We start from the raw sequence: 207,549 nt of genomic DNA, 5'->3' as shown, positions 1-207,549 counted from the left end.
TTAAAAAAAAAAAAAAAAAAAAAAAGAACTCCCAGGATAACACTTCAGGTTAAGTTCAGTAAATGAGAAACTAATGTCAGAAATGTTTAGCAAGTGCTCGAGTGTTGAGGGAAGAAAAGTTTTCAAGGAAAGTTTTCTGTTGCACACCTTTAATTTCTGCTTTCTTGCTTCCTGTCAACCTCCCCCCACCCCCGATCTCTTACAGTTATTCACTGCAAATATATTCCCCATCGTATTTACACTGCAAAATATGAACACCTCACAGTAATTCCCTATTTTTTTTTTCTTTCTCTCAGGTGAGAATAAGTAAGGAGCAAGACCACATAATAATAATTCCTAGAGGCCTGTCTTTTTCTGAAGCCACAGCCTCCAATTTGGTATAGTTTTCATTCCTGTTACTTTTTCTGTCCTTCTTTGTGCTTTTCTGACAGCTTTTAGTTTTTAGTACAGGACAGAACAAGAGAAGGTATGGATGGGAAAACATTTGCTAATGAACAGGAAAGAGTTTGGAAGGTTATGTTGATTTTTTTAAGAAAAGCTTTAGGGGTCAAGAAAAACAAGGTAGTTGAAGAGACTAATAAATAAGTTGGTCTTATCAGTGAACCTATCCATGCTTTGAAGGGAATCTTGAATTTTTTTCCACCCTGTATACTCTGCAATTTTTTTAAAACCTACACACAAAGTCTACGTGTATTTTATAGATAGATTTCAGCAAAATTCAGTTGGTCTGAGCAGAAGGGCTGACTGTGTAGCATTTTATTTTTCCATGATTATGCTCATAACCAGTATCATTGGCTTCTAGAATGGCAGCAACTACATTGGTTCTGGGTGCTGCAGTGTTAGCAAATGGAGATTTTCCAGCTAGTTTAGTAAATGCCAGACCTCGTCCAGACCTTTAGTGAAGAGTTTTAAGTTATTTGGCTTTTTAGAAACAACTTCTTATAAATTCTAAGTTTTGTTGCAGACTGCCTGTTTTTTGTAAATAAAGTTTAATGGGCACAAAGCCACACTTTTTTTTTTTTTACAGTTCTTTATGGTTCTACATAAAGTGGCAGAGTTGAGTAGTTGCATCAGAGGCCCACAAAGTCTAAAATATTTACTGTTTGTCTTTGACAAAAAAGTTTGCCACCCCCTGGTTTAGCTGGTGGACCACAGGCAGACTTTGATACATGTCTTTGATACATTGATACCAACTAAATATGTCTCTCTGATTTTTTCCAGGTAAAAGTCAATATAATAGGAGAAGTGGTTGATCAGGGAAGTACTAATTTGAAAATTGACCACACAGGCTTCAGTCCCCATGCTGCAATCTATTCCACACGTCCTGATGTTAAGTGTGTGATCCACATCCATACTCTTGCAACAGCAGCTGTAAGTCGCTGAAGACTAAAGCCAGCAATGGCTCTGGGAAGTGTATTTAATTTTCATGGTTTTCCTTACGTGATGCTTTACTACCTGCACGCTTTCACACCCCATCATTCAGAATCATATTCAAAATATTAATCCTCTGAATACCCAGAAAGCAAAAGTTCCTTTGGACCAAATGCTTGACATTGTAGGAAACACCTGGAGAGATAGCATTGGCCTTTTTAACTAATCAGCTAATAATTGGGTACTGAGTTCTTTGAAGCAAAGTTTCTTTCATAATATTTGGCACAACATTTAAATTGACTTGTATCCCCTAAATCCTTTTTTTCCCCCCTCTGGAAGAAGTGACGAGCTGAAGTAGGAGATGGGCTGGAATGGTGAACACAGTGAATAGGCCAGTGCTTCCTGAGCTGACTAAAGAATCAGGTTCCTAGGAGAGTGTGATTAGTAACTAAATGTGTCCTCTTGACGTGGACCCAATCAAATAGGTATCCTCCATGAAGTGTGGGATCCTTCCAATTTCTCAAGAGTCCCTCCTCCTGGGAGATATTGCCTATTATGACTACCAAGGGTCACTTGATGAACAGGAGGAGAGAATTCAACTGCAGAAAGTTCTGGGGCCAAGTTGTAAGGTATGTAAGTAGAGTTTCTATCAAAGGAGCTATTTTTGTTGCTGTTCCTGTTGCTGTTGATGAAAACAGTGTGAGCTATGCCAGTTATTTAAAGTGATTGCTTTGGGATTCTATTTTAGGTGCTGGTACTCAGAAATCATGGTGTGGTAGCCCTTGGAGAAACAGTTGAGGAGGCTTTTCATTATATATTTAACGTGCAGATAGCCTGTGAGATTCAGGTAGGAAAAATTATCCTCTCTCCCCCACTTTTTTTTTTTTATTGCTTTGTAATTTGCTTGTTGAGATGGGTTTTGTATTTACTTACTTTCAAAGTCCTATTGGCTTTTTGTTTCGTTTGTCTTTTAAGAGAAGCTCTGTTTTACTTGAATAAAAAGGGTCAGCCCAGTTATCTCTTGAATTGAAAATAGGACGGGAAAAAAATGTCATATATAAATTCACACACACAAATCTGAGTGCCTCATAAACATCGTTTTCCCCATAATCCTGCTTTTTAAGATAGTGTAATTGTACACATCTCTGTTTTTACCCTGAAGTGGTGTGGTGCTAATTGAGAAACAGAGGCAACTGTCAGTCCTCAAAGATCAGATGTATTATAGCCATTTCTATAAAAAGTGTAAGAGCAGGGCCAGAAGTCTTATGAATTTGTGCAGTTTCTAACAATTGCACGGCCTCAGACTTATTATAATAAGTTGGATAGTTATCAGCCACTTTTTTCTCAGAGAAGCTGAATGTATTTTTAACAGACCTAATTTCCATCTTCAAGAAGATTCTCTTGAAGCAAATGGTAGTAGTCTTAATTTATTGGAAGGGCCACAAAAAGGGGAAAAAACTTTTCTGTCAATTTTAATGTCTTAACCTTTTTTTTTTTTTTTGCTTTAGCAGTACCTCCTCTTCTCAAATGAAGCTATGAAAAGCTTGATTAAGATGAGCTGACTTCTTCTGCCTAAATATCCTTAAATTCACAGTATAGTGTCTATATTCCTTTAAAATTAGAACTGTCAGCAAAAAAAAAAAAAAAAAAAAAAAACCATGGGAAAACTGCAAGATAACTTTAAAATTTGGCAAGAGAATTCAGTTTCTTGAAATATGTTAAAAGGAATGGCTCTAAATGTGTTTTCCATCAGGGAGGGTCAGAATCCTGGAAGGTATCTTTTTCAGATAGATGGAAAAGATACTTCAGCTGCCTTTTTTCACAAGTATATTGCCTTATTTTTGTTGTTAGTAGCCTGAGAAAGTGTTATAGGTATTTGCTAAATTAAAATTATACCTTTTTAAAGGTAAAATACTTATAATCTTTACAGTCTTGTGTCTCTCTATTTTGCCATTGATTACAGGTGCAGGCATTAGCAGGGGCAGGTGGAGTAGACAATCTGCTTGTGCTGGATCCTCAGAAGTACAAAGCTTTCACTTACACCGTGGTAGCATCTGGAGGAGGAGGAGTGAATATGGGTTCCCATCAAAAATGGAAGGTTGGCGAGATTGAGTTTGAAGGGCTGATGAGGACTCTGGATAATTTGGTAGGTGAAAAATTGTACATAAGCTTGGTTTTCATGTCTTCAGATTCAAGAGCAAATGCCTCCATCCTCCTTTGGACTATCTGGGGCCCTCCTTATGCCTCTGGCATTCCAGTGTAATTTTACCACATTTTTAAGAATCATACGGTAAAACATGCAAATGTCATCTTAAGATTTTACCCTCTTCCACTAAGGGTCAGAAGATAGATTGCTTTCAGACCCTGGAACAAAGACTTAAATGAGCACTGAGATTTGGCTTCCAAAAAACTGGAAAATAGCTAGGAAAATGTTTCTGGTCAGCAGTTTTGAAATTACCTTTGTCAGGAACAGTTGTGTGAGTGGAAATCGCATTGTCAGCTGGAATCTGTTTTAACCAAATCTTGAAATTTGCTTAATTTCAACTCTAGTGTTATGTGGAGGTTATGTGGGGTTTGAAAGATACTTTCCCCTTTGTTTTTCAACAAAGGAGTCTTTTTGATCATTTATTTAAAGAATTGGAGTCCAGATGCTGTGTTTGGTACACGTTTGATTGCTTCAGATGTGGTTTTTTTGTCCCTTAGGGGTATAGAACAGGCTATGCTTACAGGCATCCTCTCGTTCGAGAGAAGCCCAGGCACAAGAGTGATGTGGAGATCCCGGCAACTGTGACTGCTTTTTCCTTCGAGGATGACACAGTGCTACTGTCTCCTCTCAAATATATGGCACAGAGGCAGCAGCGGGAAAAAACAAGATGGCTGAACTCCCCAAATACTTACATGAAAGTGAATGTGCCTGAGGAGTCTCGGAATGGTGAAACCAGTCCCAGGACCAAAATCACAGTATGTCACTATTTATATGATTCACCTTTACGAAATATTTTGCCTAGTTACTCCTGAATTGAATGTTCTCTGTTAAAAATACTGGGAAAGCAGAATATAATAATAATAACCTGTCATTTATCAGTTATAAACTTGATAACAAGATACTTTGTTTTATGGGCCATAAGTGAATTCTCATTTAATTCTCTTAATACGGTGAGGATACTATTTTTCTCCCCCATTTTATAGATGTGAAAACTGAGGCACAGAGGAATTAACTAATCATTTGTGCATAGTAAAGTCAGTATTTGAAGGCATACAAAAATGATTCTGGAGCCCTCTTCTTAATCCACTATTAGCTACTGCTTTGCCATTTATATTACACCAGTGAATCAAAGCTATAAAAATTATGGAAACGTAATGGTGCCAAAGTGTCATGAATTACTGCACATATTTATCCTTAGGCAAGATCTTGTAGAGAGAGAAATGGGTTGTCTTTTTCAACATTTTGCTTCAGATTTGGTTTAGTTTTAGAGTGCTTATCACCAAATATCCTCTAAAGACTCAAAATTGTTCATCCTATCAATCAGTACCATTCAATATGGAAGTGCCTAGACATCAAAGTGTTTCTCCCTAGTCTATAAGATTTCTTATCTCCTGGGGCACCTGGGTGGCTCAGTCGGTTAAGCGTCTGCCTTCAGCTCAGGTCATGATCCCAGGGTCCTGGGATCAAGCCGCACATCGGGCTCCCTGCTCAGCAGGGGAGTCTGCTTCTCCCTCTGACCCTGCTTGTGCTGTCTCTCACTCTCTCGAATAAATAAATCTTAAACAAAAAAAAAAAAAAAAGGTTTCTTATCTCCTAGGAAAAGAACATAATTAAACTCCTTAGTTTCCCAGAATTAATTTTATTGACAGAGACTGATGGCCAACCATTATTAATGTTGATGAATATTAGCCTTCTTTTAGGGATATAATATGGGGTGAAGAAGAAGAATTCTATAAGGCTCTTCCATCCCTATCATTCTGTTATATTATGGGGTCACTACCAGATTACCCTCTTTGTAAAATGCTGGTCAGGGGGTTGACCTTTTCTGGCAGCCAAAAATAAAAAATGAAGTCTGGAAAACTAAATCTTAAGGGATTCCTTGAGTCCTTTTCAGTGACTTAGCCATCATCAGTTGAAGAAACTTCAATGCAGGCGCCATCTCTGAATGTGAGTTAATACAAGATCAAGCTCTGTATCTGTGCTTGGAATGTTTTGAACATCATATTTGAAAATGCCAAAAGGAGAAAATTTAAGTAGCCATATAAATGAGTATTCATGTAAATAGTAATCACATTTTTTTAAGTGAGTGCTGATCGTGAGCCTTTTTCTAACTAGTATGAGATATACAGTAATTGACCACTAAATACTGCTTAGTGAAATTCTTTAACATATTGGCAGTGTATGCTCCCTCTCCTTGAGTCAATAAACAGTTACCAAGAACCTACCCTTGTTCCTTAACACAAAGCTTCATTCTATAAAATTTTTTATTTTTTAGTGGATGAGAGCAGAGGATTCTTCTAAAGTTAGTAGTGGAACACCTATCAAAATTGAAGATCCAAATCAGTTTGTTCCTTTAAACACAAACCCGAATGAGGTACTAGAGAAGAGAAATAAGGTGAGATGTGGTCTTCTGGGGCCAGGGGAGGCATTTTTAATACCATTTTATGTTCAAATCACTAGTGATTAAATCTGATTAATACCAACCTTGGGGGTTTGAATAAAGAAGATTTTGAAACTCAGTATAATTTTGGCTTGTGTTGAATACCTCCAGCTCTGTGCTATTCACTGGTAAGTGGGCTACACGGGGAAGAAGTATTAAACATATTGCTGCTGTATTAGTGAAAGTGAGCCCTGGCGTTAGTGGAAAATGTAATTCTCTAACCACATAAGACAATAGAAGTCACACATCAGAAAGAGTGGAGGAGATGAATGTGAGTTGTTGGGATGGGTGGAGACAGGAACGAAAAAGGCTCTGGGTGGGCAAATAGCAAGCCTGTGGGAAAAGAGAGTAAAGGTCATCTACATAGTTGTCCCCAAGAACTTCTTACTGTATTTCAATTCAGATTCGAGAACAAAACCGATATGACTTGAAAACAGCAGGACCACAGTCTCAGTTGCTTGCTGGAATTGTTGTGGATAAACCTCCTTCTGTAAGTCCATGAAGTAATATGATCTTTGATTTTGATCTACCACATTAATTTCTTTGTTTTTGATAAATGAATATTTATTTTTACTAAAGTTAATATAAGCACAAGTTGAAAAGTCAAATAACTGCCAGACTTAAAATATCACCTTCAACTTCCAATTTCCAGGGGCAAGGACTTTCTTCTAGCATTTATCTTCACGTTTCTAAAGAGTTCTTGGCCTGTTAATTTTAGATCTCAGTTGATGTCATCGAATCTATGTCATCAACTCTAAGAAGTACCGTTGTTTTGTATATCACTAAAAGAGAAAAGACCCTCACAATTATAATTGTAGGAAGCTATCAATCATTAGATGAATCCTGATTTCAGAGATGAGAAAATGTGGGGGAAAGATTATATTACAGTTTCCTGGTTAGATCAGCTTTCAATGTTATTATTCACATTATTCAGTGTTTACTGCTGAGCCAGGTAATATCCCATGATTACAAATCCTTTCTTATACTAGTCTCTGACCCCTGGAGTTAATAAGTGCCTCCTTTTTTCATTGGCTTAGTATTTTGGGTACATTGGCTTAGTTCTTCCCAAACTTTTCAAAGGAAAATTAAAGCCCTTCTTATTATTTTCCAAAGGGTCAAAGGTAACAGGTAATCTTGCATTACTCTGTCTTTCCAGTCCAGATGTGGACTGGTTGCTCTTCAGGCCAGCTGCACAGTCTCATCCTGAGGATTCCTCTGATTCTTGACTGTGTAGTATCCCATTTCCTACATCGTGTCTTCCAGTTTCTTGATTTATTCCTTTATCAATGAACATATCTTCTTCCTAGCTTTCTGAGAAGGGATACACAGAAGGTAACAGCTTGAAATCCTGTCCTACCCTCATATGTTCATATAATAGACATAGAATTCTAGTTTAGAATAATTTGCCTCAAAAATACGGAAAGCATCACTCTGTTGTCCCCTAACTCTGTTACTGTTGAGAGGAGCACTGTGATTCACGTGACTTTGTGTAGGGCCCTTTTCTATTCTTTTAGATCTCTTCTACATCCCTGCTGTTCTGAAGTTTTATGATGATGTGCTCTGTAGTAGATTTTTTTTAGTCTTTTTTCTTAGCATTCAGTAACCCTTTTCAATCTGCAAAGTCCTAGCCTTCAGCTCTGGGAATTTTTTAAATCTATTTCTTCAGTAGTTTTTTCCTCAATCTCTTTTTCTGTCAAGATTTGCTGTTAGTTGAACCTCTTTGATTTTTCTTTCCCATTTTCCATCCCTTTGTCTTTTTTTCCTATTTTCTGGGAGATTTGCTTGACTTTATTTTCTTATCCTTCTGTTTAATTTTGTTTTGATATATTTTGGAAAAATTTCCAAGACTTCTTATTCCCTGAATGTTTCTTTTTTAAATAACACCCTAGGCTTGATTGATTGATTGATTGATTGATTTGAGAAAAAGCGGGCAGAGGGGCAGAAGGAGAGGGACAAGCAGACTCCCCACTGACCAGGGAACACCACACCGGCTCCCAGTACCCCCAGATCATAACAGCCCTAGTTAGACACTTAACCAACTGAGCCACCCAGGCGCCCCGATAACCATAATAATATTAATAAATAACAGTATTGAGTGTTTGCTGTGTTCAAGGTACTACACTAGGTTGGGGCGCCTGGGTGGCTCAGTTGGTTAAGCGACTGCCTTCGGCTCGGGTCATGATCCTGGAGTCCCGGGATCGAGTCCCACATCGGGCTCCCTGCTCGGCGGGGAGTCTGCTTCTCCCTCTGACCCTTCCCCCTCTCACGTGCTTTCCCTCTCTCTCCCATTCTTGCTCTCTCAAATAAATAAATAAAATCTTTAAAAAAAAAAAAAAAAAGGTACTACACTAGGTTTTAAAAGTACTAATACAGGGTCGCCTGTACATTTCCAACAACCATCCTATGAGGTAAGTGGTATTTTCATCCCACTTTACAGACAAGGGAAATGGAAGACCAGAGAGGTTAAGCAACTTGCCTAAGAGCTTGCCGTTGGTAATGGGGGCAGTATCCCGACCCAGGGTCTAACCCTAGAGCCAGGGTCTCTGGGACGGTTGGCTGAGTCCAGGGGTGCGGTGGATTTGGGAAGGATTGGAGGTGAGACCACACCAGCCTCCTCATGGGATTTCTCCTATTGTGGAGGCTCTTAGCCCAGAGATCCGCTGGGAGATTGCCTCCTAGGGCTCTGGAAAAACCACCTCTGATCCACTCCTGTCCACTGAGCCTCCTTCAGCTCGGACTGTCCCCTCCACCCCTCAAGGACCCATCCTGGAGCATTGCCGGCCCTGTGAGACCTCCTCCTTCTTCCCCATATTGTCTAGCACCCATCCTCTGGGCCTTCCCAGCCTGGGCTTGCCTTCTTCTAGGAGCCCTCTAGGATCAGAAGGAGGTTCTCTGCACTTCCCCGCCCTTCCCCTCCCTCTTCTGGGTCAGCAGGGTGGGAGGACTCAAACAGGCAGAAAGTTAAAAATGGAACCAAATGACTCACCCTTTATTAGACAAAGTGGAGAACCAGGACCTTCGGCTCAGGTCATGACCCCGGGGTCGTGGGATCGAGCCCCACATCGGGCTCCCTGCTCGGCGGGCAGCCTGCTTCTCCCTCTCCCTGCCACTCCCCCTGCTTGTGCGCTCGTTCTCTCAAATAAATAATTAAAATCTTTAAAAATAAATAACATCCTAGTCTTTCATGGATACAACATTTTCTCTTACTGCTCTAAGGGAATCAATTTTAAATTTTTTCAGCTACCTTTATTTTCCTTGTTTCTTCTGAGTTCCCTCTTTTTTTTTTTTTGTTCCCTGGTTTCTCCCTTCCATGTTGGAAGCGTTCCTCGGGTGTCTAGTAATACATGGCAGTCTGTTTATATTTAAGAATGGGGCACTGAAAAGCCAGTCAGATGCTCTGGGTGTGTGCAGAGCTTGGGAACTGGTGAGCTTCACTGTAAGGTCATTGGTTGTTTCTCTGAAGAATCCCCAAATGTTAAGATCTGTTGTTCTTTTATCTGAGGCCATTTATCTGGAGAAATCTTCAGTCTCCTACCATCCTCCCACCATCATTCTGGGAGCCCTCAGAACCCCTAACCCAGTTCTGAAGAATAACCTCTGATCTTTCAATGTTTTTCTCTGCAAGACCATGCAATTTGAAGATGACGATCAGGCCCCACCAGCTCCTCCCAACCCCTTCAGTCATCTCACAGAAAGAGAGCTTGAAGAGTATAAGAAGACAATCGAACGTAAACAGCAGGGCCTGGAAGGTTAGTTCATTTTCAGATTAAGCCTGATAACCATACTACTAACAGCAGAACACCTTGAGTTGGATGGAAGGCAGTCAGTGTTTTGTTTTGTTTTTTTTAAATGTTCCTTCTGTAGTTGATTGTTCTGTTATCTCTCCAGACCTTACTGAGTGTGGGTGGAGCTAAAATGCAGAGAGCCACCATAGTCCATGTATGTTAACATGTAGAGAAAACAGTTTTCTTCCGAAAGCAATCTGATGGCTAGCAGAAAGTCTTTCATAGTAATGTGAAATCCACAGATAAGTAAAGAATTATCAGCTAAAGTAAATACAGATACAGTAATAGATTTAAACATTACAGCATATATTGTATGTCTTTAAGACTTTGTAAAATCTCTCTTGTTTTTGGGTGTTGCAAGGTGCCAGTATTATAATCTCGAAAGCAAACTGCCAAAGTTTTGAGGTGACTTTCTTTAAGCACATGGTCACTCTCATGAGGTTGAGTTTTTCTGACTTCAGAACCCTAAGTAAGGATTATATTTAAAAGTTGTTCATGAAACCCCAGCTAATTAAATGCTAGCTCCCTTTTTCTCAAAAATAAGAAATTCTTTATAGCAGGGGTTCTCAATCTTGGGTCTTTGGATAAGCTCCAGACAGTCCATGAGCCATCTGAAAAATATATGCTCAATTTTATATGAAATACATTTGGGGAAAGAGGGCACTCAGGGTAAGGGACAAGAAGTCTGTGACCCCAAAAAAGGGTAAAAGCCTCTGCTTTAGAGCATCTACAACATACAGTTGAAATTTTTACCCAAAGCAGAACAGAACCAATAGATAAAGAATTTTTGTCCATGTTAGGTATCGTGTAGAAAGAATTGACAACTGGATCATCCAGGGAATGATTTTTATCAGTATGTTAGTTGGTGCCTTTGTCACAAGAGGGAGTCATCCTGACTCATTAATGTGATGATGCTAAATGTTCCAAGTGGTATTATTGAATTTGTTTATTCTAACCTAAGGTTGGAAACTTTGTTTTTCTATTTTGTAAAATGGTCCCTCTTTAATCTCTCATTTTTTGAAAGCCTAAAGATGCCAGGTAATAAATACTGCACTCTAGAACCGTCACCTTTTATATATTTTTTTTATAAATAGTTTCTTCCACATTCATTATGGCCTTCTGAATTAGCTCACTAATATTGCTCTGACAGGAATCACTAATTGGATATTGTTCAAAAATTCAGTGAGGCATTCTGCCTCATGAATGTAGCATTATTGGTGAGACTTCATCTTTCTTTTCACCTGGCTGCTCAATATATTTTGGTTTTCTAACACTCTAGCAAAAGCTAAATGCATACATATTATTTGCCTGGGCTGTGAGTAGCCATGCTTCCTTATAGTAAGCATGTATGTAAACTTATTATTAGCAGCCAGAAATGTTAACACATTAACCTCCTCTTAATGCGTAATTATTGATATATGGGATAGCTGTTAGCATGCTCAGCTCATTGCTGAAGAGTTTATCATATGTCTGCAGGTGTTCGAAGTATGCACTAACCTCCCTGAGATCTTATGCTTCTTTGTTTTGCATGGCTCTTAACCAAACTCTCATCCAACAGATGCTGAGCAGGAATTACTCTCAGATGACGCTTCATCTGTTTCACAAATTCAGTCTCAAACTCAGTCACCGCAAAATATCCCTGAAAAATTAGAAGGTATTCACTGTAACTTCCCATAGCATTCACTGAGTTAGTCTTAAGAGTTTGTCCTCTGTCGTTTGTTTTCATGTAAAGAAATTGAATGCCTGATTGCAATGTTTGCCATGGATTTTACTTAAAGCTCCCAATAATTTTATATCTCTTTTTTTATTAAATGGTGTGCTACTTTTGTTCATAGTTTATATTGATTTACCTTAATCGGGATTTTGGCAACCAGTAGTTCTTAAGAATTTGTGAAATTAAAAGTGGTTTGTCCCACATCTTCCAATCAGAAGCATGAAATTTTTTTCAGTTTTAATTGCCAAATGACCCCAAAATTAAAGAAAAATACATGTTGTCTTCCTCATTTATACTGACTTGATTTACAATGAAACTGTCAAATCATCAAACCAGACTTATCTATCCTTCATCCTTTGGTCTAAAAACTTTGTCCCCTTCCCCTTTATACCATGTGAGAAAATCAGCTTCATGCTACTAGATCCATAGTCTATTAAGATAATGGTTTATCTTTATTGAAATTAAAGTGAATGCCTTAGTACATTGCTGAAACGTTTCAGTTTTGTAAAATAAAGCAAAGATGTTAACTATATAAAATAACCAAAAAAAAAAAAAAACCCTCCCCTTTTGTAGAAAACCATGAGCTATTTTCCAAGAGCTTCATCTCCATGGAAGTGCCTGTCATGGTAGTGAATGGCAAGGATGATATGCATGATGTTGAAGATGAGCTTGCTAAGCGAGTAAGTAGGTTAACTACAAGCACGACCATAGAGAACATCGAGATTACCATTAAGTCTCCAGAAAAAATTGAAGAAGTCCTGTCACCTGAAGGCTCACCTTCAAAATCACCATCCAAGAAAAAGAAGAAATTCCGTACTCCCTCTTTTCTGAAAAAGAACAAAAAAAAGGAGAAAGTTGAAGCCTAACTGAAGTCTTTTTTATAATTATTACAATGTGACATTGCACATTTAAATACCACATTTAGGTTGATCATTAATATGCAGTGGTAGATAAGATTGGGGGTATGTAGCAAACTGGACTTTAAGAACTGGAAAGAGATTTTACTAAAAGAAAAACATTATGAAAAAAAATCTCAAATTCATCTCTCATTTTATATGTCCAAAAAAGGTTTTTGAATTTTTAAATACTTGCTAGTTTTAGTTAGCTCTGCCCTCATGAAGTATTACTATAATTCACCACAAACAGGTATCTGTCTGAATTACTTCAGGCCTTCTGCATAATATCTGTTGGAAACAAATTACCAGGGAACAAGCGAGAGAATTTTTATTTCTCAGCAGCTGCTTCACTGGGTAATCAGATTATAATTTTTTACCATGATTATTGACTGTACCTTTTGGGTTCCCATTGTTTCAGTGGGCATTAACAGAACGCTTTAAAAGCTTCTAAGAATCTATAGCATTAGTATACACTGGCACATAATTTTTTTTAAAAAAAAGTTTAGGAAAAGATTCATTTGGAATTTTATTCATAGTATAAAATTTCCTCACCTGAAGTAACTTTCTTTGCCAAAAAAAATCATTTTAGTAAACTATAATTTTTGAAAACTTCCTTTTTTATTAGTTTAGAAAGCCCCTTATTTTTCAACAAAGGGGATTTTGTACACGTAACATGGGTTATTTAGTTTAACTCTGGCAAAAACGATTTTTGTATGTTGAGATGTTTATATACCATTCAATTTAAGCATCATAAGCATATTAGCCAATCATATAACCGTAGAGCATATTTGAGGCTGCTTGGTACTAAGTATACTTAAATATAATTCAAGAATCCAGGGACTTGGTATCAAAAGGGGATTAGAGCATTTCAAGGTATAACTAGATTCATATTTGAACCTTATCATGTATTTTTCTCTTAGTATTGCTAACAAATGAAGAAGCTCTCATACAGTAACCAAATGAAAAGGAAAAGAGAAAGTGAAAAATGAAGGGAACAAAAGTGGTGTCATGCAAAGAATTCTAGTTTGATAAAGACTCATCGTCACGATAGGATTTGAAGCATAGTTTTTTTGAAACATGTCCCAAATTGCTAAAATTCTGCTTTGCCAAAATCCTCATATTTCTTCATTGATATTTGAGTTTTAAAAGGGTCAATTCCTTTTAATTTCTGTATCTTTAGAAGGCAGTACTAGGAGAAATCAGTGGGTCTGATCCCCAGTGAGAAAACCTACCACTTCTTGATTTTTTACAAAATTTTCTTATCTTGTTTCAATTAACTTTCTTTCTAATGTAAATACAAATTTAAACCTAGACTTAATATAGTTTTTCCCCCCTTTACCCAAGTGATGTCACAAATCAGTGTAAAATCAATGATCCGAAATGGTCAGTGGGTAAAAATAATCCAAAGTGTTTCTGGAGGGTGAGTTGGCATGTAAAAAAATCACATTGATTACAGTGTGTTCGGGGGCTGGTTCTGTTTGACTGTATTTGTATGATGATGCAAAGTTGAAACAGAGCCTGGAAATTTCATTCTAGATCTCACTAACTACTGGAATCAGTGTTTTAATCTCTTAGTGGAAACTTTCAGTTGCTTAATTCTGTATTTGAGGATTTTTTCTATGTTCTACATCATTTATGTTGTATTACAACGTATGTAGAAACAGTAACCTGTGAACTATGCTTTTCCATAACTTTTTAAATATATATATATCTTAAATGAATGCAATGTGCATAAATATTTTTTAAATGCAACAGTGAACTATTTGCACCTTTTGCTAATGCCTCTATTTACTTGCTTTGGCATAAAGAATGAGCCAATGAACCTCTGTGTCCTGTGGAAAATGTAAAATGTTATCTGATATTGCTCTTAGATGTAATGCTAATTAATGTTAAATCACAAATAAACAGTATTTTAAATAGATGGATTTGGTATCACGAACTTTCAATTCAGGGGTGGTTGCTTAGCCTGAATTACTTTGTGGAATTTTGATTTTTTTTTTTTTTTTTTTTTAACCACAGTGAGATTTTGAGTAGGGCTGTTGCTTCTGAATAAGTGATGTCTTGGTAAATTTATTTTCAAATTAGTTGAAAATTCACTATATAAAAACCCTTCTTGTTTCAGCTCATATTAGAAGAAAGTTTCCCCAAGTGACCTATTTTTTATCTTGACAGTGTCTGGTGACCTTAACTATATCTCTGGGATCTCAAGATCTTGGAAGGACTTAGGACTTTGATTCTCAGTCTCAGTTCTACTGTCCAGATCTATGGATGCAGAATAGAAAATGTTGCAGAATATGTGCTGAGTTTATTATATACGTTACCCTTATCTATGACTTTTATTTATGTAACAATGTGACCATAAAAAGAATAGAAAATAGGTTACAATTCCAGCACATTAACATTGAAAATCTATTCCCTTCCAACTCTTGATGATTTATAGGTAGATCTCATATATATTGCTTATCATGGTGTGAATGTAATTTTATTCTGGGTTTTTTCTCCTTAGCATAATTCATCCTAGAAGATTTTCAAACCCAATCCTTCATAGGAATGACTTCTTGTGATTCTTTTTTCTACTTTGTCCTAAAAATAGAATGCAAGAGGGGAAATCATGTTAATTGAGGGTTCTGGTTAATTGAAGTTTTTACTATAATTACCCATTATAAAAATGAAGGGTTTTGGGCAGAGAAGAATAGATTCATAGTCTTGGGCATATTTAATTATTACCTTGTCTTGTAAATAACCCTGTGGTGAAAAATTGCTGCTTTAGAAAGATACTCATTTCAAAATTCCCTTCCGTAAAGCAACAAAGACCACTAACTTTAGTTACATTTGAGAGTCATCATGGCATGAAGGTGTGCTGCCTGCGCCTCTTCCTCTATTGTTTAGTGTTTTCATTCAGCAGTGAATAGAGAGAACCGAATGAATCCAGTTGTGACAGCATTGGCCTCTCAACATTAGCTTTTAGGGTTTTTTGTTTTCTTTTCTTTTGTTTTGTTTTGTTTTGTTTTACATAGGCAAAAAACACATAAAGGCAAGCTGGTTATTTTTTTGACTCAAGGGTGTACATATACACATCCAAATTGCCATCTTGACCAAACTGATTTTTAAAAGAACAATCTTCCTTTTGGCCACTAGAGGGTGTAATAGACCTAACAATTCACTATGTGGATTAAGTTCTTGCCCTTAACTTCCCCGACAGTCGGTAGGCACCATGTTTGTTGTGAAATACCCAGAACTCAGAAGACATTTCCTTTGTTGCTTATCATTCTCTTCGCTAGATTTTTCTCAACTTTGTTGTCTTAAGAAGTCCCATTTCACTCATACACCACCGGCAAGGACTCTAATGCCTATGGTGGAACACACATTGAAACAGTATTTGAAGTGAGGTCTCAGGAAGAAACCATGGTAGAAAATGACTCCTTGTGCCTCTGAATGGCAATATAATGCTTTCTTCAAAAATTGGCATGTTTTGACTGGAGAGATTAATTGATAATCTCTTGTTTCTTAATGCCTTCGTTATCAAAAATTATGCTAAGTGCTTTTCATGTATTACCTCATTTGGCTTTCCCAACATTCCAACAAAATAGATATTATCCCCATTTTGTGGATAATGAGACTAAGGCTTACAGAAAATGAAAAGGGAGTACTAGCATTTCACCCATCAAAATTCAGATATTTAAAATTACCTTTGGGCCAGACCCAGTGTGGCTCCAGTGTATGTTTGAGGTTTTTTTAAGGCAGTTTCCTTAGTTTAAATTATAAGTCCAACCATGCTGAATTCATGTTTTGATATAAGATGGGATATAGATTTAGGATAAAACATTAACTTTTGATTTGGAAGACTTTTCTTTTTCTCAACAAGTCACCCCAAGAATGAAGAAGTTGATGAATACCTGCAAAGTAGGAGTGATCTGTGGTGATACTATCCTTTAATATAAGGAGCACCCCTTGAATCTTCACCATGACACCTGGAAGACAAGGTATCTCTATACCTTTGCTTAAAATGCAAAAAAGACTTGGGTAAAAGCCCTTTATCTTTTCCTTGTGTTTCCTTTTTGGTTTTCAGTGTTGGGGACAGGAGAAACATTCCAAGGAAACTGTTATTTTAAAAATCTGAAAAGACTGTTTAGAGAAGTAGTTTTACTTTTTTCTTAAACCTTGACCTTTTATTTTTTAAATTTTAAAGTAAGCTGTAGGCCCAGTGTGGGGCTTGAACTCCCAACCCTGAGATCAAGAGTCTCATGCTCTACCCACTGAGCCAGCCAGGTGCCCCTGGCTATACAAATAGTTTCAAAGATCAGAAGTGTATTTTTATTTACTTACAACTTTATTTAAATAAATACACTTGAAGATGATCTTTCTTGGAGAAACATCGAGCATACTTGCTGGAGATCAGAACAAGGATAAGCCTTTTGGGGAACTTTTGATAGAAAAAGTAACTTGCGGGGCGCCTGAGTGGCTCAGTTGGTTAAGCGACTGCCTTCGGCTCAGGTCATGATCCTGGAGTCCCGGGATCGAGTCCCACTCGGCAGGGAGTCTGCTTCTCCCTCGGACCCTCCCCCGTCTCATGCTCTCTCTCTATCTCATTCTCTCTCTCAAATAAATAAATAAAATCTTTAAAAAATTAAAAAAAAAAAACGTAACTTGCAAATTCAGTAGTTTTCAAGGGGATTTCATTTCTAAAAGATGACCATTAGAGGGCAATCCTGGGTAAATTTAGTTTTAATTAATCATGAGAACTTTCATTCAAAATTTGAGCTTCCATTTAGGACTTTATTCTGATTATGCATTGCTAGATGTACTTTAAGGTTGAGGAAAATTTAAAGATACCAAATTACTTAATTTATTCCTTCAGCCTCGTTTTCTTGTTCTGACTTAAGAAGGATCAGTCCTTCAGAGAAACTGTGCTTGCCTAACATCATGCAGCTCATAGGCAGCGAAGCCAGGAGTTAAGCAAAGGGCTTCACGTCTGCATCTCCTGCTTTTCTACTGTGCCATAGTCTCCTCTGGAAGCTCATCAGGTCGTAACCTAGGAATAAATATACAGTTTTCTAAAGTTCTTGGCAAATTAATATGTTGTTACAGAAATCGTTAAGAGAAACCTATTGCAGGACTGAGCCTGTATATTATGTAAACAATAATTGTTTTTCCTAAAGTGTCAAATCTGCAGGGAGTTTTGTGTATTCTCTCAAATTAATCAAGGTGCTGATTTTATTGATGCAACCTGTAATATTTTAAGTGTCATTTATACCTTAAATGATAAACTGGTACCTTTTGATATTCCTTCCATAGCAAAAAAGTTACATGTTTTATCTAGCAGAAAGATAGGTATATATGCAGTCCATAATTATTTCTAAGGCCTGTATAATTTCTGGTTGGGTAAGTCTTGATACCAAAGCAATGGTGAATGTTACTGATTAAGCTACCTTTTGTTTTATTTCTACACAAAGTGCTTTAGGTTTTGTCATTCTCTGGGGCCAGCTTTGACCTTGCTTACAAAAGTAAAAAAAAAAAAAATCCTTTATTTTCAGTCCCAGGTAATTCCCATCGCTAGACAAAATACTAGTTCCTTGCTAAATTCCATACCTTAAAATCAATAACATTGATTTTAATCCAATTTTGTAAAAAGCAAAAGAGGAACCAGAGTAGTATTACTAATCTAATTTGGATGTGCACTGATAAATACGAAGTTTCTAAGAAATTATTCCAAAACTTTTTAGCTGTGCTTTTAAAATGACAAAATATATAGAACAAAATCTTGTTTATAATCTTGTGTCTTGTAGACAAGACTTTGTCCTCATTGTCTGTCTACTTGTAGTAGGCTGCCCCTCAAAAAGCCACTAAATGTATGAGCCCTATGGAAAGACCAATCTGGAGTATTACTTAATTGGACTTCTTAGACCAAACAGTGTCCTCTCAAGCTGATATTTAGACTTGAGATTTTTGAAGAAAAACTTGGATGTCCCACAGCAGTAATATTCTAACAGATGGGTTGCAAATGAGGAAAGTGGTATGATTATAAAATGCAGGAGTTAAGAGGTAGACAGTTTTGTGGATTTCCCACTGGTCCTCTTTTCTGGGTTTAGAAACAAGTGTTGGGGGCGCCTGGGTGGCTCAGTTGGTTAAGCAACCGCCTTCGGCTCAGGTCATGATCCCGGAGTCCTGGGATCGAGTCCCACATCGGGCTCCCCTTTCTCTGTGGGGAGCCTGCTTCTCCCTCTGCCTCTGCCTGCGTCTCCCCCTGCTTGTGCTCACTGTCTCTCTCTATGTCAAATAAATAAATAAAATCTTTAAAAATAAATAAATAAAATAAATAAAAACAAATGTTGGTAGTGACTGTCCCAGCCTGGACTTAGAGCTGCAGTGCTGCTAGACCCTCTTCAATGATATGCCAGTCTAGTGTCTGTCCTTAATGTTAGAGTATTTTCTAATTGGTTTTTCCAAAAGCAATAGCTTCTGAAGATTCTCACTGAGCAGGAGCTCTGGAGGAAGTCGTTGTTGCGTTCTAGAACTCACCCTTTCCTGTTGAGTAATGCTCTAGGGCCTGGATTTCAGTGGTGGCTGGCTTGGTAGACTTTGACTTCAGAATAGGTGACCCACTCAGTTTTAGGGGAAGTAGGGAGATATGGCCAACTGGTCGGCAGGCACAGGCATACTCTTCATGGTTGTTTACTGGACTCACAAGTTAAGGTTATAGATTACTTCCTACCTGATTTCTATTTTGGAAATGTCGGCTTCAATTATTTCAACTTAAAGGTAATTTGAGGCTATTCAGACAACCAAAAATGTTTTCCAAGTATTAGCTACTGGTCCACGGGGGTGGGGTTAGGCTCCCACTGCACCTGATGTTTGGGTATGTTAAGCCTTTTAAAATATGTTGTGTGGTAACTGAGACTTTTCATTTTTAAAATATCTTTTAAGTAGTTTTCTGTCTTCAAACCATGTATGTGAAATGATTTTGTATAAGTATGGTCTCATGTCTCCATTTTGACCTTTAGGTTAATATTGAGCAAGAGTACATGCACATATCCTTGCTAAAGTCAAGCTGAGCATGGCTCAATTAACTGCAGAGGAACAGGGCAGACTGGGTGGGGCAAGCTCTGGAATTCTACCCACTCACTGAGCAAAGCCAGGCGTGGGGAGAGCAGCTTGGGCTGAAGCAGCTAGTAGGAAGTCCAGCCCAGCAGGTGAGACATGGAATCTGGAGGACCTGGCAATCAGCCAGAAGCACAGTCTGGTAAAGTGGTCTCCGTCAGGGAAGTGTACGTCCCAGTCAGGTGTCCGGAGCAGGCAAGCGGGACTGCAAGTCTCCTAGCCTGTGTAGGAGCCCCAGCTGAGGCTTCAAGGGCAGCGCTTCCTCAGCTTCCTGTGGGGCAATGGCAAGATCAAGGCAGGACCTCAGGCTTAAGGGGCAGGAGATAGTTCCTCAGGACAGGAACCCAGATGTAAGGAGGATGACAGATGGGGATCCTGTTACCAGACTTGAGGTACATGATGCCACTCAGAATTCCAGAAACAAGGCAGTGCTGGAGCCAAGACACAAGGTGATGACTGGCCTACAGACAGGCGTGGCTTAATGTTGAGTGAGTCGCCAGAGCCACCTGAGTTCCTCGTGCCTCATCAGGGCTAGTCCTGGGGGCCACAGCTAGGTGAGGGGGTGCGGGAGCCCCAGCCATGGCGGGGAGAGGAGTGCTGCGGGGCCAGGAAGGGGCCTGACCTGACTTTCACAGTGGAGGCAGCCATGTGAGAGTCCTGCAGGGCAGCAGGACTGGGCTATTGCTGTTCACACCAGAACCTACCTGGGAGGATGAGCACCAAATAATGAACAGGGGCCAAGTGCTACCAGCCCACTAGCTGTGAAGACGGCCAGATGTTCCTTGTGAGCTCGTTTGCCCTGTCTGAAAGCAGTTTCACCACAGGGAAATTAGCTCCAGTGATGACTCTGGCCCCGCTCCTGGGCGTCGCTAGAAGATGCTCCTCACGAGTACTGACTGGGTTGAAGAGAATGAGTGGTCTGTGTTTCTTGCTCCAACTGGCATAAATGAGGCTCTGAGTTCAGATGAGCAAAACAGCTTTGATTCTACAAGGTACATCCTCCATAACCCTCTGGTTGTGGTAATTACCTTTTGCCACTGAGTCAGAAGGCCTCTGATTCATCTCGCCACACTTGCCCAAATAATGACCTCTCCATTCACTCTTCCAGCCTGCCACTAGAGAGAGAATGGCTTCCCTGGGCCCCACTTGCAGAAGCCCAGATCTGTCATCAGCATCTGCTTGAATCACTCAGTCCCCTGAGCCAGCAGTTGTCCATAGAGCACTCCCTGGCAAGCAGACCCTCATTACACCCCTCTCCCTAACCTACACACCTGGCCACAGGGCTTCCTAGCTCTCCAGGCATCCTCTACCACCTGGCCCCATCGATGTTTCTCTCATCAAAATGATTTTTCTTCCTTTACCAAAGTCCAGTGGCACTTTAGGATCATACCTCTCTCAGCCTGTCTTAAATTAACATTATTGATTATGTATCTATCTCCCCTAAAATGTTGTGAGCTCTGGAGCACAGAGACTGTACCTTCGTCATCCTTTTGCCCTCCACCGTGCTTGACCAAAACTAGAATCTGCATTTTTATTGTTCATGGTAGACAATACTGTTCGTGTTGATGATGTGAGTAATATGTACATAGCAAAAAGATGTTCTCCTATATCTTAATAGTGAAAGTCAGGAAGTGGCTTGGGATACAAATCCTAGTTGAAGTTCCTAGTCTGATCTGTAAGGCAAATAACTGCTACAGTTTAGGCATTGGGTAGGCATTGTATTGCATATTTAAATTACATTATCTCCTTTAATCCCCAATCCTGCACTGTAGGGCTAACTCCACTGAGGGGAAACCAAGGTTTAGAGAGAAGCCAAGTAACTTATCCTACATTCGCACCTGGTAAGTGGTGGATCTGGGATTCAAACTCCAAGTCTGTTTCTTATTGTCATGCCAGGTGATTCACCAAAAGCAGCCTGCTTATCAGCTGGTAGGAACATCAAGTGTTAGAACTTAAGACAATGTCGGAGAAGCTTTCCCCAACTGTCTGTCTCATGGTAAAGTGGCTTCTAGGTGAGGCAGAGTTTTACCCCAGGGCAAACTGCCTGGGTAGCCATGCTGGCATTCACTAATCCAGTGTGGGGAGGGGCTTCCTGTGCAAGGATACAGTGAGGTTCTGGCTAGGAACCCAAGGACGAATTGCATCTACAGAGAGTATTTGTCTAGCCTTAGCAAACCCTACAGTGATATAGCCACTACATCCTGATCACCAGTGTGGCTTGTCAATTCATGTATTGCCCATTGGATCTTAAGCAATTATTTATTTAACTGAAGGCCGCTGTCATTGATGTCATTGGCACATTATAACTCTATGGGTTAAATGTAATAGTAGAATTGACTGAACACCCAAGTGCCTTAAATGGATTCATTAAGTTAATACAACAAACCTCTGAGGTAGATGGTAGTATCCCATTTTACAGTTAAGAAACTAAAGTTTAAAGCAGTTGCCCGAGGTCACATAATTAGTAAGTGGCAAAACTGGGGTTCCAGACCTGCATAATCAGACTTAAGAGCTTATACTTCTACTGTCTTTATTTCCAAAAGATAACTGCTGTCTTCTTAATTTACATGAATCTCTAGAGACAGCAGACATCAATTAGTACATTGTACTGGGTTCACGTTTCTTTCTCATTTGTCATATGACATGTTACATATCTTATTAAATAATTATACCAATAATACCCTAAAATTTCCACTTCTGACATTGTAGCATTTTTTTTCTTTGTCCAACAATAAAGCATTATAGTTTAAAATTAAGAGTTTATGCCCTGGGGTCCTAGAGACCTGACTTTGATTCCTAGCTCTTCACTTTTTTATAAAATGGGTATAATTGCACTAACCTCTTTGGGTGGTTATAAAAATTAAGGAAGATTATAATGTACATGAAACTTTGCCCAGTATCAGTAAGCCCTGAATTAATGTTGGTATCATTATAGTGTTATCACTTGCTTGGTCTCCTTTATCTGCTGGAAGAAAATGCATATTAGGGAAAAGATAAAGGAGTAAACTACATCTGGTTTGCCCCTTCCACTGTTATCCACTTGAATGTTGTCATTCCTGGGGCACCTGGTGGCTCAGTTGGTTAAGCATCTGCCTTTGGCTCAGATCATGATCCCGGTATCCTGGGATCGAACCCCAGCAGGGAGCCTGCTTCTCCCTTTCCCTCTGCAGCTCCCCCTGCTCATGCTCTCTCTCTCTCAAATAAAATCTTAAAAAAAAAAAACAAAAACTTGTCATTCCTGTTCTTTCCAGAATTCTTTGTACAACTGTGACCAGATGTCTAGTCTTTGAAAAAGAAGTACAGGATGAGAAAGAATGAGTAGATAACCCTATGTAACTTGCCCTTTTCCAGTAAGAAATCTCGCTGGAAGATGTGGTTTGTGCCCTGGAAGGTGATGGAGAGGAAACTGTTATGTCAGTTCCTCCCAGGCAAGGATGCTCCAGAGCAGCAACTTCCTTCGAGATCAGTGGAGATGCCTAGACCTAGGGCAGCTTCCTGGAGAATCCCACAGGACTCGGCCGATCACTGTAATTCTAAGTTGTGTTCAGGGCAACAGCTGACTTTGGGGCTCTGGTCAGCAAGGCTGACCTTTCCTAGCTCTCTTTGCTCCTTGAGAGCTGAGTGCCATCACACAGGGAGTTGGCCATCTGCAGGCTCTGTGGCTCCAACTGTCTCATGTTGGCAATCCAAGAAGGTCCTTTATGCACGTGCTTCAGTGATGCCTCACAATCTTGGTTGCTCATCTTGCAGATGCTCTGGTGACAGAGGCTGGTCGGAGCTGTTCTCACAGCAGCCTGGAGAAGACCCAGAAAAGGCAAGTTCACCTCAGTCCTGCACTGGGCAGAGCATTATTGAGAAAACAAATATGCCCCTTAAGAAAAACCTGAATATACTTAGTGTATAGTGGTAGTGATAAGGGAGAGGGAATGGGAGTATATAAAAGTAAATGGGAGGAAAACCCCAGAATATGAAATTCATTCCACAGTTTAAAAAAATTACACGTATTACACATCTCATATTCATAGGGGAAAGACAGGAAAGACTACACCCAAACAGTATGTATTGAACAGCAGTGACTTCTTGAAGGTGGGATTACAAGTGCTTTTTATTTTTTCGACTTCTTTACATTTCCCAAGTATGAATAATAAAATATCAAAAGCTCAGAAAATCAAAAATTGGGATAATTAAGGGAAATGTTATCTTTAAGTCCTATATCAATATTGAATAAAAGGCACGGGACAGGACCACACCTATAGTATGCTACCGTTTGTGTAATAAAGGGAGCAAACAATATATATTATTTGTGTGTATATAAAATATTTCTGGGAGGGGCGCCTGGGTGGTTCAGTCGTTAAGTGTCTGCCTTCGGCTCAGGTCATGATCCCGGGGTCCTGGGATCGAGCCCCTGCATCGGGCTCCCTGCTCGGCAGGAAACCTTCTCCCTCTGCCACTCCCCCTGCTTGTGTTCCCTCTCTCGCTGTGTCTCTGTCTGTCAAATAAATAAGTAAAATCTTTAAAAAAAATATTTCTGGGAAATTAAACCAGAAATCAGTCACAGAGGGTTAACCATGGGAAAGGAAACTAGCCCATGGGAACAGGAGTAGAATGGAGACTTTTCCTATAAACCTTATTATACCTTATTTTTTATCTTAGTACCTACATAAAAAGTTTGCAAAATACAGTGTACATTTTTTCCTAACTTTTGTAATGCCAAGAGTTTCTGAAAACTGTCAAAGTGCATCATTATAAGTGAACTACATGTTTACTATTTCACACCTCAGCATGATCTACAGTAGGCAGAGTATCTGCAAGGTACCAAGGTGCCATTCACCGTACAGTGGTGCTATTTATCTAAAATCCCACACGGTTATCATTATTCAAAGCCAAAAGAAAAAAATAGTTTTAATATGACCCATTAAGGGGCGCCTGGGTGGCTCAGTTGGTTAAGCAACTGCCTTCGGCTCAGGTCATGATCCTGGAGTCCCTGGATTGAGTCCCACATCGGGCTCCCTGCTCGGCAGGGAGTCTGCTTCTCCCTCTGACCCTCCCCCGTCTCATGCTCTCTCTCTCTATCTCATTCTCTCTCTCAAATAAATAAATAAAATCTTTTAAAAAAATATGACCCATTAAGTTCCCATTTTTACGTTGGCTTGAAAGAAGCCTTAAAGGCTCTACTTTGTCTTTAACCAGATTTTCTAATTGAAGGAAACAGTCTCTTTCCTAGACCCACCCCATTTATTACTTCACTCCCATCTTTCAAATCTTGTTCTGATAGCTTTCCATGTTGTTATAGCTTTGCCTTTATGCAGTTTCAGAGCTTTTTTTGGGATTCAGTAGATACATATTAATCTATTGCTGTGTAACAAGTCACTCTGAAATGCAGAGGCTTAAAACCACAATATGCACTTATTATATCTCATAGTTACTTTGGATTCAGGAGCATTCTGGCTTGGGGGGGTCTTTCAAGAGGTTGTAACGAGGTATCAGCCGGAGCTGCAGTCATCTGAGGGCTTGACTGGGGCTGGAGGATGGTTGGTAAGTTGGTGCTTGCTATTGGTGGGACACCTTCCATCTTCCCCACCTGGGCTTTCCTTACATGGGCTACTCGAGCATCCTCATGACAGGGTGGCCCAAAGAGTAGAGGTCCAGGAGAGAACAGGGTGAAAACCACAATGCCTTTTATGACCTCAGACGTCACACACCTTCCCTTCTGCTGTATCCTCTTCATGCAAAAAGCAAGTCACGAGGTCCAGCCAGTCTTCGAGGGGAGGGATATTAGCTCCCACCTTTTGAAGAGGGGAATGTCAAAGAATTTGTAGTCAAATTAAAAGCCACCACAGGGCATCAGAATTAGTCAATAATATCAAATCACTCAAACGAGAAGGTAAAGACAATGAGAAATGAAGGAAAGAGGGGTTTTAGGAGGAAGGAACACCTACTGAGCACCTACCATCCGATGCTCCGTACTTAACACACATTATGGTGCTTAATTTCATAAAAACACTCTCGGTTTTACAGGTGAGGAAAGTGAAGCTGTAAGAAGACTTACGACTTTTCCGAGGTCACACAGTGTCAGGAGAGCACGTCAAGCACGTGTCAGCCTGAGGTCAGCGCTGTGCCATCACCCTCCCTCAGCGGGAAATGGAAAGCATTCTCCATTACTTGCTGCCTGGACGCATCCAAGCCATGACCATTTTGCCACCAGGGAGAAATATGATTAATACTTTCAGTTGAATGAATTCCGACAGAGCTGTTTAACTCGTTTCTAAAGCCTCTGGAATCCAACAGGTGTTCGTTCTCCTTCGGAAGCCCCTCGCCTGCCTTCTGCCATTGCCAGGATTTGGCCAGTCTGGGTAGTGCCATGCCTCTCCTCACCCCTGACTTTGAAAGCCAGCCAACTTCTCTTCCCATTGCAACTGGCTGTGGCATGGAGGCCAGTGAGGTCGGTGGAGTAGGGTGACACTGAGCACAAGGGTGTGTGAGGACAAGGCCCTCCCTCTTACGGGGACTGAGCCAAGTCCAACAGGGTGGAGACTGGATAGCCCATCTGCCCTGGTGTCATGCTGGACTGCAGGGCCCTGATAAGGCCAGGGAACCACCCACCCAACTTAGCGCCCTCTTCCAAATAGAGACTTCTCCCAACACCGCCCTCCCGGCCACATGGGTACTTCCCTCCAAAGGTAGCCGGTGGCCTTTGCCACCATCGGACAGGACCCGATCCAGGGCAGAACCAGCTCTCTGGGGTGCCAGGTGTTCTGGCCATGGGCTGTGGAGAAAGCACTATGAATACTTACCTCTTCTGTCCCCACTTCTCAGCACTGGCCACCCCATTCCTCTTAGGAAACAAACTTTTCTGATGGATTCTCTAGTCAACACTGTCCTCTCCTCTGAGAACTTATGCCTGGAGAATCCCTGGAACTCTGCTCCACCGGTACTCTCAGCTCCTAAGGCACATTTGCTCGTGCAGAGAATTTTCCTTGGGTTGGAAGTTTGAGGAACCAGTGCTATTGTCAGAGCCAGACCTGGAAGAAGCAGTTGGCCAACTGGGCATTAACCAGGGCTCCAGTCTATACGGGCACTAAAAACCATCCTGATAAAGGTGAAAAGAATGAAGAACCTCGACTTAGGAAGTAGCTTTCAACCATTGGGATTAGCAGAACACTACGATGAAGTATTTTGAGGTGAGGGAAGGCACTGAGACCTACCTCCGGTATCGATGTGTTGCCAGAGGGGAAGATCTGGCTGACATCAGGGCTGCTTTTTCCGGGTGTGGTCTGTGCATTCAAAGACCATTACTGCTGCCACCTCACCCCACTTGGTCCTCCACCCTTCTGTCTCTGCTCAGCCTCCTCTTTCAGAAAAGGAGTAACAAATACTGAGCGGTTATCAGCAGGAGGCACCACCAAGTTGTTAGCTCGCACAGGACCCAGGAGCAGGGTGTGCACAGGGCAGGCTGCCCTCCGAGCTCGGCCTCTGGGGTGGATCAGCTCTGCCGCTCCCTGGGACAGAGGGAGACCCCGGGAGGGACTGGACCCATAAAGCAGCTGCTCGCCGTCCACCTTTTTCTCAGATCTCCTTCTGGCTTAATGGTCTGCAGTTAGGACTGAGTTTCTCCTTTCCTCGTAGCTGGGGCTGATCCCTCACTTGAAAGTCCCCAGGACATCCTCACTGATGAACAAAGCAGGGTGAGCTCACAGTCCTGTCATGAGGGCAGCCATGAGCCAGGCCCAGTCGTGTTCTGTGCAGGTGAGTGAAGCTCCTGCGTCATGGCCTACAGCCTTGACCAGCGATGTGGCCCTGCGACCCCAAGAGTGTGTGGTGTGGCCCTGGGAGAGGTCGGCCTAGAAAGTACAGGAATGATAAACTCCACGAGTAGGTGTGGTGCCCCTGCCGCGTCTAGGGCAATGAACCTGGGTGCTTTACCTGGAAAATGGCATTTCTGAAGATGCCCCCCACCCAGGGGCTGGGGGCAGGCTCCAACATTATTCACCCTGTCTTAGGAGTGACGAACCTCAGGCCCATAAAGGCCAAACTACTTGCCCAAGAGATCAGGAAGTGGGGATCAGGAATCAAAGCGTCTCTGAGCCACTGGGTCTCTCCTGAGAGAAGTTGCTTCCGTGTTTGGGACCCCCAGTTCTTGCCTCTCCCCTGCCTCTGCCTATTCCAGCCCCCTCCAAGGAGGAAGGCTGGGCCCTCTCACCCTGGAAAGCTGCTGGGCACTCAAGTGATCCCCGCGTGAGGCAGGCTTTTCCAGACCAGCTGTGGGGCCCGGAATCAGGTGGCGCACGTCCCTCCAGAAGGCAGAGCCCGGCTTGGTGAGAGGACACAGGGCTGAGCTCAGGGCCCACGGGCTCCCCTCCAGAACGAGGGGACGAGGCGAGGCAGACCCTGAGTGGCTGGGAAGAGAGCAAGCACGTGAACTTTGGAGCCAGAAGCTCTGCCACAGGCCCGCTGAGAGACGTGGGGCCAATTTCTTCCCTGAGCTCAGTGTCCTCCGCTGTAAGGGGAGGGTGAGCACATTTGCCTCGTAGAGATGATGCCGGGGCTGGAAGAAGTGCGACTCAAGCGCCTGGCACTGAGCTGGCCCACTCCCGGTGTCCACACGTGGTCGCCCCGGGGCCGAGGTGAGGCCCCTCCTGGGACCCCCCGGCCCACGCCCACGGCGCCTCTGCCCCCGGCTCCTTCCTCTACTTCCACCTTCCTCCTCCTCCGCGGTTGTAGGCCTCAGAGGGACGAGACCAGGTGTCCAGCGGCGCTCAGGGAGAGGTCACTGGCCACACGGATGGAAGAGGCTGACTGAGCCAGGCCCGAGGCGATCAGGGAAGTGGAGCCTCTGACCCACCCACCCCCCCTCCCTCACGGGGACCCCCTGGCCACCACCCTCCTCACCCAGACTCCCACCCCAGGACTTCCAGCTCTGGTCTGCGAGAAGCAGCTGACCGCAAAGAGACCACGGCCATGGTCGCTTTCAGCTAAAGGGGAGACTGCAGACTGCCTTCCTCCCTCCCCACCCCGACTTCTCCAACCTGGAGGAAAGAGAGGCAGGGGGAGGGAGCCCAGGGATCGCTCTCTGTGCGCAGGGGACTGAGGCCTCCGAACTGACAGAGTAAACAGGGATAAAGACCCTAGGGCAGAGAGGAGAAGGGGGTAGTTGGGCTGAGGCAGGCGGGCCCTGGGGACCACGATGGGGGGGGGCGGGGGTTTGAGGGTCTTGGGAGAAGACCAGATGGCTCCCTGCCCTGTCCCCATCTGGGTCTCCGCTAACTTTAAGCTGAGTGAGCAGGACCTCGTGGACAAAGGCAGATGGGCTCAGGAAGGGAGCCATGGGGAGTGCGGCCTGGGGGAAAGTGGAAGCAAGGGGTTCCCCCTCTGTGTGAGGCCTGGCAGCTTGGGACTCCCCTCCCAGAGCCCCCTCCCCCATTCTGCTCCTCGGTGCCCCTCAGCCCACCTGCTCCTGTGAGGCACACCAGCGCGTTGGTCTCCTAGGCGGGCCTGGGACAGTTCCCCATGCTGTGAGTGTGGATTTTTCCGCCAAGGGGTTGGAGTCTCTTAGCCCTGCTGAGGAAAGTGCTCAGGGAAAGGCCTGAGGCTGCTTGGGAGATCCGGCCCCACCCACCAGCCCAGTGACAACCCCCCCTTCCCCAGCATAGCCCCAAATCCAGAGGATCTAGGCTTCTGGCCAAGGATGGGGTTCTGAACGAGGGAAGAGGTGGGGATCTGCCTCTTCTCTGCCTGGGCCCATGTGCCAGCCTCACTCCAAACAGGGCTGGCTGGGTCATGGTCTCCATTCAACACACTTCTGTTTCCAAGGCTGCCTGTTGTGCCCTCCCCCCATCCCCTGGAAGAGAGGGCATCGGAGACATCCCAGCTCCTGTTGGGCAAATTCTCTTGTTTCACCGACTGCCTCACTCCTCAGAGAGGCCCTGCAGCCAGACTGACCCACCTGAGCTCCAGGCCTCCCGCCATAGCGCTCCCCTGCTCCCTCCCTCCCAGGCGCTCCCCTGCTCCCTCCCTCCCAGGCGCTCCCCTGCTCCCTCCCTCCCAGGCTGGACTGCAGAGCTAAGTCCTCCCAGAAAAGCAGGCAGACCTGGGGGCAAATGTTATCCCTCTGTTAGGACTTTGGGCAAATCTCTTAACTTCCTTTGAGCCTCAGTTTGAGAACCTAGAACTGGAGAAGCGGGTAGCTCCTTGCAGAGCTGTGAGAATTTAAAAAGATGAGATCTCTAGGGCAGTCTGCTATCAGAAGCCACAGGGCTGGTCACATCCCATTGATGCCATCTCCTAAATCTCTTTCCCTGTGGGCCCCTCCTGTGATGCCCGTCCTCACGGCTCTAGTCTGACTCCTCATTTTTCACCCAGATTCATTTAAACAGCCCCCTGGGTTGGCTGCCCCTGGCCCAGGCTCTCAGTCCAGCCTCACCGTGCTGAAAAGGGAGCCCTTTAACACGCACACCGCACACCGTGGCCCCGTCCCTCCGAGCCTAGGGTCTGTGACTTCAAGGAATGATGGAACTTCCTTCCCTCACAAGGAGCCCCTTGAGGGGGTCTGGCCCCATGGGTTCCTGACTTTATTTCCATGCTCCACCCTCTCCCCTCACTCTGGCCACGTGTTCTCACTCCCCCCGTCCTGGCACATGCTACTTCCTCAAGGGCCATGTCCTTCCCCAGCTCACTGGAGAGCCAACCTTTCATCTTTCTCACGGGGAAGGACAAGAGGCCCCGCTGCGTGCCCGGCGCTGTGCCGTGTGGTTTCCTTGCCTTATGTCATGAGGCAGGTACTGTTCTCAGCCTCTGCTTTACAGGTGATTGAACCAAAGTCTCAAGGGGTTGATGGTTGCCCCCGGAGCCACGCTCTGCTGTCACAACTGTCTCCCAACCCAAACAAACGCCTCCTCCTCCACAAAGCCTTCCCTTGCTCCAAGGACAAAGGCTGGGTTTGGCCTGGTGTTTGGGGGGGCGGGGGGTGGATTCTAGAGATGAGTTTCAGAAAAGCAAAAACTTGCTGTTTGGGGAAAGTGCATGATCAATCTAGCAAACGTGGATTCAGCAGTTCCTATATTCAAGGGACAGGTCTAGGGTTAAAAACCAATTGGTGAACAAAAGTAAATGATGGCCAGGATGTGGAGAAATTGGAGGATCCGTACTTCACTAATGGAACGTAAAATGGTACAACCAGTTTGGAACAGTTTGGCAGTTCTTCAAAGAAGTTAAACATAGGGGCGCCTGGGTAGCTCAGTCGTTAAGCGTCTGCCTTCGGCTCAGGTCATGATCCCAGGGTCCTGGGATCGAGCCCCGCATCGGGCTCCCTGCTCCGCGGGAAGCCTGCTTCTCCCTCTCCCACTCCCCCTGCTTGTGTTCCCTCTCTCGCTGTGTCTCTCTCTGTCAAATAAATAAATAAAATCTTAAAAAAAAAAAGAAGTTAAACATAAAGTTACCCCTATGATCCAGCAATTCCACTCCGAGGTATAGACCGAAAAGAATTGAAAACATGTTCACATAAAAACTTACACAGAAATGTTCACACCAGTATTATTCATAACAGGCAAAAAGTGGAAACAATGAAGTGTCCGTCAACTGATGAATGTATAAACATAATGTGGTATTATCCATACAGTGAAATATCATCCAGCAGCAAAGAAAGACCGATGCATGACATTGTAAGGGAAAGAAGCCACACATCGTACAATTCCACGTATATGAAATGTCAAGGGTTAAAGTAGAATTCATACAGGATGGAGATTAGGTTTCTAGGAGCTAGGGAGTATGATGCTGGCTCATGATTATGGGCTTTCTTTTGGGAATGATGAGAATTTTCTAACATTGGACAGTGATGATGATTGCAGAACTCTGTAAATACACTAGAAACCCCTGAATATTCACCTTAAAAGGACTAATTTTCTAGTATGTGAATTATATCTTAATAAAGCTGTCTTCTAGAAAAGAATGAGATATAACCTAAAGGCCCAGCACGAGGAGCCTGATAGAGAAAACTGGGACATAGCTGTCACAGGACTCTCTGTAGTGATCCCAATGATATACAATGTTGAGAGGAAAATATCTTAAGATTTTTGAGCAGGCCCATAAGGAGTTACGGAACTCAAAGTAGAATAGATTCCACTCTAAGTAAATGTGGCGTGTGGGGGTGTTTGTGTCTGCACAGGAAAATGGAAAGATCACCAAAATGTTACAAGTCCCACCGGGGCATCGTGGATATATTTTATCCTTTGGGAGGGGGGAGGAGGGCTCCCTGAATTTTCTATTTCCAAACAGTAAATGTATGTTAGTTGTGTAATTTCTAAAAAGAGTGATTCAGTGGTCACCCATGCCCCTCCAAGGGCTCACCATCTAGCAAGGGAAGACATGTAATTATAGTAGCAAAGGGAGGCTAAGAGATTGGGTGAGGGTGAAGTCTCACTGAGGGGCTCCAGGGAGATCTCTTGGAGGGGTTGGAGTTTGAAATTATGGCTGGAAGAAGCATTCGGGGTGTAAACCAGAAAAATGGGCCAATGACCCTTGGTTTTCCAGGGGACAGATGGAGAGAGGCAAAGGGCGTTTCTCATAAACTGTCCCCAAAGATCCTGTGCCCTGTGACTCCGTCCTCCACCCATACTCGCTGAGTAAGTCCAGATGGCAATTATGCCTTCCATAGCCCCTTCCATAGCCCCACAACCATTGGTGGGAGTGTGGGTACGTTTGTCAAAACCCGTAACCAGGATTCATCCAGGTCGACCCTGGCAATGTTTGATAGGGTCTGGACCCGAGTTCCACGGGGCTGCCACACTGCTGGGTGGGAGCGGGGGGTCCCCACTTTTCCAGCAAAATGGATGAAGGGAGGCAGGACATCGCCCCTCAGCACCCACTGTTTCCCACCTGCCATCTTCTCTTGGTCTTTTTAAAATGCTATTTCCTCTCAAGCTAGGGGAGTGCCCAGGGGCTGTGCACAGAAGTCAGAGGCTGTGAAGTAAAGCAAACTTCAAGATCAACAGGAAGCAGAGAGAGAAACCACGAGGAGAACGACGTGGGGAGGGCATGTGTTCGGTTTCGTCTTATTTTGAGTGGTCTTGGTGGTGATGGTGGTGGGGAATTGAGGCCAGAAGCAGGAAGCTGGGTTTCCCAGCCTCAGCTTTTGATGGTTTCCGTGTCCGCTTGGGCCTGCAAAGAAGGGACCCGGCTCTGTGATGAACCAGCTCTTTTAAGTTGCCTTTGTCTTTGAGGGGTTGTTAATAGGTTCTTGTAAAACTGTTGTTCCTGTGAGGGGGTCCCTCAAAGCACAAGCAAAGCAGAGCAGGTTAACTAGAGTCTGGGCATCGCCCCCAAATCATAGCATTGTGAATGAGCCCCAGGGCACACACCGGGTTGTTCCCGCTCAGTGTGGGGAAGATCGCTTTCATCAGATTCTCAAAGGGACCCACAATCTGCCTCAGGTTAAGAATCACGTCTAGGAGGAAAAGAGCGCTGGACCAGGAGTCAAAAACGAAGTTGGAGTTGCCTTACAACACATATACTGTATGATCTTAGGCAAGTTATTTAATGTCTCTGGGCCTTGGTTTTCTCAGCTGGAAATAATATCTAAATGAGCTATGGCAGCTGAAGTCATCTACTCCTGATTCTTAGGTGCCAAGGAATATTTGCTGTACGTGAGTCCCTCTGGAGAGGGTGGGAGGGCATCAGGGGCAAACAAGGCAAGCAAGCATTGCAGCAGGAAGTAACTGGGGCAACTATAGGGCTTAGAAAGTGTAGTAAGGCACTGCCACAAAGAACCGCTCCTGTTTCTTCTATTTGGCCCCCTCCTGCCTTCCCCTGCCGATATTTTACCCAGCACCACGGCATACACCCCGCCCACTAAGCATCTTGCTCCTTCCTTGCGGGCCTGTCTAGGTCCCGCCTGTATTAGTGTGTGTCCTGACTCCTCCCGAGCCCAGTGAGTATGTCCAGGGTAGAGAGATGGTACCGGGAGAAAAACAGGCAGAGTGGAGCCAGACAGACCTTGCTTGAAGCCTGGCTCTACGGAGCTGTGAGGTCTTGCGTGATTCCATCCCTTGGAGCCTCGGTGCTGTCATCTGTAAAGGAGAGATCACTAAGAGTGCCTTCCTCAGAGGACCTCATTTTGAAGCTAAAAGCAGGGGTTGCATATAAAGAATTGGAACGAGGTGAGTTCTCACTCAGTCTCAGCTATGGCCTTTTTTGCCCTGGCCTGGAGATGCAGCACTGTGCAGGGCCCCGGTTCCAAAAGTCAGCCCGGGCTTATTCCTGCCCTTTCCACGTGCTGCATTTCTAAAGGGCACTCCCACAGCTGGCTTGTTGCAAATGCGAGCGCCCTTTCTAGATTTCTGGATCCCAGACGTGGCTACCCAGGAGAATCACCTGGGGAAATAATCCCGAGCCTGCATCTTACTACACGGAATTCTGGGAATGGGGCCTGGGAATCTGCACTTTTAAAACTCTCTGCAGGTGGGGACGCCTGGGTGGCTCAGTCAGTTACGTGTCGGAACTCCTGACTGTGGTTCAGGTCATGATCTCAGGGTCTTGAGATTGAGCCTCACATTGGACTCCACGCTCAGCGGGGAGCCGGCTGGAGATTCTCTCCGACCCTCTCCCTCTGCCCCTCCCCTCGCTGGCATAGGTGCACCTCCTCTCTAAAATAAATAGATCTTTAAAAAAAAATAAAAAATAAATAAAACACTGCAGGTGACTGACACCACCAGGAAATCACTATTTAGAGGAAAACAGCCTTCACTTTTTTTTTAAGACTTCACTTATTTATTGGAGAGAGAGAGTGAGGGAGAGTACAAGCAGGGGGAGGGTCAGAGGGAGAAGCAGGCTCCCTGCTGAGCAGGGAGCCTGATGGGATGGGGGGGTCTCGATCCCCCAGAACTCTGAACTCCTGGATCATGACCTGAGCCGAAGGCAGACGCTTAATGGGCTGAGCCACCCAGCCTCCTCTTCTATTAAAGCTCCTGGTCAGTACGCTTTGCGTCACTTGTCCAATTATTCAGATCCCATCCTTGACGATGACAACCTGTGTTTATTGTCTCATTCATTCAAAAAATGTTCATGGAGTGCCTCCTGTGTAGAATAGTAGTTAAGAGGTTAGGCTCTGGGCCACTTCACACCCCTTGGTATGATTATAAACAAAAAGAAACTAACAGGTGTTGGTGAGGATGTGGAGAAACCGGACCCCTCGTGCCTTGCTGGCGGGAATGGAACATGGTGCAGCTACGGTGGAAAATAGTCGGCAGGTCCTCCCGAAGTTAGACATAGAGCTACCATGTGATCCAGCCATGCCACTCCTAGGTATAGACCCAAGGCGAAGGAAAGCCTAAGAAATCTGTAGAGACGGAAAGTAGACTATTGGTTGCCAGAGCACTGGGGGACGGAGGAACGGAGAGCAACTGTTCATGGATCTGGGTAATAAAGAATGTTCTAGAATTAGATAATGGTGAGTGATGCACAACCTTTTGAATACATTATAAACCACTGAATTGTACCTTTTCAATGGCTGATTTTTATCTCAATTTTTAATGGAAAAATGTGTATGTGGCTCAAATTTTTAAGGTCTATTTTTAAATAGTTAATTTTTTTTAGAGCAGTTTTAGGTTCACAGCAAAACTGAATGGAAGGGACAGCCTTCACACACAGTCGCTGTCACCACCCACACACAGCCTGGGCCATTGCTGACAGCCCGCACCAGAGTGGTGTGTTTGTTACATTTGGTGAACCCACCCCAGCAAATCATTATTATGACCTGGAGTCCATAGTTTATATCAGGCTTTGTTCACTCTTGGTGTTGTGCATTCTACTGGCTGGGGCAAATGGATAATGCCATGTATCTACTATTACAGTGTCATACAGAGTCACTTCACTGCTTTAGAAATCGTCTGTGCTCGGCCCATTCATCGCTTCCTTCCAGCCAACCCCCCAGTGACTGCCCCTTTTAATGTCCCCATAAGTTTGCCTTTTCCAGAATGCCAAATAGTTGAAATCCTACAATATATAGACTTTTCAAATTAGCTTCTTTCACTTTGTAATATGCATTTAAGTTTCTTTCATGTCTTTTCATGGCTTGATAGTTCATTTCTTTTTAGCGCCGAATGTTATTCCATTACCTGGATTAGCACAGCTTGGATGAATCCATTTGCCGACTAAAGAACATCTTGGTTGCTTCCAAGCTTTGGCAATTATGAATAAAGCTCCTATGAACAACCAAGTGAGGGGTTTTTTTTATGAACATAAATTTTCATTTCATTTGGGTAAATAACAAGGAGCCTGGTAAAAGTATGTTTAGTCTTATGAGAAACCACCAAACCATCTTCCAAAGTAGCTGTAGCATTTTTCATTTCCCGCCAGCAATGAATGAGAGTTCCCATTGCCCCACAACCTCGCCGGCATTTGGCACTGTCAGTGCTCCCAGATTTTCATGATTTTAATAGGTGTGTCATGGCGTGTTATTGTTGTTGTATGGCACTCTATTTCCATTGAACGGAGCTGCTCTAGATGCCGGAATACCGCAGTGAGTGAGACCTGCTAACCCCCAGCCCATGTGGAGATCCTATTGTTGTGGAAGGAGATGATAGAAGCAAGCCACACAGCTCAGCTGGCTTCTCCTCAAGAACAAGACCAAAGACCTGGTCCTAAATGAGAAGTGTCTCCAGAATGGAGACAAGACAAGGAAGCAAGGACCGTTTAGTGCTGCCTTTCCCTGCCACTGGAAGACTCACCGAGAGCACATTCCAGAACCAGGGAGAGTAAAAAGCTAGTGCGTCCCCACGGCTTGTGCTCCAACACCCGGTTTTACAAAGGCAGGAGAACATCTGGGGTAGGTCTGTATCTTACCTAAGGTCACAGAGCTGGTTGAAGACAGGGCAGAACCACACCCCATGTTTCCCGAGGCCAGTGGCAATGCATGAAGCTGGCTGGATAAAACTTCTAATGAGAGGGAAACCCCGCATCTCTTCCTGGGATCCCCGCACTGGAGCAGAGCCACCAGGCAACCCCTAACACCACCTAAAGCAGTGTCGGTGCCTTGACCCAGTGGTTACACGCCCCGGGCTTTATCTCCGCTCCCCCCACTCAGGTGTGCATGATTATCTGCTGCAGCATCAGTTCTTTTTTTTTTTTTAAGATTTTATTTATTTATTTGACAGAGAGAGACACAGCGAGAGAGGGAACACAAGCAGGGGGAGTGGGAGAGGGAGAAGCAGGCTTCCAGCGGAGCAGGGAGCCCGATGCGGGGCTCGATCCCAGGACCTTGGGACCATGACCTGAGCCGAAGCAGATACTTAACAACTGAACCACCCAGGTGCCCCTGCAGTATAATTTCTAATAGAAAGCACTGGAAGTAGTCCATGTCCAACAGGGGGAGGCTAGTTAAATACATTATGATGTATCCATAAAGGGCTATAATATATATGGCCATAAAAAAGAGTAAGAAAGCTTGTGTAATAAAAGGGAACAATTTCCAAAATCCATCATTAAGTTCAAAAGTGAAGTGCAGAGAGTGTGTGCAGTATGTTAATTTGTGTTTAACATCTAACGTGTGGGGCGCCTGGGTGGCTCAGTCGTTAAGCGTCTGCCTTCGGCTCAGGTCATGATCCCAGGGTCCTGGGATCGAGCCCCGCATCGGGCTCCCTGCTCCGCGGGAAGCCTGCTTCTCCCTCTCCCACTCCCCCTGCTTGTGTTCCCTCTCTCGCTGTGTCTCTCTCTGTCAAATAAATAAATAAAATCTTTAAAAATTTTTTTTGAATATCTAATGTGTATACATGGGGTACAGTACATATCTTTGTTTTTTAGAGATATATTTATTTTTAGAGAGAGGGAGAGTGGTGCAGAGGGAGACAGAGAGAAGCCTCAAGCCAACTCTGCACTGAGTGCACAAAGCCTGACACAGGGCTCGATCCCGCAACCCTGAGATCATGACTTGAGCCTAAACCAAGAGTCAGTCACAAAACAAAACAAAACAAAACAAAAAAACGCCAGAAACACAAAAACCAAACTACCCAGAAAACACAAGGAAAAAACAACTCCAAAAACACCAAGAGTCAGTCACTTAACTGACTGAGTCACCCAGGCGCCCCTGTATATCTTTCTTTGTAGATGCACAGATACTGGAAGCCCGTCTATGGTTGGCTCTAGAGAGAAACTGGGTGATGAGACAACCGGGACAAAGAAGAAATTTCTTCATTTTCTAGGAGAAAAATTTTATTATATATCCCCGTGTTTCTTTTGTATCCAAAGAAACACACGACATACTCCAAAATAATTAATAAAAGAAACCAGCGGAGCTGTTTCACGAATCTGAGCACGGGTTCCTCAGCCAAGCTTGAGCTGAACCATAGCAGGAGCTAGAAGCCAGGGGAGCAAGTATCTATTCTGTCTGCACAATGGCTGGTGAGGTACTTAATCCTGTTCAGGAGGGGAGGGGGCTTGACAAGGCCCCCATCTCCCTCTTGCCTCCAGGGAGATTGAAGAGCCAAAGGGTCCTTGGGCTGAGCTTTGGGCTCCTGGGACACTCAGCACCCTTCCACTGCCCCTGCATGCATGTCAGGGTGGCCGGATTTTCTCAGCCCTTCTGGAAAGTAGCCCTTCGGGATCATGGGACTGCCCGAGGGCTCCCCCATCTGACTGAGAGTCAGGAGGCCTGGCTCTGGCCCAGCTCTGGCCCTGACCCCACGTGGGGAATCAGACAAGTAGGTGAACTGTGTTCCAACAGCACTCCCATAACACCTGCTTCGCTGGCCTCTCAGGGACAAAGCAAAATGTGAAGCAGCCAGGCCCTGACTGGTTTCTAGAGAGCACCAGTGTTCCCATAAAGGAATAAATGGCTCTGTGGAAAAAAAAAAAAAAAAAAAAAAAGTCTGGGAAAGGCTAGATAAACAGAGTCTGCTGGTCCTTCACTGCAGACCTTCTCAGAGCCTTGAACAGGTGAAGTGCATTGTGGCATGTCAGGTGTGGCTATAGTATCTGTCATTTCCCAAACTTGTCTGGCCACAGAACCATTTTGGAGGAAAATATCTATTAAAAATCTCTCAGAATAAAGGTAATCCATGGAACAACGGTTTAAGAAACGCCAATTAGATGAATGTAGGGTAAACACAAAACATTATTCAAAGGCCCAACGGTAGCGACAGTGATTGCAGTATAAATTCCTGTCATTAACGCTTCCTACTCAGTTTCCCTGATCCTTCTCACACTGCTTGATGTTTTTTAAACTGTAGATCATAAACCATTAGTGCTTAGTGAAATCCATTTAGCTGGTCATAACCATAACCAGCTTTAAAACAAAGGAATTTGGGTAGAATGGAGAACAACAGAGTGTACTGCATTTAACACAGGCAAGTATTGCTTTCTGAAACATATACACACAGGTCCGTGCTGGGTGGTGACAGAAAATGTATTTCTTACATTTGGAAAATGCTGCTGTCAAGCCCCGCTCCAGACGGAAGGGCAACTACGAGGGGGGTTCACCCTCATCTTCTGACTAAACCTGTATGACTGTCTGGTGAGGGCTTTGGGGACAGAGGCCTCTCCCCGGCCGGGTGATTGTGGGATAGATTCTAGGATTAGCAGCGTCACCTTGCTGGACCTGGAGAACGACAGAGGCCCCCTTTGTTAGTTACCGTGTTCCAGAAATGCAACTGATCTTTCATTCCTTTTTCAAATGCTCCTTATCCTTCCCAATCAAAAAGCACCTCTCTGCCTGGGAAAACAGGCTGGCTGAGGTGCTAACTCCTTGGTTCCCCTTAGACATTCACAACGCAGCTTAAACACAGAGATTCATTTTGACCTGCTCCCAGCTGGATTTTTCTTTTTTTTTTTTTAAGATTTTATTTATTTGACAGAGACACAGCGAGAGAGGGAACACAAGCAGGGGGAGTGGGAGAGGGAGAAGCAGGCTTCCGGCCGAGCAGGGAGCCCGATGCGGGGCTCGATCCCAGGACCCTGGGATCATGACCCGAGCCGAAGGCAGACGCTTAACGACTGAGCCACCCAGGCGCCCTGATTTTTCTGTTTTTTAAAATGCTGTGCCTTGACCTAAGTCATTTCCTCATTCTGGTTCTAAATTCTCTGTGACAGGGGAGTACTGTTTAAAACTTTGGGGAGTTTCACATCGACCAATTAGAGAAAATATCCCATGGATCTTTATTCCTCAATTAAGGTGTGCTTCGTCAAAGCCCCAGCTCAGCCAGTGACCAGCTGTGTGACAGGGCAGGTGACCTGCTCCCTCCATACCTCTGTCTGCTCATCCCTCCAATGGGAGTAATGAAATCAGCCCCAAAGGGAAGTTATGGCGTATAAATAAGACCGTCTCTATTAGACACTTATCACAGTCCTGATGCACAGTAAGAGCTCAATTAAGAACGAATTTAGTCACCACTCCTTCTACAGCTTCTTGGAGTGTAATTCATCTGTTTACTTGAAGCTGGAGATGATCTGGTTCAGCCCTCTGTGTCTTTCAATGGACCTTTCAAGGTTTGTAAAAAAGCCCGGAGTATTCAGAAGTGGGTCCCCAAACCTCCAGACTCCCCAGCTATCCTTCACCCCGTGCCTGGTTGAGAGAGTCCGGAGTCTTAGAAGATTCTTCTGTGGGCTCTTCTGTGCCTTGGGGAGGCTCTCCAGGCCTTCCGAAGGGGCCCTCAGCCCACCTGCCCTGCAGGGGCTGCCCGCTGAAAGTGAAACCCCCTCCATCGCTGGCAAACTGGTGGGTTCATCACCCTCCCTGGCAGCTTCCTCTGCAGTCACCTCTATGCTCCCAACGGTCATCCGCTGTGGCCTCTCACTCAAAACCACCTCCCTCCCCAGCCCCCCCCCCCTCCCCGCCGGCCACGGGCTGTGCTCTGGCTCCCACAGTTCCCTGGGTTCAATGCCCCAGGTTCATTGACAGTTCTTACTTGACTTGTCCACCACCTTCTCAACTAGACTCTGGGTCCCTGAAGACCAGGAACTATGTCTTGCCCTAACAAATTCAGTCTTTTATCCGCCCCCCCGCCCAGCAGCTCTCCTAGCTCAGAGAAGAGACTCTTGGAAGGAGGCTGGGTAAAGGCTGGTGAGTGGAGGCAGGGGAGAGAGGAAGGACGGGCCACTGCTAAGGACTCAGGGCAGCGGCAGCTGCAAAGAAGTTCCAGGAACTACCCCTCCTTTCTGTCTGCTCAGCATACAAATCCCCGAGCCCCTGCCCTATGTCTCTGGGATTCTGCCCCGATGCCATTGCCCCAAGCGTGACTAGAATTAACCAGGAGTCCTCCTCTTGATTACAGCTGCCAGCAGGGCGGATAATGTGGACTCTGACCTTGGTCAGTCTTTGTCAGTGGGCCTTTATTAAACACTTGAGGCCTTTATTGAAAAAAAAAAACAAACTCAGACAAACTTAATCAGAATCCTTGGGGGTGGGGCCCAGGGATCTGCTTTTGAACAGGTGATTCTGATGTAAACGAAAATTTCAGACACCTGTGATTTAGCTGTAGCACTTCCTTCATCTGCCTGCCTCCCAGATACCCTCTTGGACTGGACCCCTGGTTCGCTCCCTACCCGAGAGGCAAATGCAGGCCCAGTAAATTTGGGGCAAGGGGGCAGGTAGGAGATGGAGTTGCCCAATAGCATGGTCACTCAGAAAGCAGGGTGTGGCTGGAACTGACCTTTACCCCAGCCTTAGGGTAGACCCCGGAATCTACAATTGGCAAAGAGGCAAAAGCAAGCTTCAGAGCAGCTTGGCCAAAAGCCCCAGGCCTGCACTCTCCTCTCCCAGTACCTGGTCGTCCTGGAAGCATAAAGCTTTGAGTTTTGATTTAAAGAAAAAAAAATTGATCCTGGGGCACCTGAGTGGCTCAGTTGTTGAGCATCTGCCTTCGGCTCAGGTCACGATCCCAAGGTCCTGGGATCGAGCCCCACATCAGGCTCCCTGCTCGGCGGGAAGCCTGCTTCTCCCTCTACCACTCCCCCTGCTTGTGTTCCTTCTCTCTCTGTCTCTCTCTCTGTCAAATAAATAAAATCTTAAAAAAAAATTGATCCTTAGGTATTGTTAACCTAGAGCTGGACCCCAAAAGAGGATTTCAGAGAGCCCCAAATCCCCCGATGCAGTCCACGGTTGTGTGGGGGTGTAGAGTACGTACTTCCCTGGAATAAGGCAGGATAGAATAACTGTTAATAGTGTAGACTTTGGAATGAAACTCACTGAGTCTGAAGCCTGGTTATACCAGTTTACAACCTTTGGCACAAGTTACTCAACCTTTTCAAGACTCTGTTTTCTCATCTGCTAAATGGGGATAATGATAACACTCTCTTGGGTGGTTGCCAGGATTCAACAAATCGGTACAGGTACAACCCCAAAAGCAGGCTGGGTAAATGGTGAATGTCACTGATCATTAGCTGTCAGGACAAGGTAATAGCTTTGGTCACGTCTTCAAAAGTCAATGATCCGAAATGAAGTTAAGAAACACTGAAGTCCTTTGGGAGCTGGTTAGGAATGCAGCCTCACTGTGGAGGAGATCTGAAGGCTCTGCCGGTCATTGTGGGGCTGGAGACAAGTAACCTCTCTCAGCGTATTAACTCCTCTGTATAAATGGGAGCAGTTGTGGTATGGATTCCGTGAGAACCTGTGAGGATTAGCTGAGAGACTGCATGCAGGGTGCCCAGCACAGGGCCTGACACAGGAGAAGAAAGCACTCCCGAAGGTGCAACAACCACTCGCACCATTTTGGAACCCTGAGGGTTCTCTACAGCATCTCCTCGGCTAGTCCCCTGGAAGCCACTTTCCATCCCTCCAAAGCAGTGGTGGAAATGTCCCCTGGAAACCTCCTACTGTCCATCCATGCTCTCTGAGAAAGGATCACTTTTCTGCAAGGGAGGGGGGCAGCAAGGACCAGCCTCCCAGCTGTTGGCCTCGGGGTGCAGAGAATCAGAGAATGCCCCTCAGAGTCCTTCTCCCTGCCCCCCAAGTCAGGGAATGTGGCTTCCCTCCACTTTCTCCTGGCTCCCAGGGCTCTTCCCAGCCCTGCTCCACCTATCTCTGGGGCATCAGGGCAGCTCTGAAGACAGCTCAGGTGCCCCAGAGCCATCAGAAGGTGCCAGAAAGTCTGACACATTGATTCAGGAAGGACCTGCCTAAAAATAGAATCACAAACACTCAGACCACACAGAAGTTGGGAACCCTAAGCGGGCATCTGGGTCCCGCTTCCTTTAAGTGCAGGACTCCCTCAAGCCAAGCTTCCACGTCTTGCTTAGCGCTTCCCAAAAAACAGACTCTGGGGCCCTCCGCAGAGATTCAGCTGTGGTTCTGGGGTGAGGCCTGGGCAGCTGGATGTCGAGGAGCCTCTCGGGGGATTCCTATGATCAGGCATGTTACAGCATCCCTTGAATACCTCTGGGAATGGGGAACTCACTCACCCCTCTCAAAGGTGGGCGAGCAGACGGACCTAATGATTAAAGTGTGTGGACGTCTCAGCCAGACGTGCGTAGGAACCTCAGCTTTCCCACATGCAGGCTCAGCCACATTCAACCAGTTACTTAACTTGACTGAGCTTAATTTCTCATGTGTGGTGTTGGGACACTAATGAACTGCAGGCATCTCCTCCCAGGTGGTCAGGAGGGGTGCGTTAGCCCGTGCGGATGGAAGCGCTTAGCCTAAAGCTTGGTTGGCACTGGCCTCCGCACACAGCCGCTGTGAGAATATTAGCAACGCCAGCAACAAGAAAGTAGTCTTCCGTGCTGTCCTAGGTCAGGCTGACATCTGCCTCCCTGGATCGTGGACCCAGGCCCCCTCTCCACGCTCCGAAGTCCCACTTCCTGCTCTCTTCGTTGGGATCGCTCTTCAGGCAGATGCTACCTTTTTTCTTTCCGGCTTTATTGAGATATGATGGACACGTGTAAGTTGTATGTATTTCAGGTGCACGACTCAATGTTTTGATCCACACGTAAACTGTGAAATGATTGCCATGATCAAGCGAACTAACATATCCATCACCTCACAGAGTGATCTCTGGGTGGGATGTGTGAGTGTGATGAGAACACTTGAGATCTACTCTCCTGGCAAACTTCAAGGGTACAATTCAGTATTGGCAACTGTAATCACCAGGCTGTGCATTAGGTCTCCAGGACTTACTCATTTTATAGCTGAAAGCTTGTGCCTTCTAACAAGCCCCCACCCCCTCCTGTGCCGGCTCGAGCCCTGTTGTAACCACCATTCTACTCTCTGTTACTACGCGCTTGACTTTTTTTTTTAAGATTCCACATATAAGTGAGATCATGAGTCTTTCTGTGTTTGGCTTATTTCAGGTTAGTGTAATGTCCCCCAGGTTCATCCACGTTGCCTCAAACTGCAGGATTTCCTTCTTTCTGAAGGCTGAATGATATTCCATTCTGTATGTGTGTGCATATATACAAATAATATGTATATAATAATTACATATATGTATGTTTTATACACACACACACAGAATACGACACATTTTCTTTATCTACTCTGTCTATGACACTTAGGTTGTTTCCAGATCTTGGCCACACCCCACTTCCTTTCCTCCCCCTCTGCAGGGTTTTTTCTGCCCCTTGAATATGAGGATCCTCAAGGCTGGGTGGCAACCTCCCGGGTTCAATTTGAGATCTTCCCTCAGACGTCCTGTGGTGCCACAAATCCCCAACACTTCACATCTTTACTTCTAGAAGGCCCTTCTGCCTGGGATCAGTATCCAAGGGGTCTACAGAGGCTGCCAAGCCAAGGTGGATGGATCCCGAGCGGCCTCCTGGCGCTGAGCATGTGCCCTCCCCTCCCTCCCCCGCCCACACCCACTCCCCGCCTGGCATTAACAGGTGCCCCGTGATCTTTGGAGTAACTGCTTCCTCTTTTCCCAAGAGGGAGAGGGGTCCCTGAAAACTTCGCACTGGCTGGTCATCATCATCAGATGGAAGGCAGGGTGGATTTTCTGCAACTCTGAGAGGAACCCAGTATCTGCGCCCTTGGTGTGGTGGTTGAGAGTCCAGGCTCCGAAGCCAGATGGCCTTGGTGCTCATCAGCGCTTTCACCACTTTCCACTCTAAGCCTCGGTTTGTTCCTCTGCAAAAGGGAATCATAACCAGTATCCCCCTCACCTGGTTACTTGAAGAAATAAACAAGACAACCCCCATAAGAGAATCTAGCAAGGCTTAGCTACTGTTACTACGAGTGGAAGCTAAAGCTAGCCTGACCTATGGGGAGAATCGGACAAAGGAGAGGTGTCTTTTGCTTTGTTCCCCATGGTTGGACCAGCCAGAGCTGGTTTGCCTGTTTCCACATTTGGGAAATATTTGGTCTAGAGTATTTGGTCATGCTGGGTGTCAAAGCATCACACAGTGTCCCCTAGAGATAGCAGGCTGGCTGGGGAGTCTGGAGAGGATGTTTGTCCACAGAGAAAAATAATCCTGGACCAGAGGCTAGGGCTCTGTCAGCAAGGCCCCTGACCCGGAACAGCAGCTCCTGTGAGGCACTGAAGTGGGGACACCTGGAGCTGTTGCTGGAGTTGCCCCTGAAGCCCTTTGTGACCCTGGGCTCTGTCCAGGCAGACGGTGATCGGTCTCCATGTCCTTTGCTTTGCTCTGCACTTGCGGTGGGAGGCTTTCGGAGCCCATGTGCAGGCCTGTTCCTGGGGCAGGAATGGGCATGGCTTTGCAGCAGAAGAGGGTTTCTGGCGACCTGGTAGCTCCCAGGGAAGTGAGGGGGTATCTTTTCTCTCTCTACAACAGTCTGGAGCCAGGGATCTGACACCACCCAGGGCTGATTTTCCTTGTGTTTGCATTCACACTACGGGAGGTTAGGCCTGCTGTGTGGTCCTCCCAGGGCTTCCCAGAGAGGACCCCCGCCTCGCTGCCTTCCTCCCAGCCCATGTATTGTGTGTGTAGCCGCTGTGGGCTGGTGAGGCCACCAGTGGCCAAAAAAACTTTTTAAGTGCTAACAAAGAAGACTTCCTCTATCCCACACTGCGTTGAGGATCAGTAAACTTTCTGACTGAGATGGGAGATCAGGAGTCAAAATAGGAAATCAGAAAAAGAAATCCCATCCTGCTTCCCTCGTGGGTTGGCTGGGACTTGCTGAAGTATTCCCAACTTTCCGAATGCCCATGCTCCCCTCCTGTTCAGGTGTGAGAGAGGGAGCTGGAAAGCCGGGCAGGCAGGGGGTAAGGAATGTCCTGTCTCATAACAGCTGCTGGTGGGGAGGGAGCAGTGCCTCTCTGGGAGAGCAGGATCCCCCTTTCGTTCAGGTCCTGGGATTCCACACTTGAGGTCTTGGTAGGCTCCTCTGGGCTCTGGGCTCTGGGCTCTGGGCTGGGGAGGAACTCTGCATCACACAGAGGGCCCGGCCCTACTTTCATAGATGGGGAACCTGAGGGGAAATGACTCACTGGGATTACAGCCAAATGGATCCTAGGGGACAATCACACCTCATATTTCAGAGTTGGACAGGGCTGTGTCCAAATCACGCTGTATGATGCTGGATATACGGCCAATCTTTCTGAGATACACGGTCATCCATATAAAAGAATACCTCCTTTTGCAAGGTTGTTGTGAGGATGAAATTACTATTTACCGTGGCTGGTCTGTGGTAAGTCATCAACTAATCATCCTGCGAGCCCCACCCTCCCCATACCCCCACACAGACTTATTAGTCATTCCCTTCTCTGCCCGGTTCCCACAATACTTGTGTTTCTCCCTCTTGGGGCAATTTTCATTATTTTATTATAATAATTTATTTCGGTCCGTCTCTTTGTCTCTAACTGTGAGCACCTTTAGAGTTAGATCAGAGAGGGTCAAACCCCCATTCCATTTCTGTTCCCCTCCCAGCCTGAGTCCCCAGACTCACACACACGAGTGCCCACGTACACATACCCCCAATCCATTCTTAACCAGATGGCAGATATCATACATCATTGGCCAATGATGACAGAGACAGCATCAGTAAAGTTGGGTACAAAGTCCTTGGCTTTCTGATCTTGGCCTCTCCCCTGGGGGAAGGGGCCCTGCCCCCTCTTCCTCAGCATTCTGTGCTCTTTTGTTCATCCCCCTGCCTCTTGCTTCCCCACTAAAATATGAAAATGACCCACAAAGCCTTAAGGAGGCAAACAGAGTGGTAAGGGCTGGGTTAGGATTTGAAGTTTTAAACAAATTGAAATGGTTTAGCCGAGTGCTTCTCAAAGTATAGTCCCAGGACCACATGCATTAGCGTCACCTGACAGGCTTGCTGGCAAATAGTTTGTGGTCTGAATCAGAATCAGGTGGTGGGGACCTGGAATCTGTACATTTATGCATCCAAACAAAGTACATCTCAGACTGAAATTTGAGAACGGATGGATTGAGTCTCAGGCTGCACATTTTGGGGGACTAACCACAGGCTAGAGAAAGAATTTAGCGGAGATAGAGGCACTGACCTCCCTTTAGCCCCCAGAAACAGCCTGCACCGAACATCCTGATAATAAAACTTGGCTTCTTTGAAGCAAATGGGATGCCCAGTTCACCTTTGTTCTTCCTCATCATTATGTCATGTTTGCTGTTTACATTTAAAAACAAAACAGAACAAAAACTTGAACGCAGATTGAGGACTAGCCTGCCACATGATGAGTGAGCAGCTGAGTTACTGATGTGATTTGAAAGGCACCAAGGAGACCTCCCTACACTCCAAAACTCTCCCCCAGCATGCTGGCCGTGTGTCTGAAACTCCATCACAGGAACTGCTAGTGTTCTTTGAGTATGGCTTTGTGTTTTGGGGTCCCCAGAAATGTCCATAGGAGTGCCATCTCAGCAGTGACCCATCATTAGGCTACTCATAATGACGTCCACAACTTTTCCTAATCCCCCCGCCCCCGCGGTGCTCGTTTTCTTCTCGTCTACACTTGGTGTTTTGCATAGTGTTCTGAAAGCCAGATGACATGTCTCTCTCATGCTGCTTTCTGGATCTTTCATTGTATGTTAAGCTAACATGACCAAAAAATTGCCATCATGCCCATTTACCTTAAGACAACCATTTTTATTCCGTAATGTTTCTCTACAGTCATTATCACTGTGCACGTAAGACCTTACACAGATGTCACCAAGGCCTGGAAGCTCTTTCTGCCTTCTTTGTTTACCTGATATTATTTCCTATGCATTTCTTCATGGATCCGCTTAAACTTCACTATTATCCTTCTTAATTGTGAAGTAATATCTCATCAATTTGATAAAGCAAAGTTTGCTTAACCAATCCTCCTCTGTTGGGCATTTGGGCAATTTCCAGATTTTGATCACTCTGAATCACACTGTTACAAATATCTTTATGCAGATGGCTTTTTAACTTTTGACCCATTTCCTGGAGATGGCTTCCCCAGAAGGGCATTTCCCAGGACCCATTTGGATTTTGAGCTCCTAGAAGTCAAGAACTGCATTTACTATTTCACTGACATTTTGTATCCCCTATGCCTACCTCTCAACCCCTCATCTCACCCAGACAGAAATTTGTCCATTGGGAGGACATGTGCTTGCTGTCTGACTTTGCAGGGAAGAAGAAAGTAGCCCTGTCTTTCCTACTGTCCTTCCTGAAAGGAGTTGAAGATCTTTTTTTTTTTTTAAGATTCATTTATTTTAGAGAGAGAGAGTGTGCGCACACAAGTGGAGGGAGGGGCAGAGGGAGAGGGAGAGAGATCCTGAGGCCGACTCCCTGCTGAGCACAGAGCCCAATACTGGGCTTGATCCCAGGACCCTGAGATCATGACCTGAGCTGAAATCAAGAGCCGGACGCTTAACTGACTGAGCCGCCCACGTACCCCAAGAAAGGAGTTGATGATCTTTATTCAAGAAATACATGAATCCTTGAAGGACTCAACTGCTGGGACACATTGTCCCATGGTGGTTGGGGAGGGCCCTCCCAGCAATTGCAGAAGGAAGGACCCTCAGCGCACTAGGCTGACTGCCTACATGTCAGCCTCAGAGTTTAACTTGGTCCTTTTCTTTCCTAGCAGTAAATGATGAGGACAAGGAAAGATTCTTCACCCCAGAAAAAAGACTCCTGGACTGAAAGATCCCAAGACCTCTGTGCCAAGCGAAGGTGAGGTCGGAGTTATTTCCAGGAGATCAGGAGTATTTCATTTTAAGCTATATGCATTCAATAAACAGATGATCAGAGATTAATTTCCCATTTAGTGGGACTCCACATAGGTTGTGAGTGATGTAACAACTGATATATTGGGTGCAGCATGAGCCCTTGGAGTCCCAGCCCCACCACTCACCAGTTGTGTATCAAAGGGCAAACCACTGACCTTAACAATTTCCTTAGAAGCTGTGCAATGGGAACAATGCTGGTCCTCAGGGGTTCCACAGAGTCAATGTGAGAGTCAACAATGTATGCATGAAAGGGCTTCACAAACACTAAGCAAATGGCATGGATTTCTACTGTTTATTGGTATTTGGATTACCATATCATTGGCTAACTGGAGAACATTTCCCTTGCACTTTTGAATGCGGCTATGACCTGTATCTTTGCTTTAGAGCATCAGGTAACTGAGCTTAACAGCTCAACCTAATCAAGAGAAGTATGATTTCAATCATCATGTATTGAATGTTACTTTATGTGCAAGACACCGAGCTTCCTCTGGAAAGGGGAGAGTCTGGGTACCAGACTGTTCCCCATCCATTACCTTATTTAATCCATACTACAATCTTGTATAAAGTAGGTATTATTCTCATGTAATGGAACAGAAATGACTTGCAACAGGTCCTGTCTCTGTACATGCCAGGGTTGAGATTTGAACTTTGTCCGTCTCTCTCCAGGGCCTATCCTCTTGCCCTAATACCTTGCTCTCCACCTGTCCCTAGAGTCTTCCTTTGGTGTAGATAAGTAATAGATCAAGGCATATAGACACTGAGTACTAGAGGAAGGAGAAAGTACAATAAAAGCTTGCCATGTGCATCGGCTAGTTATTGCTGTATAACAAACCACCTCAAAATTTAGTGGCTTAAAATAATAAGCATGTATTAAGCTCTCGAGTCTGTGGGTTGGCTAAGTAGTTCTTCTGGTCTACGATGGCCTCACTCATGCTCCTGTGGTTAGTTGTGGGTTGCCTGGGGGTTGACTCATTGATCATGGCTGGGCTTTCTCACATGTCCAGGGCCTCAGCTGGGACAATAGGGCTAAGTCAGCTCTGCTTCGTTTAGCCTCATATCCAAGAGGCTGGCCTGGGCCTGTTCTCATGATAGAGGCAGGGTTCCAACAGAACAGAAGTAACACTACTTGGGGCATGGGCTCAACACTGGCCCACTATCACTTCTGCTGGCCAGAGAAAGAAATAAACGGGCTCTCTTTCCGGAGTAGAAGAGCAGGCTCTTATCCCTGATGGGGGCTCCTACAAAGCCACATCGCAAAGGACTAGATGCAGAGAGGACATTAATTGAGGCCATCCATGCAATAAAACCTAGAGTCCCATACTTCTGCCCTACATTAAGGTATCTAATCCTCATAACCCCTCTAGGAAATGGAAACTTCTAGCAGCCTTCCTTTACAGATGGGAGCATCGAGGTACAAATGAATTAAGTATATTTGCCCAAAATGGTACAACGGCTAAGTGACAGAGGCAAGATGAGAACCCAGAGCCCACTCTCTTAACCATCCATGCCTCATAGTGAGATGCGTTTATAGCACAGTCCTCCCCGGGGGAGGGACAGAAAGCAAGGCCATCAAGGGAGACTGGACCGATTACACAGCCCCGAATACCTCATTGTGCAACTCCAGCAAGTGGTCAGGTTGGCCAACTTATGTGAGCACCCTCTCCTGAGAAGGTACTGAGGGAAGAGAGGTAAGCAGTCCTGGAGGATGGCTCAGTTCAGCCTGGAGCATCGACCCCCATATCACTGACAAGGTTTGTTTTGTTGCATTTAATTTTTTAGAAAGGTCCCCTGGCTGGGACTTCCCGTGTCTGGCTCAGTCTGCGAGCTGTTTGTCTGGGAAGAGCCGGGAAGCCCTTGGACCTCTGAGACCCAGCCTGACACGTCAGCTCAGCATTGTCACAAAAATAGCCCTTCTCAGGGAAGGCAGGTACTTCCTCTGGCTGTGTTTCCCCCCCCCACCTCCTGCCCCAGACCCCGCCTGGCCTTCAGAAAGAAAAGGGACAAGAAGCAACTGCACAAAGATTGGGACTGGCTGCGAGGGGGCTTTATGGGGACTCAGCAGTAACAAAGGGAGGAAATGAATATGCAGTATTAGTAATTACACTGTACACATCCCAATTTGTATTTCAATATGTCATTTCCATAATAAAACTGCCAAAGCAGTAACTAATGACACGGACTCATGTCAGGAGCTGGCAGAGGAAGGGGGGACAGGGGCTTTCTTTTCCCTAATAACAAAATTGCCTTCAGTGAGAGACTCTTTCATGGCAGCCTGGCTGTTTCTGAGGTAGGTGTATTCCCAGAAATGAAGCTGGAGCCCAAGCCTTCTCTGGAAAAGGAGTCAAGATCGACTGGCCTAACTGTTGGGAGCTCCCAGAGTTCTATAACTCCCCAGAGCTGTATCCCAGGGAAGGGAGGCAGCCTGCAGGGCCCCCAGACCAGATAAGAACACACTGAGATGGGCTTTGGGCCTTGGAAAGCCCGTAAGCTGAAAGTATGAGCTTGCAACAGCCTTGTGAATCTGACTGTTGGGTCCAAGGCTCCCCAACCTGTTCCGTTGCTGAAAACCCTATGTTGTTGCACATGCTGTCTCTTCCGCTAGAAGCACCCTTTTCCCTTTGCCCACCTGCTTGTTTACACTCAGCATGTGGTCGCCTCCCTAAAAAGCCAGCCCTGACCACCGATCCTCAGCGTCAAATTCCTCTTCTGGAGAGATCTGCTCTCTACAGATTCCGATGACATCTGCAGCACTTACCACAATACATGGCAATTCTCACTGGTCTTCGCCTCTGCCCCATGGGACTGCGGCACGACCTTCTCCGCCTCCCCTGGTGGCCAGGTGAGACTTACCTGGTTGGCCCAAAGCTCATTTCCCCACTTATAGATGGAATAGAGTGTGATATTCAGGAAAAAGAACAGAATAAGTGTCTGGGCATGAAAAAGTAATAGTGCCCATAATTGTATGGTGCTTTCCCAATTATAGGGCTCTTCGTGGACACTTGCAACTGATTCTCTCACAACAACACTGTGAAGTAAGCAGGCAGGTATTATAATTATTCTTGTTTCACAGACAGGAAGCCGAGACTACAAGAATAAGGGATCCATCCAAGGTCACAAATGTGTGTGTGTGTGTGTGTGTGTAGCTGAGACCTGAGCTTGGGTCTTCAGTTACGATTCCAGAGCCCTTCCCACCAATCTGAAGTGTGTCAGAGGTGGTTTCATAAAGTAATCTGGTCCTCAGGCCCTGATGGCCTGGAGCCATAGGCCTTCAGTTAGCTTTAGCTCGTATGTTTTTGAAGAAACCAAGACAAAAAGATTTGAAATAATATACGCAGGAAGAACTTGCCTTTTCTGGAACCTGACATTGGGAGAAAGTTCTTTAGAAATACCATCTACTGAATTTGTTATCTTAGAGCCAGAAGTTTCGGGCAGAATAAAAGAAAACAATGGAGGTTCTCTAGCTAAGAAACTCCTCAAACACAAGTTTTTTAAGGTAAAGACTTCATAATCTTAGTTCAATCTTTAATTCTCCAAGATCTCCCTGATGTTCATCCATTGTCTCATCCCCTCAGCCAAAAATCACACTGAAGCCCTTTGTTTTATTATAAAAGATAAAATCAACCAATAAGCAAATAAGAAACATTTTCCCTCAGCTCCACCTTCCTTTTCTGTTCTGCACTAGACTTCTAGAAAGGTCTTTCTCTAGGTCTCCACATCTCTCAAGTCCACTTGTCTGCTCCATCTGCAAAACCACCTGCTTCATTTGAACGCCCTCTTCTCCATCCTGCACCACTGTATCAGCCTCCTTAGGCTCTCCTGACACAGGCCTGCCCTCCCTGATGCTCACAAGATGAGCGTCCCTTAGGCAGAATAAAGCTACATCCTAAAATGCCTGCTCCCTAATCCCTGGGAACTGTGAACAAATTACTTCTACATCTACTTTGCAGTTGTGATAAAGCTAAGGCTCCTGAGATAGGGAGATTAATCTGGATTATCCAAAGGTGGGCCCAATATAACCTCAAGGGTCCTTATAAATGAAAAAGGGAGGCAAGAGAGAAAGGGGTGGATTTGAAGACAGTACTCTGCTCTCTTTGAAGATGGAGAAAAGGGGCTACAGATAGACCAAGAGATGCAGGCAGCCTCTAGAAGCTGGAAGAAGCAAGGGAAAGGAGCTTGTCCTAAAGCCCCCAGAAAGAACACAGTCCTCTGGGCACCTCGATTTTAGCCTCGTAAGATCATTTCTCACTGCCAGATCTAGAAGATAATAAATTTGGGTTGTTTTAAGCCACTAAGTTTGTAGTAATTTGTTCTAACTGCGCTAGGAAACTGATACAAGGCCTTTCATCGTTTTCCCCTGACTTACCTGGCCAGCCGCCTCTCCTGGTGACTCCCCTTCCTGCACCACCAGCCTCTCAGCCCTCAGCCACTCAGACTCCCTTCAAGTACATTATTCTCTTTCACGGCTCTGTGCCTTTGCAAGGGCTGTTCCCTCGGACTCAGATGCTCTTCCCCATTTGGCTGCCTGTGAACTCCTCCTGGTCCTCCAAGACTGATCTCGATGTGTAGCTAATTTGGGCTGATCTAGCTGTCCCAGCCGCTGGGCATCTGTCTCCCTTTATTTGAGCCCTTAAGGTAGATTCTATGCATTTTTGTCCATTTGGTTTAGTGATGAATCCTTTACGCCTAGAGTAGGCACTCAATAAATATACGTTGAATGGCTGTGTCTTTCTCCCCTAATCGAATGGAGGATCCTGGCGCCTAAACTTTTCCTTCTTTGTATCTCAAGCCTCAAGCACAATGCCTAGCACCTGGTAACTCCTCAGCAATATTCTTGATTGATTAATAGCAGTAAACCATGGTTTGAGAATCGATTGCTCTAAAGTCTCATCTGGTTTCAGCAAAGTAGAACTTAGACTTCTGCCCTACTTTCTGGAAAAGTTGTCATCCTCCCCACCAGGGCAGGACACAGAGCTGCTTGCAGAGCATCCCATCACCTGTTCCACCTGACGGTGCCCTGACCACGTGTCACTGGCTTTCCCCCACGCTACCTCACAGTTTCTGCAGAACAGCCCTGTGTGGCACTGCCATTGTCTCCTACTCTGTCTAGAAGGCAACGAGGAAGTGAGCCCTAGAGGCCGGCATGCAATCCACGTCTCCCTGTGCCAAAGCCATGATTCTTTCCACCCGATCTTACGGCTTGTGGGATGACCAGCACTCCCATGCACTTAGTTCTCTCTCTCCCTCAAAGCTTTGCCCCCTGCAAACTTACATGGAGATAGGAAAGGGAGGGAAGAAGATGGTGAGGAGCCGAATTTAAGCCACAGACTGCATTCACAGATACGCTTGTGTGTGCACAGAATATATCCAGAAGGATACACAGGAACTCCGGGGGCTGGGTGGTGGTTGTCCAGGAGTGAGAAAGAGATACCCTTTGCTTATTGGGTCGCTGTGTATTGAGCATTGTTTAAGGTACTGGGGGTACACCAGTGGACAGAACAGGCACAATATATACCCCTTTGTACTGTTTGGCATTTTCTAGGATATTTATTTTTTAAATTTTTTATTAGATTTTATTTATCCATTTGTCAGAGAGAGAGAGCACAAGCGGGGGGAGGAGGAGAGGGAGAGGGAGAAGCAGGCTCCCCGCTGAGCAAGGAGCCCGATGCCGGGCTCGATTCTAGGACCCCGGGATCATGACCTGAGCCGAAGGCAGATGCCCAAGTGAGTGAGCCACCCAGGCACCCCTGTTTGAGATTTTTCTGTGTATATATTCTCCTTCAAAATAAAAACAAAACCATTTTAGGGCAGCTGAGTGGCTCAGTCGGTTGAGCGTCCAAACTCTTGATTTCAGCTCAGGTCATGATCTCAGGGTTGTGAGATCAAGCCCAGTGTTGGGCATGGAGCCTGCTTAAGATTCTCTCTCTCCCTCTGCCCCTCCCCGCTCTGAACTTTTTTTTTAAAAAACATTTTAATAAATAGAGAAAGGGAGGGGCACCTGGTGGCTCAGGTTGTTTAGGCGTCTGACTCTGGATTTTGGTTCAGGTCAGATCTCGCTTGCGGTCCTGAGATCGAGCCCCCAATCAGGCTCTGCACTGGGCATGAGGCCTGCTTGGGATTCTCTCCCTCCTTCTGCCCTTCCCCCACTCTTTCTTTCTCTCTCTCTCAAAAAATAATTAAAAAATAAATAAATGGGGGGAAATCACACTCATACTATTGACTACTATTAACTTATTCAAAAGAATACCAAGGTATATTTTTGTGTGAAAAAAGGTCACAATTTATACTATATTATCTTTTGTGCATAAAAAAGTATACATCTACAAAATTCCATATGTTTATGTTTGCAAATATCTGAAGATATTCAGAATGCAAATATCTGAAGAAAAATCTGGAAGGATTGTGGTGAGTGATCTGAGGGGGCGTGATAGGGTGAATGAGAATTGTACTTTTTACACGACTTATTTCTGTATCATTTCCAAAGTGTTTATGTGTAAAAATATATAATTTTTGGCTTAAGAAAGGACCCCAAGCCCCTGAGGCCATAGCTGGTCTCAGAACACGGATCCTGGTGCAAGTCAGGTTCTAGCAGCCCGTGAAGCCTGCTGCAACTCCAGGTTTGAACTGGCCATCCCAAAGCAAGTCAGGGCTGAAAAGCGCTCCCTCCTCTTCTCTGGAAATAAAGAAAGGCTGCTGCTGGCTTTGCAAACCGATAATGCTGTACCTGAAGATAAGACCAGAGCCCTCCGGAAGCCTGGAGGGGGTGGGAGGACCCGGGGCTCTGCCACAAGCCACATTGTTGACACGTCACCCAGGCCCCTCCTCCAGGAAACAACAATGAAAAGATATTGGCAACTTTGACATGGAGGAAATTGCTTTCTTCTGTAGGAAAGAAGAGTTCTGTTTTGAGGACAAAAAGCCACTTGCCCTGACAAAATGCTTAATTAGGAGATAAGCCAGAGAGCAGTGGGAGGGGTGTTCTTTGCCAGGGGTCCTGGGGAGCGAGTACACAGCCGCTGTCCCGAAGTCCTCCCACTGTCTCTGCGGAGCAGGGCTTTGCAGGCCGCTGGAGAAGCCATGTGTGAGGATCACGGCCAAGGTTCTCCTGGCCCCGGGACAAGCCCTCCAATCTGTTTCAGGACCTCGGTTTACTCATCTGTAAAGTAGTGACTGACGTGCCCACTTAACCAGGAGCGTAGAGGATCCGGCGAGACCGCATTTCAAGTTCTCAGCGCGGCACCAGACACCTTGTGTATCTCCTCAAGTGGCCTGTGGTTCATGCCACTGTGATTATGATACAGGCAGTTCCACGCAATGGCTAGAATGTGGGCTCCGGGCTCATGAGGTTGTGAGGTCAGACCCCCTACGTCAGATTCCCATGTCCCTCACTTACCGGCTGCGAACTCGGGCGATCGCTTGACCTCTATGTGCCTTAGTTTACTTATCAGTAAAATGGGGGTAAGGCTAGTACTTACCTCATGGAATTGTTGCCAAGATGAAGTGAGCTAATACCTGTTCAGCAGTCTGTGCCTGGCCCAAGGTGGTCAGCACTTGGCACACAGTAGGGGCTATTAACAAGACAATGGTAATACACACAAGGTAATGTGTCCTGAGAGCACAAGATCCTCTTTCTCACCAGACATTCTCTTGTCCAATCCTGTGAGGTTGGAAGAGACATGGAATGGGACATCCCTTCTTCCTGTCGCCCAGCTGGACGAAACAGAGAGAGAGAGGAGGTTTTACTCCACATCCCCAGGTGCCCTGCTGAAGAGCGAGACCCAGCTCCCCCACCCCCCAACCCCGTTTCCCTGGTTTCAGGATCAACACTTTCTCCATACGGGGCTTTGAGGTGGCCCAGCCAGAGAGGCAGTGACGGGGAATGTGAGTAGGCACCCCCGAGAGTGAGGACGGCAAGTGTGGGGCCTCCTGAAGGAACTTGACACTGGAGATGACCTAGAATCAGGAGCTGTCACTCTGAAGTTGGTGAAATTGGATGTCTAAGAAGGGACGATATACATGCATCTGTGCTGGTGGGTGGTCACTCAGGAGACTCGGGCTTGGATGTTTTTAATGGAATCACTCCTTCCCAGCAGAGGGGGGAGAGGGGTGCTCCTGGCAAACCACCTTCCAGAGTGGTGAGCAGTAGTTGGGCGCGCCCCCCGCAAGATACCTCCTCGGATCTTTGCCTGCTGCAGATGTTACAGAGGCGTGGTTCATTATAGAGGCTGCAGCACCCACACCACCCTCCTCAGACCCCCACATCCGAAGTGCAGATGGCCACCACGGGAAGGGTCCAAACATGGGTCCTCAGCCTGAACTCCTTTTGCTTCAGTTAAGAGCTAGTGAGGAATTGGGTGGCAGCCCCTTGAGAATTCGAATGGCACCTGAATGATGGGGACGCAGCATGTGTGTCGGGGAGAGGGGGCAGGACATTTTCATAATTTGGAAGCAAATTAACTGCAGGACAATTTGACAAAAACTTTTTATAACCTTAAAAATGTGCAAACGTATACCCAGCTATTCCTTTCCAGGAACGTATCCTAAGGAAATAATTAAGGACTTGGCGCAAAGATTTTTGCTACAGGATGTTTATTGTAACATTGTTTACAGCAGCAAAAAATATTTGGAAACAATTTAAATGTCTACCATTGGGAGCCTGGTTAAATAAATTATGGTACAGTCATACAATAGAATATTGTGCAGCCATTAAAATATTGTAAGAGCATATTTATTGACCTGGAAAGATGTTCATGATTCATTATTGAGTGAAAAAAAAAGAGGTCACAAAACAGCCTTACAGAATGACCTCATTTTTGGTTAAAAAATACATATAAATATAAATATATAAAAATATATTCATGCATATAGTGCAGCTAGGGAGAACACTTTTTTAGGGAAGACTGCTGGAGGTACATGTAATACAGGGCCTTATACACAATGTTTCTTGATTATGGTAACAAAACTTTTCATTTAACACGTTTTGACTTTACCCTGGAGGGGAAGGTGGTACAAATTAAGCGCCCAAAGTGGGGAAAGTAGGTGTGTTTGTGCGTATTTATCAAGCAAAATGTCGTCAGTAGGAGCTGGGACCTGGGTCATTTTTACTACCTTATTTGTTTCTTCCCTGTATTTCTGTGATGATTATTCACTTATTTAAAAAAATTGTAAGTTACTAAAAAAAAAAGACTAAAGGAAATCCAAGCTAGATGGCTGAAAGACCAGGAGAGATAAGAGGGAGGGGTGGAGGGTAGAGAGAACAGCAAGGCAAACTCCAGTGGCTTCAGAATCAGCTCCACACTCTCAGGGACAATGGCTGTGATCTTAGCCGGGACACATGCCACCAATCACCAGGCCCTGGTTTCTGTAGTCATGTCTCCTTAGGCAATCCTGTGGACACATGCTAGATTTCACTTCTGTGCAGACACTGCTGTGTGCAGGCAAGCTCTCCTAGGACACACAAAACAGAACACCAACCCAAGGAACAGGATAAGGTTCAGAAAAGAGAGCTCCTGCCTGGTAACATCTTGCAAATACACATGTGTTTATGTATCCATAGAGTAAATCTTTTTTCTCCCCCGGCTTTATTGAGGTATAATTGATATATAACATTGTATAAATTTAAGGCATACAATGTGATGGTTTGATATACATATCTCTTGTGAAATGATTACCAGAATAAGGTTAGTTAACACACCATCACCTTACAAAGTTACCTTTGTGTGTGTGTTTTACTTCTAAGATCTACTCTTTCAGCAACTTTCAAGTACACAACAGAGTATGGTTAACTAAAGTCACTGTGCTCTATATTAGATCCCCAGAACTTATCCACCTTCTAACTGGAAACTTGTATAATTAGACCCCCTTCACCCATCTCCCCCACCACCCAACACCCACCGTGGCAACCACCAATCTACTCTTGCTTTCTAAGTGTTCAGTTTTTGTTGTTGTTGTTTACATTCCACATATACGTGAGATAATAGGGTATTTGTCTTTCTCTGTCTCACTGATTTCATTTGGCATAATACCCTCACGTTAAGTTTCATCCGTGTTGGCAGTTTCATCCACAGATGGCAAGAATTCCTTTTTTATGGCTAAATACTATTCCATATTATATGTGTGTGTATATATACCATGCTTTCTTGATCCATTCATCTGTGGATGGACACTTAGCGTGTTTCCATATCTTGGCTATTGTAAATAATGCTGCAATGAACATGGAGGTACAGATATCTCCTTGAGATAGTAATTTCATTTCCTTCAGTTATGTACCCAGAAGTGAGATTGCTGGATCATATGGTAGTTCTAGTTTTAATTACTTGAGGAAACTTCATACTGTTTTCTCTAGCGGCTGCATCAATTTCTGTTCCCACCAACAGGGCACAACCTTTCCTCTCGGGCACTTCCCTTTTCTCCACATCCTCACCAGCACTTGTTTTCTTGTGTTGTTGATTTTAGGCTTCCTAGCAGGTGTGAGGTGATATCTCATTGTGGTTCGGGTTTGCATTTCCCTGATGGTGAGTGATGTTGAGCACCTTTTCATGTACCTGCTGGCCATTTGTATATCTTCTTTGGAAAAGAAAGATATGGAAATGGAAAGAAAGAAATGGAAAATCCTTTGTGCATTTTTAATTGGATCATTTGGGAGGGTTGCTATTAATTTGTATGAGTTCCTCATATATTTTGGATATTAACCCCCTAACAGATACATGATTTGCAAATATTTTCTCCCATTCCATGGGTTGCCTTCTCGTTTCATTGATATTTTCTTTTCCTTTGTGGTGCAGAAGCTTTTTAGTTTGACAAATTCTACTTGTTTACTGCTGCTTTTGTTGCTTGTACCTTTGGTGTTCCCGGCTCCATATTCTGCCTTCTCTGACATCACTCTGGCAGGGGATTGAGGGAGCCTTTTTACAGCCTGGCTGGGTTAACTGTCAATTCTCCCCATTTGGCCTTTCCTTGTGTCTGTGTGGGTGGGTTACCGTTTTACTGTGGTGACCGGCCTCACCATAACCGAGTGGTTATTATCTAAAAGTTTTTTATCATGCCAGGCTGCCCCTTTCCTGGTCCTTTTGTTTGGCCTTTGTCTGTGTGCACTTGGTGCTTCCAGGTTGCTGGCTTCTTCAGCTCCAAGATAGAGGTAAATAAGGCAAAAATAAAATCCAGAGAGCTCACCAAGGTGTTGTTCCTTGAATCCTGAGATCGCTAGCAATTCTGCCTTTCTCTCTCCGCCTCTAAGAGTCTTTTTTTTTTAATTTTATTTATTTATTTGAGAGAGAGTGAGAGAGGAAGAGAGAGCAGAGAGGGAGAGGGAGAAGCAGACTCCCCGCTGAGGAGAGAGCCCGATGCGGGGCTCGACCCCAGGACCCTGAGATCATGACCCGAGCTGAAGGCAGATGCTTAACTGACTGAGTTATGCAAGACACTCTAAGAGTTTTCCTATGTTTGTCTTCTATATAATGTTCAAGGTTCTTTGTTGTGTTAGTAGAAAGAATAGAGAAAAGTGTGTCTACCCCATCTTCCTAGAAGTGGAAGTTCTTTCTCCCCTGTTTTTACTTATACCTCTTAACCAATGCAAAACCCTACTGAAATTTTGGTATCATGCTAACTTTTGGCATAACTCACCAACACTTTTAGGTGATCAAAGTTCTCTGCTTATTTTTTTCCATGAGATTTTTTAAAAAATATTTTATTTATTTATTTGACAGAGAGAGAGCACAAATGGGGGGAAGGTGGGTAGGGAAAGGAAGAAGCAGCCTCCCCGCTGAGCAAGGAGCCAGAAGTGGGGCTCCATCCCAGGACCCTGGGATCATACCTTGAGCCAAAGGCAGACACTTAACCAACTGGGCTGCCCGGGCACCCCTCTGTGAGATATTTTGAGCCCATCTTTTCAGAAAGATAATCAGACCTAAAATTATATAAGGATCCTCTCTAGGTAAATCTGTTATCACAGTAAAATTAACCCCATCAAAGGATGTTAAATCTTGATAGTTCAAAGGGAGTGGGGAGTGGAGATAGTTTTACACCCAGGATGGCACCCCTAAAAACACCAACATGACTAGCTGTTGGGTCTTGCTTTACCGTGCAAAAGCTCTGGTGGCTGATGATGTCCCCCCAAATTAATTATCTGCAACCCCCTCCCCCAACCTTTTGGGTTTGATTTCCCAGAGGTATTGAGCAAATTCCCATTTTGTTTCCTTCTTCACAGCAAGTCACCAAAACCAAATTAGGAATGAATCTCTGAATATTATTAATAAAGGAGGAGTTTCCTTTGAACTAGAGTCTTTTTAACTGTGTTTCCCAGAGATTTCCTGTGTAGCTTCAAAAGGAGTTCATGACCACTTTGATTAGGACTTTATTTCAAGCCCTGATGGAAATAGGCATGCTCTCAGAATATCCAGCAACATGATGTTAGCCAGTTATGTTCCCTTGTAAAAAAGCAGTACAGCCCCTCCTTGAGGATCCACACTAATAAAATTATTTTCTTCATGGGAGGTGAGAGTCAGCTCTTTCTCCAGCTCCCAGCCCTGTGGCAGGAAAACTTCTGAAAGCCAAGGAAGATTTTTCTGTTGTTACCTGGTTTGCTCTTTGCTCCATCCTGATACTGAACACGCATGGACAAAATGCTGTCTGTTGCAACTAGATTCTTTTATTGCACTATTATTTCAGTCATTTAGGGGTTCGGAGAAAGATGGGGGGCGGTATGGCTATTGGAGACAGATGGCCAATGCAATTATCACTTGAAAAACAGGTTTGTCCTTCAAAAATGACAACAGCAGTGGACTCTCAATGGCAGGTGAAATTTGGAAAAGGATTAGGAAAGGATTACCTTAGAGAAAAAGAACAGGTGTACCCAGGGTATTCCAGTTTGGGGGTGCGGGCCTTCAGCTTTTGAATGATGCCCTCAGAAGAGCCCCTTCACATTTCAATTCCATTTGCACCCAGGGACTATGGCAAAGGTCAGTGTTGGTTACCTGAAAGAAGGACCCAAGAGAGAGTGAAGGTAAAATTTCCCTCCATTCTTTGAAGGGAAAACATAACTTAAAGGGGAGGGTATGTTGTACTTTTTAGCAAAATAGAAGTATATCTGTACCTGAAGAGAAGCAGGAAACACACAAGTCTCAATCTCTACCTTACATGAACCCTGATGTTCTACTTTAGAACCCTGGGAATAGATAGAAAAGGAATCTTAATTCTCTGGGGAGAGTGTCTATGGAACCAAGGCCAGAATTTGGACAGGGAGCTGATCACAGAGTATTATGACTAGAAGTGACGACCTGCCCTATATCCACTTTGTAGGTGAAGAAACTTAGCCTGGAGAAGTGCAATGACCTGCCAAAGATCATGACCAGTTAGTGACAAAGTCACAACTGGAATTTAGCCCTTTCCTTTATGCTATGAGTAATCCTATCTTACAAGGCTTGGTCAAGAGCTCAAAGACAGAAAGGTGAGAACAAGGGGTTCTGAGCCCATGTTCTGTCCGGGAAAGGGACTCCTCAGGGGAGCTCCAGGTTATACTGCTGCTGCCCCCTGCCCCATATTATCACTTTTTGCTGCAGAGGGCATCTGGGAAAGACAGCAGCAATGAAATCATAATGACAGCTACTTATTGAATGCTTCATCCATGCTAGGCACATCGCTAAGCTCTCTGGGGGCATCATCCCACAGGATTCTCGCAATCACCTTGTGAGCTAAGTAAAATCATCATTCCCATCTTGTAGATGAAAAACTGAGGTTCAAAGAGGTTATATAACTTGCCCAAGCTTATATACCTAAATAAATGTGAGAAAGAGAATTGGAACCCATCTCTGCCTGGCTCCAAACCCAAGCTTTTAACTCCTGTGTTGTATCGCTTCTCAAAGCAGACTGCACGCTGAGCTCTCCAAGTCACAGTAGAAATTTGGGTCCCTGATTAACTTAGATTCACAAAGGAAATGAAATCTGATTGGCACTAGCTTAGCTGTTTGGGGCTGGAGGGGGTAGAGGAAGATTGGTGCCTCTGGAGGGGGTCAAGCTCCCTAGAGATGGTGCTGAGTCCCTCCGTGTGGCCATGAGGACGTGAAACTGACCGTACCATCCAGCTCTGCACTGACTGAGCCTGGCTTGGTTGCTGGGATGGAGCCCAGCAGAGCCTAGGAAGGCACAAACTTGGGTAGGTAAGGCTTGTTCCATGCTTGTTATATCTCCATCACTTCCTCCTGGAGGATAGCCCACCATGGGCCAAGCTCAATTTCCCCTCCATTGCCCTCCAAGATGTTAGGTGCCCTCTAGCAGTAATTCTCAAACATAGCTGCACATAAACATCACCTAGAAGCTTAAAAAAATGTTTTAAAGATTTTATTTATTTATTTGTCAGAGAGAGAGAGAGAGCAACAAGGAGGGGGAGCCAAAGGCAGAGAAGCAGGCTCCCTGCTGAACAAGGAGCCGGATGTGGGATTTGATCCCAGAACCCTGGGATCATGACCTAAGCCAAAGGCAGCCACTTAACTGACTGAGCCACCTAGGTGTCCCCACCTAGAAGCTTTTTAAAATTAGTGGTATCTGAACCCCATTTCCAGAGATTCTAATTTAATTGCACTTAATCTCCTCGATCAAAGTTGCCAGATAAAATACAGGATGATCTTTTAAATTTGAATTTCAGAAGAACAACAAATACTTTTTAGCCTAGGTATGTCCCAAATATCGCAAGGGTCATACTTACACTAAAACATCGCTCCTTGTTTATCTGAAATTCAAATTTAACTGGGCATCTTGTGTTTGTGTTTGATAAATCTGGCAGTCCTATCCCTAGGTTGTTCTAATGCACAGGCACAGGCTGAGAACCTCTGTCCTATGGGACCAACAATCCTTCCAAATGGACTACATGTTGCTCCCAGCTTCACAACCTTTGACTCAGGCCGCAAATACATGTGGTTTCTCAGCACCTTCTGTCTGTTCTCTAACTCAGCAGCGGAGTTAATTGTGTAAAAGGGAGGACAGACCATGAGAGGTTAGCCTCTGGGAGATTGGTTATGTCTGATAAATTACACCGATGGTACTTCCTACTCCCTGAGTGGGTCCTGTGTGCTGAGCTCTTAGTTGTCAATGTCCATTGCACAGTTTTCTGTGCATGGCATTTGTTAAGCACTGCTGGAGATGCCATGGAAGCTCTGGAAGAACTCACAGCCTGGGAAGGGAGAATCCAAGCATCCTTTACTGGAGAAATTTTCCGTGTGTAATCAAATAAGGATTTGAAACAAGCACCCTTGTTATGCACATAAACCCAATTAGCAAGACCACATAAACTATTACCTGACAAACGTGCAGCTGGACAGAACTGAATGAAGGTAAGTGGGATAGAAACAGGAAGAAGGAATGTTTTGCTGTACCAGGTTGGAGATGATGGAGTGCCCACCTCTGCCACGTGGAAGCTGTGCCCTCTGGGGCAAGGCACCTATTTTTTCCTCTGTCTGCATTTCTTCATCTGGCAAATGGCAGTGAGAATAATCGCTCACGGAATGATTACAAAGACGAAATAAAAATGTGTTTGGAGACTAGGGCCTGGAATATCATGAGCATTTTATGAATAGCGGCTCTCGTACCTCCAGTATCTCTAAGATAGTGTGGGACCACATCCCATGTTTGTGTAATAAACTCAAAAGCATTCATGGCCAAAGGTTGTAAAATTAAAACTAATGCGATGAGAAAACATTTTCCTTAACATCAATTCAGTCTACGATTTGGTAGCGCCCAGTTCTTCCAGGATTTTGAAAAGTGACCAGGAAATGAAGAAAAATTTCCCAATTCTAACCTCTGCGCTAGGGATGTTCTACTCAACTCAACTTTAACAGTGATGCAATTAAGTATCAAAAGTCTAAGACAGATTCTTGCAACTGTATACCAACATGTTATTCTCCTGTGCTGGCCTGTCTGGGATGGGTGTTTTTAGGGTGTAGTTACATGGAAATAGCCTCTGATTACATTTCTGACTTTTCCAGGTAGGTTATAATTTTAGACAGTTGTTTTGACGTGACTCTTTGGAAGGCCACACATATCTGCGAGGTCTTCAGGACTCTGTGAAATAAGATGACATGAATTTTTTTTTCTGATACATTATGTAATATTCCTTACTACTGTGGAAACACGCAAAGGGTCAGTTATGTGCAAATAAAAATTAATTTCCAACTTAAGCAAGAAGAGAGAAAGGGAAACAAGAACGCAAACCTTCCTCACTCTTGTTTATGCTATTTCTATGATGCATAAGAGGATGTCATAGTTCCTCTGGAGGAATCCCATATTCTGGCTCCAACTTAAGGTTTCCGTTTCATTTTCTGAAAGACACAGGAGTAAAGAGGCCTGCTCTGGGTGCATATATGGGACTATCTATCTATCTCTCTGTATGCTTACAACTGGTCCTATGTCTTCTACGTATATACCTGGGTGAGAGATAACCGTGAGGGTGGGGGTTTTGGCTTTTTGCTCACTGTTGTGTCCCTATGCCCAGAGTGAGCCTGACACATGGAAGACTATGTCTTCTGATGATATGAATTAATCCATATGTTGAGTATGTGCTCATGTATCCATTATTCCTGATAAATGTACCGCTTCATTGCTCATCGACCTTTTCACCCTTGAGAACTGAGCTCTGGATCAGCAAAGAGAGAGGGCAACTTGCAGGTCTCACACAGAAGAGATGGAACGAGGAGAAAGAGAAAATAGGCTAGGTGAGGACATTGATGCTGCAGGGCCCGAAGTTATATATATTATCCAGAGTTACCCAGTAGTGCAGTGGAAGAACTGGCCCCAAACTCTGGGTTTCTAACTCCCCCCCCCCCATATTTTTGTCATTGTTTTTGTTTTCCCTGAAAAATCTTTCAGGACTCTTTTTGCCTAATACTATGCTGACATGTGCACAACACTTTACAGTTTCCAAAGTTCCTTTATATACACCCCATCATCCAGGTAAACTTTGTTCTCCCCACTTGGTAGGTGAGAATCCCAAGGCTCTGAAAGGTCAAGTGACGTACGCGAGTTCAGCCAGCTAATAATCAAGAGGAGGATCTTTTGCTGCCTGAATACTACCTTCTCCTTCCATCTCCTGATGCCTAACATTTCACCACTGGAACTTTATTCCTTTAGCTTAAAGCGTTGGCCATCTTTTAATTCCAAAATCCTCCAGGAATGATCATATCTAAGCTAGTGTCAGTCACTGGTACCTTAATATACATGAATTTAGAATCTTTGCTGAATGCATTTTTTAAAATATGGAGATGTTAAAGAAAATAGGGGCCGGAAGGCCCACCCCCCTGCGCCCCCACCCCCGGCTAGAAGAAACCCTACCATGAGAATATGTGGAGGGGAAGCTCCATACGATTCCCACTTTGGTCTCAGGCCATTGCTTTCATCATCTGGTGATTTCTGAAAAATTTCCATCAGAGGCATCTTATTACCAGATATGTAGAGCAGTAAGGACCGGGGAAAGAGTGACAGAGCCTCTGCACTTTTGGGGAAGGGAACCTCAACCATGTGACTCAATGGGTTTCTGGCTTCTGGACAGACAGCATTTTGATATTTAAACTTTAATGTGAGTGACTCAGGAATAGTTTTGCAGACAGTGTCAAATGCCTCCTCTTGCCATGCAGGAGCCAGGAAGCCAGGAAGGACCAGCACCAAGGGTCCAGCCAGGCAGGAAAAGGCATTCATGACTTTGACTCTCAGGGCCTAAGCCCCTGTTTTGTGCCATGCATGTGCTGTGCTAGGGTGCTGGGGGAGCAAGGCATGCTCCCTGCCCTTGATGAGCTCATAATCTAACGAACCCTATAAGTCCTGAGCTTTGCATAGGAGAAGCCCAGGAGATGCCTGAGACAGGAAGAACTGGCAGCCTTGGAGGTCCAGGAGAAGGGAGGGCAGAGTCCAGAGGAGCAGAGATAATGCCCCAGGAGCAGGTGACACCCAGGTGAGCTCCAGTGTAGGGTGGAGGCTATTTATCCTCTGTCCATGTCTCCACCCGCTGGTGAATGTGCGGGTGGGGGTGGGGGCATGGGGAGTGGTTGGAGGAGGTCTGCTCAGCACTTTTAAAAGCTGTTCCAGGAGCCAGTGGGAGAGGCAGAGCCACACAGTTCTCCTTGTTCGTGCCATTCTGCTCGTGTCTTACCAGTCCCTAAACCTCTATTCCTGGGCTTTCCTTGAAGCCACTTCTCCCTCCTAGTAGGTGAAACCAAGATGAGGGCTCCCAAGGAAAGAAGAAGCCAATTCTTCAGCTCATTGCCCAACGAAAGGTGCTCAGGAAAAACTTGGCTAGGAAAGCTCTGGGGAATTAGGACTCAAGTGACGATGCAGGGGACAGAAGATCTCTTGATGGTGTTTATCAAGCCTGAGTACAAAGACCACAGGTCAAAGAGCAGGGAAGAACCTGACCTGGCCATGCTGGCAAGGTCCAAGGAAAAGCTAGATGTTATAGCAGGAAGGGCTAGGGAAGGGAGAAGGGGTAAGGAGGAAGAGCAGGGCCGAGGAGCCTAGGAGAGCCCAGATGGCCCAGGACAGCAAAGGGCATCCCATCTAAGTGCAGAATGGGGGGGTCTGAGGGCCACTCTCCTTGAGCCTCAGTAATTAACCAGTCTCTGTGTACCTGAAGACAGAATTAACAGGCAAAACAAACTCCTTTGATGTAAGCATGTAGAATGTCTGGGGAGAAAGAGGGACAAACACATGAGAGAGCAATCTTGCATTAACATGCAAACTAGTCTGATGGAAAAATATTACCAAAGGCAGAGAGACCAAACAAAGAAATAGAAGTTTGGGAAAACAGGCCCCTGACTGAATGGGCCTCCAAGATATCTTGGGCCCCTGGAAACATCTTGTCTGGCCTCGCTGGGCACTGCAAAAAAATCACTACTTTTCTTTGAAGGAGTTCACATATTTTTCTCAGGCCAGCTGCCTTCTCATCTACTACCTGTTCTCTGCAAAAACTGCCAGCAAGTCTCCAAAGAGGCTTGTTTATTTATGGAGTCAAAGCCCCGGAGAAAGTAAGGTGCAAAAGGCTTGAGTACCTCCTCCCGGGAAGCAAAGCTAACGGGGAATGGAGCTGAGCTTGTAACCCAGCATCCTGGATGCCTGTCCTGTGATATAACCCCTGAAATGCCACTCTTTCTGTGGGGGCCAACTTTATTAGAGGAACTGATAATTGAGGGATGGTGTGGGAACGGGGAGAGAGCAATAAGATCCCGACATGATTTAACACTTGATGGGCTCTGGAAAAGAAAAATAAGGAATGGGGCTTGGAGCTTTAGCTTGGTGGCTTCATCGTTCCACATACATGTTACCAAAATGAATATACGTGACTACTATCTGTGGGCTAGAGTCTGGGGCACAATGGCACAGACTTAGTGAAACAAAAAAGCATTTCTCCTGCCTCCACTGAGTCTCTTGTGGTACTATTGTCTGATGCTAAGAACTCACATAATAACAAAAAACAATGCCCCTACGAAGGGGGGGAAATTGATTTGGCACCAGCAGTGGTGTTTTCCATGGGAATGACGGTGGGGGCTGTGGCTGACTGTGGGAATAGTGCAAATCAGCACTTTTTTGTAGATTTTCTTCAAGCCATTGTTTATTTTGGCTTTGGTCAGATCCGTGGCCCAGCTTGAAGATTCCCACTGGGCTTTCTGAAGCTCACAGACCTATGAGAGATGAAACAGGGATAAATAAATAATTACAAGACACCCTAACCCCCGCCCCGGCACTCATGTGTGGGGTGTGCCTATCTCGGTGAGTGTGTGTAGACATGCATGTTGGGCACTGCACTGCATATATACACATTTGGTGTGCCCACCGGGGTGAAAACTCAGGTTTTCTTCGGGCTTAGCTGGTTCATTGTCTCACTATCATCTTTCACTTAGGGCAAGGGAGATCGGGGCTATGTTACACAAGTGCTGGTTTTTGCAAGATAGCATTAGATAAAACTTGTTTGAAACTATACATTCCTAAAGTCCTTATACTTATAAACACTTTTAAACATGAGTCACTCAGGTTGTGGTCCCAGCAGGAAAAAAAGTCAGTAGTTGTTCTGATAATGGAAGGTAAACTTTTATTTTACAGCTCTTGGGAACTTCTACTCTATCCTAGCTAAAGGATGCAGAGATCAACCATGCAAAATTTGTCACAGGACAGAAAATGGACAGACAGTATATGTAGTATGATTATATTATGGTCCCAAATGTGAATACATTGGCTTTAAAATGCCAGTTACCGATTGCTCCTGTCATATCAGCAGCAGGTTATTTCATTCTGAAAGTACACAAGACTTTCTTGAAGGTTCTGTGAGGGTACGTGTATTCTAAGTTTTACATAATGAATGTTTTACAAAGAAATGTACTTTCTCTCCTTTTTAAAAAAGTTTCCATTTCCAATAAGGGTCTTCCAGACAAACGTGTATGAAGCTGCTTCTGAGCAGGGTGGTGGGGTTGCTCAACTGCAGGGGGCTGTATTTAATGTGCTTTTGTGTAAATGGTTCCCCTGGAGGAAAATTCCAGTTGGCCTTGCAAGGTGACAATATTTAGATGGGTTTGTTGCAGAGATGTTTTCCAACAAAATGCAGAAGAGTCTTGTTTGCTTCAGCTTGCCATCCCCACCCCCAACAACTTAGAAGCAATTAGGGGACCTAGGCTCTTATCTGGGTCTGGATTGAAAGAAAAAGATCTTACCATGGGCCAGGTAGTGTGCTAAGTGCAGATATGATTTAATCAGCACAAGAACCTTATCAGAGTTTCATGGATGGGGAAACAGGCCAAGAGTGGTTAGGGAACTTGCCCAAACTCACACAGCCTGTGTGCTTCAGAGCTGGATTTGAACCCTTCTCTGTGACACTCCCTAATGGCCTTCAGCTAGCCCTCTGACTCCCACCATACCTCCCAAGCCTGGAAAGCATCCCTGTTTCTCGCAGATCCTGACTGGGTGATAGCAGCACAGTAAAAACAACAGTGTCAACTGGGGGTAGGAGTCTTCAGAGCCAAAAGGTGGAATTCAGCTGGGGTGGGGGTGTGGGTGGGGGTCCTGGCCTGCCATTTCGGCTGCTCTGTCAAATAAAGGGTGCCAGGTGTGGAAGCACCCTAGTGTGAGCTTTACACAGCTGGACCAAGGCTGGGAAGAGGAGTGTGGAGAGAGAGGCTTACATCTCCTCCCCCTTCCTGGAAAATAACTTTGCATTTGAAGGAAGAAAGAAAGAGTGAGTAAATCTGTAACTGGGATTTGGTGGCCTGGGGATTTCATTTGACCCCATGAAGGCACATGCCTGTGCCTGTCTATGTGTAGGGGTGTGTGAATTGGGGGGAGGAAACTTCAGGTTACATGCGATGGGGTTTTCGGATTGGGTTTTTATTTAAAAAAAAAAGTCATAGCAGCTACCATTTAATAGGGACCCACTCACTATGTGCGAGGCATTGTGCTGGACCGTTCACGAGGTCTTAATTTTATGTGAAGAAAAAAATAGCTTACTAGTTTGTTTTTATGCAGGTCCACTCAGAGGCATCGAGTATTTTTTCCATTAGTGTTGAAATGCAGTGCTCTACTCCGAGGTAAGATTTGGGGAGAGGCGGGGAAGGGTGCGGGGACGGGCAGAGGGCGGTCCCTGCCTCGCTTGTCTCCACCTTTTATTTTGACCGGTCCGATGGCGACAGGCTCGCACTAGGACCCAGGCGCCAGAGCGCCTCCGTCTGTCCTGTAGGTTCATTCAATCTCCCATACACACAGACCCACTGCGAGACCGACACACTCACATACACTCACACACACAACTGCACGCAGCGAGGCTCGGGAAGTCAAGTCGCCTCCTCGCCTCGGCGCCTCCTCCGCTCCAGCCAGCCGGGTCTCCTCTGGGGACCGGAGCTCGGCCGGGCAGCGCAGCCCCAAAAAAGGACGAGCTCCCCGGACCCCGGTTCCTCCATGGGCAAACGCGGGCGGCCGCGCAAGGAGGCGCGCTGTGAGGGCGCGGGGCTGGCCCCCGCCGCGCCCCCGGCGGTGGCCGCGCCCCAGCCCCCGGCCCAGCCCGAGGAGCCCGCGGGGACCAAGCTCAGGTGCCCCTTCTCGGACATTTTCAACACCAGCGAGAACTCGATGGAGAAGCACATCAACACTTTTCTGCAGAACGTGCAGATTCTGCTCGAGGCCGCCAGCTACCTGGAGCAGATCGAGAAAGAAAACAAAAGTAAGTTTAGGGGCCCCGGCTGCTCCTCGGCGCCCGGCTCTTTCTTCCTCAACCACTTGGGCGACCCCTGTCGCCTGCTCGGCCCGCGCCCCCCTCCCCCCAACACACACATCTAGCCCTCGGCAGTAAAGCCGATGACACCGGAGAAAGGACACGCACGCACAAAGCTGCTAAAGATGTAACAAAGACGAGCGGGGGGGGGGGCGAGGGGGGGGCTGTCGGGACCCCCGTGCTCCTGTCTTCCGGGGGCTCTTTCGTCCTCCCCCCCCCCCCCCCCCCCCCGCCCCAGCCTTCTCGGGCAGACAAGTGTTGTTTTTCTGTCGCTCGTTCCTGGGTGGGGTGGGGATTAGAAGCCGAAAGTTGGAAATCGTAGGCAGAGCTCAGCGGTTCAAGAAAAAAAACACACAAGAGACACACACGACAACAATAACAACAACAACCAAACAGCCCTCCGCGGCGTGGGCTTGGTCTGGCTGGCTCGGCTCGGCTTCTCCCTCCTGTCTACTGTGCTTTTTCCTCCCCTCGCGCAGCAAGGCTCCGGCCATCGCGTCCACGGATACAGTCCCCCAGCACCTCTGTTGCCCTGGGGTGCCGCCACCCCCCCTCCCCCAAACAGGCCGGCTGGGCCAGGCAGCACCAGCAGCTCGCCCCGGACCCGCCGTCCTGCGCCCGTGAAACTTGGCGAGGGGGACACAGTTAAAAGGAAACTTTGGGATCTCGCAGGAAACAATAGTTGGGGAAGAAGGTGTGAGCTGTTGTGTGCGGTTTCTTTATTTTCCGGGAGACGACTTACGAGCGAGCGCGCCTGGCAAACGCCTGCCTTGTCGATTTCTGCCGTCCTTCTGCCCCCCCACCCCGCCCTCGCGGATTCAGGTGGAGAGCAATGTTTGGTGGTGGTGGTGGGGGGGGGGGTGTGCTGGGAGCCCCACCCCGGCCTGGCCTCCTTTTGTATTTGTTTGTTTCATTTTTGCCCCTGTCTGCTGGGTCCCCCAGTCCTCCCAGGCAGTCGACTCAGCGTCCTAACGGGGGCACGCGTGTGCGGCGTCTCCAGCATGGTCCTCACAAATAAGAGCTGCGAGAAGGGGGAAGGGGTCGAGGCAGATAAACCGATGTACTGGAGAAAACCAGACTGTTTAATCTGTCCGAACAAGTAGGAAGATCAGGGGGGGGGGGGGGGGGGGAATGGTCCGATTGCAACGTGTCAGATCTTGCAACCTCCTCCCCCTGAAACACAACAACAGTCCTCAAACACAAAAACACCTTAGCTGACCAACACCCAGGCCTTCAGGGTGAAAGTAACCGTGTGTTGCCAGCGCCAGTTGTGCAGTGGCTGAAGGCAAAAACAAGGATTTGTGTTGGGAGGACGGTTGTGTATGTTCTTTTCTTTCTCTTCTCTCCTGTTTTCTCGGAGTGCCAGGGCTGCGAGAAAGGCGCATCGCTGGCTGTGTAGCCGACTCAGTTTGCGATTATTCATGGGGGGGGGGGGAGTGCATTCGTCAGGAGGGTAGTTTCTGAAAAGCCAGAGCTGGTGGGGAGCTGGGTGAAGACGTGGTTTTGTTTGGTGTGTTTGCTTTTGTTGGAGGGGGGAGGGGCGCGATTTCTTTAGCTACCCCTCACCCCTGTCCGGGGTTCTCCGGAGTCTGTCCCGTGGTGCCGACTCTGGCGGGGGGGGTGCACCCAAAGAGGGCACCTTGGCAGTGTGTGGCAAACCTGGTCCCCCACCCCCGCCAAGCATGGTGTACTAAGGAGGTGGCTGGAGCTTCCACCGCGTCCCGCCCCCCCCTTCGCACCCGCAGACAATCAGAGACCTCCGCCCCCGCCCCTGCCGCCTCCCCCGCGGCGTCCCCGGCCGCCCTGGCCGCCGCCACCTCCTAGTTTACCCCGTGCCGGGGCTCCGGCGTGGCCACCAGTCACGTAAGCAGAGGGCCGGGCGCGCCGGGCCGGGCTACCCCGCACGGGGCGGGCCAGCGGCAGCGGAGCGGGGCTCCTGTGGCGGAGGAAGCCAGGGGGCTTCCTCCCGGTCCCTCTCCCGAGTGACCGCACTGCAAGCCCCGCAGCCCCCGAGAGGGGTTCGGGAACCTCAGCGCCCCAGTCAAAGTCAACTTCGTGTGCGTAATGACCCCCTCGGCCCTACTGCCCCCCCCTCCGGCCGGCTCCCCGCGGGAGTATTTTTAGCTCTCTTGCCTCTATTTGCCGCCGCTGTTTGGCTCTGCATGACGTGATGCCAACGGCCCCCAGATTTCCCCGAGAGCGTGGGGCGCTGCGCCTTGCCCGGCTTGGCTGCGGGGACCCAGCTCCAGGCCCTCGCCCCCTCCCCAATAGCTCTCGCAGGCGAGGGTGACCTCCAGCAAACTACGGGCGACCATCGCCGGGCCCTCTATTATGCCCCTAGCAAACAGAAGCGGCCCACGGGGGCTGCTTTATTTTCCCCACTTTCGGCCCCCCCCCTCCCGCCAGGTCTGGGTTTCCTGGTTCGGAAAACGGCGGGCCCTACATCTGCCTCATTTTACTGGGGGCGCTTCTTCGCGCTGGTGGCGCTCGCCGTTGTTTTCTGCTCGCTGCACACAATGCCCGCGCGTCACGGCGGTCCGCGTGTGCACAGCAATAACGCGAGTTGGGGGGCGGGTCGTGCGTGCGCCGGGCTCGGGCACTGCGGGTCGCTCCGCGCGCGCGGGGCTTGTTTTGCTTCAGAGCCCCGCTTTCCGAAACGCTTACATCATTCAGTCGTTGGGGGAGGGAGGGGGATCTGGGCGTTCCGATAGGACTACAGCATTTCTCAGGTCCCTGGTTTTTGGAAGGAAGCAGGGATCCTAGTTGTTTAATTATTATTATGATGGGAGGGGGCTCAAGCTTTGTTTGTTGGGCAAGTTTTTTTTTTTTTCTTTTTAGGTCACTACTGCAAAGGGCATTGCTGGCCGGCTCAGGTGCACAACCTCCCCGCCTTCGTTTCAGCCAGTTCCCCTGTAATCACTTGATCTCAGTTTCTCCGCCTCCTCCTCCTCCCCCTCCCAGCTAGAGACACATGGTTTCCACATGGAGACAAACTTCTTTCCTCTGACTGGACTTGACCTAGCTGCGTTGTTCAGCCTATCGCCAGCGTCAGCTTTCTCTGACGTCACGCGTTGCTGAGGCCAGAGACTGGTGGGTGGGGCTAGGAGGCAAGCCAGGAAATCTCTGGGAGCTGTAGTGTGGCCAGCTGGTACAATCCCTTCTTAAAGGGACGCTCTTCTCCCCTGAGATGGGTGTCAGCCTTGATTCTCCATTTCGGGTTCTGTGAGACCTTTCCGAAATGCACCAGTAGACCTTGGTCACGAGTTCACACGTTTCGTTTTTACTGTTGTTTGCAAAGTACTTACTTGGCAGGAGCTTGCCTTATTTTCCATTGTTGCCAGAACTGCTTTTCATTGCCTCTTTGAGGTTTCCGTAGTAGGAGTGCTCACCAAGCTGTGGCCCCCGTGTTGAATTATTCCCAGTAGATATGGTGAGTCTCTTCGGGAGAGGGTGTTCAAATTAAGTCACCCAGTATTGCAAGACAAGGATTCCCAAGGATATGCGGGTACCTTTTCCTGACGTTCCAACTGATGTGAATCCTTAAGGATCTCAAATTAAAGGTCTCCAGAGATATTAATCATGGAGACTAGGACCGGTTATCACAAAATCAGAAGTTATATGTAAATCACCTCTGGCATCATCTCCTATATCCATTTGGGGTCCAGTGAAGGGGTGGCAACTTAGGACCGACTGATAATTAGACAAATACTTACTTCCTGTTTTGGAAAAGGTTAAAACTGAAAGGGAAAAAGAACCAGACTCACGGAAAAGCTGTAGCGGGGCAAGTAGAAGCTACTCTTAACAGGTAACGTCCAGAGGATAGAAATGGGTTTCTCAGTGTCTGCAGAAGGTCGCTTTGGGGGCAATGCTTTTAAGAAGAGAAGAATGATTACATGGGAGTAGATGGCATGGACTGCTCTCTGGAGTGGATTATGTGGGTTTGAGGGTGAGGTGCTTTCTTAGGGGCATGGACAGGCCAAGGAGCAGCCTCTTCCTCCTGATGGAGGAAGCTGCTGCTTTGTGGTGTCATTTGGCCCCACCCCGCCTTCCTCTCTTAATCTGCTCTGCTCCTGTCCAGCAGGTCCACCAGCAAGCACGCTTCGCAGTCATGACTCCGTGCTTGACTCAGACTCTTCCCTCTATCTAGAATGGCTTCATTCTCTTATTCCTCTGAGGTTATTTGTATCTTACTCACCTAGGTCAGCTCCCACCTCCTCTAGGAAGCCTCATCTGGCTATTTCTTAATTCACGGTAGTTGAGAGACTGAAAGTTTTACGGTTACCCAAAACAGGGCCCAGATTCCTCCTTTGCTGCTTACTGGCTTTGTGACTTTGGGTACAAGTTACCTAACCTCTCTGGGGTTCCATTTCTTTTTTGTAAATTGAGGATAACAGTAGAACCAGTCTTATATCATTGCTGAACAACTAAATGAGGTACTCCATTTAAACATTTAAAGTCCCTGGAATATAGTAGGTGCTCAATAAATAGTCTCTACTCTGAGCTTTGATAATCGGTAACCATGCAATCTTCTACTTGCTTCCTGTGTATCAGCTTTATCCTCCCGGGGAGGTGATTAACATCCTAAGGGAAAAGATCACTTATAGCATTTCAGTATAGGCCACCATTGCATATAGCACACCACTGGGCATACAGAGACACTTGATATACATTCTTTGATTGGTTGGATTTATCATTTATTGGCTATGGCACAGTGATCAGGTTTGAAGGCCAGGAGACACAGTAAAGACTTTCTGGGGACTCGGAGAAGAGTTGGAAATACTGATCTCTTCCAAGGAAAGAGGGTCTCCCATAATCAACACAGACTGCCCTTGGCCTATAAAGCAGGGGCAGCACAGAGATGATAGGTTAGGCCTAGAGAGTTGAAAGTGCCCACTGTCATCTGCTGTGACCTGGAAAATGAATCAGTTACTAGCAGGGGACTAGGGCAGCCTTGCTAAAATTGAGGGCTTTGATGGCAACTAATGTTCAAGCAGGTCACATTTCTACATAGCGGGCATCTTATGATTCATTCATTCATTCTGCAAACATGTACTGAACATCTACTATGTGCACTTGCTTTTCCCTGAAAACTCTGTGGGCTGATTTACGGTGGAGGTGGAGTGGGATATTTGGTTTTGGGGGCTTTGTGTAAAGAACATTCTTAAATCAGGTCTTTATTTTTTGCTGCATCCTAAATTATGTTTCTCAGATTCAGTTTTTTTTTTCCAGTTTTAAATATGATTTCTGCCCACTGGTAAATGCCAGAAGTAGACTTTGAGGATATTGTTGTGGCTTTCAGAATCCCAGAGCTCCCAGGGACCGGGCACCCTGCAGAGGGGACCCAAGGGACCCTTAGAATATTGGAGAAGTTGAACTGAGCCATTCCTGGTTTGGGGGGAAAAAGGAGGTCCCATCAGTTCCAAGGCAAAACAATAATAGTTGCTCATTGACCCTCCCCTGCTGATGGAAACACTCTCCCATTGACGTACCCAGAAATGGGGATTTTTATCCGAGGATGGCTGGGCAAGAGTTTGGAGGGAACACTGAGGGAAATGAAGAGGGTTGCATGTTGCATCAGCAACTAACTGCATTACATAATATCAGTACTGACTACCATTTTTGAGCACAGACTACATACCAAGTATGGGGCTAAGTGTGCATTATCTCCTCCAGTCTTCACAACAACCCCCTGATGTGTGCAATTTTATTACCCCATTTTATGGAGGGGGTAACCAAGATGCAGGGATGTTGAGTAACTTGCCCAAAGGTCATATGGTTTAGTGAGCTGAGTTTCGAACCTAGGCCTCTGATTCCAGAATGAGCCTCCAGTCTTAACCATATATGCATGTACACATTTTCCAGCCAAGGAATGAAGTCCAGAGAGGTAAAATGACTTGCTCAAGGTCACCCAGCAACCCAAAGCAAAGCTGGTATTTGAAACACTCTGTTGATTGTTCAAGGTCTTCCTGTACACACCCTGCTTAGAAAAGGCTGAGAAGCAAGGCCGAGGACAGAAGAGCCAACTAGAGAGGTTTTTTTTCAGACTTGTTCAACTCTCCTGGCCCTAACTCAAGTTTAGGCTCCTAGGAAACACCACCCCCTCCTGCTGCCTTTCCCAAGTCTGTCCTCTGGGCATATCAGAGGACTTGGGCTGTTGCTATGGTACTGGGGCCAATAGCAGGTTCATCAAAAGCCGGGTCTTTTGCCTTTAAAAAAAAGCCCGGCCCTGCAGAAACGAATTGGCCACAAAGATTTGCATCAGTCATTGTGGCTTGTTCTGTTTTAGATCCCCCCTGCCTCCTTACCCCATCCCCTCCTCCCTACCACCACCCCTTTCTATAAATACAGTTGGATAAATATTGATTTAAACTGGGTTTCTGGAGGAGAAGCTCATGGCTGCCCTGGCCTGGTCTTCACTTAGATCCCACCAGGATGCCAGGCCTGACACACCTAACCCCTGACAGCTCTGGCTTCCAAATGACCCGTTTGGGGAAGGTGAGTAGTGGTTTTGTGGCTTTTGAGTTAAAAGAGGGAGAGAGAGAGAAGGAGGAGAAAAAGGAGTGAAAAAGCAACAACCCAGCAAGAAATGGGAATCTTCTTGCAGAACGGAAGAAAGCAATATTCAGCAGGCAGAAACCAGCGGGGGGCGGGGGGGGGCACGTATCAGAGTCTCGCCTTCTGAACCATTCTCTTGACTTTCCCACTCTTCCACTCCATTTTAGGCTCTGTTTTTAAAGGAGGCAGGTGGCAAGACAGAGTGTCAGGGCGAGAAGGAGCCCCGGAGGTCACAGAGCATCCATCACCTTCACTGTATAGAGGGGGAGGCTGAGGCCCAGAGAGGGACAGTGGCTTGCCCAAGATGACACAGCAGAGGCAGAACCAGACTCTTCTGGGCCTCCCGCCTGGTGTGAGACTGGATGACAAGCAGAGCCCCAACCTGGGCTTTTGTTTTACAGGTCAGGTGCTTATAAAGTCAGCAATTCTCAAACCTGGTTTACTGACCCCAGGGTGTGTCCAGTTATTGCAAAGGTCATTGCAACATTCTCAATAGTCTTTCAAAATGAGGCTAATTTGAATTTCCCACTTAGAAAAAGAAACTATTTTCTTTTACACTGGGGCTGGGGGAGGTAGGAGGAACCCAAAGGCAGTGACAGTGACAGGATGGCTACCCAAGGCTTATCTGAGGAGGAGAAATACAAGTCTTCCCAGAGGGGCCTCCTCTGGGAGTGGGGGGGGAAGCTCTGGGCTCGCACTGGGGAGAGGCTTCAATTCCACAGGGACAGACACCTGCTCTCTGGCTCTTCTGCTACGAAGGGGAAGTAATTGTCTCTGATGTCATTGTCCCTGAGTGGCCTGGCTGGAGGTGTTAAAGCTGTCAACAGCTGACTTGACCTCTCTGGCCAAAAATAATGGGAATTTGCCGCCATCCTCCAGAGCTTGAGACTTCTTTACTTCCTCATCTTGGCTGAGTTGTGCTAGGCCCCTTGCTTGTGAAACATTTTGAAAGTTCAGGTGACCCTTGCTTTGAGCAATAAATCTCCAGGAAATATATGTAAATAGGATCCTTTTCAAAAAAAAATTTAGATTGGAGATTCTCTCTTTAAGAGGCCCTCGTGGCATATCCTTTTATAATCTGTGGAACTATGTTGCTTGTCAGGAATTCTCCCTAAATTTGTTCTGTGAATTTCTTCATTCATTCATTCGTTCATTCAAACCGATATGTAAGGAGCACATACTGCTGCTTTATGTCAGGCACTTTGCTAGTCCTGGAGCTACAGTCCCTGCCCTCATGCACGGAATGTTTATTCTAGTGCCAGGTTTTAGAAGTTCACTTGTCTTAACGTGAACCCCAACAATGTAGAATTGCATCTGACTTGGACTTGGTGTCTTTGGTTCTAGCCATCATTACAGATGGGACAAAAATTTATCTTAGGCTTCCTAAAGGAATAGTCCCTCTCCTCCCTGCACCTTCTGGGCTGGGTGAGCTACCCCCACCCTGTGTTTAAAATCTTTTATGTTTTGTGTTTGTCTTTGTAATTTTTACAGATCTGACTTTTTTTTTTTTTTTTTCCTGCCTGAGCTTAGGAAACTAAGTACCCTTATAAGCAGCCTTGTAAATATACACATTCCACTCTCAGCTCTTTATAGATTGGGGCATTCTGTACTTGGAGGATTGTCCATACCAGTATTCCTACCAAGCCCACTCTCCCATACAACATGCCCTTGGCCACATACCTCTTATATCCAACTCCAGCATCTGCTAAGGAAATTTAAACACAGCAAAATTAGAAAGATAAACATAGTGTCCTGGGGGAGATTGGGAAATTCAAACTAAAGCCAATAAAAAGGGATTTGGATTGCCTACTATTTGAGATACTTTACTCTTGTGTCTTTATGGCCATTAGCAATAATACTTGAATAAAGATGATTTGGGACAATTTTAATACTGTTGTATTAAATACAGCAGTTGCATTTAATACTGTTGTATTAAAATGGAGGGCATGCCCAGGGCTGCTGTGCTTGTGGCCATAGGTGGCAGGTGGGAGCTTGGGCGTCCTCTGTTTTTCTTTCTGCAGGGGCCCAGAACTGCCTGATGGCATCCCTGTGTTAATCTCCCTCTTCCTCTACCACACCTGACCTCCCATACCATCTTTCTTGACTCCTAAGACTCTGAATGCCTTGCATACAACTTTCTTTAATTCTTTTCACCAGCTGTAAAATTTAGCTCAATTCAACAGATAATGTCTAAAACCTGCCAGGAGCCAAGCCCTGTGCTTGGTGCTTTCAAAGTGCAGGCGGTATGGTCTCCAGTTCCAGCTCATATTCCAGTACAAATGATAGACAAATAGAGACCAATAAATAATTCTTGCCTGTCTCCTAGGAGTCTGATAAGCTGTCCCCAAGGGGACTGCTGACAAGTGCAATGTTGTCTCTGTTTTCCAAAGGCATAGCGATAATGGCCCCCTTTACTGAGCAGTTACTATGTACCAGCACAATGCTAAGTGCTCTGTATTAAATCCTCACAACCACACAATCGGAGGGTGCTAGAATTATCCTCATTCGTAAATGAGGAAAGCCTTAGCCTTAGCAAGGCTAAGTTCCCCAAGGCCACATGCTAACATAGAGTGGAGCTGAAACTCAAACCTAGGTTTTTCTTTCTTCTTATGAGAAGTTAGGCCTCAGGGGCAAGAGGAAAGGGCTGGAATCTGGAATGTTTGAAGTCCAAGCTGAGGGTCCCCTGGGGGATGCCTCCCTGGAGTGACTTCCTTCACTTCCCACTCATCCTAGGGCAGAGAGAAGGCAGCCCAAAGCTTCCAGGGCTCTTTGGCTATTGACACTAACGTCAGATGAGGGCCCTTTTTCTGAAGGACACTGGTCTAGGGTGTTGCTCCCTGCATGTGCAGTCAGTCCTACGTTGCCCAGCAGCCCCTGGGGAACTCACCCAACCAGTAGGGCTCCTGTGGCTCTGCACACTAGGATGTCAGGGGTGTGAATCCACACCCTACCAGGCTGTGCTAGGTTTCCTGAAGGCGTTCGAGATTGTGGGGCAGCTGGTCTGGCCCTGCTTGGAGCCAATGGCTTCTGCCAGAGAAGCCAGAGGGGAGAAGCACGTGTGAGCTGCAGAGATGAGCTGTAGACCCTGGCTGCCACCGTGATGGTGTGGGCCAGCTGGTTCCGGTCAAGCGGCGTAGGTCCAACCTCTTCTCCTCCTCAGTGGAGATCGAGGAAACGAGAGTGATCTTAAATATAACTGGGTTCATGTCACGTACTTGTTTCAAACCTTTCGATCCTTTCTTTCCTATCTCAGCCTTACTGTTGAGAGTGAGTGTGGTCCTAAGATGGGCAGCCTTGGCATCTGCTGGGAGCTTGTCAGAAAGGGGACTCTCAGGCCCCGTCCCAGACCTGCTGAATCTGAATCTGTATTTTATCACAATTTCCAGGTGGATTTGTGTGCTCATTAAAGTTTGAGAGGCCGGCCTGGACAGCCCTTGTGATTGCCCTGGTCCTCCTATCCACCCGAAGCCACCCCGCATTTATTATTTATCCTTTATGCCACCTATCACAATTTACTCTGATTTTGCTTGCTCGTCCTCAGTGTGTCAGGCTAGACTACAAGCACCCTGAGCCCCAGGTTCATTAAGTAGTTTCATTCATTTTTCTATCTTCAGCATCTAGCTTAGTGCTCAAGATGCTTAAGGAATATCTGTTGAATGAATGATGAGTTTTCTTTCTTTAACATTCTGACCTATTGTTTCTCAACAAGGGAGCTACCGGTGAAACAGTTCTTCTTGTGCAGATTAGTCCAGAATACTGCAGGATGTAACATTCTTGGTTCCTACTCACTAAATGACAGCAGAACCCCCCAGTCATTGTGACACTCAAGAAAGACACTCCTACTTATTTCCAAAGCCTCTCAGGGGATGGCATTACCCCTGGTTGAGACCATTGCTCTAAACAGTTTTGTTTGGCTGATCTGATTAAACATACCTTGATGTATGCTGTGGGGTCCCAGAATTAGAAAATCTAAGTTTGAATCTGGTCATTTACCTATGTGACACTGGGCAAATCTCTTAACCTTTCTGGGCCTCATGTGTGAACCAGGGAATCTCAGAGGTGTGCTGAGGAGTCCATGAATTGACTGTATGATGAGCATCGTGTACATAGTTGGCTCTCATTATGTGGAACCTAGTACACAAATGGAGGCATATTGTTCTAAGCTCTCTGGGGAATCCCAGAATCCTAGAATCAGAATGCTGGGGCTGGAAGAGATGGAGAGATCAGGCTTGTCCTTGAGGAGCCAAGGAAGGGCCTGGTGTCTTTATTCTAAATGGCGCACCTGAGGCGGAGAACTCAGCCCCAAGGCAGCAGGCTGGGTGTGTGGCTTAATAGTGTACAGGGCCTGGCTGAGCCTAAGAGTGACCTCCACAAGTTTCTGCTGTCTGGAAGGGAGGGTTGATGCCAGTGGGTGGGGGCAGGGCAGCTCTAGCCAGGCTCCTGGCAGGGGAGAGAGGGTTACCCAGGGCTGTGGCAAGAATGTGGGGCATCCTCTTAGCAGCAGGGAAGGCCTCTGGCAATCTTTTTTTTTTTTTTTTAAGGTTTTAAAATCAAGTTGCATCTACCTTTGAAAGAACAGATCATTGCATCCAAAACCTGATACATGCAACAAAAGATATAGAGAGTATATTCTTGCTTTTGAATATAGATGCAAACATTCTGAGGAAAATATTAATTCATGAAATGAGCGATGTTTCAAAAGAATAACATACCATGGCTGAGTGGGCTATATGCCAGGGATGGCTGAAAGTCAAGAAATCTACCAGTATAAATGATTATAACCACAAATTAAAGGAGAATAATAAGGGACTAGAGCAACAAATGATGAAATGTCATTTGAAAAAAGTATTCAGGAGGCATTCCTGATGAAGGAAACCATTTCCATACAATAAAGATTATTTACCTGTGGTAGTCTTTTCATTAAACTGGTGTAATGCAGTTAGGCCCCCGGCTTGTCATCACCAGCAAGGGAGTTGATTCCAAGGCCACCCTTTCCTTAGAGAAGAATGAACCTTAAACAGAGAACAAAAGCAGTCTTTGGATCCCTTTGGAATGTAACCTGATATTTAAAGGTTTGGGACTCCACGAATTTAAAAAATCAGTTTTTCTAATTTATTTATTTGTTTGTTTGTTTATTTATTTATAAGAACACCAATCAACCAGAAGAAGAATTATGGAGATGGGTAGAGAGCACAGGATGAGAGTCTGTGGGCCTGAGTTCTAATCCTTGCTTCGGGGGTTTGATAGATAGCTGCTGTGTGGCCTTTCGGTCAGTTACCATACCTCTCTGGCTCTCAGTTTTCTCAACTGAAAAATGGAAAATGGGAGACTGGATTGAGGAATAAGCTTAATGATATAAACTTCTATGAGATTAACCATGAAATGTTATTTGGTGGGGGGCCGGGGGGGCATTAACTTGGCATGTCCCTCGCAAAGTCCTTTTCCAAAATCCAGAACACCTTCTCAGTTGTACCCCCAAGTGGAATGGATGCTCCATGGGCAGCAAATGCCTTAGATGTGCATGTTAACTGAGTCCTGCAATGCAGATTTCTTCTTGGATCCAAGTTAATGCAAAAAAGAAGCGACAGGACATTCGAGAAATTAACACATCCATTATAATCCCCGGAATAGGCTGCTGTAATAAGGGCCATTTAATAAAATTGTAAGAAGCCCTTTTCTAAGGGAGAAGCGATAGGCCAGGATGGAAGTCAAGTGCAGCTGTTTGAGCCTCTGCCAGTGGCCTGATCTCACCAGAAAACTGAAGTTAAAAAACAACAAACTTCAGATTCAGCGGTCTCAGACGAACACTGCCTCCCCCTGCCGTTTCCTCCCGCCTTCTCGCCCTTTCTCTCTCTGTCTCCCCCAGCTCGGGCACCTGGGTGCTCGGTGCTTTTCCGTGTGTTGGGGATGTCAGCCCGCAGCCCTGGCGACTGGAGCCTGGGGAGGCGGCAGCTACCTCTCGGGTTTAGCATTACGTCATCCTTTCTAGACCCAAATTTATCTCGGCTGCACGCAGACCCGCAGCTCTGAGCTGCCGCTGACTTGAGGAGAGCTTACGCATGAAGTTAGGCAAGGCTGACTCACTGGGCAGAAGGAAAGGTTTTCTGCTGCTCTTCACGTTTTGGGGGCCCTGAGGGCAGAGGTGGGAAGGAAGCTGCCGTTGTCATTTTGGGGTGGAGGATGGAAAGACGTATAACTGTGAAGGTTCTCATTTAGGAGCTCAGGACTCACCCTTCCTTCATCTTCAGCCTTCATTACTTGAAAACCCCCATCCTTAAAGATAATGGCAGAAAACAGTGCCCCTGTACAGCAAGCGTTTTGCACTTTCAGGGAAGTTCTCTTAAGCACCAGGTATTACCAATACAGTGACTTTGGCCTTGTAACTTAACCTCAGGGTCCCTTCCCCTCTCTCCATCTCTCCTGTCTGCAGAAAAGATGTAATACAGACCAGTCTCCTCCATTGTTCATGAATCTGCAATAAGTCGTTTGGAAATTTGCATCGAGTAAACTGTGACAGAAAGGACCCCTAAGAATGGAGAGCTTTGCCTGCTTGCTCCAGAGGGCAGCTCGTCCCCATCTGGGCTGTCTTAGTTAGAGGCCTGGGGCATCCAGGAGGACTTTTTACCATCTTCAAATGAGGCTCCCCTGAGAGAGATACTTTAGGGAGAGGACAGAACCGGAGACTGCGGGTAAGATTCCAGGTTCTTTGGTCGGAAGACTTTGGAAGCCTTGCTTTTTCTCAGTTTCGGCATCTGCGTTTATAGGGCAAACTTGATTCATTTGAGCAAAAGAAAGGCCACAGCTGCTTCTAGGTTCCTCCAGCCTGGGACTGGTGCTGAGGGATGGTTTGTGAAGCACATTCCTTTCCTGAGGCTAGAGCCCCAAGCTTTGTGCTACGAGAGGCCTTTGTGACCAATGTCAAAGCAAGAACTCTAGAAGTCAGCCAGAGCAGGGAAAAGGAAATGGCACCTTCAGTTGCTATTAGAAAAGACTGACTATTGCTGTACATAAATCTGCCCTTAACACTGCCTACTGCCCTCCATCACCATCAACTCTGCTATTCTTCAACATATGCAGGTGGCCTTTTTGGTGACTCTTGCCCTACTTTCCATTTCCTCCTCTCCCTCTTGGCCATGACTGTAAAAGAAGGGCTGGTTAATTCATCTGGAGGTCAACTGTGAAAGGTCAGGCACATGCACCGAGCATCCTGCTTTCTCTTAATAACTGCTAGGACTTATGATCTATGGATCTAAACCCCTGTGTATTTTCAGTTGGTACATTTTTTTTTATTGCATGTCACATGGTTTATCTCCCATTGGGGAGACTTTTATTTGTCATGAATTTACCTCTTTTAAATTCCTGCAGTAGCCCTTAGCAATTTGGGATCTAAAGCAAGGCGTCTACAAGTGGTAGAAACTAACTTTGAACCTAATAATTTCTGCCCTTAACTAACAGATCTTAGTGAATAGCTATTTTCTTTTAAATAATTCCATTCTTCCCTTTACCCAACATGTCCCTTGTCGAGAGTGGTTGTTACCAATACCTAATGGGAAAGCCCAGATCTGAAGTGACAACAGAAAAAGTCAAGTCCCTATTTCAAAGTCTTTACAAGAGAAATAGACTCTCCTGTGAACAGCGTGGGAACACCTCTCATTTTGGGTCTCCCTGCATTTGATGGAACATCTATTTGATTCTTAAATGTGGTGCTAAGTGTAATATTTAAAAGGGCTGGCATAATTTTGCAGCTTTTGACCTCATTGGAAATCTTGTTCACTTTGAAAAAAAAAAAAGAAGAGGAAGAGAGAGAGAGAGAGAGAGCATTAAAATGCATGAATCTCATGACATTTTTGAGAGTAAGATTTTCATTCTGAGATGATATTTTCTGCAGTAGCCACTGGAATGACCACAGGGAAGGGGAAATTCTCCCCTCACCAAGAGCTTCCTGTTATTTTGGATGTCCACCAGCAGGTTAAAATAATCAGGGTGGGAAAAAGTTATGGCTGTTTATACAATTCCCAGCTTGCTCCTAGAGCATTCAACACTTATGACCCTCTTGCCCTTCCTCTCCCTAGACCAATGGTTCTCAACTGGGAGTGATTTTTGTGCCCCAGCAGACATTTGGCAATGTTTGGAGACCTTTTTGGTTGGTAGTGTGCTACTGGCATCTAGTGGGTAGAGGCCAGGAATGCTGCTGAACATCCCACAAAGCACAAGTCTGCCCCCCCCCCCCACACACACCAAAGCACAAGTCTGCCCCCTCCCCTCCTGAATTATTTGCCCGAAATGTCAGTAATGCAGAGGTTGAGAAACTCTGGTCTAGACTTTGAGGGCTTGTTAGATGGAGGACTTGGAATGAGAACGGAAGAGAGGGCAGCCATTGGCAATTCTTTAATGTGGTCCCTGCTCTCTTTAGCCCCTGCTTTCAGTTCCCTCTCTATGGAGGAGAACAAGAGAGGAAACAATCATCATAGCTTCCATTAACTGAGTGGCATGTACTAAGTGCTGGAATTTTTTCGTTTAATCTTCACAATAAGCCCTACTGACTATAGACTCCTTGAGAGTAGAGTCCATGTCTGTTTCTCTCATTACTGTACACATTATGTCTAGTACAGTGCCTGGCACATGGCAGGCCCTCAATGTTTGGATAAATGGAGTAACTGTATCTATTTTATACATGAGGAAAATGAGGTCTGAAGAGTCCAGACAGGTAGTGTAACTAGCAGAGTCAGGATTTAAAGTGAACCCTTTGGGACTTCAGCCCCAAATCACTTACCCACTGAATTATGTCCTTCACTGGCAACACCAGAGAGGATTTCTAGCCTCTAAAGTCACTAGCGAGGGGCTGGAGCAAAATAAGTTTTTTTTTAAAAAAAAACGCACGAAATACAGAACTACCTCTATGTGGAAACCAAGGTGGAAGAAGGGCCTCATGGAAACTTTCTGTGGTACGGATGGGATCATCCCCTGTTTCTGAACAGTGATCTTGGCTTTTCAAACGCTTGTGTGTGCGCCAGCCGAACAGTACGTTTTGCGATGGGGAAACTGAGGCATGGAAGTTACATGAAAAAGTGGTAGTAGATAGAGGACTAGAACATGGCACTTCAGATAATGAATGCTCCAGGTCCTGGGCACCCGCCGGAAGTCGCTGAGAAAAGAGCTTCCCGATAACTGGCTCAAATTCTTCCTTCCCAGAAGTAAAGCCCAGATAACTTCTTAGTCTTTATACCCTAAAGACCGAAGTCGAACGGGACTACATTTCCCAGCTGCCATTGCGGAATTCGGCAAAGCGCAGGCGCACTGAGGTGGTATGTGTACTACCACTCCCGGTGTACAGTGGGAGGGGGCGGGACTACATTTCCCAGGAGGCAGAGGAAGGGGCGGGACGGGGCGGGTCTCGGTGCTGCGCCCGCCCCTCCCCCGTGCTTGCGCGGAGAGGTAAACAAACCGCGCGCGGGCTTGCCGGCGGCGGCGGGCGCGGCGGGCGCGGCGGGCGCGGCGGGGGCGGCAAGGGGCGGCGGAGAGCGCGCCGAGCCGCGGCCGGGCTGGCCCGCCCGCCCGCCGCACATGTCCCGGGGCGGCGCCGGCCTGTAGCCGCCTGCGGCGCCTCCTGTCGGCCGGGGAAGGGAGCGCGGAGCGGCCCCGGTCGCCACCAGCGGTGCCCATGGAGAGGGTGCGGATGATCAACGTGCAGCGCCTGCTTGAGGCGGCCGAGTTTTTGGAGCGCCGAGACCGAGGTAACGGCTGGGCGCCCCCGCCTCCGCCACCACCCAAGCCCGCGCACTCCTCCGCGCGGGGAATGCGGTGCGATGTGTGAGGGGAGGGAGGGTGCGGGTGTGAGGAGCGGGGTACGTGCGTGAGCACGGGAGGCAGGGCTCGTGCGTGAGGGGTGCGTGTGTAAAGAGGTGCGTGCATGAGGAGTGTGAGTGAGGAGCGCGTGTGTGAGGGAAGGGGTGTGTGAGGGGAGGGAGGGTGCGTGTGTGAGGAGCGGTGCGCTGGCGACAGGTGCGTGGGTGAGGAGGGATGCGGGGAGGCGGGGGTGCGTGTGTGAGGGGTGCGTGTGAGGAGAGGTGCGTGGTAAGGGGGGGTGTGAGGAGGGGTGCGCGTGGGGAGGGGTGCGGGTGATGGTGGGCACCCGGAGCCTGCGAGGGGAGGGGTGCGGGAGGGGCCGCGCGGGCCTGTGTGTGCGGGGAGGACGAGGATCTGGGGGCAGAGGGGAGGTGGGCCAGAGCAGAGGGAGGGAGTGTGTTGAGGGTGGGCGCCAGCCCGAGGACTTGGGAGGGAAGAGGGAAGAAAGAACTGAAGGAAGGGGGTAGGCGGCGGCGCAGGTAGGGGTGGAGGAGGCGAGGCTGGCGGCCGAGGAAGGGAATGCCTGCCGAGGAGCCCGTGGGGAGGAGGGTGCACACCTGTGGGGAAGGGACCTCGAGAAACTGAGGTGGGAGGAGACGGGACCCCATTTAGGGACCGAGACTAGAAGAGAGGTAAAGAGACTGGGGAGTGAAGAGTAGGAACTCTGGAAATTAAGGTGTCGGGGGGGAACATGTCCTCCGAGATGAGGCGATTAAATGGTTTGAAATACGTGAAAATGGAACGCTTAGGGAGAGACCTAGAATGGAGAGAGTTAAAGGGGGATTTCGAGGCGGGTGAAATAATTGAGGTGGATGGGGGCTAGTCTTAGAAATCAGCGTGTTTCAGTCAAGAATTCTTGGAGAAAAGGATTTTGGAGAGGATGGAGAAATTACTTGGTTTAGAGGAAGTATCTGTACCCCTCTCTGGTGATGGGTTGGGTCTGTATATAATGTTACAGAATCGATGTCCTGGTAAGGAGAATTTTATCTTCCCAAGCAAAAAGTGGGAAAATATTACCTCCTTTTCTTCTGCTGTTTTCAGCAACATTTTACTGCAGGGACTTTAGATCTGTGGATCCATGGATTTGGGTACATTCCTGTTATCATGTTTTTCTCTCTCTCTCTCTCTCTCTCTCTCTTTTTTTTTTTTTGCTGTCTCTTTAGAGTGTGAACATGGCTATGCCTCCACGTTCCCCTCCATGCCGAGCCCCGGGCTGCAGCATTCAAAGCCCCCAAGGAGATTGAGCCGAGCACAGAAACACAGCAACGGGAGCAGCAACACCAGCACTGCCAACAGGTAGTAAGCTGGGAGGTTTAGAAAGGGCAGCTGGAGGGAGGGAGCACACACTCAGGCAAAAGTGCAAGCCCTACTCACCTCAGTTCTCTAATACCAAGTCTGGAGCAACACTGACTAGCCAAATGAGTTCCCTTACCACCATCCCCGGAGCTTTGGCCCTTTTAAAGTAATAAAGTCTAGATATCATAACCCGACTTTGTGTGGAAGGGAAGGAGTAGAATCCAAAAGACAACCAAAGAGTTTTTGCTGGGTTTATTAAGTGGGGAGATCTGTGACTGAGAGGGACAGTAAATTGAGACTTGACAGCATGTGTCCATGCATGCAGCCACATGCTAAAAGTAATCTTGGGCCAGCTTTAAACTTGGACAATCCAAGAAGAATTTTTAAAAACCAGAAATAGCTCAGGCAGGATATAAGGCAGAATCAAGGGTTCTGTTAAAGGAATAAAAATATTTGATTAGAGTAGGAAGTTAGTGGGCAAGGTCTATTTGTTGTTTAAGGGTGAAAGGGAAGACCATGCTATGAAAGTTGTATCTCTTACTTGATAAGATTGAGTTGGTAAGGGAGCTTTTAAAGGAAAAACAACAACAACAACAACAGAGAAAGAAGATGCTTATTTTTCAGTCCAAAGAGATCCCTAGAAAATGCTTGTCTGGATGTACTCAGACACAGTTGACTTCCATTTTTTGAAAACTTTTGGTAGTGCCTGGCTGGGTCAGTGAATTCTAAGGATTCAGCTCATAGGAACTTTTCCCAAAAGGCCATCTTTAAATCAACAGATGCTGTTTTTTCCATTGACAAGAGGAATTAAGTGAGACCTTTTTTTCTGATCCCCAAAGCTTTGTCTAGAGAATGTAAGCATTTATTTTGGAGAAGCACAGAGCAATCTCTGGGTAACTGAGGTTGCCTGAAGAGTTTGGGGAACTCCAGACAGGTAGTTGGGTAGTCACTTGGGGAAGTAGATTGGGGAGAGAGCAGGAATAGGGGCTCTTACTAATAGATGCAGGAAATTTGAGGCTCCTACAGATAGTGTAATTAGAGCTCAAAAGTATGGATCTTCCCACTCTGCATTTTTGACATTGCTGAGGCAAAACTAGGATTCACCCTTCCCCCTTTGACTAATCTTTAAAGCTGTATGTTTCCTTTTTTGGCTTCTTCATTAGGACTATTCTGTGTTTTTTTTTTTTTTAAAGATTTTATTTATTTATTTGACAGAGAGATCACAAGTAGGCAGACAGGCAGGCAGAGGGAGAGGGAGAAGCAGGCTCCCTGCTGAGCATGGAGCCCAATGCGGGGCTCGATCCCAGGACCCTGGGATCATGACCTGAGCTGAAGGCAGACACTTAACGACTGAGCCACCCAGGCGCCCCTATTCTGTGTTTTTTAAACTTAACTTTTAAAATTATAAAAATAGTTAGCTATAAGCTTAATATGCTGTATTTATGTTTGTGTGTCGGTTGGTCTAGAGGGTTTTTTATGGTATGAGAGTTTTGGGATGAAAATATGTAATATGATATGCAGCATTATGAATTTTTTTGTTCTTCACAGTTTCTTTGGTTCAGTGTCAGCAACTAGGATCTATATTTCAAGAATTCAAATTCATGGGTTTTTCAATCCATGTGTAGATTAAAAAAGGTTTTTTTTGTTTTTGTTTTTTAATTTAGAGACATGCAAAGAGTATCACATAGGAAACCAGACCTGGGTTTTGTCATGCTACAAGTATTTACTGAGTCTTTCTTATTTTGTAGACATCACGTAAATGATCTTATTACATTTTTTCTTCGTCCCTCTTCTCATCTGTAAAATGAAGGGAAGGACTACATATTTACCAAGGTCCCTTTTTCCTCTGAAGTTCTATGACACTGATTTATTGACAGTTCTAGAGATCAGTTACAATATTAGTTATTCAGTATACCACTCCATCATTGCAGATGTGACATTGTTACTGACAATTCAAGGATTATGGATGCATAAATAAGATACACATTTCTAGATTTTACCAGTTATGTTACAGGTCTTTAGTAAATCTTTGTCATCTATTGACTTATACTTTGTTCAGCTTGGGGTTTTGACTAAGTGGTGTTTCTGTTTCATGGTAGTGTTCCTGTTAGGATTCTACTATTGTGTGTGGGACCACAGTGCTAATTACTGTATGTTTTAGCACAGCACATCAGAAAATCTGTAAAACTACAGGCATGCCATGTTCTTATAGTATCCATGGGAAAATAATTATGTATACATTGGACCACCCAAGACTAAGGAAGATAATTTTTCAGAGGAATATAAGTAGTAAGAAGGAAAGAAAAAGAGAGAGCAAGAAATAGATTTTAGAATATATTAAGGTCCACCCATGTGTGGGGTTTAGACTGGGGCCTATAGATGAGAACTAGTATGTTAAAGTCAAACACTAGAAATTATTTTTCCTTACCATTTGTTTAAAACTTCTGCTTCATGGAATAGAGGAGCCAAGGATCAATTTCCGATGCTGGGGTATGTGGGAAATGGGGTTGTTAGTACATTTGAAGGAGACCTTATGGACATCTGTTAACTTTAGGCCTATTACTGGATTTAGTAGAAATTTTATTATATTGGTTACATAAAGCAGAAAGAAGACTTGTAAAAATTTTCCATTAGTCATCTGAAACAAGGAAAGGAATAGAGTTATGAGGATATCTGTCTTATTTTCCTGATCAAAAAGCTACTTGTGTGGAAGTTGCTGTTACTATTATGCATCTTGGATGTTGATATCTTGTTTGTCATAAGGTGATATTTGTTTCCCTGACATTGTAGCATCTTTCAAATATAATGTTGGTTGGCTTTTTCCCCGTGATATTATCAGGTATAATATCATCTCCCTGATATAACTCTTGAAATCTTATTTTCATATAAGTACAAAGGAGAGAAAAAAAATAAGTGATATAATGTGATATAACTCCTGCTTTGGCAAACTCTGATTACATTGTATTCTAAAGGATGTTAACGATAATATATTTGGAAAGGAAGATAATATGTAGTATTTGAAGAATAAAAATCTCCAACTTCTTTTAAATGTATATTATAGTATACTATAGTATAATATATGTGTATTATAGTAGACTATAGAATGTTGCAATTAATTTTAAAGAACACTCATTGTCATCCTGTCGTGAAAATAAAATCATAAACGTACCCGCAAGAACCATATGTCTGTCAAATATTGGCAATAAATGTTGGTATGAGCCTATGACACATAGTAATTGCATTGTTTTAAGGTGATGTAGAAAGTCATAGTAAGTACCAATTTATGTTTGATTTTTAAGTTGATGAAAAATTTATTCTATTTGGTATCCTTTGGATATTAAAGAATCTCACAAGACCAGCCACATTTCAATTCCACTTGTTAGGATTGAGGACATTAGAAAACAGAACAGCTTTCCTTTTGCTTATAAGGCTTTATTTTAATTTTTCTTTTTTTAAGATTTTATTTATTCATTTGACAGAGAGAGACACAGCGAGAGAGGGAACACAAGCAGGGGGAGTGGGAGAGGGAGAAGCAGGCTTCCTGCCGAGCAGGGAGCCCGATGTGGGGCTCGATCCCAGGACCCTGGGATCACGACCTGAGCCGAAGGCAGATGCTCAACGACTGAGCCACCCAGGCGCCCTGTTTTAACTTTTCTTAAACTACAGAATTATGAAATGTTTTAGTCTTAAAGGGAATGATTGTATTGTTATATTTTCAGCTTTAAAGACTTTTTGTCTTCTTCATGGATTATTAGGTTTTTGGGGGAAGTAGTGGTGAATTTTTTTTTTTTTTACAGATTTTATTTATTTATTTGACAGAGAGAGAGAACAAGTAGGCAGAGAGGCAGGCAGAGGGAGAGGGAGAAGCAGGCTCCCTGCTCAGCCGGGAGCCTGATGGCAGGACTCAATCCCAGGACCCTGGGATCATCACCTGAGCCGAAGGCAGCCGCTTAACCGGCTGAGCCACCCAGGCGCCCCGGTGAATTCTTTTTTTAAGAAACTATCCTTTTACCAGTAGAAGTAATTTGAAATTTGTTATATCTTCTATTTTTATTCTTAAATATGTACCTCTTTGTTCACTGAATAGTTGAATGAAACCTTATTTTTATTGTGAAATTTCTTTTTACTATTCTTTGCTTTTCAAATTTTCTATATCAAGAAATTGTTCCTGAGTCTCTATCGAATAGATAACTCAGAGTATCAGGACAAAAGTAGAGATTAGTAGCAGTTAAACTCTTTGTGATGTTAGTATTGTTCTTCAGTATTTTCCAAATGTTGAGTGATTAACACCTCCTGTGTGATATTTTCTGTGATATTCTGTCTTCCCCTAAAACTGAGTTTAAATGAAAAATTATCAAGAATTATTTATGTACCTCACTGTAAACAAACTCAGACTTTCCATTAAATGCTTCATTGAAGCATAAGTTTGCTGTTGGAGTTTCTAAAGGACACATTCCCTTATGGAAGTATTGTTTCAAGGAGACTTGATGATCATGCCTTGTAAGTCAGTAGGATAGCTGCTTCTGTTCCTATTTGATTAGCGGCCTTTTTCCAGATATTGAGTACATGGTGTGGAAGATCACAAATTATAAAAAGGGAATTCAAGATTTCATTCGGAATAGTTCTCTGCTTTATGAAGGTAAGATATTATCACTCATTTTATGATTAAAACTCATGTGGCTTAGAGATGGTAAGAGATAACTAACTATAGGTGGTGGTTGATTTAATATCAAGCTGGATTTTCAGCAGAATGTGCATCATTCTAACCAGATGAGACTATTGACCTGAAGAAAGCTTTTTCTTCTAGATTTCTCCTTACAAAGGAAACAGCATTGCATTCTTTTGGACATAGCATGATTCTTGTCACTTCTTAAGTGAAGACAGTTTTGAAGATACTAATCTAATCAAAGAGCTTTGATGGTATCGTTTGACAAAATGTATTTCCAGATCCCATTTTTGGTCAATAGTGCTGATGTAATATAAGCATGCATATTTTTTTGTTAGATTGTTTTTATTTTTCTTTTTGGCTTCCTACATTTTAAAATACTGGCAGCTTTCTCTCCCCTCTGCGTATGTATGTAGGTGTGTGTATGTGTGAGAGAGAGAGTGTATGTGTGTACAGCATCTTCATTACCATTTGATGAAGGAAACACATGTTGTCAAGTAAACGTATAAATATATTATTTCAAACTATGATGAGTTTAATATAGGAAAAATAGATGATCCTGTGAGGAGTGTAATGGGGAGGACCTGATTAATTTTGATAGATAAAGGAAGGCATCTCAAGTTGAACCTCTTGCTTTATCTTATCTTGAACATTTTTTTCATGTTCATACACATCTGTTAAATCATATTAAATTATAGCATGATATTCTGTTTCATGTTTTACCATAATTTGTTAAGCCAGTCATCCATTGATGACATTTAAGTTATTTTTAGATTTTTTTTCATTCAAAACAGGGCTACTCTGAACATCTTTTTGCAGATAACCTTTGTACGTTTGTCCACCTAGATTCTTAGGATAAACATCAAGAATTAAAATTGTTGGGTCAAAGGGTAGGATCCGTCTTCAATAATAATAATAATAATAATAATAATAATAATAATAATAGTAACCCCCTGCGTTTAACATACTACTTGTCTGTAAAGCCCTTTAATGTATATTATTACCTCATTTGAATTTCAGAACAGTTCTGTGAGGTAAAATGAAAATATTTTCCTTATTTTTTTTTTGATGAGGAAACTGGACTGGCATGCAAGGTAACTTGCACAGGTAGAACCAGGAGATAAGACAAATCCCTGGGATTTGTTTCTCTGGGATCAGCAAACAGCCCTTCGTAATAATTTACTTAAAAAGTAAGACTTAGTGACTGTAACCTGAAATTTATGTGTTAGCACTCTCCTTTTCTGCTCTGCCAAATGTCTGAAACGTGTGGTTTGCATCTACTGCTTTAATACTTTCCCACCATTGCTTTTCAACTTTTGCAATTTGCTTCCTCAATTTGCTTCCTTTTTCACTAGTTATTGATACTGCTTTCTTAAAGGTAATTAGTAACCAAATTTACCAAACTTATACTATGTACATAGAACATGCTTCTCTACCATAGAGGAGCTTATGGTGTATTTGGAAAAATATGTGTGTAATGAAATGGTAAATTAAACAAGTCAGTAAGATGTTATAAACGTGGCTATATTTGTCAGATGACAGTATACAGATTAAATTATTTAAATTCACAGAAGAGATTACAATAGGTTATTGTAGAAATGTTATAGATTCACAGTATATACTTATTCATTAACTTTGACATACATTGAAGGAGATATAGGGATTCCATAACTTAGTATAAGTGAAATTCCTTATGTTTTATTTAAGTAATTTCTTATAAGAGAATATATTTGGTTTGGTAGATAATTTTGTTATTAATGTTACTACATACATTTCAGGGGAAAAGTGTTGTGGGTTTTCTTTTTATTTAGTTTTATGACATTGGATAAAAAGGTTTCGGTGTGGTATTTATTTCATTACATTTCTTTATTAGGGGAAATATTTTTGATAGTCTTTTGAAAACACTATGTAAACACCATTTGTGGAGGCCACATGATGAGAGCTTTGAAGCCATTTGAAATGGGCATTTTTAAATTATAGAAGAATATGGGGCGCCTGGGTGGCTCAGTTGGTTAAGCGACTGCCTTCGGCTCAGGTCATGATCCTGGAGTTCCGGGATCGAGTCCCACATCGGACTCCCTGCTCGGCGGGGAGTCTGCTTCTCCCTCTGACCCTCTTCCCTCTCATGCTCTCTATCTCTCATTCTCTCTCTCTCTCAAATAAATAAATAAAATCTTTAAAAAAAAATAAAAAAAAATAAATTATAGAAGAATATAATTTTATTTTATTTATTTTTAAAGATTTTATTTATTTATTTATTTATTTATTCATGAGAGACAGAGGCAGAGGAAGAAGCGGGCTCCCCACGGAGCAGGGAGCCCGATGCAGGACTCAATCCTAGGACCCTGGGATCATGACCTGAGTGGAAGGCAGACGCTTAACGACTGAGTCACCCAGACGCCCAAAGAACGTAATTTTAGTCTCAGTCAATGTATTTTGATAAAGCAACTGATTTTCCTTTATTCTTATTTTGATTAATTAGGGACAATTCGGATTCTCTTTGAGGAACTGTAAAGAACCTTTCTTTTTATGTAATAAGAGACTAGAGGGTAAGATGTAGTAAGTTTGTCTTGGTATTAGAGGAAATGTAAATTTTGCGGTTTTTAATTTTGATTACCATAATTTTGTGTGGGAGTATATATCTTCAATATGAATAACAGGAAAAAAAGTGATCTTCAGATTTCACAAAAACTCTGGATGATATATTATTGTTAATCCTGAATCTGCTAGGATTGGTTTCTGTAGTCTTTTTTGGTAACAGTCAATGCACAGAAGTTATAATTTAAAATTTAGACTTCTAGCCTGGCTCTAAAACCATTTGGTGTTCTTAATATTATCATTTTAACATGTTATTCAGTCATTTGTCCTCCGGAAGGCTTGTTACTTTCTTGGAAGTAGTACTATAAGCCAAAAAGAAGTATTTGAATCTCATTTTTCTATAGAACCATTGTTTATTAGGGAGGTTCCTAAAAGCTCAAATTCTAATATTTTTATGGAATTTAGCACAAATATCATACTTAATCCATTTAAAGAAACAAAACAATATATAAAATTTATATAGTATATGTATGTATACAAGGTATATATATACACAATGTATACAATTTATTATATATTATATATAATATAGGTATTGTATATACATAAAAATATATAATATTTAAGTATATAATATATACTTATAAAATATATATTATTATTAAAATTTACTGTTGTATATATATACAATGTATATATATACAATGTATAAAATTTAAACATTTTTAAGTATGTATAAATAATTAAATAGAATTACATGGTGGTAATCTAACAATGTAAGGTTAAAATGCCAGTGTATGTTATATAGTTGTAATAAATCATGCCTTATTTCTTTATTTCTTTATTCATTGGCAAAAAGTGGATGATGGAATGTGAACTATAAGAGGACAGGGACTTTGTAATTTTAGAGTATTTGTGTTCCTAGTGTAGGTACTCATTAAATACTGAATGAATGGCTGAATACTTTGAGCATGATCATGTACATCTGAAGGTATTTTTTAATGAAATGTTGACCATATTTTTTAGAAGACATTTATTTATTTAAGATTTTATTTATTTGACAGAGAGAGACACAGCGAGAGGGAACACAAGCAGGGGGCGTGGGAGAGGGAGAAGCAGGCTTCCCGCGGAGCAGGGAGCCCGATGCGGGGCTTGATCCCAGGACCCTGGGATCCTGACCTGAACCGAAGGCAGACGCTTAATGACTGAGCCACCCAGGCGCCCCTTGAGAAGACTTTTAGAGAGACTTAGGCACAATTGATTGCTTTGTATGAAGTTGATCTAGGGGTGTTTAATATCATTATTCTCATTGTCAGTTTATTTGTGGCAGGTATACTTATTGGAGACAAAGTTATGTTTGTGTTTTTAAAATTGAAGTTGAAGCCCCTATTATTAGAATAGCCGAGTAACGTGTTTCTTTTATTCTTTAAACAAACATTTAAGTATTGGTAGGAATTTAATATTCGCTTATTAAGTACCAGTATGTGTTTCATTTTGGTAAATAGCTTGGGTGTTAATGGTAGAGTGTGGCAAGCATGAGGTCCTGTCCTGTGGGATGAAGGCCCCCTATTCCACATGTTCACAGGAACACTTGAATGTGGATGGTCATAGCATTATTCATGACCACCAAAAGCTGGAAACAAAATATCCGTAAGCTGCTGAATGAGTGGACAAGCAAAATGTAGTATGTTCATGCAGTGGAATACTCTCCAGCAATAAAAATAAACAAACCACTCATACATATAACAAAGTGGATGAACAACAAACACATTAAATAAGGTCAGATACATAACAGTACATATTGTATAATTCCATTATGTGAAATTTATTTTAAAAAAGGCAAAACTGGGGCGCCTGGGTGGCTCAGTTGGTTAAGCGGCTGCCTTCGGCTCAGGTCATAATCCCAGGGTCCTGGGATCGAGCCCCGCATTGGGCTCCCTGCTCAGCGGGGAGCCTGCTTCTCCCTCTCCCTCTGCCTGCCTCTCTGCCTACTTGTTCTCTCTCTGTATCTCTCTGCCAAATAATTAAATAAATAAATAAGTAAGTAAATAAATAAAATATTTAAAAAATAAATAAATAAATAAGGCAAAACTATAGAAATTAGCAGATCAATGGTAAGTGAGGGATGGGAATGGAGATTAACTACGAATGGGCATGCAGGAACGTTTGGGGTGATAGAAGTGTCCCCAAATTGGATTGTGGTAAAGGTTATGCAACTGTGTAAATTTACTAAAGCTCATTAAACTATACCCTTAAAATGGGTGAATTTTTTAGTATGTAAATTATTCTTTTTTAAAGATTTTATTTATTTGACAGACACAATGAGAGCAGGAACACAAGCAGGGGGAGTGGGAGAGGGAGAAGCAGGCTTCCCGTGGAGCAGGGAGCCCGATGCGGGGCTCAGATCCCAGGACCCTGGGATCATGACCTGAGCTGAAGGCAGACGCTTAACAGACTGAGCCACCTAGGCGCCCCTTTAGTATGTAAATTTTACCTCAGTAAAACTGTTAAAAAAATTGTCTTTTGCTGTTTATTGCAGTAAAATAAGAAGAATCTGAACATGTGACAGGTGCTAAAAAGAACTAAAGGTGGAATGAATGAATATTAAACAATTAGGCCTTCAAAACTTGAAATAAACCAGTAAGGGGTTAGGAGTAGGGAGTGTAGCTGGTTGGAAAAAGGTACCTCCTCCATTCTCCTGCAGCTACCACAACAAGGAGATTCAGCTATCCTCCCAGCCTTTCGTCCCTTACTTCCTTTGAGAATCACTTTTCTGTGTGATGTACTTGCCTTACACAGTAAGATTCTTTGAAATAGATCTTCTGCTTCTAGTACTATAGGGAAGAATGGAATATATTAACAATAAAACTTGGGATCAACTTCAGAAAAATGGGATTTATATTTATTATAATTAATGCTGTTAATTATGGTACTGTTCTTTTCCCTCCAAAGTATCTATTGAATGTTTATTTTATGCCTGACTCTATCCTAAAATATTAGATTACAATTTGGAAGTCAAGAGATTTAGGAAATCACTGATATTTTCTGCATTTTCAAAGGTTTTTAGAATATTGCTCTGTGTTATCATATATTATGTGTTATCACACAGTGAATGACCTGTTTTAACTTTTGGAAGTATGCTGAAGAGCAATAATTTTAATTTTCAAAATTCTCTGTAGTTTTTAATATTGCTCATCTAAAAAGTGATGATTTCATGAATAATGTGTAACTTTAGTATGTGTTAGATGCTTCTTAATTTCTGGCACTACTAAGAATAGAAAGTGAAGTAGTTATCTTTTATTTTAAATTCATAACATTTAAAAAAGAAGTAATAGATGTATATAGTTGTAAGAGTCCGCTAATACTAAATGGCTTATAAAGAATAACATTCATCTACCTCGTCTCTCCTCTTCCAGTTTCTACTTCCTAGAGGCTACCACTTCCAGTAATTTAACAGTTCATCAGCTGTTTGCTTTCTTCTTTCTTTTTTTTTTTTTTTAATTTTTACTTATTTAAGTAATCTCTACACCCAACATGGGGCTTGACCTCATGACCTTAAGATCAAGAGTCACATGCTTTTCTGACTGAGCCAGCCAGGCACCCATGCTTTCATATTTCCAAATAAGAAGCTTATTCTCGGGGACACTGGGTGGCTCAGTCGATAAGCATCTGCCTCTGGCTCAGGTCGATCCCTGCATCGGGCTCCTTGCTCTGTGGGAGGCCTGATTCCCCCCCCCCACGCCCCCTGCTTGTGTTCCCTCTCTTGCTGTGTCTCTCTCTGTCAAATAAATAAATAAAATCTTAAAAAATAAAAAAAAAGCTTATTCTGGGAGCCCTTGGGTGGCTCAGTTGGTTAAGCGTCTGACTCTTAATTTCCACTCAGGTCACGATCTCAGGGTCATGAGATCAAGCCCTGTGTCAGGCTCTGTGCTCAGCATGGAGTCTGCCTGAGATTCTCCCTCTGCCCTTCCCCCGTTCTCTCTCTCTCTCCAAATAAATAAAATCTTTAAAAAATTTTTTAAAAATAAGAAGCTTATGCTATTTATTGTCTGTTGATTTCCTGTTATGGAAGATGAAGACTTGAATGTGTATACTCTTGACTTAACAGCAGATTAATCATATGCTGGAAATGAAAAAATTTTTAAGGTACACATAAATACAGGTATTTCCCAAAGGAATGAGGTTTTTAAATAATGTATTTTCTAGTACTTTGTATTATTAGTCTCCCACAATAAGGAATTAATATTTTATTCTCATTTTTGAGTATTTTGTGGTATATTAGATTATTGCCTCGATTTCTGGATGAGGCTTATTACTTTTTAAAAAAATAAGCTTTATTTGGATATAATTTCCATACAATAAAATTCCCCAATTTTTAGTGTATGAGTCAATGACTTGACATACATATACAGTCATGCAACCTCCAGCAAAATTATGATATAGAACATGTTTATCACCTCAAAACATTGCTTCATGCCTCTTTACAGTCAGTTTCCTATCTCCGCCTCTTGGCCCTCGCAACTTCTCGTCTGTTTTGTATCACTGCAGTTTTGCCATTTCTAGAGTTTCATATAAGTAGAATCATGTATATACTCTTTTTGCATCAAACTCCTTTCACTTAGCATAGTGTGTTTTTGAGATTCATGTTTTTCTACATTTCAGTAGTTCAGTTTTCTATATTGCTGAGTAATAATCCATTGTATGGATCCATCACAATTTGTTTATCCATTCACCAGTTGATAGACATTTAGGTTGCACATAGTTTTTAGCTATTACAAGTAAAGATGCCATTACTTTCATGGGCAGGTCTTTTGTGTTTTCATATGTTTTAGATAAATACCTAGGAGTGGAATTGCTAAGCAATATAGCAAATATATTTAACTTTATAAAGAAATTGTCAAACCATTCCCCAAAGTGTCTGTACCATTTTACATTCTGACTAGCAGTGTAGGAGACTTCCATAGCTCCACAACCTGGATAGCAGTTGGTATTGTCAGTCTTTTAAATTTTAGCCATTCTAGTGGGTATGTCATGATACCTTGTGGTTTAGATTGCATTTTCCTTATAACTAATGATCTTGAACATCTTTTTATGGGCTTGTTTGCTATTGATATATCTTCCTTGGTGAAGTATCTAATTACGTTTTTTGACTTTTTTCTTTTGAGTTGTTTTTTTTGTTGTTGAGCTGTAAAGAGTTCTTTGTAGAGTCTAGGAGCACCTGGATGGCTTAGTCACTAAGCATCGGATTCTTGGTTTCAGTTCAGGTCATGTCAAGGTCTTGGTTTCAGCTGAGGTCATCTCAAGGGGCTCGATCTGCACAGAGTCTGCTAGGAGTCTGCTTGAGATTCCCTCTCCCTCTGCTCCTCCCCCCCCCAATAAATAAATAAATAAAATCTAAAAAAAGAGACTGTTATCCAAAATATACAAAGACTTTAAAAAAGAGTTCTTTGTAAATTCTGGTTACAAGTTCTTTATTACATATTTATTTTGCAAATGTTTTCTCCTACTTAGTGGTTTGCCCTTATCATTTTCCTAACAGTGTCTTTTGAAGAACCAAAGTTGCATATTTTGATGAAGTTCAGTTTATAATGTTTGTGTTTTATTATTCATGCTTCTAATGTCCTAAAAATATCTTTGCATAATCCAAAATCATGAAAAATTTTCTCTTTTCTCCTAGCAGTCTTACAGTTTTAGGTTTCATATTTAGATCTAAGTTTCATTTAGAGTTAATTTTTGTAGAAGGTATGAGGCAAAGGCTAAAGTTCATTTTTTGGAAAATATACTTTTTTTTTTTGGAAAGATTCTACTTTCTCCATTGAACTACCTTAGAATCTTTATAAAAAATCAGTTGACCACATATGTGTGAATCTGTGATTGGTCCATTGATCAGAATATTTATTTTTGTTCCAAAACCACAGTGTCTTCATTACTGTAGGTTTTTGGGGTTTTTTTTAAAGATTTTATTTTTTATTTATTTATTTGACAGAGACACAGTGAGAGAGGGAACAGAAGCAGGGGGTGTGGGAGAGGGAGAAGCAGGCTTCCCGCCAAGCAGGGAGCCGGATGTGGGGCTCAATCCCAGGACCCTGGGATCATGACCCGAGCCAAAGGCAGAAGCTTAACGACTGAGCCACCCAGGTGCTCCCATTACTGTAGGTATTTAAGATTTTATTTATTTATTTAAGAAAGAATGAGAGAGAGCGTGCACGAGTTGGGGGGAGGGGCAGAGAGAGAGGAAGAAGCAGACTCCCTGCTGAGTAGGGAGCCTGATGCCAGCTCAATCCTAGGACCCGGAGACCGTGACCTGAGCCCAAGATAGACACCTAACCAACTGAGCCACCCAGGCACCCTACTGTAGTTTTTTTTTTTTTTTTTTAGTAAGTCATGAAATCAGGTGTGTAAGTCTTCCAGTGTTGTTCTTCTTTTTCAGAAGTTCCTTTGACTGTTCTAGGTCTTCTGCAATTTAATATACATTATAGAATCTGCTTGTCAATTCCTACAATAAAACCTATTAGAATTTTGATTGGGATTGCATTGAATCTCTAGATCAATTTAGAGAGGCCTCACACATCTGAACAATACTGAATTTTCTGATTTATGAACATGGTATGTCTCTTCATTTACTCAATTATTTATTTATTTGAGAGAGAGAGAGAGAGAGAGCATGAGAGGGGGGAGGGTCAGAGGGAGAAGCAGACTCCCTGCTCAGCTGGGACCCTGATGCGGGACTCGATCCTGGGACTCCAGGATCATGACCTGAGCTGAACACAGTTGCTTAACCAACTGAGCCACCCAGGCGCCCTACTCAGTTATTTAGATGTTTTCATAGTTCAGCAATATTTTATAGTTTTTCAGAATGTGAGTGATGTACATACTTTGTTAAATTTACCCTTAGGTATTTATTAATCTTTGATGCTATTGTAAATAGCAATTGAATTTGGTATATTAGTTCTAATAATTTGTATATTCCTTAGGATTTTCTAAATAGATAATAAATGATATTGTTTGCAGTACAGAGATTTTTACTTCTTCCTTTCCATTCTGTATGATGTTTCTTTTTTCTGCTGAGGAACAAGGCTCCCCGTTGTTCCTAATCTTGAGAAAACTTGCATTCTTTCACTGTTGAGTATGATAGCTGTACTTTTTGTAGATGCCTTTTCACAGTTTCAGGAAATTCCTTTCTTTCCTAATTTACTGAGTTGGTTTTTTTTTTTTATCATGAATAGATGTTGAATTTTGTTAAATGCTTTTTCTGCATTTATTGAGATTATATTTTATTTTTCAAATTATTCTGTTAATGTGGTGAGCTACATTGATTGGTATTTTTGTTGAATCTTAAATCAATCTTGCATTCCTGGAATAAACGTTTGGTCGTGGTGTATTTTGTGATACTGACACCAACCACCCATAGTTAGCACAGTGTCCACAAGTTTCAGGGTGCAGTTCTCAACTACAAATGCTGGCTGTACTAACTGGCTACAAATTTGTGGGTCCTTAAAATCCCTGCAGGTTTGGTAATTCACTAGAACTACGCACAGAACTCAGGAAAGCACTATACTTATGACTACAAATTTTATTATAAATAATATAAATCAGGACCAGCCGGGCACCTGGGTGGCTCAGTTGGTTAAGCGACTGCCTTCGGCTCAGGTCGTGATCCTGGAGTCCCTGGATTGAGTCCCGCATTGGGCTCCCTGCTCAGTAGGGGGTCTGCTTCTCCCTCTGACCCTCCCCCCTCTCATGTGCTCTCTCTCTCTCTCTCACTCTCAAATAAATAAATAAAATCTTTAAAAAAAAAAATAAATCAGGACCAGCCAAATGAAGAGAAATATAGGGCAAGGTCTGGGAGAGTTGGGAACATGGACCTTCTGTGTCCTTTCCCTGTGGAATCAAGATGCTTTACCTTCCCGACACATTGATGTATTTACCAACTAGGAAGCTCACCTGAGCCTCAGATTCCAGAGTTTTTATTTCAAAATCATTGTCATAATTGAATGAATCACTGACCACATGATTGAACTCAATCTCTAGTGACCGTTCTGTCCCTGGAGGTTAGGATGTCAGGTGATACCAGTGGCTCGAAGCCCCAACCCTCTAAACACACAGTTCGTCTTTCTGTTGTGAGCAGCCCTCAGTTTGAATCATCTCTTTAGCATAAACTCAGGTGTGGTCCAGGGCCCACCTTGAATAATGTAGACACTCCTATAACTTTGGAAATTCCAAGGTTTCACGAAGTTGGGATAAAGACCAGACAAATTTTAGTTATAAAACTCATTCTTTCTTTCTATTTGCTGTTGGCTTCAATTTGCTAATAATTCGTTAAGAATTCTTGTGTCATGAAGGATAGTAATCTGTTTTTTTATTTTGTTTTGTTTTTTCCCAATGTAATTTCTTTGGTTTCACTACCAGGATAATACTGGCCTCAAAATGAGTTGGGAAATGTTCCCTCTTCCTTTATTTTTTGAAAGATTTTATGTAGGATTGGTATTATTTATTCCTTAAATGCTTAATAACACTTGCCAATGAAAATTCTGGGCCTGGAGTTTTCTTGTGGGAAGGTTTTTGATTATGAATTCAATTTCTTTAATAGATGCACGAGTATTCAGGGTTTCTAATTCTTGAGTCAGTTTTGATAATTTGTATTCTTTCAAGAAATTTGTCCATTTCATCTAAGTTGTTTGAATTTGACATAAAGTTGTTCATAATATTCTCTTATCGTCCTTGTAATATCTGTAGGATCTAGGGACGCCTGGGTGGCTCAGTTGGTTAAGCGACTGCCTTCGGCTCAGGTCATGATCCTGGAGTCCTGGGATCGAGTCCCACATCGGGCTCCCTGCTTGGCAGGGAGTCTGCTTCTCCCTCTGACCTTCTTCCCTCTCGTGCTCTCTGTCTCTCATTCTCTCTCTCTCAAATAAATAAATACAGTCTCAAAAAAATATATCTGTAAGATCTATAGGGATGTGCACTTTTTCATCCTGATAGGATTTTTTTGTATTAGTAATTTCTTTTTTTCTTCGTCAGTTTTAGAAATGTATCAATTTTACTGACTTTTAGAGTTAACTTTTGGTTTTATTGATAGTCTCTATTGTTTCCTATTTCTTATTTTGTTCATTCCTCTTCTTGGCTTTATTATTTCTTTCCTCTACTTCAGAGTTTCTCAGCCTCCGCACTATTGACAATTTTGGCCAGATAATTCTGTTTTGAGCATCATAGGATGTTTAGCAGCATCCTTTACCTCTCCTCACAAAATGCCAGTAGATTCCTAGTTGTAATAGCAGAAAATGTCTCCAGACATTGCCAAATATCTGCTGATGAGCAAAATAGCCCACAGTTGAGAACCATTGCTTAACTTCTTTCAGTTTAGTTAACTTCTTTTTCTGACTTCTAAAAGTGAAATCTCAGATCGTTGATTTTAGACTCTACCCCCAACATAAGGATTTAAAGCTAAACATTTCTCTTGAAGCACTGCTTTAGCTGCATTGAACAAATTTTGATATGTTGCATTTTCTTTATCATCCTTCTGAAGATATTTTCTGATTTCTTTGTGATTTGTTCTTTAACCTGTGACTTCTTATTTCCTTCCTCTATTTCTTTGGGTCTAATTTGCTCTTTTTTTTGTTCTTTTTTCACCTTAAGAATTAAGGTGAAAGTTAGACCATTGATTTTGAACCTTTCTTTTTTTTTTCTAATAGGAGAATTTAAAGCTAAATATTACTGTATGAGCATTGCTTTAGCTACATCCAACAAATTTTGATGTGTTGTGTTTTTATTATCATTCAGAATATTTTCTAATTTCTCTGCATTTTGTTTTTTGATTTGTGGCTTATCTTCCAAATATTGCTGCTTTTCTAGATATCTTAATTATTTTTGATTTCTAATTTAATTCCATTGTGCTTAGAGAACTTACTCTATAATTTTAGTAGTTATAAACTTATTGAAAATTATGCTTTACAAAGTGTATAACTTGCATGTTTATGTAGTGAGCCAAAAGATTTATCAGAGGCTTAAATTAGATTGTTTGGTATATTTGAAATAAGAATGTTTTTTTAGGGCACCTGGGTGGCTCAGTTGGTTAAGCAACTGCCTTCGGCTCAGATCATGATCCTGGAGTCCTGGGATCGAGTCCCGCATCGGGCTCCCTGCTCAGCGGGGAGTCTGCTTCTCCCTCTGACCCTCTTCCCTCTCATGCTCTCTCTCATTCTCTCTCTCTCAAATAAATAAATAAAATCTTTAAAAAAAAAGAATTGTTTTTTTACTGAATTCAGTTCATATGTAATTAAAATTTTTTCCCCTGTTTATTGAAAATGTACATACAGGGGCACCTGGGTGGCTCAGTTGTTAAGCGTCTGCCTTTGGCTTGGCTCAGGTCATGATCCCAGGGTCCCAGGATGGAGCTCCACATCGGGCTCCCTGCTCCACGGGAAGCCTGCTTCTCCCTCTCCCACTCCCCCTGCTTGTGTTCCCTCTCTTGCTGTGTCTCTCTCTGTCGAATAAATAAAATCTTTTATAAAAAAGGAAATGTACATACAGAAAAATACAAATTCTAAGTGTACAGCTTGATGAATTTTCACAAAGGTGAAGAAATAAAATATTACAGACTCTTTTTTTTAAAGATTTTATTTATTTATTCATTTGAGAGAGCAAGAATGAGAGAGAGAGCACGAGAAGGAAGAGGGTCAGAGGGAGAAACAGACCCCCCGCTGAGCAGGGAGCCCGATGCGGGACTCGATTCCGGGGCTCCAGGATCATGACCTGAGCTGAAGGCAGTCGCTTAACCAACTGAGCCACCCAGGTGCCCCAAAATATTACGGACTCTTAGAAACCCTTCCCTTTGACTCTTTCCAGTCACTGTCACCCCCTCCCTGAGGTAACCACTATTCCAACTTTTGATACTGTAAATTAATTTTGCCAGTTTTGAACTTTGTATGAATGGAGTTATGCTGTGTGTATTTTTGTGTATCTGCCTTTTTTCATTCAGCATTATGTTAAAATTATGAAGATTCATCCATGTTATTGAATAATAGTTCATTTTCAGTGCTCTGTAGTATTACATTGTATGAGTATTTCACAGTTTATTCATTCATTCCATTATCAATGGACATTTGTTTCCAGTTTTTGGCTAGTATGAAAAGAAAGATTATTCTTTTGTATGTCCTTTGATGAACATACATTAGTTTGATACATACCTACGAGTGGAGATGCTGAGTCCTAAGGATTGTATATATTCAGCTTCGATATATAAGTTTTAAGGGAAATTTTATTGACTGTAGTTATTATGCATCCTTTTTAGACACTTGCTTTTTCTGTGGCTTTAGTTATTGTGGTGGTTATGTTTTTGTCATTGTTAAGGAAGAAGCAATATGTTTCTTTTAAGGCAGTTTTCCTAAAAGCCTGCAATATTCAAGGTTTACTATTTTTAATGGTTTTTAAAATGTACTTTTGATAGAAACAAATATACAAAATTACTGCTTTGAGGTAATTACTTTAATAAGGTATGAAGCTGAGCCTGGGTGGCTCAGTTGGTTAAGTGCCTGTCTTCAGCTCAGGTTATGATCTCGGGGTCCTGGGATCAAGCCTCCTATTGGGCTCCCTACTCAGCAGTGAGTCTGCTTCTCCCTCTCTCTCTGCCCCTACCCCCCACATATGCTTGTACATGCACTCTCTCTTTCTCTCTCTCAAATAAATAAATAAAATCTTTAGAAAAAAATAAGTCATGAAGATGAAAAGTATGACAGGGAATATAGTCAGTAAAATTGTAATAATATTGTTTGGTGACTACACTTATTGAGTGAGCACTGAGTAAGGTATAGAATTGTTGAATTATTATGTTGTATATCTGAAACTAATATAACACTATGTTAATTATACTTCAATAAAAATTAATTTAAAAAAGAATTACTTTATTGTCAGCATGATCTTCTATTAACAGTGTTTTTCAAACTTTATTGAACACTGTATTATACCACTAGCAGCAAAAAATTCTCTATTCTTTTTTTCAAAGATTTTATTTATTTATTTCAGAGAGAGAATGAGAGATAGAAAGCACGAGAGGGAAGAGGGCCAGAGGGAGAAGCAGACTCCCTGCTGAGCAGGAAGCCCGATGTGGGACTCGATCCCAGGACTCCAGGATCATGACCTGAGCCGAAGGCAGTCGCTTAACCAACTGAGCCATCCAGGCGCCCAAAAAATTCTCTAATCTTGTCAGCCCCCTTCAGCAATATACTTCAGAGATCCCTGCTCTAATGTGGCTGAAGTTTTCTGTTTTTCTTGCCCTTTGAGTATATATAGAGGAAATATAAACTTTAGGATACAATTGGAAGATACTTGTTTAGCTTCAGAGAATGTGTTATTTTCATTGTGTGGAGGGCAACATTTATTTTACAAAGCAAGTGAAACAAAAATGTTAACAGATTTGGGTTTTGCTCATTAATTCAACAAAGAGAGAGAGGTCTTTTCTTTTGCTGGAAGAGAATATTAATTCTGGGAATGGGGGCTTTTATTTTTCTTCCACGGTGGCACTACTCTTGAGCCAAACTGTACTATTTTGTTCAGTTTCAATTCTATGCTTCATTTCATTGACTGCCACCAAACTACACCCTAAAGAATTAAAAGTTTATGTATTAGAGCTGTGTTGTAGTCCGTGAAAAGTCACAGATCTGGTTGAGATAATGATTTCCATTCAAATAGTGAATTCATCAGCGTGTCTCTCTTAAAGGAATATTATTTGTAGAGAAAGATTACCTATGATTCAGTGATAAAATGATAGAAATGTCTTTTTTCTGTCCTTAGAAGTTGTTAAGCATTCAGAGTAAGGGTGTCTGAAAGGCATACAATTCATTAGTGTTTGCTTTCAGAGGGGCATTTTATTTGGAGAAGAAAAGTGGGCTAACCCAGTGGATTATTAGAACTTCTCAACCTTACAGAGAACCAACTTACCATAATTGAATACAGCAATGGTATATTACTGGAAGGGTTTGGTTGGACACATAGGCTCAGAGAAGCAAAGAGGTTGTTTCCTAGTGTGCTAGTATGTGATACTCATTTATTGCCAGCACTATTTGGATCATTATTTTCTTTGTGTCTCTATAATTAGTCATCTTTCTCTCTGTCATACCCTAAACCTTGTACTGTTTTCACAGCTGACTAAATGACCAAAACACTTAAGTTTTCTTTCAGTTTCTTTTTTCATCATTATGGTGGTTTGTTTATTTCCAGGCTAATTTCAACTATTATTGAGAATTTATCAATTTATTGACCCATGTAGTATACTTGATTGTTTTAGGTAGTGTATTTTTAGTTTTGTTAAAAATAATAAGAGTAGGGGTGCCTGGGTGGCTCAGTCGTTAAGCATCTGCCTTCGCCTCAAGTCATGATCCCAGGGTCCTGGGATCGAACCCTGCATCGGGCTCCCTGCTCCACGGGAAGCCTGCTTCTCCCTCTCCCACTCCCCCTGCTTGTGTTCCTGCTCTCGCTATCTCTCTCTGTCAAATAAATAAATATCTTTAAAAAAAGAATAAAAAAAATGAGTAGTTGCAGTAGCTAACATTTACTGAATATTTTATGTGTTAGATGCTTTTACATATTTTTCTCTTAATTCTTACAGTAATCCAGCCAAGCCACATGTTATTATTCCAGTTTTACAAATGAGGAAACTGTTAATCAGAGAGGTTAAATAATTTGTTTAAAGTTACACAGCTAGGAGCGCCTGGGTGTCTCAGTCGTTGGGTGTCTGCCTTTGGCTCGGGTCATGATCCCAGGGTCCTGGGATCAAGCCCCGCATCGGCTCCTTGCTCCTTGGGAAGCCTGTTTCTCCCTCTCCCACTCCCCCTGCTAGTTTCCCCTCTCTCGCTGTGTCTGTCTCTGTCAATAAGTAAAAAAAATCTTTAAAAAAAATAAATAAAGTTACACAGCTAATGTGAGGGATAGAGTTAATAGACTTAGGACTTTTTTCCTTTAACACCACAAATCTTTATGACCTATATATTGTTGTTCTCTGGTTTTGCTTTGGACTTCACAGCTCTGCTTATTTTATTTTATTTCTTTTTCTTCCAAGTTTTTATCTAAATTTCAGTTAGTTAACATACAGTGTAAGTTTCAGGTGTAGGATTTAATGATTCATTACTTACATCTAACACCCCAAGTGCTCATCACAAGTACCCTTCTTAATACCCATCACCCTGCCCACCTACCCTCCAGCAACCCTCAGTTTGTTCTCTATAGTTAAGAGTCTGTTTTATGGTTTGTCTCTCTCTCTCTCCCCTCCCCCATGTTCATCTGTTTTGTTTCTTAAATTCCACATCTAAGAGTGAAATTATGTGGTATCTGCTTTTCTTTGACGGACTTATTTCTTTTAGCATAATACTCTCTATGTCCATTCACGTCATTGCAAATGGAAAGATTTCAATCTTTTTTTTATTGCTGAGTAACATTCCATTGTATACATATACCACAACTTCTTTATCCATTCATCAGTCGATGGACATTTGGGCTCTTTCCATAATTTGGCTATTGTTGATAATGCTGCTATAAACATCAGGGTGCATGTGCCCCTTGGAATCAGTATTTTTGTATCCTTTGGGTAAATACCCAATAGTGCAATTGCTGGATCATGGGATAGTTCTGTTTTGAACTTTTTGAGGAACCTCCATACTGTTTTCCAGAGTGGCTGCACCAGCTTGCGTTCCCACCAACAATGTAAGAGGGTTCCCCTTTCTCTGTATCCTTGCCAAGATCTTTTGTTTCATGTGCTATTAATTTTAGCCATTCTGACTGGTGTGAGGTGATATCTCATTGTAGTTTTGATTTGTATTTCCCTGATGATGAGTGATGTTGCATGTCTTTTCATGTGTCTGCTGACCATCTATATGTCTTCTTTAAAAAATGTTCATGTCTTCTGCCCATTTTTTTAACTAGATTGTTTTTTGGGTATTGAGTTTTAGAAGTTCTTTATATATTTTGGATACTAACCTTTATCAGATATGTCATTTGCAAGTATCGTTTCTCATTCCAAAGGTTAACTTTTAGTTTTGTTGATTGTTTCCTTTGCTGTGCAGAAGCTTTTATCTTGATGAAGTCCCAGTAGTTTATTTTTGCTTTTGTTTCCCTTGCTTTGGGAGACATAAGTTGTTACGGCTGATGTCAGAGAGGTTACTGCCTGTGTTCTCTTGTAGGATTTTGATGGTTTCTTGTCTCATATTTAGGTCTTTCCTCCATTTTGAATTTATTTTTGTGCATGGTGTAAGAAAATGATCCAGTTTCATTCTTTTGCATGTTGCTGTCCAGTTTTCCCAACACAATTTGTGGTAAGGTCTGTCTTTTTTCCATTGGATATTCTTTCCTGCTTTGTTGGAAAATTAGTTGACCATAGAGTTTTGGGCCAGCTATGCTTTTATGCTTATGCTCCCTTCCACTTGGTATGTCCTCCCCCAGATCCAGCCTCTACTAGTAGCAAATTGTCATCATTTAAGATCCATACCAAATGCTACCTTTTCTAAAATTTACCCTGAAAACCACATTTGGAAGTAAATTCTGCCTACTTTAAACTCCCACAATGCTTTGTACCTTTCTAAATATATTTATTTTGCCTTGAATTATAATTATTTCTATACATGTCTTAAATTTACCAGCTAGAGACCGTCTTTGATTCCTTGTAGTCTAAGACAGTCTTAAAGAAACAAAGTATATGTTAACTTAAGATTACAGGCAAAAAAGCCATCAAAATAGAAATACTACTGATGAACTTTTTAAAAATTAGAAGATTGGGGCCCCTGGGTGGCTCGATCGTTAAGCGTCTGCCTTCAGCTCAGGTCATGATCCCAGGGTCCTGGGATGGAGCCCCGCATCGGGCTCCCTGCTCCTGTGGGAGGCCTGCTTCTCCCTCTCCCACTCCCCCTGCTTGTGTTCCCTCTCTCACTCTGTCTCTGTCAAATAAATAAATAAAATCTTAAAAAAAAAATTGGAAGATCATGGCAATATGGTAAAGATTAGTACATACATGATCATTTTTGTTTGTGGTATTTGGAAATGTTAAATGTTACTAGTGGTATAACTAGATATGACATGTATTTCTTGGTTTGGTGGAGAAAAGTTTATAATCTTGGCTATCATTTTATATTTTTTTAGAAAGAAGATAAAAGTCAGAGAGATGGGAAGAACTGCTGTTTTAATTTTGTTCACAGCAGTGGGTCAGATTATGTTCTTTTGGTGCTAGCTTTGACAATAGGCTTAATACAATATTGGAATTCAACAGTTCCTTATCTTTGAGTATATATATTCTTTTGCAGTTATGGCCAAATGTGGGATTTCCAAACTGTTTAGGATAAGTTTATGGTAAATAGTCTACCTCCCTCTAAATATAGATTATTTCCCTTTATTACTTACTTTATATTCCATTGTTTTTGTTTTACTCGTTCTAAGTTTTCTTCAGATAAAGGCAGTTAAACCAAAACTTACTACGAGGGGGTGGGGAATTTCATTATTGAATGCCCATTCAAATTTTGAACAATGTTTTTTGTTTTAAATCTCTTTAAGATATGTCCTTTTCCTCTTCTGATTTGCTGATTTACTTTGACAAACAAGAACTTAAAACTTTGGTTTTATTTGGTTGTAATTTATTTATTGGGTTTTGAGCTCTTGAGTCTCTGTTAAACTAAAAGTTCTGTGTTTTTATGATTTCTTTCACCTGAATTATACATATCCTTCCTGTTAATTTGGCTGAACTCTTGAAGCATCTTAAGATTTTTTTTTTTTTTACCTCTTGAGGGAGAAATCCTTTTATTAAGATAATCTCTTGAAAATGAACATTAGACTTTTTCATCCTGTGTCACTTGGACCTTATAAAACTGTTAAGAAAGCAAAAAGTGCACAAGATACAGTAACTCAAAGAAGACTTTTGGCTTTTGAACTAAAAAACAGTGGGTAGGGGCGCCTGGGTGGCTCAGATGGTTGGGCGTTGCCTTCAGCTCAGGTCATGATCCCAGGGTCCTGGGATCAAGTCCCGCATCGGGCTCCCTGCTCCTTTTCCTGCTCCCCCTGCTTGTGCTCTCTCACTCTCTCTGTCAAATAAATAAATAAAATCTTAAAAAAAAAGTGAGTAAAATTTTTACAAATTATGAGACTGACAAAAACACTCCTATTGTTAAAGTTTAGAAATGTGATTGTTAAATATCCACTAGAATAATAAATCAGATTAATCAGTAATGTGATATTCTGAAAACATTTGATATTAACCAGCATATATTAAATGATTAAAGTTTTAGATCTGGTGACAGGAACTTAAATTCTTTTATGAAATTCCTGTTATTGTTAATGCTAAATTTTTATAAAAGTAATACATGTTCATTTAAGAGAACTCATATAACATAATTCTAATAATAGCTAACTTTAGAGTTTGTTATATTTTGCTGTTCAGTATAAACCTGTTTATTCCTCATAACAATCACATGAGGCACGTACTATTACTTTTCCTATTTTATAAATGAGGAAACTGAGCAGAGAGAAATGAAGGCACTTAAGGCCACACACTCTTTGAACCCAGCACTCTGGCCTTATCGTCTGTGCCCTTAACTACCAGGTAGTTAAGAATTTGGGTTTTGGGGGTGCTTGGGTGGCTCAGTTGGTTAAGTGTCTGACTTTGGCTCGGGTCATGGTCCCAGGGTCCTGGGATCAAGCCCCACATCAGGCTCCCTGCTCCGTGGTGAATCTGCTTATTTACTCTCTCTTCTTCTGCCCCTTCCCCTGCTCATGCTTCCTCTGTCTCTCAGGTAAATAAATAAAACTTAAAAATAAAAAAGAATTTGGGTTTTGGAGTAAGAAAGACCTGGGCTTAAATCGTAGTTGCTACTTCTACTCTGGGGACAAGAGCCTATTTCCACCTCTCTGAGGTTCAGTATTCTTACTTATAAAACAAGGGTCATTTGGGGGATAAAATGAAATAATATATGTTAACTGCTTAGCACACTGTTTAGCAGACACTACACTTGTTCAGTAGATGATAAGTATTATAACAAATACTGATAAGCAAAATGAAAAAAAGTCACAAAAAGAAAATAACCATTGTTAGCATTTTGAGGTATATCCCCCCAGTCTTTTAAAGGTGTGTTTCTTGATTTTATTAATGTATCTTCTTTTATTTATATTATTTTCTTCTTTGTATAACTTTGTTTATGTTTTACACAAAGGTTAGGAAAGCTTGAATTTGTATCACTTAGCAGTAAGGCAAGCCTGTCAGCTTCTGTGCTAGCCAAAACTTTTTTCTCCCTATGTTTAGGGGTTACTAAACGGAGGTAGAAGAAGACATAGAAGTACATTTTTCTTTTTAAACAAAAATGGGGTAATGTTTGAATTAAAAATCTACAAATAAACAAAATGTAGGAAACTAAAAGTAGGCAAGAGAACATGTGCTAGTATTAATTTTATTAAGATAACAGTGAAACACCAGTGTCAGAAGTTAGTTCTTAACTGAAGACACCATATCCAGATGGATAGTTCTAATGAATGTAGACTATTTCTTCTTGATGAGTGAGGTTATACAAGTCTGACTATATATTGTGTTGTTAAAGAAATTCACTGGGTGTGGTAGAGCAGTAACTAATCCCCCTTTCCATAGCCTTAGCAACAAGTGGCTAAATGGTCTTTTTTGTTTTCCTTTTAGGTCTACACACAATGAGCTGGAAAAGAATCGGTGAGTCAGTGATGAGTGCAGCTTTCATTTATGTTAAAAAGCAAACTCAGTGTTTTACCTGTGAAAATAATGTAATAGTACTTGTGTAGTTATAATTTTATTTTAAATGTATAGGATATCATGATTCTGATATATATGTATTCCAAAAAATGACCTAAGTAGTAGGTTTATACTGTCTAAACTGGAGGACATCAGTAAATTTTTAAGTTCATTTGAATTTTGAGTTTATGGTATAGCTGCCTTTATGTTTCTGAAAACAGGTTAATTGTGATAGGCTCATGACTTAAATATGGTCATGCTATAGGTAGACAGAATAAAGGTTTCTGTGTAGTGTAACTAATAAGTATTATGACAAATTGTAGGTCATTGAATTTCTCTTTCTTTGCAGTTTATTCATTCATTTGTTCATTTATCCATGCATTCAACAAATCTTTATCAAGCATGAAGTATATGTCAATGCCAGGCAAGCATACTGCTTTAGATAAGAAATACAAGAATGTGTGAGATAGTTTTTGTCCCTAAGGAGCTTACAGCTTCCTGGGGGAGACAGACAGGTAATTAAAATCCTATATAGTGTGGTAAGTATGGTAATGGAGAAGCAGAAGGTGCTGAAAGATCACTTTGGAAAGTCATCTGCTTTTCTTTTGAGGGAGCCTTGGAAGGCTCTGCAGATGGTGAGTGAGTACTGTGTATTGAGGAAACTGCAAGAGGTTCTATACGAGTACTATAAAAGATTGTAGCAAGATGCAAGCCAGGCCAGATATTGACAACTATGCTGAAGAGTTTGGGCTTCTTCTGAGAACAGTAGGAAGCAGTTGAATGATTTTTAAGATGGGTTGTCATGTGATCAGACTTGTGCTTTGGAAAATCATTTTGGCCCTAATGTGGAGAATTTGTTGATTGGGAGAAGGGATTTCAGAGACAAGAACACTCTCGGAAGCTATCAGAAGCTTCTAACATAAGGGGTGGTGGTAGCCATTGGAGGTCGAAGCAGGCAGAGTAAAGAGACTAGGGAATAGAATCAGTAGAAGCTGGTGTTTAGTTGGCTGTGAAAGGTTAAGTTTTTAGATGGTATTACCATTTACCAAGAAAAGGAACGCAAGAAGAGGACAAGTTTGGGAGAGAAGATGAGGGTTGTATGAGTAAAATACTCTCTTTTTGATACAGAGATTAGATTAATAAACAAACTGGAATAATCTGCACCAGCCGTTTTTGACAAGTAAGATTTCCATGACCTTCAATTTTTTGTCCTTTTTTTAATAGAAGGGACTTTACAGATTGACTAACCTAACTACCTCATTGCAGATGAATTTAAATGTCAAATCCTCTTCAGTAGACTTAGCATAGTCCTCCAGGCTGACATAGTGGCTTTTACTACTTTGTTTGAACAATGTTCTCTTCATATCTCTTGTAGAACTTAATCAGGTAGTATTGTAATTATCTGTTCATATGTCTCTTTCTGCTGAATGACTATGACTGCCTCAAAGGCAGAGATTCTGTTTTTTTTTCAGTTTTGTAACCTCAGTACCTAGCATTTGATGCATTTATAGTTGATAGTGGCTTTTAATATTGAGTGAAGCCAATATTAAAACTGGAGCAAAGTTCAGTGGTCTAGTAAAAAACTGCTTTGCGGCAAAGCAGTTTGGCAAACCTTCCATTTTAAAGAATCTCTTCTCTGCCTTGTATTTCTGGTATATTAAAGGAAGTATCTGGCTAGTTTAAACATGGCAAAAACACCAAGAAATGACAGCTCTGAGGATTCTAAAATTAAAGCCTTATATTGTATTTTAAATTAGAGCATAGAGTATATTTTGGGCCACATGTTTTAAATACTGGCAAACATGTGGCTTTCATAATTATTTCACCCACCTAAATGTAGTCCTTGGGAGACCCTCACTGGAAACCTGGCAAAAACCTTTAACACTGAAGTGACTCTTTAGTCAACTATTTGGAATGGAGCTTTTTAAATCTTTGAGTAAATTTTGTTTATATGCATTCCATATAACAATTCTGATAACTTTATCACCCATATTATTACTTTGATAAGTCCTAAAGTTGTTTAATTTAGTATCTGTGGCACAGGTGTAACGTGTAGCTTTTGATTGCCTGGACGTTATGTGAATTCCAGTGTCTCCAGTGAAGGCTTTTTGTTTCCATTTTATTTACTTAGGTCTAAGACTCTCTCTCTCTCTTTTTTTTTTTTTAAGATTTTATTTATTTATTTATTTAATTTTTTTTAAAGATTTTTTTTAAGATTTTATTTATTTATTTGACAGAGAGAGAATGAGAGAGAGAGAGCACGAGAGGGAAGAGGGCCAGAGGGAGAAGCAGACCCCCTGCTGAGCAGGGAGCCCGATGTGGGACTCGATCCTGGGACTCCAGGATCATGACCCGAGCCAAAGGCAGTCGCTTAACCAACTGAGCCACCCAGGCGCCCCAAGATTTTATTTATTTGAGAGAGAGACAGAGACAAAAAGAGTGAGCAGGGAGAGAGGGAGAAGCAGACCCCTGCTTCCCATGTGGGGCTCGATCTCAGGACCCTGGGATCAGTACCTGAGCCAAAGGCAAACACTTAACCGACTAAGCCACACAGGTGCCCCAGGTCTAAGACACTCTGGCTGATTTCATACCCTACTTCACTTAAGACATGATTCCCTCATCCTCTTCTGTCTTCTTCCTCCCTCCTTTTCTTTCTCCCTTCCTCTCTTCTTTGAGTCTTAATTGAAAGGTAATATAGAATTAACCTTTCCAGGATGCATTTTTTTTAATTTTTATTTATTTATTTATTTATTCGACACACAGAGATAGCGAGAGAGAGAGAGCACAAGCAGGGGGAGCGGCAGGCAGAGGGAGAAACAGGCTTCCTGCATGAGCAGGGAGCCCAGTGTGGGGCTCGATCCCAGGACCCTGGGATCATGACCTGAGCTGAAGGCAGCGGTTTAACCAACTGAGCCACCCAGGCGCCGCAGGATGCATTTGTTTTTAAAAGGGGCAGTTATCAATATAAATAAATCTCAAATTTAGTGGAATGTGTCAAAGGGTGAGTGCCAAAGGAAGAATCCAGCTTAATAACCTGCACTCCACTTCTGAAAAGTTAGAGGCTGTGATCTAGCAAAAAACAAAAATACTGGTAAACACAGGATGCTTTATTTATTTATTTTATTAAAGATTTTATTTATTTATTTTGACAGAGAGAGACAGCAAGAGACAAGCAGGGGGAGCGGGAGAGGGAGAAGCAGGCTTCCCGCCGAGCAGGGAGCCCAACGAGGGGCTCCATCCCAGGACCCTGGGATCATGACCTGAGCTGAAGACAGATGCTTAATGACTGAGCCACCCAGACGCCCCAACACAGGATAATTTAAAGGGAGGGAGGTGTTTTAGCCAAATAGCAAGAAGGCAGCACAGGAATATTTTTTAAATTTAAGTTTACATTAAGTTTACATTTTTAAGCCCCTTACCTGTTCTATTTAATGGTTCTTCCCCTCCAAAGGCAATATTTTTATTTGATGTCTTATTAAAGAAAAAAGATAACCTATGTTTGCCTTTTATTTGCTTTTGAGTGTGAATTTACATGAGGAAAGTAATTCACTATCAAAAGGGTAATTTGATTTTGTCTTCATTCTGAGAAGATATTCCTGAAGTAATTCATATTTTTGAGATTTTGCACTTTACATATGACATATTTATGTCAGGAGTTATTTTTTTTAACTTGGTTTAATATCTTGCATACAAAGCTGCTCTGAGTTAGTGTTTTTTATGGGGCAAAGCAGTGAGAATTAATGTAGATGATTTTAAATTGTTAGTGAATAACAGAGGAATTCCAAATTAAGGCTATCCCAAAGCCCTGTGATTATTGAAGCTTTCGGTCTGGCCTTGAGGAGATAGTAGCCAGCAAATGTTGAGGTTCATACTCCCAGATCTCAAAGGAAAGCCTCATGGTGGAGATTTGGAGTCTGGCAGGCCAACTGTAGTTTGGCTTACTATTACCCCAGTGTGCAGATAGGCTAGTAGGGAGCTTAGGGTAGTTTCAGGACTGATAAAGGAATTCAGGTTTTCTTGGATAAGTCCTAGGGGCTTATTTCTGCCTAAAACCTTGATGGTTACACTGAGTCTACTCTAGATGGTTCAGGGCATTTATTTGTTACTTGTATATTCACCTTGTCCCCCTAGACCCATAATAGCTTATAACTGGCTCTGGAGGTGGAAGTAAAAGAGAAGCAGAGTACCTTTAGATGTTCTGCATTCCTCAGGAATCTGTATGTATCATTTCATGGTGAAATTAATGAGCCTTTGAGATTTAAGATTTAAGAATTTCATGTTATCCATTGGCTTATCTTATCCCTTGCGTCCTTACCGGAGGAAAAAACCATTCAGTACAGATATTAGATCACTTCATTGCTTTTTCATTTTCTTAATTGAAATTACTGATGATGTTTTTGAAAGAGTCAACAACTTTAACAGGACTTTAATGGTCAAGAACCTTAGTGCTGATGGCAAGAGAGGCCATTCAGCCCTAATAGCTGTCATTCCTTTGAAACAAAAGGCTTACCCTTATTGCAATTTTGGCAAAGCTAGCTGGGCCAAATGAGGATACTGGCGGAGCAGAAGTGCCTGAGTATTTGGGATAAAAGAGAAGCAGTTCCAGTGAATGGTAATAGGTGTCCTCCATATAGAGACTTTCTCATATTTCTGAGGGAAAGATGAAAATGACATTTATACAGTACTTACTGTATTCCCCCACTATGCAAGACTATTGTGTAATCCTATAAGGTAGGAAGGAGAAAATCTAGGCCAAAGTGTTATTGAAAACTAGCCATTTTGACCATCATTAGCTACAATTTGAAACGAGGTGATGGGAACACAAAAACAGTCCTAACCATGGTTCTGTCTAATCATAAATATGATAGCTATATGTAATATCAGTCTTTCTCTCCAGTAATAATAAATACTTTGTTTGGCATTGTGGTAGATAAAATGATGTATGAGATACTAACTTTATCCTATCCTTGAGGTTAAGGTCATTATAGTTTGGTAATTATGGGTTTCATCTTTTAGTACCAGGATCTAGTTAAGTTACCAGTGAATGTCTAGAAAGGTGTACTAATAGTGTTTTTCAAGTTGAAGGTTGAAACCCACTAGTAGTCTATGCAATCATTTTAGTGAGTCATTTTGAAAAAGAAATTGAAAAGACTAGAAAATACCAAAGTGTATTGGTTGAAGTAAAGTTAAATGTATAATTATGAAATTTGTACATACTGGGTTATGATATAAAATACTATGGTCATAGTCAAAAAGCCACTGCTCTGAATAGTGAAGGAGAATGAATGTATGCTGAGATATGAAGAAGAGATAGAATTTGAATCTATGGAAAAAATAAGGGAAGAGGTCAGTGTGATTAGAGCCATGGAAGCCATGGAAGTGATATCATAAGCTGTGTTCAGGAAAGAGTGAGTAGACCATATTGAGTGGAAGAGTAGAGTCTATCAAATTAACAATGGGAAATGAGGCCAGAAAAGTGTTTTGGGATTAGATTGTGCAATGTTATTGAATGTTAAGGAATTTGGATTTTCTTTTGTTGGTAGTAGTAAGTTTTTGAGGCTTTTGAAGCAAAGAGATAGGTATGACCAAAGCATTTATAAAGAAAAAAAAATACAGTCTAGGTATAGAAGCAGGGAGACTAGTGTGGATGCTTTTGAAGTAGCTCATGTAGTAGTAGGCTGTAGGAACCAGCACTCAGGTGATGGACTTGGGAACAGAAAGGAGGAAAGAGAGGTTAAGAAACACCATAAAGAAAGAACATTATTTTTAGTTAACTGCCAGCATTCATTTTTCCCTCAATTTCATTCTTCACATAGCAGCAAGAGTGATCCTCTTAAAGGACATACCAGATCATGGCATTTCTACCTACAGTCCTCCACAGCTTCCCATTGCAATTAGGTAAAATCTATGACGTACAAAGTTCTACCACTCTATCCCTTGTCTCTTATGATCCAGCTGACACTGCTTGCTTTCTTTTCCTCAAACACACCATGTTAATTTTCATCCTTAAGGCTTTTGTGTTTCTTCCTTCTGCTTGGAAAACCCTTGCTCTACTAGCTCTTCATTATTATTTAGTTGTCAGGTCATCTCTTTAGAGAACAGTAATCATTCCCCAGTCACTCTCTATCCCATTGTCACCTTAACATTTATCTGTGTGTGAATTATTTATGTTTGATTTACTGGACTACTTTCATAGAATGTAAGTTTCAGGAAGGCAGGGACTTTATTTACCCTTCACACATAGCAGTCATTCAGTAAATATTTATTGAATGAAAAAATGATTATATGTGCTATTGAGTATATCCATAATCAACAGTATATGTGCTTGAATTTTAATGGCTTAAGTGAAAAATGACAACTATATAAAATACTCTAGAGTTCATGACAGATATATTATTATAGTAAAATAATTTCATGGGATGTATATGGAAAACTTAATGAATTCTTAAAACATAAATTATATGAAAAAAACGGGTGTCTACCATGAGGGACTTTATCTTGCTTGTAAGAAGAGAATCAATAACTAATTGATTCTTTCAGTTCATTAGGATATTATATAGTGCACTAAGACAAAGACAGGTAGTTTTGTAAAGAGGAATAGTTTACCTGGTGGAGTTCATGCTCCACTTGTGAGGTCGTTCTTTCTTTCTCATTCTATGTGTTGAAAATGGCAAGCATTTTTATAAGGTAAAGATTTATATTTACTTGGAGACTAAAATATCATAAATAATTTCAACTTTTTTGTGTTAGAATTTTTGATTTATTAGTTACATTTATCCCAATGGTTTGGACATGATAAAGAATACAGAATTCTTCCTGGAGTATTTATATATCCAATCCCCATTTGACATGGCTAGTTTGACAGAGTGATTGTTTTGATCTACCTTATCCTAGAACAAAACAGAATACTAAATCTTTGTGACCATGGGTTAGGGAGTGGTTTCTTAGTATATTACTTGATTATTTAGGATTCCTTGGAAGGAGGAGCATATAATAACTGGTTTTGGGTACTTGTATGACATTTGTTTAAAAAAGAACATGCACTTTTATATATAGTGTGTACATTTTAGAAAAAATTTACATTTGTTAGGAGGAAAAGAAATTATAAGATTGGTTTGGCAGAACTTTCACTGACACTTTTACATCAACTAATAGTACCTAAGGATATTTGCTTGCATTAAAGACAAGTTATGGGGTTAGGGAAACTAAACTTTTATTGTAGGTTAGAAATATATGACTGTAGGGCGCCTGGGTGGCTCAGTTGGTTAAGCAACTGCCTTCGGCCCCGGTCATGATCCTGGAGTCCCGGGATCGAGTCCCGCATCAGGCTCCCTGCTCAGCAGGGAGTCTGCTTCTCCCTCCGACCCTATCCCCTCTCATGTGCTCGCTCTCTCTCTCAAATAAATAAATAAAATCTTTAAAAAAAAAAACAAAAAACTCATTAAAGTTCATATGGAAATGCAAGGTACCCAGAATAATCAAAACAATCTTGAAAAGAATAAAATTGGAAGACTCATACTCCCTAATTTCAAAACTTACTACCAAGCTTCATAATCAAGACAGTGTGGTATTGGCCAAAGAATAGACTTACAGATCAATGGAATGAAGTCCAGAGGTAATAACTCACATTTGTGGTGTGCCAAAGACAATTTTTTGACAAGGATGCCAAGACAGTTGAGTGTCTTTTCAGCAAATGGTAGCTGATACACTGGATAGCTACATGCAAAATAATGAAGTTGGATTCCTACCTCACACCATATGTAAAAATTAACTTAAATGAATCATAAACCTGAATTTAAGCGCTAAAACTATAAAATTCCTAGAACATGAGAGTAAATCTTTGTGACTGTGCTCTAGGCAGTGATTTCTTGCATGTGACACAAAGTACAAGCAACAAAAGAAAAAACAGATACATTGAACTTTATCAAAATTAAAAACATTTGTGCTTCCAAGGTTACCATCAAGAAAGTGAAGACAAATCACAGGATTGGAGAAAATACTTGTAAAGCATATATCCAGTAAGAAACCTGTATCCAGAATATAGAAAAAAACTCTTAAAACTAAGCAATAAAAAGACAACCCAGTGTAAAAATGGGCAAAGGATTTGTTTGTTTTTTTTTTAAAGTTTTTTGTTTATTTATTCATGAGAGTCAGAGAGAGAGGCAGAGGCAGAGGGAGAAGCAGGCTCCCCGCCTAGCAGGGAGCCCAATGCGGAACTCGATCCCAGGACCCTGGGATCATGACCTGAGCCGAAGGCAGATGCTTAACCGTCTGAGCCACCCAGGCACCCCATGGGCAAAGGATTTGAATACCTATTTCTCCAAAGAAAATATACAAATGGCCAATAAGCACATGATAAGATGTTCAACATTGGTGGTCTTTAGGGAAATGCAAATCAAATCAGATCAGTCACCACTGATTGGTAGAAAGGTCCAAAAGAGTTGACTGACATCATAGTTTGGAACTTAAAAGTAGTGATGTCATTATCTTCTGATGGCACTACACAAATGACTCAACACTTTGTAATTACTTAAGACATGTAATTAATCACAGATAAGTTTCCAATATATTATATGGTGCTACTACCTAATATGGTTTGGGTACTTGATAATAAGTTAAGTTTGAGCTCTGTCACATATAGGAAGGGTATATTTAAAGGTCTTTAAGAACCTCTAACAATGTTGGGGCGCCTGGGTGGCTCAGTCAGTTAAGCGACTGCTTTCGGCTCAGGTCATGATCCCGGGGTCCTGGGATCGAGCCCCGCATCGGGCTCCTTGCTCTGCAGGGAGCCTGCTTCTCCCTCTCCTCCCCACTTGTGCTGTCTCTCACTATCTCTGTCTCTCTCTCTCTCTCTCTCAAATAAATAAATAAAATCTAAAAAAAAGAAAAAAAAATTAAAAAAAAAAAAAAAAAAAGAACCTCTAACAATGAAATCCAACAAAATTAAGACCATATATTGAAAGGATGTACTAATTGTATAAGTTTCATTTGGGGTGTAATAAAATACAACTCAATTATGTTTTGGGGGCCTTAAACAACAAATTTTAAAAGTACAGTTGTAGAGGGAAGGAGAAATAGCATTGTCCAGAGACCAGGAAATAGCTACTGATCTAGTTTTCTGATGAGGCAAATAAAATGATGGCTACTTTCCTTTTTAGTCTAAAGATGGAAAACTGACACCCTTAGTTTTGATTTATGTAAAAGTCCTGAAGAAGATAATTTTATTCTTTGTACTTTTTTAGATAGTAGGAGTCCAGTTACAGTACTGAGTTATTGAGAGTAACTGTAGGACACTAAAAAAGTAGTTATGCATTGGAAAGTAAGGGATACTTATTTAATAGAGTTTTTCTATTTATGAAGCTGTAGAACCAGATAAATGTGGATGCTAACATTATCAAACAGTATGCAGAGTACCCATCATTATTTGCCATGGAGACATGTAATTGATGCATTTATTTTTGTATGCAAGAAAATGAATATTTTAACCATACTTTTATAGGGATAGGAATGCTGAAAACTGCAGATAAACTAAAAATAGCTGTCAGAGTGCAGAGATAGGCACCTGTTAGAGTTAGAATTAAATGTTATATGAGATAGAAATGAAGTAATTGGTGGGTTTTGGAGATAAAATTTATGGTTAATAAAGGAAGCATGGCCAAGATAAAATTACACATCTAAAATGCAGCCTGTGCAATGAAGTCATTGCATTAGTATCTAGATAGATTCATAGTTCCTATATTGACCTTTGTCAGAAATAGCTCATTAAGGTTAAGCTTTCTACTCCCTGACCCAGGCTGCAAGGTGATAGAGGCTGACTCAGACAAGGATTACATGCTAGAAACCAATGTTCTTAGAACTTAAGCTGTACAGTTCCTAAACGTTGAAATCACTTCTACAACTGATAACGTGGGAAGAGATGAGATCATTAGGTCTTAAAAATAACCCAGAAAAATTATAACTTGAAACTCTAAAATTATGTCTAGAAATAAACAGACTTTAAATAATTGACATAGTGAATATTATTTACCATGGTGAAGGTGTAGTACCTTTTTATCCAAGTGCAGCTGTAACTTAAGAGAACACTTCCTCTCAAACCATGAATTTGTATTTTTACAAAAGGGAATAGTTTGATTGATAGGCTTTCCTGATATATTTTAGATGGTAAAGTATACAAAAATTTATTTTATATGCATCTTTGAGGAATACGTGTGATCCATAAAACTGGCTGTACCTTTTATACTGATGCTCGTAATAATTAGCAGCAGAATTCTACTAGACTTTAAGGTATGCTCTTTTGCTAAATTCCTTTGCTGCATATAGTAATTAGTACAATATAAGTGCTCTGATAAATATTGGTTTAATAATAATAACTGCAATTCAAGTACTTTTTCTTAAAGCATCTTCTTCATTTAAAGAAATTTCTATTTTGGTAGAAATTTTGGCAATTAGAGCATCCCAAGAAGTACATCAGTAAGAAATCTTTTTATTATGTGAGAGATTTCTTATCTTGCATTTCTTTATCTTTTAAAATTTAGATTCATTTGATACATTTTAGCTGTTGCAGAGAAGAGAATATTTTGTATTTGCTTATATTTTTCTATTTATTCTAGTGAATAATGCCAATTGCAAGTCCCATGGGTGTTACTAGCAGAAAAACTACAAGTCTAAAGAAGAATTCAGTAATGAGAATAAAATTTTCTAATATGGTTACTTGCTAACCAGTTCTTGAAGGACAGATTTGCTTAGAAAATAATTAACAGCCCTGGGATAAACACATGACATGTTTCTTATATTTTCTAGCTCAAGAAAAGTTGAAACTTAATGAACTCATATGACTTCCTTGTTTTGTTGTTATCTTGGGTAAAGCTAATAGAGAAAGGTAGATTTTAATACCAAACATGGTTTAAGAGCCAAGTTGTTGAAAAGGATACCTGGAATCCAACACAGATGACTTCTTTGTGGATTTGTAATCTGTTGATGTGAGAGTTGTACCAGAAGTCAGAAAATAACGATTTTCCTTTCATCTCTACTACTGGTAGGCTGTGGTTGTTATATAAATTATTTGATTTCTCTGGGTCTTGCTTTCCTTGACAGTAAAAAGGAAGAGACCTAGATTTCTGAATCCCCTTCTTATGAAAAGTTTTAGAATTTTGTAAATTTTAAGTTCAGCAATCATAGGCATATTAGAGATTTGATTATTCTGTTGTCTGCAAAGCATTTTCCCGATATAATGTATGTATGTATGCATGCAACAGACCCCACCCCCACACACGTGCGTGTGCACATGCACACACACACACACACACAACGAAAGAACAGCTGGAAAAATGAGCTTAGAACTCACCTCATTCAAACTTTGGGGTTTTGTAAAATATCTAAAGATTATTGTAACATATGGTGCTATAGCTGCAGTGATAAAAGCCCGTTTTGTAAGTACTTATTTTGTAATGATAAATAGTAAATACCCCTATAAAACTAGTAGAATTTACCCTGGGAAGCATATGTGTCTGTGTGTATATAAATAATATAAATACATTCCTCAGAGCTGTATACATATACACACCCAGAAAGATAGGTATGAATTCTGAAATGTAAATACTATTGAATATTTAGGACCTTGTTCCTTTTGGAAAATTGCTTACCATTGACTTCTAAGGAAATGTAAAAAGTTAATCTTTAAACATTATTGTGCTAAGTCTTGGTCACGTTTTTGTTTTTGTTTTTGTATTCTCTAAGTAGTTTATATGTGCTCAGGCTCCAGAAATCCTGTTTTATGATTATAACTGTATCGTATTGCTGTATCAAATCAGTCATTTTAACAGGCCCCTGTGATCACTAAATGAGGGCTGCCACACCAAGGAGGAAAAAGCACATAGCTGTTAAACAGAACTTTAAGGAAGGATGGCTTAGCTTATTTAAAACATTTTGTCTATAAACAATCTGTAGAGAAAGTAGCTGTAGGTCAATATATTGGTATCTTTTTTCCTTACCATTTGAAGAATCAAAGTAGCTTTTCAGTAATGTTCTCACTGCTTTGATGGTCTGCCAAACCCTAATTTGGAGACATCTTAACTGTCTGTCTCCCTCTCTTCACCCTGCTTAGAGTTGCTAAGCGTTGCTGGAAGTCAGAGTTGTGCTCAGTCCACTAGAAATTTATGCTTTCTTTAACTGTAACTTCTTATGTATCAGCCATTCTCACTTCTTATTATCTCTTTCCAGCATTTATCAACAGTGACTATTCAACCATTTTTTTTTTTTTTTAATGCCCCCAGCAGAATCTGAGGCAAAAGCACAAGCTAGGAGTCATCAAAATCACATTCTAGTTTACGGGTAAGGCTTCAGTTTCTATAAAATTAGGTGTAGAATTAAATGATCCTTAAGATCTGTTCTAGTCCAAAAAAATTCTGAGATTTCAGGTGCCCAATCCCACTTTTTACTCTCAGTTCTAGTTTTTGAACCAGGAGTTAGGACCCATATCTCCTCACTCCTAGTCCAAAGACATTTCCAGTATATTATTGTGACTCCTCCTTTGCTGAAACTATGGACACCTGGTTCAAACTTCATCTCTGTTTTGTACCATTATTACTTTTGGCTCAAATTCCTTGACTCTCCCCACCCCCACTTCCCTTTTGAACACCTAATGCACACATGAACAAGATGCATGAACAAGAGTAACAAAGTTTTTACAATAACCAAAAATAAGTAACCTGAGTTTCTAGCAATAGGGGAGTGGCTAAATAAATAATATATTCATAACTTGCAGCAGGTAAAAAGAATGATATAGACCTCTATGTGTGTATATGGAGAGATTTCCAGGCATATTAAGCTAAAAAAGCAAATTGAAAAATAGTATTTCCAGTATGATCTCATTATGTTAAAAAAGTAACATGGTCCTATATGTAAATACATTGGAAAATTTCTGGAATGATACATGTCAACTTGATATACTTGTTACCTCTGGAGAAGAGAGTGAGAGTCAAGGAGAAATTATTGTGTTGATTTTATTGTTAGAGTTTTTGTAGTAAAAATGTGTATTGTGAACTTAAAGATTATTAAAAAGGCAATACGTATAATTGTCTAATATATTTCCATAGATAACAAAGCTGGAAGGGGCCTTAGAAAATCATTTAGTCTGATATCCATATTTTATGGATAAGGAAACCAGAGTCCATCTCTACCAAGTTGATTAATGACAAAGTCAATATGAGAACCTGGATTTTCTGATTCCCAAACTGGAACTTTTTCACAATGCCTTCTAAGTACAGCTAAAATACACATTTTTCATGAAATCTTTCCTGATGATCTGAAATGATATCCTCTCTAAATTCCTATCTGTTCACTATTTGTATCACTTATATGAATTTTAACCTACATGACCTTATACTATAATGTCCTCCCTTTCTAGATCATTTATATCCCTCCCGTGAGGGGAGGAACTTTAACTTGCTCATTTTTGTATTTGACACAGCATCTTTTGTATAACAGGTGCTCAGTGAATTAATAGTTAATATTTTTGTTTGATTTTTATGGCAGACTATGCACCTTGTGTTAGATTAAGAGAAAAAAGTTAAATGTCAAACCAAATAAATGGCTGTGGGGGGGGTTGTTTTTGTTTTTGCTGTTTTGTTTTGTGAAGCCTGCCACTTCAAGATAGAAAGTATTTTAGGAAGGCACATAGTGAGATATTTGCTACCCTGCAAATATCTTCCCTTTCCAAAGAAAATAGTTTGTTCTCCACTAGTGCTTCAGAGAGAACAGTTTGTCCCCATAGGATATTCTAGGTAATATGACCCACTTAGGAAATATGCGGTGATTGTGCTTCATAATGGGACCTCTGCTAAAGTTGTACCATGGGAGGAATGCCTCTTGAGTGTGATGGTTTTACAGATGAAAGTACATTTTTCTCTGTATTTCCATTGGTACAGCAGACCAAGAAACTCAATTGCGACTTAAAGTTTTACTATAAATAGCATATAAGCTGTGACAGATCTTTTTTTGTTGTTGTGAAAATATTTCCTCAAAATGTTTGGAGTTGATACAAGTGTCTTGCCCTTGATGTATTGTCACCCTGTTCTGTCTAAATAGCTCTATAAGTTGATATTAGCATCTCACTAAATTTCAGCTTGTTTTTTGAGATATAGAGTCTTCTCTATGATTTTTATATGTAGTTGTGTTAATTCTGTTTTGCTTTCGGTTTTTTGGTAGCTTGGTTTATTCTGATAGCTATTTAATTTGACATCATTAAAATCGTGCAGAATTTTTAAAGCAGGTTCTTTCATGGAAGTTCCCATTATCAGCTAGGATATTGTGCTTGGGCAGAGCCTTAGGAAGACTTCCTCTTTTTTGGAATGCTAATATCTCTCTTAGTTTAGAATTAATAGCTCTAGGAAAACCTCATAGAATGCTGACAATTTCCATAAATGCTTCTAGCCAGAGATTGTTATTGAAATGACCAATTGATGCTCATAGGTTTTCATCTAGAGTCATTCTTACTGTGTCAGAATTTAAAAATTTGTGTGTGGGGGCGCCTGGGTGGCTCAGTTGTTAAGCGTCTGCCTTTGGCTCAGGTCATGATCCCAGGGTCCTCTGATCGAGCCCCGCGTCGGGCTCCCTGCTCCGCGGGGAGCCTGCTTCTCCCTCTCCCACTCCCCCTGCTTGTATTCCCTCTCTTGCTGTGTCTCTCTCTGTCAAATAAATAAATAAAATCTTTAAAAAAAAAATCTGTGTGTGTGTGTGAAAGCAATTATGAGTTTGGCTCACTTGAAAACTATGAAGTAATTACAATAGAAAAGAATTTATTAAATAGGAAGTGATCTGTAACTAGTAAATTTCAAATGTGGTGTATTGAAACTTGTTCTTGCTTTGTTGAGCATTTTATTAGAAATTTTAAAAATAAAAAAATAAAAATTTTTAAATGATTATGTTTAGCACATTTTGATCTACTGTGCTTGGAAGGAAAGATTTTAGTGCTTAGTTTTTCACTGTTCTTGAGATCATAGAATTTTTTTAACTTTCATACAGATAAAGATTTGTAGATTACTCATAGTAAAGTTAATAGGCCTTGACTGTCATTTTCTAAATTTTTAATTGGCCTTAGAATTTGCTATAAGAAAATTCCTTTTATTTTAAAATTGTAGTCAGCAGTGCTTAGTTTAGTAATATTTGAATGGAATAGGAAAAAATGGGTTTTTGTTTTTAATTCCTAGTATAATTAACAGTGTTATATTAGTTTCAGGTGTACAATATAATGATTCAACGATTCTGTCCATTACTCAGTGCTCATCATGACAAGTGTACTCTTAACCCTTCACCTATTTCACTCATTCCCCCCCCACCACCAGTTTCTCCTGTATATTTAAACATCTGTTTTGAAAAAATGGATTTTTTTTTAAAGATTTTATTTATTTATTTGACAGAGAGAGACACAGCAAGAGAGGGAACACAAGCAGGGGGAGTGGGAGACGGGAGAAGCAGGCTTCCCGCCCAAGCAGGGAGCCCGATGCGGGGCTCAATCCCAGGACCCTGGGATCACGACCTGAGCTGAAGGCAGACGCTTAACGACTGAGCCACCCAGGCGCCCCGAAAAAATGGATTTTTAAATGTAAGCTTGAGGGCATTTTCTGGTTGGTGCTTTAAATTAAAGTTAATTTTTTTCAGGTGGTAGTTCTTTATGGAGAAACATTTTTGGAAATGATATACTTCTATCTGTGATTTCTTATTTTAGGCGTAGCAAAGCTAGAGCTCAAACATATGTTTGAAATTGGCAGCTTTAATTTGAAAAATGCCCCTACCTTTCTTGGCAAACGAAGGTTAATTAGAGGTGTTCCAACCTTTTTGATAGAGCTTTGAGTACTTTAGTAGAGAGGGGTTGGATGCTAGTATAATAGGTCCAACAGGCAGAGGTTAGGAATAAATAATTGTTAAAAATTATCCATCTTTTAGATGCAGTTTTACTGTTTCCACTAAAGTACAGTTTGACCTCCCTCTCCCACCTCCTCCACCCTTTGCACATTTACTAGAGATAACTAAGAAATATGTTGAAAGTTAAAGTTTGGTTTAGGATTTGTTTCAAACTTCCTTGATCTTGAAAAATTTAGGATTTGTTTTGAACATCAATCTAAGATGACGAGTGTCAGTCTAAGATGACTTATAAATTATAGTCAGATATCCATGCTAATTTCTCCTAACAGTCTTATATACCATTAATCCCAAGATCATGTTTTCTAATTCAGAATCTTTGGTGCAAATGGGAGTTCATTTGAAGTTACTTGGTCCTACCACTGACAAAGGACTTCTAAAGATAATTACAAACAACTGACATGCACTTACTAGGTATTGACAGTGTGCTGGGTACTAGGGATAGGATGAAAGGAGAAGTCCTAGACTCTGCTTTTGAGGATTTATAGTCTAGGTAGAAGACAAAATATATGATTACAAAGCCCCTATAGGCAGTATATAATTAAGTGTTAAGTTGTGTATGTCCCAGATGGGAGTTGAATTAAACTCTTAGCAGCAGGTTATCATAGGCCAAAGCTAGCATAAACAGCTTAGTTATGAGTGATTATTCCTGTGACTTGCATGCTTCTCTCTAGGAGTTTGCCAAAATTGGTTTTATCACATTTTCAATGTTTGAAAGGGCTTTCAGAAGAAATGCTGCATCTGAGGCTTTTTTGCTCTTTTAATCATTAAAATATAGTTTGTCACTTATTCTGAAGTGGAATTGAACTTCCAGCTATTAAGCATGGATAAGATAGATATGGGCCTGGGACTATATTTAAAGACTGTGATAAAGCCTTCTTTTTTTAAATTTTATTTTATTATGTTATGTTAATCACCATACATTACATCATTAGTTCTTGATGTAGTGTTCCATGATTCATTGTTTGTGCATAACACCCAGTGCTCCATTCAATATGTGCCCTCTTTAATACCCATCACCAGGCTAACCCATCCCCCCACCCCCCTCCCCTCTAGAACCCTCAGTTTGTTTCTCAGAGTCCATAGTCTCTCATGGTTTGTCTCCGCCTCCGATTTCCCTCCCTTCATTTTACCCTTCCTACTTTTTTTTTTTTTTTTAACATATAATGTATTATTTGTTTCAGGGGTACAGGTCTGTGATTCAACAGTCCTACACAATTCACAGCGCTCACCATAGCACATACCCTCCCCAGTGTCTATCACCCAGCCACCCCATCCCTCCCACCCCCACCTCCTTCTTCATCTGTAGTTGCTTTCTTGGTATGTCTCTAATGGCAGCTAAAACACAGTGTTGTTTTTAGTGGCTGTTTTTCTTACGGAGGGGTATCTACTATGGTTCTCTCTCTTTTGTAGTGGCAATGTTGGTGAATACCCAAGTGTCTTGTGAAAAGACTCTTTCATAAAGTCTTTTCACAAGAAAATTTAACTGGGACAGTTCAATCTGCTATAGCTTTGGGTAAATAAGGAAAACAAAAGCCCATTTCCTTAGCTCTCCATAATCTCTTATATGTCATTTTGTTTTGAAATACTGTTGAAGATGTTAATTTTATTATAGTAAGCCTTGTATAAAGTCTTAGTAACTTTTGTGATCATGTTTTCCCCTTGTAACTTATATTTCTTCTGAGTACTTCTCAATTTATCCTTTAATAGAGAACCCCAAATAGGATGTTTCTGTAGGAAAATTGTGCTTTTGTAAACTTTTCTCTAGTATATCAACCTTAGATTACTGAGTTTTAAAAATTTCAACATACAGGGCGCCTGGGTGGCTCAGTCGTTAAGTGTCTGCCTTGGGCTCAGGTCATGGTCCCAGGGTCCTGGGATCGAGTCCCACATCAGGCTCCCTGCTCAGCGGGAGGCCTGCTTCTCCCTCCCCCACCCCCCCTGCTTGTGTTCCCTCTCTCGCTGTGTCTCTCTCTGTCAAATAAATGAATAAAATCTTTAAAAAAAATAAAAATTTCAACATACTGCCTATCTCTTAAGTTTGCCTAAAAACTGATATAGGAGGTTGACATGGATTTTGTGCCAGTACAAAAAGTCTGTTTTTCATAGCATGCTTTATTTTCTAATACTTTTATCCCAAAGTAATTAGAGCAGTGTTAACCCTTTAAACTAATATAAAATTAAATGAGAAAATTTGGGTTTTCTAATTTGGAAATGCAATAGCTAAATTAGAATAAGGAAGAAATCTAGAAATTAAGAAAGCGTACACTAAGATTTATTTCACCAAAAACATGATGACTAGAATTAGGTAGTCCCTTGAAGCTTAAGAGAGGGATTTTTGGATTTAAAAAATAAAATGGACAGTCCTGTTTTACACAGGGAAATCCTTATAGGGATTTATTACCCTAATAAAAAATGGAAATGAAATCGAACCACTTTAGATCAGTTCTTTATTTTTTTTTCAAAGATTTTATTTATTCATTTGAGATGCAGAGAAAGAGAGAGAGAGCGAGCATGAACAGGGGGAGAAGGAGAAGCAGGCTCCCCACTGAGCCAGGAGCATGATGTGGGGCTCTATCCCAGGACCCTGGGATCATGACCCCAGCCGAAGGCAGACGCTTAACCATCTGAGCCACCCAGGCGCCTCTATAAAACATTGCTACTGGGCTTTAGTAAGAAGATGTTAGGGGTATGTTTGTATTATGTTATATATTATATATATATATTTTTTTTATTTGAGGGCATTTTTCTGGTCATATGTATATATGACTATATATATGTAGGCATGGAGGACAACCATCATAGTTTTCCTGAGCCATCTGTTGGTATTACTGACAAAAATGTACTCTTTGGTATTTGGATCATTGGTATGACCAATTACGACATTTTTCTCTAGGGTTGTAATGTCTGTATGGTTTTTCTATCTTGATTCACTTTATTCCAGTCTGATTCACAATTATTCCTTTACAGAACAGCTTGTATTTGGCATAGCTGTAAAAAAAAAAAAAAAAAAAATCCAGTCTTTTCTAAATAAGGTTCTTTTTCAATTGGAAATTTTGTCTTTGTAGTTAAAACATTTGTAAACATAACACAATTTAGATAGAGCTGAATGACTTTGCAAGACTGCTATTTTTGTATTGCAGGAGGCTTTTCCTAAAGAGCAATTTGGTGATACTGGGCTCCTAGAACTCCCTTGAAAGCAGTTCGAATTTACTGCTGTATGTATTGGGTCAGATGGAGGAGGAAACATGCATCTACTGGCTTGCAATGTTCAGGAAATATTGGTGTGTTTAGAAGAAAATACTGAATATGTTTTGGGTGTTATTTTTCATCACTTCAAAGGCTCTTTCATATATCTTTTGTCTCCTGAGATTAGAGACGTTGGTGATCCTAGAGATATTTCAGGACTTTCATCCTGTTACATCGCTAATATCTGAAAGGAAATACAGCCAAGTTGGGCAAACTTATCCTCCAAATTCTACCACCTTCTTTAGCTGGAGCAACAGTTTTTGTGTTCTCATTGGAATATACTTAAGTGAGCCATACAATCTGCTCTGCAGAAAAGCCTAGATTTTGATTGGCAGTGGTAAGAAACTGGAGCCTCAGCCTGGCTTTTTCTCCTTCTCAGATTCATAGAACAGTATAGATTTGTTCTGGAGTCAAGGTGTAATGGCACTCGTGCAGCAGTCCTTGGACAGAAAGCTATATTGGTTTTGAGTTAAGGCTGGAATCATATAAAATAAATATTAGATCTCTGATTCTTCTCTCATTTAATTTTTTCCTGGGTTTATCCAGAGGAGAGTCAAACTAAGATTTAGACAGAGATAGAAACAAGTCATAAATTTGAACCCAGTTTGTTTTTTTTACTGATAAAAGTTTATCTTTTAGAAGACTCTTATAATTGTTTTTACTCTGTTGAATACCTTTTCCTTTTCAGAAGGGTCTTAAAAAGTAAAGTTCATATTCTACCTGCCTAAAAATGCTCAATGCCTTAATACAACACTGAAAAAAATTTCTCTTTTATCAGAAGAGAACATGCCCAGGATTGGAGCCAGGTGTTATGCAAAGCTGCCTCCAAAAGTAACTTTCAAAAACTACACTTCATTTGGACTCTTTGTGGTCAGAAAAAAATGTGATACAGTATAATGAAAGAGAAAGATCAGAAGGGTTATGTAACTTTGAAAAATAAAGATAAACCAAAACATTAATTCTCTGTCATTGTCAGGACTGTGGCATGTTTAAAATTATATGAGTCTTATTTTTTTAGAGATTCTCAATTCCCAGTAAATACCTCAGGATTATTAGTTTTTAAAAATTACACATTGGTCAATAATTGCTCTTTGTTACCCTTTTCCTGCCCCAAATTTTACTCCCCCAAAACAAAAAGCAAACAACCCTGCATTTCAGTTTCAGGGAAATTTTTCTAAAATGGGACTCTAAAAATAATCCCTGGCTAACTTGACTGAATTGGCAGTTGTCCAGCAATGCCAAACCATTTGCCCTCTGCCAGTAGTAAGCATGGTCCCCACTTTTAATCATTTAGCTTCCTATTTCAGGTTACTCATATTCAGTACAAACTGTGGATATTCATCTTCCAGAGATGTGTTAATTCTTAGGCCAGAGTGTTCTTTTTCCATTTAATAAAATGTGTCTTTCCTCCTAAGTGAGTATACCCCCTTAAAATGAACTGTTATACGAATCACATCTTATTAGTGGGGCCATGTTTAAAAGCATTATGCTATTTTCATTTTATACTTCTAAATGAACATTTACGTTCCAAAGTGTTCTTCAAGTGTGTTGTTTGTGCTGTTGTAGGATCATCATTTTATTAAAGATGAGTAACAATATTTCTTCATTTCCCTCTACGATCCTGGACTGTAATTTGATGTAATAAAAGAGTTGCACTGGGCTGTGGGTAAGAGTGGGGCTGTGAGTATTAGACTCACACTTTTATGGAAGAATAGACTAATGCTTTTGTGCATTTTGTGTATAAAACTAGGGCAGTGTCTTACAGAACGTTATCACTATGTCTCAGATCTGACTTGCCAGCACGTAGGAAGTTTGTTTTGGTTTCAGAATGTACTTTACCCCATGGTGGCTGGCAGGGTACAATACTATTGACATCACTGCGTTTCAAATAGAAAATTAACAAGTAGCTACTGTTGTGATTGTGGATTGCCTTCCCAGTCCCTCTGGGAGAATGCTTTTTCTTTGGACAGCAACACTTCTCAGCCCCTTGGTACCATTAAATCAGCCCATGGGGGCTGCCAGAATAGAGATGAACACCAACAAAAAGATGAAGAATAGGAAAACTCTTACTAATGCAAAAATCTTTAATCAGTTTCCAAATTGATGTGAAAGATAAATAATTGTTAAAAATTCCTCTCCCACCCACAGCTAAGTTTTGACAGTAGGCCAGGTTCAGAGCCTGATCTCTCCAGAGAGGAGTATCCTTTCCCTCCACCCAAACCCCTGGAGAGTTGCCAAAGGAAAATAAGCTATTTTGTATTTAGAACAAATTGCCACTGTTTTCTCCAGTGATGTAGCCCTATTTCCCAGACTTTGAAACTTGGAATACAGAAAGTTCTTGTGTGACCAAAGAAGAAATATGGTGAATGAATGATCAAGTTTTTTTTTTTTTTTTAAACCAAGTACTCATAAACAGATGAGAGGGGATGAGATATATGCAGGGAAGCTAAATTTAGCATAGAATGGACATCAAGTGAACAATTTCTGTTAAATCACTTTGGAAGTTGGGTTCCTTGTGGGGGTTTTCAGTGAAGAACATATGCCTCTGGAACCATATTTTAATTTTTTTTTTTTCAAATGTCAAGTTTTCCTTAGAGATGAATGCAGGACAGTTCAAAGAATTGTTCATGTGTTCTGCGCTACAGTCTTCAACTGATCAGCCATCGTGTGATCTTTAAAACTGGGCAGATACTAAAAACTGTTGATTTAATTTTTTCTCTCTCGTGTTGTACAGTATTTCTTTTTAGACTTTCCTCTCTCATACCTGGGTTTTCTTAGATGTGTCTTTTCTATTTTTTTCTTAGTAATTGTCTTCCTGTCATTATACTTGTTATTATTATTATTTCTTGAACAACAGCTGGAACAGAGGCCAAAGTTAATTTGGTGAAATTTTCTACTTGCTAGGATGCTTATTCATAAGGTTAGAAAGTTGAAATTGGTGACGAAAAAATTATCTGTGAATTTCATTTGACATTATTGTCTTAGTCCTCCATCACCGTACATACTTTGATAAATCAGTCTAATGGCTGTAATTCTCAGTCCTCTGCTTCACTGTTAAAAGAGATGTAGATCCTAATCAAGAGTGAGGTTGGAGATTGTCAGTTACTCTACATGGTGCCAGTCATCTTTGGTGGTCACCGCAGCTGCACACACAAATTCCCAGTGTATAGTTCTGGCATCCATAAGCAGTTCTTTCATGAATGTCGGCCTGGCATCTGAATATACTGCTTGGAGGCCCCAGTACTGTTACCTCAACTCCTCTCTCCAGAGAGGAGTATCCTTTAGAGTTAGAGAGTCCCAGAAATATCCAGTAGAAATTGTTACATCCCTCCTCCCCACTGTGTGTCAGTTATTCTGTTTGTTATTGGAAAAACCGAGATGGCTAAAAATATGGATTCAGTTTTATCTAGAAAGTAACTAAAATACAGAGTGATTAGTGTGAAAATCAAGTATTAATTTTCTGAGGAAGGGATCTGGCAATGAAGGCATCATACAGGAAATAGTAGTTTGGCTGTGGGCTGATAAATGAGTTAGATGCTCACTCAGTAGACGGTGGAAAGGAGGACATTCCAGCTAGAGAAATGGGTAAATATAAAAGCATATTTGGTTTGTGGAAGAGGTTTGCAAGGGTATGGGTAATGGGAAGTGAGGCAAGAAAGGTAGGCAGAAGGCCAAATTACAGCATCTTGAAGCATAAAAATCACTACTGGCATCTTTTAAAATTTTTACCACATCTAGTTCAGTGACCTAATAAGGAGCAGCTCATTGTTTACTGGTGATCATTGCTGTTGACTGAATGGCACTTCATCCTCTTCATATCTCTGAGATGTAAAGACTAAATAAAATTTCAGCCTACATGGAATCTGTGGAGTTTGAGACAGAGTATTATCATTTTTTGTCATTAATTTATTGACTACTCACTTCTCTCACCATCTCTTCTCCCCGACTCCACTTTCCGTCCCTCTCGAAACCTTTGAAAATCATAATCCCAGTTATGATTCAGAAGTGATGTTCTGAATTCCAAAGCTCTATAGTGATCTGTAGTAATTTGCTCTAGTAGTTTGAACATAGATTCCTGGGGGTCTTGGGATGTGGTGTAAAATAATGCAAGATTTATTTGAAGGTTTTTTTTGGCCTTAAAAGTACACTTTGCGGGGCGCCTGAGTGGCTCAGTTGTTAAGTGTCTGCCTTCAGCTCAGGTCATGGTCCCAGGGTCCTGGGATCGAGCCCCACATCTGGCTCCCTGCTCCGTGGGAAGCCTGCTTCTCCCTCTCCCACTCCCCCCGCTTGTGTTCCCTCTCTCGCTGTGTCTCTCTCTGTCAAATAAATAAAATCTTTTTTAAAAAAAGTATACTTTTGGGCGCCTGGGTGGCTCAGTCGTTAAGCATCTGCCTTCGGCTCAGGTCATGATCCCAGGGTCCTGGGATCGAGTCCCACATCGGGCTCCCTGCTCAGCGGGAAGCCTGCTTCTCCCTCTCCCACTCCCCTTGCTTGTGTTCCTGCTCTCGCTGTCTTTCTCTGTCAAATAAATAAATAAAATCTTTAAAAAAAAAAAAGTATACTTTGTATTATTTGTGCTTATTTTCATATAAAATATTGTTTTCTTTCAAATCTTTGAGGAAAAGTATGACTTCTGGATGGCATACTACTGTATATTTAACCTTCTGGCTGTAAATACTCTCTGGCTTTCCACCCTAAGAACTACTTAGATTTTATTGAGAGAGTGATTTTAAAAAGTCTTCCAAGAGTGAGTAATGTTTATCTCAACTTTAACTGATTTTGTTTAATTGTATATCGATAAGCCTTTCAGTGCTAAGGTGGACAATGTGACTATAGAATAATTCATATTATAATATTACATGGTGTATATAATTTATATAATTTACCGTTTCATTATAACACTTGCTGATATTTCTCTCTGGTTATTTTACAAGATATCAATTGAATTAAAAGGAATATAATGAAAGCAACTTTTTTTTTTTTTAAATGAGAAGGGAGTCCTAGCTATTCTCCTGTGTTTTTGTTTTGTTGTCCTCAAGCCCCGTGACACCACAGTCAGCTCTGATGCTAGGGAAATGCCATTTACCACCATTTACCAAGTTACTGCCTGACAGTTGATAGCTTACTTATTTTTTGTGAAGCAGATAATATGTAAGTTGTAAGTGAAACATGTATTTAGCACATGCTATTTTATGGGAATAAATAATAAGTTTTCTTATTTCACAAACAGAATAAGCTGAACAGCAGAATATCATATTTGTTTTCATAAATAAGACAGATCCACGAATAGCATGATGTACTTGATATCTGGATTCATTTTGAATGTCCTTTTTCATAAAAAAAAAAGAGATAGGCATATTTTTTTTGTGTATCTTTAGAGATTTTCAGAAGATTCTCAACACAGTATATATTAGAGAAACATTGAAATAAGAATGTGTCAGATAAGCAGCTAATTGCTGATTGCTGTCATGTGCAGAAGTGTTGTGTAGGGAGTTGGGAAACCTGGCCACAAGCCACTGCAGCTTTGAAGAGTGTGCCTCAAGGGAGGACTCTCAGCCCATCGCGTAACATTCAGCCGAGAGGAAAGTAAAGTACTGTCCCTCTCCCTTGACTTGCTTTCCATTTTGATTTAGTTACTTGGCAAAGTCTTGGTACCCCGTAGTGGAGGAATGAAAGACAGGCGAGTTCCAATGAAGGACCGTGCCTCCAAGGGCATCAGCCAATGGATGGTTTGTGAGGCCAGGCAGGTGTTAAATTTCATATTGTTGTTGGGCAGAGGGATTCGAGTTTCAAGAGAAGACTTGAAAAACATCATCCTATGGTACTTGCCATTTTTTTCTGAAAGGGAATTCTTTCCTCTCTCCTCCCTCAACACGGTATGCTGTTGTGGTTAATATACCTACGCTTTAAAATATCACAGCTACTAGGAGGGGCCATTTTATAGCAAAATCATTTCCCCTCATGTTCTGTGATATTTCAGTTTGGCAGTAGAGTTTACAAGGTTTGAAATCAAAGCAGCGTTGGTTCCTTCAGGGAAAAAGGATCCCAATCTACCAAAATAAAAGCCAAACAGACTCTTAATTGTTCCTTTTTCCACAAGGGGCTTGCCCTTTTTGAAGGTGTGGGTTAGTTTGATAGAACTTTCTCTCCAACAAGGTTAGTCACTGGAAATTGCCTCTTCCCCTGGGTAAAACCCACTTTTAAATCTATTTTAAAACAGACCTCAAAGTGTCTTTGAAAATAAAAGTGCTTTGGCATCGCTCCATTCTCTTGCCCCTCCCTCTCAGCAAGGAGATTCCAGTGTTCTCACAGGGCACCCCCACTGCAGTGTCTAATCCTCATGCTAAATTAGGAAAGATTTACATTTTATAGTTTTTACTGAGCTCTCCATGTGTTGTGAAAAGTTAAATAAATGCTAACAAGGGGGCTGAATTTTTTTCTCGTTTTCCATCAAGGCTAGTTGCATAAATTTTATAATCTCAGGTTTTTCTATTGGTTGTTAGTCTGGTGTTCATCGAAACATTCAGAACATCAGCCTTAACTTTCCCCAACCTTTTTTTTTTTTTAATTTTAAAGATTTACTTATTTATTTTAGAGAGCACCGGTGAGCACGAGCAGGGGGAGGGGCAGAGGGAGAGAGAGAATCTCCAGCAGACTCCTCACTGAATGCAGAGCCTGACACGGGGCTCGATCTCACAACCCTGAGATTATGACCTGAGTGAAATCAAGAGTTGGATGCTCAACTGAGCCTCCAGGCACCCTTCTCACCCCCAACCTTCTTAACCTGCTTTGACTAAAGGTTCAGGACTATGCCATTCATGAATCCTTGTTCTCTATGTCAACTCTTCTACTCCTTGGAGATTTGAAAAATATCACCTTATGCTACTTGCAAATTTTTTCTCAGTGCGTAAGGACTTTCAAATCAAACCAAGGTTGTTTTTTTTTTTCCCCTCTTGTCCTCTTTTCTTCCTCCAGTGTCTTATGGTCCATGATTTGGCAACGCCATACTGGAGGCTCCTGAGCCACCAGTCACATGAGAATGAAGGCAAGAAAAGAAAGGACCAGATGGCATCAAAAGATATGTCTTTCTAGGTCGTTGGTGGTTAAGCTTGCAATCTGGTTTACCAGCAGGGAGACTATGGGGGAAAGGATGGAGGGCAGCACAGCACATTGTAAGGGAAGAAGAATTCTGCCATACAGTGTGTTTCAGTAATCTGCTGGGGAGAAAAGTTACACATCAAGGTGAGTGAGTTTTCTGATTAGACTTCCCAGTTTACAGTCACAGGGTATCACATTGCTCTTGGAAGGGTGAATTTACCTAAAACTGGCATAATAAGCACATGTGGAAAACTATGTGCAGTATTTGGATGGCAGCTTTGAAAAGTGTGGCTCCCACTTGGTCAGTTTCTGTCCTTCAACTGCCATTAACCTTTTGTTACTCTATTCTCCAAATGTCTGATTGTCTTACAAGTATAAAAACTGGAGGAAATGACATTTGGCTCTCACAGAGAGATCTTTCCCCACAGGAGAGCAGAGGACATCATTTACCATTCATTCTTCATACTCCTACCTATTTTAGAGGATTGTATGTATAAAACATGCAAAATGGCATCCCTGGTCTTTGTGAGACATGATAACTCAGGGTATGTTTTCTTAAGCTGTAACTTGGAGCACATTTATAATTACTTGACTTGAAGAAATGTTCAATAGTGGCTAATAAAAGATATTTTAGAGGGTAGTCTGCCTTTGCCGTTCATCTGGCCATCTTACGTGGTGACTCCCTTGGCCTGGGCAGATTCTGATTTGTCAGTGCTTTTGCAGACCACCAGACTGCTGAACTTGGCTGATATTTCCATACAAAATTCCAGCTTCATTGTTTTCCCCTGAAAGAAAAAAGTAACTTGATTTCAATATATGAACTTGAGTCCTATACTCTTTTAATTACCTTGAAAAGCCTTGCTTTTTCATAGACAAATTCAGTATCCCTCAAGTCCAAAGTCAAGTTTCAGCTTCTCTTATAAGTCTGCTTTCTCCAGTTACAATCTCCCCTTTTATTCAGATTCTGTTGCCCTGGATTTCTGTATGACTCATTTCATTATGAACAAAATGAAACCAAACAATATGTTTCATTCTGTAGTCTAGATTATAAACTCTTAAAGTTCACGTTTCTTTTTTGACTTCTACCACTCAAGCAAGTGTGTGGAATATTGCTGAATACACAAAGTCATGTAGTAAATATATATCTCAATAAGAAGAAAGAGAAAAAAACATAGACATTTTAATATTATGTTAGTTGATTGCTACCTAGATTTTAATATGACTTAGATCTCACAAAACAAAAAGTGACCCAGCCATTTTTTCCTTGATGTAAAACTCCCGTAAGGAGTCATTCTGAAGTTCCTTAAACTCAATGTAAAAGATATTTCCTGTATATGCACTGAATTTCTGGGGTTAAGAAAATAAAATTGACAAATTATTCTTGTGGCAACATGTTAACTTTGTTAGTTGCTCTATTAACTTTTTTAGATGACTGAATTCAGAGCCCCCTTGGGAGCCTCTAGTTATTAGCAAAACAACCACCAATCTTTCTCTCCATCTTCCAGTCATATATGAGTGCAGTTGTGAGGCATATCCTATAATTCTAATGAAGAGTTTAAAGGTACTTTTTACTATGGATTTTTTTGTTTTGTTTTTTGTTGTTTTAGTCTGCTCAGCAAAAGCACTCAGTGATCATGTGAGTCCTCACTTAAGAGGTTTTCCAGTTAAAAATGAGAATTTTACTAAAGGTTCTATGATTTGGGGTAGCATAGCAGGAGAGCAGAATGACTTTAAAATTGTTAAATCTCATTAAGGGGAATTCATTGATATACCTTTAATTTAGGGGAAAATTTAAAATTCGCTTATCTACAGCAGATATGTCAGATTTCAGCCTGGAGCCAACTATTAGATTTGAGTTACTGAACTCAGTAAAGAGATTTGGAATGGAAATACTAATGGACCCCTAACTATAGCTGGGGTAGTGGGTATTGGAAGAATCTTGACAGTTCATTACCAAACCTCTGACCTCACTACCCTTAATCATCCTTGCTTGTCAGTGACATAATTGGTTGCTTATTGTCTTCTCCTGCCCCGCTTTCAAATTGCTAGCATTTGAGAATTTCACTTATTATTTCTTGTGTATTAAGACCAAGAAAGCACAGTTTGGTGGGTGAACTGTAAGCCATTTTGGCCCTCTTTGAGAGGATGATGTGTTTTGTTCCTGGTGCAATTTAGACAGTTGCTAAATGGTCAAATTATAACTCTTTAGGGAATAAGGATAACTTGTGAACACGTTTGTGGATTTTCTTTTCAGATATACTGTTTATTAATTGCTGAATTATGTTATGCTTATGAAGCACAGAACCAAAGATGTGGACCAGCATTGTTTTAGTGTACAATTATGTACCCAGAACTCTCATCATGGTGATCATAGTACCTTTAGGATACAGGGAAGGTAAATCCATGAGACTGTGCTGAAGTTGCCCATAGGATGGGTGGATTAAAGAATGCAATAATTTTTGTAAAGAATTTTGTCAGGGTGCCTGAGTGGCTCAGTTGGTTAAGCACCTGCCTTCGGCTCAGGTCATGATCCCAAGGTCCTGGGATGAAGCCCCATGTTGGACTTCCTGCTCAGCGGAGAGCCTGCTTCTCTCTCCCTCTGCCCTCCCCTGATTGTGCTCTCTCATTCTCTCAAATAAATAAATAAAAATCTTGAAAAAAAAATTTTACCTAGCTTTTTCCCATGTGTAGAAAATTGGAGGTATGATAATGAGAGAGAGAGGAGAGGGGCAGAAATAAAAATTTAAAACTAATTGGCTGGTACACTGAGATATTAGGAAACAGGTGTTTATGGGTTGTTGTTTCAATGGCTGAAGTTGACCACAGAGCCATATATTTTGCCTAACCCTGTTCTAGCTGATCACACAGTTTTGCTGTTGCTAATGTGCTGAATCATACGAAGTTGCCATTTTTATAAGTGAGAATTGTATATCAGGAATTTTCTGTGGTTCATCCTAGTACATAACAACGTGACACTGTAGGATGGCTACAGTTGTAGAGAGAGGTGTGTGTAAAAGATGGGAGGGGAGAAATGGAAATTCATGAGCAATTTATACCCCGTGGGGTACTCCAGCTGGAAACTGCTACTCTAGCCTGTGGTTCTAGGCGTTCAAAATCAGATACAATTAATTGCCCTAGTATGCTTTCCTACTTCCACATTAATACAGTTGGAGACAGTTTAAGGGGGTGGCTTAAAAATTAAATAAACTCTGACAGAGATTACCACTGGGGATAATAATCTGAAGTGACCGAGTCTGTACAGTACAACAGAAATGGCAGAGACTGAAAACCAGCAGGCATGCCTGTACTTGCACATCCTTTGAAACTGAAGAATTAGGGGTGTAACACGGATAGAGACTAAATAATCTGTGAATTAATATTTGTCTTAAAATGGGTTTTAGGATGTTTCTAGTGGAATATTCAGGCTGTGCTGATTTCATTTTTGTTGTCTTTTGTAGACGAGCTCATCTGCGCCTGTGTTTAGAACGCTTGAAAGTTCTGATTCCACTAGGACCAGACTGTACCAGGCACACAACACTTGGTTTGCTTAACAAAGCCAAAGCACACATCAAGGTGAGAATTTCTTTCATATTTGTACATGATTGTCTCAGCCCTTGTTTCATTATAAGCAGTGCTTCCTATTCATAAACATCAGCTAGCTCACTGTGTCCTCCTTAATAACTGACCTCAAGAGGAATCTCTCTGAAAACTTATCAGCTAACCTGAGGGGAGCAACGTAACCTGATTAAATTGTTTTGACAGCATGGTCATTTGAGGAGCTGGGAATACTAGGAAACTAACAATTGCTCTGCTGACCGGCAGAAGGAACGCAGTTGTGCCCTCTGGTGGAGATGACTTTATTTGGCTGTGTCCCTCAGTATTTTTCCATCGAACTACATTGCAGAATAAGTTTCTCTTTCATGGAGATAACTTTACAGACTTTGAGAATTTCATACTGTTCTAGTAATGTAGCATTCATTACACACACACACACACAAAAGAACTATTTTGGTGTTTAAAAATATGTATTTATGTATGTTTTTATATACACACACACATATATACTTGTATATTCATTCATATTTTCTCTACCAAAGAAGAAATCTTTTAAGTTGTTAGGTAAAAATGAATTTTATTGTTTGTACTGGACTGTACACAAGTATCATTTTATCATTTTAGAAACTTGAAGAAGCTGAGAGGAAGAGCCAGCACCAGCTAGAGAACTTGGAACGAGAACAGAGATTTTTAAAGCGGCGACTGGAACAGCTGCAGGGTCCTCAGGAGATGGAACGAATACGAATGGACAGCATTGGGTCAACTATTTCTTCAGATCGTTCTGATTCAGAGCGAGGTAAGCAGTTTGCTTCTTCCCTAATGAAATACTAAGCATCCCTGTATCTAAATAGAGGCAGGGTAAGTTGGAAAGCACTGTATTTGCTTTCTTCTCTTTAGCCAATACTGCACCATTCTGGATTTTGTGCAGTCACAACATTGTCTAGCAATGCCTGAATGAACTATAAAACTTTTTTTCCTTATTATGTAGTTATATATTTTTAACTTTCTAGTTTGAAACAATTTTTTTTAAGATTTTATTTGAGAGAGAGAGACAAAGATAGCGACAGAGAACGTGAGCTGTGAGAAGGAGAAGCAGACTCCCCGCTGAGCAGGGAGCCCGACGCGAGGCTCTCTCCCAGGACCCTGGGATCATGACCATGAGCCGACGGCAGACGCATAACCGACTAAGCCACCCAGGCGCCCCTCTACTTTGAAACAATTTTAAACTTACAGAGAAGTTGTGTCTTCTGTAGAAAATTGTAGAGTTCTCATATACTCTTCACCCAGGTTTCCCTACTGTTAACATCTTTTGTAGACATAATACAGTCACTGCAACCAGAAAATTAACATTCATGTAATATTATTAATCTATAGACCTTACTCAAATTTCACCAGTTTTCCCACTAATGTCCTTTGTCTGATCTAGGATCCAATGCAGGATCCAACATTGCATTAGATAGTTCCTCCATCTCTATGACCGTGACACTTTTGAAGAGTATTGGCCAGTTATTTTATACAGTGTCTGATGTTTTCTCATTAAGTTGATGTTATACATTTAGGGGGAAGAAATATCACAGAGTGATTTGTGCTCTTCTCAATTCATTATATTAGGAAGATACATGATGTTGATATGTTTTATAATTGGTGATGTTAATTTTTATGTCTGTATTTTAAAGTACCACACCCTTCATTTCTCTTTCCATCCGTCCCAGAACATTTGTCTTTGGCAGAATGAAAGACCAAGAATCAACCAAAAATTTTGTTTGAATTTTACTGATCTGTTCATCTAAAGTTCCCACCACATCAGGCCTCCCAACACAATAGAAGATCCCAGAGGTGAACTCTCATGATTTTAAGCTTTATATTAGGGAAAATAGAGCTCACGAGATCTTGAGGATTCTAAAAAAAAAGGAATTGTTTGTAAAATTTGTTTTGACTTTTTATTATGGAAATTTTCAAACATACACAAAAGTAGAATAGAATATTGAATTCTCATGTACCCATCATCCAGTTTGAACAGCTGACAACATTCTGCCATTCTTTCATTGATTCTCCACCCCCTCATCCTCACTGTTTTTTCTGGAATGTTTTAAGTCAAATCCCAGATAACATTGTTATTTTGTCCCTAAATACTTCAGTATGTATCTTTAATAAATGGGACTTAAAAAATAATCATAATGCTATTATATCCCACAAAATTAATAAAGTCAGATAATCTTATTTAATGTCGAATACCATCAATTTCTGATAGATGTTCTCAAAGATGGCATTTTACCATTGGTGTGTTTGAAGTAGAATCCAAACCAAGTCCATATTGCATTTGTTCATGCCTTTTATGATACTTTTCATCTATAATAGTTCTCACTTCCACATTTTTTTCTCCCCAGTGCCATTTATTTGTTGTAGAAACAGAATCATTTTGGGGCACTTGGGTGGCACAGTCGGTTGAGCATCTGACCCTTGGTTTCAACTCAGATAGTGATCTTGGGGTAGTGAGATCGAGTCCCCCATGTCAGGCTCTGTGCAGAGTCTGCTTGGGATTCTCTCTCCCTCTGTCCCTCCCCCCACTGTCCACTCTCTCTCATATAAATAAATAAATCTTAAATAAAAAGGAACGGAGTCATTTTTCTTATAGAACTTCCCATGTTCTAGATTTGGCTGATAGAATCCGCATGGCATCATTTAACATACTCTTCTGTTCCTATTTCCTGTAAACTGGTTGGTGAATCTAGTGGCTTGATTAAATTCAGGTTCTTTTTTTGAGGCTGGAATACTTCAGAGGTGGTGCTGATACATTTATGCAAATCTCAACCTTTCACTTAATAGTTTTAGCAATCATTAATGATGGTCCCCATTATTATTTTATTAGGTATTACAAATAGTATTTTCTAATTCTGACATTCTTTTCACATTTACTAACTTTTTTAAATAACATTTCCTCATCAACTTTTTTGGTTACCCTGAAATCAAGTCCATATAGGGAAGATGGGATAAAATGCTTTAAAAAAAATTTTTTTTTTGTCAATTTTCTGAATTAATGAATCGGTCGGTGTCTTAGCAACCTCCAGAGGTAACAGGGTTTTTTTGTTTTGCTATTTGGTTTTGATTATCTTATGAACTCCTAGGTTTTCTTTTTTTTCTTTTTTAAAGATTTTATTTATTTGACAGAGAGAGACACAGCGAGAGAGGGAACACAAGCAGGGGGAGTGGGAGAGGGAGAAGCAGGCTTCCCGCCGAGCAGGGAGCCCGATGCGGGGCTCGATCCCAGGACCCTGGGATCATGACCTGAGCCGAAGGCAGACGCTTAACGACTGAGCCACCCAGGCGCCCCAGGTTTTCATGTTTTGAATGTGTTCCAATCCATTGTAGTCTTTTTATTCTAATACTCAAATTTCCCATATTCCATAGAAACATTTCAAATTGATTTTTGATCCCTTTTAACACAACCCTAAGAGTCCTTGGGTTTGTTGCTGTTGTTTTGCTGTTTAAGTTTGTTTTTATGTGGCAGTTTTAGAGAACAGAAGTTTAACCAGAGGCAGCAGCAGGAACCTCAGGGACATGCTACATTTATGAATGACAGTGAGGTGTAGAAGGAATGACCCCAAATTAAGAGGCAGACCTTGATCCTAGTCTTTCTTCTACTGGTTACTGGCTGTGTGACTTTGTCAGGTCTGCAGGCTTTAGCTGCCCTTCCTGCCGTTAACTCCTCCTTGTACCCACCCCACCTCCAAATTTGAGAAAGAGTGTGTCTTCATCATTATAGTTCCCATTTTTTTAGTAGTCCCCATGTGCTACTACCTCTTTCCCAGTATTACAAGGGACTTTTAGGAATATCTCTAGTTCACTGGGCTAGCACAGTCTCTCATTTTACTTTGTTATGATTGAGCAGAGCAAGCTCTGCTGGATAGGGTGTTTTGATTCCATTTTCCAGTTGTAGGTTGGATGAGTATTCTGTGATACCAGGAAACACCAAATAGCCTGTGAAGCATTATGGATGTAAAACAAATAGTTATGAATTCATAGGATTGTTTGTACAGCTTGTTTGGACAGATGCCTGCATTTTAGAAACAGATTTCTAAACCTTTTTGAAGCAACAAGCCCTTTTGAAAATTATACTCTTTGAAATAACTTACTCTGTCGTCTTGGGCTCAGCAAGAATTCACTTTTCCTAAAAGCAATTGTGATCAGTATGAACCCTTAGAGTCGGTGCCAAATATGAAACATCAGACTTTGAGCTTAAAAGAATTGAAGGATCTTGAGTTTGTTCTAGCTGTTATGGGACAGAACAGTTTTTCAACTGCCTTTTGGTTTTTAAAATGTGTATTTTATGTAGTATTGGTGATTGTATATGTAGTATTTAACAAACTGTTGGTAGCTGGTCATATGTGTTTAGGGATTTTTAAAAAAAAATCATGTTTGATTTTGAAGTAAAGTTAAATACCATTACTGAAATGCCTTTACTGTAATCTTTGCTATTGATCTCACTATAACTCAGAGGCTTTTAAGGCTCACACCCTCATTTCAAGCTATATTTGATGCAAGAAAATTAAATCAAATTGAAGACAAATCCCTCAGAGTTCACTCTATAATGACTGGCTTAGTTCAGTTACTGAATAGTCAAAGGTCTTTATAATGAATCCTAGAAGTCTGTAGAACTGTCTGTAGAATGAGACTGCCAAAGGCAAGAATAAATGGATAAATTTTCTATACTTGATCTTAGCCAAAAGGCCGAGAAGTGATAATAAATGGATAAATTTTCTAGTTCACCTATACTAAGTTGATGCTTTTTCCCCTTTTTAAGGCAACTCTGATTAATAAACAACACTGAGAATTAGTTTCTAGTTTAATGCAAGACAGATGTTGTTAAACCACTTGGGGTTGGGATCTTTTAATATTAAGCATTAATTCCCAAATAGGCTGAGTGCTTTTGGTGGGAGGTCCAGACGGACTGGCGTCAATGGCTTTAGTAAACTTGCTGATTGAGACCACCACTGGATACCAGACATTCCCCTTTGCAAAATATATCCCTGTGTCTCTTCACCTTCAGTTACTTCTGTTATCCAAAGATCACTGATAATAAGCTTGCATAATTATTTTACACTACAAAAAATAATCACTTTTTCTTATGCCCTTTTCTCATTAGTTTTTGAAAGTGCAGATTACTAATGTTCTTCCTTTTTTCTCTTTGGCAGAGGAGATTGAAGTGGATGTTGAAAGCACAGAGTTCTCCCATGGAGAAGTGGACAATATCAGTACCACCAGCATCAGTGACATTGATGACCACAGCAGCCTGCAGAGTATTGGGAGTGACGAGGGTTACTCCAGTGCCAGTGTCAAACTTTCGTTCACTTCCTAGAACCCAGCATGACATAACAGTGCAGGGCAAAATATTCACTGGGCCAAGTCAATCCAAACAATCTCTTAAATTGGGTTCATGATGCAGTCTCTTTAAAACTAAACAAAGCTATACTTGAACAAAAGGGTCAAAAGACCTCTATTTAAGCAATTACTTAGCAAAAAGTGGGGCCGAGCCTCCCCAGCAGAACAAATACTCATAATATTCATATTTGAAAATCACAGTTTCTAATGGCAGCAGAAAACTTGGAGAAATTTTCTTGATTTAGTTGATTTGAAAGAGGACATTGGAGATTGTCCTCTTTTTCTTCTGCAGTTTGCTTGTAATACATGAGTAGACACAATTTAAGGATGGGGTTATGAACCCTTCCTGAGTTTTATGGTCCTAAAAACAAAATCAAACCTATAGTAATGGGAAGACAGGATAATCAGGCGTTAACTTGGATAGCCGAACAGCTATCAAAACTCAGCCTGGGACAGCTTCTCATGAAGCCTGTGGATGATCAATTCTTGAAAAAAAAAAAAAAAAAAAAAAAGGCAAGCTCATTTCATGCTCTGCAAAAGGAGACTCCCATGAAGCCTTTTGAAAGGGATCATCATGCAGCTCAGCTTTCTGTTGGATTCCATGCTAAGCAAGCTAACCGTATCCTGCATTGTTAGCAGTAGGGCACCCGACCGCCAGCTCGACAGTCAGCTGCCCCAGGCCCTTGGGCTGCACGGGGCAGTCTGTGTCTAATAGCCTCTACCACACAGGGCCTAGGAATTCGGATTGAGGGGCCAGAAGGAAAAAGCTCTCCATGCCTCTGTGTCTGCGTGGGCCAGAAGAATTGTGCACGCAGATTAGCAGGCCAAGGTCTGAGCCACGGCAGCATTTTTATTTCAGATTTTGATAACTGTTTGTATGTGTTGAAAACCAAAATGACATCTTTTTAAAGCTTGTCCATAAAAAAACATAGATGTCTTTTATAGTGGAAAAACACATGGGAAAAAAATCATCTATTTTGATGCAGCATTTGATAATGATAAAACACCTCACACCTCACTCTTTATAGTGCACAAAATGATTGAGGTCTGGGCTAGGTAGAAAAAAGGTCAATGCTGTTTTTATTTTCTTTTAGAATCATTACCTTTTACCAGCTTTTAACCATCTGATACCTATAGTAGACACACTATAATACTTAACGTAGTTAAGTTCAGCACTTGTCTCATTTTATTGTGAAGATCTGCGTCCATTCTCCTACAGGCAGTCTCTCTCCTTCCTCACAGCCCCACTGTGCAGGTGCTATTGTTGCTCTTATACCTATTTCCAGAAATGTTTTAAGTGAAATTTCTTTTCTAGCCTGCACTTTGACGTCATGTGTTCCCTTTGTCTTTCAAAATCCAAGATGTTCTCTACTCCCCACCCCCAACCCCCTTTACCCCAGGAAGCCTTCTTGGACCCCTTACCCCTGGCTCTTTGGACTTTGTATACTTTGAATAATTTAACTACCCTTAATTACTTAAAAAAAAAAAAAAGCTTTATGATTTTCATAACTTATTGCTGATTTTAATGGGTTGTTAATTTCAGTCCTGTAGTTTTATTTTGTTTAGATAGGGCTGGCCAAGGAAAAAGAAAATAAAGACAACCATATTTAGCAGTGCAGTTGAGTTGTGTGTAATGTTAGACTATCCTTTGTAAGTAGCACTTTAACAGCTTTCACTGCTTCTGTGTATGAAGTGTACCATCTTGGTCATACACAAGGCCTCAGCATATACTTACTTGTTTTTGTGCTCTTCCTGTGCCTCCAAAAATATTTTATCCTTGATTGTGCTATGTTTGAGTGGAAGAAATTCTTTGAAGTAGATGTGTGAAAAACTGCATGCCTTTAGAAGCTCATTATTAGAACTTGCTACTTCAGGTGCTGGGGACTTAATGAAAAACATGATAAATTCATTTCTCTAGCCCAGGTAAATTATTTCTGGTTTCACTTATAATTACTCCTGGCTGGGTCAAAATGTTGCTCTATGTATTTGCTTACTTTTGACTTTCCTAAGGGAGACAGTTTAAAGACTCCGCTAACTACCATGGTAAGTAAGTGGAAGCCAAGGATTAAACTTCCATTTTGTTATTCCCATGGCATTCACTTGCATCACTTGCCTAGGGCTGAAATTTTGGACTTCATTCAGGAGAACTTGAGGTGCTGCCATTTTGTTGTTTATGTACAGGTTGGTGGGCTGGGAAGCCTTTGTCACAAATCTATAGTACCTATTTCAACTGCCCTCTAAATTATTCCTTCCCTGGGTTTGTTTTCCTTGTGGGAGGGGAGTGGATTGTATGATGAGTAAGAAGTATTAATTTTTTAAAAGACAAATCGACTTTGAAGATATAAAAGTTAATTGCAAGAAATAAAAATTGTGAATGAAGAATACCCGAGTGCTTTTTGTACCACCCTTCTCTATGAAGGAAAAAATAAGAATGAACATCCACACCTTGAGAAGCAACAATCTCCTAAATGTTTGATACACTACTTCAGTAGTCCAGAATTAATGGCAATTTGAATCATTGCCATTTCCTGTTCTATAAACAAACAGATGCCTTCTTGACTGATAACTCCACATAACCTAACTGCAGATGGTTTAACGTACCCGATAATCTTAACTGCTTCAGGTAGGACACACAGCCATTTATTATCTGTTCTTCATAACTTTTTAGGGTATCCCTTTGGCTACAACGATCCATTTAAATTTAAAATGTCTGGAAGTTCCTGTTTAGTCCCCACCCACTAACCTGAGTTAAGGTACCCTTTTTGTAAGATGCCTGAGTAATATATTAATAGATGGGGGTAAATCTTCAGTGCATATTACCAAAGAAGATTCTGAAGGAGTCAGACTGGTTTCTGATTAGAATAGGTATGACAACTCTGGTAGAAATGCCTTTTCTAATCCCCATGACAGTGACAGCTTTTAGCATTATGAAAGGATTTTAAAAGGCAGTGAAGATTATTGAGGCAAAATTTCCTAACGTAAGGCCACATTGCCTCCTGGGTCATTTCTCACGAGAAAAGTGTTTAACCTCTTGGGGAAGGTTCTTTGGTAAGTTTTCTTCCACTTAAAGAAGCAGTAGCTGCCTTTCTTCCCTTTCTTTTATTATCCTTCCACCTCAAAAATTCCATACTCCCTACCAACAATAGCATAATGTGGGAAGAACAGGGTGTTTTGGGTCACACTTAAATCCCAGTTCTAATATTTGCTAAGGACTCTGGGCAAGTTAATTTCTTCATGGAGCCTGTTTCCTCCTAAAAAGTTGTTAGAGATACTACCTCTATCTTGATAGGTTTTAAGGATTAAAATATAAATCCCCACACATACTCAATCTAGGAGTTTGTAGCACCAAAAGAAAATAAGAGGTTTGTACTTCTCCTTTCTCTGACGAATGCAATCTTCTAATTTCTTTATCCTTAATCTTGAATTTTAGTTATTCTGACTCTGGGTCTTGCAGAAAAAGACTATTTCTAATAAAATGGTTCATTTTCACAGAATTCCATGACAGGTTATACTTTGTAAGAAGTCAATTTTGATGTCCTATAGATTTTTTTAAATAAAGACTTTGTAAGATTGATGTATCAGCGGTTTTAGTGATTACCTGGTCTTTCTAAAAAAAAAAGACTAACCTGAGCTTGAATCTGTTAAACACTAGTAGTAACCACTGCATAATGCCCTAGTTAATATTTAGTGCTGGCCTTGCCCAGAAAAAAAATCTTGGTCCATGTACTAGATCTAATAGGAAACTGGTTTTCTTGTGGAATACATCTGATTCTTCCAAATAATAAGTGTAGTTCAGAATACATGTACTGGCTGACCACCTCACTTCTTGGTTCTGTTTTACCTTGATATACTGTCATAAATTATTAGGGGAAATGGCTTAGATGAAGCTCTTTTAAAGTACTGCCAACTAACTACTTATAATTTTGAAATTTCCATTTCCTCAAGCTCTTAGTTCTTTTGTCATAGAGGAATGCTTGAAGTCTTTATTGGTAGGGCAGTAACTGGGATATTTATCTCAGATTTTCACATCAGGGCACCAAACAGCATTATAGAGACATAAAGCCATAAGATAGCTCTAAAATGCATATTAAAAATACAAATTTCAGAAGCTAGTTGCTTCTAAACTAGCAGTTTTATCACACTCTGAAAGCTATGTCAACTAAACCTGACAGTGTTTTTGGAGGGAAAAACCTGGCAAAAGAACCAAAGGGATACTTACTCCTTCCTGCATACTTCTGAGCAATGAACAACTGGACAATTACCATCTATTAAAGACTAGCCTAGCTGCAGGTCTCAGGCTTCAACTCTATAGTTTTCCCAGGATATAGAGTCAACTGTCTTCCAAGCCTGAATTCTTTGTTTCTCTGGTCAGAAATGCACGCATCTTGCTAAAGTGAGTACAGGGCTTGAAAGGGGAAAAAACAAAAGCACATCAGTTTTCACCAAGAAAGGCAAAATCATGAGCCAGCAAAATAATAAACATGACTTTGGGCCTCAAGCTGAGAAAGTAGCTCTTCAAACAAAAAGCAACATTTTCTCTTAATGCATGTAACTACGGCTTCTTTAGCTGTGATTTTAAGAAAGTAACCAGGAAAACAAATTACAATTTTAGTAATTTCAGTAACTTAAATCTGTACTGGTTTCATAAAAGTGAACTGGTGAAGTGCCTGGTGTAAGTAAAATGTCCGTTTTTATTTCCTGGGAACTGAAAGATGACTCTATCCAAAATTTGGTATTTTTAGCTAGTTCAGCTGTCAACTACCACAAACCCAATAGTATTCTCAGATCTGCTTTACCCCACTCAAGGCCACAAAAGAACCACATTTACATATACATAAGCTGAAAGGCAGAAAAGGCAATCAAAGAACCTCACAGAACTCTTAACACCTTCATCTTATATTTTACTTTCTGTTGGCTGGGCCAAGACAAATTCTTAGAATGCCAATATTAGTCTCTGCACCTTTTAAGATATTTAAAAACATCTATACATAAAAAATCATAGTATAAGGGGATTCAATTACTTGTGTTTGTTTAAACTATGGTATTACCTGCTCTATTGCCTGCTATGTTCTTCCTCTCCACTGTAGTAAAAATTCAGTTTAACGTGCAACTCTAAAACCCTAGATACAAAGAATGTTTACATTTACTGTTGAAGAGGTAAACTACCATTTATACTAACTGGTTGCTTCATAGTATAATACAAATAACACAATTCAGCAGATATTTATTGAACTCTCAAGATTTTAACAAATATAGAACCTTACTGGTTTTAAGATTTTTTTTTCTTCTTTCATCTTTCAGTTAATGTCCAAGTTGAGGCAAAAAGTCAAACCAGAACTCCAAAAATATTTTTTGGCTAAATTTGCAGAAGTGACATTTTTCACCTTTTGTAATTACAACCTACAGACACAATTTATAAAACTATGATTTTCATTTGTTACCAGATGGTTTTCTCTTGCTATTTTTTTCTTAATATTTGAGAGAGTGAGAAAGCACATGCACAGGAGTAGGGGAAGAGGGGAGGGGCAGAGGGAAAGGGAAAAATCTCGAGCAGACTTGAGCTGAGTGTGAAGCCCCACACAAGGCTCCATCTTACCACCGAGGTCATGACCTGAGCCAAAATCCAGTCGAACGCTTAACCCACTGAGCCACCCAGGCGCCTCTACCCTTGCTATTTTAAAGGCAGATACACTCAGCATTAAAGCTGCATTGTAATGGAAAACACCCAAATACATATATACTATGACAAAGCATATTAAAATAATGAGTTATGACAGATGCATTTCATTTTGGTCTGATGCCTAATCTTAATAATTGGGCTAAGGAAATTGCCCATTAGTAATTTTTCCTTCATTTCAAAAATCAAACTGTTTTTACATTTAATGTAAACATGGTTCTAGGCCAGGGATGCACATCAGAATCACCTGTGGTGTTTGTCAAAAACAGACATACTTTGGCCTAAATAGGTCTGGAATAGGATCTAGATCCAGAAATCCCGTTTTTAATTTTAAGCAAGCATTAGGGTAACTTTATTATAACCTGTACTCCCTTCCCACCAGAGACATGCCCTAAAATATTCTAATATAAAAATTTTAACTTCTACTGGCATGTACTTAATATATAACTTTGGTAATTTGACAGCAGTTCAGTAATACATTTATAATTAGGGACTTCAAATTATATGCCAATGGGCATTGTTATCCATTATAATGTGAATTGTCACTGTTAAGGTTAGGGAAAAAAAGATAGTCACCATTACCACTTGCACAGTAAATAGCAAACACTTGTACAGTGTTTACCATGTCAGGTATTCTAAGCAATTTACACATATTAACTCACTCATCCTTACAACCTAATGAAACTGGTATTTTCATTCTACAGCTGAGAAAGCTAAGACAAGTTATGCACACAGGTAAAAATGAGGGGCCAGGATTCTAAAGCAGTCTGGCTCCTGAGTCCTTGGCTCTTCCAGTATGGCCTTTCTACATGTTAACTAAAAAAGCATTTATTATCTGTGATACTAAAATCTAATTATTTGGGGGGTATCAGGACTCTTCTTTCCTTGATATGATCAGTAACAAAGTCAAATGGCAATTTTTGAGAAGATCCATGCAACCACAGCTACTTGGGGGCTGTACATGACTCACATCATGAACTCATTCTGAGTTTGAGCTTCAAGACTCCCTTCTTGATGGGGTAACTACATGAAATTTTATAACAGAGTGTTACATATATAACAAAGTGTCATATTTGGTTTTAGAGTACTGAACTTAGCCACCCTCACTTGTAAAATATCACTGGCTATCGTGCTTCTCACAAAAGCATCACACTAGGAGACAGGTGCTCCCATCCCCCCAGGGATCCTGTTAGTTTAGTCCAGAAACATGATCATTATCTTGACACTAGGACTTTTCAAAGCGCCACATCTAGGTCTTTTGACACAGGGACTCCTAATCTCATACAATTTTTTAATGTTTTATATAGTATGGTCACCCTTACTCCTTCTCTCTCTCCTGCAAAGCCCCTCCAGGAAAATTAATGTGCAGAAAGGAAGCCCTTGGGTCAAAGGAGATACAAGTTTCAACATTAAGTCCTGCCTATACAAGTAACAGGTAAATTACTACTCCAACAAACATACCGAGGTAATCTCACCAAAACCCATTCTGTGTGGTCACACCATTGTACCAAATTTCTTTCCAAGTGCTTTTGAATTTAAAGGGTTCCCTTGCAACCCTTAAAAGATACCATTATTAATTCTTAAGAGATTTGTTACACTGGTAACAAGAACAGTATGTTTTTAGGAGTTCTTCGGGCTAAGTAGTCCTATTCTGCTGTAATTTGTGCCTTGTATTTAAAAAAGACTTCCCCTTTCATTCTGTCCTACATGTTCTACCCTGTGGCCATAAATTATAGGAAGGAAAACTGATCCTCCTGGGTTGGGAGAGAGGTGAAGGGGCAAAATAAAGAATTCTAATTCTCATCACGGTCCTAAGTTTCAATTTGCCAAAATATTTAAAAGTCATTAAAATTTTTATTTTCTCCTTTTACCAAAATGTACAAACACCTCTATACACAGCACAAGCCCTTAAGATAAAAATAGTTTGTCCTTTAGGATTCAATTTCTTATGTCTAATGGAAGAAGTACATAAGGATTTATTGAAACCTTTATCACATACTCAATATTCTCTTCTGTGGAAATGATGAATGCAAGCAAGAAGACTGAAGCTTAATCACTGTATCAGTGCTGTCAGCTAGGACTTCACCACCCTTCTGGTAACACACCCTGGAGATTTTAAAAACACTTTATTTAATAAAAGTTAAACATACAAAAACTGAAATTAACACATACCCTAAAAATCACCATCTTCCATTAATAGGAAGACACTTTACTATGCATATATTTGGCTTAAACTCAACTCAGGATAACTGTGATGTTCACTTATACCAACAAATGCTGACAACTTGATCTAGTTAACAAAAATTACAAACTCAGCTACATGAACATAATATACAGGGAAATTATGGTCAGATTAATGCACAAGAAATACAATAAATTTTTAATGATGAAACATTCAGTACTCTTGTTCATTAATTTAGCCTTGGGGATTTTTTTGTTTTTTTACAAAAATAGTATCTACACTGTATACAGGGCTATACATCAGCTTTTTGTTTTCTTATATAAACATTACACATCCAAAAATGGTACCACTACCATAAGGGAAAAATCAACACAGGAAAAGAGCATACGTTAAAAAAAAAAAAAAAAAAAAAAAAAAACACAACAGAAAAAAACCCTTAGAAAAGGAAGCTGGTCCTAAACATGGTTTTTATATAAAATTAAAACTCGAAAAAATTTTAAGAGCTGGATCAATTTTAGAGATAGCCTAATAGGCTTAAGAAACAAATTATTGAAGGAAAACCCTCAAAACAAAGTTTGTCATTTTAAATTAATCAAATTAACCTATTTTTAGGCTTAATTAGCAACAGCTATGGGTTTAAGTTGAAAAAAAAAAAAGATTTCTTTAGCAGGTTGGTATTTTGCCTTGATGTTCCAGTGAATTGCTACAATATGTGGCAAGTTCAGAGCATCTGAAAATTCCAAGTTAGGACTTTACAAAAAGTACACACCATCCATTAAGTAAGGGCCTGGTATTAGGAAGATCAACAATTCATCTAGTGCTGTATTTATGCAGCATCTATCTAGAAAAGTTGCTTTATTCAACAAACTTTGAGGAAATGTGTGGTAGTAGTAACGAAAAGTTAAATGAATAGCAGTTATCAAATGCAATTTCTTCAAGTTTCATTCTATTGAAGTCAAACAAGGACAACAATGGTATCTTCCTTACTCATCTAACAAATAATTTACCTTTAGAAAAATATAAGGATAAAAAGGTAAATGTAAAGCCCTGCAGAGATGAAATCCAACAGTTTTTCTGATTATTGAGGCATCAAATGCCTGACATTGTATTTAGAGGTATCTTGATATTGTGTCATAGGTTTATCAGCAATTCCACAAGTTCCTACTCCAACTTTTCCGGTTACACTCTCAGGAGAAGCAAAAATACTCCTTTTCACCTAGTGGAAATGAAAGAGAAACCATTCTGATTAGTTTTTTGGGGAAAACATTTCCAAAATACACTTAGGTACAGTACACATCAAAGGAACTGGAGCTCTCTTTTAAATAAAATCTACCAGTGGATGCCCAGCATATAAAACATGTTAACAAAGCAGGTAGGGTTCATCACACTCCCTCTAAGTGGTATGTTAAGGTACCAAATAGTTTTTCAAATTTTAGTTTATAGAAGAGTAAACAATCTAGATCTTTTGTAATTTCTGATATAAACTCTCTCATTCATAGTGTTTCTATTGCAGAGAGACAGTGGCTAATGGAGATATTTTACAATAAACCAAACAGAACATTAAAGAGGATTCTGAATTCAAGATCCAGTTATGTATTTTTTTAAACCTATGTACCTCCCTTTTGCATTTTAAGGTTATTTTAATGACAATTACACTTTTCAAATTTACGAAGTACAACGAAAGGATTTACTAACCTGGCCTTTTTTGTTTTTAGAATAGGCTCTGTTGTTGAACTGTTGCCATTTAACCTTCTGGTCCTCTCTTTCCTGCTCAAGTTCTTTTATTCTCTGTGCTTTTTTCAAAGCTTTCTTCTTTTTATATTCACGCTGTTGGGCAATCATTTCTTTTCTGTGTGGATATAACAGCTAAATGTCAACTCTTAAGATTTAATAGATGATTTCCTTAGAGATACTTAGCAGTACAAAAAGCAAACAAAAATATCTGTAATAAACTTACACGTTACATGAATAGAAGCACTAACACCAACAATGCCAATCACCCAGTACTACTAAGAGATGTTATTTGAAATACACAGCATCCCTGGAAGCTTTCATACCATATCTGTAATCTATTACCTATTCAAATCAAATACATTTTTTTTTTAAGATTTTATTTTACAGAGAGCGAGCGAGTGTGTGCAAGTGCAGGGAGGAGCAGAGGGAGAAGCAAACTCTGTGCTAGGTGCACAGAGCCTGACGTGGGGCTTGATCCCAGGACCCTAAGATCATGACCTGAGCCGAAATCAAGACTCATTTGCTCAACTGACTGAGCCACCCAGGCACTCCTCAAATCAAATATTTAAACTATGACTTTCTGATGTTTACATTGCTTTTGCCAGGTGCATTTTAGAAATGAGTTTTAACATTAATAGCTTTCTAAACCTTTATCCATTTCTAAATGGACAGTTAGCAAGGTTAATGTGCTGCATTTAGAAAAGAGATGCAATGCAGATAAAACTATTTCACCTAGACAGGAAGAGCACAGCATACAAGGGGATCATAGCTTAAAATTCTTAAAAACAAAAACTGGAGTTTTTCAAAAAACACTCCTCTATATAGGATCAGAGCCTAAAGCTTTCTCAATAATTTCTGCTCAGTTAACATACTGACTTTATCACCAAAAGGATGAAGAAAGAGGTCTTTAAAAAAGAGGCAATACAATCTAGATGCTTCTGTATCATATAATCACCACTATGAAGCTAAGTGTAGCTTTTTTACACTGATGTCAAAGACTAAAAAAAAAAAAAGAGATGTTACATTGTTCTACAATCTGATTTTCTCATTGGGATACTCAGGTGATATAATTTTTCCAAATTCAAATATATTTATGTAGCAACTTAAGTTTTAAAAACTCGTGACAAATCCGAAAAAGAGAAAACTGTGGCAAATATGTGTAAGTTAAACCAAAATAGTGTTCAGTCTACCTCTTAAATACCATTCAAACCATACACTTCTCTCCTCCTATTGCTGCTCCCTGGGTTCAGACCACATTATCTCACACCTGGATCACATCAGTAGCTGCCTTCCCTCTGCTGTTAGTGATTATTTGAAAGTTCAACTGTGATCACATATCTCCTCTATTTGAAATCCATCAGTGGCGGTCAAGCTCTTTGTGATCTGGCCTTGACCTCTCTTAACCTCCTCTCTTATCAAACCACCCACCTTTAAAAGCCCCAAATTTTTACCACAGGAATTTGTTTCTGTTACCTCTATGTTCCAACCTTGTTTTCTTTTTTAAAGTTTTTAAAAAGTTTTTAAAAACGTTTACTGAACTCTTACATGTCAAGAATGTGCTACACACTTATAAATGCTAACATTTAATCCTTACAACCCTACAATGTAGGTACTATCAACCCTGTTTTACAAATAAAGAAAGAAGTTAAGCAGTTTGCCCAATGTCATACCTTCAAGTTCATTCATTACCTGGCTAACTCCTTTTCAGATCTCAGTTAAAATTTTATTTGGCAGAGAGAAAAAGTGCATGCACACACAAGCAGGGGGAACAGCAGAGGGAGAAGGAGAAGCAGGCTTCCCGGTGAGCAGGGAGCCCGATTCAGGGCTCGATCCCAGGACCCTGAGGATCATGACCTGAGCGGAAGGCAGTCACTTAACTGACTGAACCACCCAGGCGCCCCCACATCTCAGTTTAGATGTCATCTTCTCAAAGACATTTGCCCTGATGACTAAAGCGCAGTTTAGGTATCTTTTCTTTGTTCCCTTAAAGTACCCATTATGTTCCTTTCATAACTTCTATACTTAACTATTAAAGTTCTCCTTTAATTTTGTGTTTTGTTCTCTAGACTATAAACTCAATCAGGACAAGGCCCAAGCTGGTTGTCTTCACTGTGGTGGAAACCCAGCACCTGACTTAGTGAGAGGCACATAGTATTTTCTTAATAAATATACTGAATACCTAAGTGGGCCTAGGCATACACATACAGACAAGGTTGACCCTATATTGCTAATCTTCAAAATAATGGTAAAGAGTATTATAACCTTTTTACCTTAATCTAGCCTGCACTGATTCTGTGGACTACCTCAACTACCAAAATGGGGAAGATTACACTTAAACTACTAAAGTCAAAATCACTTACTTTGACATGGGTTTGTTGCCACTGTCCTCCTTTGCCTTCCTTCCTTCTTCTACAGGCTTGAGGTTCAACAGTGGGGTCACTTCAGCATTGCCGTAGCCAGCAAAGGTGATTGCAGCAGTGCCATTTTCTTCATCTATCTCCTCGATCTCCGCTTCATAACACCTGTAAAGATATCATGACTGTAAGCAGGTGAGTAAAGGTTTAGTACTCAGCCTATAAGACTTACACTGCAGTGCTTCAACTATTACATGTGTCTCAAATGGAACTTCTGTCATCAGTTGGCTCTTTAGTAAAGGTAATAACAAAAGAGTGGTTGGAGTTAGCCATCTACTATCAAAAAAGGGGTCCTAATCAAAATATTGTCAGGAAAGTCTCTTATACATCTATTAAATGTGCTTTAGTCAGTCTCTTTGAGAAAAGATTTGTGTTTTTTTTAAAGATTTTATTTATTTATTTGACAGAGATACAGACAGCGAGAGAGGGAACACAAGCAAGGGGGAGTGGGAGAGGGAGAAGCAGGCTTCCTGCTCAATCCCAGGACCCTGGGATCATGACCTGAGCCGAAGGCAGATGCTTAACAACTGAGCCACCCAGGTGCCCCAAAAAGGTATTTTTTATAGGAATAATTTCAGTGTATGTGTTTTACCCAAGTCTAACATAGCCAACCATTCACTCAATTTTCAATTTGAGGAAAAAATTTAAGATTATTTAAGCTATCCATTCATTTTCCTCTGCTTTGATTTTTCTCTCCTCTAGGATCCAAGACCTTCAACTGCCCCAAAATGTTATCTAAAGCTAAAAACTGGGGCACCTGGGTGGCTCAGTCGGTTAAGCGTCTGCCTTCGGCTCAGGTCATGATCCCAGGGTCCTGGGATCAAGTCCCACATTGGGCTCCCTGCTCCGCGGGAAGCCTGCTTCTCCCTCTCCCACTCCCCCTGCTTGTGTTCCCTCTCTCGCTGTATCTCTGTCAAATAAATAAATAAAATCTTAAAAATTTTTTAAAAAAAGCTAAAAACTAAACTGCATTAGTGGTAACCTCCCAATAATCGAATTGGCTCTACAAATCATATTGGCCACATAGAAAGATTAAAATAGGGTAGTTCAAACTGAATAAAAACTTCTTACCATTGTATTTTATTATTTCATGTTATAGTTAGAGTTTTTTTCTACACTTACTGTCCATCTTCACTCCAGATTGCCATACACTTGTCTCCTACTTTCCATGAATGACTGGGCTGAGTAGAAGCAAAACTGTCTGAACTTGCAAGAGTTTCTGAAGGTTGAGTTGACAGAAGGTCTTTGGTTAGTTCTATAACTTCCTAAAAAGAAAAAACAAAAACCGTAACATTACTTTTATAATTCGCTTATCCCCTACTTTCAACAGGTTTTCAGGTTTTGATGACGATAGCTCTCACACCATATACCATTTATTAAGTACACTACACATACTTATTTGTAGTTCATAACAATACTATGATGTAGGTACTATGATTATCCTCACATAGAAACTAAGATACAGTATTTTATAGAGTGGTGGAACTGGTATTTAAACCCGACAGTTGCCTTTCAATTTATTAACCTCAAATACTAACAAAAAAGGGTAGACTTGAGCTTATATCATGCATTATTTCTTTTTTCAAGTAAGCTCTACATCCAATGTGGGGCCTGAACTCCCGGCTCTGATATCAGGCGTCACCTGCTCTACTGACTGAGCCAGCAAGGCGCCCCTACCATGCATTATTTCTAAGTGCCTATTTTAGCTACATAGATCTAGTATGAGAAATAGTCAATTATAAAGGACTAAACTAGGTTCAAGATCACTTTTATCTTATATCTTGTCACACATATTTCATGCACCTGGACTGTAAAGTTTTACAGGCCATTACTTGGCAGAAGTATGAACTCTCTAGCCAAAATGTTCTTCTCCACCCGTCAAAAAATACAAACCAAAACAAAACCCAAACCTCTTGAAGCAGCCTTATTAGTAATAAAAATGTTCCTGCTCATACATGCTTCTACTAAAATACTACAGGCACATATAAAAAGCCAGTAGTCTTCCTATTCATTTATTATAAAACTTACCCCATCCAGGTAAGCAAATTACCAGGTTAGATTTAAAATATTCTAAAAAGCAGGGATGCCTGGGTGGCTCAGTCGGTTAAGTGGCTGCCTTCGGCTTGGGTCATGATTCCAGTGTCCTGGGATCAAGTCCCACATCGGGCTCCCTGCTCGGCAGGGAGCCTGCTTCTCCCTCTCCCTCTACCTGCCGCTCCCCCCTGCTTGTGTTCTCTATCACTGTGTCAAATAAATAAGTAAAATCTTAAAAAATAATAATAAATAAAATATTCTAAAAAGCACATCAGCACAGCTTCATTTAAAAGGAAAAAATAAAATAAATGTAACACACAGGAAGGCAATACCTTCCTGTGTGGCAAGTATTTTTTCTCTATCAGGTTTATACTGGCTTCATTCAAGGGTATTTGGTAGGGTTGGTTAAAAAACTTAATAGTACGAATTGATAGATTGTGCTACCTATCTGCTATATTTTTACTCTGATGAAGACCTATGTAATGCATCACCTTATCTATTTTAAAAACTTGCATACCTGCCCCCACTGTTGCATATAAAATACCTTAAAACATCACACTGTGTTTTGGGAGAAAACGTAGCAAAGTTAAACTTTATACTAGTTCCTTATGGCTCCCGTTGAAATTTTGTAATAGTAGTTCTGGTTCAGTAGCCAAGAAATTATATATTACCTTTCACCTAAAGATTCTAGATCTTCATGGCTATTTCTGAAAAACTAGTATTTGAGTCCTCCAAAAAAAAAAAAAAAAAAAGGAATATTAGGCCCTTGGGAGAAAGGCCAGTTTTGTGAATCAAAAAACTAGACTAACTCAGATTTGAGTTAAAAATTCAGTAGTGTCTTTAATGAGATTTTATTAGGTGCCAAAGAGCCATTTAAATACCCTTTAATTAGACAATCCTTTGCAAAGAAAGCATAGAACTTCTGCATAAATAGATCATGTACTATTACAAAGAAGGAGAGAATTATCCAGGCTTGTTTTTAATCAACCACTATTAGGGCCAAGAATATAATCCAGTAAGCCTGACTCAAGAGCCAATACAATACCTATCATTAAATAATTTCATTTAACTAAAGCACAAAAATGATTTCTATATTTGTAGGTCTCAGATTTAGAACTCTACCTCTCTAAGCATAGAGCATCTTACCATTTTATTTTCATAAAGAAATACATTTTCAACAAAAGGTCCTGAAAAGCTGTGCATGTTACAATTTTCAGAGCCCTGCACTAAAGTGACACTTTTAAAAAAATCAAAAGCATTTATCCCTAGTTGTCCTTTCATTTTGCCATGTTTCACATACCCCTCCCAACAAACTATGAAGACCCTTCTCAATGTTTTCTTTACATGTGCACACGGACCAAAGTATTAGAGAAACTATTTTATGTATGAGGGGGTTCTTAAAGGTACATACCATTAATTACTTTTCCTCCCCCAAGTCTGAGTTCTGAAACTGCTCCTTCATCGACAGATGGGCAGCAGTTACAGTAATCGGCAATTCCAGGAAGCATCAGATGTTGTGATCTACATATCAGCAGGTCAAAGGGTGCACTCAAGCACTCTGCTTACTGAAGGAAGGCGTTTCGGGGATGCAGAGAGCCACTGTAATATATGAGACAAGTGACTTGACCCCTGCCTCCTTTAGAACCAGTTTATTCAGCAAAACAGCCTAATAAATTGACTATTTTTGTGATTATCACAGACTGCCTGGGGAGCTAGTCAGGTAGCTAGCCTAGATCTTACTATACCCACTTTTTTAAGTGAAAAGAGGCAATTAGGACTTCAGTAGATTAATGTGCTGCCTGCTGAGTAACTTTATTCTATGTGAAAGACAGTACATAAAAAAGATAAACATGGAAGCCTTACTGGCAAAATGAAGTCGCTGAAAAAAATGCAGAAAAGCATTTTGTCATAAATGAAAGGGCAAACAAATTCATAACCAGGGTAAAGACATTCCACTAAAGGAACACAAAACAAAGGAGGCCACAAACTCAGTCATTAGTCTGAACAAATTTTCAGCAAATATAAAAGGCAGAATTAAATATCAAAGGCATGAGGTATATATATATCCCAGAAACAGAGAAGAGATAAAAAGGAAAAATATTTTTTAAAAATCCATGATAAAACAAGATGTAACTGTAATCAATGGAGACAACAATTACTAGGTGGAAGCCGACACCGAAACACTTTTCAAATCTTTATCTAATCTTCAATGATGTCTTCTATCTTTGGTAGTTTTCAGTTCAAAACAAACCTATATCTAGCAAACTGAAATGAAAAATTTGTTTTCATGACAAAGAGGATCAAGGTCAGGTCAGGATCCTGACCGTGATCAAGATTGGTCAGGAAAAACATTCTGCATTACTACTATCTCAAGTTTTAGAACTTAAGCTTCTAAATCTGTGCTATCCAATATGGTAGTCACAAGTGGCTGCTTAAAAAAAATTAAAAATTCAGTTCTTCAGCTACCCCAGCCATTATTTCAAATATTCAGTAGTCCCTAGTAGCTACAGTACGACACAGCAGATATAAAACACTTTCATCATGACACAAAGTTCTACTGGACAGTGCTGTTCTAAATGGTTACAGAAAAGAGGATACTTACAGATAAATGACCCCCAGGTCATTATTAACTGAACACTAAGTTAAGCCATTTATGTGCTTACTACAATACCTACCACAACAGTCTCTCTCCCTACAATACTTCCACTATAGATCATATCATAGTAAGGCAATTCTGCTTAGACTCTTGACAGTTTATTCTAGAAATATTAAAAAAAACAAAAAACAAAAAAACCCTCACAATAATGTTGTTTCAACCTTCACTCCCAACTTCCCCTCTACCAGTTCCACACATAAGCTTCTTCCAACTGCCCAGGAAGCAATATACATAATACCAACAATGTTTTATTTTCTTCAAAGAAAAAAAAGGACCGCTTTTAAGCTGGTAAAAGATGATGCATGCCAGAATCTTTCTTTGAGGTAAACAGAAAGTTGGCCTGGGAGTGGGAGAAATTGCTCCCCAAACATCTTTTTAGTATTGACTAGCACTCTCAAATTCACTGGCCTGACTTTTACATACTGAAGAGGGGTCCCATTTTCTGTTTTTAAAAATTACATACTATTGCAACTTCAGGCAAGTTTATCCTAATTCCACAATTTGAACCTGAAAATATTCAACTAATTTTAATTATGCCCAGATAAACTCTTTCCAAGTCCTTGTATCTGGACCCCATTTCAAATAAGTTTCATTTATTTGCAGTTCTAATATCCCTAAAATATTAATTTTAATGGGCAAGAGGATGATAAAGGGGGGGAAGGATTTAGATAGGATAAAGATGACTCTAGTTTTGTACTAAATCAGTAAAGAAAGACCATCAAATCAAAACACCTTTTAAAACTTTCAAAATCAGGCTCAAAATTTTAAGTTCTCAAATTTATTAAAATGAAGTGATATATATGTACATATATACAGTATTTTTACTAATCAACCTCATGTTCTGAGAAACAACAGATGTTTACTATAATGGTTTTATGCTTGTCTTGAAACCCCAGTGCAGGTTTTAAAAAGGCAAGCTTCATACCTACTGAACTTTCCCATGACAGACGAAACAAATTAAGATCTCCTTTCCACATCCATTCAATTTAACTTCAACAATTGTTAAGAACTACAATGGAAAATCTAGCCTTAAATTCAAACATTATGTAACACTTATGCAGAAAACAAGTATCTCTTTACATATCTTTATAATGTGTTTTTCAATACAAGGTGTTTACCTGCTAGCTTTGAAACACACACACTCTCATTTTCAAAAAATCTTGTGACATTAAAAAGAATCTTAATCAGGTTGCATTTTTCTCATTGTTTTTATCACTTATAAAATGCTTCCACATTTGTTTTTTTTTAAATACCAGCATAGTTAACTTTTTTAATTCCATGTATTTTTCTCCTTTTAGTTACCTCTCAAACTAAATTTCCTTTGCCAGATCTTTAAAAATAAAAGCCCTTTCCACTGTAAAGTTGTATGTACCTATTCTCTAGAAGGTTTGACAGAGACTTCTAAATTCAACTCTTATTTTTAAAAATTATATGAACAGACAAGATTTACATAAGAACAATGCTTTACTCATTTTGATGTACACAACAGAGGAAGCAACCCTACTTCTGTGAGCCATGTACATGTGCATATACACATGTACACACAAGGGAGGATAGTGGAAGAAACACTCCCCTCCAAATGGCGCTTTGGATCCTAAGCAATAAATCATTTGAAAAACAAAGAAATACTTTCTCTAAACAATGTAACTAGTAGTGTCCTCTTATACTTACTTGTAAATCTTTCTTTAATTTTAGCAAATCTTCATTTTCTCCGTTTCCAGACAATGCAGCTTCAACTTGCTGGAGTTGAGCTTTGTAGCTTGCCAGCTGCTTTGCTAGATCCTCTGACATCTGGGGAAAATAAAAAAGGTAAGACCATGAAAACTGAAAGAAAAACACCATAAAAAATAATTTCCCTGTCTGCCTGACTTAATCCTTACCAGTTTTGCTCCCAACTCCTTAATATAATTCATTGCTGCAGCTTAATTTAATACCATTACCTTTACTCTTAGTTCTGAGAAAAGCTGTGATTCAAATCCAAGCTTCAAGGGAATGAATTCCGCAGATTATAAACTTGTTTTGTTTCTGTGTGTAATTTATCGGACAAGAGCTAAGACAAAAGGAAAAAGGAGAATTTCTAATTTTCTTTAAACTCCTGTAACAGGGAAGAGACTGTATTTGGCTCAATTAACAGGGTTGTTACATCTTCGCGGGGTGGGGGGCACTAAACTGTTGGAAGAGTCGAGAATTAAGAAAAAAAAATACTTTTAAGCACTAAAGAACACTTCCAAAACAAAATATAAATGGCTTTTGGAAATAACTACATAAATAGACTCTCTACGTGAACTACTAATTAGTAAGGGTGTTCAGAACCTCTTCTCCAGAGCAAAAATGTTTCACCCGGCCACTTAAATATTGCCGATGCAGCGTCTTCATTAAGGAAAACGGCACAAAGCCTACCCCATTTAGGCATTGTAAGGAGCGTGCCTTTCACCCAATCTGGCTCATTCTCCTCCGGAAAATAAGATACAAGAATCCTTTCTCGATTTATAAAGCAAACACGCGGGGTTTCCGAGGACCCTTCTCTGTCTTACAATTCCGTCCAACCACAGCCTGGAATTTGGAAAGGCTCCAAAGGGGCTAGAGCAAGCCAGGCACCCAACACCTCAAAGCCCGCCACAACTGGTCGATTATTTCAGACCTCGAAATTCAAACACAAGCTCCAAGGAAACGGAAAACACAAACGAAGAGGACCCCAGCAGTGCCGGAGCCTCACACCCCCAAACGCGCTCCGCAGGGAACTGCTGAGGGCTTCCTCAAGAGGCCTCTCCATCCCTACCCCACCCGACCGGTTTCCTGGGTTAGCCACGGTCGTCGCCACCGCACGGAGGTCCTAGCCCCATCCGGGGCTGCTCAGGACCCAACTCTGGGTGGCAGAGGAGACCGGGCCCCTAAGACTCTTGCCGGCGCCCAGGCCTCTCCAACGCGGCCCGCTCCTCGGCCTCAGGCCTCCGCTTCAACCAGGGAGAGGCCGAGGCCCGGCGAGGCCCTGCTCTCTCCCTCACCGGCTTCGTTACCTTGTGTGGGGCTGGGGGCAGGGCGGCAGGAAGGGGTCGGGGCAAATGAGCACAGTGGTGGCGGCGGCGACAGTGGCAGCAGCAGGAAGAATCTCTGCGGCAACAACAAGGCGACTCGGTCCAAAACGGGAGAACTTGGTCAGCGATGTGGGGGAGGGGAAGAAAGCCGGGCAGAAGAAGGAGGAAAAGACAGAAGAGGTTCGAGTCTCGCGAGAGGTTAAAAGCCTCGCGAGACGCCGCCCTACCCACGTGACTCCCAGCTTTCTCTGGGCCGCCCAGCCTTACTCGTGTTAGGTACGCGGAGTGGGCGGAGCTTCATAGAAAGGAAATGACGTAGCTAGGTGGTGCCAGATGCCGGATGTAGGTTTGACTTGTTCCAATTTCTGCAGCGAGTGCAGGGTCTTTGACTTCCTTAGGAATGAGTGTTGTTGGGCTCTTCCTTAAGTTCCCCAGGGAGTAATCGCGTGTGCCTTAGACTAGCGGTGCTAGGAGGTGGGAGGAACGGAGTTTAATGCAGCGTGCATCATAGTGGTTCGTTCGCAAAATGTGATCCACGCAACCCCTGCATTACCATCGCCTGGTAATTTATTACCAGTGCCAAATTCTCAGCACCCACTCCAGACCTTCTGAATCCGAAACTCAAGGTGGCTCAGCAGCCTGTTTTAACAAGCGCTTCAGGTGATAACCAATTATCGGCTCAAGTTTTAGAGCCATCGCTTTATATAATAAAAGCGTTAGTAGCAATAAAAAGCTAATTGTGGCAGAACCTGTTGAAGAGAAGGTTGATTTATTTAAAACCTATTTTGTTAGAACCTGCTTGGTTTTGATAAAGTAAATTATATAGGTTAATCTCGCCTGAGAGGGAACAATCACCAAGTTATTGACTTGAATGATAAGCAGAGTGATGTGAATACTTCCGTTTACGTTTAGAAAGAAATGTATGTTTGTAATAATATATACTCTCTTTATATATACATAAACCTATCGAGAGATTTGGACTAGAAGCCAAATGTTTTCACTGATTATATTTTTCATTGTTTACCCTTTCTAAATTTTTTTCCATACGTGTATCATTTTTTCCAGTTAAAAATATAAAATCCGGGGCGCCTGGGTGGCTCAGTCCTTAAGCGTCTGCCTTCGGCTCAGGTCATGATCCCAGGGTCCTGGAATCGAGCCCGCATCGGGCTCCCTGCTCCGTGGGAAGCCTGCTTCTCCCTCTCCCACTCCCCCTGCTTGTGTTCCCTCTCTCGCTGTGTCTCTCTCTGTCAAATAAGTAAATAATATTAAAATATATATATAAAATCCTGTGACACAAAGAGGCTATATGAATGCCAGGAAAGAACCTTCTCTGGGGGTTTGGGGTCTGTTGCAGGACCCTTAAGGCCCTCCTCTCAGATGGGCTCTTTTGGACTGTGACATCTTGCTCTAGTTCCTTTTTGCTTTTTTGAAGGGGCCTTCCCTTTTCTTCTCTACATACACAGACATATCCTTCACATTGAGTCAGATAACCTACAGAGATGGAAACTAGGTTTGTGATAATTGGGGTGGCAATTTGGAAAAACTGAAATGCAGAGGGCAGCAGTGTGTAGCTAGAATTAAGAGGAAAGACCAGAAAGGATGTATTTCCTTAACATAATAGAAATTTGTTTAAAATATAGTGTAGTTTAAAAAACTGCACTTATTCTAATTGTGTATGAAGAACTAATGCCAGGAGGACCTTCCTTGAATATAAAATAAACTTTGCAGTTGTGTAAAAATCTTTGAATTAAGAGAACTCTTTGTTTTATTTATTTAAGTAATCTCTACACCCAGTGTGGGGCTGAACTCAATGACCCTGAGATCAAGAATTGCATGCTCTTCTGACTGAGCACCCCTCAAATAGGAGAACTCTTAATGAACCACCTCCAGATCAGAAAATAGGAAAATATTTATTATAAGCTCATGTATGGATTTCTGTATCATCCTGATAGCTTTTGTTTTCAGGATTGCTTTTAATCTCTCACTCCTCTGTACAACATAGGTTATATTTGATGGGGGAAAAAGCAATATAGTTTTAATTTTAATTCTCATAAAGAAATAACAGTTGTGTATACCAGGTGCCATTCTAAGCACTTTACATGTGCTCATTTAATTTTTACAGTGGTTCAATAGCTTTTAGAGACAAAATTGGAGCAAGTATAAACTTTGACCAAGAGTGATACTTCAAATAAATGTTCAGACTTACCACCTCCATTGAAGTGTGAAAATCTACTCTCAGTGTCTAATTTTTCTTAAAACATTCTCATTCAAGTTTGATCATGCTTATTCTTCAAAAAGAGCAGTATCTTAAAACCTCTAGTTCTTTAAACCTGGTATTTATTTTATTGAAACCTAGTAGGTAAAATAACATTTGAAGACTCCAAACTGTCATTAGAATATACAGCCATTTCCTTTCATTACTGAAGAAAATTAAAATATAGCAGCTGCCTTTGGAAATGTGCCAGCCCACTGCAGAGCACAAGAGTATGTGACAAACTATTGGTTAAATGACAGATTGCATTCTTTTTTTTTTAAAGATTTTATTTATTTATTTAAGAGAGAGAGAATGTGAGGGGAGGCGGTGGGAAGAGCAAAGGGAGAGGGACAAGCAGACTCCACTGAGTGTAGAGCCAGACTCGGGGATTGATCTCAAGGCACTGACCTCAGCCGAAATCAAGAGTGAGATGCTCAACTGATTGAGCCATCCAGGTGCTCCATGAGATTTCATTCTTTAGTTTAGCTTTTATTACCTCTCTTCCTGACTAAAAGTAGCACCAGATTTGCCCACATTTTTTGCAATCTTGATAAATGCCTAAGATGATGAATTAGAGATGTGTACATAGTCATAATAACTGCTTGTGCCTTTGCCCTCTTCAGTCATAATAGGTGTTTTGAATGTTTGCATGGAGAGTTGCTGCAGGCTACTGGCTTTTTGTACTTACTGAGTGTTTTTGCACACAGTGCATTGAAAATATACCCTGAGGTGATTCTTAGGTGCCATCATTCATTTAAAGGTGATAGAAAAACACCCTTAAATGGATGCTGACCAGTGCAGGTGCTCATCAGTCATAGCAATTCTGGTTTGTTCACTTACAGTTGCACTGCCTTGCTTATCTTAGGATGTGCATTTTCAGCTATTCCTGTGTTTTACATGTACCACTAAAGAACTGAAAACATGCCACCAAAAAGAGAAAACAGGATTCCTTCAGTTTGAAAAAGATTAAACCTAAGGCTTTACAAGGATCAGAAATGGCAGTCATTCAAAATTCTTTAGACATATTTGAAAATGGTGTTTAATAATAGTCTTACATATGTTCTTAGTGGGATATACTCTGAGGGCAAAAAGACCAAAAACAAAAACTCAGATGTCACAGATTTATTCTAATAGTACTATTGGCAATGCAATTTTGAAACTTTGTATGTGTACTATAAAGTAAATAATATATGTTAGCAATCTAAGAGAAAAGAAATGACAAATATAAAATAAAAGAAGGTTTGGGGGGAAGTCCTCTGACATTAAATTTGAATCAGAGCTGTTTTTGTATATATTTCTTAGAAGTATATATATAATTTCTCCCAATGGCGGGTGCCCATATCTTGATACCTAGATCCCTTTCTCCACAAAAGAAACAGCAAGTGGAGAAGTGGTTGTTTTCAGGTCTCAGGCCCAGAAAACACAAAAGTACAAAGGTGAGCCTAGAACACCTTGCCAGAAAGCCAGGAAGTACCCCAAAACTAATAGGATCAAGTCAAAAGCTCACAGAATCAAGTTCAATTCCTCTGGCCAAAAGTGAGTCAAGTTGGGCTAAACAGAATAATGACTGTGATAGATGATCAAAGCACTGAATGCATTTTTAAAGTTCCTAAGTCTAGAATGATACTCAGAATCAAGGGCAAGGGAAGGGTTTTTTTTTTTTCCTTTGTAGGAAAATGCCAGCTAGTACCTACAGATAGAATAATACAATTGGAAAAATCTGTGCGGTCCCCAATAATTGAGGCAAAGATCATCAACGGACACTAGAACCTATCTTGTAAAAGGAAGTAGGGAAAAGGGGATGTGTGCAGTGTCACAGTATCACCCCACAGATTACTTAATTATAAAGTAATTAACCTAGTGATCACACTTAACACCACTAATGGTGAACAACCTGACTTTATAGGCCTTTTGATTTGATGCAACATGAAGTAACAGCATCACCAATGAAAGAACTCTGCCAAAATTGCTTAACCTGAATATAATCAAGCCTTTTGACCCAAATTTCTGCCTACAGGAAATATAGAGGAACAGATAAAATGACCCTGAGGGAAGAATCTGATCCAAAATATGAGACATTCTATAAGAAAATGCCTAAATTCTTCAAAAGGTCGGTGTTGTTAAAAAGAGTTGGGGAGGGATGCTTGGGTGGCTCAGTTGGTTAAGCTTCCGACTCGATTTTGGCACAGGTCATGATCTGAGGGTTGTGAGATTGAGTCCCATGTCAGGCTCCACGCTGAGCTGGGATCCTGCTTAAGATTCTCTCTCTTCCCCTCTCTCTCTGCCCCTCCCCACCTCAAAAAAGAAAAAAAAAGTGGGGGACTTCTAGATTAAAAGACAAAAGACCAAAAGACATAACAATAAGTGCAATGGGTAAATCTTGATTGGGTCTTGGTTTGAAAAAGCTATAAAAGAAATTTTGAGGATACTTTGGAAAATTTGAATATGGACTGGGTATTAGATGGTATTGTATTATTGTTAACTTTATTGAGTGTGAAATTTACTTAGGTTGTGAAATTTACTTATGTTACTTAGAAGAATGACCTGCTCAGGTATTTAGGGATGAAGTGCCATACATCTGTAATTTATCTTTAAATGGTTCAGCCAAAAAAATTGTATGAAATTCATGTGGGTGTGTGTATGTATATGTATACATATGTGTATATATATATATGTCCATGTGTGTATATACACACACAGTAGTCTCCCCTCATCCACATTGGGGGGGGAACATATGTTACAAAACCCCCAGTGGATGCCCGAAACCACAAATAGTAGTACCAAACCCTATATATACTTTTTTTTCTGTACATAAAATACCTTTAATAAAGTTTAATTTATAAATTGGGCACAGTAAGAGATTAACAATAATAAATAATAAAATAGAACAACTATAACAATATACCATAATAGGGGCACTTGGGTGGCTCAGTTGGGTAAGCATCTGACTCTTGGTTTCGGCTCAGGTCATATCAAGGTCATGAGATTGAGCCCACGTCAGGCTCCGTGCTCAACTCAGCATGGAGTTTGCTTGAGGTTCTTTACCTCTCCCTCTTCTCCCCCTCCCCCTCTGCTCTACCCCTTCCTACTTGCACACGCTCTCTCCCAAATAAATAAATAAAGTCTTTAAACAACAAACAATATACGATAATGAAAGTTATCTGACTGTGGTCTCTCTCAAAATATCTTCTTGTACTGCACTCACCCTTCTTGTGAGGATGTGAGATGATAAAATACCTATGTGATGAGATGAAGTGAGGTGAAAGACATGGTATTGTGACATAGTGTTAGGCTTCTGTTGACCTTCTGACTATACCTCAGAAGAGGATCATGTGCTTGTTGACTGCAGTTGACCACAGGTAACTGAAACCATGGAGAGTGAAACTGCAGATAAAGGGGAACTATTGTGTGTGTGTATATATATGTATATGTATATGTGTTTAAATGTATGTGTGTATATACATATATACGTGTATAAATATGTGTGTGTGTGTGTGTGTATGAAGAGAAAGAATTAAAATATGGCAAGATGTTAGCAGTCATCCCAGATGATATATGTGTTCATTGTACTAATCTTTCAGCTTTTCTGTGTGTTTCAAATTTTTCAAAATAAAGAGATGGAGAAAAGTATTTGTAAACTAGCTAGAATAGTTTTAGGTGGTTGTGTGTGTGTGTGTGTGTGTGTGTGTGTGTGTGTGTGGTGTATGTTTGGGAAATGGTGGGGGAAAGCAGCAGATAGATAATTGAGAGGATCTCTAGGAGCTAGCAGTAGTTTAACAAGCTTAGAAGTAACGAGAGATTATAAAAGCATATGTGATTGTCAGAAACAAAAGGCCGTAGAAAGCTGGATGGGTCAAGGTCTAGCAGGAAGATGTGGGCAGTGGAGCTGAAGCAGTCACAGGAGCTCTTTGAAGGCCAGGAAGAAAAGCATGAGAATGAATTACTTTGACTTCCCCACAGGCAGGAGAGGGTCCAATGGGCCTTGCCCTCTGATGTGGTGACAGGAGCTTTTTTCATTTTTTTAGCCCTATTTGGCTTTCTCATATAAAAGTCTCCCGTGGTAGTCTGAAGATGGTCTTAAACTTGGAGTTAATTGGATTCATCTGCATCATAGCCCCTGAAAATACCTTCTTTATCTGAGTGTTTCCTACCCCCATGTTCTCATTGACTATTTATCTTAGAAAAAGCTTCGTTATTGCAGAAACAGCCTGGAATCTCTTTTTTTTTTTTTTTTTAAATTTGAGAGACAGAGACAGAGCATGCATGAGCAGGGGGTAGGGGCAGAGGGGGGCTGAGGGAGAAGGAGAAGCAGACTCCTGCTGAGCAGGGAGCCCCACATGGTGTTCAATCCCAGGACCCTGAGATCATTACCTAAAGGCAGACACTTAACCAACTGAGCCACCCGGGAGCCCCCACCCTTTTTCTTTTTTTAAGAATACTTCACCAAACAACCTGGATGGCTGGTTATTTGTACCCAAATGTAAATAGGAAAAAGGAGACAGTTAACACGACTTCTTTCCAGAAGTCAAAATAGGCCTGTTTGCCCCATGAAAACTGTGGCCCATAGTTTGATATGGTCACATTTAGCTATTTTATTGACATAGTTAGTGTCAGCAGTTGAAAAAAAAAAAAGCACTATTCAGTTATTCAATGGAGGCTTCAATGCTCAAAGAACCCATTAGGTGGCAGTGGGGACACACAGGCATCAGTCCGATTACTGCAGGAGTCCGTCATCTCCCCCCGCAGTGATTGAGCCTTAGGGAAGTAACCTTGTCAAGCAGCTTTTCATCTGAGGAGATGGGCAAAACAAACAACCAGGAAAAAAAAAATTATGGTTTATAGTATCTAACAGACGAAGAACTGCTAGTCACCTGGACTCAACTCCTGTTCTTGGTTTTAGTATATATGTTTATATTTGTTCTTGCTATGATTCTTTCATAGTTTGGCTATTATTCTTGCTACGATTCTTTCAGTAAAATAACTTTATATCCAAAGTCCTTTAGGTCACTTGTGTGCTGTTTACAACATCTCTGTTGTCAGTTTTAGAACATAAGCTAGAATGTAAGTAGGGAGTATGGCTCATTTTGTTCAAGACCCAGTATGTTTAATAGATACTTTTATAGTGACACTCTTCATTCTGTGTAATTAGTGCTCATGGAAGGCTTTTTGTGATCCTGGTAGGTGCCATTGGTTGGGGTTCCTGGGAAAAGGACTCCGATTTCCATGAAGAAGTTTATTGGGTAGTGCCCTTGGGAATATCACCTGTAAGAATGACAGGAGCAGGGCTGGGCAGAGGGAGAAGCAGCTGCCACACAGCTGTAGCCAAGTCTTTAGCTATTCCTAGAGGAGCTCTGGAGCTGAATGGCCTTTTAAAGATCCTCTACCCCTTACGTGAAGGGGGCCAGGACTTTATACCCACCCAACCCCAAATGATCAGCCAATAGATATGGGCTGCCCCTGTGAAAGGGGCTGAAAATAATTCAGCTGAAAACTGTCAGCCACCAACACGCCCTAGTTCTGGGTGAATGAGCACCCGAGTCCTGAAAGGGGAATCTGGGCAGTGCACCACAGCATCCACAGTAGGGAACAAGGCATACTTTCTTTGTATCACCCCTATTTTTAGGCACCTCTAATGCCTGTCTTGCAGAAGCTGTATTAGAAACTGTGAAACGGGGGCCTGAGCCCCGGAGTCCATGTGGGCACTGGTGTGGAGGAGGGTATAGCGCGGAATCGCCCTAACAGAGCTGCAGCAGCTCCCGGTGCAGGGGGCAGTAGACTCCATGGTGAAGAGTCTGGAGAGAGAGAACATCCGGAAGATGCAGGGCCTCATGTTCTGCAGCAGTGCCAGCTATTGTGAGGACAACCAAGTGTCCATGCAGCAGGGGCACCAATGCATTGGGCGCTGCCATGCACCTCTGGCTCAAGCCCAGTTGGAGAAGTTCCAGGACCACTTGGCCCAGTGCACCATGCATTGCGATGACAAAGCCAAAGATTCAATAGATGCAGGAAGTAAAGAGCTTCAGGTGAAGTGGCAGCTGGAGACTTGTGTGTGGATGACCACATGTACCTCATCCCAACCATGACCAAGAAGATGAAGAAGTCTCTTATCCATTGGGGAATAGAAGTCTTTGCAATTGGCCATCAGGGTTGAGAGCAGGAATCTATTTAAAAAGAGATTGGGAGTGTTGGTCGTTTAAGTGATGTTCCTGAAGAAATTAAGGATGGTATCAAGTTTGAGGCATGTGCCACTTCCCTCTGGATATGGGTTCCTTTGTTTCAACCCTAGAAAGTGAAATGGAAAAAACTGGTGCTAAAATTTGGGTCAGAGATAGCACAGGAGAGTTTTTGATAGCTTAAGTTTCACATGCTTGTCCTGGCACGAGAGATCTCCCTTGTACCAAGCCAGAGCCCTCCAAGGTACCAGATTCTTCTCAGTACACAGGTATGAACAGGCTGGCAGCTTCTTCTAACCTGCCTGTGATCTGGTGGAGTGTGAGCAGAGGTGTTTCTGTCTGTTGCCAACCTCCTGTTTACCAGAAGGATCACCAAATCATTTTCCATAAGCCGTAAAACAAAATCTATGAGGTCACTAATTTAGAAGGGAAAAAAAGTTTTCTGGCTCTTTGTTTTGCTTGGTTTTGTTTTATATACAAGGACATGAGGTTGTTATAACGTGTGGAGTTGGGAGAGGTAGTTTGGATGAGAACTTTGGAACAGTTCCTTGTAGGTATGTGTTTCGGGCCATCAAGATGTGGATATATATTTCTTGAAATACACATTACATCTTTCAGCTAAGAGACCCTGCGAAAACATGAGAGGTGACGTTATACTGGGTGTGGGAAGCAGCCCTTTCCTCTCACTGGCTGCCGTGATGGGCCCTGAGGCTCTCTGCAGCAGAGCTACAGGACAAAAATCTTGGAGTAGTAACACTCTCCCTTGAAGGGAAAGGGGGTTTTGATTGCACTGTATACCAGTATCCAGGAAATGAACGTTGAAGGAGGAACTTCTTAATTAAGAGAGTTATTAAGTACTAGATTTAGAAAAACCTGGTTTTTATAGACAGAATGGAATGAAAGCCTGAACTCAGTATTATTTAGTCTCCTGAAATAACAGAGCCCTATTGAGGCAATCCCTTCGCAATAGGAAGGTCAAAGGAGGAAAAGTAAGCAACTCCGGTAAGCTGTGATTCCTTTAAAGCAAAAGGGGGACATCCCCCACCCCCATTACCAAATACCACTTTTGCCTAGGGCCTTTGCAACAAGCAGCATTCGGGCCCCAGCTCTAACACCTTATCATTTTGATAAGGACCTCATTGTTTTACCAACTTATTTAAAGTGATAATATAGTCTGTGGTTGGTGTTTCAAGGCTGTGATATACTTCCCTAGTGGTTCAGTTTTAAAAAATAAGGCTTAGTTTTTCCTCAAAAAAAAAAAGAAAGAAACCATGAGAAAGAAAGAAACCAATGTCACCTTCTCATTTTGTTTTCCTCACATTGAAAGCTAATGGAAAAAATGCCTTGGCACTTGCTGCAGATGATATCATGTTTGTTTTAAATTGATTTCTGATTGTGTGTGTGTGTGTAGAGAGAGAGAGATTAATATATAGATGCTATTATATATATTATGCTGTAGGAGAGCTTGCTTATGCATAAGCATCTCAGATACACAGATTAGGCATTTCTTCTGTTGAAGAATTTCCCAAAATTTTTTGGCACAATTGATGATTATTTACTCCAGCACATCAAAAGCCATTAAGCATGAATTTTATAAACAGAAAAACCATTAGTGTAAATTTTATTTTTAAAAAAAGGAATAAATTATTTTTTTCCTGAAAATAGACTCTTCTTAGGTAGAAAATTATTATTATAAAAAAGCTTTTAAAATTTTAAAATTTTTGATTTTTTGCCTGACTTCATCTTCTGTATTCTGCTGTATTCTGTGACACTGATGCTCTTCCTAATTTTTTTTTCCAATTTCAGCTAAAAGAATTACTTTCTCCCCCTTATAGTCATTTGACTAATTCTTCCCCCAGATGTGTTTTGGATGTATCCCTTCGTCTCCACTCTAGTGCTGCAGACCAAGCTGCCATCATTGTCTCTCCTAGCCTGATGCAGTAGCATAAGAATGGGGCTTCTTCCCTAAGATTCATCTCCCACACTTGGCTGCCAGATTGGTTTTCTGGAAACACCAGTCCAAGCATGCCCAGACCTACCTGTAAAATCCCAACTTGTTAGCCCACCCTACAAGGCCATTGGTGATATGGTCACAGCCTGCTTCTCATCCTGAACACTGACCACACAGTGGTATCCATATACAAACCTGCCCTGCCCTTTCATGCCTTACTGCTTTGCTGCTAGGGTGTGTTCCACGTCACGTGCTTTCCCTCACTTCCCTGTCTGGAAGAATACCTTTAAAGACCCAGTTCTGAAAGGGCATTGGTGACTGCTCACCAGCTTTCACTAGCAGAGCTTCTTGCCTCCCTCTTCTGCTCCCTTAGTATTTTCACATCTAGGAAGAGCACCCTAGACTAGTGGTTTAGAACAAAGCTCCTGTAGGCATCCCATCCAAGGGGCCAGGTGTACCTGGCACTGGTGGAATTCCATCTCCTTGAGAACATGGAGGAAGCAAAATTTCGACAGCAATGAACATTGTTTTTGATTTTGGAGAATATTCTAAGGATTTCTTGTAATTAGTGTTATGATATTTCTCTGACACGGGCACAAGATAACTAGTTTCTTCATAAGGCTATTACTATAATAAGATAAAAGGAGTTAACGTTTTGAAGCATTTTCTGGCTGGAGAGAACTTTGGATTGATCCTAATTAACGATGTGTCTCTGCAGGCAGTTGAAGGTGATTTCTACATTCGTGTTTGCTGATAAGGATATAGATAGGAAAAACAGGACTGTAATAGCTTGATTATGAGAAATTTGATCAATGTACATCTGGTTTATTTTTTTCAGTGTTACTTATTAGCTGCCTAATTTGATGCTTTCTCCACAAGCAGAGGGAATTAGAACTAGTTAACCTGACAGTTAATGGATGAACAAAACCAAGGTAACTAAAACAAGAAAGTGACTAGACATACGTGGCCATTTGTCTTATGGTTTAGGAAGAGAAAAATATTGAACATGGAGCCCTTGTTTATTGACTCTCTTTTGCTATAACTCGTAAAGTGCCCTGGGTCAAGTCACTTTACCTTTTTCTGTCCCAACTGAAAAAAAAAAAAACGAGGATAACATATCTCTGCCTGTAGCCTCATAAGACAGACAACTAGATGTGAATATAATAAGTGCATCTAACAGTTTGTGAACCCAGTTTAAATGGTCTTGGGCCTCTTTTGGTTGTAATTGAATTTCTATTTTGTCTTACTTGACTTTTCCTTTGCTTCACTCTCAGACCTCATTTTATGATCAAAAGAAGACATGTCAGTGTGCTTTGAGTGGCAGGTGGAGCATCTTGGATCTGGGAACTCTAGTTCTAGTATGCATTCGGCCTCTCACTAGCTGGGAGACCTTAACTTGGGTTGGCCTCCGTTTCCTTATCTATGTTTCATTTGTGATTCTTAGGTTTATTTATTTTTTTTTAATTTTTTTAAAGATTTTATTTATTTATTTGAGAGAGAGAGAATGAGAGATAGCACGAGAGGGAAGAGGGTCAGAGGGAGAAGCAGACTCCCTGCTGAGCAGGGAGGCCGATGTGGGACTCGATCCCGGGACTCCAGGATCATGACCTGAGCCAAAGGCAGTCGCTTAACCAACTGAGCCACCCAGGCGCCCGATTCTTAGGTTTATAGCAGGTCAAGAAAGTTGACATATGGTCTTCCCTGATTAATCCAGTCCATAATTAACTCAATCCTACCTCCATCTCTCCTTCCTCTGAATTTCTAAGGAAGTATATCAGGGTTACAGTCTAACCTGTATTAGTCCTCTGATGGTAAGCTCTAGTAAAGCAAGGTTCTATGTATGAAATTCTGTTTCACCACCCCCCACCCTACCCCAGCCAACTCCTAGATCTAGGCATTTGTTGTGGACTCAATTAATACATGTCAGCTACAGGAGGAACCTCAGGGACTCCACATTTATCTCTTCAAAGTTGACTTCTCCTTTTGCTTTACAGAAAAAAGAAAGATCACTTGGCAAGATTTCCTTTGATAACTTCCCCCTCCAGCAGACACACCTAAAAATTATTTGTATTGATTCATCCTTGAAAAGATTGAAAAAAATATGACTATATTAAAATGTAAATCATGTATACAACCAAAAGCATCATTAAAAAATTAAAAACAAGCCACAAAGCACAAGAAGATATTTGCATTAAAGAATCAGTAACCAGAATTCAAAAAACACCCTATATATCGTTAAGAAAAGTGAAAATAATGAGAAAGAAAGGAAAGGATATGAACAAACAATTTACAAAACAGAGAACCCCAAATGGCCAATAAACATGAGATATACTCAAACTTATGCATGATCAGGAATATGTCAATAAAAACTATAACCCATTAAATGGGAGAAAACTTAAAATTCTGAAAAAAAAAACAACAACCAGAAAATGGTAACACTCATGCATGGCTGATGGCAGTACATGTTGCTATATCCATGGGGAGAGCAAGTTGGCACCATCAAGTAAAAAGAAAGTGGGCACCCCTCACAGACCAGCAATTCCACTTTGAGAGAAGCTCTCGATATGTAATAAGGAGACATAAAATTTATTGCAGCTTTGGTTTTAAAAACAGAAACCTTAAAAACAGTAACATATATGTCCACCAACAGAGAAATGGAGAAAAAAAATGTGGGACATTTAGTCAATGGATGAATAAATATTCATGAAATTAATGAAAGCAAACTAGAGGTACATGTATCAACATGGATAACTCTCAACATGGGTAAATATTCAGCAAAAATAAATTACAGAGTAATATGTATAGTAGGAGACCACTAATACGAATTTTAAAGTCATGCACATCGTTTATGGGAACACATGTATAGTAAAAGTGTAAGACCATGCATGGGAATGAAAACAACCAAATTCAGGATGGTGATTGTATCTGGGGAAGAAGAAGGGGCATCAGGACCACAGAGTAGTATGCAAGAGGCTTTCCACTATACCTGTAATATTTAATATATAAAGCTTAATATGTATATTTATTTAAAAATATGTAAGTTCCATACAAGGCCTCCTTTGTAAACCTTACAAAAGGTACACAACACCTCAGAGGCATGGCTTGGATACTACATTAATAAAAGCTGCTGACACAGCCCCATGTCAGGGCTTATAACTTGGAGAGCAAAATGGCCCCCTCAGTCAGTGGTCCTCAGACGAGACGTAACCTATATAACCATATGTACGAGCCTGACTCTGTACCTCAGACAAACAAACCCATCTTCTACTCCTTCCTATCATCTCAGAGTCCAAGGGTGAGATCTTCCTCCTGCCTAAGGCAAACCCCTCCAGCTGAGCTGAGCTTATTTCTCCTCGACTTTCCTCTATCATTAACCCCTCATTCCTGAAGCTTCAGCCTTGCTTGCCTAACTTGCCCTTTCTCCCAGCCTTTCACCCTATGTTTCTATTTACTGCTACTCCATCCCACTGTGGTCTGGTTTTCTCTTCCACCACATCACTGAAGTAGCTGTCATCCATAAAGTCATCAGTGCCCTCTCTCAAAGACAGAGAGCCACTCTGCAGTTCTTGCCTCATTTGATCTCCACAATGTTTGGCACCTTCCTTGGAAACTCCTCTTTTGGTTTCTGGGACCTTATTCTCTCTTGAGGTTCCTTCCCTTGCCTGCTAGTCTATTTTATAGGCCCTTGTTCTATCACCCAGCTTGTGAATACTAGTGTTCCTTCCTCACCCGTGCTTCTTCTCGCTCTCTTCTAGTTAAGTAGCTTCAACATTCACTTAACAAATATTTATTGAACGCCTACTCCATGCTAGGCTCTTTTCTCAGTGCTAGGGATTTAGCAGTGATAAGGCCTTACCCTCATGGAGCTTACACTCCAGTGAGGGGAGACTGATAACAACAGTTTAAAAAATAGATCTATAATATTTACATGTGGTAAGTTCCATGGAGAAAAATAAAGGAAAGGAAGGGGATACATAGTGCCAAAGGAAGGGGCAGGTTGTATTCATTATATAGCAAATGGTCAGGGAAGCCTCATTTAAAAATTGACTTTGCAGTTGACCTGAAGGGAGTAAGAATTGTGAACCATGTGCATATTTGGTGGAATTGCAAATGCAAAGACTCTGGAGTGAGAGTGTTCCAGTTTGGGACATGTTGAGTTTGAAAGGCCTATTATACATTTAGGTGGAAATGCCAGCAAGAAGATAGATAGATAGATAGATAGATAGATAGATAGATAGATAGATAGATGTCCTCTAGATATAAGCTCCATTAGAACAAGAGCCTATAAAATAGACCAAGGTCCCACAAGCCAAAGGGAAGAAATCCAAGAGAGAATAATGTCATGGAAGCCACAAGAGGAGTTTCCATAAGGAAGGTGTCAAATATTGCCAAGATTGAGGTGAGGACTGCAGAGTAGCTCTCTTTAAGACTTAGAGGGCCTTGGTGACTTTTTGATGATAGTCTTTTCATATATACATATGATATTTATATGTATCATATATACACAGTAAAGTAGATTTGGGGAGGAACAGGTTTGCTAGAGGTGAAGAGAGAATCAAGAGTAGTTTAATTTGGATAAGGTCAAGTGATAGTGTCTATTAGAGATCAACATAGAGATATACAATAGGTACTTGAATTTATTCAAGAAATACTTATTGGGTACTTGGAATTCCATGTCTGTTAATAGCAGAGTAGTTTATATTGGATTAACCCTTTCGCAAATAATAATTATAAACTCTAGAGGAAAAAAATTACCTAAAGGTATTAAAGAGAAACCAAACTAGAAACGAGAGAAGAGCTGACACTTAGAAGAGAATGGCACTAGATGAGTTTCCTCTTTGTTTTTTGTGTTTTTTTTAATGGCTTTCTGCCTAAGGGCAAGCACCAGTCAGCGTCGTGCTGGGGCATTTAGAGTGTGGATAGAAACCCACAGTTTTGGGGTGCCTGGGTGGCTCAGTGGTTAAACTCTGCCTTTGGCTCAGTTCATGATCCCAGGGTCCTGGGATCAAGCCCCGCATCATATCAGGCTCCCTGCTCTGCGGGAAGCCTGCTTCTCCCTCTCCCACTCCCCCTGCTTATGTTCCCTCTCTCACTGTGTCTCTCTCTGTTAAATAAATAAATAAGATCTTAAAAAAAAAAAAAAGAAACCCATAGTTTTGATGAATTTATTTGAGGAATTAGCAGACAGAGTTTGAGGTTATCGCAATTGGAAAATGGTAGTGCTGGTGGGGTATCCTAGAAATGAGAGAATCGCAGAGGAGAGTTTCCAGAATCTTTGCATTAAGTTTTCCCAGTCTCTGGCTGATCTCTGAACTATAACACATGTAGGGCAGACTTCAATCAGCCCAACTAATGATAAAAGAACTGAATGGAAATTTCAACCCTTACCCACTACAAAGGAGAAAATTTAGTAACCAAGTTAACTCTTCAGTAAAAAAAAAGATTCAAAGCTTAACATTACAAAAACCATAGTCTCTACAATGTACCATTTACAATGTGCAAGCACAATCCAAAATTACTAGACAATCAAAAAAGCAGAAAAATGTGACCCATAATCAAGAGAAAAGACAATAGATGGAAATTGATCCTAAGATGATGCAGAAATCAGAATTAGGACACAATTATTTTAAACTAGCTATTGTAACTGTTCAATGACACAAACAAAAATATGCTCATAATGAACAAACAAGAAACTGCAGCAGAGGGAAAGAAACTGTAAAAAAGGAAATAAACAAATTCTAGAAGTAAAAAATTTAATATCTGGAATTAAAAATTCACTTAATAAACTTACCAGATGATTGGAGATATTGCATGGAAAAGGCAGTGAGCCTAAAAGTAGATCAATAGAAATGATCAAAACTGAAGGCAAGAAAACAGTTGAAGAAAAATTAAGAGCACCTCAATGACTTGAGTCAACATCAAAAGTTCTAACATAGGTGTAACTATAAGCCCCAAAGAAGATGAGAGAGAAACTAGTTCAGAATTTTTCTTTTTAGAAAATAGTGGCTAAAATTTTTCTAAATTTGGCAAGAAGACTTGAAATTACAGATTCAAAATGCTTAGTAAACCCAGGCAGAATAAGTAAATTAAAAATAAAATTGAATTAAAATGAAAATAAATAAAATAAATAAACCAAACCTAGACATTTTATACTCGAACTGCTAAGAATGAAAGGTCCTTAAAAATATTTATGGAGCACCTACTGTGTGCCAGGCAGTTTTGAGCAGTGGAATAAATAATACACAAGACAGTTGTAGTTCCTCTACTCACAGCCAACACAAACGTCATTCTCTAAGATACACTTTTTTACTGAGAAAACAGGTTTTTTTTTAAAGATTTTATTTATTTATTTGAGAAAGAAAGAGATGGCAAGAGAGAGCACAAGTGGGGAGGAGAGGGAGAAGCAGGCTCTCCAATGAGCAGGAAGCCTGACGCAGGGCTTTGACCCCAGAACCCTGGGATCATGACCTGAGCCAAAGACAGATGCTTAACCAACTGAGCCACCCAGGCGTCCCAAGAAAACATGTTTTTAAATATCATCTGATCATGGGGCACCTGGGTGGCTCAGTCGGTTGAGTGTCCAACTCTTGGTTTTGGCTCAGGTCATGATCTCATGGGTTGTGGAATCAAGCCCAGTGCTGGGCTCTGTGCTCAGTAGGGAGTCAGCCTGTGGAGTCTCTCCCTCTGCCCCTCCCCCCACTCATGTGCTTACTCTCTCTTTCTCTAAGATAAATGAATAAATCTTTAAAAATAAATAAATAAATAAATATCAACTGATCATTACCTGGGTGACCCATAGATCATACACATGTCCAAAATGGAATTTATCTTTCCTCCAAAGTTACTCCTTTCCTTATATTTCCTTTTTCAAGAAGTGATACCACCTGCCACATTCTCCCATAAGAGAGAAGACTGGAGTCCTGCTAGACTCATCCTTTCTTTTCTTTACCTCAATGAGACATAGATTCCGGCTATTATGCCATTACATAGCTCAAACCTCTTTCCCCCATCACAGCTGCTGTCTTAGTTCAATCCTTTGTCATTTATGGCCTGGAAGCCTCCTAAGATGTCATCTGTTCTTTCTTCTTTTAGCTGCCAGAATTGTTATTTTAAGTCCCAATTCTTATCATGTCACTTTCCAATATAAAATCTTCCAGTGGTTTTCCATCCCTTTGGAAATAAACTTTCTTCACCTCAGCATGACCTACGAGGTCCTTTAAGATCTGGGTCCTGCTGAAATCTCCAGCCTTAGTCATATCAAATCATTTGCAGTTCCCTGAATGAACCATGGTATCACACCTCTGTGGCTTTGCAAATGTTGATCTTTTGTGTGTGGTGTGGGGGAGGTTTTTCTTCTCTCATTTCTCTGGCTAATCTGTACTCATCCTTCAACCCCCACCTCAAAGATCACCTCCTCTTGTAAACCTTCCCTTACTCCTTTTCCCAGCAGAATTGAATGTTCCCATGCTCCTCCAATTTTTTTAAGTTTTTATTTATTTATTTATTTGAGAGAGAGAGAGAAAGAGAGAGAGCATGAGCAAGTGGGGGAGGGGCAGAGGGAGAGGGAGAGAATCTTAAGCTGACTCCACGCTGAGCATAGATCCTGATGCAGGCTCAATCTCATGACCCTGAAATCATGACCCAAGCCCAAACCAAGAGCTGGATGCTTAACCGACCGACTGAGCCACCCAGGCACCCCATCCATGCTCTTCCTTTTTGATGTCATGGCATCCTGTGCTTATTTACCTCCGTTATAGTTAGCGTTCCACTATACTCTCACCATTGATTTTCCTATAGGATCAGGTCTTATTCATCTGTAGGTCTCCAGAACATGGCATGTAGTAGATACTTGATGTTTGTTGAATGAGTGAATGCCTGAGTAAAACAGAGTTTGAATTGATTATCTATATGGAGGCTATCCATTTTTTAGCCACTAAGATCTTCTTTGCCATGATAAACTTTCCCAAGATAAAAATATCCACGTGAAAAAAAGCAGAAAAGAACTTGGGGCAAAAGCCCAAGGAGAGGGACTTTGTACACATGCTTAGGTAAGGAGACTTGAGGGTACTGAAGCATACTGGGCTGAACGATGACTTGAGCTAAATGATTCACCTCCTTAGGTGACCACCTTCTTGTATGATCATTAGCACATGGGTAGACCAGCTGGCTTAAATTGGGCGAGCAGTCTTTTTCAGTGAAATTATTTTTGTACTCTTTTCAACTATAGACTACCCTTATTTGCTTTTTATACCACTTGTGCAATAGTGCTCATGCCCACCATCCATATTCCTGGGGCCTTTGCTTCTAAGCTAGATTTAGGAGGCTCTTTTATGAGCCTATTTCATAGACTCAGATATGGGTCTAAGCAACTCATTTGCCAAAACAAGGCCTAAATTTCTCCAAAATATCTTTCGTTTGCCATCATTTTCAGCTTATCAGCATTATTGACTTCAGATCCACCATGATGGGAAATGATTCTCTCTGAACTTAGAGACCAGCTCAAACCAGGAAGATGGAACCCACAGAAAGGTTTGACTCTCACAGCTGAACAGGTGTGAGTCATCTTTGTAGGAGGCCTCTGGTACTGCATCACTCTGGTATCAGCTGCTCTTGCTTCCGCTCCATTTTCCTTCTGCCAAAGCTGGCTGGGTACAGGGCTAGAAACAAGGTGAGCCAGCACTTACCTCTGCTCTCACTGGTTTATACCAGTCCTCTTCTCTGTGGCCTAATGTTCTCTTTCTAGGAGCTTCCAGACAAAATCATTCTCTTATAAAGTTTGTAATATGACTCCTCCTTGAAAAGTATGCACATATTTTGTTTTTCTTGTTGCTGAAGCTAATTACCACATTAGTATTTTCTGTAAATACCTCTTGACTTACCCAGTATTCTTGCCCTGAACCCACTTAATAGATAACATAGGGAGGGCTCTTGAAACCCGAGAGAGGCAATATTCCTCCAGAATGTCCAGCCCAAGCCATATATAGCAAGTCTGTTGCCAACTCTCTACCTCTCAGAAACTCCGTTAGAATGAGAGAGACCCCTTTAAAGTTCACTAAAAAAAAAAAATTGCATCTAAAAGCAATTTAGATGCAGCAGAAGTATCAACAACAAAGGTATACCAAAGAAGGAAAATAAGTTGTCAAGAACAGTGAGTAATGGTAGAGTTTTAAAAAAATCAATTATCTGTTCACATATTTCTATACATGGGGAGCATCCATCAAAGTGAGTGGGTGACATTTGTCCCAGCCTGGCTGAGCCAGCCAGTGCTGCATGACTCACCTTCTGTGCTATCAGCAAACCACCAAGCCTCTTGCCTGGGAGTTAACAAACTCACTAAAGGAAACTCTATTCTCAATCTGTCATTAATTGAATCTTTAAATGTAATCCAATTGCCAGCCAATTTATAAATTTCTGCCACATTCTCTAGCTTGTTTCTAACTTTCCTTGCAATCCCTTTTGCAGCCTGGCTGGATTTGATTGGATTTATCTTAGTTTGCTTTGAGGAGGAATTGAAATACCTCTGTCTCTAAGAAGATCACTGTGTCTCCCTCACAGAGGTCAGGTAGAGCAGAGAGGTGATCTCATAGGGTTTTTCCACCCAGTGATTTTGATTTTTAAAACAAATATGTGAAAGCCCCAATCATTGCCTCTTAAAATCCCCTTTGTGCTCAAAGAGGAAGCTTGGCAAATAGTTCCAGCAAAGTATCAGGAATGTCAGATAGCACTGATTCACCAAGTTCTGGAAACAAACCTCAGTTTCTCCAATTATTGGTTCAAGATGAGAAAACTGAAGATGGGAAAACTTCCCTTTCTCAAGTACCAGTGAGGTAACAAAACAGAGATCAGCCTGTCCTGTGACAAACATGACACATGAGTTGACATGTGTTCCATTTTTTTCCACCCCAGCTCATGCTGTGCCCTTCTGGCTACATTGCTTCCCTGGGTTCTCCATTTAAGTCTTACTCATCTTTGGAGGTCCCACTCTCTCTCAAGAACCTTTCCCAACTTACTAGCTCAGAGGGAGCTTCTCTGGCACATATGCCAAAATCTCTTAAAGGACACTTAGTGTAGGTTTTCCAGGGTAGGGACTGTGCTGAATTCTTATTTGTACGCTGATGGGATGGTGGTGCTTAGCTTACAGCACTGGTATGCAATGCAGGCTGGGCATTAGAATCACCCATGCAGCTTTTAAGACATTACAAATGTCCAGGCCCTACAACAGACCTTCTGAATCAGAATCACTACTTAGGTGATCTTACAGATCTTCCTCAACTTACAGTGGTGTTACATCTTAATAAACCCATCGTAAGTTGAAAATACCACAAGTTGGAAATGCACGTAATACACCTAATCTACCTACCAAATATCACAGCTTAGTCTAGCCTATCTTAAACATGTTCAGAACACCAACATTAGCATATAGTTGGGCAAAATCATCTGACACAAGTGCATTTTATAATGAAGTATTGAATATCTCATGTCATTTATTGAATACTATACTGAAAGTGAAAAACAGAATGGTTGTCTGGGTACAGATTGGTTATAAGTGTAGCACTTGGGTGCCTGGGTGGCTCAGTCAGTTAAGCGTCTGCCTTCTGCTCTGGTCATGATCCCAGGGTCCTGGGATTGAGACCCACATTGGGCTCTCTGCTCAGTAGGGAGCCTGCTTCTCCCTCTCCCTCTGCCTGCCGCTCCCCCTGCTTGTGCTCGCTCTCTCTCTGTCAAACAAATAAATAAAATCTTTTTTAAAAAGGGTAGCAGTTGTTTACTCTCATGATCACGTGGCTGACTGGCATCACAAGAGAGTATCCTACGGTATATTGCTAGTCCGGGAAAAGATCGGTATTCAAAATTTGAAATATGGTTTCTACTGAATACGAATCACTTTTACACCATTGTAAAGTTGAAAAATCATAAGTCAAACCATCGTAAGTTGGGGACTGTCTGTATATAGGCAGGCACTATTTAAAACTCTAGACTTTCATCATAAATCTTGTGATGGTGTGTGGTGATTGCTGTGGCAACCCCCTTCCCCCCACCTCTAGGTCCCCAGTTCCTATTCCCTTCCTTTCTTACAGAACCTGCATGTATTCAGAGAGCCACCCCTCCTCAGCATAGTCCCCTTGCTTCAGAGGAAGCATCCCTTCACCCTCAGCATAAAGTGAGGACCGAATGGTCTGAAGCTAAATACCATGGTTCAGGAATAGGTGTGTGACCCAATTCTGGCCTTTGAGAGAAGGAAGAGGAGTACGGGAGACTTCTGGGAAGAGTCTTTCTCTTGTAGGAAGCTTTACTCTTTCCTGCTGTTAAACCAGTGGTTACTGGCAGCCACCCTATGATCTTTCTCTCCCCCCCCCCCCCACCGAGGGAGTAAGTCTTAGGATGAGAAACGGTGAAAAAACCTGGATCCTTGAGGGTGGATCAAACCAACCTGAGTTGATCTAAATTTAGACTGCTAGTTATGTCCATTAATAAATGCCTAATTGTTTAAGACAGTTCTCTTACTCGTGCCTGAAATATCCTCCTAGATACACTTGTTTTTATTCCTTCAATCCCAAGTATCACCTGGCACAATGCCCTCTTTAATAAATGCTTTAATAAGCATTTGTTGAATGAATGAATCCACAGTCATTGAGCACTGATATATGCCGAGAACTGGAGATAAAGTAGTAATTAAACAAAGTTCCTGTCATCGTGAATTTTACACTTTGGTGGGAATAAAACTGCCTTTGTGGGTCAGGTTAGCAGCCTCTGTAGAAAAATAAGCTTTTTGTTTCTGTTTGTGCAAGTAGATGGGTTCAACCAACATAAGTGGTTAGAATGAGAACACTTGTGCCAAAGGATCACTGCTAAGGAATTCACCTGACCACCAGAGTGACTTTCTGCAGTTAAAGAAAAAGGAAATAACAAGTGGGATCATGAAGAATACTTGGTCCCCAAGTTCATGACTCAGAGGAAAAATGACAGTACTCTTATTACTGTATCTCAGCCACAGAGCATAAGACACGTAATTGCAGAGGACCAAATGGGGAGTAACAATTTGAAAGGGCTAGGAAAATGATTTTACTAAATAAATGGAATTTGGGGAAGGGAAAATGGATGACCTACTGAGTGTCAATCTGTGAGTATATGAAAGGTAATCATGAGGTAGGGATCAACTCATCTCTAGCTCTTCCCTCTGTGTGATGTCCATCGCTGAAGATTAAGGGAGGAATGACCTGGTGAGGGAAGCGCCTGATGTGAAGGCAGATGTTGGGTAGCAGCAGGCCTGTCAGAAAGCAAGTTCAGAGGGGTAGGGTAGGAAGGAGCAGTCCAGCACAATGAGTTGAGGGACAAAATCAAGAAAACTAACAATGATGCAAGGGAAAGGGAAACATTCCAGACCTAGAGAGATGAGGGCTTCATGGACCAGGGCTCAGGAACTTGGAGGCCTGACACCAGAGAAATGAGAGTCTAGGACATTGACCCTCCTGTCAGGTCTGTGAGATGGCCAGTGTTGTGTAAATACTCAGTGGGTAATTGAACTCATCAGGCTGCCCTGGAGGATGGCAGCAATCAGACCATTCTTCATCCTTAAACATTAAAATCATAGGTTATTCTGGAACTGGCACAAATTTCACCTCCCTGAAACAAAAAGACAATTGTGAGGAATATTTTTTTTTTCCTTCCCCAACTTGCATCTCTGTGCCTCCTGTTAGCATTGAGGTTTTTGGGAGGAGGCTACCCTCTTCTACCCCCCCCAAGTCATGTGGCCCAGGTAAAGCCAATTCCCAATCACATGCTCCTATTTAGGAGAGGGTGAGCAACTTGGCTTGACTAATTAGCATGTTCCTTCCCCCTAGACACAGTGATTGGTTCAGGGATGGGCATGTGATCCAAGTTGGTCCAGTGAAAGTCAATTCTGAGATTTTTGCTGGAAAAGCTGGGAAGAGGCAGCTCTCTTTCTACTGGGTTGTGGAGCTGTATAATGTAGAACATAAACACAGAGCTGGCAGGAGTCACTGCATGGGGAGGGCTTGCCAGCAAGTGGAACCAATCCAGAGGAGGGCAGGGCTAAGAGAGAGAGAGGGAGAGATTGCAAGGCAATAATTCTGGCAATTTTGAGTCTATGGTACCAGCTGTGCCTAAAGACAGACCTATTCTTGATGTTCTCTGTTACTATTGCTTGAGACAGTCTAAACTGGGTTTCTGTTACTTGCAACTTGGTGTCCTGAAATGATAAATAATGGGAGACCATATTACAATAATTTGCTTTCCCATTTCAGGTGAGTTGATGAGATCCAGCCAATCAACTTAAATAGTGCTTTCTATTGCCAAATACTGTTCTAAGCACTGGGGATAAAACCATGAATACAACTGAGTCCTTGCCCTCAGGGAACTTAACTCCTAGCAGGAGGAGACAGCTATTAAACAAATCAAAATAAATACATGAGAAAAGTTCAGGCATATATAAAAAGAATCAAGAGGAATACATTGAATCTTGAGCAGGAGAGGCTGTTTTTAGTGGGTGGAGGTCTCTTGAAGGTCTCTTGAAGGAGGTAGTGACATTCAAGATGAGGTCATAATAATAAGAGGTGCTGCTGAAGACAAGAAGAATGCCCCCACCAAAAGAAGAGCAGATATAAAAGCCCTCAGACTGGAACAAGACTGGCCTATTCAGGAGACAGAAAGAAAGTGAGTGTGGCTGCAGTGTCCTGAGTGAGGGACAAGTGGAGAGAGATGAGATTGGGCAGGTAAGCTGGGGCAGCCCATTGACCTTCTGAGAGTTTGGGTTTTATTCTGAATGCAGTGGGCACTCACTAAGATGACCTGACTTACCTTTTAAAAACATTATTCCCATTGTCGGGTAAAGGTTGGACTAAAGGAAGACAAGAGGGAAGTAAGACCTATTAGGAGATAATGCAGGAGTCCAGGTGAGAAATGATGGAGGGACCCTGGACCAGGGTTAGAGCAGCAGAGATGGAAATGGACAGGTGGTGGATTTGGGATACGTTTGGGAGGTGGAGACAATAGGATACACTGATGGGTTAGAAGTGAGGTGTGAGGAAAAGGGATGATTCAAGCACAATGATCAAGTTTTAGCCCAAGTGGTTAGGTGGATGATGGTGTCACTTACAAAAGTGAGAAATCCAAGTTGGGGAGCAGACTTGGGAGTAGGAAAGATTCCATATTTCTGTCCTAGCTGTGTGAGATGTTCCAAGTAGAGAGGTCAAGTGGGCAGTTGGTTAGTCACACCTGGAACTCAGCAGAGATGTTTGGGCTGGAGATAGTTATTTGCAAGTCATAGACATGGATGGACTGGATGAGGTCACCCAGCTAAAGAAGAGAGGTGCAAAAACACAGAGCCCCGGGCCTGCACCAAGGGGAGAAGGGGCAAAGGGAAATGAGGAATGGCTGGTGAGGTAAGAAGAAAACCAGACAAACATGATGTCACAGAAGCCTAGACAAGTGTTTCAAGAACAAGCGAGTTGTCATCTAGGTTGAATGCTGCCCTGAGGTTGAGAAAGATGAGGACAGAAAACGGGCCAGTGGCTTTGGCAAGATGACCCTGATAAGGGACTGTTTCGTGGAGAGATAAGGACAAGAGACCAATGGCAGTGCAATGAAGAGAAGAAAGCCGAAGGAAAACACCCGGGTCAGGTGGTGGGTAAGGCTTGCTGGCCAGGTACTGTAGGGGCTAGATGTGTGGAAGGGATTGACAAGCCTTTGTTAGGGATATGCTGTCTTTTAAGAGTTGAATATTTTTACGATTTATTTTTAGTTTAAAATTACATACAATGAAATGTACATATCTTAAGGGATGAGGTTTTTTTTATTGAGGTAGAATTCACACAGCAAAATTAACCATTTAAGAGTGAACAGTCCAGCAGCATTTAGTACATCACGATGTGGTGTCATCCCCACCTTCATCTAGTCCCAGTTTTCATCACTCCCAAGGGAGACCCCATACTCCTTAATGGTATGGGGTTTCCTTTGGGGATATTCTGTCTTAATTCACCATTTAATTCACTCCAATTCACATTTATTTTTTAGGTCTGAGTAGCTAAACTCCATGTAACACCGCTCTTTATCGAAAGAACCTGGGCCAAGCCAAAGTAACCCGTGATGTTAGAAGTCAGGGTCACGACACTTTTGCAGAGAAGAGAGTTTGTAGTGAAGGGAAGCAGGACACCAGCGGGGCTTCTGAGGTGGTCTGTGTCTTGACCTGGGTGGTGGCTGTATGGATGTGTTCACGTAAAGATAATTACTCAAGTTGTACACTCATGATACATATGCTTCTCTGTATGCTTCAATTTAAATAAAAAAAAAAAAAAGCTAAGGAATCAGGAAGCCTGGGTGGCAGTTCCAGCACAAGAGGTGAGGAGTTGTGTGACCCTAAGCAAGCCTCTTAATCTCTCTGGACCTCAAACTCCCTCATCTGTAAGTGGAGAGATCGACCAGATGCCCTTCAAGGTTCCTTTCACCCAGCATGGTTCCCACGTGCGGTTTCCTCCGTTTGAAGTGGGGCATGTGTGCTGCTGAGATCAGCCCGAAGCCCTCACTGACCTTGGCAGAGGGAGAGTCAGGCCTTATTCATGCTCTTCCTTTCAGAAACTAGCAGTTGCAGCTGATGTCTCTGTGGTACCACTTGGCGGCGGCCAGGCAGCTGTGAAGTTAATGATAGCGCAAATAAAAAGCTGCTAGTAATTAGGCGGCTGGATGTTCAAGCATTATTGTTATTTTAAAAAATCAATTAGCTGAATAAGAAAATGCCATTGAGACAAACATTTATTTTTCTCCCTAGCACAGTTCCAGCTGGGTAGGAGGATAATGTGGTCAATTCCAGAAGGGGGAAATACGGTGCTGATATACTGGAAATTAATTCATATTTTTAAAACTGCATTGGGGAAGATAGAGGCTTTTAAATTTTTGTAAGCTTTTGTAAGGGAGGAAGAAGCTTCACATAATCACCTGTGATTTGTACCCGCTACTGCTTTATTAGGAAGCCTCCAGCTCTGGCAATGACCACATCCCCATCTCCTCCTTTTAGAAGGCCTTTTGTAACAAAAAATGCTTTTAGGACGTCTGGAGTTATTGATCGGTATTCCAGTCTCTGGGATAAGACCTGGGGAGTCTATGAAGCAAATAAATGAAGAAACAGAAATTTTTTCCTATCCGTCTCTTGTTCATTGTTCAAGTAACTGCATTTAGCCAAGCAGATCATATAATATGGTTGTGTTCGTTTAGAGCACTCTTCTGAAGACTATGTGGGTCTGTGTCCTGCCATAACCAGGTAACTCTGGGGCCAGTTATGACAATTTCCTGTGCTTTAGTTTCCTTATCTGTGAAAGGAGATTCTGTTAGTACCCACCTCAGGGTGTGTGTGTGTGTGTGTGTGTGTGTCTATGTATGCACACGTGTGTGCACACACATGCACACAAAAATGAGTGTGCATAACCCATGGAAAATGCTTTCCCAATGCCTGACATGTAGCCAGCACTCAGTAAATATTACCTATTTTTACACTGGGGAAAAAGAGGGAGTTCTTCGGCCTGTGGGGAAGGGGCAGGAAGTATCAGGCAGCAGAAAGTGGATCGAACTGTTTGCCTTTTGGGTGGCGTTGTGGACTCCTGCATGCAAAGGCTCTTGACCACTGTGGCTCTCATAAGACCCCCAGCAGGGCTTTTAGACTTCTCTGGGCTTATCAGTTTTGAGCCCCTGCTTGTTGCACTTCTGGAACCACAAATAGCCCTGGAGAGAGGGAGTCGGAAGATCTGACTGTTCCCCTGTAATGGATGATGACCACACCCCCTGCCGCCACAGCTGGTGACACAGGCCTTTAGCATAATGGAAGGCATTTGGGGATCTATTTTTCTCTCACTGCGTAGAGGATTACTCACCTCACTCCTCTGTGTCACAAGGAAGGAGGGGTGGGGGGAACACAATAAACTGCCAAGGATGAGTCAAGTTTTAATAGAGCATCTTTGCTCTGAAGGCAGGGACGGCTGCTTGTTATGCATTCCTGAGATTCAAATTGCAAAGCAAGTCTCGAACTTACGCTCTTTTACTTCTTTCTTTTCGGAGAAGGGTGGCAACTGGAACTGTATTTTTTTGGGAACTGTATTTTGACTGTGTTCTTTCTAGGTTAGAGAATGAGGGAAGGTGATACTCCCAGAGCTGGCTCCTTTAGGGCCTCTGTGAGTCTTGATTACGAACCCAGGCTGGCTCGTGCTGCTTCAGCTCTTACCTTCTCCTAAATCAACCACCCCCATCTGAGCATTTCTGCCCTTCCTGTCCAGGAGTGGCCATGGTCAGCTGGCTCTGGATTAGAAAGGAGTGCGGAGAACGTCTCCTCCCCTGACCAGTACAGCTGTGGTCTTCCTAGCAGATGTGTCATCTATCCACTGCTAGGTCTAGTCCAGTCAAGAAGCTGGTTGATTCCCACATGGATGTACACGCCACCACCTGTGGCTCCAACCTCCCTATAAAGCTCTTTCCTCAGGGTGGCATGGAGTATTTCCCCAGGAGGTGTCAAGGGAGAGGAATGCTAATGAGAGAGAAGCGATGTGATCAGTCCTATGATCACTTAGTGTTGAAGCTAAAGGATATTTCTTATAACACAGTGCATTTGCATATACTTATTTCCATGGTATGAAGCAGTAGAACAATCAGAAAGAAAGTAAAAGGGTAGGGTCAAGTTCAGGGTACAGGGCAGGAGAGGAGAACATAGGACATTGTTGAGTTGACCAGCCAATTGGCAGGAGGCATGTTTTGAGCATCTCCAAAGACCATAGGAAACAACATTGCAGAAAACATTGATTTTTAACTGAGCTGGTGTGCTTGAGGTCAGCAGTTCCCAAAGTTAGCTGAGCATGGGAGTCATGGGGAGCTTCCGATGATACATGTTCTGGGCTGTGTGCCGGGGAATTCTGAGTCCCCGGTCTTGGATGGGAATCTTCATTTTAGAAGTTTTCCCAGGTGGTTCTGATGACCAGTCAGGTTGTTTAATTACTAAGTTGTGCCACATTTTGAGCAGAGATGGTCCATATTGTCTACCACCAACAGGGCAGCTCAGGCTTATTTCTAAACCTTTTGTTATGAACTGTAACACACAAACAGAAAAGCACACAAAACAGAAATGTGCCTGAAAGCAAACACCCAAGTGTCAAATAGAATATTGCCAACAGATATGTTTTTTGGCAACTAAATAAAAATCTTCAAAATTTCCATATTTATAAACCACTGGAGCTATGCCATTTCTCCAGCACCCAAATTGCAAGCCTTGGGTTTTAGGTATATCTCTGATAACTCCTGAGCTTTTCTCTGGCTTAGGAGCTGACTTTTCACCCTTCATAATCTTGCATTTGGATCCTGTGATTAACCAGGAGTCAGAAACTCATTTCAAACCCCAGCTAGCTCCTCTACTTGCCTGTGATCTTGGACAAGTTCTTTTACATCTCTGGCCCTTAGATTTCTCATCTATGAAATAAGAAAAATAGCAGTATCTACCCCATAGGATTTTGTGAGCATTAAATTTATTGGGCAAACTCAGTATTGCCTGGCGATCTCCAATTTTCCTCTCAGACCCTGTTTTCATTTTGCTCCTCTCAAAACGTCTCTTCCCAGAAATTATCCCGGTGCCAGAGGCTTGTGCCATTTCCATCTACATAGAGGCATACTCTCTTATCTCGTTTTAAAAGGAAACAAGCAAACAAACAAACAAACAAAAAAACCCTCCTTGACCCCACATCTGTCTCTCCTGCTATTATTTTCTGCCTCCATTCCTGGCAACATTTTTGTAATTACCATCTCTGCCTATTTACTCCATGTGGTGTCCTCTGTGCTCTGCAGTTGGGCTTCTGTTGTCCCAAAGCCACGGAGACCACACCTGTCAAGATGACCAAGAATGTCTGCATTGCCCCAGTCCAGCAATTACTGTTCTATTCTGAACTTAGTTGGTCTTTCAGCAGCATTCGACAGAGTAGACCATGCTGACAGCTGGAGAGAGAAGCTTCTGAGCAGAGGGAACTGAAAGCCCCAAGGCTCTAAGATGAGGACAAGCTTAGTGGGTTCGAGAAGCAGAAAAAAAAGGCTGATGTGGCTGGAGCACGAAGAGGGAGGAGTATGAGCTGGGAAGGCAAAGGTCTGCAGGGGCCAAATCGTGTGGCACCTTGTCAACTGTAGTGAGGCTTCTGCGAGGCTCCTAGCATAGAGCAGGTGCTCAGGGTTAGCTTTTATCACCGTTATTATCAAGATTTGATTTATTCATTTGAGACACAGAGATAGATAGAGAGAGAGCATGAGCAGGGAGAGAGGCAGAGGGAGAAGCAGGCTCCCCGCTGAGCCAGGAGCCCGATGTGGGGCTCGATCCCAGGACCCCGGGATCATGACCCGAGCCAAAGGCAGACGCCTAACCATCTGAGCCACCCAGGCGCCCCTGTTATTATTAAGATCTTAATAGTGCCGAGTGTGACAAAGAGGGGAAGGGAGCTGGGTAGGGAAACGAATTAAAATTCCCAGGTCTTGAAGAGCTTTCAGCCTATTGAGGGTCTAGATTATACATAGGTAACTGAATGAGAGCTCACAGGCCGATTTCTGAATGGTCAATTTGTCATCATCCCCCCTCCTCCTACCACACACACTTTCTTGGTGAATTGTGTCCCATCCTGTGATTCTCTCTGGATAATTAAGCTTTAGTTTTTCACTTGAAAAGGAGCAAAAGTGGGCTGTAAGTCCCTGTGAAGAAAGAGATGACTAAGAACCTGCCGGCCACGAGATTACCATGTGGGCTGAGGACAGACCCTGGCCCCATGTCCTCTCTCCTTTTCCAGACTGCTCAAAGCAATCACCTCCAAATAAATAGTAGCTGGTCTGCTGTTTCATTTGTGCCAAGCTGCAAACTGCTCAAAGGAAATCAGACTCTGGAGCAGCCCTTTGGTTTCCTGATGCAACATGTGTGACCTAAAGCATGTGTGTGTTTTTATCCTCCTGGTGTCCTTGCCACACACATTCCTACTGTGGGCACACCTGCAGGCATACACACACACACTCAACACACATTCAACATAGAAACACACGCACACACTCAGTGCACCCCCAGCTACTTGATGCAAACACTCAACACACACACATCTTTGTCATAGCCAAAATTAATTTGCTTTCATTTCCAAACTCTGACGCTCGCAGAGTTCTTCCTCAAAATGATAAGCCCATAGAGCATTCTGGGTAATGGCATGTAAATGAGTAAGATCACTGTGTTCCCTGTTTTTTATTCTGGTAGACCATTCATATGGCAAGAAATATGCTAGGGTAGAATGTATTCCATTCTTAATCTGATTGTTTTCAGACTTTTGTGCTTGAGGACATTTTGTCATTATACTGGTTTTCTGGTGTTCCTCTTTTTCGTGTCTGGAAGCTCAATATTCTTTTCGGTCATGCACCATTTACAGCACTCCAGACCAATGAGATGTCTCTATCCTCTCCATTTTAGATTCGAAAGCATCTGTCGAGTGCCTGAATGTGGCTCAGTACAGGTGCTCCACTTGAAGAAAACATAATAAAGTATGAAAAGTCAAAGCCACAGAAGGATTCAGCAAGATTTCCTTCCTGTCTTAGTATTTTTCTTGTTTTTTAAAAATTTTACTCTATGTTAACAATCTTATTTTATTTTAGAACCTATCAATCACCCCGATAGAAATGGAAAAAAAAATGGTCCATCACCCACAGATCGTTTGAGAAACAATGAAATAAATACACAGCATTAGAACCAAGAAATTCTATTCATGAAAAGACACAAAGGATCAAAAAACAAGCCACATAATGGGGGGAAATGTTTGCAGCACATTAATGGTTAAGGGAGCTTTAAGAATCAATTCAAGTAAAAATGGGTGAAAAATCATTTTACACGAGAAATCCTAATGCGTGGTGAACATGTGAGGCGTGCCCAACCTCACTATCACCTCACTGTCAACCAAAGCCATGGATTATTAATAGGGGGTAAAATTGTAGATCGACAAAGACTTAGAAGTCCATGATGAACAGCAGGAGCTCTCTGATGGGAGGGTAAACGATTCAAAGCCTTTGGAACACTCTAGCAGCATCCACTGAAGCCGAACACAAGGAGCCGGACCCGTGAACAGCAGTTCAAGTCCTCGTCCTAGGAACTGACCACGTGCACACAAACCCAGCGGTGGAAGCGGCATGATTTGTGATGGTTGCAAAGTGAAAACGAGACAAATGGCCACCGGCAGCCGACTGGACAAATAGATGATGTGCCGTCCACACTACGGCATCGTTCACGGTGGCAAAGACCATCAAGCCACGGCTTCAAACAGTGACATCAGGGCAGCTCACCGACTGTACCCTCCATCCGTGCCAGGCGCCAGACACTCCAGGGTCAGACGCTCCTATAAATTCAGTAACTTCCTAGTGCTGGAGTTAGTCCTGTCTGCAGACCTTGTGCCTGCTTGGTGCCCCGACGTCTTGGGGGTGAGAGAGGGTCCCTGAAAGGGTCTTGGGTAAGTCCTCCTGGGCTCCCCTGGGCATTGCTGTGGTTGCTCCTGTCCCTGCTGTTGAGAGCATTTGGCCTGCTGGTTCTTGAATCCCAGGAGCTTGTTCAGTTGGGTTGTACGTCCCTCCTGCTCCTCAGAGGCCAGATACCTGTCCTCCTCAAAGTGTGTCCCCAGGTCCCATTGCCGTGCCCTGCGGTGGACCCCACGCTCCTGGTGACACCTCCTCGGGGCCCTGGGGACAGTGCAGGGCCCATGAGGTTCTTAGGTTCTTACATCCTTCATTCCTCTGTTCCCATCTCTTGAGCTTAATACATTTGTAAATGCTTTTTCTCATATAGGATTTCAAGCCACATAACCTGTTGTCCAAAATAAGGTTAATCCTAGGGCGCCTGGGTGGCTCAGTTGGTTAAGCGACTGCCTTCGGCTCAGGTCATGATCCTGGAGTCCCGGGATCGAGTCCCGCATCGGGCTCCCTGCTCGGCGGGGAGTCTGCTTCTCCCTCTGACCCTCTTCCCTCTCGTGCTCTCTATCTCTCATTCCCTCTCTCTCAAATAAATAAATAAAATCTTAAAAAAAAATAAGGTTAATCCTAGAAGCATTGGAAAATGAGGCCATCCTGGCCCTGGTCTCTGCAGACATAGCCCAGATCAATGACTGGGAAGAAGACACACAGTAGAAATGTTAAGACATTGAGTGGATGCAAAGTACCAGGAATCTGCCTTTACCTCCAGAAAATCACCAGCCACCCCTTTTCCTTTCCAGCTGCAGGTTCCTATAGCCCCACTCCTTAACTATGTCTTTCAGCACCCCCAAAATTGACTCAATCTGCCTCAGCATCAGCACTTCTTAAAAAAACCCTCAAACATAGCATATCACACACACAGTTTGCCTTTTCACCTGTATTTCTTGGCAGTTGGACATTTAGGTCAGCCTCGTTAAAGGGTTCACACTACTCCACTATAAAGAGGTGCTCATGGCTGGACACTTGGGATTTTTCCCTGGTTTTTGTCTATTAAGAGGCTGCAGTGGAAAAGAACCTCCCCGTGTAATCATCCTTCCAAAGACTGAGTTTCCTTGGGTAGTTATTAAAATGCTTAACTTTTTCTTTCAAGAAAAGAGGATGTGGGCAGAGAGGAGTTTTCTGTGGGCCTGCTGGGAAATCGGGGCTCTTCTGTGTAGTAGCAGGGTCATCTTGGGAGGGCTGCTTATCACAGGGAAGTGACATGGGAAAATTCCCATAAGAATGGTCTGGATGAAATGCAATAGCCCATTTGTCAAGATGCTTTAAGAAGTTGAAAACATTATACAGCAATGATAAGGTGTAACTAAAGTAATGGGGCAGATTTGACTGGAATATATATATATAATATATACAGCAACCAGCCACATATCTTTATGTTTGGATAGATTATACCCAGAAGACTGAGAACACCTAATCCAGACAGACTCAAGATAAAACTAGAAATATATTGTCTCATGTAGAAGTCCACGGGGTAGGCTGGCTTCATGCACTGTGAGGTTCAAATGCTCAAGTGCTGTCACAAGGACTGGATTTCTTTCCTTGGCTGTGTCTTCTGACATGTTGGCTCTCATAAGTCTTCTTGTTGTGGGGACAAGATGGCCAAGCAGCTCAAGCCTCATGTCCCCTCAGGCTTTGGTACAGCAGGAAAGGGAAAGAATCTTCTTGTCTAGTAGCTGAAACCTGTCCCAAATGGAGTTTTCTTGACCCTAATAGGCCAGTCATTGCTCAGGAGGCCATCCCTGCACCAGCCAGAGAGTATCATTCTCTGGCTTTCTCAGCCCCGATATAATACCTTTGTTGGGACTCAAGGCAAAGTCAACTCCACTAGAATCCTGTGGACTGAGAAGAAAAGAGTAGATATCTGAACACAAACCCAGTGCTATTCTGGCATAACGTGAAATGGACATCAGGCCATTAGGAAGCCACAAATTTTTACTGCCTTTAGGGACTTGCCATTCATGAGCCTGTCGTTTCAAAATTCTGGCTCAGCTGAGTTTCCTTCAGGGAATATCTCCACATTTTGTTTTAAGGGGTGGTAGAACCAACAATTAGAGGCAAGTGTGCGGCAAGAGAAATGTTTGCCCTATTGAAATGGCCTTTAAAAGTGTTTCTCTTTTGGTGAGATAGCTTTTCCTCCTGTCATGTAACAAGGTTTCCATCACACAGGTCTAGCCAAAGGAACAGAGTTCTTAATCAGAGTTGCAGGGAAAGCAAACACACCAAGGCTGAGCATCTTCCTCTGCACAACCAAGAAGAGATTAAGTGCAGAAAACCCCTCCATACGTGCAAGGTCATTTAAATCAGAGCAAAGGGGGGGGAAAAAACCCAGTAATTGTTTTTTGATCAAACGTGATTACATTTAAGATAAGCTCAGCCATGCTTGTACTGTCACAAAGGGAAAGTGGAGGAGGTTGCCAAATAAGCTCCCCTATCTTCAAGTTTTGAAAGTGCCAATTATGAGATGCAAATGACCCAAAATTGGGCTAGGAAATTAACACTGAAATAACCAGTAAATGTGTCAGTTCTCTAATCTTATTTTCTCAGGTTATGCATCTGCTTCAGCTCCTTTCTACATCATCTGTTTCTTTTCCCTACTCTCCCTCACCCTCAAATCTTCATGTCCTTAGCTTGCCAGTCTCACTGCTGTGCTTGCAACCCATGGACAGGTGCTCCTGAGCTACGCATAGCTGCTCAGGGCCCTTTGCCCAGCTCACCGTCCGTGTGAGTCAGCAGGTACTATCCTGCCCTCGGCTCTGCTTTTGGAGAGAGTAGGGTGACCCTGGGATAGGTGAGCCCCAGGAGGCAAGCTGGAGGGGGCCACCAGGAGCATGCGTACAGAGCGGACCATCTGACAGGCACAGGGGGGAATCAGGACCAGAGGGGCTTTCTGGGCTCTTTATCTGGCTCTTGGCCAAGCGGTTCCCAGCTCCCTCCTCCACAGTCCTTATTTTCAGGCACCAATTTCCCCTGTAATCAAGTACCCAAAAGTGTGGTAGCCGTCAGATTTTGCTTTGTTTGGCCAGTAACAGGTTTTAATGTATTTTAAACTTAAATACCTGGGCGCCTGGGTGGCTCAGTTGGTTAAGCGACTGCCTTCGGCTCAGGTCATGATCCAGGAGTCTCTGGATCGAGTCCCGCATCAGGCTCCCTGCTCAGCAGAGAGTCTGCTTCTCCCTCTGATCCGCCCCCCTCTCATGTGCTCTCTCTCTCTCTCATTCTCTCTGTCTCAAATAAATAAATAAAAAAAATCTTTAAAAAAAAAAAAACTTAAATACCTTTGGGTACAGTATATGTGTATATATGGAGATATATATATATATAAAATCATTTTGTTTTCCACAGTCCCTACTACTCCCTATTGCCTTTCACAGGCCTGCTTCATTATCCCTTATCTGACTGACCTTCAGCTAGTGCGTAACATATTAACCCTTTCATTTTTATCACCTTAATTCTCTCTCTCCTTTCTCTCTCTGAGGTAAACAGTCATTGAGGAATGACTGAGTCTTGAGTGTATGCCCCCTCCCATGCCTCCATGATTCACTGAGCCACACTGGGTCCCACTCTCCAAGTCTGCCTTTCATGTCCCCAAAGAAGCCACCCCTGCTCTGAGTCTGCGCACATTTTGATGCCTCTTCCTGCCATGCCCTCCAGCCTTCTCCTAATTCATTCACACGTGGCCTCCAGAGCTCCACCCAAACGTCACTTCCTCAGGAAAGCCCTTCCTGACTGCCCCAGATTAGGATGGATCGCATCGCATGCTCAGAACACCCTGTACTTCTGCTTCATAGCATTTACCTGAACGGTCTTGCAATAATTACCTGTCCACTCTTCTCCCTCCCCCAAACACCTCCAACCTCCAGCATCTCCCAAACACGAGCTCAGGGAGGGCGGTTGCCCAGTTTGTCTTGCTCATAGTTTATCTCCAGCTCCAAAGGAGCACAATTTGAGTGCTCCTTACATGTTGATCAGTGAGTGAGTGGATTAATGAAAAGATGGTTAAGGCATCAACAGACTGAGACAGCAGAGAGGAGAATTTCAGGGGAAAGACTGCGTGAACACAGGGCCCAAGGGAACATAGCACGGGGCATATGACGGTACCGTGAATGAGCTGGGCTTCCCCAAGTTCCTTCAGAGCAGGTTCTTTCCCCACCACTGTGTTCCAACAGCCCACCATGTGCAGGAGGGTTTCCCAGCTTCGGTGCGTCCTTTGGCTTGAGCCCAGTAAGTCCCCTCTTGCACTCCTTCTGGTAAGCGGTCCTCACCTTCCCCACTCTGTTTAGATTCCTCACTCCATTCCCTCTTGAAATAAAAACCATTTAGTGACATCTTCCCTGGTTTCTCTCTTTTTTTCTATCTCAACTCTGGCCTTCAGCAGCACTTATATTTAGTGGTATAGGGTGAGCAGTCTTCCCAGGAAAAGTTTTTCTACATGTCTGTGGTTTTACCTGAATTGTTTTTGTTTGAGGTTTAAATGGATCTATTGATTTTCTGACCCATTCAGGAACTTTGCTATTTTTAAATAAAAGAGGGATGTGCCAAGTAATAGCAAATCAAAACCATCTCCATTGGTGCAAATCACCTTCAGGAAGGACAGGCCACCTTTTGGAGGCCTGACATAGGAGGGGAGGAACTCCATTCTGGGGGCAGAGAGCTAGGTGCTGAGCCTGCTCTGACTCCAGGCCCTCGTTGGTGGCCCTGCACCAGCCCTGTCTGCACTATGAGGGGGTCTGTCCGGGGATGGATCTCAAGCCCCTCAAACTCTGATGACTCACCTGGTCCCTGAGTTCAGGGTCTCAGTGGATGTCACTCTTTCCCCCTGCACTGAAGCCCAGGAAAGCCCCAGGGCAAAGATCACCAGGTGGCAGCCCAGTGGGCTTGCCTGTGTCCTTGAACAACCTATGTGCCAGTCTGGGAAGGGGGTGCATTGTGAGGTCTAATTTACAGGAATAGGAGACTAAAGAAATGGCTCTTTCTTTGTTCTGTGAAGACCCTAAATAAGCCAACCTCTTACTTGCACCCACTGGGCCTGTGACATAGGAGTGGGCCTCACAGTTGGTGTTAAAAGATTGCATGTTTGTGTCCCCCCCCCCACCCAAATTCATACGTTGAAATCCTAACCCCCAATGTGGATGGTTTTAGGAGGTGGGGCTTTTGTGAAGTAATTAGGTCATGAGAATGGAGCCCTCATGAATAGGATTAGTGACCTTATAAAAGAGATCCCAGAGAGCTAGCTCACTGTCTTTACACCATGTGAGGATACAGTGAGAATTTGGTTGTCTGCAGCCTGGAGCAGGGTTTTCACCAGAACCTGACCATGCTGGCATCTACGTCTGAGTTTTTAGCCTCAAGAACTGTGAGAAATAAAGACCTAAACGTGAGACAGGAGTCCATCAAAATCCTAAAGGAGAACACAGGCAGCAATCTCTTCGAACTCAGCCACAACAAGTTCTTCCTAGAAACATCGCCAAAGGCAAGGGAAGCCAGGGCAAAAATGAACTATTGGGATTTCATCAGGATAAAAAGCTTTTGCACAGCCAAAGAAACAGTCAACAAAACCAAAAGACAACCAACAGAATGAGAGAAAATATTTGCAAATGACATATCAGATAAAGGGCTAGTATCCAAAATCTATAAAGAACTTATCAAACTCAACACCCAAAGAACAAATAATCCAATCAAGAAATGGGCAGAAGACATGAACAGACATTTTTCCAAAGAAGACATCCAAATGGCCACCGGACACATGAAAAAGTGCTCAACATCGCTCGGCATCAGGGAAATCCAAATCAAAACCTCAATGAGATACCACCTCACACCTGTCAGAATGGCTAAAATTAACAAGTCAGGAAACGACAGATGTTGGAGGGGATGTGGAGAAAGGGGAACCCTCCTACACTGTTGGTAGGAATGCAAGCTGGTGCAACCACTCTGGAAAACAGTATGGAGGTTCCTCAAACAGTTGAAAATAGAGCTACCATACGATCCAGCAATTGCACTACTGGGTATTTACCACAAATATACAAATGTAGGGATCCGAAGGGGTACGTGCACCCCAATGTTTATAGCAGCAATGTCCACAATAGCCAAACTGGGGAAAGAGCCAAGATGTCCATCGACAGATGAATGGATAAAGAAGAGGTGGTAGATATACACAATGGAATATTATGCGGCCATCAAAAGGAATGAGATCTTGCCATTTGCAACGACGTGGATAGAACTGGAGGGTGTTCTACTGAGTGAAATAAGTCAATCAGAGAAAGACATGTATCATATGACCTC

The 207,549-nt window shown here is 41.8% G+C and overlaps 3 protein-coding genes, 1 long non-coding RNA gene and 1 pseudogene across 15 annotated transcripts in view; 4 read left to right on the top strand and 1 right to left on the bottom strand.

Moving 5' to 3' along the window:
* ADD3 (adducin 3) overlaps window positions 1-14,333 on the top strand; it is a 120,921-nt gene extending 106,588 nt beyond the window's left edge. For 4 of the 5 annotated variants that reach the window (XM_073904217.1, XM_073904215.1, XM_073904218.1 and 1 more), the window contains exons 5-15: window positions 297-377; window positions 1,222-1,371; window positions 1,857-2,000; window positions 2,120-2,218; window positions 3,335-3,517; window positions 4,075-4,332; window positions 5,853-5,972; window positions 6,421-6,507; window positions 9,643-9,766; window positions 11,361-11,456; window positions 12,090-14,333. In XM_073904217.1, coding sequence (XP_073760318.1) covers window positions 297-377; window positions 1,222-1,371; window positions 1,857-2,000; window positions 2,120-2,218; window positions 3,335-3,517; window positions 4,075-4,332; window positions 5,853-5,972; window positions 6,421-6,507; window positions 9,643-9,766; window positions 11,361-11,456; window positions 12,090-12,382 — 1,635 coding nt within the window. In that variant the 3' untranslated portion in view covers window positions 12,383-14,333. The remainder of the gene's footprint in view (window positions 1-296; window positions 378-1,221; window positions 1,372-1,856; window positions 2,001-2,119; window positions 2,219-3,334; window positions 3,518-4,074; window positions 4,333-5,852; window positions 5,973-6,420; window positions 6,508-9,642; window positions 9,767-11,360; window positions 11,457-12,089) is intronic. The other variant, XM_025881136.2, reaches the window with a different exon arrangement.
* Window positions 14,334-14,912: 579 nt separating this feature from the next.
* LOC141374632 (uncharacterized) lies at window positions 14,913-29,499 on the top strand. Its single transcript, XR_012381662.1, has 3 exons — window positions 14,913-16,395; window positions 21,283-21,351; window positions 23,261-29,499. It is a non-coding gene; the product is annotated as an uncharacterized lncRNA (long non-coding RNA).
* A 40,687-nt stretch (window positions 29,500-70,186) lies between these two features.
* MXI1 (MAX interactor 1, dimerization protein) lies at window positions 70,187-152,029 on the top strand. 4 transcript variants are annotated; one of them, XM_073904220.1, is made up of 6 exons: window positions 70,187-70,775; window positions 88,391-88,523; window positions 114,380-114,409; window positions 144,172-144,286; window positions 144,893-145,064; window positions 145,300-147,442. In XM_073904220.1, exons 1-6 carry the CDS (start codon window positions 70,514-70,516, stop codon window positions 145,308-145,310), a joined length of 723 nt encoding a protein of 240 aa, XP_073760321.1. In that variant the 5' UTR covers window positions 70,187-70,513; the 3' UTR covers window positions 145,311-147,442. The 4 variants fall into 4 exon arrangements, with proteins under 4 accessions (XP_073760321.1, XP_073760320.1, XP_025736212.1 ...); XM_025880427.2 differs by lacking the exon at window positions 145,300-147,442 and adding an exon at window positions 149,461-151,263 and having other exon boundaries at window positions 70,267-70,775; XM_025880428.2 differs by lacking the exons at window positions 70,187-70,775; window positions 145,300-147,442 and adding exons at window positions 86,870-87,115; window positions 149,461-151,263.
* Window positions 152,030-153,259: 1,230 nt separating this feature from the next.
* Window positions 153,260-169,514, bottom strand: SMNDC1 (survival motor neuron domain containing 1). 5 transcript variants are annotated; one of them, XR_012381663.1, is made up of 8 exons: window positions 169,362-169,514; window positions 168,016-168,135; window positions 162,777-162,919; window positions 161,601-161,762; window positions 159,202-159,355; window positions 158,514-158,722; window positions 157,324-157,430; window positions 153,260-154,052 (listed from the first exon to the last, which is right to left on the bottom strand). XR_012381663.1 is itself a non-coding variant. In XM_025880430.2 (6 exons), exons 2-6 carry the CDS (start codon window positions 168,133-168,135, stop codon window positions 158,585-158,587), a joined length of 717 nt encoding a protein of 238 aa, XP_025736215.1. In that variant the 5' UTR covers window positions 169,362-169,514; the 3' UTR covers window positions 157,432-158,584. The 5 variants fall into 5 exon arrangements, 3 of the variants coding, with proteins under 3 accessions (XP_025736215.1, XP_025736216.1, XP_025736218.1); XR_003209939.2 differs by lacking the exon at window positions 153,260-154,052 and having other exon boundaries at window positions 154,855-157,430; XM_025880430.2 differs by lacking the exons at window positions 153,260-154,052; window positions 157,324-157,430 and having other exon boundaries at window positions 157,432-158,722.
* Window positions 169,515-176,707: 7,193 nt separating this feature from the next.
* LOC112830903 (protein FAM136A pseudogene) lies at window positions 176,708-177,784 on the top strand (annotated as a pseudogene).
* Window positions 177,785-207,549: the final 29,765 nt, after the last annotated feature.

The sequence above is a fragment of the Callorhinus ursinus genome, unplaced genomic scaffold (assembly GCF_003265705.2).
Source record: "Callorhinus ursinus isolate GAN/ISIS: 27379988/994484 unplaced genomic scaffold, GSC_fseal_2.0 scaffold20, whole genome shotgun sequence".
Classification (NCBI taxonomy): Eukaryota; Metazoa; Chordata; class Mammalia; order Carnivora; family Otariidae; genus Callorhinus; species Callorhinus ursinus.
The sequence above is the reverse complement of the archived record's forward strand: the minus strand, read 5'-3'. Positions and strand labels throughout refer to the sequence as shown.

Coding starts and splice junctions, on each gene's coding strand:
- MXI1 (XM_025880427.2), top strand. CDS start 70,514: ATGGGCAAACGCGGGCGGCCGCGCAAGGAGGCGCGCTGTGAGGGCGCG. Junction 70,776..88,390: donor GATCGAGAAAGAAAACAAAA/GTAAGTTTAGGG, acceptor CTGTCTCTTTAG/AGTGTGAACATGGCTATGCC. Junction 145,065..149,460: donor TCGTTCTGATTCAGAGCGAG/GTAAGCAGTTTG, acceptor TCTCTTTGGCAG/AGGAGATTGAAGTGGATGTT.
- SMNDC1 (XM_025880430.2), bottom strand. CDS start 168,135: ATGTCAGAGGATCTAGCAAAGCAGCTGGCAAGCTACAAAGCTCAACTC. Junction 162,920..168,015: donor AATTAAAGAAAGATTTACAA/GTAAGTATAAGA, acceptor TTTTCTTTTTAG/GAAGTTATAGAACTAACCAA. Junction 158,723..159,201: donor CTAAAAACAAAAAAGGCCAG/GTTAGTAAATCC, acceptor CATTTCCACTAG/GTGAAAAGGAGTATTTTTGC.